This window comes from Drosophila erecta, unplaced genomic scaffold, assembly GCF_003286155.1.
Source record: "Drosophila erecta strain 14021-0224.00,06,07 unplaced genomic scaffold, DereRS2 tig00000000-arrow-pilon, whole genome shotgun sequence".
Lineage (NCBI taxonomy): Eukaryota > Metazoa > Arthropoda > Insecta > Diptera > Drosophilidae > Drosophila > Drosophila erecta.
Window position 1 is genome coordinate 5801217 of NW_020825194.1, and position 238862 is coordinate 6040078.

General features: G+C 42.7%; 15 protein-coding genes across 40 annotated transcripts; 5 read left to right on the forward strand and 10 right to left on the reverse strand.

Annotated features, from left to right (window-relative positions):
• Positions 1-8453: 8453 nt before the first annotated feature.
• Positions 8454-71110, reverse strand: LOC6554202 (protein lap4). 23 transcript variants are annotated; one of them, XM_026977996.1, is made up of 29 exons: positions 70790-71110; positions 69605-70028; positions 62193-62310; positions 52374-52956; positions 49270-49688; positions 45616-45830; positions 44913-45215; positions 44780-44859; positions 44411-44673; positions 37680-38281; positions 37361-37561; positions 37104-37290; positions 36713-36993; positions 35522-35806; positions 33442-33552; positions 32975-33154; positions 32446-32604; positions 32132-32345; positions 31974-32062; positions 31605-31907; positions 31210-31536; positions 26570-27991; positions 26114-26335; positions 22157-22313; positions 21478-21766; positions 14023-14505; positions 13438-13573; positions 12883-13068; positions 8454-10941 (listed from the first exon to the last, which is right to left on the reverse strand). In XM_026977996.1, exons 2-29 carry the CDS (start codon positions 69764-69766, stop codon positions 9304-9306), a joined length of 9615 nt encoding a protein of 3204 aa, XP_026833797.1. In that variant the 5' UTR covers positions 69767-70028; positions 70790-71110; the 3' UTR covers positions 8454-9303. The 23 variants fall into 23 exon arrangements, with proteins under 23 accessions (XP_026833797.1, XP_026833795.1, XP_026833821.1 ...); XM_026977994.1 differs by having other exon boundaries at positions 70800-71109; XM_026978020.1 differs by having other exon boundaries at positions 8454-8614; positions 70800-71107.
• A 1334-nt stretch (positions 71111-72444) lies between these two features.
• LOC6554203 lies at positions 72445-129457 on the forward strand. The gene is made up of 11 exons (XM_001981632.3): positions 72445-72553; positions 75433-75725; positions 122757-122912; positions 122989-123189; positions 123259-123409; positions 123568-123636; positions 124156-125141; positions 125204-125640; positions 125739-126039; positions 126097-126266; positions 126324-129457. Exons 2-11 carry the CDS (start codon positions 75614-75616, stop codon positions 127629-127631), a joined length of 3891 nt encoding a protein of 1296 aa, XP_001981668.2. The 5' UTR covers positions 72445-72553; positions 75433-75613; the 3' UTR covers positions 127632-129457.
• A 1079-nt stretch (positions 129458-130536) lies between these two features.
• On the reverse strand, positions 130537-140870 carry LOC6554204. 3 transcript variants are annotated; one of them, XM_001981633.3, is made up of 7 exons: positions 140662-140870; positions 135270-135752; positions 134995-135209; positions 134233-134776; positions 133522-134174; positions 133309-133455; positions 130537-131250 (listed from the first exon to the last, which is right to left on the reverse strand). In XM_001981633.3, exons 2-7 carry the CDS (start codon positions 135653-135655, stop codon positions 131132-131134), a joined length of 2064 nt encoding a protein of 687 aa, XP_001981669.1. In that variant the 5' UTR covers positions 135656-135752; positions 140662-140870; the 3' UTR covers positions 130537-131131. The 3 variants fall into 3 exon arrangements, with proteins under 3 accessions (XP_001981669.1, XP_026839529.1, XP_026839528.1); XM_026983728.1 differs by lacking the exon at positions 140662-140870 and adding an exon at positions 140351-140639; XM_026983727.1 differs by lacking the exon at positions 140662-140870 and adding an exon at positions 136752-136868.
• A 318-nt stretch (positions 140871-141188) lies between these two features.
• LOC6554205 (transmembrane protein 26) lies at positions 141189-143905 on the reverse strand. Its single transcript, XM_026983960.1, has 7 exons — positions 143614-143905; positions 142549-143094; positions 142317-142468; positions 142062-142260; positions 141940-142008; positions 141678-141881; positions 141189-141617 (listed from the first exon to the last, which is right to left on the reverse strand). The coding sequence occupies exons 1-7, from the start codon at positions 143805-143807 to the stop codon at positions 141410-141412; spliced, it is 1572 nt and encodes a 523-aa protein (XP_026839761.1). The 5' UTR covers positions 143808-143905; the 3' UTR covers positions 141189-141409.
• A 997-nt stretch (positions 143906-144902) lies between these two features.
• On the reverse strand, positions 144903-145349 carry LOC6554207 (serine/arginine repetitive matrix protein 2). Its single transcript, XM_001981636.1, has one exon. The coding sequence runs from the start codon at positions 145347-145349 to the stop codon at positions 144903-144905; it is 447 nt and encodes a 148-aa protein (XP_001981672.1).
• A 774-nt stretch (positions 145350-146123) lies between these two features.
• On the forward strand, positions 146124-146747 carry LOC6554252 (protein PDF). The gene has a single exon (XM_026984006.1). It carries the CDS (start codon positions 146199-146201, stop codon positions 146511-146513), a length of 315 nt encoding a protein of 104 aa, XP_026839807.1. The 5' UTR covers positions 146124-146198; the 3' UTR covers positions 146514-146747.
• Positions 146748-146786: 39 nt separating this feature from the next.
• LOC6554253 lies at positions 146787-147619 on the reverse strand. Its single transcript, XM_026984007.1, has one exon. The coding sequence runs from the start codon at positions 147430-147432 to the stop codon at positions 147205-147207; it is 228 nt and encodes a 75-aa protein (XP_026839808.1). The 5' UTR covers positions 147433-147619; the 3' UTR covers positions 146787-147204.
• Positions 147620-147647: 28 nt separating this feature from the next.
• LOC6554254 (golgin subfamily A member 7) lies at positions 147648-149761 on the reverse strand. Its single transcript, XM_001981639.3, has 5 exons — positions 149589-149761; positions 149225-149393; positions 149009-149161; positions 148302-148647; positions 147648-148231 (listed from the first exon to the last, which is right to left on the reverse strand). Exons 2-4 carry the CDS (start codon positions 149384-149386, stop codon positions 148507-148509), a joined length of 456 nt encoding a protein of 151 aa, XP_001981675.3. The 5' UTR covers positions 149387-149393; positions 149589-149761; the 3' UTR covers positions 147648-148231; positions 148302-148506.
• Positions 149762-149967: 206 nt separating this feature from the next.
• Positions 149968-151563, reverse strand: LOC6554255 (hexokinase type 2). Its single transcript, XM_001981640.3, has 2 exons — positions 150973-151563; positions 149968-150908 (listed from the first exon to the last, which is right to left on the reverse strand). Exons 1-2 carry the CDS (start codon positions 151480-151482, stop codon positions 150057-150059), a joined length of 1362 nt encoding a protein of 453 aa, XP_001981676.3. The 5' UTR covers positions 151483-151563; the 3' UTR covers positions 149968-150056.
• A 52-nt stretch (positions 151564-151615) lies between these two features.
• Positions 151616-153048, reverse strand: LOC6554256 (hexokinase type 1). The gene has a single exon (XM_001981641.3). The coding sequence runs from the start codon at positions 153037-153039 to the stop codon at positions 151642-151644; it is 1398 nt and encodes a 465-aa protein (XP_001981677.1). The 5' UTR covers positions 153040-153048; the 3' UTR covers positions 151616-151641.
• A 152-nt stretch (positions 153049-153200) lies between these two features.
• On the reverse strand, positions 153201-161497 carry LOC6554257 (helix-loop-helix protein delilah). Of its 2 annotated transcripts, none has more exons than XM_001981642.3 (2): positions 160409-161497; positions 153201-154664 (listed from the first exon to the last, which is right to left on the reverse strand). In XM_001981642.3, exon 2 carries the CDS (start codon positions 154662-154664, stop codon positions 153504-153506), a length of 1161 nt encoding a protein of 386 aa, XP_001981678.1. In that variant the 5' UTR covers positions 160409-161497; the 3' UTR covers positions 153201-153503. The 2 variants fall into 2 exon arrangements, with proteins under 2 accessions (XP_001981678.1, XP_026831496.1); XM_026975695.1 differs by lacking the exon at positions 160409-161497 and adding an exon at positions 154837-154860.
• An 18421-nt stretch (positions 161498-179918) lies between these two features.
• Positions 179919-180468, forward strand: LOC26526671. The gene is made up of 2 exons (XM_015153913.2): positions 179919-179984; positions 180212-180468. Exon 2 carries the CDS (start codon positions 180223-180225, stop codon positions 180406-180408), a length of 186 nt encoding a protein of 61 aa, XP_015009399.1. The 5' UTR covers positions 179919-179984; positions 180212-180222; the 3' UTR covers positions 180409-180468.
• Positions 180469-180555: 87 nt separating this feature from the next.
• LOC6554259 lies at positions 180556-181084 on the forward strand. The gene is made up of 2 exons (XM_001981644.3): positions 180556-180651; positions 180709-181084. Exon 2 carries the CDS (start codon positions 180732-180734, stop codon positions 180918-180920), a length of 189 nt encoding a protein of 62 aa, XP_001981680.2. The 5' UTR covers positions 180556-180651; positions 180709-180731; the 3' UTR covers positions 180921-181084.
• An 11525-nt stretch (positions 181085-192609) lies between these two features.
• On the reverse strand, positions 192610-194002 carry LOC6554260 (fructose-bisphosphate aldolase). The gene is made up of 3 exons (XM_001981645.3): positions 193091-194002; positions 192832-193031; positions 192610-192772 (listed from the first exon to the last, which is right to left on the reverse strand). Exons 1-3 carry the CDS (start codon positions 193887-193889, stop codon positions 192677-192679), a joined length of 1095 nt encoding a protein of 364 aa, XP_001981681.1. The 5' UTR covers positions 193890-194002; the 3' UTR covers positions 192610-192676.
• A 12831-nt stretch (positions 194003-206833) lies between these two features.
• LOC6554261 (sodium channel protein Nach) lies at positions 206834-208547 on the forward strand. Its single transcript, XM_001981646.2, has 5 exons — positions 206834-206961; positions 207026-207250; positions 207306-207486; positions 207560-208248; positions 208319-208547. Exons 1-5 carry the CDS (start codon positions 206834-206836, stop codon positions 208545-208547), a joined length of 1452 nt encoding a protein of 483 aa, XP_001981682.2.
• Positions 208548-238862: the final 30315 nt, after the last annotated feature.

Consider the following 238862-nt stretch of genomic DNA (forward strand, 5'->3'; position numbering starts at 1 on the left):
AACTAATCTTAATCGGAATTTAAAGTGGCATACCTCTAAATGTTTCTGGAGCAATTCTATAAAAAACTGCATTCAAATTTAGAATTTTATTTTTTTTTTAATTTTTGGTACATTTTTTGATGTTATGATGCTGTGGAAATTCAATAATGTCCCCAGGCTGAAGTTCTAAAGTCCATAACTCAACTAATATTAATCGGAATTTGAAGTGGGATACCTCTAAATGTTTCTGGAGCAATTCTCTAAAAAACTGCATTCAAATTTAGAATTTTATTTTTTTTTAATTTTTGGTAAATTTTTTGATGTTATGATGTTGTGGAAATTCAAAAAAATTAAAAAATGTCCCCAGGCTGAAGTTCTAAAGTCCATAACTCAACTAATCTTAATCGGAATTTGAAGTGGGATACCTCTAAATGTTTCTGGAACAATTCAGAGCAACTACAGAATTTTATCTTGTTTCCTCTGTGCACTGCCAAGCCGAATCTAAGTCGCAATGTGAATCCCTATGTGATTTCGAGCCAAGAATACGTGGAAGTGGCATGAGAACTGAAGCTGGATGGAGAGTATGAATTCCACTTGCTGCTCTTAATGCAACGCAAAACTTTTGCGGTTGCTCAATTTAAAAAGTAAACAAAAAAGCAATGGCATGAATTTTTATGATATGCAAATGATGCCCCGCCTCCGAAGCCCCACTTGACCACACCCACCGAATGCAAATGCCAGGCCAAAAACAGGAAATATTTACCCCCCGAAAATATTTGTGTATTTCAGAGCATAAAAGTCATGAAATGCCGGACAAGAACTACAATTAAATGTTGATTAGACGACGAGTGAGAGACCACAGTGGAATTCGACTGGCCACGCCTCGAACGTCACTTTGCAGTCGTTCCAATATTTCATTTGCCCGCTGCGCATCATCAATTTGCGATGACAGTTACCCCGCCCAAAGGACCTGTCAGCGGCGCAGGACGTGTGTTCGGCACATCCTGCTGTGGGCTCCAGTGCAAATAAATGAAATCAGGAGTCGCTGCTCAAACGAACAGCTCCTTCGGCATGTGGGCGGCACAGCCCGCACAATCGCACTTTTCACTTGCGGTGCATAAAATAAAGACGCTGCGCGGCACATAAAGATTTTCATCCACCTCCTTGGATTGCTTTACAACCGAACCGAGCAGAACCGAACCACCCACACAATCCGCTCGATAAAGTTTACAATGTGCGTATTTACGGTGCGAAAATGTGCTGGCACATTCGGATATAGTATGGATTGAATTTACAATTCAGAGTAGGTCATTTGAGCAGCCCTCTTGCCTGCAGGATGCGCCTCAATTGGCCGTTTTTGGGTGTGTCCTTGCGTAACGCCAACATTCCACGTCCTGCCTTTCGGACAGCTCCTAATTGCCAAAATTTATGAAATGCCATTTTTAGCCTCCGCCCCAAAGTGCTAAGTCAGCTCGTATGCTGTTGCAAATATTTTGTGGTCCTGCGCTGCAGACCTGTGTGTGTGTGTGCACGTGTATATCCTCCCGCAGGACACGTCAGCAGCAGCTGCAGTCCTGCAATTTTAAATAATTAAAAGCCAAGGTGACTGGGTGTGAAACAAACCTCTGGAAATATCTGGCAGCCGGTGGCCTTGTGAGTAAGCTGCTATCGGGTAAATGGATACGCCCACGCAACAATCTTTTCTACTCAAACAATCTCGACAAGGGAAACAAATGAATCTCATTTCCGACAAATTTGAGCTAAAAGATTTGCCAGAACGACGACAACGCCAACGACGATGGGAACTATGAAAATTGCTTAAGTTAAGTCCGCTGACAACTTATTTGTTGCCGTCGCATTTGCTGGTTTACGGCAAAGCCGCAACTAATTACAACAAAATTGTCATTAGTTTCAACTTGTCGGCGGCCGCAGAACGGACAAAGTTTTTGTTCATGTTTTGCCACTTAGTGGTTCTCGGATCTTGGTTCTGCCGCTTGCCGCCTGCCGCCTGCCGCCAGCACCATCGCCATTTTGCAGTCGTAATTTTTTTTGCGCGCTTCCGTTTCCGTTCGCCATTGCCGCATTCCCGGTCCACTTTCCCCATCGACGCCATCGCCTTCGTTTTGGAACGCTGCCAGCGAAGCATGCACTTGACTTTTATTGGGCAGAGGGGAGCGAGTGCAGAGATGCATTTATAGAGTCATTCCGGCTGCATCCTGCCATTTTGCCATTTCGCCATTCTGCCGTTTTGGCCAACTGGCCCAGTGGCAACAGTTGGCATTGACCACATTAGCGTGTCTGCCGAAAGCGTAGTTGACAAACGACTGGGACATTTTAAGAGGCTGAGTGCAACAAGTTGTCCATTCACCTGCCACAAAGATGAAATTAATTAACAACTTTGAACGTCGTGTTTCAATTACCACAACCAACGCTCGAGGGGTGGTTAATTTTATAAAATTGATAAAACTACAAGTATACTATATACACGTGCTACATTGCCAAACGATGGCTTGAAAAAATATTGAACGGTTTTTTACTTCGAGTCTTTTATCTGTCTGCAACAGCTGCTGCCACGGAGGGAAATGCATTGCTTAAATTCGATTTTAAAGCACCCGCTTTAATATTCGAACAGACACTCGCCGTCGCTCGATCAAGATGATTTATATTGTAACGCAAAATTCCACAACTAAAGTGCACTTAAAGGCAGAAATGGGTGCGCTTTATCAGCCAGCAGCCCGCACAGCACAACCCAAATAGTTTTAGAGACGACGACGAGGGCTCATGCAAAATCAAAAGCAAAGTTTTAAGTTTCAAAATGGAGCAAGGCTGAGGGGGTTGGGATTTCTCTTTTTATATTTTTTGGCTTAGACAATTTCCTCCATGCGCCTGCATAGGCGACATTTGAAAACTTTTATTTGAAGAGTGTGCGCGTGTGAGCTTAAGACACTTTCAGCGCAATCCATCATTAGGATGGCGGAGCAGCAGGAGGCGCTGATGAAGCAGCAGATGCTCCAACCCAGAGCCACCATCCTACATCACGCATCCCGCATCCTGCATCCTGCATGCTGCATCCTGCACTCTGCGACAATATTTTTCAATTTTCCGCAGCAATCGAGCGTTGATAACAAACTAATGTTGAGTGCAGTTAAGTTGTTGCTACTGCGGCTGAAACAGACAGCAAGTCCTGCTGAAAGCTGCTGAGTTTCTGAGCTGGCTGCGATGATGAGAAATGAAAGCAGCGGGCTATCTGTCCTCCGTCGCGGGTTCATTTCTCCGGCTCTGAATGCCACCGCTCAGCAAGGACACTCAAGGATGGCTTTGGCGATGTAATAGCAATCAGCATTTCTATTTGCATTTTGTATCAAAATGCACGCAGAGAAGACTTGCACTTCAAGCATTCAAGTGGGTTGAACAATTAGGGCTTTACCGATATTAAAGCTAATATTTATGACAAAATAATTTATAATTATACAAATACTTTATAACTTGTGGCAGTTTATTAAAATAACTTTTGAAACAGTAATAAACTATTCGAGCAAGCTCAGTAACCAAATAGCTTGCATAACTTAATGTTTGACGATGGGTGCCTTTCACTTGCACTACATGTGTTCGACTCACACTCGGTTAATGCTATTTTAATTAAAAAGGAATTTAAAAATATGTAGGTATGTATGCTGCCGCCGACATACACACACCTCATTCGGCCGATTTAAAAACAGGCTGGCCATTAACCGATGGAAAACAATGAGCCTGAAATGGACCAGCTGACCACAAGCTCATCATCGTCGGCGGATGAGGAAAAGCGGCGTACAAGCCGCGGAATTGCGTTTGCCGGCGTATGTCTGTATGTATGTGCACTTGTAGTTGTTACTGTAGCCAGGACACCGTGTGTATTAATGAGCTGGTGCAGCTGGTGCAGCCAGCGGTCCATCTGCCACATGCAGCCAGTCGAGGAGGCATTATCCTTTGTGTTCGCCTCGTCGCCTGTGACGCCCGCGAAGAGCGACATCCTTATCCGTCCGCATTTAAATCAGTGGCCCGGGATAATCACAATCAAAATGTATGCAAATTGAGAATGGGAGTTTCCTGTCCGTAAAGCTGAAAACCATCCAATTTAACAGATTTTTCCGCCTGCACCGCTGATGAAGTGCCGGTACGCCAGCCAGCTTGCAAGGATTCTGCCTGCGACTATCTTCTCCATATGCGGCATGTATGGAAATTAATTAACGGCAGTCGAGCTGGCTGGAAAATTAATCGAGGGAACTCAATACACTTCCTTATAATACCTTCTGGACGGAACCTTTTGGCAGCAATTGAAAGCGATGGTTTCAACTTCTGCGGAATAAATTATGCCAAGCCATGGATACTAGTCGCGCCACCTGGTCTTTCTTCTTGGACTTGGAGCTCATTACCACGGGGAGATGGAGCATGCTGGGCAACTGCACAAACACGGATAAACTTTTATGGCGTGAAGCGCTGCGGGTTTTGTTTGTTGGCGTCTGTTTGTTTGCTCTCGCCTTCGACTGCACTTTAAGCACCGAAGTTCGTTAATGCGCGTACGTGAGCGCTGTTTTTCCCTAGTTTCTCCGGAAAAGCGGCCCATCAACTGACATCTACAGTCCGAAATTGGGAGCCAAAGTTCGCGGAGCTGGGATGGCAAGCAAACACGAGGTGTGCCGTGGAGTCTCTTTCTATTTGCGTTTCTGAAGAGGCAGGAGTCGGAAATCTGGTAATAGAAAATGCAGCACAAGCACACGATTCAAATTTTGCCACCACTCTCACCAGAACAACAAACACAGCTCATTATTAATGTGCGAACTTCGATGTGCCGCTCACTCACCTTACGTAACATTTGGCGGGTTGATTGGGCGGTGGGTGGCATCATTGTTGCTCCAGCTAATGATGGCGATGGCGAAAAAAAATAAAAAAAATCGCAAAAACGGGGTAGCTTCTCCAGGGCGGCATTAATAAATTCCGCACGTACTGAGCCCGCCATATAAATCTGCTTCAAGCATATCCTTGAAAATTGCAATTGCAAAGCAGCCGTTGCCGCAGTGGTGCGAAAAAGAAGAACAGCGCCAGGACAGGCAAACAAAAAAAAAGAAAAAAAAAAAGGAAGATGGTAAGGCCTCAGGGCTTTGGTGGTTTCCATTCCACTGTTTTTTGTTATGCTTTCAGGGGGCGGTGGAGTTAGCTGGGCCAGCCCAAATATCCACATTCCAGGCAGCGAAGAAACAAAATGCGAACTTTGCATAGGCTTCCAGTCGAAATGGCGACGAAGACGACGAGCTGCCGAGCGAAACGTCCCGTTTGGGGAACCTGCCCCACGCAAACAACTATTAAAGCCTTAGACTGGATAAGGCAGCGGATAAAATGGCCCTCGAAGGGGCAATGTTTTGTACTCGCAACTGCAACAGTTTGTGTCCCACTTCCAGCGCATGCGCATTTCCATCACTTTCCGCATTTCCCGAACAGCAACAGGCTGAAGGAGCAGCACAACAACAAGTCCCCCTTCGCCAACGGGGGCATCGCAATCAAAATTGCAATGCGGGCCATGCATTTTTATGGGCTAGACAAAGCCCATCAGGCCATCAAGCCATCAGCCCATCTGCGAGCTATCCACTCATTGTCCCTGCTCCAATAGCCCTTTCCCGAGTTTCCCGTGCGGAGAGTAACTCATGCTGAGATCAACTTGACACACTTGGGCAAAAAGCGCAACAAAGTGAAGTTTATATAATCAGCGTACAGCTCAGAAACTATATTGGGAGGTTAGGTTACTGTACTTCAGTGCAAATAGATTCTCGTAATTCTAACATATATTTTAAAAGGTTTTCCAATCTAAGATATTGTTAATAGCTCAACTGAGCATTTTAAAGATATTTTATAAAATACAATCTTAAGAAACTTCTAGTAGCTTTATGCCATATGAGACTCCCCTTATTGGAAAACTATTTAACTGATGACTCGATTTACAATTCTTGGATTTTCTCCGTGCAGCTCTCGGGCAAATCTAATATAGCCCTCTGTAGATATTTTACTGTCCGTCGGAGCGTGCATTCTCACCGATTGCTGCTGATAAAGTGCTTGATAAATGAATCAGCCAACTTAAGAGCCGGGCGTTAAGCAAACGCAACTAAACTTTCGAATAAAATTTGATATTATGCACCAGCACAGAGTGTCCTCCATTGTCTCTCTATCGCCGTCGCTCAGCTGCTCCAATGGATTGGCCGGGGCTCTGGGTTCTGGGATCTGGGAGTCCTGTGCCAGCTGCTGTGCTTATTTAAAATTTATGAAAACGCATCATCTGCACAGCACGTTCCATTATTTGCCAGATAACTCAGCTACGGGCGGCGGCAAATAGCTCGCCGAGCACGCGCCCAAGGACCAAGAAGCAAGGAGCAAGGACCAAGGACCAGGACCAGGACCCCATCTCACCTGGCCACACACGAGCTTCCATACCTGCCGGCATTGCGTATGTGTGTAGGTGTCGGTGCAGGTATGTAGCATATGTGCGGAGCTGTATAAACAAACAGTGGACATTTTTCAAGAGGTTTTCGACGACCATCTTTGCTGGATTTATGTGTGTAATGCGAAAAATTTCAAACAGCCAACGCTGTAAATTTATGTGTCACCCATGGTGCGACTATGTGTGTGCGAATGTATGTGTATGTACGTGCAAGGATATTTGTGTTTAACCAAGCATAATCCTATTAAATGTGACAGGGGACGACAATTGGCTGGATTTTTGGCCACGACAGCGCCGCCTGTATGTGCTGCATTGCCGGACCACTGGAGTGTATTAAAATATGACAAACTGTTTTTGTTTTCCATTGCTCTGCGGACACGTAAACAACAACGTGGCCCGTATTTGAGTGGGTGTTTGTATTTGTGCGACTGCCACCCACGAAGATGAGATTTTGATTAATGCGCATTGCTGCTGCTGGTTGGGATATTACTGCTGGGAATGCTGTTGTTGCAGTTGCTGCTGCAGCTGCTGCTGCATCTGCATTAGCGACGCCATAGTCGCTGCAGTGGCTCCTGCACTTGAAAGCTGGATAGCTGGCCAGTGAAATGCAGAATGCAAATGTGCACCGTGGCCAGGAGAGCGTGAAAAAGGCGGCGGGCGGTCAAGGGCGCCTACATGGAACCGCCAACGCCGCATTCATTTGTCTTCTTCAGGCACAGCAGTAGCAGCAGCAGCAGCAGCAGCAGCAGCAACAGCATCAACATTGCACTTGCAACATGCAACATCTACATCAGCGGGAGCATTCAGCAGCAGGGCTTAATTCGATTGGTGGGCATGAAATATTTAAGATACTGACGCAAGTGCATACCGATGTAAGTATCTGCCCCATGTGCTGCGCACTCTAAATCGTATTATGCACACTGCAGCAAACAGTGAAGTGAACGTGAGCCTGGCGATTCCGGTGGAAAGTTCTGCGTACTGAGCGAATTCTAACGATTTTCACATTAGCAACTGCCCCCTCTCCCGTTCGCCATCGGACCTGGCAGCTGTCTATCTATTTCACTGTCTCAACAGGCCGTGTCGGAAGACGTTTGTTGAGCGTCCTAGTTGCAGAACCAGGATCTAGTCCCGTATCTTTGCCGCCGTATCTTCCATCACGGCGTGGCAGCCTCTTCCGCTGCGTCACAGAACACGGGACATGTGTGCTCGGTGTTGTGTGCCGCATAAATAAATGCGGAGCCTTTCCTTAAATGTCTCGGCTTTAACAGTATTTCACTTTTTTATGCTCAGCGCAATCAAAATGGCTGTTAGATAAGTGCACTCAGAGAAAGTTGAGATGAGGAGTAAACTATTCCTAAAGCTATCATCTTTAGGGAGAAGCAAAAAAATGTGTTTACATTTCTCTAGGTGTACCGCTAAAGAAACTTACCTGACGTGCATTATTTATATGCTACTAACTAACAGCATTTCAGCCGAGTCTCAGCCATATTTACACAATTCGAAGCGGCTCATTAATAGCAGCGCTGTCTATTATAGATGTGGATTATATGCAGAAAATACTGTTGACGTAATTACACACGCCCCCGCAAATATGATGACAGAAAATCCACATTCAGATGCCATAAAGCATCGCCCAATACGACGAGATGCTCACCGGCAAATTAAATGTACACAATTTTTCTTTGTTTTTTAAATAAAAATCCATACAATTTGTTTATTTTCATTCGGGTTGCGTTTGCATTTGCTTTCGTTTTCATAAAAAGACGAGTTTACACACTAAATATCATAAGGTATTACATAAAATTGCTTGTAAATATTTTTACATTTGTATAAAAGTGGAAACTGAAATCGCCATAGGACATTTGTCATAGTTGTGCTTATGCCATGTGTTACATACTACGGATTACAACTGGACGCTCTTACACACTGCTAACTACTATTATTATTTACGATTATTTGATTTATGTTCTCGGCTCTCGACGTTTCGTTTCGAATCTAGTTTCATTTAGTTTGCGTTTAGTTTGCTTATGGCTAAAACTAATAAGAGTATGCCCGAAAAACTCGGACACTCGGAATGCTTAAAGTTTAAAAATGGTTCTCGTGAAGGATCATCGTGGATACTTCGGCCGGCTGCTGGGCACGGATTTGGGATTGCTCCTACTTTTTGTGCTAGAACATAAAACGTAAATTTAATTTGTGGAAAATAAGCAAAGCCCATTTGGAAAAAAACGCAATGAGGGAGAAAAACCAGATGCAGTATGCAAATGATAGTTAAATGCAAACAAAGTGAAATTATTTAAATCAATTAAATAAGATTTTTGTTTCCTTTTTTTTACTTCCAATGCTGTTGTCGTATTAATTCAATTCTGATGGGCTCAGTGTGGCGATTTGTGTTGTTGTCGTTTCTTTGCGGTTGCTGCACAACATTAAATTTGCAGTTAAATTCTTGCAATATATCATTCGGCAATTCGATTTGTTTTTAATTTGCAATGAAAATATTTTGTTTTAATGCGTACACTTTGATGATTAGTAACAAATGGGATATTGTAAATGCAGGGGACACATTATTTGCACAATTAATTAAAATTATCAATACATATGCGAATATCGTACATACATAATATACATATGTATACAATTAGTGGTTCTAATATAGAGAGATGACAACGAGCCCTCTAACACGCTGATATGTGTGTTTGTATGTGTGTGTGTGTGTGTGGGCAGTGAGTGTGTTTGTGCGGAAGGTTGTGCGCGTAGGGTTTCACTCGGATCACATACTCATACCCATACCCACCACACGGCGTATACGCAACTTGAACACTTCAGCCCATTTCCTTCCAGCTGCTGCCGGATATCCCCTACTTCTTTTTGCCCTTTCGCTTGTTCTTGTTGCGGTTATTATTGCTGCTGTTGCTGTTGCTGTTGCTGCTGCTGCTGCGGTTGTTCTGCTTGCTGGTTTCTGGCCTGGGAATGCCGCTGGTCACGATATTGGACACAGTCCGCGTGGTGGTCACCACACTGGTGCTCGGCTCGTTGTCCTCCGAGCTCACAGCCTCTGTGGTCGTGGTGGTGGTTGTGATGGTCTCACCCTGCTGTCGGTCGAAAACCTGACGTTCCGACTCTCCGGCGTTTAGGAGGCGATTGAAAATCTCCTCCCCGGTTTCGCTTTTCCTTTTCTTCTGCTTCTTGACCACCTCGGTGACGGTGACCACGGCTGAACTGTCGCTGGGAGCGGGCAAAGTGTATGTCCTTTGAGTTTCCACCACCGTCTCGCCATCGGCGCTGAGCAAATCCTCCACCGACTTGCGCAACTGCTTTGAGATCTCGGCCAGGGCGCGTTGCTCGGCCTGCAGTTGGGCCAGGGTATCAGCTCCGCAGGGCGTCTCCGAGGTTGGTTCCTCCTCCAGTTTTGTGTCCTCTTCCTTTGGCTCCTCCGCCTGCTTGATGGTGGTGTAGGTCTGCGACTTTTGCAGCTTTCCGCCCGTGGCCAGTGTATTGAGATTCTCGATCACCTGGGCGCCCTGCACATAGGTGACATTCAGCTGCTCCTGAGCGTTGTCCTCCTCGTCGGAGTCATCGCTATCCTCGTCCGAGGAGTCACTGCTCTCCTCCTCGTCGTCATCCTCTTCATCATCGTCTGACAATTGGCCCGCCAATTTAGCAATGATTGTGTTGCGGTTGCTGTCCTTAATCAGCTCCTCGAGGAGCTGCTCATTCCCATTCTTGACATCCTCCTTATCATTAGCTGAGCGGCTCGTGACCGTGGCGCTGCCAAAGTCAACTACATCGTCAATGGCATCGCCATAGGCGCTACCCACATCGTCCCGCGCGTCGCCATAGGCACTGCCACTCTCGTCCTCGTCATCGTCCTCCGCTTCCTCGCCCTCGAGACTCTTTTGCAAATTCAATTTGACGCGCTCGTTCTCCAGCAGCTCCTCGAGCACGGTTTTCATTTTAGCGTTTAATGACAACTCAGACCTGCCACCGCCGGCGGCTCCTGGCAGCACGAAAGTTTCGCTGCGCAGCACGGCCACGGCGCCCTGCTCAAAAGCGTCCTCCTCGAAGGGCATGCCACCGCTCACGTGGATGGTGCGGGCACTGCCGTCGCCTCCGATGACGGGATTCAGTACCTCCACAATTGTGGTCTCCTTGGCCAGCGTTTGGTGAAGGGACAGCGGCGTGGGCTTGATGCGCACCTTGCCGGATGCGACACTTTCAATGGACGAAGGACCATAGGTATCGGAATCGTGGCGCAGGAACAGCTTCTCATTGTTCGCCTGCACGGTCACAATGGAGGCGGTGTCCTCCTCTTCATCTTCATCCTCGTAGTCTTCTTCTTCCTCTTCCTCATCGTCGTCGTCGTCGTCATCTTCGTCGTCCTGGAAGTCATCCGCCTCGAGTTCCAGTGGCGGTTGCGTGTCATCTAGCCTGCCCCCGTCCTCCGTTTCGGGCACCTGCAGCTCCAAGGATATGATGCGCTCCTTGCAGGTCTCCACCTAAGTGTAGATGAGTCGGATACGTTGTGCATTCGGTTTGCCAGCACACTAACTACTAATGGAAGCAAGGCCAAGAAAGCAGATGGCAGAAAGCAGAAAGCAGGCACCGCAACCAGAGATGTGTGACCCACTCAAAGCGCTTAAAGCTAATTTATACAGCCAGGTGGAAAACGAACAGCTTGACGGGTGAACTGAGATGTGAGCCAGGCCAAAAGGAGTGATGCATTAAAAACAGATGGTGAAGGCTACGCATGTTTGTATGTACAGGTACAGGTGTTAGTTAAAGTTAGTAATTATGGGTGGGTGGGCGGTTGTGTAGTGAACGTGCAACATTTTTAAAGTTCCAGTTGATCCGATCACGACCTGGGCGAATTTCGAGAAGCTGGCACGCTCGGGGGCAGCCTAGTCGTATACGTGATATGAGGCAAATTGACAAACGACTAAAAAAGAAAATTGCCAGCATTTTCATCTGGTCCTGGGGCGGGAGACTCCGGCCCATAAGAATCCCGACCGGGACGATAAGCCGAAACTAAACTGCAGCTGACAGGCAATCCGAGAACAGAGCCTGCTCCGGCGACATCCTGCGGCGAATTCAATGCAACGGGGTCAGCCTCCGGACAGGAGGCTCGGGTCTCCGTCTCTTTTGCCCTGCAGGCAAGTTTTTTGCACTCGAATTACCAGAGTGAAACCACAGCCGTATTCGGATTCAGAATCAGATACTGCTAAAGCTTCGCTTGCAGTTGCACAGATGCGATGCAACTGCAGTTTGCTAGCCAGAAGGCCTTCTTTCTTGCCGTTGACATTCTTTTGGCTTGTTTCTGATGCCGCTTCCTTCCTTTCGTTGGCAAATTGAAAATAAAATGCCAAAAAAAAAAAAAAAAAAAAACCTGAACGAAACACGTGCCCGCAGAATAACAATAGCGCATAAAATTCTTAGCGTGTTTGCCTGGTTTGTTTGTTTTTATTTGCATTCTTTATATAAGTATGTATTTATTTTGAAACTCATTAAAAGTCGGCTGCCCCTGCGAGCAAACAGCCAAAACCAAAAAACTTTTGCCTTAATTTTAATGGACTCGGCCATAAAAAGCAGCGCGTCATTATAATGCGTTCGCATACTAAAAATTGTATCCAGAATCAAGAGTCAAATGACGGTCGACTGAGTCGTTATAGCTTTATAGACACGTGACAACAACAAACCCTGAAAACAGACAATGAAACTCTTTCGAGGGTTCGACCTTAAAAAAACCGCGACACTCAAATGCCAAACAATAACTTGAAATAATTTTTGGCCGCTCGCTCACGCGCTCCGCATTCGAAGAGCGAAAACCTTTTTGGCGTAGGTGGCTCGCAAAAGTGGCTTATTGTCCTTTTTATGCGCTGCACTTCCGCCGAAGACTCGTCGGCGTGAGCGTGAAGCACCTGGTCGCGTAAGCCTGGCAAATGTCAACAAAATCCCCTTGGCAACTGAGTGCTTCAAGGATATTAAAATTTGTTTTACTCAACGTGGCGCTCAGCAGTTGGACAAACTTTCCCGGAATGGAGGGCCAAGGAAATCGGAGAAGGTCTAACGAACGAGCGGACAGACGGACAGACGGACAGACATTTTTAACAGACCATAAAAATGATGAGCTCTATAAAATAATTAAGACGATGCCGCGAATTCTTCGTGAGATGTTTGCTTTGTACAATGAGAGACATTGGCGAGTGCTTTATGGGTGTGGGTGCATAAAATGTACTTAATGTGCAACCGGAAATACGGACTACAATTGCTGGGATACAAAACACACGCAACACAACGGCAACAGTAGCCGATAATTAGGTATATATAATGTGTCTAGGACGGTATGCAACCCATAATAATGCTCAAACGAAACTCAAATTGGTGCCAATTGATATATAATACAGTAATTGCTGGTTTGAATTTGATTTGCTGGCTCTAACCTCCGTCTCGATGATTTTCTCAATGTACTCGACGGTGCGCAGTTGAGGGCGCCCCGTAATGGGGCATGCCACCTCCTCAGTGCGGCGCACAATCTTCTCATCGAGGATTTTCTCGCGTTCGCGCACAATGACTGGACCGTCGCTCGATTTTATGGCAATTTTTGGAAAGACTATTTTCGGCTGAGCCTGATTAGTGGGTAGACAATAAATAAGAGATAGAGAAATGGGTGAAAAACGTATTAGGTAGGGGAGTAGATTTCCATTTAAATTTTCATTCACGAGGGATGCACATTTGCCGATCCCGATGTCTCGATTCGATTTTGCACCTTCATTAGTTACAATCGAGGGGCTGAAGGATATTAGTATTTCTTGCAGTTAGTTAGTGAAGCAAACCATGTAGCTATGTGGGTTCTTTTGCTCGTTTTTGGTTATGTTCGCAGGCGAATTTCGGGCCATTCCTCCATCTCATCGGGCGCAAGTTAATGTATATGGTTTTTGGGTTTGGCTATGGGTTCGGTTAGTTTTCATGGACTTCACCCCGACTGGGGAACTTACCTCGCTGGCCCTGGACTCGTGGGTGATCAGATCGTCGGTCATCTTGCGCATATTCTTGATCACATCTTGTGCCTCGACGGCTCCCTGTTCCAGGGATCGAAGACGAGCTGCCCGCCAGGAGGCGCGCTTCTCAGCACTAAATGGACGAGAAACAGTTGGTTAGCACATATAACTTCCGCTCGAGATGTGTGGGCAACTGATACTCAATCTGAACTCCGGCTTAAGCAAAACTAATTACAAGATATGACTATTGTATTTACAGACAGAGAAAGGAGAAGTGGTGTGGCTAGAACAGACACCGCTAACTAAAAACAAAGATGTAGAAGTAGGTGTTCCAATCGACATATAGAAATATACAAAGATATACATGTACGGAAACATTGAGAGCTGTTCGCATTGCCTCGCGTGAGTGGGTGCATTTGGTGTGGGTGTTCTGTATAGTCCAACCTAGGCCAGGGGCTAGTCTCTGGCAAATCGCACGCCCACATTTGGACCACTTTTGACCTGTAACCTTTCGGGGGGGCCTGGACATGGACCCGGACCTGCACGCATGTCAACTCGTTGACCGTCACGCATTCAACTTACTTAATCATGGAACGGCTTTTGCCAGTGGGCGTTGTGGGCGAAACCGGGGACTCTTTATCATCCTGCGTCTCCAGTCGCTTCAGATACTCCTCCACACTCAGTCCGGATTGGCGGGCTGCCAAGGCCAGGGCGCGGCGTTCGGCCTTTAGGGTTCTTACGGGTATGCGACTGCCCCCTGCGGCGGTGGGCGAATCCGGCTCCGGCTCATGCTGCTGCTGCTGCTGCTGAGGTTCCTCCTCCGGAATCGAGGGCTCTTCGGGCTGGGACTGTTGCTGCTGCTGCTGCACCTGCTGCTGCTTAAGACGTTGCTGCAGTGCTGGTGGAATGACAACCTTGACCTTTGGCTTGGGCAGCAGCGAGGGCTTGGGCGGATCAAGTGCCGTGGGTGTAGGAGGAGTCGCCTCAATCTGTTTCGCTTTCAACTTCTGCTTGGGTATTTTGCTGGGGGCATGTGGCATTGTCGGCGCCAGACTTTGTGCGGTTCTGTCATAATTTTTTGGTTGGAGTTGGTTTTCGTGTTCGAATTGTGCAAAAGTAAAACAACACACACATATATGTAAATTTAATCAAATTATTTGCTTGTCAAAACCAAAGGGTGGATCGGTGAGATGCGGTTAGCACGTGATATGAGCAGTTACAAAACATAATGACGTTAATTTCTTTTAGTCACACTTGCGTACGTGCCCTGGTATCCCTGGCAACTTTTTGGCATAACAAGTCGAATTTGTTGTAATTAAAAACCAAGAAACATACTGTAAAGTTTGCAGCCCGAAAGGAGAAAGCGACCCCAGCCGCCAAACCCCTGACAAAATCACTTTTTGAAAAACTTTGCCAACAAGTGCAATAACATGGCAGCTGGAGATTAGCGTGGAGCCGAGGAGTCGAGCAGTCGAGGAGCCACTGTCTGTGGAGTCGTACAACTTGGCAAGGGCCGTCTTCCACTACATAACATTGGTCGTACATATATGCTCACTGAGCTTCGGCATGGCAGCAGCATAGTAGTATGCAAAATTAATTTTAAAATAAAGCGCCTTAGAACTATTTGCAATGGGTTTTTGGCTGGAATCCTTCCTTCCTTCTGTCTGAACTTTGTGGCCTATCCGCTCGCTTGGCTTTTTTATGCCCTCCTTGCAGCTAAACTGAATTTAGTCTTTAACAAATTGCTACACACTTTCAATTTAACTTTAATACGAAATTATTCACACAAAGCCGGGGCTACTACTACATACTACTACGACTTCTACTACTACTAAGTCGCTGGCAGCAACTTCTGCTTGAGTGATTTATGTTTTTCAATTTGAACGCCGCCGGGCTCCTTAGTCCTGGGTCCTTGGTCCTTGGAGCACCAGCGGCGGTAAGGGAGAGAGAAACTTTTCGTTGAAACACTCTCGCTACCTACGCAAATGTCATGCCCGAGGAATCTGGCGGAGCCAGGATCCGGAATGAAGCAGCCAACTAAGGCTACGTGGAGTAGCCAAAGTGCGCCGAGCTCCTGACCCAGGAAACTGCACTTATAATATTCTAGTGGATTCCTTTCTTGCTCATTTCGTTGCCTCCTTGCTCCCTTTATTCATTCATTTGTCCTCTCGACTTTTAAATGAACTTTGCCCCTGCACTCGACCGAGCGCCTCCAACAATAATCCAAGCTATGTTCTCTATGTTCTGGGACCCACAAACGAACTCCGGCGCGTTCAACTTTTGCAATTGACAGATTTATGCAATGGCCAATGAAACTTTCTTTTCACCCAAGCCCATCCATTCGCAGCTCTAAATGATTGTTTTTCATCTTTCAATTGCTAATTGCTCATTATGATGAAAGCCCGTATAATCAAAACACCCCAATAAAAGTCAAGTGGCAGTGGTAAAAAGTAGGTGAGCTAAATAATGCAAAAACCACAACCAAAGAGTGCTTGAGTATTGGTTAAAGTTTAACAATTACAGGAATGTGGTGATTGGTGGGATAAATAAATTACAGTAAAGCTAATTTAAATCATTCGCCTTTATTTCTAGTATCATAAATTGTACTTCTTTTGTATGCAAAATAACAGAGTTACATAAAATATGTATGGCACAGATCGATGACAAATACGTACATATGTGGATGATTAATAATAGTAATGGTAATGGTAATGATATTGGTGTGATTCCATAACCATAGTCAGTAGTTATTTAAATACATCGTTAAGCAGTTCTTATTTATGTGGTTGCTTTGTTCACAGATATTAACATATAAATATTTATAAAATATATCGAGAGTTATAACACCGTTTGACTATCGTAAAACTTAACCAGCTGGAGACTTTAGGAATACATTTGCTTTGCTGACAGCTTGTTTTCGAAATAAAACTCAGGAACTATAAACGCTAACTTCCTATAATGGGCATATAAATAGAACACCTCGAGTCCCTGTAAATTAGTTGAGTTTTCATAAATTAAATTCAAGATTCTGGTATGTTTAACGAGTAACAATCGTGGTAAATGCATCGTAATCCGAGGATTTAAAATCGCTAAGGCGATAAGTCGACATTAACCCGACAATACCTGCGTGTCTGACTGCGAAATCGTGACTTTATCTACACACATTAATCTATGGCAATTAAAAAAGTGCCGGGAGGCAAAGGTGACATTACGAAAGGAACACAGACAACTAATTGGACTTCTTGTCCTGCTCTAAAAATCATTATTTTTAATAACAAACATTTCAAAAATGCAAAACGCATATAAATTATGCAAGCAACACACAAGGCACTGGAGTTCGTTTGTGTACGGGTGTTTAGTATACGTGTGCAGTTAAGTATAGTAGTATATCTCTCTGTGTGTGTGTGAGTGTGTGAAGGTCCTAGAAGTGCTGCAGGTGTGTGAGTGTGCAGGATGTGTACTGAAAAATTTCAAGTGTAGCCAACTCAGACAGACTAGTAGTTGTTGTTCGGAAAGTTGGGCAATTTGAAAAGAGAGAAATAATTAGGCTAATAAAATGCAAAAGGGAGAGACAGCATGTGGCATTAACACCATGCCTTTATCCATATCAGGTGAGAGTGGGCGTGGCTGTGGGGGCGGAGTTTGTGGTAGTTGTCACTCTATAAAGTTTACGTTTCAGCGTTAACATGTTACGGGGCATACGGGTATAAAAAGTTTTCGTGTCGCAGTATAAAAATGACTTTATATTGCAGATTAGTTGGTTTACTGCTCGCTTCAGTAGAGGTGTAGCTTAGTCTCGAAAAAAGTCTCGTTCGAAATGAACACTTTACATACATAGTATTATATGGAGGTTACACTTAAAGCTATGATTAATAAACGTGTCACATTCGCACAAGTCGTAGTGAGGGTGTCAGAGCTTAGTTTAGTTTAACTTCTAAATACTGCTTCAATTTCTTCGAGTGGATTCCTGCAAAAGTGGTTTGGAAAGCAGAAACAGAAAGGTTTTTGTGGTGTACAATTAAAAAGGTGCAGAGAGTCAAGCTAATTGTAAAATAATAAACACAATGCTCCTTCGGCAAAGCAATCTCCGCCGCTTTTTCGTTTGGTTTGGTTCTCTTTTATCCACGGGGATTTTATTCTGTCTGCGGCAAAATGTAGCTGGGATTTCCACGACGTTGTAATTAATATTAATGTGACCAAAAAAGCAACAACCCAAACAAAACAATCAGCCGACAAAAAAACGCATACTACCGTCCAGCGAACCAAAAAAATTTATAAAATAGACTAAGGAAAAGGAAAACAAAAACATCATTAACGCCCTCATTTTAGCTTAAGGTCAAATTATGCTTTTATATCAGACACACAGACAACGGCAGTACGATTTGCATACGCCGCGGCGCGATCCATTTGAGGAACGAACGAAGCGCCAACGCCATAAAATATAAATTAATTTATGCGCAATCAACAAAACATAAATATTTTCATCTGCATAAAATCACAAAAACGTCCAAGCAGCAAACGGCCGCAAACATATACATTTAAATGTAAAAAATTTAATATAAAAACCGACAGAAGACACAAAAAAAAAAAAACCAAAAAAAAAAGAATAACAACCGACACCGCGCCGCCATCTCAGCTGACCACAAAACATTCAAAAATCCACCAATTGTCTTGTCGCTGCCAATATTTTTCAGGGTCAAAAGCAACGCTAAAGCAAACCAATTGAAAGCGAGAGCGAGGGAGTATCTCAATCTGCATCTGTATATGTACGAGTATCTGTAGAATCCGGCGGTATCTTCGGCGATCAGCCATCAACGGAGTGGAGCAGAAAATAGTATAGTGGGATGCCCGGCGGAACAGACGGAACAGAACTAATAATAGTACATAAATTATCAAACAATAAATTAGACGATTAATGCACGACTAAGAATTCGATTGCGTTTTGCCGACATCGAGACTAGGTTTTTGTCGTCACGGAAGCCAATTTGATGTCGCAAATAAAATTCATAAACACGGATCTGGCAAGCCTTTTGTGTTCCACAAATTTTATAGATTTAGACGAGTTTAATTTGAATATAAATACAAATAGTTTGGAGAACACTGTCTTGCCGGCTAATTTGATATGGGTTTTTCGGCATATATTCTCCGTGCTTCTTTTTTATTTTTTGTTTGGTTTTTTTATAAAATTTATGCATGGGAAAAATGTAAGCAAGAACAGGAAAGAGGAACGAAACTAGTAGAAATTCTTGCTAGAAATTTATTACAAGGTTATTAACATGTTTATCTTCTTTTCCTCGTTATGAATTCCAAGGCTACGGCCCGAACAACATAATAACACACATTTCAATTTATTATATTATGCATGTAAAGTTGTAAAGCCAGCTGGCAGGCGGGTTTTTTGGGAACGGCGCAGGGTGGTCGGATCTCCATCCGTTTCGTTCCCGAACTTTTGGCAGCTGCGCCCCAACCAATTCCACCTCAAGGCCACCTTCTCGTCTTCTCGGCCAAGTTGACAACCAGACGATGGCGACTGCTAGGAAAATTGCGCCGAATTCTACGCTCCGCGGGACTATGAAGTCATAAGATATTTATTCCCAAATTTGTAAGCATTTAATGATTAGTTCTGGCGGCTTGATTTGTGCGCAGGCTTAGAAGAACAAATGCCGCTGGCGATCGGCAGAGATAAATAAAAGCATCGCATATCTAAAGAGTTAAAGGACGTCTCCTTTGAAATTCCCTTGAACGCTTTGTAAAGCTATGTACATAAACGCTAAAGTGAAATTAGCCCTCTCTTTTTTATGCTTTTCGGGAAATGTTGCTCTATTCTTAGAGTTAATTCTATTCGCAAACACAAAGGACGAGTACGGAGTCCTTAAATGTCATGAACCCGTTGTCAAGATATATGATATCTGCTCTTGTCACACGTCTCTGCTTTTTTATCACTTATTATTTTTTCCACTTTGGCCACAGTGAATACCCTTGTGGCCGGAAACAGGTTGCAGTTTCTAATCAGTCAGATAACTTTTTATAAACTAAAACAGCACATAAACATCAGACTGTGTGTTCTTGTCTATGGCAGAGGTCAGACAACTGGTCAACTGGTCGTTGGGCTAATGACCTGAGAAGGGTATTCCAGTGGCGACTTTGGCCAACGCTTGGTGGCTGCGCTCTTTTTAATGTTTTCCTGCAACAGCTTTGGGGCGAAATTGTATTAAATTACTTTGTTGTTGCTCATTATATAATGTTGTTAGAGCCAGCCACTGGAACATCGCGTGGGGACGACGACTGCGAGTCCTTCAACCAAGCGGAGCACATATGTGTGAAAGTTGGCTGATAAGCGTCAGCTCCGCGTATGAAATGGCTGCCATGGCGGGCGGATGGGTGGCGCTTTTGTTGGTTGGAGCAACCATAGCATTGGTTGGTTGGGTGGTGCCACCTGGCATAAGCTTTTAGTTTCTTTCATTGTTCAGTTTTTGTTTGTTCGCCGCTGGTTGGCACCCTTTTCACGCACAGAGGGAAAACTAGTTGCCCTTTGACACAATGGTTGCGGTTGCTACGTGTTGCATGCCATCGACAGTGGTTTGAGGACCCATCAAGTGGATCCTGCCGCCCACCACTGCGCTAATTATAATTGCCCGTTTCGAGCAGGGTGTAAAATATGATTTGAGCCAACCAAATCCGAGTGTGCCCTTTTCCGAATCTCCTACTGCCGCGACTCATTCGCGGCGCTTAATTCACTGCAACACACTTAGCATAAAATCATCGATTCCCAGCGGGCACTGTATTATACGTACGTGTTGCGTGATGCTCTCCTGGTGGCTCGTTTGCCGATCCATTGCCGGAGAGCCGTAGCGAATCCGAATCCGAATCCAAATCCGTGTACGAACCTGAGCTGGCACCGCCCAGTTGAGTGGAGCAAACGCACAAAACGCAATTTGCGGAATGCCCAAATGAAGTTATTCAATTGTAAAAACAGCTGGCATTGTGCCGCAGGGAATTCGAGTGGTGTGGAGCGGAGAAGGACGCCCACGCGGAAGGAAGAGGAGCAAATGGAAGAGCAAGGGTGAAGGCCCGGAGGCGCACATTGCGTATACGCAATGCCAGAACAAAAAATTAAGTAAAGCAGCAGCGGATATACTTACACTTTTGAGTTTCTGCCGCGTCGACTAGATTATCATATACACGAGATGAGATTCGAAGCCCACCGGGCGTGGTCTATGTAGTAAAAAGATTTCAACGCCAGAACCATAACATGTTTTTCCGTCATTTTCCCCCACCTCCCTCTCGAGATTCTCACTGTTTTTTTTCCCCTTACACTTTAAGTAGACTAAGGGCTGGGAGTCTGGCTGCGATTTACGAGTCCATACAACGCTTAAGTGCTACATAAAACTTAAACTGCTTAGGGCTTAGACGCTTATAATCGTATGCAACTGTGTGTGTGTGTGAGTGTGAGTGTGTGTGTCTGTGGTGAGGAGTGTACTTACTATTAAAGAACACTCAGCCATAGACCGCTATCCTTATTTAATAACACACTAAGTCTCAATGATGATTAGCAGCTCCGTCAGTTGACTGCATGGATAGTAAAAAAAAAGTGGCGGTGTTTTGTGTGGTGTTCTTTTGAATGTGAACGATTGAAGGCATCTAAACTTAAGAGCAACCCATATGTAAAAGCAGCTGTAAGAGAACCGGCACCAGAACCAAACCAAAAGGCAGCGGAAAAACTTCACCAATATAACTAAAAATTCAACTTTGCATAAGAGATTATACTAAGCAAATGCACAAACACCGTGAAAGTTGTGTGAGTTTGAGTTTGAGTTTGAGTGTGTGAGTGAGTGTAAGGGTGAGTGTGAGTGTAGGGACGTGGGTGTATGCTTATCATAATATCGCATGGGGTGAAGGGTGATTGATAGATTGATTGATTGGGTGGATTGGTGTGGAGTGTGTGTATAGAGTGTCTGTGCATTCAGATGTAACATAAAAAGCGCATAATGCAAGCACCAATAATCCGAAATGAGAGCTTCGCACATCCGCACTCACCTCATGTCCTCCGCATCATCGAAGTGCCCCAGAGCGGCGTTGTCAACGGAATCCTCGCGAGCGATGGCCTCCTCTTGGTCGCTGTCGTCATTATCCTCGCCGCTGCTGCTCTTGCTGTTGCTGTTGCTCTTGGTCTTGTTCTTGTGGTGTGCGGCATTCTTGTCAATGTTGTCGTTGGCGGCATCCAGTAATCTGGAATTCTTATCACGGCGCAATGTTGCAATTTTCCTCTCCTCCTCCTGTCGCAGCTTTTCCACTTCATCCTTTGACAGGAATGAGAAAACTTTGTCTGCAAGCGAGAGCAGAGTGCATAAAATCAGTGTAAGCTTAGGACATCGCCCCGCTATTAAGTTGGGAAATTAAATAAATAGTGATCCGATGCAGCTTAGCCATTTAGCTGCCTAAGTGGATTCCACCACTACAGCTCCAGACTTTGTCATGCAAATGGCACCAGGTAACCGCGCATCCCGCCACCCCTTTCTAATTACGCCAGCCGAGCAGCGAAAGGTGACGACCACCGTTGTGGTGGCTTGGCAACCGCAGATAAGTGGTTTGATTGACAACTTGGGCCAAGAAGCGAGATTTAAGTGGCAGGACCACCGGCTTGGGCAAAGTGCACGGCGACATCATTGAGCCACTCATTCAATCAGGGAACTTTTCGCGCTACCCATTGACTCACCTGTCTTTTGTGTGGGCTTGTGTTGATCCTCCATGGCTGACTCAAAGAAGCGTTTTTTATCGGAAACCGATTTAGGCACTTTAGTCGGTGTGGGTTTGGCTCTAGCCTCGTCCTGCTGCTCCTCTGCTCCATCTCCATCCCTGTCGGCAGGTGTTGACTGGAAAATTGCAAAACCTTTTTGTTAGCAACTCAACGCACAAGAAAAAAAAGAAGAAATCCGAAGGATTTATTTAACGAAAGAAAAATCAATAAACAGATAAAGCTCAAACGCTGGCAGCATTCAGCCATCAGCCTTCAGCCATATTTTCAATTAAATGACTGGGAAAAACTGCAATTTTCAAAGCCAGCGCTGAAAAATCCGAAATGGCCATAAAGAAAATTGATGGCACTACACAAGTTTATTAAAAAGGCAGGCAGGCAGTCAGTCGGACAGTCTGTCTGTTTGTCCAGAACCGGTCACGCCCAGAAAGGGCGTTTCGGTTCGAGTTTAGCAGGATCAGCCATAGGCTGGCTCAATCATAAAGTGACCAAGCCGACATTTTCGGGTCTGTGCTGCTGTGTCCTGCACTCGGGGCATATAATTTACGGTGGGGTGTTGTGGGTTGGAGTTTGGGTTGGGATTTGAGTTCGGATTGAACTGGAGAGGGCGCAAATTACAGCTGCGTGGGTTAGAACGGAACGAACCAAACCGGAGCGGAGCTGGCCATTTATCACCCAAAGTCGTGTGTACTGTCGGTTTTATGCTTTCATGCAATTCCTCGTGCTGGGCAACATGAGACACAGTGGCCAGATAAAGCCAACCCGGTCTGGATAGTTAGTGCCTGCAGAGCAACGATGACTGCGACTACGACGACAAAGTCATTAAATGGCAGCAGTTGGGTGGGAAAGTACAACGGGGAAGAGGGGAGGAAGCCGGGTCCCTACGACCGAGACAAAACAAAGGCAAACAGGGCAAAGGCCAGCGTTAAACTGCACAAATTGCAACCTTATACCGAACTAGTGGGGTTCGACCCTCCAGCCAGGAGCAGTAAGGAGCAGCAAGGAGCAGCCAGACCATCAGACCACACTAGTCCGAGAGCTCATAAATAAAGCAAGCCGTAGAACCAAGGGCGATGGAGTGAAGGGCCGGCAAGTGCATGGGGAAAAGTGAAAGCAGCAGGAGTGCCAGCTTAACTGAGCTGTATTTTTAGAAGAGAAATTAATTTCGTATCGGATTTTTCGATTTTCAATTAAAGTCAATGCGCAGAGCCAACAACGTGGAGGTGTAGGGCGGCCATGGAGCTGGTTTATCAGCATCAGTCTCCAGTGCTGGAGGAGCTGCTTTTTGCCCTGCTCAGCAGTCCAGCTAATAGGAATTTATTGAGCCATGAAAGTGTTGAGAATGTGAATGTGTGTGCTCGTGTGTGTGTGTTAACCGATCCCAGAGATGTCCCAGTGTGTATATACGTGTGAGGGCCAAAATGGCGAGCGCATTAAAAGCCAATAAGCCATTGAATTATTCAGACCATGCGAGCAGTGTTAGTGGGTGAGAGATAGGGCGTTGATAAGAGGTAACCAACTCTTTTTTATCGCTAGGCAATTACGAGTGCTTTGCGATAAGATTGCAACACAAAGAAGCAGCAGAGATATGGGAAACTAAAAGGGGCAACCAGTCGACAACGAAATCAGTGCAGGGCCAGGTGCCAATGCGACAGGTCGCCAACCAGTTAGTGCCTCTTGGCCAATTGGGGTCACGACGCAATTAGATACAAATGCTAAGTGAGTCAAGGTCACTGGCCCATTTGGGTGCTGGGTTATCGCGCCCATTCAAACAATCGTTTTTCGAGTACTCAAAACCCTGTTTACACAATACAGGGCCAGGGGGGACAAGACAAAATGAAAAGAGCCCACGAAACGCAAATAAGAATAATACGCAATGTTTATTTGCCTTAAGGTATGCAATTAAAAATGTTCAACTTGCTTCTTTGTCTTGATAAAATAAATTAGCATTAAAATCAACTTAGCAGCGCTAGGGCGAAATTAACTTTATAAATTGTAAAATTGTGTTTTCTGTCTGTTTTTCTGTTATTTCGTTTATACTCAGGTATTTTTCTTCGTTATACTACTTATTTATTCGTTGGTTTTTCGTGTATTATTTTCCTTCCACTCGTTTATTCGTTTTTTTGTATTTTTTGTATTTTTTGTTTTTCCAAAACAAAAGGCAATAATAAAAATGGGCAGCGGCGGCATCAGCAGCAAAAATTAATGGCCCAGTGGGCGTGGTAACTGCAGGTGGGCGACCATAAGCAGCCAACCGTTTCAATCAACGTCAAATTAAACTTGTCCCGAGACTCGGGCGGAGTGAGGGCGCCAGGTGAGCGGGTGACAGCAGGAGCGGGAGCGGGAGCGGGAGCAGCAGCAGGAGCTGGAGCTGGAGGACGAGGTGGCGCCCATTAAACTTCAACCGCTTGCTGCTCAATTTCAACTGCAATTTTGTGGCAAAGTAGGTAGAACGTCGATGGGGGTCGGGGCGAGGGTGTCTCGAAAGTCAACAGAAAGTTGCATCTAATTAGCAGGAAAGGTGTGCCACCCCTTCTGCCTGCCTGCAGGTTCAGCAGGTTCTACCCACAAATCAATCAATTTAAATTGCGAGCGAGTGGAATGAAAATATTGAAAATTGCAGTCGATTCCAGAAATGAAAAGAGACCTAGAAAAACGCAAGGGGCTGGGCTGGGCCATTTAATTGATGGCAAAAAGGTGTTAGAATTTAATTAAAATGTATGAGCAGAGACATGGACGAACAGGGAGAACGGGGTGGCAGTGGGAATGTGAAGGTTCTGCGGTCAGCTTAGGAGCAATTAAGTGCATCGTCATCGTTGAAAACCACCGAAGGCAAGTGGTTGGATGGCGGTCTACCGCCGGAGGTGGATCGATTTTTGAAGTGGAATAAATCTAAAATCGCATTTTGCGGAGGGCTATTCCTCTATATTTTTAGGCTATTCAATTAAATGGGGAGCACAATTCCGTTTGTAAGAAAAAACATTTGTGTTTTAATCCTTGAGTTCTTAGATTTTCTATTGATTTATTGCTAAAGTAGTTTGCAACTGGTATTTATGAAGTATTATGAAGTATGGGTCTCACTATTTTGTTTGATGTTTTATGTTATTGGTGAACTCACTTAAGAAGATTTTGTACTGAAGTATTTTTGCAGCGGAATGGACTGATATTTTTCACATATTTTAATGTCGTTCGAAGCAAGTCTGAGGTGATAGTATTCACTGGGTAAGGTATCTTTGGAAATACTTTGGCTAACAGTTTAGATTTATTCTTAGATTTCATTCCGGCTCAAAATTACACCGTTGTCTCCTTGCCCGTGGGCGTGGTGGGCGTACGAGGTAGAGCGGGCTGTTGCCACGCCCCCTCCAGCTGCGGCTGGGATTGGGAACGCAGCTTGAAACTGGCCATGCCCCTCAGGCCATGCGGCTTTTGGGCCACTGGCGGCGGGGCGGGGGCGGTACGCAACTTGGTGGGCTTCAAAGGTCGCTTGGGAGGCAGAGGTGGCGGTGTGGGCGACTTGGAGCCGCGACAGGATACCGAGGTGTCACTATTGCGCCTCGAATCAAAGAAGGCGGTGTTGCTGTAGATGGCCTCCTCCTCGATGGTCGAGTAGATCTCCTCGGCCGTCTCGTAATAACTGGAGGGCACACCACTCTCTCCCAAGGACGAATTTTTGGTCAAAAGAAGTGAAGAGCTGGAGGAGCCGACGGAGAAGGAACTGGTGCTGTGGGCCAGCGAGGAATTCGAAACGCCAACGCGAGCAGTGGTCATATTTTGGTAATTGCTATTCGCATCGGGACTGACAACAATTTCCGAGAAGGTCGGAAACTTCATGGCGGCATACGAGGGCGTGGGTGAGGTCACGGTTACGGGCGGAGGAGGTGGTGGCCCCCTCCGGGGTTTGGCACTCGATTCACTCACCGATTGCAGGTAGAGCATTGCTGGCGAGGATTTGTTGGCCACCTGGTCGCCGGGCAGGAGTACCAGGTTGAAGAGGGTCTGATTGGGGTCGTGGGACGAAGAGGGGGAAACGGTCTTAAGGGTGAGCGTGTTGGGCTGCTGCGGTTGCGGCAAACTGGCATACTGCACGGGCAGTATCTGGGCCGTGGGAAAGATCTGGGTGGGCGACCCGGCGACCAGCAGCTGTCGTTGCGGCGAATCCATCAAGCGGTTAGTGGCGCCACCAGCAGAAGCAGCATTGGAAGAACAAGATGGAGACGTGGATGCGTTAGCGGTTAGTGGTGGCGCAAACTGCGGAAACTGCGGCGGCTCATGCAAATGACGTGTATGTTGGTGTTGGGCAGGCGGTGTGGGCGGTGGTGGCAATGGCAGGCTGTCAATGTCGGTGTCGAAACTATCTAGAAAGGGATTCGTTACCGAATATCCGCCGCCGACAATGGGTACAGGTGGAGCGGGTTCATAGGGTGCCCTCAACTGATTCCTCAGCTCGTTCTCACGCAGCAAGTACTCGCGGTGCTCCTGCGGCGACACCAGAATATTGTCCGGTGAGTTTTCGTGCAAGAACTCGTGGGGACGAAGCTGCGAGGGCGTCGGTGGCAGGGCCTCCATGTAGATGGACTCCTCTCCCTCTCGCAAGGTTGGCGTGCTTGGCAACTTCGGAAGAGTGGCGAAATTCACTGGCGGCGGCGGTGGTGATTCCCTCGGCCGATTCGGTTTCGTCTTTGTTGAGACCCTAACGGGAACTTTGGCCTCCACGGGATGGATCGTGTTCGTGCTGGCATCGTGCTCGAACACCGTAAAATCACCTTGTCCCACATCGCTGGCCTGGAATGTCTCCAGTGCTACATTTCGCACCAGGTTCGCCTTCTTCAATTGCGGTTTTGGAGCTGTGGGTGGAGGTACCTTTGGCCGCGTGCCGGTGAGATTCTCCGTGGACTTGGAGATCACTGTGTTGGGGGTGCTGCGACCGCTGGATTGCGACTGGTATTGTTCCAGCAGATCCTCACTGGATCTCGAAGAGCCAAAGAAGAATTGCTCGCGGGTGGAGCGCGGCGATCGTGGCGATTTGCTGACCTCCTTCGCTATCCGCGTGTACTCATCATCCTCGGAAGTGGGGTGACGGAATGGATTTTCCCGGTCCAGTTCGCCAGGTCGATCAGGGGAAGTGGCCCGTGAGACGCGCTGAAGTTGCGGCGATTCCACATCACGGATGCGTGCCACTGCTGGCACAATGGGTTCCGATTTTTCTAGCGTGGGGCACGGACTAGTTGCCCTCAAGATGCCTTTGCGCGGCAAGCGATTACGTCCTGATCCGCGAGTATCCTGCTCAGAATCGTAGGCCCTAGTATAACAATCTGGAGTGCGGGAGCGGGATCGCTCGTAGTCTGACTTGGAGCGCTCGTCTCCACTGAGATCGAAGCTTACAGACTTGCGATGACCACCGTACTCCGGCGTACTGCGACCCGATCTCGATTGTTTGTACGGCCGGCAGTCGCTTTCCGAGTCACTGGTATACCGCCCACGCCGACGATCGAAGGTATCGGAATCCGTGTCTGCATAGGAAGGTGGCGACTGCACCTCCAAAGGCGGAGAGCTCTCCGTGTCCTCCTCTTCCTCCTCTGGGATAGCGTCGATGTCGTCCAGCCGCTGGGAATCTGCGTCATCGTCATCGTCTTCATCATCGTCCTCGTCATCGATAATGTACACGGGCTCCGCCTTCTTGGGCTTCGCTTGGGTGGCTTTGCCAGAAGCTCGGTTCTCCTCCTGCGACTCCAGCATCTGCTGATAAGAGTAACGTGCTCCGGGGGCCAGGCGATCTGGAGTCTGGGTGCCTCGTTGCTATTAGAGTTTGAATTGTTGTTGGATTGCTCATTTAGTTCGGTATAGATTCGTTTTAGTTTGGGTTTGGTTTGGTATTTTTCGGGTGCAACGTCATCGCACACAAGCTTGAAACACAAATTGCAGTGTGCAGCATTAATGGTGAGTGGGTGAAATGGTGGTGAAGTATTCTCGGCAAAACAGTGGGATGAATGTGGGTGCGCTTTATTTAGTTGATGATGGAACGACACACACAAGAGTTGTACTATTCTGTTTGGTATTGTTTTTGGTGCTCCTTTGCAACCTGCGTCCATTAGCCAATTACCAGTGATTTTCTGCTTGATGATGAGGTGAGTGACTGCGACTGCGACTGGGACTCTTCTGGCCAATTTGCTGGGTGATGATTTTGGGTTGATGAACTCGGCACACGATGACAATAGCGAACAGCAGCGATACGAAAATACAGAGATATAGCAGATACGAAATACGAAGACAAAAACGATTCACATGGCAAAAGGAAAATAACGAAATCAAACGAAAAGTTTCGTGAATTAAACTTCTTGGCCAAAAACTAAGAAACTTCCGAGAATTTAATCTTTGGTCATCCCAAGACCAAGATGCAATTAAAAGTTTGACCCATTTTTTGAGGTTTTTATACGACAAATACATTAAGATTTATTGACATCAAAAATTCACACTTTAAATTCCATTTAGCTAGCTTTAAATTTAACTATCATTAGGTAACAACGAAAGTGGAAAACTCAAACCTAACCATTGGCATAAAGGGTAATCAATCAATATACGGTGTGAATTCGGTTTTAACTATGTGGTAACAGTTTAGTAGATACTTTAACAAAATATCCCTAGTATAGGTATAGCTTGGCTCTTTCAAAAGGTTATAACAAGATGCCTTTTGTCATCGGCTTTAGTTTTTGTCGGAAAGATTCTATTCATCTCTTGAGTATTATTCAGTTGCATAATTGGACCTTTTGTGTGTGATTGCCACACGTTGTTACACATTTAGTAATATATAGTGTGTGTGTCTTCTGCGTGTTATGTAGTAAACAGTTTTCGTTTCACATAGTATAAACATCGAAAGACTACATGTATAAGTGGAATACTTTACGTCGCAAAATGGCGACAAGATTACAGCATTCCGCGTTGATAAATACATTTACACATTTTCGGTACTGAGTTCCTTTCATCTCAACAATTGTCTGGGATGTGTGGAGGTTGTGGAGGCGTGTGAATTTGTTGCCGTTAGTGTTGATAAGGACACACTTTTTAACAATTGGATGGGAGGTGGAGACAGAGTTCTAGCGAGAAGACATTGAAACCATTTGCTGAGTTGAGAGCGTTCGGATTTTGATTGAATTTCGAGTGGGGGATTACGGGGACGAAAGCGCTATTAGTAGTAACTCTTGGCCCTTTGAACACGCGTCCTCAAATCCTAGTTTGTTTTTATTTTGTATATATTGCAACTCCATTGGTACGAATACAATAGTAGAGCCTGCAAACCCAAGCTGTTGCCTCCTGTCCTTTCATTTTGGCTGCTAGCATTTGTATTCTGTCAGTTTAAACTAAATATTCAGTCTTATGGTGATAAACATCCGCTTGTTAAGCAATGCGCTGCTCAGCAGTAAGCTGCAATGAAATCGATGGCGGGCGGAAAACGATGCAAAACCAACGGAACAGATTGCAAAATGGTTGAGGAAAACAATAAGAAATGTTATAAATAAAAGAAAACAAAAAAATGAATACAAAATCAACAATTTGTTGAAAAGCGCGCACATTATTGAAGGAATTTAGAAGAATGAAAGAAGAACAAGGACGAGAAGAAGATAAGAGAGACGTTTTAATGGAAATTTTCTTTCTGCAGTTTTTGAATTATTCACATTTACATTTATTATACGTGCCATCTATATAGTAAGTATATGTTTGTATATATATGTAATGTATGCCCGATATCTTTCCCTTTTCGTTATTTTGTTTGTTCCCTACTGCTTTCAATGCAAATTCAAATGGGGCATGCTTTAAAGCCAACAACAAACAGAACCACATCAACGTTAACAATAATAACACCGCCTACGCAGTGGGGGCAAAGGTACCAACGAACGGTAACAGTAAAGACGCAAACTGAAATGAATATAATATGAAAGTAGCATAAATAACAACAGCAACACGAGCAACAAGAACAACAACAACAACAACGTAACTCAACAAGAACAATGATGAGAGTGAGCCAGACCAAGAAAGGACGTTCTCAGAAAGCCAGCAGCAACAGCAGCCAATATGCTAATAAATAATAAATTGTCTGCTGCCATATCAATAAATGTGGGGCCATCTACTCCTCTGCCAAAGAAGTAAAGGAGCAGCTCACAGGAGCTGAGAGCAGCTAAGCGCAAGCCCGACACGCATGCAGAAAAAATACATAACTCATACGCCCCCAGGTTCAATCGGCCCATATAGATAGGCTATGATTTTTTATTCACTTTTAATTCAAATGCAACTGAACAAAAAGATCGCCTTAAAGCAGCAACAAAAGTACGTAAAACACGAAATGGATGTGGAATACAATGCTGCTAGTGCATACATGAGAGAATGAAAGTGCTTTGGAACGAGTGGATGCAATGATTATTTTGGTTTTAGTTACAGTCAGTAGGTTTAATGGTCTGATGCTATCATGCTGTTACCTGTGAATTCAGTTGAAAATATGTGTAGCTATGTTTTTCGGTTTTTTCAACTGGCATCACATACCAAATTTATCACAACAACAGTTTTGTGACCTTTGTGGTTTGTGAATATGAATGGTAGTATGGTGTTTTTGGTTTATCATCTCCTTACTTTGAATACATTTTAAAGTTTGTGACACACACACACGCACACGCACGCACTCCAAGCACAGGACACGAAATGTCAGTGACAGGACAAAGGCATTAGTGAAGTTACACAAACACATAACAAGCGGAATACGAAACAAAAATCAAGTTAAGAGATTGGTCGGGTTTAGAGTCGAGTTTTCTGTTGGGGTGGCGACTGTCGGCTCGTGTTAGCTGTTACATGGGTGTTTCTCTGTACTTGGATCTGGATCTGGGTACCAAAACTCGCACACAGACAGGTGTTTTACTCGAACAAAAAATACACACAAATATTGAAAGACGTACACACACACACATACATACAGAGAGACATTAAAGCCAAGACAAGAGACGTGCATCCACGGTCAGGTGGGTACATACCTGTAGTTGCGACTGCTCCTCTTCATCCTGCTCCGCGGAGGTCGTTTGCGTCTGTGTCTGCACGGCCACGGCAGGAAGAACTGGCGCTGAGCCGGGCGTGGATGCTGGAACAGCTGGAGAAGGAGCACTGGTCGAGTTCGCTGACTCTGCACCGGCGATGGGAAGAGGTGCCGCCGGCGTTGTGGGGGTGGTTGGGTTCGTATCGAGCGTGTGCTTCGATATGACAACCGTCGTCGTCTTCTGTATCTTATCCTGCTCGTGGTGCTCCGATGGCGACTTTGGTGGCACGGTGGTGAAGGCGTCAGCCGCGCGTACAATTTCCAGCACCTAATTTGCAAACGAACAACGAGGCATAAGTTTTCACCGAATGTCCCAAGGCCAGTCCAGTCACTCACCTTCTCCTGGGTGCTCTTCTCCTGACCCAAAGGCGCCAGCTGCGTCTGCTGCTGCTGTTGCTGTTGTTGATGGGCCTGCTGTTCTGCGTGAATGAGCGCCACAGTCTGCGTGGCTGGCGTGTCCGGTGCTGTTAAATCAGCAGATGCCACTGGCGCGGCTGTGGGTAATGGAGTTGTATTGGAGGTGGCAGCAGGAGGTGTGGGCGACGCAGCGCCGTGCACCATGGCAGCAGCGGCTGCCAGAACCGATTGGCCAGTTGGCTGCTGTGTGTCTGGCTTCTGCGAGGCGAAGACGTCGAAGTCCTATTGGCAAATGGGGAAGTAGCTATTAATGTCATGCCCAGGCTGCTTCTTAACTTTTGTACGCACCTGTCGCAGACGCTCATCCTCCTCGTGGTCCAAGCTGGATACACTCTGACTCTGGCTCAGTTCCGAGCCCGTTTCCGATGCACGCGAGCCTGGGCAAGCAAAGGAAAAGTAATTTAAGAAGGACTCAAGTGGGTCGATAAGCTCGTACGATTACGTACCTTGGCGACTGCCACCGCTACAGGATGCAGACGAGTTGAAGCCAGTGCTCATGCCGCCGGCCTGGCCAATGGAATGAATTAAATTGGACTTGTCGTAGCCTTTGCAGACAACCAATTGAATCTCGTTGCCGGCGTTGCGCAGCACATTGACCGCATCCTGGTGCGAGGCACCCAGCAGCGAGTGTCCATTAACCTCCAGCAGACGCATGCCCACCTGAAGCAAACGGAGTAGCAGCAAAAGTTTCAATCGAGTTTTTCCCCAGACAACAAAGGTGGGCGAGTCGTAATCGCCCAAGATGGTAGCAGTACGTTACCTTAAGCCTTCCGTCCCGTCTGGCCGCACCGACCGAGTTAATTTTGGACACGAAGACGCCTTCGTCGGAGGGATCGGCCGGATTACCGCGCTGGCCATTCAAGCCGCCCTTGATGTGCATGCCCAAACGTTCGCCCTCCGCCTTGCTGAGTAGCACTTCCTGCGATTTACAATTAACAATTAGGAAAGCATGGAAATGAGCAAGGACTCGGCTTAAATGCTGACAAATAACAATCGGTACTCTCATCAGGCCGAAACAAAGCAAAAAAAAAAAGATCAGGAAAAGGCATTTGGCTAATTGCAAATATTTTCCCTCTCAAAGCCAAGAGGAGCTTACCTCTGTTTTTACATAAACTACTTCTATGCTCTGTGCGTATTGAATTTGTTTGTGAGCAGTGGCAGAGTATACAAAAATTGATTATAGAGGAGGAGTAAGAAGTAGATCCAAAGCGTATATACATATTTACAGTACGATTACAAAAGCAGTCTAAAATGGGTTTGTAAGAACTTTTCCAGTCCACGAAACTTACCTGGAATCCTGGCGGCAGTGGGTCGTGTTGAATGGTCAGCTTGATTTCATCACCTGGCTTCAGCAGCTCCAGAACAGCATCCTGATGTGTGGCCTTGGAAACATCCGCCTCGTTGACCTTCAATATGCGATCGCCCATGCGCAGCTTGCCGCACTTGGAGGCAATCCCGCCGGGCACAATCTGTCCGATTTAAGGAGGGGAAACCCCATGGGTAATTGTTATACTCATAAATGGCCAAAAGACTTGAAACTTTCGAGCTGGCAGCTGGCTTAGTTGGCTGCTTATAATGAAGCCATCCTCCGAGCCACTGGATTCTGAACAATTGTTCTGCAGCAGAAGCAGCAGCAGGAGCAGCAGCAGCTCATTTGCATTCACAAGTTGCGGCCACTCGAGTGTTTTAATTCGAAAACTTTTTTGCCAGCTGCTGCTGCAGGTAATTGTTAGTTAATATATCCGTCCGTACTTACGTGCGATATGAAAATGCCGGGCTCTCGAGTGCCGAAGGGCACACAGGAATGATCCGTGCCGCCGATGATGCTGAATCCCAGGGAGCCCTGGTTCTTGGGCAGCACAACCTCCTACAGGACAGATAATGGGAAATCGTGTTAGCACATCACAAAATTAACACAGATCAATGGGCCTAACGCTAAGAATCCTACTGAGTCTGTCGTGTATTAGGTGAATCCATGGATGAAGGGTGCTCATGTGCTGGCGTTCAATGGTGGTGCAAAATTGTTGGTGATATTTATATTAAAATGTACATATAAATTAAGGCGGGGGTTTCACATCGTGAGACACAAAAACCAAGACAAGCCAAACACCAAAAAACAAAGTCATGCACTTAAGTCGAAGCATTCCTTAAACATGAAAACCAAGTACCAAGAGTGATTCACATTCAATAAATAATGAATACGTTTTGTGCTGCTCTTATGAATAACTTAATTTTAGATTAAACAACATGCACAAAGAAGAGTGGGTGAAACGCCCACTTTATGCTGAATTTTCCTGGCTCACGCATTTTCACACAGATTTAAACAAAGCTTTTGCGGCTCCTGTGGTTGAGGTGAGCATCGTTTAGCTCAAGTGCTGGCTTGTTGCAACATCAAAGCATAATATTTCTGTTTTATATTCATTGCCGAGAAAGTCGGAACTATCTCCTGAGAACTGACAGCGGCACAGACATATCCACAAAGGCTCATTCGTGTCAAGATGTCAAATAAACACTGCCACTAACTCTTGCCAATTACCTCAAGAAATTGAATACTGGTACATTCGAGTTCGAAGCCAACGGATATCTCGCTTCGATGCGGAATGCAAACGCAGAAGGGGAAAATAAATTAAAAACAATTAAATGTTTTATTTATCCGTGCCCCGGAGACAGACACAATCTCCATCCGATTGCGAAGGCAAACAGAAATATCAAAAGTTTACTTACGGCCACACTCTGGCGCACACAAAATAAACGCTGTTGGGAACTCTTGCGAGTCATTTAGAGTTGCTAAATCTTTTTTCGGCATGCACTCACTTTATTATTTAAGGATATTTGCATGTAGCATAGTTTGCCGGTTTAGTTATTTATGCTGCAAGTGGCAAGTGACAAAGCTCTACGAAAAGTGAGTGAGTAAACCATTCTGTCGTTCAAACGAAAGGCGCTTTGCCGCTCAATTCTATAGATTAGGTTACTGTGAAAGAACAGTAAGTATGCAAGTGTTGGCCTGGCCATCAAAACATTTAAAAACCCCTTAAAAGCATTATGGCTAGTGCCCACTTTAATAAATATTTTTGTCGGTTTCAAGTTATTTGCAAAGGAAACATAAACCAGGATTTTTGTGAAACAGATGGAAAACTATATTTATCCAGTGTTAGTAGGGGGAAAGTTAACTCGGTACAGAAACGAGTGGCATGCAAAACTTCTTCCACATTTAATTGAATTAAATTGAATTGATTAATCGCTTAATAGTATTTTCCAGTTCCTTGCCATAACCAACTTAGTCCAATTCCATCTCAACTGCTACTCAATTAGTCGGAGCAATCACAACTCTTGTAAATGTGCATGTTTTGCATAATGCTTGGCATGAAACATATATGAAATCGGCGCCTCCAAGGCAGGCGCACATCAGACTGGGGACCAATAGTTAAATCAAATCGTTTGCAAAACGCACATATATTTATTAAGCAAAATCAAATTGTAGATAGGATGCGCGGCCGATGGGTCAAAGTGTGCCAATTGTGGGGTGTATAAATCATAAATTAATTTAGAATTAAATTAAATCAATTTTGGTGTGTGTTGTGCATCATGTACGGGTGTGCGTGCTTATGTGCGGTGACGAGAAAAGCTCAAATTCCGTGCTGGATACACTACAAAATAATTATTTTTTGTGTTTTTTTTTTTTTTTACATATTTTCAGGTCATCTGAGCTACAGGATAATGTGTGTCCGTGTCCGGATAACTTTGCTTGTGACTTTTACACAACGATTCTTTAACTCTTGGACTCTGGGCAGCGACTGTACGCGCTTCTAGTGTATGCGGGATGTGGAGATAGTCACCTCACTGATAAGCGGCTCCGCCAACTGATTGTCGGTGATGCGCGTCATCACCGTCTCCGTGAACGTTGACTTGGTGATCGTCTCGGTGACGCGGCCAAGTTCGGTGGGTGCCGCCGGGAACATGGGCAGATCCGGCTGTGGCTTATTCACATTCACCGTGACGGCACTCACGCCCACCTCGTTGGGCCGGGCCACATGCACCTGATGCTGACTGCCGCCGCTGAGGAAGTGTGCCGGGATCATCGCCTGAAAATCATCGCTGGTCAGCGGTCGCAACGAGGAGGGCTGCTCATGGTCGTGGTTGGGTATGTACGTTGGTTGTTACGTGGATTTACGTGGTTTTAGCAAAGTATTCGGAAATATCGGGTTTAAGCAAGTTTTTGATTTTGGAGGGGATGGTGGTTGATCAGAGAAAAAGAAACAAAACAAAAATATGTTGGTTTTTGTAAATTTTGGTTTCACTTTTAATGATGGGCTATGGAGCCATCGTTAGATCTAGAACTAAGCTAACGTGCCTAACTATGAATATCATTAATTTAGATACAATCCTGCAAACGCCTCCTAGCATTTTGGCTCTTTTTCTCGATGGGTGCTTACAAGCTGGGACATAAATCGGTGCAAACTTAGTGTTTAATCGGTCGATAATTATATAAATTCGACTTGTATGCACAATGAGCATATAGCATATATTGGGAGGACAAACAGGGCGCACAGGGCACATGCAAAACAAACACAAACAATTTCGTTATACATACGAGTAGATGAGCAAATATATAGATCTAGCAGCTAGTGTTATGAGTAATTGATAATCTGGCGGAGAAATGGATTAGCACATATTAGGTATCTTATGACTATTTAGTGCGTTCATGTTTAGGTTTTGAATTTAGGTTTTTGGACGCCAAATATCAACAACAATTTGCTTGGACGACTTGCGCTGCAGTTTGTTGTTAACGAAACAGTTTAAATTTCGGTGACTTACCTCTTCAGCTGATTAAAAATATACGTAAGATACTGCAGCGCAAGCTTATACATTTTGGTTCTATCTTAATCCTACCGACTGATCATGATTGTTGAAAACAAAAAAGTAAGGTAACGAGCTTATGGGCAACATTAAAATGACGTGCAACTGGCTAAACAGAAACTAGACTATAGTCTATGCAACTACTAAAGTTAATTATCCAACTTCCTTACCTGAGCCTCGCCAGAATCACCACTGGTGGTGGATCCCGCCCCCATGTCTCCATCTCCCAGTGGAACGGAGTTGGTGCGACGGGGAGCGGGCACTGGTTGCCCCGCGGAGCTCTCTATCGTGGCAGCAGCAGTGGCAAATCCATTGGTCTTGCTGCTGGGCAGAGTGTTATTATTGTTGCTTATACTCGCTGGCACAGTGGGCTTCGGTGTGGGCGTGGTCGTAGCCAGGGTGTTGTACTTGTACGGCTGCTCAACTTCCCCCACCGATCGGCTGAAATTAGCTGTTGGAAATGGAGGTGAGAAAACCGTTGGTTATTTAAAGCGCATGAAAAATACAAGTACAAGACAACAAGTGTTCAAATCTATTGAGTATGCCTATGTATATACCCACCCGGTCGGTTGGCCAGATATCCGGATGGGCTCAAAGAGTTGAGCACTGCCGGACTGCGCGGACTCGTCGGCGGTTCGAGTGGACCTCTGTACTCGCGTTGCAACACCAAACGCACAAATCGCTGCGGTTCAGTCAAACAGGCGACGGCTGCGTCATGATGGGCTTCAGTCATATCGTTGCCGTTAATCTGTACAGGGAAATGCCATTAGCCGGGGTCAGAGATTGAAACGTCCGGCTCCCGAAAGCCTCCCACTTACCGCCATCACCCGGTCGCCCACCATAATTTTTCCATCACGGTGCGCTAGTCCGCCCTCCGTGATGCGGGATATGAAAATGCCATCGCAGTCGTCCTTGAACGGCGGCGACCCCTTTCCGCCCGCAATGCTGAAGCCCAGTCCTTGGCCAATCTGATCGCGGATGAGCGTTGTGTGCAGCTGGATGTAGCTCAGTGGCGCCTCCTGAAATGACCGCACATCGAAAACCAGAAATCAATCACAAATAGTAAGGGACAGACGAGGGAAACGAGTGAAATGTCAGAGAGGAGGATTTGGTTAGGGGTTTTCGTGGATTACACACCCTGCCATTCAGTAGCAATCCGTTGGGCGCTGCAGATGCCGCAGCCTGCACCGATTGTGCGGCAGTGGGTGTGGCAAAAACGTTGCCCGAATAGCTATGCGTTGGAGCCACCTGCTGAATGGGCTGCTGTTGCTGTGGGTGCTGCTGTTGGGGCACAATTTCGATGGGTGCCGGGATGTAACGCTCGTGGCTAATGGATGCAGCTTGAGGGGCATCCGCCACCAGTGGTCGCGTCTCCACCGAGATTTGGGACACACTGCCATCCTCGCTGAACACGGGGTGTCCAATCAAGCGAGTCACCTCACGCTGTACTACCAGAACAAGCACGGCACCGCAGGCCTTTAGCACCTGCACCGCCTGGTAGTGATCCGCATCCACGACAACAATGCCGTTGACCTTGATCACCTTGTCGCCCACTTTGAGGCCAGCCAGATCAGCGGGTCCCGCTTCGGTGACCCTTGATATGAAGATGCCATCGTCGTCTCCCTTGAAGGGCGTTGAGCCCTTGCCACCGGCAATGCTCAGACCCAATCCGGCGGCGGTGCGCTCGATGTGGATTTCGTACTGCTCCAAACGCAGCTCCGTAACGCCATCCAAGTTGTCTGGAAAAAAGATATAAATTTGTATTTAATATCAATCAAGATAAAGGAATATATTTATATTTCTTAATCCCCGAGCTGTTACCATAATGCTGCCTCTGCCTTTCGTAATCCCGATCCACCGGATCGTAGCTGGTCACTATCCGTACTCTTTTGCCCTTTCGCTGCAGTGATCCACTGGGACTCCGATTGGAGGAGGCCAGTGAGCTGCGCAGGCTGCTCATCGCCGGACTATTACGACCACTTCCACCTCCGGAGTAGCTAAAGTTTCCGTTGCTGCGCTGACCATTTCGGGGCAGGGTATTGTTGCCCTCTTTGACTTTGATTTTGACATTGAACATGGCTTGATTTGCTTTTTATCTGAGTGCACTTTTTAATATAAGCAGCTGCCAGGCATCTTGTCCAGACACCCAGTGTGTGTTGTGAGGCAACCTATTTTTTATTTGACTGCACTTTTTAATATGCGAAGCTAACTTTTCATGCTACCGAGGAGCTAAAGGAGCGCAATCGATCTGTGTCTGCCAGAGGAATAGATAAAAGCAGAGAGTGCTGGCTAAGTGGGTACCCCATATGCATCCATTCAAGTGCATCGGAACGGAAAACCCCATCAATGCGATAGAGCATCAGTGAAATTAAACATTTATTGCGTTGATTTAATCAAATTTGAAACACCTCCCACGAAGCAACAACCTAAAGACTTCGTGTTCAGCATCACTTTTGCCATGATGACATTTAAATTGAATGACCAAAAGTTGGCCAGCAGCAGCTGGTACTTGGCCATAAACAGCAGTCAATGAACCGCTGCCAAAGCCATATTTCCCCCCCACTAGAAACAGGCATGAAAGCAACGACCTTGAATGAGACCCCTCAAGTCCCCCAGCCGAGAAAACGACTTTGTATAATTATTAAATAAATAAACAGACAGTCTGCCAGCAAACTCCCAGACGTCCCTCAGGTCGAAAAAAAGAAACTGGAGGGCAGGCAGGTGGTGTAAGGAAGATGAGCACCAGTAACTTTCCCTTCTCAGGAGCACATTTATTGCTTTCATTTTCGCTATTGCTGATTTGCACTCAATAAATCCGTCGGCACTTTGGCCAACAAAATCATTTTCTTTTCCCCATCTCCACATCCATCGACTGTCAAGGATTCGCCAGGATGGCGGGACGGGGAATACAGAGAGTCGGCTCTTGAGACAATTTCACTTTATAATTGTATGCGAGTTTTCATGTTAATCAATGCATAAATGAAAAGACAGGGGCACTCAGCTTGAGCCTCACCTCCATGGACTCCTGTCTGCCTGTCAAGTCAACATTAATATTGCCGTATTTCAGTCTACTCCACCTGCAAACCGAAATGGCATTCACTCAATGTACCATTATTGAGTTTGGTAAGTTGAGTGGGGTATTCAGAAAATTTGAATTTCTCTGCTTGCAGACCCAAATTTGTTTCTGCTTCATAATTCAACAATTTCAATGGCGCAGAAGTTTAAGCAAAGGTGTTGTAGCAGCAAAGTATGCTGTTTAAATGTTTTAAGCGCCAACAACTCATCTCCTTCACTCTCAATTTGACTCTCTGAATTGCCGGACAAATGTGTAACCGAAAGATATTTTTATGGATATGTATATATTTCGCCCACATGCATGCGTTCAGAATAAAGCCATCTTTTCATGCTTTCCACCCAGATGAGTGGGAGAAAAACGGTCCGAGACAACAATAACCAGAGAAAAAGCCATAAAACAAAATAAGATTTTTTCCCGGGGAGGAGAGCAAATGACACGTGCTGTGTGTTTTTATTCCGGTTCCTGAAAACGCCGGAATGTAGGCAATCTTTCGGGGGGGCAAGGCAAGGAAAGTGAAGTTTTAATACGAACTGGAACGGGAACTGCACAAGAAGGATCGCATAATACCATTTGTTTTCCTCATATTTCTTATCAGACTTATTTTACTGATTGCCAGAGTGCCTGCGAACTTTTTGCGGCACCCACTTAAGCGGGCATTTAAGCATTTTACGATGACATCACGCATGCAGCTGAATGAGGTGAGCCCCGAAGTAAGGCCATCGTTTTTGTCCTTCATCACCCGTAAAATAAATGGCATAAGCATAAACATATAAAAATTTAAATATACCAAAAGACGAGAGCAACTCGTAAAATGAAGAGGTGGCAATAAGAAATGATGATTCCCCGAATGCATTACCATTTGCACGCTGGCTATGAATCGCAATCACAAATCGGTATCTCCTGCTAGCTGACAAATGCCAAAATTCCAAATTTCCAAAGCAATAGCATGGAGCTGGAATCCTGCAGCTTCTCCAGTTCGCTGCTCTCTTTTTGTTTTGTCATTTATATGTAAATGACCATGTGGCAGAAGTCTTCGTCTCTGTCCCTGGGAAATTAGCCCACAGCATGGACACATGCCAGAAGGCAGAAATCATATTTCACTCGACTATTTTTTCCTCACGGCATTCTGTGGCCAAGATGTGGACGGCACTCTCCTGGAGCTTCAACTTGTCACATTTGTTATGACAAGTGGAAACAAAAAAATAAGAACTTGGGTTACAACTTTTCCCCGTTCATGCAAATTTCGCTTCCAACTCTGATGGAATTTAAGGCAATGACCGCATGGAATCAATCGATTTTAATTACCTCGACATTATCAATGTCGAGAGATCAATGATTCGAGCGCGCTTAAAAGCGAATTAAAGCCCTTTTGCAATCCACGAGATCTGCATTATTTTCGTCTTATTTCGTTTCAGGCGCTTATGGAAAATGCTTTAGTTGTGGAGTGCTGGCAGGTTCCATGATTAATTGCCCACCAGGTTAAACGGCGGGTAGCGATGCTGCAGCCTCTGACAAATTGCGAGTGTTAAGCTTTGGAAATCAACAAAAAAGACCGTGCGACGTCCGCTTAAATGTGGCGACAAAAATTAATGAACAAAGTTTTTATGGGAGCATAAAATCAGCCAGGAATATCCCGACAACAAAACCACACTAAGCTCCCTCCATCAAAACTGTCTGTTCTCCTTCGATTTTCACTGCAATGGAGCTATGTTCTTTTTTTGAAAGGGGTGTGCGTTCACAACAGTGTTATCTAATCAAACTTTGGAATGCCTAAGCCAATGTGATAAAGCAAAACAAGAAGGCCCAAAAAAGGGGGGGAAAAGGCAACAAAACGAAACCGTAGTAGTAAAACAAACTGGCGATAAGGCGGCTCTGAATCATTACGAAATTTTTGGACACATACGTAGGAGCATTACAACAAGGGACCTACACAGCCCACAGTACAGCAAAGTCAAGTGGTAGTTAATGACCTTGGTCCACCTGTCGTATGCGTTATTTCCCGATATCAGTGGGGCAGCAAAGGTTTGCGTACTGATTAATGTGCTTAAAACGAAACGGATGATATCATGGGCGCGAAAAGCGCTTTTTGGTAATGAAAACAGCTCGGGTGTGTGTTCATTTTGATTGCATTTTGAGGGCAACAATTCAGGTCGTCACATTCCCGCATCCATGTTTGTTGACAAACCGATGTTCGCTTGGATTGGTTTGGTTTGCTGGGACAGACAGCCACCTCAGTGACAATTACTCGAATTTTCCACATTTCCATGCTATCAACATGGCGGCGAAAATATTGGAAAATACGCAGTGAAATTCTTTGACCCGAACATGCTCCTCTCTTCTCCGCTGCAGCTGGCGTTTATTGCATTTTTGTTTGTTTTCTAGCGCGAAAATGGGAAGACGTTTTTTTCCTATTTTGTCCTCTTATTTAAAGGGGGGAGAAAACTGTCACGACTGATGGCGGTGGGGGGTTGGGAAAATTCTGTCACTGGGGAGTGGCGGTTTAAACGATAAACTTAGCATGCAACTGTGAAGAGCACAAGACCTGAGTTCAGGGGTATGATTCCATTCGCAAAACTTAAACATTCAGTAAGCCAAAATCCAAATCGAAATCGTGTTTGTTTGATGCCAATGATAGAAGGAATGCCAACTGCAAATAGTTTAAATTGCTGTTTGCACAAAAGCTGCAAGAGAACAGCAAATAATAATGCATACTTTGTTACAACAGTGATGAAAAGGGCGCACCGAACAAACAAACCGGGAAACCGACAAAGAATCATATATAAATATACAAGCACATTGACGAACACGCAACATACTGGGGAAAATTCAATAAGAATCCCATGCAATCAACGGTACAATACATAAATAATGAATGCCATTGCCTTGAGCTTATCAACGGTTTATTTATTGGCCAACATTGGTCGACTCGGACGGTACCATTCTAGTTCCATAAGAACGTAGCCGTGCTTTAAGAATCCTGCAGGAAATGTGCAGCAAATGCAGCACATTGTTTGCCAGAATTCAGCAAAAAAAAAAAATTATAAAAAAATAGAGGCCATGAGCGTAGAAATGTCAAAGGAATTGTGCAAATGTTGATTGTATTGCCGAAGCGGTTGCAATATCTAGCCAAAAAAATCTGTGCAAAGGCGAAGGAGATTCCGGGAAACCGGATATGCACACAACCGAACCGAACCGAATCGAGCACACTTCTCATGTTCTCATGTTTGCCATCTGCAAATATCCAACAGAAAACCCGGCAACGCTTGCTATATAAACAAGACTAAATTTACTTTCAAGTAGCTCATTTTCGGGGATATGCACTGCAGCCGATATGCAAATAGGGACGGCTACTCTGCCTGGGGGTTTTCCTTCCTTCTGTTCCGTTTCCCAACCTTGAACACTTGAATTGACGGAGAACTGCAGTTGAAATTCAATTACGGCCTGGGGCCATTATACGCTGCGTATGCGCAACGTGAGAAACTTTCCAGACGAATGACCCGCTGCCTCCTCCTCAACAACTCAACACCTCCATAAAGGAATTATGACGGACAGCAGACAAAAATCGATAACAATATTCGCTCGAGACAGCAAAACACGTAAGCAGAAAAAGTAGGGCCGAAGAAAAAACATTTCACACTCTCCATAGGAGAAGTATTTAACAATGAAATGTTGTTTTCCTCTGCTTTTACGACTAAGTCAAGGTGTTGATATTTGCGTGTGAAGCTTCTGCTATTGTTATTGGCCAAGATCTCGGGAGTCTTGCTCTCTGTTTTGAATGCCAATTGAGAAGCAAACAAAAACAATAAAAGTCCGTATAATAACAAGTGCAAATGTACGGTGAGCTGCTGACGAATGTAGCGCGTCTCTCGCGACGTTGACAAAACGCAAGCGTAACTGAAGAATGACTAAAGCAGGCGGCGAGTGGGCCAAACGCCCAGACCCGGTCGCAAAGTCTGGCAATTGCACTCGATGTGGTCTCAGGTCTCAGGTCTCTAGACTCTAGCCTCTCCGTAGCTCTCTTCTGACTCTCAGTTTTCCCAGGTAGCCATACCCATATAGCCCTAGCCGCATATGTGTATAATGAGGCAACTCATTTCAGTTTCATTTGCACCACATTTTTTATCGTCATTCGGCGCGCTCTCTTTGCTTGTTTACCCTCTGCTTGTTTGAGTGAGGTTTGCACAGTTTTTCCACTATCTCTGCTCATTTTTTATCAGCTTTTGCAAGCTGATATCGTTAGCTGATAAGCAGGCAAACACTACGTGCCTCGCCTATTTATAGGCCAGGCTAACGCTCAACTGTTGCGTGTGTTTCACAAGCCCAACTCGGTTTCTACACCTGTAGTATTCCGCTGGCATAACGCGCTTTTAATCGACTTGGCTCTCTTTTTTGCTGCTGATATAATTATGTCGGAAGTACTGCCCCATTGATGAGGCCTAGACCCAGAAAAAAAAGAGTGGAGTGTTTTTATGTTTAGGTGGCGTGTGGAGAGCTAAAAACAATTAAAAGAGGGTATGGGTATGGGTGATCCCTTTGTGGTTTCATTTTGCATCTAAAAAGTGGTCCAAGAGGATGCCAATTAAGTTTCCACTTCAGTGTCCGCCCTTACAGGTCACCCAGTTGGCAAATGAGTGAAAATTACCAGTGCCCGCCCACTTTCATATCGATTTCCCATCAATGCCTGGCTATCCCAGCCAGTCTGCTGCACCCAAAGCACTTTGGCTGTTTTGGACACAGTTCTCAGAGATAGAGCAATATAAATGTAATTAATTGAAACAATTTCGGTATTTACCTGGGTCGGTGCTAGCCTCTGCTGCTTTGCCAGCCGGAATGGGCGAGAGCGAGGAGTCGAAGGGATGCTGCTGCTGTTGCTGCTCCTGCTCCACCTCCAGCTGCTCCTCCTCCTCAATTGGTGATGTCACTTTGCCGGACAGCGAGTGCTGCGGTGTGGTATCGTTCCGCTCCTGGGAGGCTAGGGCATTGGCCAAGATTTCACTGGCCTGCTTGTCGGTTAAATGCTGGACACGCTTGTTCTTTAGGTGATGCGGAGTGTCCCTAAGTACGAAATTATAAAAATGTTTCAAAATAAATAAGAGTTGAATAGTCAAAGTAGATCCAAAGATCTTCCAATATCGAGTAGTTAATGATTTATATTCCTTACCTTCTGTGTAGTTTGGGTGGCCTCTTGTAGAAGTCATCATCTTCGCCCTCCACTTGAAAGCCCACACGGCGATCGGATTCCTAAATTGAATATTTTTAAAGGATATGTGATATTTATCCATTTTAAAACTTACAAACTCATCCTCCTGCTCGTCGTCATCCTGGACCTCATCACCACCACCAACAGTGGCTGCTAGTTCAGCCACCACAGCTGCTGTTGCCGCCTTCACATTGTTGGCGGTGGAGCTGGCTCCCTCTGAGCCACCCTGTACGCCGGCTGGGGCGACTATCGTCGTGGTTGGAGTGACTACACCCACAACCACTGGTTGCTTGGAATTTACACCAACGATTGGTTGCTGCACTGGGAGTGTCTGCTGTTGGTGATTGTTTGCAATGGTTCGGGTCTCAGTTGGGGTCTCGGCTAACTTGGTGCCGTTCTGGGGAGGAAAAGGGAAATTTATATTTACTTGACTTTACATGGCACTTTACAGCTCCTCGACTAAAGTGTGTAAAATTAAATTCTACATAAAGCATTTTGTAAGGTGTGTGTAACTTACATTGCAATTTAAATAGTCTAAACAAGTATAATTGTATAATAAACTTGTGAATCAACCAAGCAGCTACAGTTTCAGCAATACCCAGTTAGTTTTGGTCGAGCTACTACTCAAGCTACTTAGCCTCTAGGCTTAATTCTAAGATTAGTATGCAGCCAAAACAGCATGACAACAACGTATGAAAGCAATCGTATATTTGCGCTGAAAAATGCTTCGAATGCTCCTATCGATGGAAGCACAGCAGAAGCTTAGCATTCGGATCGTATTTAGGACCAGAACTCACCTCCTCCGGAAGGGTGACCAGATTGGCGTGCTCCTCGTTCCGACTGCGCTCCACCTTCAGCTTCTGCGCCTTGGCCTTGAGATCCTTGGGATGCGGCGTGTTCTGGCGCACGAAGGGCGTGTCCTTCTCTTGGGTGGCCTCCTCCGAGAACTTGACCACGGTGCGCGATGGTTCGCGCTCCTCGAACGGCTCCGAATCGGATTCCAGGTCACGGGCTGTTTCAGGGGCAAATCAAACGAATTCCATTAGCATATAAATCAACAGTGCAACAAGGTGTTTTGTGGGGTTCAAAATGGCTTTGGATTAGTGAACTGCATGCCCATGCACACACTTTTAATACGTAGTTGGGATATACATTTATGTACGTATAATATATATGAATTATATGTATACAACGATATTTATTATATACAAACGGACTTATATTCAAAACGCTTAATGGTCTACGCTTTTGGTTTTGCACAAATCAATAAATAAACCACCCATTAAAAGTACGAGCTGGCAAACCACTATTTTTGGACGCCGCAGCGTAAACATTTTGGCCAGATTCTGCTGGCCAGGTCTGCTGGACCAACCGAGTCCACTGGCTAATCCATCAAGCGCTTATGAGAAGTGTGCGCGCCGTAAATTTTTCACACCACAATCACGGGTAAACAACATAAAAGTTGCAACATGTGGGGGCAAGCAGGCAATCAGTACCTTTCCCACCCCCCGAGAATCACGGATTCCAAAACCCCCAGCCAAAGCCACTGACGGCCAATCAATCTATCTACGCAGCAAGTGCAGGGGATGGGTGGCTGTTGCGGCAATAAACAAATGCAAATCACCGCTTTTTCGAGGCAGGAAGTGCCACTGACTGAGTCCAAGTAGCTGCATCCATCCACAGCCACAATTGCTGAATGTCCGGCGCAGTCGTAACTTACAATCGTTACCGATTTTAGCATAGGCAAACAAATTCAGTGGCCCCCAGTGGGGAGTCTGAGTTAAGTAAGCGCCAAGATGAAGATTTATGCAAATAGAAGACGACTTGTAATGGCAATGACAATAATAAGAGGCCATTTCGTGTCTGGTGCTTCGCATTTAAAATTATTTCCTCTTGTTTTTCTCGGTCCCATGACTTTAATTGGATAATTTGAGCTAGCTTACATGGCTCTAAGATGTGCGGGAAAAACAATAATGGCGACGTGATCTTGAAACTATTCACACATTCATCCAAATTGGTTGAGTTATGTGTGTTATTTGTGTGTCCACTTAATCCGTCATTGACCATTGATCGCTTGATCGGTTGCGAAGTTACCAGACAAGTTGTTCTCCAAATATGCTGATGATATACGCTATTTATAGGCAATCGCATAGGCCAAAACTCGTTTCGAAGCCAAATAACAGTTACAATATCTACTTATACATTCATTTCGATTGGGAAGCAACTACGCCACAGAACCGAAACCACAATAGCAACATTGGTAACAACAAATACAGGTTGAATCATGGGGCACTCAATCAGTGAATGTCACAGTGAAGACTGGCGATAAGCGAATTGAGCTCTAGGCTAGCTAATTTACATATCTACAGGCATTAATGTAACCAATTTAATGGCATTTTGATCCATATAAGCTCAGAGTTTTAAATCACATATATAATGTTACAAGGAGTTTACTGGCAGTGATAAGGAATTTAAACGGCTTTTTGTTTTAAATCAAGAATTCAAGCCAGCCAGGTCCTACTGTAGCCCCTGTGACAGGCCATTAATCAACAGTTAGTTTTGGTGGCATACACACACGTACCACTTCGAAACAAGCCGTGCGATTAATATTATTAACCAACGCAGCGTCATACACATAATTACATTGCTCGGCGATCTTGCCCCAGTTTTTTGAAAAGCGGGCCGCTGCCACTCCTTGGCCATATGACGTCACAACCGTTGACATCACTCAAGTGCCACAAATGGCAGGGCCTTATACTCTGGATGTGCCTGGGAAGAATATGGATGGGTCGGCAGATGAAACCGTAATGGATCTCGGTACTAGCTGCCAAAAACAAACAAATCGTCTATTTGGCCCCTTTGATCTGGCATGCTGCCACTGGAGGGCAGCTAAGACTGCTCAATTCGGGGGCAAAATAGATCCCAATCGCTCGCCATTCCCCAGTGCAAGTGGTTTTTTTCAGGGTGTGGGAACCAGCGGCAAAAAACGGCACCGATCGGCGATGGGAAACACGCATGGGCCGTCAAATGAATGGAATATAAACACAAAATAATAACATAATCAAATCAAACAAGCCAAATCGAACACACTTTTATCATCCATCGCGATACGTTGCGTGTGTGAGAGTATTCTCAGAAAACATATATTCAAGTTTTCCAGCCAACGCCCGGTCCTGAGACACCCAACTTATAAGAAAAACAAAAACCAAAACAACTTGCTGTCATGACGTCATTTTCGGGCGTTGGAGAAAACCGGTTAGTGTTTTTGTTTCAAACACTCAACACAGGCATTGTCAATGCTGACTGGCTTTTGGCCAGACCAAGATGCGTTTCCAAAACCAAAAGTATTGGGGAGCTGCGATGCTAGCATCTATAAAGAACGCAAGTTAACAGGGTTATGGTGGTTAAAATGTCAACCGGAATGGATTGTTAGAAAGATTGTTTAGGTGTGGTATGCTATTAGATCATTGCCTTCATTCTAGGAATTATTTGGTTTGTTATGCGGAACTAGGTAACTCTCTATGCAAAACATTCGTAATCAGAAAGCATTCAAGTACAAGTTCTAAAATTCACATTCAAAACAAAGCGGGCATGCAAATGCTGAGCGGTCATGCTTCAAGTATGAAGTGAGCCAATATAGTAGAGTTTAAACTGATAGCAATTGAATTTAAACATCATTTCTAACGTAACTAGTTCAATAAACCAAAACTAGTAACTCTACTATATGGACTTGTTAACTGTACAAGGCAGATATAGCGTGTATTTTTTATTGATACTGACAAAGAAGGTAATACTCAACGCAAACCTTTTTGCTGATAACTGAAGAATTCCGTCGAATCAAATTTTTCGCTTGATCTATAAAGCGTCATGGGTGGATAGTCTTTGATTGGATTGGATGAACATAAAATAGAGGTTTAGGGTGAGTGGAGTGGAGTGCAAATGGTGGAAGGAGCGCGTGACGTGGCGGAATGCAAAGAAAATAATCGAAATCAGTATAGAACAGAATTATGGAAAAAGTGCTCTTGCTGAAGCACGGTTAGAAGATAAATTTAGTCACAAATATAGGTGAAAACTTGCTGGGAGTATAACACTGAGTTGTAATTTTTAAAGATTTGCCGAAAGTTTTGTATATATTTTTTGGTTCACCCAATAAGATTGGGAAAGGTATACAACGCACAAAGGTTGGATAGCGCTCGTTTGTTGGCGATGTTTGCTCACTTTGCGCGGTTTATCTTATCGCGGAAATGCGAGCATAGATGGAAGATATTGCACAACGATACGGGGGCTGGGGCAATGTGGAATCTATGTCAGGTGCTGATAAAGGCGCATAACTTGGCCAAATTTGGCCCACCGCGAGCAGACAGCGCCAAATGTGGAGCAACCTTTAACCACTGGGTGGGTTAAGCCACGGGGCAAATTATACAGCTCTGTTCTGACTCATCCAAACTCACCTGGGGTAATTGGCTGGTATTCCTGCTGGGGCAGCAGATAGCACGACAACACCTGTTCGCCCGTCTCCACATCCGTGTCCGGCTGAAAGGTGAGCAGCGGCTGTGACTGATTCTCGGACAGCCAGACGGCCTTCAGCTGCAGATTGACCAGCGAGTAGGGCAGATACAGCAACTGATTACCGCTCACATCGAGCACATGCAGCACGGTGCAGTTGCCCAACTCCGGTGGCAGCCTCTTCAGCTTGTTGTCCCGCAGACTCAGCACGCCCAGATTGGCACACTGACCAATCTCCAGGGGCAGGTACTCCAGGGCATTGCGATCCACGTTCAGATTGCTTAACTTGGTCATCTGGCCAATGGAGGCGGGCAGCTCGGAGAGAAAGTTCTCGGTGAGTATCAGCTCCTGCATGTTTTCGCAACTGTAGTAAGAAATATAAAATTAATAAGATAGTTTAGATACATCTTTAAATTTAAATAATGAATTTTAGATATTAGTTTAGGACATTTCTTAATTTTTTTGAATTTCTACATCATACATACATCAGAAAAATTAGAATAAAATTAAAAAAATATATATTTCTAAATTTGAATGCAGATTTTTAGAGAATTGCACCAGAAAAATTCCGATTAAGATTAGTTGAGTTATGGACTTTAGAACTTCAGCCTGGGGACATTATTGAACTTCCACAACATCATAACATCAGAAAATTTACAAAAAAATTTTAAAAAAATAAAATTCTAAATTTGAATGCAGGTTTTTAGAGAATTGCACCAGAAAAATTTAGAGGTATGCCACTTCAAATTCCGATTAAGATTAGTTGAGTTATGGACTTTAGAACTTCGGCCTTGGGACATTATTGAATTTCCACAACATCATAACATCAGAAAATTTACAAAAAATTAAAAAAAAAATAAAATTCTAAATTTGAATGCAGTTTTTTAGAGAATTGCTCCAGAAACATTTAGAGGTATCCCACTTTAAAATCCGATTAAGATTAGCTGTGTTATGGACTTTAGAACTTCGGCCTTGGGACATTATTGAATTTCCACAACATCATAACATCAGAAAAATTACAACAAAATTAAAAAAAAAATAAAATTCTAAATTTGAATGCAGTTTTTTAGAAAATTGCTCCAGAAACATTTAGAGGTATCCCACTTCAAATTCCGATTAAGATTAGTTGAGTTATGGACTTTAGAACTTCAGCCTGGGGACATTATTGAACATAATGTCCACAACATCATAACATCAGAAAATTTACAAAAAAATTTAAAAAAAAATAAAATTCTAAATTTGAATGCAGGTTTTTAGAGAATTGCACCAGAAAAATTTAGAGGTATGCCACTTCAAATTCCGATTAAGATTAGTTGAGTTATGGACTTTAGAACTTCAGCCTGGGGACATTATTGAATTTCCACAACATCATCGCATCAGAAAATTTACAAAAAAATTTAAAAAAAAAATAAAATTCTAAATTTGAATGCAGGTTTTTAGAGAATTGCACCAGAAAAATTTAGAGGTATGCCACTTCAAATTCCGATTAAGATTAGTTGAGTTATGGACTTTAGAACTTCGGCCTTGGGACATTATTGAATTTCCACAACATCATAACATCAGAAAATTTACAAAAAAATTAAAAAAAAATAAAATTCTAAATTTGAATGCAGTTCTTTAGAGAATTGCTCCAGAAACATTTAGAGGTATCCCACTTCAAATTCCGATTAAGATTAGTTGAGTTATGGACTTTAGAACTTCAGCCTGGGGACATTATTGAACTTCCACAACATCATAACATCAGAAAATTTACAAAAAAAATTAAAAAAAAATAAAACTCTAAATTTGAATGCAGTTTTTTAGAAAATTGCTCCAGAAACATTTAGAGGTATCCCACTTCAAATTCCGATTAAGATTAGTTGAGTTATGGACTTTAGAACTTCAGCCTGGGGACATTATGGAATTTCCACAACATCATCGCATCAGAAAATTTACAAAAAAATTAAAAAAAAAATAAAATTCTAAATTTGAATGCAGGTTTTTAGAGAATTGCACCAGAAAAATTTAGAGGTATGCCACTTCAAATTCCGATTAAGATTAGTTGAGTTATGGACTTTAGAACTTCGGCCTTGGGACATTATTGAATTTCCACAACATCATAACATCAGAAAATTTACAAAAAAATTAAAAAAAAATAAAATTCTAAATTTGAATGCAGTTCTTTAGAGAATTGCTCCAGAAACATTTAGAGGTATCCCACTTCAAATTCCGATTAAGATTAGTTGAGTTATGGACTTTAGAACTTCAGCCTGGGGACATTATTGAACTTCCACAACATCATAACATCAGAAAATTTACAAAAAAATTTAAAAAAAAAATAAAATTCTAAATTTGAATGCAGGTTTTTAGAGAATTGCACCAGAAAAATTTAGAGGTATGCCACTTCAAATTCCGATTAAGATTAGTTGAGTTATGGACTTTAGAACTTCGGCCTTGGGACATTATTGAATTTCCACAACATCATAACATCAGAAAATTTACAAAAAAATTAAAAAAAAATAAAATTCTAAATTTGAATGCAGGTTTTTAGAGAATTGTACCAGAAAAATTTAGAGGTATGCCACTTCAAATTCCGATTAAGATTAGTTGAGTTATGGACTTTAGAACTTCGGCCTTGGGACATTATTGAATTTCCACAACATCATAACATCAGAAAATTTACAAAAAAATTAAAAAAAAATAAAATTCTAAATTTGAATGCAGTTTTTTAGAGAATTGCTCCAGAAACATTTAGAGGTATCCCACTTCAAAATCCGATTAAGATAAGTTGAGTTGTGGTGTTTAGAATTTCAGCCTAGAGACATTTCGTAATTTTTTTTGAATGTCTGATCAAGAATGTATATATTTTAAATACTGTATACTACTCTAGAGTAACGGGTATAACAAGTATTTTGTTTGGACCTGGCAAATATTGTGGTATAACCACGATAAGATAACCAAACGTTATGAACTGCAAAACCGAACTGTGTAGACTTTGTATTCCAAAAGGTTCTAATTACACGATTTAATTTGGCTTTTACTATATTTTAAATCAAACTATATTACTTACTTTCCGAGAGTATCGTTCAACCGCTGCAATCGATTCTGATCCAATTTCAAAATGGTCAGTCTGCTCAACTTGGCAATGCCATCGGGCAGGGCCTCGAGCAGATTCTGGGCCAGATCGAGGTCCGTCAGGCTGACCAGTCCGCTGATCTCGTTGGGCAGCTCCTCCAGTCGATTTTCGGAGACATCGAGGTAGGTCAGTTTGGTTAGAAGTCCCAGCTCCGGCGGCAAACGCTGCAGCTGATTGTGATCCAGCCAAAGCTCGTGCAGACCCGGCAGATATCCCAGATAGGGTGGTAGATCCTCGATTTCGTTGTCGCCCAGATCCAGACGCTTCAGCTTCGTCAGCTGGCTTATTGTCTCGGGCAGGTGCTTGAGCAGATTCTCGCGAAGCTCCAGGGATTCCAATTGAGTCAGGCTGCCAAAATCCGCTGGCAATGTGGTGAGCGACATGTCGTTGAGGCCCAGGACGGTCAGGTTCTTCAGCTGGGAGAAGCCCGAGGGCAACTTGGGTATCGGGTTCGAACTGAAATCGGCCACCTGCAGGCTCTGCAGATGCTTGATATCGTCGGGAATGTCGGGTATATCTGGAAAAAAAGGGAAGAAGGGAAAACATATTGTTTACTGATTGCTGTTATGGCTTTTCAATGAGCCAAAGCCAAAGCCAAGCTCGTTGGTTATCGGGTTACACATTTCTATCTGCTCGGCTGATTGACTTGCTCACGCATGAATTGCTCCAAAGGGCCGCGTTAATATATTAATAAATTTGCTATAAATATTCCATGGGACCCACTGAGCGAGAGATTTCCGCATATGGCCTTGTCACTGTCTATCAATTCAGTTTTCAACTCTTAAAGCGCACGATTTTCATTTGGCAGTCTGGAAATTTTTGTTGGGAAAAACTATTAAGTTTTGCATATACGAGTATGTACATATACAGAGCGGAGTTTCAACCTCTTTTGGCCATGGATTTCGTTATTATTGTTTGGCCGCGCGCTGATAGAGCGAGACGAAGCGTAAAATGACAAACGAAACTTGTTGATCGAATAAATTTTTCGAGCTGCCAAAGCGGAAATGCGCACGCAAAGGACCCGGGAAATGGGAAAACAGGAGGTAAACATGTATGTGTGCGCTGTTTACCAGCACGCCCACAAAAGCTTTTCCACGAGAACCTCGTATACAACCCACAAAACTGGCAGCAAAAGCAAAACGACAGGTGGCAGTAGGTATGGGATGGCCTCAAGCCTTTTCACCACTGTTTAAATTGACCCAGATACATGGAGGGAAAACACTTGTACACCACCGGAAAAGCCAGAAGAAAAGAACGAAACAGAACGAAACAGAAACGAAACCAAACGAAACATCGTCATCGGTCAACGCGGGCTGACTTGCCCCATGTGTCCACATTCAATCCAACTAATACGACACGTGGGACCGACCCGCAACGCGAACTCGCTGCGACAGGCCAACACAACAACATGACGGAAATGAGGGGGGAAATGTGTGCCGGTGTCCTGCAGGCAGGACATGCTCGAGTTGTGTGGGCCACACAATGGGAGGAGAAGCGAGGCTGTGGCCTCGTGGCAATCGGCGGATGTGGCCAGGCATAGACCCCCATTTTACTGGGAATGTCACCAGTTGTGGCAGGTTGCCGATAAGCTATTTATTTGCAACTGCATTGCTACTTGCCCCATTGCCATACTGCCATATTGCCACATATCCACACAGCCACATTGCTGCAGCACGAGCAAGAGCTGCTGCTGCGGCAGTCTTTAATTAAAAATTATATAAAAATATAAACCGACATTTATCTTTATGTTTTTGCAGCCCGACATTGTGCTGCATTGTGTGCAGTGGCAGCAGGCCTTGTTCATGGCCTTGAATGTGCTGGCCAATTATAGATACCACAGTTGGACAACTTGAAACACCATCTGCTGTGTGGAAAAGCGTTGTGTTTTGGCTTTATATATTTGTTTGCGCAAATTCTTTTTTAAATCAAATTGATTGGAAATGGAGGACAAAGAATTTTTTAGATGTAGGGCCAATATCCATTTTCAATAGTGTCCCAGTTATTGAAGTTCCACCATATATGCAGTTTTGCACCACGATCCTTGGCAATCTGCTCGTGCTCTTTCGAAGGCCTAAAACCTTTTGGCACAGCAAAAACGGCAGCAGCCACACACATCCGTCAATCCGTCAAGCAAAACACTCAAAATTGGATCCCGCCAGTTGCAGACAAATGGACGCACCAAGGCGCTTTTCCTACCTCGCCCATCTCCGAACCCAGGAAAATCCACATCCACACGGAGGCGCAGCGCAATTGGAAACATATGGCTGCCGCACAAAACGGCACAAGATGCTCAGCTGTGCCGCACAGTTGGCGGTCATTAGATCAACGGCGGTGACAAACAATTCGTTGACCTTTAACACACACCAACACACAAAGGTTGGAAAAAATAAAAAAAAAACATTGAAATAGAATTGGGACACTTGGGCCCTACATTTGGAAACTCATTTGGAGACGGGAAATTAGAGGAAATGCTGGGTGTGCCGGCACAGTTGGAAAATAGCGTCCGGAATTGTAATCAATTTGTGCAATTATGCAATAAAGGCGCGGCGCCCTACAAAGAAACGGAAAATGGCCCCAAAATGTATTTAATTTGTTTATCATATTTTATCGTTATGAAGTGAGAGCGCTCCAAAAATAGCCGGGAAACAGTCGGGAACAATGCGGTAGCGATTTTTGCATTTTAAAGCGCTTATAAATTTCAACAAACCAGACAAGATCAATGAAGAAGAACTGTGCCAGGAACATACATATATATATAACAAAAAGAAAAAGGAAAAATCACCAAAATAAAGGCATCAAAAATAAAACAAGCCATGCGAAACGTCAGCAAACAACGACGGCATCGCAAATCGGGGAGGGCCAAAAAAAAAATACACATATGAAAATACGTTTCAATGTCATTGAACGAGCAAAAATTTTAAGAGCACGCCGTGTTAAATGTGAATCTGAAATGTGAAATGATTTGTCAGTATATCAAGGCGACCCAGACAGAAAAGTGGGAGGTGTTGCTATCGAGGTCATCGCCATACATCTTCCTCAATGCGAGCAGCACTTAATGAAGATGATGTCGAGGATGCATATTTCAGAAGCTCTAGAAGGGAACGAGCAACGCAAAGGGAGAAATAAGAAGAAAAACCTCCATCCAGGGCCTTTCAATTTGCCTTGCATCATTGGAGGAAAAAAAAGTAGAATCCCGATTCAATGGCTCTGTTACGTTTTAATCCCCAGCACTAGGCATCTGTTATGAGTTGCCATGGCACGTTGCCATTTCGCTTATTGCATGCATCCAAAATGATGAAAAGGTTCCCTCTCCAGGACCTGTTAGTTGGGGCGCCATGCCAAGCCAAGTCCTTGTTGTCACCGCCATCGCTACCGCCATTGCCATCGCCATAGCCATCCCGTCATCCCGACTTGCCTGCAATTTTATGGCTGCCATTGTTGAGAGCAAATCCCTAAGCGTCAACAGGGAAAATGGCTTTCCGCCACCGCAATTCTCGTTCAACCTGAGCGTCGTCTTTGGTGGCAGAGTCAGGGGTAAAGCCATCGCCCCTTCTGTGCAGCCATTTCAGCTATTTTATAGTCCCAAGTGTCTAGTTAAAGGTGTCTGATTTAAATGATTGCATCTAAAATAATACAACTCGCATCTTCCTGCAAGTTCAACTGGTTTACAAATGCTCAGCAATATCAGTAATTCAGTTTATAAACTTCCTATTATCAGTAACTGTATTAAGCAATATATCATTGTTACAATAAATACACGCTTTTTTTCAGCTTGCATCCATTAGATTTGCTGAAAAGCCTTATCTAGCTAAACCCAAGTAATCTGCAGTTGCATCACTGAAGGCACCCCGGGATGATTGCCACATCGACTGCAGGAGCTGAACTGCACTGAGCTCGGATCAGATGAGATGAGATGAGATGAGATGAAACGGCAGGAGATGGATGGGGTTGTGCTGTTCAGATTGTGATAAGTAAATGACTCTTAATTGTGGCAAAAGATGCGACTATAATGATGATGAAGATGATGGGAGAAGGCAGCAGCGATTTTAAAGCGCAACAGGTGCTTTTAAAGTGCATTAAAAACGGAATTAACGAGCGCATATGAAGTGTATTTGACTATGGCTTTTAATTCAGATTCAATTAGCAAGCAAACGAAGAGCCTCAGGCATTTTAACTGAGTGGGTGGCTGGGTGGATTTAATGACTGTTTTACGCTCGTTAGGCAGGCAACAAGTTTAGGAAAAGCCTCTGACAAGATGAACACAGATGCGTCCGCCCGAAAACATTCACTCCACAGATTGAGCACATCTGCAATTGACATTTTGAGCCTGCGTGGGTTTACCAAGCACCAAGTCATTTGGTAATCAATTTTCCGCGGCTCCCAATTTAATCAGAATCCAACCATAACCTTTGGCCACCTGCGCCACTCAGTGAATATAATTTCAATTAACTAATTGCCAGCTTAATCCCTGCAATTAGCTGTTAAACTAGTAGAAATAACCTTTTTTTGTTTATGCTTGGCAAACGTAAGTGCATTTTGCAACATAATTATGAGGGGGATTATCTGTTTACTAATTGTCAATTAATCCGTGCACTTAACCGATTGAAATCTCATTTGTTAAACTACTCTAGATAAGCGTTATTGGTTTCACAAACATTCCTGCATAATTATTAACCCATTAACATGATAATGTTCTTCACTTTTTAATACTTTGAACTATACATACGCTTAATTTGTGTGACAAACATGAATGCATTGACTGAATGAATGCATTGCCTGAAATCGAACATTTTTACAGCATAAAGAAATGTAAACAGATTTGTTTGCCACATTTATGTTTGTTGTTTTATACTTTTCGCCAACTCAATTTCGTTGGCCGATCGCTGTTGCCAAGTCGAGGGATTCACTTTTGATTTGTTGTTTGTACAAGCTCGTCGGATGGCCGCCTGCTGGCCGAGTAGTTTTTAATTGCTCATCCCCTCGTGACGTCAATGGGCTCCAGAGACCGACACGATCGAAATAAATGGAATGGGAACTGGATGGAGCAGAGGGCAGCAAATCAACAGTATTGAATAAAATGGGCCGACGTGAGAAGAAATGATTTTTCAATTTGCGCTGATTTTTCCCCTCTGACATTTTGATTTAGTTTTTGTTTAATGCTATTAATTATACAATTCCACCTCCTCCAACTGACGGTCCGTCAGTCCGGCACTCTTCAATTTGTTTGTTTGTTTAGAGTACATTGAAATGTTCCCATCACTTGGCGGTTGCTCTCGGCTCGCTTTGACTTTGGGCCAACAATCGCTGTTTGGCGAACTTCCTACAAAGTCATGGACTCTAATGGCCTGCTGCTCGTCCAAGACCGCGACAAAGCTTTGATTTTTGCCTTTGTTCGCGCTGCCCCCGATTCTTCCTCCTCCTCCTCCCTACCCCTCCTCCTCCTTCGCTTGCCATTGCTAATTCTTTCAGCTTACACTGGCAGAAAAGTTTTCTAAAAAGATGCCCTTAGGTGAAAAGATACTTAAACATTTAAAACAAGTAATTATGTAATAAATGAAGGTTGTAGTCTATAATCGAAAATATAAATTTAAAAATGATTTTTTACATTTTATGCTGATATGCCAGGTAATCTCAAATTTCTTAAGTATATGTTAGAAGTATATTTCTCAACCTCTGAGTAGGTTTTCTTCAAGTGCACCACGTTCTTTTGATGCCTTGCCCAGGGTCGTCTTCGGCTTATTTCTCTCCTACTTGTGCCCAAACTGTGTGTGAAAGTGACTGCACTTGGAACCTGGGCCCCAAGCTCCGCCGTCTCCAAGAACAACGAAATGAGCACGCCACTCGAACAGAGGCGCCGCGATTTGTTTTTTTATTTTTTTTGTATATATTTATTTTTTTTCTGTTTTGCGCGCGCACTTTAACTTTGACCCAGTTGACGCCCCAATTGCAACATGTAGGGAAAGAAAGAGCAAGAGCAGGAAAGATGACACACATTTTGTCACAGAAATGCAAGAAAGGGGGAAACAAGTGTCATACAGGGCCTAAGGGCATGACTTTCAAATGGCATTTAATTGAGTTTGTGTTTGAGTTTGAGTTTGGGGCGCTCGGCTTTCGGGCATTCCGACAATGGTTTCCAATCAGCTTTGGGCAAATAGTGTTTCCCACAGGGAAAATCAGCTAAAAAAGCTGACAGCACAAGCTGATTAAAAAGCAGGGAGTAAAAGTCTGTACTTCCACTCTAATAACCAACTAGAAAGCAAATGTTTGAGTGAAATTCCAGCTGGGTAAATCGGGTAAAATCCAATTTTATATTTTAGCAGACCCTGCAATACACTGCCATTTGTATGCCTCAACAAACCGAATCCAATCGCGGCGACATTCCATTGCAAAAATTAGAGTCCAGCGACAAATTCTCACAATTCTATTGTTTGTTATTTTCGCTGGCAACCAAAAATAACGAAATCACACAGATAAACCCAGCTTGGCAACTGCACCGCATTTGGGGGCACTGAGAAAACATGAATTTTGGTTACTTAATAAACAAAACACGGCATGAAAGCAGCTCTCCATAAACGGAAAAACTGCAATGCAAGCGAACAGCGAAAATATATGGCTGATATACTCGTATGGCATCGAAATAGAAAACGCAATAAGCAAATAAACAAACAATTAGCAGGTTGTTACAAAAAAAAATATGAAAAATAGTATATCAGCAGGCCGCGGCGTCGACTGAGCCCTTTTAGCTTACCTTTCGTAAGCGGGTCAACTCGTCATAATGATTTACGTGCAAAACTAGCGACTACCAACAATGACACCTGTACTTGAGTGCACAGTGGCGGGCGAACTTATAGCAACACCTGTCCAGCTGATCAATTAAAATGATTCAATTAATCTTAATTTACAGTGGGTGAATAGGTTTATACAACAATTTAAAATTTTACAGTTGGTATTAATTTGATTGTTTCAGACAGCTATTATAAACGGAAAATTAATTTGGTTTTATGTTTTCAGTCCTTTAAAGATATATTTTAAGATACGCGAATGTATGTTTTTGACTAAGTCATGTTTTGTTTATTCTGCCACTGCGGATAGCGGATGCTATTGTTCTGCGCTCAGCTGTGTCCATAGAAACGCACCCACAAACGCAAACGCAAACACAAGTACACCCACAGAAATCTACTAGAGCCAGGGGAATTTGTGTTTTTATTAGAATTGTTATTATTGCCGTCGCTTGCATACAAAATGCACCGCGCCAGTGTCGCGTACAAAATTGTATTGTCAAGTGCAGTTGGTCTCGAGTGTTTGGCTGTTTGTTGTGGCAGCTGCTTTTGTTGTTGCTGTTGTCATTGTTATTGTTATTGTTGGTGTTGCTGTTGCACTTGCAAAATTTGCGGCCAGAACGTCCATTGTTGTGGCAAACTGCAGCTGGCAAAGCCGTCGCATACAAAATCGAGCTGGCTAATTTGAGCCAACTTAGAAAAAGTGCTACATGAAAATGGAAAATGCTGTAAAAAAAAAAAACGAAGTGCAACTCCCACACGAACCTGAGAAATACAATTTTGCTGCGGTTGGCCATAATAAAATGTGCATGGGAAATTACATAGAAAGGTACGCAAACTTTTACAGCACCTGTGGCGCAGCCTTTGCTCAAGGGGTTCAATAAAATGTGCACTTAAACGCCGAAGGAATTGAATGTGAAAGGCTTTTCCCGAGGGAGTCGCCACCCACACACCCACACACAAAAGCCACATTCTCGCTTGGCAAATAGAAAGCATGATGCTCACTGAATAGGACTATTTAATATTTCGCTGATCGACTTATCGCTCTTTAACGACCATTAATCACCGAATCATTCCTGCCTGGCGGATAATCTCAACCGATCCTAACGTGGGCGGCCTTTCACCCAGAGCCAGGAAAATCCAGCTCAGATTTCAACAGCAATGCCAAACTGGAACCACTTCGTATCCAATCCATTCACTTGGTAGAGCCAGGCCAGGCACTGGGCCATAAGTTTGTGGTCATTTGTGGGTCATGTGTATAAACGACAAACTGCCAGCACTAAACTGCATAATCAGCAAAACAACAAGCTAAAAGTAGTAAACCAAACACGACCCGCCAGAGCATATTGAAATCAGCGAATATTCAGGTAACGAGTGCAGTCAACCTGGCCAAGTGCACAGAAAATTCACTTTAATACTACAAGTAAGAGGTGTATTCATTCAACTGCATATTCATTGGATATATAATAACAAAGGTATAATTTAATATAATATGAAAAGATGTCTTTCAATTTAATTTAATAAGGAAATGTAAGTACTTTTGCATAGTTTTTCTCTGTGCATTAATGCGATAGCCTCGAAAAGTTGCTGAATTTCGTTTTGCGATCAAGTGAAACTGAAACCCTTGGACGGAAATGGGAAGCGCCCCGTCGACGTCATTGTCTATAATGTTATTTCAGGGGCTGTGAATGAATGAGAATGATTCGTTCGGTATTCGTAAGCAGTTGCGTTGCCATGGATATTGTCAAGTGGAGGGGATTTTGAGTTGGAAAAGCGGGGTGGCCTGCCTTGCAGTTGATTTACTTATTCAAGTTATTTTCTCAATACATATATATTTATATTTTTTGGTTTCCATTTATTATAATGCGTATGCGTCGCGTCGCTTCAAGAGCTGCACTTGACTCCAATTACGGGTTTCTGTTTACGGATTTATGCTCGCTTGAGCGGAAAATGCATATACGAGTATGTGGGGTTACGCCGCTGATTGAGTCGGTGGTTCTGCGGGTGGTGCGCGTTTATATCCGCATCTTCGTGGCAAAAGTTTTGCCCGGGCAAAGTTATTAAAAATCCCAGCTGCATCTTCTTTGTTTGAGGAAGAACTTGTAGGAAAACATGGAAAGAGCAGCGGCAATACGGATGTTGCATGGGCCAACAGAGATAAGGCAATGCAATTGTTTGCACTTAAATTGAGTTTAAAGTCGCTGGAAGTCTGTAACACAGAGCAATTTAACAAGATAAAAGAACAGGAAGAGCACTTAAATTGAAAAACGGGAACAAAATGACTGTAATAAATGACTGTAGAAGGTGTTGGGCAATTGAAAAGTTCGGGGATTTTTTCGAATAAATGGGCAAGTCTTTTCACTATTTAATTTGATTTGATTTAATAACTTAATGTTTAACTCAATCTGTAAGTGTTTGATCTTGAATTCGACGCATTTATGTTTTTAATTATCATTGCTTAATATGTTATGCCGCCTTTTATGTTTTGCTTTTCCGTTTGATTAAATCTATCTAGCACACTTTATAATTAGTTTGCAGGAAGAGCTATAATAAAAAAAACCCATCGGTTAACAGCTCCACATTTTTCATAATTAGGTTGATCTGCCCACAACATGAGGGAAAGCTGAATGCGTCATTTAATGTGATTCAGTTGCAGGCTCATCAACCCCAACCGCAGATAAAAACCCATTCCAATCAGTGACACGGATGCAATTATTATCATATGCAATTGTTGCCACATCAGTGGTATCGCATGTGGCACTCGATGGGTATATGGGTATATGGCTCCCCCTATCCGTCACTCAATCATTCAATCACTGCAATCAACGGACACGTGCTGTCCATCTGACCAAAAAACGAAATCTACATTTTCCAAATCTATAGTCCATCAATGTCATTTAGAGCATCATGGGCACTTGTTGCATGTTTATGGGGCAGATTTTCATCGTTTTTGAAGGCGGATACTTGGACTTACCATTGCGTGAAACGTCGAGCTCGACGAGATTTTCAAAGTTTTGTATATCCGGCGGCAGGCGGCCAATTTCATTGTCACTCAGTCCCAGCTTTCTCAGGCGATGCAATCTGAAGAAATTCTGCAAGCACGGAGAAGAAGAGAAAAAACAAGATTTAGACCTCAGCACGACTCGTACTCGGGAGCCTTTTGCGAACAAAGGCAAATGGATTGCAACTCAGTTAGTTCGTTTTCGTGGTCATAAATCTTTAAGGGGTTGTCATTTGTTAGTGCCGTGACCCGTCGTCCAAACAGTCAGTTTACCATTAGAATCATCCATTTTGGCCAGCTTTCCTTTCGACCCGACCAGCTATCCAGACAGACAGAAGACATGTCGCCAACAATTCATTTATGAAAATCACGACTTCGATTCGAATTTCGAAATAAATTATGTTGGCACTCCACTCGCAAACTTTCCAAAGTGAAGGGAAGCCCAGTATCCAATATAAAACCCAAACCAAAATACCCATACCCTGACCTTCCTGCAATGTGGAGTAGTACTCATCTCTGGAAAGAAAGTTGCGCCCCCTACTGACTCACTGAGTCATAGACCTCAAGGTTAACAGCCGCTGCTTTTGTTCTGCCAGCGCGATTTTATCGGCCATTGTTGCTGGGTTCTTTACTTGAGTTTACTTTGTGCCGACCCCCAAAGAGCAGTCGCCACCAGAATAATGAAAATAATTCGTAGTTCTGGCCGTAAAGTTTATTAAATTCTTTCTATTTTCCTTTTTTTTTTCTAATTTTTTGTTGCGTTCTTTGTTTGCCCCACATGACAATAGAAGTGCTGGTGGTGTGCTGACCATGTGCTGGAGTTGTTGACCCAGTTTTTTTGGGGCACCGAACAAGCGAATTCCGCACCTCAGCCGAGAAACACCAGCTTTGGACACTAACGGTCATACAAATCGAAAGGAATTTTGGGAACGGCAACCTATAAATCCATTTTGATTAAGGCACAACACAATGATTTATGGAACCATAACTTTTTAATTTGTACCAGAACGTCTGACATACAGGGTTGTCATGGTTGAAAGATATCTTAACTATTTTTAACTAATTGGTAATAGTTAATTTTAATAGTTAATTTTAATTATACCATAAAACACTTAAGGTATTACACTCAGCATGATTACATGGAAAAGTCAATGTCAGAGAAACCACCATGCGATGCAACAATGAATAAGGGGCTTTTATTTTAAAGACAAAGCGGCTTAGACTCCATCAGTGTCAGCTGCATTGCTTTTGGCCACCTACAATGGCCAGATTCCGTTTGCTATTTATGCACAGAAAAGCAGAAAAAGCGAAAAGCCTTTCAACAAATCATGCGTCAAAAAGTTGCAACTGTCAGCGACAAAGGGGCAAAAAATGCAGGAAGACAGGCAGTCCGTCCGGCAGGCCAAAAAAAAAACACAACAACAAAAAAAAAAACGTAACTTGCATATGAAAATGGCCCACAAAAGGGGCCAAAAAGGGGGTGGTGGTGAATGGCCGAGAGACAAAAACGAGGACAAGGCATGACGACAATAAAAATGAATGCGAATTGTAAACTTTTCGCCAAGTGCTGGTCACAAAAGATACTTTTTTTTGCCACCCAACCAACCTATCAAGCAGCAACCTACCAAGCAACAAAAGCCCACGCTGCAACTCGGGCTTGTTGTATGTATCTTGGCCATAAATTACCGGCCGGTCTGCCGGCCGGCATATATAGCCATGAGTACGAGTGCAGAGTACAGAGTGGCAGCCATGGAGTACTACCAGTTTGTCTGCCACTCAAGCGCACATACAGATAGATACAGATATGGTAGACTCACTCACTCACTCGGCAGCACACTTTTACTATTGTATCTAGTCGGAGCAGGCGCACAGCAAGTGCTAGGCGGTAGGTGGCTGGCTTTTAGCCAGGCCAAAACACAGCCAGCAGTTCGCAACTGAGGTTCCGAGGTTGCATCACAGCGAGCAGACAAGTTGCTGGTTGCTGGCTGTTTGAGCTGCATCATCATCATGTGCATAATTCGATTTCTGGACCGGCCACTGGCCACTACATATCTCGGACGCGCAGATACTATGGCTATAACAAAAACAATTCAATTTGCCATTGTTAAAAGCCCGGTCGGAAAACCAATTTGCGCTGCCTAAAAGCAAACCTAATAGACCCTGATGGCTCCGGAATCCGGAAAATGGAATCCAGGGTCCAGTAACAGTGCAACTGCACTGAACCATGACCTGCGTGGGGGCTATGGAAATGTGCGCTTCGTTGCCCGCCAGCAATTTTTTAATGTGCCCCAGTATCTGCAAGTGTAATCTGAAAAGCCAAAAGTATCTGGCCCACTCACACAACGCACATACTGCCATATATCCATGTATCCACATGGCCGTATAGTCGCAGTTGGCAAGTGGTGTGTGCATGTTGCAAATGACTAGGCGCCCAGAAAACGCCGTACAATCGCGACGAAACGGGTTCTAGATACATTTTTCGGCACGGACATATATCTGAACTGACGCATCTACAGCCGCCGAAAGCAGCTGAGCTAGAACAGCCAACAACACAGAAAACCGAACGGAGAGACAGACAGACAGCGGCAATTATGTGCAGAGCTGGAACTGAAGACTGCGACTACGTTTAGTATTTCACGCCGCACTGGAGATACAAAATACACGGGGAAAAATAGCATTGCAAGTCTTCCAAAGATTTCAGATAATAACTATCCTTTATGGGCACCTGCGCTGCAAAGGACTTTGCTTTGTGGTACATTTAGATGTCATTTGCATGCATATCCAACTTGATTTAGCTTTAAATGAAACCTGAAGTCATGGACTTTTTTTTCTCTGCCAGTGGATACAAATGGCTGCCGGTGCCTTTGCCACTGCAACAGCAACAGCAACAGAGGAGTCGAAAAATATACAAATATGTGTAATCGTCGAACAAACAAGACACGAGCTTGTGAGCTTCTCCAGTGGCATCCGCAGAAGGAATGGGATTCGGAATGGTAGTCGGAATCGGCATCGCAATCGCTGTAGTGTCTGGCTTCGTGTATCTGGGCGCCTGTTCCAATCTGTACATCTTCATTTTTCTATCCAACCATCCACAATTTGCAGCCCCGTAGAGTGAGTGTTTGTGTGCGCCCCGCTGCATTTGTCATGCCAATGCCAACAAGCCAGCAAACTGGCAAACTGGCAAACCAGCAAACGGACGACTTTCTTTATGGCCAACGGCAGATGATGCAGCCACCGGATAAAAAAGAATACAAAAAATATAACAACAGTGCCGACTGCTAGTCAGCGGAAAAGCACTTAACCGCTCCTCGTTTCCCAAACAGCTGCTTGGGAAATTTAGTATCTGTTTAAGATGCAAATACAGCATACTGCAATAACCAAGCGTATCAAGCGCCATAAATCTCAGCTGCATCTTTGCCGAATCATGGACCACAAACTATAAACAACCACTATAAATGTGTTTTGCCTAAATAACTTTTAAAACAGCTGCAAACCAAAATTCTCGGTCAGACGCAATGTTTGATACAACAGGCTTCACAAACAATTAAGTGGAAAACATTTATTTATTTATAGGCAAACCAAACCGGTTTGCCCAAGCTCAGTCAGTAGTGGCTAGAATAAAAGTGGTAAGCTGTGGACGTTGGGGAATGCGAGAGACGAGCGTTGAGTTGGCTTAGTGTAACGAAAACGAAATGAAAAACTCGGAATAAATCGAATGAAAAATTCCACAAGTGAGGTACAGTTCGTCTCGGGGCTATAAGATAACTGCAGTAAATCGGAACAAGACTTCGTCGAAAAAGGTGCCATAAACAGTTGCTTGTCTTGTTGGGAATGGCTTTATTTAATTAAATGCTTTGGAGTAACTGTGCTAGTCACAGTTAAACTACGTTTTATTCTTGTGATTTTTATCTAAGACCATTTGTTTTCAAAGTCATGCAAGATTTAGATAGTAAGAGTACTGCGTCTTACTCAAAGCCACAAAAATATTTAGCACCTAGTTTGTATCTTCATATTATTAGCAAATCTAACACATCTTCCTTCACAATATTTCAGTTAAACCCAATAAACTATAAATAATGTATAGGTTAACAGTATCTTTAGATACATTGATGCCCACAAAAGTTGCCAAATCGGTGTTTTGGTGTGTACTTCTTGTATATTTTCTGGGGATGGCCAGCAGGTGTTGAGCCAAGTTGTGCGGCAAGTAGTGAGTAGCATTCACTTAGCCAAACTCACTAAAAGCCGACCGCCATTTTAGATTCTTGCTGACTGTTGTCGAGTTCGCTGTGTCAGGTACGCGCGATTACTGCCAAATGATGTCATTGCCGCTGCTCTGGCCTCTTTCTTTGTGTGCGTTCAATAGCCAGACTGCCGGTTAAGTTTTCACAAGAGCCCCTCCACTCCCCCGTCATCCACAATAAAAGGCACCTGCTCCGCTTCAGGTTTCGAAAGCCAGCAAAGCCCACGAAAAGTGGGAGGTGTAGGTGGCAAGGGTAGGTGATTGGCGGTAGGCGGTTGGTCTGCTAAGCAGGTTGAACCTCAGGCCCATTGGGGCAATGCCAGGCGATAAGGTGATTACTCGGTATCTTATCTTCGAGCGTGACTAATTGGCCCAAATGAATGGGGCCAGCGGTTGCCTGCGACTGTGAATGGGTGCGGATTTCGGGTGGTAAGTATGCACTGAAGAAGCCAATTTCTCGGGCGAGTCGTTTCCTTGGGGTAGGTTCTACACCGCATGGTGGTATCTCAACGATGAAGAGCCCTAAATCGAGCAGTTGCATAATGCAAAGTAGCAATTATGTGGAAGCATAGGAGGAGCGATGAGCGGACGGAGCACCATTTAATGATTGTGGAAAATGCCAAAAGCAAAACAGCATTTTCCCATTCAATTGCCAGCCAGGCAACTCCATCTGATGAAGGCAAACGAATGGCCGCAGATTGAGGCAGATTGTCGCCGAGTTAGCAGCCATTCAATTGAGGGAGACAGTTGCAAGTACACTACTAAATGAACTATATGTAATTGTTTAAAAAAGGGGATATGTCGCATAGAAATAAGTTCTTCCTGAATAGATTGATGGAGTTACGAGTAGTTGTTGCTGGCACTAAAACGTTTGTTATGTTTACAACTAGTGTCGACCACTAATCAAACTTATTATGGGGTAATCTAAGCTGCCTAGAATCCTTTTTCAATTGAGTTATGGGCCATTCATCTCGATTTAATATCCCTTTTTCGCCGTGTACCCTCCCCAAACGTCGATGCCATGACAACGCGGAAATTGTGTACCGCTCTCAACAATCCAGAAAGGGTTGAGCATAGCGATTCCATCAGCAGAAGCTAAACTGAAGCAACAATCACATCCGCTGCTGTCATTTTGCTTAGCATTCGAACGAACCCGCCGCCAGAACATCATCATTATATGGCAGACTAGTCCATTGTAGTTGCTGCTTCTGCTGCTGTTTCTGTTGATGCCCCACGGCAACATGTAGTTGCTGCGGTTGCAACATGTGGCTGCTCCAATAAAAGCTGGAAGAGCGGTCTGCATTTGCATTAGAAGTTCATTAGTGAGTGCGGCTGATGCAAATGCTGGGGTAAATCAGTAGGGAAACTGCAAGAAGGCCTCCGCAAGCTGACCGCAAATGAATTGCAGTTGCAACAGCAAGCACCGAGCTATCTATTTGCCACCGCCCACAACTTGTTGCTATGTCAACGAGCCAGCACTAATGTTTATGTCCGACTGCTGGCTTGTTTACTTGTTTATTTACCAGCTGCAATCGTGGCGGAAGACCGCTGGCCAAAGCCAAATAAACAACCGCGACAGAACTATTCACCGGCCAACGAAACAGAAGAATTATTTGGAAAAGCGACCACACCCAATTTATGTGGCTATTATCGGGGGCACTTGGCCACTAATTAGAATGCAGCACTTGGCGGAGCTTTGATCGCCAGTTGCGTAATTGCAGATTCAATTATGCAGCTACGCCAGCTCTCCATTATGATGGCTGCACCAGTGTCAAAGAAAAGGCAATGAGTGCTGCCCACTTGGCGATTCATTCCCCCCAATTCCCCCCATTAATTAAAGACTTCCGCTCTCGGCCGAGGGAAACTTCTTTTGTCGTAATTGTTGTCTTGGTAAATGGTAAACGGCGCGATGCTCCAGCAGATAGCTGACCAAAGGAGAATGGCCCTGACTGCGGGCTTTTCACGGGGAAAATACAAAAATAAAAGATATATGTTCATTGCGCCAGAGGAGGAGGAGGAGGAGGTGAAGGAATGGCCCTGGGCGGGGTCAACGCACCCGGGGATGCAAATTACGTGCCCAGCCATCAACCCCTTGAGCTTAGGACCAGGCCATTCGGTGGGACACGTTTGCCAATGTAAAGCCATCGCCATCACCGCCAGACAAGGCCGTTGTTCAAAGTTGTTAAACAGATAAAAGCGAGGGGTTTGAGCAGATCAAACAGTCCTATCGGAATGTTCAACCTATTGGTCTATTGGCATTTATGAACATATTTCTAGGGGCCGACATGTTGCCTGGAAATTGATCTGGAGTGCGGGCTTGTTTGCCTTATATATAAATTTAAATATTTAAAATAAAACAAAAGGTATACGTGCAAGGTATACGTGAACTCGAGACTTTTCTCCACTTTAGCACAAACAAACACTGCATCTATTAATATTTCATTTTCATTCACCACCCACTATCTGATGTGGGTTTTCCCTCAACCAAACCTGACTCCGTGGAATTTATTCAATTTCCCACGCACTTTGAACTATGACATTTACGGTTTTGCACCACCCAGCACCAAAAGTTGAGATTCAGTGGAGTCAGTCAAGTCAGCCCTGGTTGCTTTTCAGTACAGTACAACTTTTTCTAATCCGAACTTCGCTTTTTCCTTAGCCAAATTTCTCCAAACTCACACCGCTGACTAAATCATAACATTAAGAGGTCGTTGTAGTTTATTCAATATATACAAAACGATGTTTCATTATCTTTTGCAACGATGTGTATATTGTTTTCGTATTTTATGATGGATAATTATACTGCATACAATGGAATGCCTTGTTTTTCTAATGACTATTTCTTGCCATGAATCATTAGTTTTTCAAGACCTAATAAAATTTTCTGTTATTCATTGCAGAAGTAAACATTCGATTTGTGGTCAAATGTGCTCATGTTTTCCCATCTGGTTAGCAAAATTCTACGGATGATGAAGCTAGAAATCTAAGAAACCAAAGTTCGCAAATAAATCGGAGTGGCGTTCAATGAAAGGATTTTACAATATGCAACCCAAGTTTCGTATTTTTATATTTCCATGAAATTAGTCCGTGTCTTTTAAGGTCGTTCTTCCAGTTCTTTCTAAGGATTTCTAGGCTTGGCACTCACCTTGGGCAAGTCCCGGATGTGGTTGGCGTCCAGGAAGAGCTCCTCCAGAGTCCGCGAGTACCGGAGGATCTCCTCGGGGACCTGCGGCAGGGAGCAGTGGCGCTTGTCCACGAACTCCACCTGCCGATTGCAGCCCTTGAAGATGGGAATGCACTTGAACATGCTGCTCGTCTTCGGCCGCGTCGGCTGTGACTGCTTCTTCTTGGACGTCGTCTTGCCGGCTTTTCGATTAGTTGTGGGGGAGGGAAAGGAGGGGGCGTTTTTTTATTGCAACGTTAGCTCGTTTTGATCGTAGGATGTCTCTGAACTTGGCTAACTGGCGGACATCGACAGCGCCTGTTTAGCAGACTCCAAGTCGGACACTCTTTCTTCTTTCGCTATCTCGGGCTTTTATTTATCGCACACGTTTCGCCCACATTTTTCACTGTAATTAAATTTTACATTTCATTTATATTTATTTGATTGCTTCGCGCATTACGTTAGGCGTTGCGCTACGTGAAACGGCAAGGGAAAACGTAAGATAGCCTTTTTTTTATTTTCTTGTTGCCTGGCCTTGCCATTTTGTTGTTGCGGCTCACTGGAGTTTGTTTGAAAGAGAGAGGGAGTCAGACAGAGAGAAAGAGAGAGCGAGGGCGCTAAAAGAGAGCCGCTTACACACAAACGCACAAACACGCGCCTGTGTGGGTAATAAGCGAAATAATGAATAATAATCAATTCTAATTGGCACTTGGTTGGAATGCCATTAAACGCATTGCATCACGTAGTTAAAAGGAAGAAGAAACGAAACGCAACGCATTTGTTGCTTCCTCTCGACAACTCGACAACGAAGCTGCATGGAATGGCGGAATAGTGGAAAACTTGAGCGGAAAATTAACATCAAAGCGACACACCCAAACGGACACACGCACACAGGCAAAGCCCGAAAGCCGGGAATCCAAATTGCTATTACGTTACGTGGTTTCCCTCGTTTTTGTGCCACTGTGCAGCGGCGTATGTTTTGGAATTTACACACACACACACACGCTCGCAGGACAAGCACACACACACCAGCACACATAAGCGCGCAGGCTGCGCAACAACAAAATGCTAGTCTAAGGCGGCAAGGAGTAAGCGAAAAAGTGAAAGAGAGGGCGCTATCTGGTGTTCTCCTTGCGTTTTTCGCACGCTTTGACGCGTTATTCGCACGAGTATTTACTGTTACAGGGGCCACACAAAACAACAGAAATCGCGGCGAGCAGCGCGTCTAAACTACGAACACGTACACGCGCGCACACACACACAGCCGCACGCAGGCATGCAGTTAAAAAACAGGCGGTTTGTTTCTCTTCTTCACTCAAAAGCGGTCGAAAATCACGAGCGTTGGGTGAAAATCCACCGTTGTTTTCATCCGCGTCTTCAATTTTTTCTCGTCGTCCACCCGCGCGCAACAACAACTCTTTGCAGTGTGACGCTTTGGAAAAACCACGAAAAAGTCATAAGTCCTCTCACCACAAAGAGGTATTTTCGCTCACGCTCATCTTATGAGTATTTTTCGCGACGGGTGGTCTGGTCACACTAATAGCGAATGCACCACACCATTTATCCAAGACAACAACCATTAGCTATGTGTGCCATCTCTATTTCCTCCTTTTGTTTGGCGCCTTCGATTTTCATATGAAATTTAGCAAAAAAAATTAAGATTCAACATATGTTGCTTATTTTTGTTAAAGGGAGTCATTTAAATGGAGCATTGTCAAATACGTTTGCGGTTTTCATATAATATATAAATATATATATTTAGATGTATTTTTATATATATACATACATATAAATATAAATTTTTATACATATACATATAATTATATATATTTATATGAATTTTTATACATATACATACATATAAATCTATAAAACGTACATATGTATACACTTTCTTTAGATAAGCTACATATATTAATCTGGAATAACATTACATCTTGGTACTATATTCAGCAAACAAATAATAACTGCACTTATTACGTATTCCTTGTTTGCTTTATTCGCATTCCTTTTCCGTTTGTTTTCTGCCGCCTGAAAAGCTTTCTCTGCCGACGTCAACGTCGACATTGAAATTTTGGCGTCGCAAACAAAAACAAAAGTTGCCGGCTCTCTTCAAAGTTCAATTTGAATGAGTAAAATGAGCGTGGAAACTCTCTTAAGTTCCTGCTCTTTTATAACCGCTTCATGTGAAGCACACGCAATGTTAACCGCTTATACCCCACAGGTATTCGTATGTTAACATGAGCTGTAATTGCTGCCTATGTTTTAGAATTTTGTTCATTGGAATGTTTAAAGATGTTTATTTCAAGTTTAATCCGATGTTTATGTTTAGTGATATTTTTGGGGGTAAGTATATTTTAGTGATGACTAATTTAAGTTCAGTGATGTTCTCACTTTGCAAGTAAGACAACCTCTTAATAAAGTAGTTAGTAGTTTTCACTTATTGCTTGCTTAGAGGATAAACGAATTTTCCATCTGATCGCAATCGTCTCCGCATTCAAATCGGCGCCCATTGCGAATCGGCTAAAATATCGATATATTTACCATCGCTGTAAAACAGCATTAGGCCACCTCTAGCCAAGAACCGTAACCGTTAGTTGGCGCGCAGTTTTACCACAAAATTCTACCAAAATTCCGTCGAGATTGTTCAAAATATCCCAGAAACGAATACGAATTAACCCAGAACCAAGTTTAGTTACACGTATGTACATTGTTGTTAGATAAAGAAGTATCGCGAATGCTGCACTCGAAAAAACTCGGTCTCGGATTATTGCTCTCTCACTCTCGCGCCGAAAGAGCTGCTTGTCGCCGCCGTCCATTCATAAGTGAAGCAGTGCGCCAAAGCTCGGTGCGCTCAGTTCTCCGATGGCGAACAGATTGTTTGGACGTGTTTGCTGCGTCGCTCTGTGCACTTGCGGGCGGATTTGTCGAGTAAATTTTTGCCGGCGCTTGTAAATTCGCGATATTGCGATTTTCGACGACGCTGTGTGTGCGTGTGTGTGTGTGGCAAACAACAAACAAAAGTTAAACAAGCTGGGCAACAACAGTAATTGCAGCTATGTGTGCGTCTGTGCTTGCGTGTGCTTGAGTGCGTGAGTGCGAGCGAAACACAAACGTAAAGCGGAAATGCAAAAAAGACAACAAAGGTAGCAGGAAAAGTAAAAAGTAAAAAGAGAGAAGCCGGTGCAGCCAGATAGAGCGAGACAGCACGAGTGGGGGGCTAATGAAAACGAAATGTGATTCATTGGCTTTATCAATTGTGCAAAATTCCGGCATTGTTTAGTCCTGGGCGACAAATAAATTATGACATAATACAACAAAGGGCGAAATAACAAGAAACTGGAGACGCAGCAAAGCACAAAAAAGCGTAAAGTGCGTATGTGTGTGTGCAAGTGGGAGTGCGTGTGTGTGTGGGTGGCTTCAGAATTTGAAAATTGAGAAATTCCAAACAAACAAAGCGGCAAAAAGGATATACATATGTATGTAGCAAGGGAAAAACTCCAAGTACAGTAGTTGCTGCTGCTTCTTGTTCACGCAAAAGGCAAAACGCAAAAAAAACGCAAAAGCAAAATACCCAAAAAAGCAAACGCAAAGCAAGAGCGTAGCAAAAACAAGGAGCAAAACGGCGGCATCGAAAAAGCTTAGTAAGCTGCGCTGCCGCCGCTGTTGCTTCTTCTTCTCTGTTTTCTTCTCCTTATTTTTTATTTTTGCAAACAAAAAAGTGTATGATGCCCAAACAAGCAGCGCAAGAAGAAGCAGCAGTCGGCAGAGGAACGAGCATAATAGAAGGTAGAAATTTCGAGGAAATCGAAATTTGCGTCGTTGCTGAAATTCGTTTGTTCTCCTCATCATCCCCATCCTCCGCCTGCTCTTCGTCCTCTTCATCTGCTCTTTCGCTCTCTGTTTTCCTGAGCGCCGGATTTTGCGGCTGAGTGTGTGTGTTTGTGTGCGCCGCGTATCTGTATGTTTTTGTGCAAAAATTCGCATACAATTTGTTTTATATAACAACAACTACCCCAATGTGATTTCCTTTGCTCAGCCGGCTTTTGGTTTTTGCTCATCTCCCAGTTTTGGGCTTTATCTTACCAAAACTGAATACTATACAATATATTTCGAAAAAGTTGTAAACGACCAAAAGTTTCATATCGCAGGGCTATAAACAAATGAACGCCACAGTACACAAAACAAATAAGTAGTATTCACTTTATATTTTCAACAAGCATTCAAATTTTATTTTATTTTAATTAATTTATTTTAAAAGCCAGACCGTATTTATAGTATAATTCTACTAGAAATTTAAATGCTATTAGACATGTAATCACAAGCAAATGACTTTCTGTTTTATTTTTCGGTGTACTCAAAGCAAAAAACCGTAGTTCAAATTCGCACAAGCACTTTTTTCATGTTTCTTTTGATTTATCGAGTTCTTTTTTTTCAATTGTCATACGGTTAAAAGTTTGTCTGCGATGTGCTATACTTTTTGCAAAGCCTTTCATAGTTCGAATAGCAGAGGCATCAACAATATAATAGTAAAGCCAACGATACCGAAATATATTTTAGCATTCATATATGCGATTTTTTGCTGGCGAGCTTCGGTTTGCCGCGCAAATTTGCGCTCTCGAGATAGAAATGTATCTTGAAGATACACGCGCCTTTTGTGGAATTGAAATTGAAATGGGCTTCGCCGCCTTTTATGTGGCATCATCACCGCCATCATCATCATTATTATTATTATGACTACTATCATTATTATGGAGATGCGTGCGTAATGGCAGATGAAGAATCTGAGCCGTAGAATCTGCGAATTTATCGCAGCTTAAGTCTGAGCACACACAAAAAGCCAGTACAAATTTAAGGCCGATAAAAGGATGTCGTCAGAGGAAGTAAAAAGGGAGGTAAAAAAGAAAAAAAAAACAGGATGAAGGATCCATTTTTTATTGCAGAAGTTATTATGCTAACTGATAGCAGCAGAAATATCTACAGTAAAAGAGTAATTCTATACTCTTTTTAAAAAAGTTATAGTTCTTGGTATAACAACAGAATATAATATAGATGAGTAATTTTCAACGCAATTCTATTCTAACTTCTTGAAAATTAAGTTACAGTTCTTGGTATAATAATAGAATATAATATAGAATAGAATATAACTAGATTGGCGAAAAACAAAGTTCAGAAAAACCATGAACGGAATAATTGCAGTTCGTAGAACAACAGAAACCAAGGGGAAAAACTTTGGCTCTGGCTTTTAGAAAACTTTCTCAAAACTTTATGGCTTGAAAAGTGTAATCAAGTAAATCAGTAATATTAAAAATAACTTGAAACTTTTAGTTCCTCATACAGAGCTTCTTTGGATTTGATAGCAAAATGGCGCAAGCAAAAGCTCAAATAGAAGCGCAAAGATAAAACTCATAGTGAAGCTGAAAATTGGTTAATTTTAAATATGGCTTTATCCAATTTCGGTATGTATTTTCATTGTCCCCTGGGGAGGTTTTCCACCCCAAACCACGAGTTAATGCCCCCCTCCAGCACCTCATCAATTTCCCGATTTGAGCGTTGACAAACTGATGACATTGGCGCCGGGCCATCGTGTTGGCGGCATGTTTGTGCGGACTATTTAACAAATTGAGTATACGCACTGTTGCACGCGTAAAATATTTATGCCTCTGCCCAAATGTATTAGCATACTTTTGTGTGTGTGGGCGTTTGTGTGTGTTTGTGTGTGCATGGGTGTGTGCATTAGATTAGTAAATAAAATTCGGTGATTTGATTTCTCCCCGATTTCCATGTATTTCCGACGCCAAACATCGCAGTGAGCGGAGAATTGAGAAAATGCTCGTGCTAATCTTATTGACTGGAAGCGTGAAGAGTTCGTTAACGTTCCAATAATCGCGAAACGATATAGAAAGATATATATTCATAATTACAATCGCGGTTGGGCCAAAAAAAGGAGCCCCAGCCGGAAAGCGGTGACAACCAAAAAGTCGGATTGCAATGTGTTTGTTTTACAATCGTCGCCTCTTTGTGATTCAATTGATTGAGATCCTACTGCTGCTGCTAACCGACCACAATGGACGACTGACACTAACCAAGGAATCGACAACAGGTGAGTGTGGTTACCTCTGTCATATTTCACACTCCGAATTCGCAGTTGTGATGCCAATTCGGCAGTTTTGCCGCCCAAATTGGAGTGTTTTAGGCTACCAGATTTAAATAAGAATTTTAAGTGTGCGTCAATAGTTGATCAAATGTAGAAAAAACCTTAAAAAACATTAGTTTTCAATCTAACACTAATTTGTATAAACAAATTTCTAAACCAAGCTTAAAATAGCACTCTTGAAACAATTTACCAAGCAGCTGCTAGTTTTTGAACTTCCGAAATGCGGCTAAATTTCATTTTAAAAAAGTTGACAACACTGATTCAAAGTGCCAGCCGGAACTCCGCTGGGGACCCACAAAACTCCAGGCAATAATCATAAACTAATGGCGTAACATGGCAGGCGTGTCCGCATTCCACTCGAAAGGTCTTGTAAGACTCTCAGCGTGGAGCGTGGAGAAAAAAAAACTTGTTGAGTTTGAAGGGGTTGGGACTGGTGAGGTGTGGGCTCCTTCGTTTGGGCGTTTGTCCCCGGGATTTCCACGGCCAAATCCCATAAAGAAAATCAGCAACATGAAATATTAAAGTTGGTAAAACACGCGAGAAAAGTTTTTCGGTCTTCCGCGGCACGATTCCGCTGAGGATTGTGGCGTCAGGCTGGATAACTACCCCTTGCCGCGGCATTTCTGAATGTTTTATATTCGCCATCTGCCCTAGTCCTTTTGGGGGTTGCTTTTGGGGGGCTTACACCCCCGCTTTTACCCCCAGGATTTCGGAATAGTCCCCTTTGCATGTACGCCGGCTATTGCGAGGCTATTGCGTCGTTGATTTGGCTAAGCGAGGTTATAATTCTAATTTATTGTAAGTGAACAAGTCAAAGCCATGACGTCTATCTTTTGCTGGGAGGTTTTGTGATTCAAGCCGGCCAATTAGATGGCAAGTTGTGGAGGCACCTGTATTGCTGTAGCCAGTTTTGTAGCCACCCCCAATCGTCAGTCATCTGCAGCATTCCCACGTTTTTAATGTAAGCATTTCAAAGAACCACAAATTCAAATATAAAAATTCAAGTTTTTCGTTTGATGTTGGCCAAGCAAGTCATGTGTGCCGGCCTTAAACAAAGTTTACAGCCATCGTTCGTCAGGTATTTAAATTTCTTTAAAGAGATTTTTGTTTTTATTGAATATCGAGAGCAGCAATGCCACAATTTAAATCAAATTAAATTCCTTAGAAAGGACAGATTAATTGTACATTTAAGTAAATACAAATTGGTTCCTGTTATCGCATTTATATTAAGAAAAATGGTCAGGCGGTTGGTTGGAAAAAAAAACGCCTCAGTCTTGGCAATATCCTTGCAAATGGCGAGCTATCACTGTAATTCCCGGGCCACCCGCATGAATCGATTCAAATAGTGTCCTGCAACATATTGGATTGCAAGGGACAATCAATCAATCCGAGACACATCAAGCGGTCATCCCTCATTCATCAGTACCGCCGGATTTTTCCGATTTCTTCCCTGTCTCCTTGCCAACCTCCCACTTCCGAGTAGCCCAGCGACCCACCGACCCACCGACCACACACAATCATCAACTATTTATCCCCAATTGCTTGGAAGAATCAGAATCAGCCGGAGTGCAGGGCATGGGCGAGTTCATGAATCCCGACCAAGCAAACCGAATGCGAAAACTTTGCACACATGACGGAGCAGCCAGGATGGGAGCGGTGGAGTTGGGGGCCAGGAAATGGCGAAATTGTGGGCGGGTGGCTCTGCCTCGAAGGCGAAGGCAAAAGTCCAAGTCAAACGACTAAGCGGCATGTCGTCAATAAATTTTCCATTAAATTCAAAGTTACCCAAAACAAGCAAAAACGAAGGGGGAAAATAAAAAACAGAAAAGAAAGGAAAGGAAAACCTATGGGGGAAGGTATCCGAAGGAACATGGCGCAGAACACTACATAACTTTTCCTTGTTACGTGCCAGTGTGTGGGTGTGTGGGTGTGTGTGTTTGCCACGTTCATGCGGGGGATTTCATAAAGTTTTCAATTTGCAATACAGCCAGGGAAAAGTGGAAGCTATGTCCCATTCATTATTCTCTCTTACATGGCACAGCAGCAGATGAAACAGAAGAAGTTGCTTATTTTGGGTAAAGTGCGGAGGATGGCTTGTACTACCATGTGAAACTATCAAAAACATATTGAAATCATTAATTTAATGATATATTCCGCAATGGTAACTACATTATTTTGGCTGAGAGTGCGTTCTTAGCTAATTCCATTGTACAAATGCAATTTCAACAATTTTTCCTGGAATATTCGATGGGGATATATCGCCGCATAAGCTTCGCATGTGTGTGGGAGACCCTTCAGTTACGGCGAGTGTGTTTGTTATTGGTATAGCTTCCTGCTTTCCGCTTGCCTGCCTACTTCGGCAATTGCCTTCAAGTCGAGCCTCTTATTCAATTTTCGCCGGCGTGTGGCGCCATCTAGCGCCCACCGCCTGCACTGCCAGCTACATCAACAGCAACAACAAAAGCAACAAGCGTTGAGCGTTATTGTTGCCGCCGGCAATACACTGCAGGCACACCATAAGCTACGGGGGCAACCCACAACCTCCCGAGGCATCAACAACCAAGACGAAGTGGATGGGGTCTTTGCATAGCGAAGCCGAAGACTTGTACACTCTTCTCGGCTGAAAAATGCTCTTTCTACATGTTACTAGTATGATAAGATATCTCAAATTCAGGGAAAACTTTTCTAACTTATTGGTAGACGAAAACCTTTTTATGCCACGAGGGACAGCGACCCGTTTTTAGTCTAAGGGTATATAGCAACAGCATCAGCAATAAGTTTTCGTTGCGGATCTTTGTTGTTGTTGCTGGTTTATTCATATGCCAAACAGCAAATCGTTTGTGGTTGTTGTAGCTGATGGTGATGTTATTCTTGTTGCTGGCTGGGAAGCAACAACCCAAAAGCTGCCCTGCCTCCAAGTGCTCCATATTCATATGCAAATAGGAAGGCGAGGACCTTTGTTCCCTCTGCCGAGATGTTATTCTTGTTGTTTTTCTCTTAGTTGCGTTAGCTTCGCAGTTGACGTCGACGGCGACTGCGACTGCGACTGCGAAAGTGGCGCCCCAATGCTTGATTTCAATTTTCAAGTGCTTCCTGCTGCGTTGTTGTTGCTGTTGCCGTTGATGTTGCTGTATTTGCTGTTGTTGCTGTTGCAAGAGCGCTCAGCTATTTGACATCTCAAGCAGCGTTACAACAAATGGCAATAACAACACCCTCGGTGGAAAAGTGGGGGCTTCTGCAAAAACAGTTGAAATAACAACTTGAGGAGTCAACGTTTTGCCGGCCCGCAATAGAAAACAGAAAATCGGCTCATCCAGACCACAACTGCAAGCCGTTTCCCCGCTCTTGACTGGATGAGTGCCCCACTATGGCCATGATGGCGATGGGCGATGGGCGCTGAGGATGGGGATGTGGATGAGGATGCGGATGCGGATGCGGATGACTACGACGACGATGAGCCTAAAATGCTCCAGGCGCCGGTTTACATTCGTTGCGCAAGGGGGCATACGTAGAGTATAGGGGAGTTCGGGGAACAAAACTAGCAGACTTCCACTCCAGCTCCGCCTTTTAAGCCCCGAAAAGCGCCACCGACACAAGCACAAAGTCCTACACTATCAGAAAAATGTATTATGGCCAACTAAATGCCACAAAACAGTATGATTTACATAATATTTGCAACGAATGCGTTTATAGTTTTAATATGGGGATATACCGTTGTAACCAAGTTTTAGTTACTACAGATGCGTTTTTCTTCTTTTCTAGAAACGTTAAAACAAGTTTGCCTGTAAATATTTTGAGTTGAAGATATCTACGTTAGAAATTAACCTTGTATGATACCTATATTGTTATGCATTATGCCCATCGGGAACACTGTAGGTTGATATGGGCATTCAAATAACGAGCTTTAATACTTGTCGCAGCACTTTCCCTTGCGGATGTTCCAAACTATCTTTTTTTCGATGTATCCACGTAAGTGTGTGTTCTCGAGCGCATTCGCTCTGATTAAAGTATCCTCGCACGAACATTGGCAATGGCCACATGATGATGATTCTGCCGGGAGGATCCTGCGTCGCATTACTCGCAGCAGTTTCCGGTTTATAGCCTCATTGAAAATCCTTGCCGCTGTCCTGACAGCTTTAAACTGATTGCTCCACACCAACACACGCCAAGGCACACACATACACACACACAGCGACACCCTCCTGTGCAGCTGTGTTTGTGTGAAAATTCTCGGAAATCAGTTAAGTACATCGCGGACCTTTCCCCCGACGGCAGTTAGCACTTGGCAGGAGAGCAAAGATTTTTTTGCCTTTTCGTGGCGAGAAAAATCTTTGGGAAAATATTTTATAAATTTCATAATCCTCTAATGGAAAGGAGGGGGTCCAGAGCATATATTTTCCCTCTTCCTTTTGCACCTCCGCTGACAATTATAAGGAAATCATCCCCCTCCGGATTCGCAGCGACTCTTATCTTTTGACGCGTGCGATGGCGTATAAAAAATATAACGAATTCTATTAGTTCAATTAGAAAGTTGGAGTGGACGAGCTCCTTCATTTTACCAGAATACTAATGAGGGGAAAATTCCGCTGATAAAGGTGTGAGAATGCGTATTGAAATGCAGAAAACCTTAAAGAAATTTGATTAAAATTAATAAGTAACTCTATAAATATTATTTTCCAATCCCTTTTTTAGTAACTCAATTATATTTAACACTAATCCCTCTTATCTGTGTGCAGTTTAATTTTAGGTAGCCTCAGTATTTGTCATTTCTAAGTAGATATCTTAATCTAAATTTAGATATGTATAAATATTTCATTATTTATTCAGCCTGCTTACTCTTGTATTGTTTTACAAGTTATCATAGATTACGTCTCCACCTTTTCAACTCCCAAATGACAAACTAAGAAATATGGTCAAGACAAAGTGTTTCTTAATAAAATCGTCTAGACGGCAATGACGAAAGTTTTTGTTTACTACTTCATCGTGTTGACAATCTAGAAATTAAGTTGTTTAGGAAACGTTTTTCTGGCACACCAGACGATCAGACGACTTAAAGGTGCCCATTTAATACGAACAAATTGAGGTTTATTCATTACAGGTGAGAAGTCATGGAGTAAACTTGACTTTAATATGGGAACACAAGCACGTTATGTGTGATTTTCGCTCTTGGTACTTTTACGCTTGCTCGGCACATAAGCATATTAAGGCTTTTGGTTCTGGGAACCCCAGCCAAACTGCGATTTTCATAGAAAGTTGAAAGAAAATAAATGGAAAAATATAAAATTGGAATAAAATGGGGACGGAAAGTATCCCCCTTAGTCAGCATGATATTTCAAATTTTTATTTCTGCTCCCCCATCTGCAGCACGTGCTATGCGTCAACTTCTTCGAAATGTTTATATAAAATAGAGAGAGAGAGAGAAAGAGAAAAAAATATATAATATTAAAAAAGGGAAAGGAAGGCGACTCCTGGCCCACTCCGCCATTACGGCCAGAATGCTGCCGTTTGCCGTTTGGCAATTAAAATTATTATTAGAAGTTAGTTGGCATGAATTTGCGTAGCCGTGGCGCCGCATTAGAAAACTTTTCCCCATTCGAGGCGGGCGTGCCTTGAAGTTTCCGCCAGCAAAGTGGAGTGCGGAGTGGGCGTGGACCAGGGCCATAAATGGTGGAAAATGAGATGCTTTAACGGCGTACCGAAGCGCGCCTTAAACTTAAACTGGGTCTGCACTTTAAACATTGTCAAACGTGGCCTAAATGACGTGGCGCTTTTTCTTTTTATTTCTTTCCTTTTGGCCTGCCAGGCGTGTGCGACCCGAATGGCCAGAGCCTTAATGTCATATTAATACTTTGGCAATTAGATATGTTTAGTGCTTATAAGCGAGAGGTTCAAATGTTTATGGCCCAAACGGGCGTGAGGCGCAGATGCTGCTCAAGTTGTTAAATGAATTAAATAAAAGTGGGAAAACGCTTGGGAGTGCTTAAGATTTGATTGGAGTTGACTGAAAAGCGTGTTGTAAAACCGAAAAATGTTTGATATCAGTAATTGGCAAAGGAAATTCCTGGTTTCTAGTTTAATTGAACTGCCATATTGACCTGTTTCGCCTGGACCAGGCTAGGTTTTTTAGTGCACTTACGTTTTTATGACAACAAATTCCTATCGATTCGCTTAACATGCCAATAAATTGAACAGGGGCTAACTGATTGTACGTCCATTTTGTTTGGCCTATCACTCGATCGATACATGACCAGTTGATTCGATTTATAAGCCTCTCGCATGCTTCACCAGCCCAATTGTTTGGCCATTCTTCAATGTATATATCCAACTGTATATCCAACCAATTTGAGTGGTTCATTCGTGGATCGGAATTCGCTTCTCCTCGCCCTCGAACAATTTGATTTGTCATTGTCCGTTTGACTGCTCTACGCATAGTACCACCGACAACAGCAACACTTTGCGAACAACAATGGAAATAGCACTTACAACTTGAACCATACCCGCCCCTTCCCACCACCAAGCACTTGGTGGCAACTTCGTCCGTCGGTGGCAAGTACAAATAAAATCCATTAAAAGTAGTACCACGTGTAAGCCGAGCATTTTTTCTACGTGTTATTTATTTATTTTTCTCTTCGCATTAGAATGACGCATATTATTGACAAACAACAGGGAGGTAAAATAGGTATATCGGCGGGTACAGGTGTACAGAAGCGGTAATTGACGCTTTTGCCGCGCTGTTGCAACTCCAACAAAGCCAACAAAAAAAAAAAATAAAAATAATCCAAAAAAACACCGAGACCCAAAAGAAGCAAAACAACAATTTGCCAATGGCCAAGAACTTTTTGTCCGATCATGTCGATATAGGTGTATAGAGTGCCCCCCGAAAATCCCCTGAAATACCTGCGATACCGGAGAACACTTACCTGTATGTCGGTGTATCGGCATTTCGGTATTTCGAACGAAATGTTTTCAGCCAGTTCGAGCATAAAAGCAGATTTCATAGTTGATTTTGGGAGGCGGAGGTGTCCGAACTTTTAGTTTTTTGCCTAGTCACTCTGTGTGGCCAAGAAAACAAAACAATTTGTGGGAGCCAGCCTGTGTGTATGTTGTGCCGTGCGAGTGTGTGTGTGTGTGTGTGTATTGTTGTTCCTGCCATTAAAAATAAACGCGACTTTCAAGTAGTTTGTTATTATTGTTAGGCGAACTCAATGCTCGTGCATACGAAATGATGAATTTTATGTTTCATAAACAAAAAGTATAATTTTCATACTTTTTTAAAAATATGTTACTTGTCTTCTTTTTTAAATAACGAAGAAAATTTTAAATCAATATTTATTTGTTCAAAAATATTCGTGAAATACATACAAGATCTGTATCTATAGAATGCGATGTTTGCATTGCATATTGGCTCAGTGTAAAATGGCCAGGAGAAATAGGGGACTGGCTAACCAATGCCATTTATCTACTCCTGTTCAAGTTTGAGTGACAACGCCATTCCCACCACCTCATCTAGTTCTTTCTTTTTTGCCCGTGTCTGTGCTGTCATTTGAAAACAACATTATTACTACTATTATTGTTATTATTGCGAGTATTATCAGCAAGTTTCGAGTTCATTGAATTTGCCTGTGTGGAACAGGGGGTGGTGAACACGAGTTCCGCCGGGAAGGAAAGAGAGAAGGAGCCTTGGCAGGCGAAGTGGGTCATCGGCGTAATCAACACAATCAGTGCCCAGGAATGCCCCATTCCCCCAGTGATTTTCCTCCTCCTGGTCAGCAGCTCATCTCCCACCTCGGAAATTTCTCCGTCTAAGTTTCGTGTTTGCGTTGGCTTTTCTCGCCATGACAACAACAGGAACAACAATGATGATTGCAATAAATGAAATTAATGCGTATTTGAGAGAGCCAGACAGGCGAATCAATTGACGAAAATGGAGTGTCCCATTTGGGGTGATAGCGATAAAAAAGCACACCCCCAAGAAAATAAAAGATACCAAATATTTTGGCTTTCAATTTCATGTCTGTGGAATGTTCTGTGTGAATATGCTTTCATCGCAAATTTGTTGTTCATTTCTTTTTATTGCTTTGCCAAATCTGTAAAGTTTTAAGTGTGGGCGGCTTGCTAAATGTATACCATAAATTGTTAAATAGCGAGAAATGTCCAAAATAAATGTTTGGTTGAGCAAACTTGATTACTCACATTAAAAGGAAATTTGTGTTATCGAAATATATATACATATGTATATAATTTTTATTTTATTTTTTTCATCTGCGTCAGGAGATATTCATGTCAAAATGAATTTTAGCATATGCACACGCTTGTTACAAAAAATGTGAAGCTAAATACGCAGAACGTGTTTCGGTGTTTTCAATTTTCAGAAATCTACCATACCATTTAGTAAATTTAATTACATATACGCATAATAAATTAAGCTCTAGTGAACTGGAAAATGGAATTTTCCACATTATTCGATTAAAGCATTTTATTATAATTGAATGCTCTGCGTGCAAAAAATCAGATAGTGATTAATATGATTTGAAACTTCACACAAGCTCATAAATCTGAATATTTAAGCTTGCACATAATTAGTGTAGATAATTATGTTTGTTTAATGGAGATATTAAAGAGTTAATTCAAGGGGATGTGATTATGAAAAGTTAACAAGGATAATGCACACTTTTTTCTTTTTTAAATCCAATTTGTTAATATGTAGCCTTTGTGGATTTGTATATATTTTTTCTCATGTTCATATGTTTCAAAGTTATAAAATAACAGTTCTTCTGCAGAATCAATGACTTCTTGCCAAAAAAAAAAAAAGAAAACAAAGACACTAAGAGCATAAATTAAAAAATTTGCCAAGCAGCTTATGGACATGAAGACAAAAGAAAAGAGCTTGGTGTGTAATTTATTAATTTGTATTCCACGCTTACCAATCAACACCAGCGGCCAATGCCGATCCCAAATGGTCCGTCAGTCTGCCGCCGCCGTCTCGGCGGAATCTTTGTCCCGATTCCAGGGGCCCAGTCGGATTCGCAGACCGCAGATAGGAGAACCACTCCCGAGAATCTAAATCCAACAACCAACACCAAAACCGAGATCCCATGAATGAATTGGGATTGAAGTGGCCGACGGGAAATGTTTCGGCGATGGTGCGGTTAACTAAATAATAAAGTGCATTTAGCATAATTCGCTTAATTTCATAAATATATAATTATATTTAGCCATCGCCATTATCGTCCATCTAGTGGGTTGCATGTGTCTCAGGCATTTTTTAGAATCCTAGCCAACCGAGGAGAAGCCACCAAAAAGCCAAAAAAAATATACCAGAGACAAGAAGCTCAAGTTGAGGTGTGTGCATGGGTGTGCCCGCTTGCAATTAAATTGCGCCGAATAACAAAAAGTAAAGACGAAAACCAAAACTCAACTAAAAAAGCATTAAATAAATGGAGAGCATGGCCAGGGAATAAATATAAAAAAGAAGTCAGCTTGCAAATTGACACGAGATATGAACACGGACACGGACAGGCCGGGCAAAAACTTGGCTCGGGTTTAACACTTCTTGGCTTGGCCATGGCTGGCACTGACTTTTTTCTTTCGGCTTTTTGGCTGGTTCTTTTCGCCTTTTTATTTTCCTCCTCTTCTGTTTTTTTGCCTTTTTTGGTTTTCAATTTTTTTTTTTTTTTTGCTCTTGTTTGGTGCGCTTTTTGGCAAAACCCCACTTACCTGCTGCTCTGGGTCCGCGGGATCAAATGTTGTTGTTGTTGCTAGTGGTATACACTGAGAAATGGCATCGAAATAGGTACTAAATTGGACTTGGCATTGTATTACTCTAGCTGGTATATGTAACTTGCAGCTTTAACATTTTGCTTCTGCAGCTTTTGTGTTTAAAGGTACAAAAAGGATTAGTTAGTTGGCATTAAGGGACTTGGATAAGGAAGCGAATATGAATATGTATTGTTCCCTGTGTATTTGGGCTGCTACCGCTTCTGTGCTTTTTTATTGGCGTATTTTTGTTTGCTTTTCCATCGTGTATTTTTCGGTGTATAGTGCTCTGCGCGCTGGAGATCGAGAAGTCCACAGGCTGTACGCTAAACTGGTTTTCGGACTGCATTCTTTTGGGCCACGTTTATTGGCGCTGCTGTTAGCTGCCTGCTGCCTGCTGCCTGCTGCCTTCTGCCAGTTTTGAGCAGGCTCAGCGCAAGTCGCCTGGCTGAAAGGCGAAATTGAATCATATGCGGTGCAATTTCTATGAATTTCAGACAAGCTCGTGGGCCACAGTAGTTCCCCTTTGTTAGCCCATCGACATGGTGGATAGGTTGCCGGGATGTATTTCTTCCTTTCTAGCGAGTCTGTGGCACAACTAAATTTAGTTTGTTGTTCTTTTCGAATTTTGCGCACGTTTCGCGCTTTGCATGATTAATTGTTTATGCAAATTGCTGCCTGGCTTATAAGGCATCCTATCCAGATTACTATGGATACACACGTAGTCTTTGTGTGCGAATAGTTTCTCGAGTCTGGTGGGCTTCATCAGTTGAGCAGTCGCATAGCCGGCATAATTGATTTGATTTCATTTGCCGAGTATTGATACTTGACAAAGCATAATCCCACTCAGTGTACATGTATTATGGAGGCTTAGGCACAGCACTGCTATTTAATTAATACTCAATTAGCTCACTCGCAGATAATTTGCATAAATGTGCGATATGCAAGAGTATTTAGAAATCATTGCGGCTTATATTGGATATCAATGCGAGAAACGTGATTAACTTTGTTTGCAAATTAGTTTCGCAAAGAGTGCGGGGTTTGAGATAAAGTTTTAATTAACATTACAGCTAATCCGCTTAGCTGGATCTTGTCTAATAATCTGGCACAGTGAGCTTAATTGCCTAAGAATGGTTGTGATGCCAGCAGTTGGCCAAGTATAAAGTCCACAAGTCTATGGAAATATTTTTTATGTTTCTCCCCGAGTTAGAGTGGGGTTTTTCCTTTCATTTTTTTTCCGTGCATTTGCCCTTTGGCCAGCACGCTTAATGGCCCGAAAATAAAGAGGTTTCGGCCACGAAATGAATTTTTCGGCGGTTCCTCCAACTCTTCGAAGCGATATATTTAATGAGAACGTTTATCTTTGCGGTAATATGGTTTTAAGTCGGCATATAACAAGTTATTTAAAGTTTTTTGGACTAGGCCATTTATCAGGCCGCCAACTTTGGGACCCACTGTACCGGCAACCGTTTGACATTTGGAGCCACGACAAACTATCACACAAATTAACATAGTTAGAGCCAAGTGCACGACTTGACTTGGCAAAGTTCATTTACACGCAATTCCAAGTGCACTCGTTCTCGCTGACAGGTAATTGTAATAAATATCTCAACTAATTACTTTCGAGCACTGTGCAACTTATCTTAATTATGCAGAGCACGGCGATTCGGTACGAGGCTTAAAGCCAAAACAAGCCGTGGAATTGAAAAGCTAATGTAGCCCGTGGAACGAAGGCGGTGCAGAAATCATTAAAACAAAATTTGCGAGAAAAATGAGAAAAATTGATGAATTAGTTGACAGGGATTCCGTGCTGTCGTGGCAACGTGGAGGCGGCAAGCACGTGATTGCCAGCACGTACCATGCGGCGTATACGTATTTTCTAATTAAATGGTTGCCGTTGCTCTGCTCCCAGTGAAAAATCAACTAAATGTATCGTTCAACATCGAAGCGACTTTTCACTCCGTACTCCTGCGGCCAGCATTGAGTGTCCTCTGGTGCCACCAAAATGGCTGCCATGCGGACATGTTGTGCGGTGTGTGTGTGTGTCCTCCATGTCCTCCGCATCCAGGACTTCCATCATCCATATATAGACCTCCCCATAGAAATGTTAGCCTGCCCACTCTCGTGTGTATTTTGCTGTCATTTGTAGGTATTTCTGTTGTTGCTTTGGTAACTAATTGTCATATTGCCCTCGGGGAGAACTGACAACAACACATCCGGTCCTTGGGGCCTGTAAAGCTTTGTGATAAACACGGCAGAAAAAATTTGTAAATTGGTGTTTAGTTTTGTTATTAGTTCTTGGAAAATAAAATAAATGACTTGATAAGACAGGCCAGTTTTACTTTACAGCTTTAGTAGGCATCATTCATATTAGTATCCAATGGAAACTTGATTACAAATCATGTTCTTATATAGTGTGAATTGGAATTTAATGTTTTTCTCCCCATGTAATGATTCGCAGCGGCGCGCTCCTTGCGTCGAGAAGGAAAGTGCGTTTATGATTCAATTTTATTTTCTCTTTTTATTATTTTTGCTTTTAAATGGAAATGCCAACATCAATTGAATTATGCGCGAAATGAAAAACATTCCATATTTGTTGCCATATACATATACATATTGGCGACCAGCGATATATGAATGGGGCGAGCTGAAAGAGATTTCGGCTGCAGACTCACGAGTCCTTTGTAGCAGTTTTTCCAATAATTAATCACCGCCAGGGCCCCAAGGCAGTGTCCGTTGCCAGGCAAGTGATTTATGCAAGTAGTTTAATGCTCGCTTACATAATAAGTGGAGCTGAAACTGGAACTGAAGTCAATGGCACTTGGAAAAAATATACTCATTACTGGTCTTAGCTCCAAAATAATAATGATTTTTAAAACATTCGAAAGGATTATTTCGTTTGATCTCGATTAGATTAAATTCTTATATTTTTATAATGGTACTTAATTTGTTTGTACATTTTTTAATTTCATCTGGCACATCCGCTTAAATGTTTTCTCTCTTGTGCCGTCACATTGTGCGTATACGTAACGTAAATTACCCAGACTGCCATTATGAAATGATTCTCGTGGCACTGTCGCTGTGGCCTGTGCCTCGCTTCAATTCATTGTGTTTACATTGTATTTGGCCATAATTAATTGGTTTTTATTCCGTGCCGGCATTGTACGTACATACATTAAGAAATCGGCAGCTACAAAATATATGGACAACAACCACCATTGAATATTTCATTTTAGATGGGAAAAGTCAAAATCACGGCTTTCCGGCACAAACACACTTGTTGATTTGCGAGCCTAATTAATTTCGCTCCGGGCATACTAATAGAATTTGCGGTCATCTAATAACGAAACCCACTTAGCAACGCTTCACTTGCGACACATTGCGTATACGCAGTGCAGACCAGTCCAGTCCACTCCAGTCCACTCCAGCCCAGTCCAGTCCAGTCCAGTCCAGGCCAGGACAGCACGTGTCATCGCTGGCCAGATAAGATCGCTGTAGCCGGTGCCCACTCAATTTGGCTGTTATAGGAACTAGAAACACTTGATAGAGGACTCTAGCCAGTGCTCCATGCGCTCCTCCATTCAATATGTGTCCTAGCAACGAGGCCAGGCGAATAAATGACAAGGCTATTTGTTTTGTTCTGATGGCCCGGATGGCACAGGTGAGCTGGAGGCTCTTCAGGGCTGGATTTCGTAGCGGAAAATTTATATTTTCCCGTGAAGAACGCTCTTCAGATGAGTTATGAGGCAAACAGGTTGAACGTGTCTCCCCTTCAGGTGGAGTGTAGAAACAACGAAAAGACTGATTTCAGTTCGTGTTTGAATAGCTGCACTAAAAAAATTTAAAATTAAAAAACGCCATCGCTGACAATCCTTCTTTAAAATTAACATGCGAAATATAAACGCACAGAAGCGATTATTTAACATGTTATTCTCTTTACCCGTTTTCTGATTGTTTTGGACACAAAAACATAAGAAGATTATCAGTTCCTTGTCTTTTTATTTCACTGATAGGTATTTAAGGAATTAATTTACAGGTAGTTTACATATTTAATAACCAAATGTATTATATTTTCTTCGATTCGATGGGACCATAATAAATCACACTAAAGCCAGATTTAGATGTGAAAATAATTGGGTTTGTATTCCCAAAACTGGTTTGGAAACTTACTCGAACTAACTGCCGAAAAAGCTCTTGTGATTCCCAATCCCCCCTTTCATTATACATAATTATAGACCATTATATTGATCTCTTTGGACTCTTAAATAGCCTTCAGGCACTGTGAAAGTCTTGAAAAAAAATTAAGTAAACAAATGTAAGCTTAAAGCAAACGTCGAAAATAGCCAAAAGCAATTTACTTTTTCACCGCGAAGAAAACCGGCCTACAGCACGTGGGGAGATTACTATAAATGTGATTCGATGAGGTTCTGCCAATTAATCAATGGCACATATTGTAACCACTTTGCTGGCAAATTGACCAAAAAATGAGCAGCATACGAAATCAAGATGTTTCAGTGCCTAATGAAGCATTTGATGTACATTTGCCGTACGCAGATCCAATTTGTTAATTAAATTTTGTTACAGGTGGCGGCAACTGAAAAACTTTTTCATATGTGGACCAGAATGGCTCTCAAACATTTTCTCCCACTGCCATGATTTATTGTTGTTTGTCGAACGTGAGCCCCGGTGTTCCGAACTTTTCTAAAGTAATTTGCGACAAATCATAAAGGCATTTCCTTTTTTTTTTATTTTTTTTTTTGCCTCCTCTCATGACATGCGGCGCAAAATTTATGCGCTCACATGGGCGCCAGGTAGGCAAGAATATGGTTGCGAAGATATTGACGGATATATAGGAGGCATCTGTTTCTGGCAGTAAATTAAATGGGCAACGGCTTGGCTCGGCTTTGCTGGCCCTAGCTTCACTAGCATAATTAACACTTTGATATAAATTTACAGTTTTACAAAGTCGCAAGGTTTCGGGCGCCTGGCAAATCCATCCATTAGCATAATTACGTAAAAACATAAAATTATCATGTAAAGCAGTCTGCCGGCGGAGGCATCCTGTCCTTAGCACTGCACTGCAATTTCTGCTCCGTCTTCCTGGTTGATTTTAATTTGTTTTGAGCCGAACCGAACAGAACAGAAACGAGCAGAGCTGAGCAAAGAGCAAAAACCAACACGTCCTGCAGTACATCATCGTCATCATTAGCGCGAGCGGCGTTTCCTTCCACAATGATAGCAAAAGCGCACAAAGGACGCGAAAGGAGCTAGGGGCACCAGGGAGCGATACCTACCAGGCCAGATCCCAAGCAGCTTCCCCTGGACTGGTTATACCCTGCTTTTGCATAAACTGGCTGGGTGCCGCTCGGTTGGCTCAGCTCATGCTTCCTTATGCTAGTACTCAACGCCACTTCCTTGGACCCATTCATTGTGCAGCACGAACACACTGAGAGAGTACGTATAGTGGCATTTGAGATTTTGGAAACCCTTCGAATGTTGGTATGCTAATTATTCCAGCTACCAATGTGGGAACCATGCTTTGTCTATTAAGTGTGCTATGAGCAATGGATATACGAAAGATATTTTAAATTGTACGGTGTTGATCAACTATTTTCCCGAGTGCACACGCACACCCTCATAAGGACATTGGCAGACAGGGCGCACATAATTCAAGTTGAGCTCGTGGCACACGGAACTGGGACTGAGCCGGGTTTGAGATCTGGGCCTGGGGATCTGGCAACTGGCAACCGGGAACTGGCAACTGGGAACTGGGATCTGGATCTGGGGCTCAGCTGTCGCGACTGGCAGTTTCACTTCACGCCATCGTCTCCCGTCGCTGGCGGGCTGTCTTCTGGGCCTGTCGTTTCGAGCCTTTGAAGGGTCTGGCAGGCAGCTTCTGCTCCTGCCAGCTCCTTTTCAAGTTCCCTGTTCCCCTATTTATTCTGGCCTGGGTTGTTTTCTTTTTCCTGTTTTTTTTGGTTCACCCTTGCCTCAGCAGGAGGCACGGAATTCGGGCCCTGTGCTACTAAGTGTTGCCTAAATTGTAATTATACTTTTGCGTTTTAAGCTATTTTGGCTTATTTGTACAGACAGTGCTGTCCTGCTGTGGTGTCAGTATTTCTGTTTCGGTTTCTGTCCCTGTCGTTTCCTCCTTAATTCGAGTCAAATTGAAATTGATATGATAAAGTGCGAGCGCGTGCTGAATGCCAAGTTGCCGGCATGCCCGTAATTTGCCAATTGCATTTTAAGCGGACCACTCGGTAGGGGCTGCACTCGGTGCATGGTGTCACAGTCGATTGTGAAATATTCATCCGATGAGGGGCAGCAGGACGTATGCGTGATGGCTCAGCTCGTGTCTCCTGTTCTGTGGCTGTGAAGGCAGAATTTGAAACAGAATCTGATGCTGATGCTGGTGCTGGTGCTGGAGCTGGAGCTGGTACTGCTGAAGCTGAAGCTGATACTGAAACAGAAAAGAACTGTATAAATCATTTCAATTACATTTTGCAGCTCGAGCTGTGACAGGAAGATGAACTGAACTAAACTGGCTTTGGGCTTTGGGCAGGAAAACTTTAGCCATTCAACGGGAGCAAAAACTTTGTGGGATCTTGGCCGGGAAAGTTTTGCCAGTTTCGTTCGCCACTTGACATGTTTGGAGTGTTGATGGCACTGGCACACACAATCGCTGGATTAACAATTGAAATATGCCAAGTTGGACGCATCAACTTGGAACACTGCCACATAATGTGGCAATTAAGTTTGAAAGGTTTCACAAAAGCGAGTGCACTTGGCAAAACATACTCAGCTTTTTAAACTGGAAGTGAATTTCCCACTCTCACCCGTTGAAAAGTCAAAAGCAGATGTATTTAATTTTATAAGTCTTTATAATTTAGGGAACGAACTTATATTTATTCAAGGCATTAATGTTTTATTTATTTTCTTTCTTTCCAGGTAACTATCACGTTTTCAATTTGGGATTGATTGTAAAGAATTCAGCAGCGTTATACGAATGGAAAGTATCATCTTAGTTTAAAATGAAATACAATTTTTTTGAGTGTTGGGTATGCAAAGAAATTGCCACATCATTTCATCAGGCAATCCTTGACACTGCTTTGCCTGGGCTTGTCAAAGTCATTGATGCTGTGGACGGACACTAACATCCTCCTCCGATTCTGGCTGCCCCGAAGCAGAGTTCATATTCCACTGAACCGGACTGGTTATCTCTGGCAAAGTTGCCTGGCCCGGCCAACTGGCAATCTAGCCGACTGGGCAAATGATGCTCCTGGTAATGGTAATGGTGACGGTGCTCCTGCTGACCAGTGCACCGGCCATTACTTTATCTCTAGTCCATTATGTCTCCGCTAATATGCCAGGCATCTCCTATGGCCAAACTCTACATTGGCCACCTTTTTTCCGCCCAGCTGCCTCGACTTCCCCATTTCCGATCCCCATTCCCACATCCCCCGTCGCTTTATGTGCTCTACATAATCAGATATGGCATTTTATTCCTCTGGCAACGATGGCCAGGCTGAGCTGCCCTCTGCCTTCTGCTTTTTCTTTCCACTACCCCGACTTTACTTCACTTTTCGGCGCACGTTATGTGAATGTGTGGAAGGGGATAAAAGTAAAATTAAATGTAGATAAATATCAAATAGGAGGTTCATTGTTTGTTGCACTCAGAAAAACTAACCTAACCGCATATCTAAAACGATCTCAATGAAAACGGCATATATCTTAAACCGTATAGTGTATTGTTTTCATATCTAGGAGTGTTGTGTAAAGTGTGAGATATGTACAAATGTTTATGGATCGGCGCTCTACATCCTCGTTTGATTGCCACTATTTCTCTGAGTGTGGGGGTTGGGGGGTTGAACACATTCGGCGGGCAGCATTGTTCGCCGCACAGTCGCTCCTATCTCTTATGATATATTTCGCAACATTTATCACAAGTTAATTTGATTTTAATGAAATAAATTCAGCACATACGGATACGGACACACGGCAGCCGGGCAGACAAACTGGAAACTTGGCAGATCCCGGAGGGTAGATAATGTTAATGAGTAAATGCGAGCGAATGAATGCAGACTGTGTGGGGTCAACTCGTCGGTAGCACCGGTTAGCTGTCTCAATGAATTTTCGACAATATTAAGCTATTCCTCCTGCAACTGCAATTAAAAAAGGGGCAGCAACGAGGTTCAAATTTGAGTTGCCTTTTTTTTTCCTTTTTTTTTTTGGCGGATCTGCAGCTGCTGCCATCGGCAACGTCGTTCAACGAGGCAACGTGACATGCATTCTCCGTACTTTTATGGTATATTTAATTTTTTATACACAATTTTATGGTTACATTTTTATTTGCCGCTTTTTTCTTGCGTTGTGTTTTTGTTATTATTATTACTTTTCGGCTGACTATCGTATGGTGGAAAAAAAATTAACATAAACGTCAGCGGCGCATATTTTAACTCGGTCAAATTGCCGGCGTCCGGTCCGCAGTTTTTCAGTTTTCAGTATTCCGTTCTGAGTTCCCAGTTCCACTTCCCCAAACCGCGAGCGACTCGTTTGCATAAACAAATTTGCAGCGCCATTTGCCGGCCGGTTTCAGTTTGCCTGCTATTTTTCTCATTCTCAATATTATTCTTTTTTTTTTTGGGTTTGTTTGTCGTCGCCATGCAGTTGGTTAATGAAAGTTCCCACCATTAGAAACAGGTTCGGTGCGTTTCGGTTTCGGTTCGCTTTGGTTTTTTGGCCAGAGGCCGGAAGAAGGAGTCGTCGCATTGATGCTGATTACGCAAAAAATATGTTTTCTTTTTGGCAATTTTGAGCTGTGCTTATGCAAATTAGGACCGGCGCCTGCTGCCTGAGTCATTAAAAGGTTTGAGCCAGAGATGCCAGCGTGTCTGTCGTGCTCTTTTGTAGGATTTATGAAGCAGCGTGAGTGGCGATTTTTACTTGCAAATTAAGTAAAATATGATTAAAATTGCCATTTATCAAATGCTATTTCATCGGAAGAGGGTAGTAAACACGGAAGTATCATGTCAATTAGGCAAATGCATTTGTAAGCCATGCGGTTTGCTTAGCTGGTGTTCTAAGTAGTCCTTTTTTTTTTTTAAGTAAAAGCCATTTTCCAAACATTGGTTGATATCCAAGTCACGCGGGCATCTCTACCTTTTTAACATTATATTTAGAACAAATGGACGAGCGATTTATTTTCGCAATTTCATCATCGCTTACAGCGTAATGCGAGACAAGAAAAATATACAAACAAACACAGAAATGGATGCTAAACAAACTGAACTTTTTTCAGCGAAGTTCAATGCACTCGTTCCACGTACAAATTTCATTTTCATTTGCTGGCTGCCCCGAGACGTGCCAAACTTTAAGGGTTGCTTCATTAAGCGTGGCAGCCAACGCCGAAACCCTTTTAAAAGGAACCTCAAACCAAAAGACATGGCCAGGCAATCCATATTCAACCCAAATTCACAACGAAACCAACAAAAAACAAGATAGAATGCAGTAGTCGAGTTCCCCGACTCTCAGATACCCGTTACTCAGCTAGTGGAAGTGCAAACGAGAAATTCCAACATATTTTGGAATATCGGTAGAAATTAGGGAAAAAGTAATATAATTAAAAAAAAACTTAACATTTTTTTAAAAGTGTGGGCCTGAGTGTTTTGTGCGGGCGTGGGCTCTGGAAGCTGCATGTTTAATCTAAACATTCTAGCTTTTGTAGTTCCTGAGATCAAGGCGTTCATACGGACAGACGGGCTACTGATCCTGATCAAAAATATATATAAATTATATGGTCGGAAACGTTTCCATCTGCCTGTTACATACTTCTCAACGAATCTAGTACACCTTTTTACATGTTAGATATGCCACTTCAAAATCCGATTAAAATAATTTGAGTTATGGGGTTTAGAACTTCAGCCTTGGGCACGAAAAAAACTGCTCAGAATAAGTGTACCATTTTTTTACAGCCAAAAATATATTTTCCCATTAATAGGTACATATGTTTTCTTAAGTATTAATTTACGTCAGTTCAGTAAGTAGTGTTTAATTTAACAAATGCAACAAGCTATTCCAACAACGAAGATGAAATTAGTATTGGCTTTGAATTAAAACTTCAGGCCTAGTAACTTAGCAATTTTGTTGTACTTTTTCGATAACAGACTGCGCTTTTTTTGGGTGGCAATAAGACATCTCAAGTCCATAATACTTCAAGTTCGATTCCCTTTTGATTGCTTTTGTCGAAGAGCTGAAGAGCAGCAACTACATTAGTTTCGCTTACAGTAGCGCCCCAATCCGGCCACCCGACCACGCCCCCGGGGGCCCAACTCAATAAAGCCATAAAACTCGATAAGGCAATCAAATAACCGTTTCCCCCCAAGGCCCGCTGGCTCCTTCAACGCAAGTAGTCGGAAGCCATAATAAAGAACTGCCAAAAAGCAAACGCTTCTGTGGAAGACGCTGTGTCAGCCCTCTCGCTCTGGCCCTCCTGCTGTCCCACTCCCACCCCCGCCTCTTGTCACTCCGCCGTAATGGCGGCTATTGTAAAACGTTGCTCACTCTGTCAATACAAGAACCCCCACACACACAAACACACACCAACACAGACGCACTTGCACGCACACTCCCGTGCAGTGCACATAGACGAAAGTTGGAGTTGCTCTCAGCCTTTTTGTATCCGTCACTCGGGCAGAAGTATTCGTCCGCCGATAACCCCAAAGGATAAACCCATGCAGGGACTTGACTTAAATCACTCATTCAACTGCCAGCTGATTTTATAGTGGCTATTATCATTCACACTGTCGTATCTTTTCATAGTGGGAAATGGCCTAATGCGTTAATTTCCATCAACACATTGTTGGGTTAGCTGTTTATTTATTATTTATGCATTTATTTAAACAAGAAACTAATGATACACGTTAAATGCTGGATACGTAACTGTCGGATCGTTTTGTAACCTCCGTTTTTGTTGCGTTTCTCGGGTTATTTGTTAAGTATTCCTTCACGAAACTGCGCTGCTATATACAATTTGACGTCATGCTTGAAAGCGACGTAAATCACCAAGAGAAAAGGCTAACGCTAAAAAAAGAAATAAAATAAAAAGGGAGAAAGATGGAAACGCTCGTATGGAACATAATGGAGTTGCAACGGAGATGGGTACTGTCGACTTTGATGACGATGGTTGTTGGGGCGATGATGATGATGATGAGGATGGCGATGACGTCGGGGCAGCAGACATTAAATTGACACACGACCACCGACCGACATACTTGTAGCTACACACATGTACACATGTACATACTTGTATATGTATAGAAAACAACCACAGCCAAACGCAGACGTAGGCACAACGAAACTTACTAAAAATCACGTTGTCGTAGGCCATGGTCGAGACATCGTCATATCGCCATCGTCACAACATCCTCAGCGTGTCATTCATTTTGCTTTTGTTTAAAGTCTTTTATGGCATTTTGCTTGCCGACTCTTCAGCCTGGTCGCATTGTTGTTGCTTTGCTTGCTGCTTTGCTGCTTTGCTGCCTTGCTGCCTTGATATCTGTTATGCTTGAAGCCTCCAGCCTTCAGCCTTGGCCACTTATACCAGTTTTCCCTCCCCTGGAGTCGGACTTCTAGAACTGCAACTGAAATTCTATTTGCATACTGAGAAAAAAAGCCCGACAGACATTGCATTACTCACTCTATTGCTTCTTAAATGGCTGCACTGCTTAACATATTCCTTAAAGTGAAAGGCTAGAACTGAGTGGTTGCCTAGTAAGCTTTCCACTAATGTTTCTATATTTAGATAAGGTTTTTGAATCACATGCAAAGGGTATTATTTTATAAGATTTTCTCCCTGTGCAAATTGTAACGTAATATAGCCTTAAAGTATGTCCAACGTTACTACCCTGTATTTGCTTTCATTGTCTGTCTATATCTCCTACCCATAACCTTCCCATTTTGCCTTCACCCAGCGTCTGAGAGATTTTGCGTACGCTTCAGTTGACAGCATTATAATAATGAAGTTTGATTGGATTACATTGCAGCGGACATGAATGCAAAAACATTAACACAGTTCCATTGCATCCTCAAAAGAAATTGGAAGCGAAACTTTTCATAATTTCCAAGCAGTTAGTAAAGTTTCTCTCCGCTTTGGGTTTTTGTGACACTGACAGGACGACAGGACGCTGGCAGGATGGGAGGCAGGGTGAGGGGGCGAGAGGGCAAGGGGGCGCAAGAGCGGAAAATGCGGTCCAGACGTCGGGCATCATCGGGAGTTTGACGCCGGAAAAGGGAAGTTACCATGGCCAAAAGTTTTTCGCCTGTATCAGGCTCTATGAAGCGCTTAAAAATTGTATATACATTGACTTCCTTGGCTTTTGTGCAAGATGCTTCCTTCCGCATTTGGCTGCACTTGCAGCTGAAGCTGAAGTTGAAGTCGAAGTTGAAGTTGAGAAAGGACATCAAATGTCAATAGTTGGCAAGAGTGGAAAGTTGAGCAAAATAAATGACACTTGAGCGATGCAACGGCAACAAGCAACTCTTATAATCGAAATGTTTTCGCAGTACACAATGCGTGTGTGTGCTTGTGCCAGGAATTTGATGCTTAAATTCGGTTTGACAATGGTAAAGATGGGATTTTGTAGGGCAGCTTAAGGATTTTTCACTCGCATTTGCCGCCTTCTTGTCTGACAGCTAAATAAAATGCAAAGCTTGTCTGAATTGCTTTTCAAAATATGATTGACATTTGTCATTGATAGCGCCTGACTGTCACAGATTCGTATTCGTACCACCTTGCCCACCACCACTCGCTCCAAATTCTGATCCGGCTAAGTGAAATTTCCCGTTTTCCTCCGCAGGCAACATTTTGATAGCTTGCTCACATAGTTTGCTCCAGCTCCTGCTCCTTGTCCTGCTCCTGCTCCAGCTCCAGCTCCTGCTCCCGGTATCGCTTACCCATCGTGTCACTCTGACTGTTGCTTTTGCATTGGTTGGCTTTGCTTTGCTTTGGATTGGATGCTGCTGCCAACTTCTCATCTTGCTGCTATTTTTATTTGCATATTTACTTAAAAGCTGGAATAGCAAACCACAATCTTTGCTCCTGCCATTGCCCGTTCTGCTCATTTCGCTCGCTTCTTTTCATTTTATCAAAAACGATTTTTGCCATGCTATTTTAGCAACGGTCGGGTTTTTGTGGTTCCATCAGCTGCCACCAGCGACAGCTTTGTTTCTGTTGTGGTTTTTCTTTCCGTTTGTTGCCGCTTGTTGTTGCTGCTGCCGCCGCTGCTGCTGCTGCGAGATGCTGCTGCTTGCCGGCAATGTTGTTGCAGTTGTCGAAGCTGAAGTGCAATTTTAATGCAAACAATTGAAGCTGAAGCGTGCAGAGCGCACGCAAGTGGAAGTGGAAGCCCTGGCTTTGGCCTCTGTCTCCGATGCCGTCTCAGGAGCCCTCAAATGCTTACCTACATTGAGAAAAACAAAATAGTATTACATTTGGTGGTAAATTAAAATTATTTATATTTTATTTTTACACGATGTATTTTGATTGAAGTCGTATTTAAGTTACGCATTATTCCGCAGCTTTTCACACTTTTTTTGGAAAGAAAGCATATGTATGTGATAAACCAGTTTCAGGGAACTGAGCTACAAATCTTGTAAACATAAAATGCTCAAACTATTGATAATACGTTTTATCAGTGTAAGTACCTGCCCCTCCCAGATTCTGATGCTGGGCCATTGCTATTGCTGCAGTTGTTGTTTGTGGTTGGCGGTTTTTGTCGATGACGGCAACGTCTATGGTCGATGTTGTTGCTATGCTTGCTGTTATTGTTGCCGCCGCTGATGTTGGCTTATTGAAATGCATTTGTTCAATATGTTGTTCGACATGTTGCGCGCTGACTGGCTGCCAGTTGGTTGCTGCATAGTTAGCTGGCTAGAGTTGCCGCTGCCACTGCCACTGCCGCTACCGCTACCGCTGTTGCAGCCACCGAAGCAAAAGTGGAGTAGCATTCGTGGCAAATATTGACAATGGCAATGTGAGTGCGAGTGTGGGCATTGTGGGTGTAAGTTTGTAGCACTATTAGCTATTGTTTGCGTTGAAATGGAGCTGCGGATGGAAGTGCTGCCTCACATTACGTATATGCCGCTGGGGTCCTTCGGCGCTCACTCTATGTGTGTGAGTGAGTGAGTGTAACTAAAGTGACGTTAATGCGTCAAAAGTGGTTCGGTTTGCCTCGACTTTGGTTTGACTTGGTTTGGTTTGGTTTGCTTTCATTTCGTATCGCTTGGCCTGGCTTGACTTGTCGTCTGGCAGTCAATGCATTTGTATTTGCATTTTGTATTATTTACAAGTTGAATGCAAATAGTCAGGTAGGAAAACAAATGCGAAAAGGACGAGGGACAGAATGACGTCTCCATTGTTGCCAACAATCGGCAACATTATCGCTGCTGGTGGTCGTCCTCCTCAACGGGAGGAACAAAAAAAAAAAAAAAGGCATGAAAAAAAGGAAAAAATCAATATTAACCGACAGTATCTATGACAGATGGTTCGGCTTTAGATTGCCACATTCGCTCTGTCTGGGATGGTTTTGTTTATTAAGTTTAACAACGCAGGAGGCACAAAAAATGTGTGTGTATGCAAAAGGATTCATAAGGATTCCAGAGGTACGCACCAATACACTCGATACACACACCCGTGCGTACACTCGCACACTGAGGGAAAAAGGGTTTAAAGGGGCTATAAGGTGGGCCATGATGTAATTGATTTATGATGGGGTCTGGCTTTTCAATATCATAGCGTTATTAAAGGTGAAGGTAATAGGATATATAAATATGCTTTATTGTTGTACCATTTGTATACTAAACACTTTTTGTTAACGGAGTTGCATTTATTACTCCTTATTGGTGAAATGGTTTTTTTTCGGTGCATGGCTTATGTACACTCCGCTTGTTATATAATACATAAGGACCATTGTTATTTGCCCGCTGACGCAGCGCCCGCCGCCGGATCTCAAGCGAATGCAGTGGGAATTTTGCAACCCTCTGAATCCGCAGGACCTGGAATCCTGGGGCTGCGGGCGGGTCACCGCAGCAGCGGCAGAAGCCGAGGCAGCGATGCCAGCCGAGGCAGAGGCAGAAGCAGAAGCAGAGGCGGCAGACCTCAGACATTGAGTGTTGAAGCTCAAATGTCGCAATGCAATAAACTTTAGCTGACATTCGTATCTGTGTGTGCGTGCGAGCGGGGTGTTTGCTGGTGTGTGTGTCATTATTATGCCTGCCAGGATGTGGAGGATATAAGGATGTGAGGGTAGGCCAGAGACCCGGGAGTCAGGTAACATCATGAAAACGCATCAAGCTCAAACATATTAGGATAGGTTTCGGTTAACGCTTGCATTTTGATGTCCTCACAACTCGGGGAGTGTTCATGTGTGCCTGTGTATGTGAGGCTATTGAACTTTTGTTGCCATCTCTCAATGTGTGAGTGTGTGCCAAAATCGAGGAGAGTCTACCGCATAACAAATTCGAAGGGGATTCCGTTGAAAAAGTAACCCTTGAACCCCGAATCGGACTGCATTGCAGCCCAATTCCAATTCCAAGCAGCATTTGCAGTTCAATTCAATTTTTACTGCACACAACAAACAGCTGAAACGGCTTTGCACACATGAGCACTATTTGCCGTTGGCAAAGTTTTCATCAAGGGGTTATCGAGGGGTTAAAACACCTGCCCCACAGATGCCAGAAATCATCATCAACCGGTAAATTTACTTGTGAATCAGGTGCATAAGGGGACCAGGCATCAAAAAAGCAAAACTATCGTAATTGCAGCACTGAAAAAATAATTTTCCAGACCTAACTTCCATTCATTGGTTTCCTATTCTTTATAATTATTAACTAAATTTGAGTCTCTTTGCCAACACTTAAAGTTATCCTTTTCAACAAAATGGGGTATCTTAAATGTGAAATTTCACCCATTTATTGTGCTAGCATTCTATTATTCTCTGTGTGCACAACTGACAATCATACCGTATGCCACCTGGCAAGGGATCATGACCCGGAGCCGAAGGCCAATTAGAGCGTACGTATGTGCCAGGACCAAAGCATCAAAACTAAAACTAAGATAGACCAAGCCCAGCCAAGCAAATGCTTGTTATGCAGATTGCGGACTTACCCGAAACGGACTCCTAATTAAGATGCTGTCGAGATGCTGTGCTGATGATGACCAAGGATGGGAAGATATGGCCAGGAACTAATATGCATGCAAACGCACTTATATGCCCGGGTACTTACACTGACTTACAATGGTCAATGGACATGGTCTTGAGGGAATTTCCCATACTCGAAGCTTTGTTGTTTCGATAAATTAAGCCGATACGGAGTTTCTCAGTCTTGCAGTACTTACTGCGAACTTTATAATCTGTACTTGGAGGCGGCACCTTTGGCACAACATCTGTCTTAACCTTACTGCCACAAATCGGAGTTTTTAAGCAGCTTAGAAATTATGCAGATGAGTTGGGCTTAAAGGAAGCTCTAAGCTGAGGCCATATAATAATCATAAATATGATAATATTCCATCTGTGATGTGTTTGATTTAAATGGGTTTTCTTCTCTGGCTGCCAGTCGTTTCCAGGGCACAATTTCTAATTTACCCTCTGTCCGGGAGTTTCAGTTGGATGGCGCCTGTGAGCATCCTTTTTTGCTGCTTATCAGTGCTCTGCACTCGACATAACCAACAAGATTTTTAATAATGAAATTGTTCACAGAAAAAACTTTTGGGATGAGGCAGGAAATTCTTGCAAAATGTTCTCTGGCTCCCCATCCTAAGACCCCCAGTCCACTCCCTTCGCCCTATCCCCGTCTCATCAAAATGTTCCTTTTCGGTTGGGAGTGAACGCATATTTTAGCATAATGCTTCAAATTATGTGCTTTCTGTGCTATGCAAAAATTTAATGCCGGCAAAATGAGCAAAGGCACAAAATTGCCCGAAAACCCTTTTTGTTGTCCTCGTCCTTGTCCTTGCCTTTTTGCTATTGTTGTTGCCGCCTGCAGTGTTAGAAGTAAGCTTGGAAATTATTTAAGCTCTACTGGTATTTTTCTGGCATTTTGTGTGTGTGTGTGGGTTGTAAATTGTGGGTGGCTGTTTGCCTGCTCAATTTATGCAAATTAAATTGCAATACTTTATGTTCTTTTTTTTTTTTTTGGTGGTGTCACCAAGGCGACCCACATAGCCTTGTCTCCTATACTCTGCAAAATGATTAAACCTAACTTTGATAAATGATGCTCATAAAAAATGCTTAAACGGCAATTTAAGCACGCCCATAGTTAGTTTTTCTCTAGGACACCTCGATTTATTGGCCATAGACCCATTTGGCCAAGCACTCATTTGGCGAACACGAGTCGCAGCTACCAAAATACGCGCGTTACTAATGGAGCAGCTAACATACAGTCACGCTCATAACCATAGTCGCTGCTTTCGGCTGGTAATGGGGCGTGGGCGGACCTTACAGCCGTGTGTGCATTGCGTTGCGTTAGATTAATAACTGAAACTGCAACTGCGACTGATGATGAATATGTACCGAGCGAAAGTCTATGCTCAATCATTAGATCATTCTAAGAAAATAAATCATTTTCTTGATATTTGGGATACGTTTAAGTATTTCATATTCAATATTTCATATTAATGAAAAATATTAAAAATGGGTGTAATTCATAACCATTTAAATATTCAAGTCATACGATTATTGTATATTTAGTTTCTCAGAAATTTTTCTTAGTGTCCCAGCTGCTACCGAACGCGTTGGCTGAGTCCGCAAACTGTGCCGGTGAACGACTCCAGTTGAGAGTGCACACACATTACATGCGCGCGTGTGTGTGTGTGTGTGTGGCTTGGATGTCCTGTGTGGGTGTTGCTGCTGCTGATGCTGCTGTAGCTTTAGCTGTAGCTGTAGCTGGTGGGGCTGCCGTTGGTTAGCACCTTGGCAACTGAGCACTGGCAACTGAGCACTGGCAACCGGCGGGGCGGACTGGCGCTGATGGAGTCTGGCGCAGCGATGACGAATGTGAATGACTTGCCTCGAGACATGCAGTCAACTTGACGCGCATTTGTCTGGCAGTGCGTCTAACCATATATGCAGACGACTTTTGCATATGTGGTGCACCCATATCGTGTCGCAGGCCAGGCCTGGGCCTTATTGTTGTTGGCTCTGTCAAGATGGCGTCATTTGCGACCCAGGAGCAAATCCAGTCGGCGGGGATTCCCGCAGAGGGATGGTTGTAACAAGCTGTTGAGATAGCAATGACGTTGCCATAATTTGTTTTATTTTATGAAGTTTGCGGTGGAAAAAGTTTCGAATGCAGCTAACTTTTGCTGCTGCTTCTATTTTAGGTTTTTTTTTTCATTTTGTTTTGTTGTTTTCGAATCGAGTTAAAGTTTCTTAAATTAATCAGAAATTGAATTAAGGATGGAGTCACAGAATAATTAATAAAATTGTGTTGTGCCAAAGAATTTTTACATGGTTCGCAAAAGTTTGCCTAGACCAAAATTACAAAGGCAACAAGTAAAGTTTCCCTGAAGGGAACTTGAACTTATTTGCATTTAAATCTCTACTTGCTGAAAAAGAAGCACTCCATATTAACCCATTGTTCAAAGAGTTTTTCTCTGCAGAACAACAGACTTGAAGTGCATATCGCACAGCCATGATCCGATTCAAATTTACATTTACAACTTTTAAATCTTATAAAACTTTACAATCCGTGCAGTTTATGCTGGGATTTCATTAAACAAAAGGGGGAGCAAACAAAATATGAAAACTCTCCGCAGTATTCGTGCTTTTTTTCCCTCTGTCTGCGTGGAACAAAAGTTTTCTGTTTTTGCTGCCATCGCTTAATTCAATTAATTTTTATTTAGTTTTTCATATAATATTTGCTCGCTCTGCACATTTTTAAGCAAATACCCCGCCAACTAAATGAAATGTTATTTGCATAAAATTTTCCATTTCGCTTTCCTTTCTCTCTTTCATATTTCGTGTTTTTCCTTTTGTTGGAGGCACCCATTCCCAGCAAGCCATTCTCTTAGTTGGACATTCTATCTCCCTGCCCATTAACACGCAGTTTACTCTTGGCCGGAAAAACCCTAGTTTATTTTTTGTTCTTTTTTCTATGTAACCAAAAGACTAAGCGTATTTTACACATTTAACAGGCAATGCAATCGCTTTTGTTTTCAGTTTTAGTTTTGTTGTACGTTAACGAGTAAAATTCTCATTTTGCGAGAAGAAAGGACTGCGTAGGTGGGCCTTGTATTTGCTAGCCGCGAAAGAAATTACTTTATTTTAATAGGACTTCATTTAATCCGGGCGCATTATGAGACAGGCGGCTTGAAAGCAGAACAGAAATGAAAGAAAGGCGGAAAAACAGGCCAACCTGGCGGGGCGTCTGAACTGAGGCAATTTGGTGGCGCACGCTGCGTATACGCAATCTGCTATGTTTTATAATATAAACAGTGCGTGGAGGCAGTTGAAAGGCTTGGCGGTGCACGAGGGGCAGACATGCAAACAAACAACAAGCACGCCTACACACAGACAGACACACACACAGCCACAAAAAAGAAAGGAGGAGCAGGAGAACTTGTTTAATACAAAAGTTTCATTTCCGCTTTTCATTAGCCTCAACGGTGTGACACAAGTCAGGAAAATGGGGTGGGCAAACAAGGGCGACAGGGAAAATGCGTAAATACCGCACACAGGGACATACATGCATCTCCACTCAAAGCCACACACATATACACTAAGAAAAACATACAGTTTTCTAGACTTTGATTGTTATCAATTAAATCAATTAAGGAAAAAACTGCATTTTGATTGGTTTGTATTTATGAAGAGAACTGTTCGGCGAGAACTTACATTTTATGCTCCTTTGCTTATTAAGGCTTCATCTTAATTTCTTCTTGTGTACTTGGACAGAGTCACACATTTAAGGCCATAATGAGATATATACAAAAGCTGAGCCAGCTCAGCGTCAAATCGGGCAGAGAGCGTAAACCTCTAACCACGTGTTAATTTTACTCCTTTTCCTCTGTCCTCCGGTACCGCCCCCCATAAAGCACCCTAAGTCCCCCATATGGCGACCCCCCATCTCCATCTCCATTCGCATCCATCCACCCAAAAGCTACCCAATTTCTGCTGTTGATGTTCTTGTCGTCCTCATTGCTGTTGCTGCTTCACTGAAGTGAACTAAAAAGCTTGAATGGCGCTTATGTTGGTCGGGTTCTATTTGTCGGGCTGTGGATATGTTGATGTTGTTGCCACTCTGGCGTCGTTGTTTTTTTCTGGTTCTCTCCGTTGGCCAAACTGGCAGCCAACTAGCTGCTATATTAACTGACTTACTGGAAACGCCCCCGCAGCCGTGAGTGTACGTACTACGTATGAGTAGATGTGAGTGCAAACACGCAGCGTAATGAAGTAGCCCGAGCAAACCGTAATGGCTGACTGAGCGTCATAATAATCTGATAGTGTGAGTGCGTGAGCTTTGTAGGTGTGTCTGTGCGTGCGAGCGTGTGTGTGTATGTGTGTGAGTGGATCCTAGCGGGAGAGACAGAGAGATAGAGACTACGGCACGGCCGACATCAGAGGTTATTCAACTGCCACGCACACACGGAGGAACCCAAACCCATAAGCAAACCCGGGCCGGGAAAATGGGGCTCCGGACTGGACTCCGGCATGTGTGAAGGCTTCTCCCATATGCCAGAGATAGGTGGATAGATACCATATATACGTACACGGGCAGGGAAAGGAACTGGGAACGGGAATGGGAATGGGAATGCAATACGAACGGAATGTGCTTGCATTTGAACCTAAACATTTCCCTAAACGTTCCGCATCCGATTCACTTTGCACGCCATTTCCGCTGCAAGCATATCCACAGGCGACTGGCGACTGGGAGTCTTGGTTGTCGGATCGAGGACCTGGCTTGGTCGTATCTTAGATAAGGATGCGATTTGGAATTTTCCAAATATTTCCTGCCCAAGGGATTGGCAGCCGGAGTTGGATGGATTTCATATTGCATTTCATTGGAAATTAATTGCACAAATTTCGGTTATGTGGTGCCTTTATAATATAATTGAATTTTCAAAAATGAATTTAAATTAATAAAATAAAGCTTAGACTCCCATGTATTTAATTACACTTAAACCGTGTAACTGTAAGCCCCTTTGATTTTATTTTATTACGACTACAAAGCTCAAACATTTCTCCTCATGTAACTTGATAGCAAATCGAATTAAAGAATTTTTAATTGCTCCTTATCCACTCACTGCTGCAGGGTTTCATTACCGTACTCATCACTAGATATAGAGTCAATTTTATTGATTTTTGCTTTTTTACATGGCAATTTAATAATCTGTATCTGTGGGCGAGCGTGTGGGCTTGATGTGGACGGAGAAATTGAGTTGGTTCGCTTCTGATGTTGGCGCGTGTTCAATTATGTGTGTACATTAAGCTGCTGGAACCAAGGGGTCAGATTCTCGACATTCTCCACATGATGGCCAGGTGGAGCCGGAACCCTTTCATTATTATTATTATTGAATTATTTGTATTATTGCATTATTCGTTGTTGGGCGCTGGGCAGCAGTAATGTGAAACATGCACGGTGCATGAGGCACCTGGATGCAATTTTGTTGGCGGCCTGCTGTCCGGTAATATTTAATTTTAATTTGTTTATGCACGAGGCTTTTTGCCTCTTTTTCTTTTGTGTGCTGGCGCTGCAACTCCAATTATCAGGTCTATTTGGGCAAGCGGTTAATGAATGCTATTAAATGCGAAAAAGTTTGTTTGATTTTCCGCCAATTCGTCTTTTTTTATTTCCCCCGCTGCACTTGTTTGTTTGGTTGACTATCGAATTTCCGAGCGAAACCAGGCAATATGTTGGCTGTCATAAAATTGGTTTTTAGGGTGTGCGAGCTGCAATTTGCCAACAGCTGTAGAACAAATTGCACATTACGCATACGCCACGTTGTGCTTGCTCGCATATGCGTGTTGTATATGTGTGCGTGGCGAGTGCTGCCTATGCCACTTAGGCAAACACAAACACCATCTAACAACTGTAAAGGCTTGTTTGCATGTGTCTGCATGTGCGTTTGCCTTTGTATGTTTGTTGTTTGTCTAAATTTAAAGCACTCACCAGCCCAACTGACGCACTCACTGGCACACTAATAAAAAATGTATTTGTTTGGCAAACAAACGTTTTGGCTTTTTAAAATCAAAGGTTTGCCCTAAAATGCGCCACTTATTAATTTTCATTAGCTGGTTATGTTTATGTAAGCTAGAGTTCTTGATTTCTGAACCATTAACAAATATATTAACATTTCTTGTAAAGAAGTCTTAAAAGATCTGAAGCAACAAATGTTAACAAAATAAATCTTTTAAACAATGATCTTTAGAAAAAAAAATATTTTTTTTTTTTGCTGGTGCTTCTGGAAACGGGTAATTTTATGCGCTTTTTTTTTAATATATTTATATTTACTGCATTTCTTAAAGTGCATTGCGTATACCCCATTCACATCTACGTTTCGCCTGCAAGTCCTGGCACACTCGCTGCGTTCATTGAACTTGAAGGAGTCTCATACGTACTTAGGCAAAAGCGATTTGTTTACTGCCTTCAGCTAGACATACGATGAACAAACAATTTTGCCCATAATTAAGTAAGAATTCTTATGAAATTGTGTGTATGTGAGCTACCCGGCGGTTATGATTAGCCAAGCAAATATTTAGTAGAATAATTGAAATATTTTAATTCAAAAATTTCAACAGCAATGACCAAACAGTGTGTAGAGCTGCGGCATATTAGAACTTCCTATCAGCTTAATCCCATTGAAATTGGGAAGACAAATATATTTTCTGCTAATGAATCATTTGCCGTTCGTTTCGCATTCCAGCATTTCAGTTGGCTCAGCAGAGCTTTGGTCCCTGGCTTAGCTACCATGGCAACATGGAATAATCACTCTGCCATTTTTCCAGGAATCGTTTATAATCTCTTAAGACCACTGACGCCGAATGCTGATGCTTGCCATTGGGGCTCATTCTTCGCCGAATCTGCACCAGCATCAGCATTTGCCCACAGATACAGATACGGAGGCTGAAAGCGTCCCAAATACTCTCAACCCTCGAACAGGGACACCACCCACTTAAGAGGCGAATTAATAAAACCAAATTTGATAAATGAATGTGTTTAACAGCATTTAAACTCTGACCTCCGTCCTCCGCTCGCCAGTGTGTAGTTGTGTTTTAAAAATTCGCCAGTCAGCTAAAAGCGCTTTTCAACACCCCACAAAATTTCATTTGAAAGGAAATGAAATTTTATTATACGTTTCTTTAAGGGCAATAGAAATAGGACATAGAGGAGGGTTTGTTCGATGCCATTCCGGCTCCTTTCATTAGCCGACGTCTACGTGGTGTAATTTTAAGTGTTACTTTTAATTTGTTTCACCCGGCGCTTGGGTTTGTGCTTGTGTGAGCTTTTATTGCTTATTAAGCGTTTTTAGTTCAATTAAATCGCATAATCGATTAAGTCCCCTCTGCCCTGCAACCGGTCGACTTCTCCGTGTTGCCATCGTGTTGGCGTCATCATGGTGTTTATACCCTTGCAAGGGGGTAGTATTCCAAATCGCGGACACTCTGAATTACATTTCTAAATTGAAGTATAATAAATTATACGTTGATTCCTTATGATGACAACATACTTGTTTAAAGTAAACCACAACTGCTTTCGCCGTAATTTGATTAGGAATTTAATGCGCTTGCCATGAAAATCCCCAAAACTTTAAAGCTTACTTTAGTATGTACTTGAGCGATTTTCGATCAAATAATATAAATATTAAAATATGGTATTAATAAGGCATTTGCTTTTCTGATCTGCAAGGGTATTCCAATCTTCGATGATGGGTTATTCCAGTTTGCCCGTTGTTATTGCCGTTGCCTGCGCACTCAGACGTGCGACGTAATGTCTGGCACGGCTGGCAACGTCATCTGACACCGTATTGGGGTCCAGTTCTCCGGTTCTCCGGCCGGATTCCGGATCAGCCATTCGCCACCCAACCCCATCCACTTACGGTTGATTACTGCTGATTGCTGACAGCCAAAACACGGCGCCAAATAGCAACAATCAGCCTGGTCCCCTCTGACTTCAGTTTCCCCCCAAGAGTTTCCTCTTCCCACGGCCAGCTATTAATTGATTTGTTACAATGAAATTTCCACACTCAATAAAATAAGTCTGATGAAGATTTTCCTTAATGCCAGGCTCTGTTCGAACGCCAGACGGCGCACTCTACTTCGCAAGACCGCGGCTCAATCATTGGATTTGTGGCGAACATTCGACCAGTCCACAAACAAAAACAAGTAAACAAACAAACTGCCAGCACATAAGTATAAATAAATGTAGTTCCCAGCCAGTTGCTCCAGAAAAGCGCCTTAGGCCCGCTTTCATGCTGGTCAGTTGCCAAAGATGGCCAAAGAGTGCCATAAAATCATCATAAATTTGCAAATTCTTTTCGCTACAATTAAATTTTGCAAATTTGGCAAATGCACAAAAATGGCCGCCACATTTTATTTGACGTTTTTACGAGCGTGTCGCCGGCGTTTACTCTCATTTCTCAAATCCAAATACCCCGTATACCCCAATTCGCAACCATTACCATACCGATTCCGAATTTCAATTCCAATTCCATAACCAGCCCGTCCAGGAGGTTGCTTGATTTATGAAGTTGATTGGGCCAACTCGGCCAACTAGGAAACTATGTTGCAAGCTAGCTGGTTGGACTTGCAGCAAGTACTTCTTGCAGTGTACGAGTATTTGCGTGAGCACGCTTTATCGTTTATTCCACATTACTCAAGTCATAATTAAGATCTTGGCAGGCGGTGGTTGCTGCAGCATCGCAGCGGTCATAAATTGTGGAAGTGGCTCATTGACAACTTCATTTCCGCACTTGGCGTGTGCAGCAACAATGAGAGCAAAAGGCATGTGATCCACAGATGCACAAGGAGAAAAGGAGGAAAAGTGGGAAGCTGAATAAGCGAGCGCATACCGATGACATTAATATTTCAGATGTTATTGAAGTCATACAGACATCTTAGCACATTTTTGGCAGACATATCTAAGTGATTGCATAGGCTTAGTATTTATATATTATTTCTCTCAGTGCCTTGGTGCTGCTGCGGTGTCTTGGTTGCCCATTTCACAGCTCACGCAACGTGCCGCTAAATGACATAATGAACTGCATTATTTATGCGACACACTGTGCGAATGCCCCCAACAAGAACGCAACTGCAACAACAGCTGAAGGCAGAGGCGCGGTTGCTGCAACTCTTACTTCCTCGGTTCTGTGTTCTCTGTTCTCTGTTTCCGAGGAGACGAGTTATGCGTGTGTGCCTCTGATAATAAAACTGCTGACATTTCGCCTTATGATGTCACGACAGCCGCAACAACAAACAGTTGCAACTTGCAACATTGCCCCACGACAATGTCCAGGCCGGCACTTTGCGGCTGCCTTCTGCCAGCGATTTTGTGGCCAGAGTGCCGAGCGAACAGATGCGGTCAGAATAATAGCAAAACCATCTAGGGCTATGAAAAACGAATAAAAAAGATATGAATTTAAACCCAGTAACTGCAGACCCAGCGAATTCAGCTTGAATTCTCTCACTCTGTTGAATAAAAACATAATAAGAATGTAAATTAATGGAAAATATGGATTTTTTGGATGTTTGATAGCACTACATAAAAATTAAAGGTCCATTTAAATATGCATTTTTAAATTTCTGATAAGATAAATATCCTGCTTATCTATTATCCTACCCGACACTGTTGCAAAAAGGTAACGCTGCAGCTCAACCTGATGGATTAATTTGACAGTCAGCGGGCAGGCAGGTCATGTTTATTGATAGATGAGTTTACCAGATGACGGATGATGCGATGCGTCCTCAGCGCTGTAGCTGTCACTTACCATGAGATCTGTGAGATAGGCTACAGTACGGAAAACTAGATAGCAAGCAGATAAAGATTAATCGATTATCTAGAATTCATGCCACTGCGCCGAAGTGACAACAGAAATTTGACTAACTAGTTGCCAAATGCTTCATGTTCGAAATCCGGCCTTATCCGACCCAATATCTATCGGCATATGTAGCTATCCATCACACATCCAATTAAGGTTCCCTCATGCATCTTTCATCAGTCAACGCTCAGCTGCCATCTAATTAGTCTCGGCAAACATTGACAAACAGTTGCATTATTGCATTCCCGCCGCGTTGTTGCTTTTTTCCCATTCGACAGATGGGTTTTAGTTTTTGCTGTCTGGCTATGGGCTGGAGTATGGGTATGGGTCTGGGTCTGGGTCTGGATCTATACTGGTACTGGTCTGTCTGGATTTGTTTGCTGGCAATTTGCAAGTTTATGCATTTGCCTATAAACTATTTACAGTGTCAGCCATTTACCGCTTTTTGATTACGCCGCATTTGTTTGTTTCCTGTACCCTTAATTTGCACCAGTGCCTGCCAGTCAGTCAGTCAGTGGTTGTCTCTTCAGAGCAAATATCTCCCCTCTCTTTCGTATGCATATCGACTGTCTCTTTTTACCAGCACACACACACACATACACACGCAGGTGGCGCGTACGTTTCACGCGCTTTTAATTGAGTGCTTCCGCTGCAATTAACAAGTACAACGAACGCGTCCAGTGTCCGAGCGCCTGGTCCGGTCCAGTTGACTTGTTGGCCAGTCTGACCGTCAAAGGCCAGAAGTCCAGGAGGCCAGAAGTCGTCCACGCGAAGACCGCAGAAGTACACAAGCCAGCTGGCAGCCAATTTTCCCCTTCGCTTTGTAGATTACAGCATACTTACGCACTAATGCCTCTTTAAGTTAATGCAAAACCATTAAACGTGTTGACTGCAACACTTTGTGGCAAACGCAGGTCCCGAAAGGGGTGACTAATAGGCACTCTGCGAAAACAGATAGCCATGAATTTGATTAAAACCATCGATTGTAATTAAGATAAGAGGGTGCTTCTTAAAAACTCACTATTCGCTGTAACATTTGTACACGGCCTAATTGTGCATTTAAGGGTAAGTAATTGTTATTCCCGAGTAAATATTATTTGTCAGTACATGTACAAGATTATGTCTGGTTATAATGATAATCAAGTTGGATCTTCAACAGACACGCAGTCAATAAAATGCGTTTAAGTTCTTCTAATGTATGGACAGTATTCTTTAATCAAGCTTAATGAAGGCCAAAACAGTGTATTAAGTGAATTAAATGCCAGCCTCGTGCAATTAAGAATCGAATGTTTCATTATCGCATCGAGCTTATCCAATTCATCGGCGGTTTTGCCGACTTCCTCTCCTCCTTTTTCGCCTGTCTGCTCCTTTTAATTTCCGCTGCGCGTGGTTTGCTTCTTGTGATGGAAAATTTATTTGCAACACAAAAAGTCATGTTGCCGCTAATTTGGCGAATCGATCCTGGGAGTGCCGAGAGGGATAAACAGCTCCGGTTTCATTCGATTTTATTTTCAAATCGAGTGCTCAGTACCCCAATACCCAGTACCCAATACACAGAGTAAAGCGCCTGTCCGCTGCACGCAACAGCGTCACATTAAACGCATTTTCGAGGGAAATCACGAATTTTCCCAGCTTCCTTTGGTTCACTGCTCGTAAGTGTGTGTGCATCTGTGTGCGAGAATGCCATCCAGTTTGCAGTTTACAGTTTGCAGTTTGCAGTTTGCAGTTTAGTTTTGCAATTTTCCGGCTCAACGATAAATGCAAATAGATTTCACCTGCAGACGATGTTTGTCCAATATTGAGAGAATCTTTAAATAAATTATGCGCATGGAATTTCAGCGACTGGATACTGGGTACTGGATTCACGGTTCTGGGCTGTGGGCTTTGGGCTTTGGGCTCTGGGTTCCTGCTCCTTGGTTGCAAGTAGCATGCTGCTGCTGCGGATGTTGTTGATGTTGCTGGTGTGGCAGCTACACTTGTTGTTGCCGCTGATGTTCGCTTTTGGCTTCGGCATGTTGGAAATCATGTATGTATGACTTTGACATTGACAGCGTTGAGGGCAGGGATGGCGGGGGCATATCAGTGGATGCCAGGGGCACCTGGGGCAAGTGGCCACTCACAGACGGTGATTACACACACCATGATGGCCATGCTCCAGCACTAAAGAAATGCAAATTTTTTGCACTCTACGTTTATTTACTTTGTATAGTACAGTTAGTTTGCCTGGCATGCACTGAACGAAATTTGACTTGGCTTGTCAACACGCTGACAAGGGTTTGTTTGTGTTTATTGTATTGATTCCCCAGCTATGCGAATGCACAGCTGTCAATATTTGACAGTTTGCTTTTGTTTCCGTCTGCCAATGAATATTTCAAAACGATTTTACGATAAATGTGACATGGGCATCAGCGAGAGACGTTTGCATACAAAGTAAACACTTTAATTCAGATATTTTTAAATAAATTTGATACCAAAACAAATAAAATTAAAAAAAAAAAATATTGTATTTTCGTTTATCACACTTTGTATATTCCTTAAGATTGCTTCCAAGGAATTTGAATGCATTTTTAAAAGGGCCACGTTAGCGTTTTTACCCAGCAAACTGGTCATTTTTGAAGTAAACAACAGTATCAAAAGTTGGCAGACAGATTACATAACTTGGGTATCAAGTTAAATTATGTTTTGCTTTTTAAAGCTCTTGGGAATCACATTTGGGCCAGTAAAACACGCTGTATGAACTTACCCATTTTTGCCTCAGCCTAAAATACAGTGTATGCCCACTAAGTGATCCCAGCTCGTCACCATTCCCTCGGGTAGCCACCGCATCAACTCCATTCAATTAGCAACTCATAATAACAATAATTTTTCCTGCAATTCGCATTCGGTAAAACATTTTGTGGCACGTTCGTCGCCAGCAATGTTCGTGACGTTAAATCCTCAAACCATCAGCGGTAGGAAAGGCCCCGAAAGCCCCCGAAACCCACCGAAAACCCCTTTTTTATAACCCTGGAAACCCTCTAGGCATTGACTGCAACAATGTTTCCTGGTAAATGATGCATAATAATCGCGAGCGGGTGAGCTTTGGTAGCTTCAGTGAGGTGAAAGGCGGTAAAAGCAGGGAGTATGAGTGGGAGTGGAGGTGGGTGGAAGCGCGACTCAATGCTCTGGGACTACTCCATGGGATGTGGATGTGGGACAGCATTCTACTATGGGCGGTAATAGCGGCACGAAAGAAATCATACTAAAAGCACACCCCTGAGCAACAACTGCGGTCATGATGATAATCGAAAATCGTACTCGAGGACTTCTTGAAACCATAGTTATGGTGAAGGCGCTGCTGCAGGATAAATAACCATAATTATAAAGACAATATTATCTTCGTCAAACGTCAAGTAGTTTCTAATAGCACTTAATTTGTCCATCCAAATATTTTCTTTTAATAATAAACTTAACTGACCTTAAGCTGCATGGCAGCCTCTCTGACAAGCAAAGGGACACCTCTGAACTGCGGTCCTATTATCTTGACCTCTGATGTACGTGCCACTTGCAATCACGAGAATGACGATGAGGATGACGAGTCAACGACGACGTTGATGGGTTTGTGATTGTGGATGTGTGCCGGTAAATGGCGATGGTAGTTGGTAGAAGGTTGCCGCTCGCCGGACACAGACCGCAATAACGCACCTACACACTCACACAGACAGACAAACAGACAGATACTTACGTTGCATATACACATTGTAGCCAGCGACCGCCCACGCCCTCGGATGCCACGCCCATCCATGACAGAAATTGCTGACTGCGGCTTGTGGTTGCACTTTGCTGCGTAGCTTACGAAAGTTCCCTCGGCGGCTTCCGTTGGCCACCGAAAAAAAACTGGGCTCCTCTTCTCCCTTTGCCACTTTATCTGTCTCGCTTTCTTGCCTGAAATCTTAGTGCTTTTTTACACAAAGAAAAACGTGAAAAATATATTGAATATATCTTCAGAACTATGCTGATAATATAAATACAAGCACTACCTTTACTTTTACTGTTATTGATAATAAAAGTCGGATGTTAGAGTGCTATTTAAATGGAAAGCAAGTAGAAATTGCCCAAAGTCCTAGTCATGTTTCACGATTTTAATCAGCAAATAAAATTGGTTGTAACCAGTGATGCATTCATATAACACTTAAACCATATTCATGGCCAGAAATTGCCAGCTATAAAATACACAAACGCAGAGTACAAGTACCAATTTTGTTCAATGTTTCCTGCAAGTGTGTATTATTTACCCGCTTGAACTGAAACATTTTTATAATTTCCTTCGTTTTTTTTTTTTTTTTTGGTCGTTTTCCTTTGGCTTGGCTCGACTATTGGTTTGTGGTCTCTGTTTGCTTGTTTTTATTATTTTATTGATGTTTTTGTTGCTGTTGTCCGGTTCGTTGGCCATTGGCAACATTGTTATTTTCTGCTATTTGGTCATTGACTATTGACCAGCCATCCTTCATTCCCTGTCCGTGGCTGTTGCTCTCCTTTGGACTGCCTTTATTTTTAGCTTACTTCTCTTCTTTTGGCTGAGTTTTTTCAACAACAGCACATCGGCAGCTTATTTATTTATTTGGTTTTAATGCATGTGGGTACGGGTTCGCCGGTTTTCCAGGAAGCTGCATTGAGTCATTGGTAAATGGTTTACGTTTAACCCATTTAAAAATGCAAGCGAGCAGGGGGATTGGGCAGAAGGCGAAAGAGTGCAACTCATGCCCATCATCGGCCACATCCTCCTTTCATCCGCTGCAGCGCTGGGTAGAACGCACATTCCACATTTCGCCATTTAGCATACAATGTGGCCAAACAAAACTTACACGGATAACTCCATTTACACGCAGGAGAATACTTATAACAATAATTGCTATAATAAAATCGACAATTTTATTGGCTAAACTATTATATTTGTCAATGGTTAGGATTTCACTAAAGGGAAGCCACTTTATGCAATCAGTAACTCTTTAATACCAAATCTTTACTGAAATAATTAGCTAATATATTTATCATATTAGTCTGCCTTACGAACCTTGTGTACTCACCTTGATTAATTGTATTATACTGCCTGATTTCTGAGAAAGTTTTAAGGGCCTAATTATACAATACATGGGTATTGGAATTTTTTGCCTGTGTACCAACTCTTTTCCTTTCGCACACCCACTCGTCTCTCCTTTGCAGTTTCAATTTGTTGTTGCCGCTGCTCGTTGTTTGTTTACGAAGCCGGCGAAAATATTGAACGGAAATTTTACAATATGATTTATTGAGGGGGAAATGTTTGCACTGCGGCACTATGCACTGCAATGCACAGCACTGCAAAAGTTGGTGCCAAATTTCAGCGGAAATGAGTTCGCTTATGGGCAGCAGCATATTGTATTTTGGTTATCCGCTATTGTGACAGCCATTCAGTTGGCAACCTGGCTCTTTAGCCAGTTGGGCAGTTGGCCATTCCAAATCCAGGAAGGTATTTACTATTTGCCCGCTGCACTGCATCGAATGGAGCAAGAATTGATGTGTGTTCTGCCAGTTGCGAAGTGGCCAATTAGGTTCTGTTTACGGAGAAGAAAGGCAGCTGGGGCTCGGGTGGCACAATTGAATTGGCAGCAGATAGTCTGGATTTTAATCGAAACTCGTTTGGCATTTCCATTTAATTCGCATTCAGCATTTGAAATGCGCAAATTTCCATTTCGAATCCCCCATAATCCTTTAATAATCCCCAGAAAACTTTCGGGCTAACATATTTGCCCCGCCTCGACTCGAAGTAAATTCGAACAAAGCCATTTCCTATTGTTCTTGACTCGTTTATATCGGGGCGATTCACCCGACTTTGCACAAACACAATTTTCACAATGGTGGGTCTGGCAACACGCCCCGAACAACATTTAGATAAAATTCCATTCCACTTTCATTCCAGGCCAAGGAATTCATCCAAGCTCGGCACTAGGAAAAACTGATATTAAAAAAGATGATACTGACGTGCGAGTAAATTGCTAAGCCTGACCTGCGAATGTTGTCAAACTTTTACTTTTGTAATAAAAATGAGTAGCATTTAAAAAAATGTCCTATATATAGTACTTAAAATCAGTACTTAGGCCTACAGCTTGCATTCATAAAAGTGTCATTTTATTTTCTTCAGTGCAAGCTCCAACTTTGACCCCGAGTCTTGTCCCCTGTGCGTGCAATGCAAATTGTCAAAGAAAATTTATTCCAACTACTGAATGCGAATTTTCTAGAGCGCCAAAAGTTAACCAAATATGTCAATTGAATGCTTTGTGTGGCAGTGATAAAGGGGATCGGAGTTGCCAGGGAAGGGGACGTGGCATGTGGCAAACAACAAACAAAGCGCAGGACCAACTAACCAAGAACGGAGCTTGTAGGTTAAAAAGCAATTTATCTTTGACTTTTGCCAAGTAAATTCCCGCCATTGTCTAAAGTGGTTCAAATGCCCAAGTCCTCGTCCTCGAAGTATTTGTGCTGCCATATACTCGTATGTGTTTTTAGTGTTAGGATGCCTTGGAGTTGTGGGCGGTTAGTTATGTGTGGATGTGGCAAAGGCACATTTAACTTAACTAGTTGCCATTCCGAGTATTTTCAACCACTCAATTACACCGAACCACAGACATTCAATTGAGCAGCCATATGCAGCTTAAGCAAAAGGCAAACAATGCAGCACCGAATGGAGAAATTATAGCAGTTGCCATTGCCGTTGCAGTTGCAAGTTGCCCCTTTTGCCTGCTGGACTTTTCAATAAATTCTCCGTTGGCATTTGGAAATTTGATCAAAACAGCACGTAAAACTATTTGAACTGCTAACCCAAATAAGCTGGGGCATACAGCCATCCAGCCACGTCGAACCACTTTCCCCCTGCCCCAATCCTTTCCCCACGTCGCGCCAATGAACTGTGTGCAATCAATAGATGCGATTCAAGTTGCTGCTGCAGTTGTTGCAGTTGTGCAGTTGCTGTTGCAGCAGCAACACGAGCTACAAGATACTTTCTGTGCAACCATAGAACTTCCCACATGCAGCAGCGGAATGCCATGGAATGTGCACACGCATCTTCGACTGCCATCCGATCTCCCAGCCTCCCCAGCCACCCCAGCCAACCCAGCTTTTCCCATCTACTCCATCTTTCCGCAGTCTTGCGGTGGGTGTCCGCGTCTTCCTTCTCCAAGCCCGCTTTCCGTTCCCCTTGCAAATTCCCCTGCTGCATGGCAGGAGCTTACATTTATGCGCGAAATTGTCGTATGCATTTGCACATTCATAAATTCTCGTTGAGCGCCCCCGAAGCGACAGCAGAGCACAGCCCCAAAGAATGCTTTCTAGACACAGCAAGGAATTTGCTAGGAATCTCTGAAACTAACTGAAATTGTGTATAATGGAAATGTGGGACCATAAAAGCATTACTACGTCAAATGGGATATAATTATTCAATTGCGAATTGGGAAGTGCAGCACTTTTTTTTATTCCCACAAATGATAATTGTTTTTTTGTGAAATATTTGGGAGATGTAACTTTTTGCACTGTACATTACATGCCATTAGAGGAAGGGGTAGCGATCTGATGGTGCACAAATAGTTGGCAACCCGTTCCACTGTCTGCCAGCTGATGCTGCTTGCTCGTGCGGCATTTAAATTTCCTTTTTAATTTTATTTTTTAGAATGAACTTTTTTTTCATACTCTCCATCTTCCTGCTGCAGGCACATTTTATTATTGCATTTTACAACAACGCGGGCAACCTTAGAACAGCACGTCATTAGGCGATAAATTATCTCGTGCGCGTTGCATTTTGCATAAAATGTTGCCGCTGCCTTTGGATTTGGAGCGGTAAAAGTGTGCCAACGCTGCAGTTGCAGCTGTGCCAGCGGAGGCAGCGGCATTAAAGGATGCCAGGCAATTTGAATTTGCGAAATTCCATGGGGGCCCAGACCCGTTAGTTGGCGGCCGAGGCCGAAGCCGATGCCAGGCAGTGGCAGTGGCAGTGGCAGAGGCAGTGGCAGAAGCAGAGGCAGAGGCAAGCCGGCTTATCTATGCACAAGATGTTGCCGTTTTGATAAGCTCGGCGCAGCAGCCGGCAATTTATGTGCCGCTGCTGCAGCAGCAATTGCAGTTGCAGTTGCATTCATCATTAACTGCAGCAGCAGCGGCAGCAACAGTTGCTGCCTGGAATGCACTGTGGCGAAGCCGCACTGTGGGAGATTCGATCGAGTTTAGCTCGTTAAAACGCAATCCTTTTAAAACTAAGATAGCTATCATTCTTGGGAAAGAGTAGTTCATACTGAAATATTCCCTTAAAAACTGCTTACAGTTGCAAGCCTGGTTTTTAATAGCTACTTTCTATACAATCACTGTTGGAAAAGGTTAAGCTAAGCTGTAATAAAATATTGGCTGATTGACACCAGAAATTTCCAGCTAGATCGTCTGAATTCCCATTGTGCGGCGACGTGCGTTCAACTATGCAAATTTGTGCAGCAGCGCCCAGTTCCCCGCCTTCTCGTTTTCCCCAGGAACCAAGGAACCCATCTCTGCTGCAATCTGCCCCCCACACTATTGACTTGCAACTTGCTACAACTTAGTAAGTGCAGATGGGAGTATATACTGTAGGTATATATACTTGTCAAACAGCATTCAAGCACGATTCTGGGATGCATTCCTCTGCGCTGAGTTGACTGGGAAGACAGACTTATGCATTGCTTTGACTACGACAGATTTTAATACAAATGAGCTGAAATTATATAGGGTTGCATGGTTTATAGAAGAATCCCGGGTAGAGGGGAAGCGGCAGATAGATAACGTGTTGTCTGGACGAAAGCTGGATGTCATGACAGTTCAATCACCGAGATTGCCGATCTTGTTTGCAGCTGCGTTGAGTTATGGCCAGCGATGATGGTCTCCAGAAGCGATCCAGCACAATTGATAGCTCCCAAGCCAGCCAGTTTAGAAAGCTGTGGAATAGTTACAATTGGAAGTGAATGTCAAGCACATTAAATAGATGGCTCTGTGCGAGCATTGACTCCTCGAGCAGCGAAGCAATTAATCTGCAAACTTAACGATTTCCCGCTAACGACTCCGAAACACACACGAGCAGAAAGGTTTAAGGGTAATGCTGCTGCTGACATGTCCTTCCATCACCCTCCTTCCATTTTACCACCCGACTATCCAAGTATCCAAGTATCCGAGTATCCGAGTAACCGAGTATCCAACCCTCAAACAGGCGATGACAAATGGCAAATTGCAGCACGGCAAGGTGTGCGCACTGGATGACAAAAAAATCGCTGAACTTTGACTCTCGAAAACCGAGCGTCGTTAGCGGCGGAGTAGTTGCCAAAGCGCAATTAAACGCCCCGCCATTGAAACAATTACGCTATAACAATTACGCCCTGGTTGCACATGCAACTGCTACTGCACTTGCACTTGGAAAAGCAATAAGCAATTTTTAATATCCTAGTCTAACTAATTATTATTGCCTAAAAGTACTTTAAGTTTCAGTATCACAAAGGCACAGCGTTTTTTATACAGAGATCATAAACACTCTTCCTGTTTGGTTTAGTGTTCATAGTGTTCACAGCTTAGACTTTTAAACATTTTTGTTTTACGATTTCTCTCGGTGCACCTGTGGCTTCCCCTCGGTCCGAGCTTCCTGCAACCCCTCATCCGTGGAGGGCACTCTGTGTTTGTAAATGTGCCGCACTTAGCGGGACGCAGTAGCTCCATTGCTGACGTGGCCATCGATGGCATTTCCATGCGTCAAATTGCCGCCGGGGCATTGCGTGTAATTACAGCAATAAAAATTGCAACACATTGCATACAAACATGCAACATAAGCGGGGCGAATTCCAGAGTCGAAAGAGCTAGAGCCAGAGCTTTAAGATACATCCCTCCCAGCATGTTCAGCAATTATCTAATTTATAGTAGTCCATTTATCAAAACCGAAACAAATATTCAGTTTCCGAGCGCAGCTAGCAAAAAAGAACCAACCGTCTTGCCACAATTTGTGACTGACTAACGAGCAGTCAGCACATTCAGCATTCGGCAACAACCGAGTGCACTTGGCCACTTGGGTGGCAGGCTGATTGGAGCTGCATGGTTGTGATGGGGCTTTTTTTTTCTAGGAGGGGGGCTGGAGGATGTCCGTCGAGCGGAACGCTAGTTGATTGCATTTTTAGCATAAATTTCAACGCATTTGACTAATGTCCCGACATTTGTTAAGGGGTTCCACTGCCGCACTTGGCCATTTTTCACCCGTCAAGTACTCAACCTGGCATTGGCCATTATCATTTCCACTTCCCTGGAACTCACTTGTTCTGCTAATAGATAATGTGATGCCTGATGGACGACTTTCGACAATGTCGTATGCAAATCTCCGCTGCTGCCCGCTGGCCATGTAATTGTTTCAACTGCTTAATATCACGTATACGCACCGTCGGACCGTTGCAGCTACGGGCGCAGACGTCGCCATGGCCGCGTCAACAGCAGAACAGCAGCAGAAAAATTAATTAACACGCCAAGTCTGCCTGGACACGCCTGCAGCACGTAGCGGAGACTCCAGCTCGGACTTGGACACAGACCGAAAACCAGAGCCGTGGACTTGCCCAGAACCAGAGCTAGAAGCATTACCCCAAAACTCACTGGAAAAAATTGGGCCTCCAGGGCCCACATTATGTGTTATCTAACCTGGTCCGATTAGGTGTTATTTGATTCTATCATAATTACAACAGTAATTTTCATAATTACATCAGTAATTTTCATGATAATGATATGATTACCTTGAATATTTCTTTCAAAATGAATGCCTAGAGATTTTGTTTCAGTGCGTAGCAATACCCTGTGCCCAGCACGGCTCCGTTGTTTGGCAGTTTCTATTTCTCAGATTTTTTTCTGTGTGCTCTGGGTATTTATGGGCATTGCAGTAAAAACCTCGATGCAGTTGTGGGAGTATGGGCGGACTGGGGCGGTGTTAAGTGAAAAGCGTGAAATTTATAACAGCCAATAGATTAAGCTAGAATATAAATAACATTTCATTTTTTGTTTTTTGTGGCCCGGTTTCTTTGCCCGACTCATTGTCCGCCTTTTGTCTATTGTCTGGCCAATGGGCGGAGGATTATTGGAACCAATAATTTAGACGCGTCGCGCCAAGCACAGATTCTTAATCAATTGTTTTTGCTCTTTTGCAGTTGCTGCCGCCGTCGCCCAACCGAAGAACTCAACCGCACTACTGCCATATCTGCAGATCCAGAAGCACGCCGTCACAAGACTGACCATCAGCAAGCCCCACTCCCCGTACTATTTGCCATGCATACCCATCCTAGCGCCCTACAACCACGATCAGGGTGAGTGTATTTTATGAGATTGCATAGAAATGCAATAGAACTGAGTACTTACTAACATTTTCGATCTGTGGCACAGACAACCAGCCCATCTACTGCAGCTGGTATCGAAATGACGTGGTAGTCGAACAAGTATCGTATCGCAAAAATGACTTCTTTATCTACGACAATGGTACGTTGCGACTGCCCACCAATGAAAAGGCCAGCGGCGAGTATTATTGCAAGATCGAGTGGGATGAGTCGGCGGTGATATCCGACAGAATCACTGTCGAGTATCCAGGTAAGTGGTCCTTTAGACTAAAGATACATCTACGAATTCATTTTTAATTGATGTGTTTATGCTTTTCAGTGCTCAAGCGGCAATTTCCTGGCCAACAGCAGACGGCCAACATCAGTGCGTTGGAAAACAAACCGCTCGTGCTGAGTTGCCCCTTTCTGAGTGTTCCAGCTGCCCGTTTTAGCTGGTACTTTGGCAACGATTCCCTGACCAATGACAACAGGCGAGTAAAGATCAGTGTTGAAGCATCGAGCAGCGGGCCAATACTCGTATATATGCCTATATACTTGGAGAGCTTGCCAGCTGGATGGGTTGACCCACGCTTGAAGTGACCATTAAATGTTGTATATTAAATATCTAATAAATTACTGATTATTGCAGTGCTCTCATCCTGTCAAATGGCACCCTAATATTGAGGCATTTGCGTCTGGAACAGGCGGGTAAATACAAGTGAGTAAAAAGAAAATCCAGTTTAAGGGTTTTCCTAAATCAACATCAGTTTAAAGCATATTTAAACAGCCCTTCAAAATGCAGTTAAAGTTAACTGCTAGTTTCCGTATTGCACTTTTAAACACATGCACATTTAACTTGCTGTATATGTACTCGTATAGTTTCTCTGCTGGGTTACTGCTATCCCGATCTGCCCAGTTTAACTAAATTAAGTCCGAGGGCAATTTTCCATTTGGCTGCTGCTGCTGCTGCTGCGGCTGCTGCCGCCGCTGCGCTCCACCTTCGCCTTTGTGGCAAAATCAACACCTTTTGCGGCACTCCATCAGCAGACCCACTCCCATGGCACACATACTAGCATGCACGCACCACTCGCACCGCCGGTGTGCCCTTAAACAATGCATTAATTAACACTTAGCGGCGGCCGAGTGGTGGCTGTAATTGTGGCCATTGTCCATGTCAATTATCGCACGGGACCACTGACCACTATGCATTATCCATTATCCACTATTCCCATTGCAGATGCGTGGCCCAGAATACATTTGCCAGCAAGACGCACCGTCAGTTCATTTGGCAACTGCAAGTGGAGCCAAAGGATGCTACATTTTATCCCAAAAACGAGGCGGGAATTACGGAGACATCCGTTTCGGAGGCCCAACTACTGCCGGCGTTTCAGAATGCAACGGTTTTCGTTGCCGCCGGCGGATCCGTGTTGCTACAATGCCACGCGGTGGCAGACTTTGTGCCCATTGTGTGGTACCTCCAGCCGGCGAACAACAAGATGGTTCGCCTGAGCAACAATAGTGTCGCCTATTCCATCACTAATGCTAGTATAGACCGGCATGAAGGACGCTACAGTTGTATAACGCCACTGGAAACGCAGAACTTCCAGGTGATTGTGACAACACCACCGAGGATTGTGAGTCGCCTGCCCGTCGAGGTGGTGTACATTGGTCTCTCGAGGACACTTACCTGCCGGGCAGAGGGTCATCCGGAGCCGAGTATCACCTGGTACCACAACGGGGTCCATCTGAACAGCTCCTATACACGGTACATTAGCGGTAATGAGTTGCACGTCCACTCGTTTGACTCCAAGGAGGAGGGCATCTACCAGTGTGTGGCCAGAAATGTGGCTGGTGAGGATTCGGCGACGGGTGAGCTGCGATTTAACCGGCAGCTCGAGGAGGTCAACCCACTGCAGAACATTCGCTGTTATCCGCACAGCTTCCATTCGATCAACATCACTTTTGACAGCCGCACCCTAACGTCAATGTTTGTGGTCTATATTGTGAGGAATAATCCCCACAGTTGGACCTCGTTTTCGCCCATGAAGCTGAATCAGACCTCCTACGTGGTGATATCTACTGATTTGCCCGTTTACGAGCCTTTTGCCTTGATCACCCGTGTTTTATTTCCCACAACAGAGGTGAGAACAGGAACTTTGGTTCCCCAGCAGATGATTCTCAGCTCGCTAAGAAGTACACCAGTCACGTGCTGCACCCAGGGATGTAAGTGTTATAACTTTCCTAGAAGTGCCAACAGAATTTCTTATATTCTTTATATTTTTTAGTAATGCTTCGACCCATTGCCGTGGGAAATGACACGTTTGTTAAGTGGTCGCAGGGTCAGTTGGAGAACAAGAAGTATTTTATCCTGCAGTTCTCGATCAACCACACCCATCCGCATCCTGCACAACTGTTAAATGGATCTCTACAAGGCACCTTGACTTCTGTCGAGGAAAAAGCCGACCAGGTGCGACGCCATCTGACCGCAGTCCAGCCTCTTAATCAATCTGCGGCAGCCACAGTGCTGAGAAATGTGGAGCACGAGGACAACGTTGTCGATGACACCCTAGAACTGGAGGATGACATATTTAGTCTTGTGGTGGATGCCAGCGTAACAGGAATTTTGTTGCAGAGATTCACGCGCATCAAAATGAGAGTGCTGATCATCACCACCGAGAATGAGTACCTGGGCCAGGACTTTCGCTATGTTCAGTGGAAGATTGTGAGTAGACTATACTGTAGGGGATTATTGTGTCATCTCTCTAGGAGCCCATCTGAATGCAGGTTCTAATATGGCTTGAACAAATTTTTCCCTTGCAGATCGAGAATGGCACTTCGGAGCAGTCAAATATGCCCTTTCGTTTGGTCACCCGTGAGTCTCGGGCCCTGGCCTTTAAGTTTCTGGATAGCCTAAATGAGACTTGCGTGCTGGAGTGCCACACGGAGATACAAGCACAAATGTCATTACCCAGCCAGGATCCAAAGTGTCAGGATCGAAATATTGCCAACTCGTTGCTGTTGGTCACAGGTCTTAAGCCAGACACTCGCTACAATCTGCATTTCTACAACTGCAAGACACATATTTTCTATGGCGACATAGACGAGAAGACCGAGCAGGATCGTAAGTAAAACACTCACTTGCTGCTCACTGCCACATTGCAAGGATTGTATTTTATAGCTCCTGGTACCATCAGCAATTCGAAGCTAATTAAACAGAATGGCCTGAAATTGATGTGGGAGCCACCGATTAATCCCAATGGTCGTGTCCATCACTATGATATCCGTTGGTCCTTGGACAATGTAACGCACGAAGCTATTGTCAAAGAGTGCACCAAATGCTCATATAAGGTAATTAAAACATATGGAGTACCCTTTCGCTGTATTTATTTTCATATTCTTTGTTAGTTCCCAAATGTCTCGGAGACGGCGAAAATCCACGTGGCAGTTCGCGTGATGGGTGATACTGGAGCAGGAGCTCCCATGTACTTTGACATGATAAATAATAACCACACTTGGCTGAAGGAGGAAAGCGAAACATCTCATTCGGAGGTTTACAGTGGGATTGCCATAGGCTCTTTGCTGTCAATAGCTTGTGTCTTTCTCTTTGGGCTGTTTATAATTTTCCAGCAGCGCAACTTCAAGGCCCGCGCCCAGGGACCCAGCCACCTGACCACACCCACTGATATTAATTTCGGTAATCTGAGCAGTGCCTCAGGGATGCCGGGAGATAGTGCTGGCGGTCTGAGTGGCGGAACATTGCAGCAGGATTGCCACGAGATGCAGACTCTTATTCCGCGTTCTCGTTACCACATTGAATTGTTGCCGGAGCACAGTTTGGAATACCAGACCAGCACGGCGGCCGTGGCAGTTGTTCATCTGGCCAATGGCAATGGGAGTGTCCAGGTGGCGAGGCGATCGGATCAAGATGGAGCGGCTCAGGGGGACTTGGGCATAGCCGGAGTGCACAACCTATCGCAGTTGCCGTTGTGCGGAGTTGGAGGAATATCGCCGGAGCGAAAGACCGTGCAGGATGCCATGTTGCAGGAGGCGAAGGCATTTTATATACCCTATAGGCATACGCCACCCAACGCGGTGGCTTTGAGCAGCTCCAAACAGTGTGCGGTGCCCAGTGGCTCCGAGCTGGAGGTGATTGTGCCGCCAAATTCGCTGCCATTGGTCACCACCATGCCTGGACTGGGTGTGGTCGGCGGCGGTGGCGGAGGTGGTGTAGGTGGCTCCAGTCGAAGGAGTGGAAGCCTGAGTAGCAGCAGTGCTAGCAGCAGCAGCAATGGCAGCAGTAAAAAACAATTTCACACCAACTTCGTACGCCATTCGAATTCCAATGATGGAATTTGCCTGCTGGCCGAGGAGGAGGCGGCTGCCACCTTAACACCCACCTCGGAACGCGAGTATGCGGCCGTATGCCTCACCAATGGTTTCAAACTGCCCGCCGATGTGGCCAAATCAGGGGGTGGTACGTATAACACCACCAACAATAACAATAGCAGCACTAACACTAGCCAGAAATCAGCAAATGCCAAGGAGCGTCAGCCGCGAGGCAATGGCAATCCGATCTCGTTCAGCCACAATGCATCCAAAGTTCCTGCCAACGGACCAGCGTCCGTTAACGTAAACCATTCGTCGGCGGTCAAGCAATCTTGGCCAGCGGCGACCGTGGTCCATCGACGTGCCCAGGTGGATCCCAATGGGTGAAGCAAGCAGTATTTTTATGAAGCTACTACATAGAAGCAAGCGAAACAAAACAAATGGAAAGGAGATGGGCGGAAAATTATATAGGAGAGAAAACCACATTCACAGCTCGAAACATTCCAAAAGAATATTGATTATGGAGACGATGATGATTAGGTCACTACGATGATTAGCATTTATAAAGAGTACATTTTATAAATGTAAATATTTAGTAACTGAAACTATGGAACTATGGGAGAAATGATTAATTAAGCTCATATTTATACACATGTATCTACATACACTCGTATACAAAGCACGTACGCTAAGTTGTATGCTATAGTTTTGTCGCGTTTCAACGTTTTTACCGTACTTTTGTATTTGTTTAGTTTTTGTTTGTTTTTTCGTTAATTGAGGCTCATTTTTACATGTAACTTTTCTTACACATAAACATAATTTATTGTTGCTTTCGATGCACACACACATAACATAACACATGCACACCGAAATACATAAGTACATAGCAATAGACCGCGCAGCCCGCAAGTATACATTACAATATTTGTCGCTGATAATTACTACGTTTAACAATTACTTCGTAATTGCCGCAAAAAAATTCAATTACACTCACATAGAATAAATGTACGCAAACAGAACAGCCAAAAAACCACAAATACTGCAATAGCCCACACTCAACCACCAAACTACCCAAACCACTCAAATACCACTCAACCACAATAGTCACAAGTGTTCACATCGATTCCGATTTAAAACGTAATCTATTCAATAATATTTGTAATTTTATTTTATTTATATTTGTAGTCCTTTTTTAAGTGAAATGTTTAATTTCCGCATATTTACTGCTGCATTTTGTTTTGTTTACACAACCGATATATCAAATGTACCTGATTATATTCATTTTGCATTCTTGTTTTTGTGCTCTCGGTCTCACACACACTTTCCCTTTGAAAAAGGAACAATTCCAATTTGTGCACACATCCATATTGCATAACTCTATAATAAGCCACATAATCCATCGCATTGCAGCCGATTTGTAACCTACATAATAAATTCACCAACCGTACCTCGACATCAAAGCTACGCCAAACGAGAAACTACACAAACCGAGCTCCTGCATCCTCCATTCCACTGATATTATTTTTGATAGGAATTGGAAAGTTGATTCAGTAGCCAACACAACGAAGTGTGAACTGTTGTTCTGTGCGAAACGAGATGCGAAAATTGTTACGAGATTCAGAGACAGAAACACAACCATGCACACACCTACCCCCCAAAAACCTAACAACTATAGAACTATATAATATACATTCCACTGGCGTATGCAAGTCGCAGATACATTGTACACACACATATGACACCAATTGGAGATACGTTTTTAAATGACTAAAACAAGTACGAGAAAATAGATATATATATTCAATGTGAACAAAATGTGTTTGAAAACTGTAACTGTAACTGTATACGTATTTAGAGTCTAAGTGCAATACCAACAAATAATTAAATAGCAAAAGGTAACCTTTAAGATCCCTGAGGCAGAACAAAACCAACAACTATAAACAATAGTACCTTTCCACTCAACCAGAAGCAATGTTCAAAGTAGACTCACCTCGAACCCAGTTAGTTGCGACTTAGACCATCCGTAAATAAACAATCTGATTTGTGTTCAAGCGGAATGAAGCCGCAGACTTTGAACTTCCGAGTCACCGAAAGGAGTTACCAGTTTGTATAGCCGAATAATTTTACAATTTACAAAACCAATGTGCATGCAAAACTCAAAAGCCACAAAATGAACTTTAACCTACGAAAGCATTTAAATACAAAATATATTCCGAAAGAAAAACTCAAAATTCCTAACTAAATAAAAAACAAAAAAAGCAAATAGAATGAATCGAATGAAGGAAAAATCAATTTTAAACGTTACGAACATTATGAAAACCAAAATTAACTAAACTATTATATGCATCAAAAGGCAACAAGAAAATTTATGTACTAAAGTTATAGAATTAGGCGTAAGAAATCCATATGAATGTACGTGTTTGGAAAAATCGAGGATAAAATGATGATGCGGAGAACTGGAGAAATTAAGTAAAATAGCTGCGATTGTGATCGCCGTGTAAGTGGATGTGATAAATGTTTAAATTATTTAAGCGCAAAAACAATAAAGAAATACAGAAATTAATTATTAGGAAGACAAAGATAGAAATGCGTATTGCGACTTTTGCAACGGTTTTTGGCCAACGGAAACCACTCTAACTAAGAGTCCACTAAAATTGTAAGCAAACAATTATTATGTTCTTATCTTTGGCGAAACTGCTGCTCCTAGCACACTCTCTACTAAGTCTACGCATTTAAACATAAAATTAGTTATGCGTATATTTTTTAATTTTTGTAATTTTAGTTCGCATTTAAGCCCACATTTTGTATACCTCATTAGTAGAGTGGCGAACAACTAAATTGTGTAAACATATAAAGGCTTGGTTTCTTCGTTTTACAATCAGAGCGGAATATTTGAACTATTCATAATTGAACAAACGAAAAAAAAAACTAATGTATTTTTTATGCAATTTATATATGCATTGTACATGCAAGCGAAATTAATTATTTCAAGCAACTGAGCTGCCAACGATTCGTGTTAAAGATTTTGATGCAAGTTAATTGGCCACTATCAACCAACCAGGCCAACAAACAGGACAATGAAATTTGGCACGGCTAAAGAGTCTAAGTGAAATATTAAGAAAGCGCGGTGTTTGTTTAGAGAATACAAAGATATGGCAAAGAAGAATGAACGCAACCTTAACTATTGGAAAATATACTAAAAAATAAGTTATGATGGAAAACATACAAAAATTGTGTTTTATTGGAATATTGGAATTTTGTATGCATATCGAGTAAAAACCACATTATGTTATTTAGGTTTTTATAAAATATAGTTTATTATTGGTTTTAGTAATTAAATCCTTAACAAATAGGTATAAAACATCGATTTGTTAATTGTCCGGAAATTCAAATATGTATCAATTGTGTCTTCGTTGGTAACATTTTACAGCGGTGTGGGTTTCGATTTATAGATAGATAGATTCATAGAACTAGCAAACTCTAAGTATGGTACAATATCAATAACGTATTCACGGGTGTGTGGGGGATCATCACAACAAAGTGCTAGAAAAATGATCACAATCGATCACAAAAATTCCAAAATATCATGTCTGAGCATACTTATCTGCTCGTATTAAGCTTAAACTAAAGGCAACATAATGTGTATAACTAACTTGAGCTATGGATAGGCGAATAAAATTTCATGAACACCTTTGCTATGCAATATTAAATTAAGAAGCGACGCTTTAACATTTAGTGTGCCCCAGCTGGATGCTGTGACATCTCATATAGGTACGCGTAATTATCATCAAATCGTCACATAATTGTCACATTATGTTTTTAAATATATCAGGTCCTACATGCAGTACACTTTTTAACATATAATGTCTTCCAATTTCGCCCCCTGCTCAGCACACCTTCTCAATCATTTTCACCAGTTCTTTGTACAAAATACAATCTCGGCTTCGTGGTTTGCAGATCTCTCGATGATCAAGACGAATGCCGCAGACGTCGCCAATTCCAGGATCTGTAAATTATAAAGTTGTACATTTTTAGAACTCGGCAGTTGTTGTTCGTTTAATTATAATAAAAAGTTATTAGGCTAATCTTTAGGCTGGAGTTCTATACTCCATAACTTAACTTATCCTAATCGAATGTTTCTGGCGCAATTCTCCAAAAATCTGCATTCAATTAAAAAAAAATTTTTTTTTTAATTTTTTTGATGTGATGATGTAGAAATTCAAAAAAAATTAAAAAATGTCCCAAAGCTGAAGTTCTAAACTCCATAACTCAACTTATCTTAATCGGATTTTGAAGTGGCATACCTCTAAATGTTTCTTGCGCAATCCTCTAAAAATTTGCATTCAAATTTAGAAATTTTTTTTTTTTTTTTGTCAATTTTTTGATGTGAAATTCGAAAAAATGTCCCAAGGCTTAAGTTCTAAACTCCATAACTCAACTTATCTTAATCGGATTTTGAAGTGGCATTCCTCTAAATTTTTCTTGCGCAATCCTCTAAAAATTTGCATTCAAATTTAGAAAATTTTTTTTTTTTTTTTTTGTCAATTTTTTGATGTGAAATTCGAAAAAATGTCCCAAGGCTTAAGTTCTAAACTCCATAACTCGACTTATCTTCATCGGATTTTGAAGTGGCATACCTCTAAATTTTTCTGGCGCAATCCTCTAAAAATCTGCATTTAAATTTAGAAATTTATTTTTTTTAAATTTTTTTGTCAATTTTTTGATGTGAAATTCAAAAAAATGAAGAAATGTTCCAAGGCTGAAGTTCTAAACTCCATAACTCAACTTATCTTAATCGGATTTTGAAGAGGCATACCTCTAAATGTTTCTGGAGCAATCCTCTAAAAATGTGCATTCAAATTTAGAAAATTTTTTTTTTTAATTTTTTTGTCAATTTTTTGATGTGAAATTCGAAAAAATGACTCAAGACTGAAATTCTAAAATCCATAACTCAACTTATCTTCATCGGATTTTGATGTGGCATATCTCTAAATGTTTCTTGCGCAATCCTCTAAAAATCTACATTCAAATTTAGAAATTTATTTTTTTTTAATTTTTTTGTCAATTTTTTGATGTGAAATTCGAAAAAAGACCCAAGGCTGAAATTCTAAAATCCACAACTCAACTTATCTTCATCGGATTTTGATGTGGCATACCTCTAAATGTTTCTTGCGCAATCCTCTAAAAATGTGCATTCAAATTTAGAAATTTTTTTTTTTCTAATTTTTTTGTAAATTTTTTGATGTGAAATTCGAAAAAATGTCCCGAGGCTGAAGTTCCAAAGTCCATAACTCAACTTATCTTCATCGGATTTTGAAGTGACATACCTCTAAATGTTTCTGGAGCAATTCTCTAAATAACTGCATTTAAATTTAAAAATTCAATTTTTTTAAATTTTTTTTGTAATTTTTTTCATGTGAGATTTTGTGGAAATTCAAAAAATTAAGAAATGTCCCAAAGCTGAAGTTCTAAACTCCATAGCTCAACTTATCTTAATCGGATTTTGAAGTGTCATACCTCTAAATGTTTCTGGAGCAATTCTCTAAATAACTGCATTTAAATTTAAAAATGCAATTTTTTTAAAATTATTTTTGTAATTTTTTTCATGTGAGATTTTGTGGAAATTCAAAAAATTAAGAAATGTCCCAAAGCTGAAGTTCTAAACTCTATAACTCAACTTATCTTAATCGGATTTTGAAGTGGCATACCTCTAAATGTTTCTGACGCAATCCTCTAAAAATCTGCATTCAAATTTAAAAAATTTTTTTTTTTAATTTTTTGTCAGTTTTTTGATGTGAATTTCGAAAAAATGCCCCAAAGCTGAAGTCCTAAAATCCATAACTCAACTTATCTTAATCGGATTTTGAAGTGGCATACCTCTAAATGATTCGGGCGCAATTCTCTAAAAATCTGCATTCAAATTTAGAAATGAACTTTTCGTCATTTTTGTAATGTATGATTTTTTCAATACGATCTATAGAAAAATAATCCGCTATCATTTTGTATACATATGATAACGGAAACTATTCTAAAACCTATAGGCATTATTCGGATAAGTACTAACCCGCTGAGTCCACTCCCACAATGCGAAGATACAGCACCGACATGAGTGTCAAGGCAGTCTCCACGAAACTAAAGACTTCGATCTTTAGATGACCCAGATGGTACAGTCCCGCAAATCTCCGATGTAAGTCCAGCAGGTACTTGTTATCTATGGAAAACAACATCACAATATTAAAACTGATATTTCTTATCTGATGCATCTATTTGGCCTTACTTTTTTCAATCTCTAGCAGCTCTACGGAGCGCGAGAGTAGTGGCGCCTTGATGCTGGCCAAGTGGGATCCTCGATGGGGCACCGAGTAAAAGAAGCAACCGCGAGCAGATCGCCAAAGCGGCGTCATCACAGGACGACCGCTCTCCCAGGCATCTACCATCAGTTGCTTGATAAAGAGTCCGCCCTTCGAGTGGCCCACATAGATAATTGGACGACCATGGCCCACGCGATGCTGGATGAGCAGCTCGGCCATTTCGCGAGACCTTTGGATCAAGCTGGAGCGCGGCTCCTTGCTCTTCCACAGCGGTCGCCAAAGGTACTGATCAGTGGTGTAATTTAGGGCTATAACCCGCACTCCAGGACAATCCAGAGGTAGCCAGTCCCCAGGCCAGCACTTGGAGTAGTTTGGATCGTTTGGAGATGGCTTGCTCTTGCGGGCGGCCTTACGAGGCGTGGCTGGTGATGAGGGACGCGGGCGGCTATCCTTCCCATTGGTCCCCTCCCCTGCATTACCATTGGCCTGCAGCATGGACTCCAACTCTGCCTGTAGCAAACGGCTGTTGTCCTGCATCCTTAGCCGAAAAGTGGGAAAGCTGTACTCGATGCCCTCGCAAATCTGAATTTCTTCAGGCGCGCCGCACACATAAGCATAGCTATTTGGGGAAAATATTTTAGCAACTCTGTTTATAACAATTGCTCCTATGATCTTACTCGCTGTCATCGCTATCGGAAGCATTGATCTGGAGGTCTTCCGGGTGCATTGGCACGGATCTCTGGAGCCGCGTCCTTGGTCGCACTGGAGAATCGTCCGGGGTGTCCATGCATCGGTTGAGGGAAGCAAACTTTGCTCTCTTCTCCCGCGGAGCCGGATGAATTGCCGCACTGCGGGAGTGCCGAGGTCGTTTCGGTGGACGTACTGGCGGACGTGGAGGCCTTTCGAACTCCACCGGCTGACGATCGTTCTGCCAAAGTCCTTGCTTCCAAGTGTTCACCAAGGATCCATGCAGGCCATGGATGAGCACAATATCTGCTCGGATCGGTTCCCCCGGTGGCGGCTCGGCCAGAATGTTTATTGTACAACAGCTAGGGGCGTCCGAGCGCACGGTGTAAAAGGGCGGACCCTGCATCGGATTGCTGGTTGGACAGGGAGTGCAGGGAGTTGGGGGCGCACTCAATGTGTCGGGCAGACTCTCAAGGCCATCCTGTGATTTGCGCATTTTCAGGAGCTTCAGCAGGGGCCCCATGCGATTGGAAACTGGCGGACAGAAGATAATGAAAAAATATTTCCTTAATTAATCACAGAAAATATATAATCCCCTTAATATCTTGATGAATACAGAAGAGAAAAAATATGCAAAACATCAAGATGTGTATACGCAAATAGCAATTAAGGTTACATATGTATTTAGTGGAATTTCGTGTAGTTCACCGAACTTTGGCTTACTTTTTCCGTTTTATTATTAATAGACTCACCCTGAACCGAGGAAAGATTCAGTGATATCGTGTTGGCGGCAAAGGCCACCAGATTGGTGAGGGCCTGTCGACTGGAGGCCAGATTCTGGAGAACCCTCAGCACTCGAACATCGCGTATGCCCTTGATGCCCCTGGCAACTCCATTGGCCAGTGGAAGAACTAGGCGCACCAGGATGCCGAAGACCACTCGCATGCTGCCGCCGTTTTTGCTGTCTCTGTAGCGAATTTTGTATGAACAAAAGTAAGCTTTCAATGGGATTTGCACTATAACTTACGCCTCCATTAGGGCACCGGCACTGCTCGATCGCACCAGATCGCTGACCGCCTGCTCCTCCTCCTGGCGATCGATCTCCACCTCGTTCTCATTGTTTGTACTTTCATTGTGGGCCAGCGATGGTGACTCATCCACTGGCTCATTGTGTGTCACCGGAAGGCTCTCCTCCCCACCAATTCGCATCATGGCAATGTCGCAGACGTAATGTTCATCGATTTCCTGCAGCGGTGAGCTGTTGTCTTCTTCTCCACCTTCGAAATGGGGGCTTCTGTTTTCGCTTCGGTTATTGTTCCTCACGTTCTTGATTGCTGCGCCATCGTTTGCCACTGGGGGATTGCCATTGCAGGCAAGTGATTCTTGAGCAGGCTCAGAACTCCTAACAAACATTTCCCAACTTTCTGCTCGAGTGTTGCGCTTCCTGTGTTTTCGAAGGACTGGCTGTGGGCCAATTAATTCGCATCCCACATGTTGCAGGCAGGGCTATCTGCAATTTCATATAAATCGTTGAGTTCGCTGTTAATCATTGCCTATCCACTAGTGGATATCCACTCGGACGAAGACCCCTGCATGCCATATATCAATGCCAATGGTGGACACTGGGCTAAAAACAATCCGGTCAAGTGCACTACCCCTTTCGGTTTCCTGCTCTCTGTTTGCCGCTCTTCAAGGAAAACAACCTGGCTAAAAATAACCCTTTCACTTGACGCCGCTCTGCGGCAAATTACTTATACGACGCGTGGGCTTGTTGTAATAATAGTTACACGAAGGACAACCGCAGATTGCTTGAAAAACCCGAACCCTTTCATAAAAAATATTAAAGACAAAAAAGTGTGCAATTTAAAGAAAATGTTACTCTGTTTCACCACAGAAAAGAGTTTTTAAATACATGTTTTCATATGGTTATAAAAACATTTTGCTTATCATCGAGTGTTGTCTCAATTTAAAAAGCACCCTTTAAGGGAGATTCCTAATTTTGGTGCTTTATGGCTTTTTGACCACAAAAACCTCAGGGCTCTGTTCAATTTGGCTTACAAAAGGTTCCTGTCAGCCGCAAAAACAAAGGTATTATACTGAATGCTTCCCTGCCGTTGCAATCCAATTAGATGCGAAAGCAACAAATGTCAGATACATATTGTTGTGCCGCATAATGACATGGCGACGTGCCCCTAGGGTACGACGGCCCACCAAAGGTTCAAGTTGAGGGTCGTGGTGTAGAGAGCACGGTACTCAACCAGGCAAATATTCTCATCGCATTTTCTGTTGCGCTGCTATTTATAGAGGAAAAATGCCGCAGTGTGCTATGTTGCATGCGCCTGACACAATGGTGTATTCATTGTATATAAGAAAAACCGACCACTGTGTTGCTTACTGTACGTCATGCAAAATGGCAAAAAAAAAGGGGAAAATCTATTACGAAAATCAACCAGTTGGAATGCCAGTTATGTGGCTTGTACAATGACAACCGCACACCCACTCAACTTACACTTGATGCTAGATCGGGGATCGCAGATCGCAGATCGCAGACCGGAGAAATGCAAACCGCTCGCCGTGGAAATCTCAGACCGACTGGAACGGCACCTTGACGATACGAATTGGCGAGGCCCGGGCTGTTGCGGTTATACCCGCCCCTAAAGTACTCGGCACTTGCAATAGTGAAATTGAGGCAAATACTTTGGCCTGAAGTGGCCGACCAGCAACGGACAATTGCCTGGCTTTCGACAAATTGGAGACAGCTGAAAGTTCAATTCATTTGGCACACATCGTTGCTTATCGTTCATTGTTTCATTAAGTGCGACCGAGTTGAGTTTTGCGATTCCCTGAATTTCCATCGCTTGCGCCGAACAAATTGATGAACGTTGTCTTATCTAAATGCCAGGCGGCGCGACATCTATCTGATATCGAAAACCTCTGGATTAGCCAGCCAAATTGGTTTTATGGAAATTTCGTAAATTAATTAGACCGACCAGATCGTGCCAGTATGCGCTCCTATCTTATGCGAATTTATTTATTTCGCCGTTTCCAATTGAGAGGGTTGCGAACTCTATTGACAGGCAGCACTTAGTATGCTCTATAGTGCCTATAAAATGCTAATGCCCAGATTAACTCAATCAAGTGGTCGCCTTTGGATGCACGAGCCGTGGAGGTGCACTACTTTATGTGTACGTATAGTATCTGTTCAGTATGCCGTGCACGGAACCAGATATTTTGGCCCTGATAATTCAAAGTCAATATTTTAAATGTGCTCTTCTGTCTGCGTGGCATTTATTTTTTTATTGTACAAGAGGAACATTTTCAATTGAAGAGCCCTAACTCATTCTTAGAAATCTTGGCATTTTTTGAGGCGTAGAAAGCGGTGTAAATATGTAAAATTTGCTTCGCACGGCGGTGAAGAAACGGACTCCTTATCTAATGGCAATCGATAAGAATTGCAAATGCTATTGTGCAATACATGGTGTTCCCTAGAGCCGAGCGGCTTTTCTCTCGATCGTTGGTTTCGCCAACTGGGCGTATGCTTGATGCGAACTCTGGCTGCTGAGTTTGTTACTCATTCGCCGCGTGGACTTTGGCCAGCCGGTTTTATCGTGTCGCGGTTATACCGCTGCAAACACTGTCGCTGGGCCTTTTGTTTGCGGCTCTTTATGGAAACTCGATGCACACGGGAGCCGAAGTGGTCAACAAAGGGTTTTGTAATGCGATAGCAAAATTTGCGATAATCGTTTATTATTGCTTGGATGTGCGGCTCCTATGCTGCATAATTGCAGCGCAACAAGCTGGCAAACGTGTGCACATTTGTCAGCTGGAAATTGGCTGTTATTATGCATAATAATCGGCTGGAATGGCCGGTGGCCAATGTTGCTGGGCGGGGCCAGTTCAGCGTGGCACGCAAGGCGTTCGGCATGCTAATTAATGTGTCGCATGTTGCAGCCACGTGAATGGGCGGGTTTGGTGACTGAGATTGCAAGCTCGAATGGTCCAGTAATTCACCTGTTTGTCTCATCCATTATTGTGTAAAGTGTGCGATAAACTGGAACAAACACAGTACCAGCATTGGATTGGTTTACGATGACATAAGGTTGTTTCGTAACGATCCATTTTAATACGCACATTAAAGCATGGATAACTATCCGACTTTCATCCGTGAAATTAACCTTCACAATTGATTTGTCAGGTTAATGAGAAACACATTTCTCAGGTTCAAGAATTATTCACAGCGATAAGATACGCACTGCGATTTCTACTTGGGCAATAAACTGGCTGGAAAACAGCTGTCGCCTCCAAAAAATGTCGGTACCGAGAATACAACAGCATTATGCGATAATTAATTTCTTAGCCATTAATGGGTCACTGACAGATAAGCAATGAGCTGCGGAAGACCGTTAAGAAACTGGGTCAGAAGACAATGGGAAATTGCTGCAGTTTATCCTGCTATCCTTCGCAAGAGTAACATATTTATGAATTCATAAGTTAAGTAAATAATTCCAGCTCTGATAAAGAGCTGAAATTCATGCGTTAAATGTTCCTTATCACGCACTTTCATTATCCAGCGCTTTGTTTGTAATAACTAATCAGAGTGTCAACTTATTTCGGTAAACAATTGAAATGATAATCATTTCCCGCCCAATCGAACAAAAGCCCTAGCCCGCAGCTGCACATCATTTTCACATTTGGAAATACGTTTGTATTATTTCCATACCAGTTGTTTGAAAACCAGCTCGAAAACGAGTTATGCAAAGCCAGTGGCGACAATTCATTTAGATTATGTATATCTGTGTCTGCAGAGCATGGATCAGGCCATACTGAAAATGTTCTGTCAGGTGATGCTTATGACGATGAGGAACTGTACCGCCGGCAGCCCTGACCCCGAACGACCTTGAGTGGGTGGCTATTGGCTTGTATTTGCGTGCCTTTGACAAGCCGTTCTCTCTGTTAATTAGTATGTTTCCCCCAATGGCCGAAAGAACGCACCAGTTATTAATTACCATCCTGCAATGGACTGCTTTGATTGAGCCTTGGCAACTGTCGCCGGCCAGCTGTGGACTTTGGCCGAACATATGAAAGGCAAACGGACTGAAACATAAATCATTACACGGGGGAAATATCTGGAAAATGTCTCTCTCATCAAGTGGTTTTTTACTTTTCGAACGATTATTTTGTGACTTGGCAACAAAATGTATGTATATAATTATTCATAAATTGATCTTGTTATTAATTGTGTTAGGAAAATTTCGGACAGGTGTGACAGAAATATGTACTGTAATATACAAATATATGTATTTTTTATTATGCTCTATAGATTTTGGGATCATATGCTACCTAGTAAAGCGTCGGTCTAATTTAGCTAACATATCTATATCTATTTGGATAGCTACCTAAACTACACAAAACTTTTGTTTACAACTGATTAATCGTTGAACAAAAATCAAGCAAATAAGCTTGAGTTTTCCTTGTTTTTCTCTCTGTAGCTGAGCTTCTCGCTCCGCTGCTTTTCTCGCGGCTGCTCACACTCAGTTTCTCAGTGGAAAACCGGCAACTGAGAGCAGAGAGCAGCAGCGTTTTCTCAAAGACTCCCCCAATGAGCGGGATTATTCTCGGCCAAAAGCTGCTGAGGCCCGCTGAGCCATACATACATAGATGTGGCTAAGGTGGTTCAAACGCAAAACAACAACGAGCGAAAACAAAACAACACGTGTGTTGGGTGGGACCAGTGGGTCAAGGGGGTCAGGCGAGCTGGGGGGGCGAGGGAGTTGTAACTCTAAGTCGCGGAAGCCTTAACCTTCAGCAAGCGTGCCCAGCTATAGAGTAATGAAACGAAAATGAAAACGAAACCGAAGAGAATCGGAAAAGGAGCTATAATGTCTGAACTTTAAGGCCGCGAACGTGTTTTGAGTTCCAGACTATCCAGTCCAGTCCCCTACCCTAATATATATGTGCATATACATAAGTCTATATATACCATATACGGTTTGTGTGTGGGGTGAGCCCATTTGTATCTGCGATGAGTCCATTTGCCAAAGGTTTGTCAGCCCCGTAACAAGTATTAATTGAATTATTCACAGGGCAAAAAAAGACGGAAATTCACACCTGCTACATTAAAATCGTTAAAATTTTAATCCGCTTGGTTGTGTTTTGTTTGCCTGCTTAATAGTTAATAACCAGGTTTTTCGACGGACACTTTTGTTGTTCTGCATATGTTTTGTATATGCCATATAGCTGGGTTGATTTATTGATGGAACACTGAGGGGTAACAGCACTTGCAGATATAGTAAAGAGTTCTTTTCGAAGAACTTTTCTTAATAGGCATTCATAGTGCGTTTATATGACAAGTATACATTTGTATATGCGATGAAACCGACAAAGCACGCTCACTCACACACACACACTCTTCAACTTACACACTCGAAAACAACAAAGCTCTTGGCGTTACGCGAGTTTTTTTCTAAATGCGTAGCGAATGCGAGAGGAGCGAAGCGAAAACCGCGTCCGCAGCGTTTGGACGCTCGGCAGCAACTATGGTGATTGCGCTATTACAAAAATACACGCTCTCGAAAAATCTCCAACAGAAGCCCTTCCTCCCCCACACACCCGCACACACACGCACACGCACATGCACAGAGAATGTATCAGAGCTATCTGTGTGTCAACAAAAGTTTAGCAGCTGTTCGCGTTGCTAAGCTTTCCATGGGGCAAAGAGAAATGGCAATTGAGAGAGCGCCACTTTAATCGAGACGGAGCTGCCAACTTATCGCGGTGGAGCCCGCGAATTTATTATCCATTCAAATATGCCGCAATATATCAAAATATATCGAGTCAAATAGCAATTGCCTGCAAACAGCCTTTAAATTTTATTTTGCAGATGGCGTTTTTATCCATATAAAATATTCAAAGCATGTTTTATGCATCTTAAATCTTAAATTTTAGCCACTGCAGTTTTCTTTTGTACCTCACAATATTTAAAGGTGAAACCGTGGGCTTGTGGTATTTTCATGATTAGCGCTCGCTGTGTTTGTGTTCAAATTTCAGATCGCCCATTGGGGTCCTACAAATCCGAGCCCCCCAAGGCGGAGGAGCCCAGCAGCCACTTTGGCTGGCCAAAAAACCGATTCCCTAAGGTCTGGCGTTAGTTCCAAAAAAGTGCCTCATTCACGACGAGTCCGAGCTGGAGGACGAGGAGCTGGAGGAGCTGCTGTCCCCGGAACTGGTGTCGCTACTACTTCCGCGGTGCTTCCTGCGCCTGGCCTTCTTCTCCTCGATCACCTCGTAGCTGGGCAGAGTGGAGTTGCTGGAGTCGGAGCTGCTGCTGCTCGAGCTGCTCGACTCCTCGACAACTGCCTCAATCTTGCGGCATTTCCTGCGCGAGATCGGGCAATAAGTCAAAGGATAAGCAGCGAAGTCCCGAGATATTACCTACTTCTTATCGTTTTTATCCGCGTTCTTGCGCTTCTGCTTTTTGGCCAACTCGCAGTCACTGGGCGAAGTGCTGCAGGTGCGCTTCGACTTCTTGCCCTTCTTATCCTTGCGACGAGACTCCTTATCCGTGCCACTCGCCTTTGTGGAGTACTGATTTTGCGAGCTGGCCGTGGAGTAGCCGGTGTCCTTGCGCTTGCGCTTCTTCCTGGAATCAGTGGCTTAATCAGAATTTTCTTTTTAGTATAGTTATGCTCTGGACCCACTTGTCCTTCTTGTCCTTCTTCCGTTTGCTGTACACCGCCTCCTGCTCGGCATAGTCCTTGTCCTTGGCCCTATGAATAATTCATGCGGCTTATTAAGCACCCACAGTATTTCAACCACTTACCTCTTGATCTTCTTTTTGACTTCACCACCCCTTTCGTTGGATATCATGTAGATGCTATTCTGATCTGCATCCTGCACTTTCCTACGAGATTGGAACTGACGTGCCTTGGCCATTCGGCTTTCACGCCGATTTTTCCAGAACTCGGCGTTGACCACATATAGTCGATAAAGCTGCAGGATGATCACCAGCGAGTTTTTGCCTAGTACATATAAGTGCTATAATTTCTGATAAATACAGTGCATAATTAAGACGAACATGTGAAGAAGACGTTCATGTAGTTAATGATTTTGTACTGGAAGATAATCAGCAGGCGAAAGGTGAGGAAGGGAGCATCCTGCAGGATCACATTGAGTACGATTCCCCACACGTCAATGCCACAGCAGCAGTTTTGGCAGCAGTCTGTATGTCTGCGGAGCAGAGATTCGCATATAATTCAGTTTACCAATGATCATTACACTTTTGCGATAAATTGAGGAAACAAACTCACTCCTCCTTGTGGTGCGATCCACTGCCCCGAGGTCGTCGTCCTCGAGTGGCGGACAGCACGATGGTGAACTGCATGAGGCTCCAGGACCAAATGCCCAGTGTGAGGAAGACGAGAAATCCAATCTTAGCTATGGAGTCGTCCTTGTAGGAGTCGAAGAACTCAATGATATCCGCCGCCGTGCCAATGTAGACCAGGAGCAATTGGCTGAGCTGATCCCTGGTTAGATCGCCCTTGGGCAGCAGCCAGCGACCCACGATCAGGATGAGCATGAGGAACTGCTCGATGAGGGTTGTCCACGTGTCCGGGGTCACCGAGAGGGTGACCCCGGCCTGACCCAGCAGCGTGGCCACCGGAGGCACGCCACTGCTGTTGGTGCTGCTGATGTAGATGGTGGTGTTGCCCACGGGAATGCTGAAGTTGCTCGGACTGTACACCGTCGAGTTGGTCGTAGTCATGTTGCCCACCCGCCTGGCCACCTTGTCCAGCTCCAGGAGCCATATCGCCGGCACAATGCTGCTCAGGTAGAGGAACACCGAGGGGCAGAACCTGCGGGCAAAGGACACAGGTGAGGTGGCACAGCCGAACGCCCAAAACAAACAACAAGTCTGAGTGATGCGACGAAAGGTAAACAAGAATCAAAGACAACGCCTGCTCCATACCCCGCGAGATTCCATTAAAGTTTTACTAGTACGACTTACACTCGAAATAAAAGTCCTCGCAAATTTTCTACAAAGTTGTCTATCGAGTTTCCGCAGATGGAATTCAAAGTTATGCCATTTTCGAAACTCAATGCAACTCAATGTCCATGTTTTTCTGCAAGAATACTATGTAAGCTACAGTGTATTGTTTTGAAAGCGAGGGCACTTTTTTCTGAGTGTGGGGGTGCGGCCGCAGAATTGGTGGTTGTTATGGAGGTGGGTGGTCGGGCAGGTTAGGCACACACTAAACACATGATTTCACTTTTAATTGAAAATCAAAGCCCGCGGCATGACGTCAGCATCGACTGATTGTTGTTTACAATTGGAGATGCCTGGAGTAGCCAGGATCCCTGGGTTTCATCCTTACCAGCGCCACTCCTGCGTCTTCTTGATCATGATGGTGAAGATGCCCTCGAGCAGCAGCAACAGCAGTGGTCCACATAGTGCCCAGTAAATAATGTCACTTTTCAGGGCCACCACCTGCCAAATGGCCAGCAGGCTGTGCGCACTGAAGATGATCCTCGTGAGGATGGCCTTGATCGTCGAGATTATCTTGGCCATGGCTGCAATGACATAATCCGCTCTTGGTCGCTCCCTGCAGCTCGAGAATCAGGTCCAAGGACCAAGGACCACGGACCAAGGAAAAGCGAACCGCACACGGCGAAATGGCAAACGCAACTGACAGCAGAAATCGCGGGCCCCAAATGCTTTCATTAGATGTTTAAACGCTTTTTAAGAAATTAAGGACACCGCCGCGAATGGCGCGTAATTGGTGAATGGCCACGGACCCCTGTCCCGATGTCCTGTGTGTGCGTTCAGGACGAATCATCTTCGGCTTGTCCAGGGACGAACTACAAACTGCAGGGCAAAGGTGTAGATTCTTGGCTTCAAAAGAAGAGCTGGTCTATCTTCAATGAATTTGAGCTAATACTCCATTCCGGCTTACTTTTTTGAGTTTTTTTGTATAATCCTTATATGCATTGAAGTATTAGTAATGAATGAAATGAGATTCAGTTGATATTTTTGCAGTTTCCTCGACCAAAGCGCTCCTGGAAATGACTTCCCAAACGAAATCGAACCCATGCGTGTTTTACTTATGTGTGCCTCGAAGTCACACGACCATTAAATGCTTCAGCTGACTTGGAAGACGGCAAACGGTGGACGATAAACGAGGAGTCCGCGTTCCACCCACCGGATTTTGGGTCTGGCCACAAATGCAGTGCAAACAAATCGCTGGAGTGAACGACGCCGAGCCTTGGCCATCAAATGGTGGTAATGTAGCTGCATGGAAAGTTATAGTCATCGTAAAACCACCCAGCCGAGTCATATCTGTGGGATGTTTGCCCATGGGTGGGCGGAGTTGGGTCAATGTTTTTGCCGCACGTGAAGTCATTGAACAGGCGTAAGTCAAGGATGATGTTCGTGCTCCGACTGGGCAACCTGTTGACTGGCACAAAGAAATCCTACAATTTATACGCTGAGCGGAGTAAAGTAAGTAGTTCAGCATACATTACGCATACGACATGTGAAACGGCCAGCGTTCTATGAAGAATGCTCTACTACTCACCTTTCTATTGCTTGCATGGCTCCTTCTGTTTTAAATATGCAGGTGTGGTTATGAAACGTAGCTTTTATTGCTGGAACTGATATGACTGGTTATGGGTTTGGGAAGCTATTCCGCTTGCGGCGGCGCAGCAGCCTATTGAGTCGGCCCAAACTGACACGCCTGCCCAACCGATTCCTGTTCCTGGTCTTGGGCCTGGTCCTGGTCCTGATCCTGGGTATGGTCCTGGTCCTGGTCCGGGTCCGGGTCCTAGTTCTGGTCCTGATCCTGGAACTGGCAGTGGTGGTCCGGTAGTCACGCACCCTGCGCCTCATCACGTTCTTCCACTTCTTGATCCTGTAGCGATGCCTCTTGCGATGCCTCTTCGAGGACGTGCCGGCGCTGGTGGTGGCGGCGGTGGTGGAGGCGGCGGTGGTGGTGGCGGCTGTGGTGGTGGTGGTCGCCGGGGGCTCCGTGGAGGGTGGGGATGTGGTCTCGTTGGTTAGCCAAATGCACAGGCTTATCACCCAGATTCGGAGTGGCAGTTGTCCTGCCTTCATAGTGTGATGGGTGATGATGTTCGGATGAACGGCATTTTGGTCGGTGGGAGTTTTATATTGGCCAAGACAATTGGCGGAATTTCTCAGCAAATATTCGCAAATATACTTTTGCGCAACATTTTTTGGCCATATTAACACAGTTTGCTGATCAAACAATGGAACAAGCTGGAATTTTGCAGAGCGGACATCTGCCGCCACTAGCTATTAAGTTATATATTTAACACTGACTTGTATTTTTACGACTAAATCTAAAATTAATCACACATTGCACTGCGAGAAACGAAGTCAGCGAAATATTAAATAAAGCTTAGAGCTTCGTGCTCAATCTACCGCTAAAATATGCCATTTATGTGGCATAATATCGTTTGTAAGCCTTTGAATTTAAGAATAGAGTATGATTCCCCAAATTAGATTAAAGCTGAAATGCAACTAAATGCCTAAATGGGTTGCCCTTCTTTTCTCAGTGCCACATAGTGTAGCCAGTGAGCTCCCTTCCCATACAAATGGGAATCCATCGAATGGGATTAGGTGCCTGCACGTTGGCACATAAAACACTGCATAACCAAATATTTGCGTGGATCCAACTTGACTCCGTATTTGCCTGGCCTGAAGGACCACCGCGGACTGCGGACTGCGGATGACATGTATTGGTCCTGCGGATGACACCGATACTGACGCTCTTGCGTGGTTGCGTGGTCGGGCGGTCTCCCGCAGGGTCTCATCCAGTGCAGGGTGCTATATAAGTGGAGGATATTCCAGCCGACGTTCATTCGCAAGTCTCCTGCTGCAGGTGTCCCGTGCTCCTGTTCCAGTTCCTGTTCCTGGCATTCCTTCCAGCTCCTCGGACTAATGGCTTGCTATACGTACCTCGCCGCCCTGGTGCTCCTGGTCATTTGCTGCCAATGGGGATCCTGTGCCGCCCTGGCCATGCCGGATGAGGAGCGCTATGTGCGCAAGGAGTACAACCGGGACCTACTGGACTGGTTCAACAACGTGGGCGTGGGCGTGGGCCAGTTCACTCCCGGCCAAGTGGCCACCCTCTGTCGCTATCCGCTGATCGTCGAGAACTCCTTGGGCCCATCCATGCCCATCAGGAAGCGTAACTCCGAGCTGATCAACTCCTTGTTGAGTCTGCCCAAGAACATGAACGATGCGGGCAAGTAAGCCCAGAAAATGTTGACGGAACCTGGACAAGAACTTATTATTTGATGTTGTACTTTGAGTTTTTGGTGCGTCGAAGGAAAATGAAAGTCCGCAGATAAAAGCTGGTATAGCCATCTAATAGAGAGTAAAAACCCTAAACTTTTGTTGCTTTAAATCTATATAGAAAAATATACAGTAGCCTATTGTAGAAATGTATATTATTAGGCTTCTTGCTGAAATAAACGTTTCCTCGAATGTTTCCTGACTTCAAATCTATCTGGTACAAAACCTCACGCTATTTTAATCACAGATACTAAACCTAGTTAAACATATTGGCTGTAAGCGGCGAACCAATAAAAGTAATGGGCAGTAGAATTTGTCTATTGCTCCAATTGGAGTAAATATTTATTTCTGGCTTACTATGGCAGCCAAATTTTGTGTACTAACTTAAATAAATATGCAATACCAATATTGCTCTAGAAGCAAAACAGTCGCTTAAAAAGTAAACCAAATGCTTTATAAAGAAACACACTTATGAACAGAAAGACAAGAAAATCTATAGGTATACTCGCGGACACAAAAAATAAATATATATAAATATAAATGTAGGTTGTGCAGTTCCAATTATAAAAAATGTGTTTAGGTGTCTCAAGGTCTTTAAGGTATATTTTTCCATTGCCAATAGTTTCGTAAGTTGAGCTTATAAACCGCATTAATTCTTGTTAACTCGAATCCTGCGCACTATTTTATATTGAACATTACGGATCGTAAAATGTTTCCTGTGAACGGAATTGGGCGTGGTTGAGGTCGTATTAGCAGGGCTTGCCCCCGGGGCTGTGGTATTGGTGGATGTGGTGGAGTTGGTCTGGGCTGACGACGGCTGGAGCAGGAAGAATCCGGCGAACAGGACCAGTGCCAATAGACAGGTGGTTAGCTTCATTTCTGTGCTTCGAAAGAATGGTGAATGTATAACACAGGCCTTGGCAGGCCTTTATATATCCGAAAGATTCTTAGGCCAGAAGCCAAGATCAAATATGCGCGGATAGGTAAATAGCGAAAAACAATTGAAAACTAAACAAATTTTGCACGCCACACTTTGCTTCCCTTGTGTGCTTCCAAATTGATGTTTACCGTCAGGAGAAAAACAGTTGTGGGCGCGTTTAAATGACGGCAATATATATTTTTCCTTATAAGATATATAACTATGTTAATCAATGTTGCTGGTTTATGTTAAAAATCGAACAATTCTCAGCTCGTTTATGTGTAAGTTCATTTGGCGCTGTTTGAATCGGTAAGTATTGTATAGAAAAAGTTATCTGATTAAGCTTGAACTATGTGTGTATTTATGTAAATGTTAATGCCGTGAAAATGACAACTTTAGACAAGCGAGTTGTTGGTAACTACTACAAACATGATGTATACAATTCTATTTATTTTTCAATTACAAAACAATCAATTCTCGCTGGCCCTTCGGTCCAATAATTAAAACAATTGTAACATATGCGAATGTGTGTATATGTTGATGCTTGCTTCGGCTCAAAATGCAGTTTCGGTAGCTTTTCACTTACATGACTATGCCTGCTATTGCATAAATACTAACTAACTGGCCGTACACTGCCTTGGCTAATCATTAACGGCTAATCTAGCATACAGTATGTGGCTGCAGCGGAGGCACATCTCCCAGCACACCCGTGACTAAGTCGCATGCCCCAAACCGCTCCGGCCGCTGCTTTGCCAAGCTGAAAGGATGCGAAAACGCGATGGTTAGGTCAGTTTGGCAACTGAGGGAGGGATATCTGTTGTACTCACACATATGGTTATAGGTTATAAAGCTTTAGCTGCTTCCACAGCTTTGTATTGATTAACTTTTTGGAAACGCACTCAATGGCGCTGACTTTTGCTTGATAATTGCTGAAACGGACTCTCTCCTCCTTCATATTTCTTTTCATGCGACTGCTAATGTGGCTGGTTGATCTCACATGAAAAACTCGTTGGCTGAATGGGAAAGCGGAAGTCACGTTCGCCCCGGACGATCGAATATTGTAATCTCTATGACGCGAAGTCCCCGATAAGTTGGATCGATCAGCTGCAGGCCCTTGGCGTTGTAAATGCGTTCGTTTTGGGAAGCCACAAATTTGGATATCTTGCGAAGGGTCTGTGGGAGTGGAGGAGCATTAGTTTGGGGGTGGAATGTGCAGGTGGATAGTCAATAGGCAATAGAGCTGGATGTTCCCTGGCTGTTGTTTTAGTACTTGAGCCAAATGTATGGATACTCGCACATAGATTAATTGATTTGTCAAGTTCTCTAAAAGTAGTTATTAATGACAGAAGCTTTGTAAATAGTGACCTATACACCTTGAGAAATATGAATAGCTTGAATACAAAGACTTTTACTAAATGTTTGATTCTTATGTGATCCATCACACTTAAAAAGCGGAATCTGACTACTCAAGCCCGCTATCTTCAGCTCTATTGCTTTGACCCACATGTGAGTGATCCAAACCCAAATGACGCACCTTTTCGTAGTGCGTTTCGGAGCACATGTAGATCAAGTAGGCCGTGATGCAGCCAATGCAGCCCTCGCAATAGGTGCCGCAGGAGCCTTCCTCCGCCTCGGCGTAGAACTCGTTGAGCCTGTTGATGGTGGCCTCGAAGACGTGTCTTTCAATCTGCACGGGAATGGATGGCTATGCTCAGATAGCAATCACACAGATATGAGATATTATAGTCACCATGCCCTCCAGCTCGGCGGGCAGCCGTGTGTGGAACTTCACGGAGGTTCCTTCGCTGTAGTCGCGCTGGATGAAGACCTTGCTGAAGACCACGCCCCCTCCGGTGCCCTGGAGCGTTGTGGGATTACCGCCCGCTGGAGTAGTGCCACCGCCTTGGGACATGTTGTCGCTGAAAAGGCGGATTATGGCATTAATGGCCTCGCTCTGCAGCGCCCGATGCATTTGGTTTAGGGCAATCATCTTGATGCGCGGAATGCAGTGTCCCAATCCCAAATGGACAGCTGGCCTTGCCTTTTCCAGCAGCCCCCGAAACGGGGTGTTTTGCTCAACTGGTCGGTGGGGCAAGGCCTGCTGGGTGACCCACCTGTTTGCCTTGGCTTGAAGTAACCTCAGTTGGCCTGGTAAAGCTCGCAGGAATCCCCTAATTGCCTTAAATTCCTTAAATTGGTCAACAAATAAATGTTTGCAAACTCCAAGTGTTACCAGACCGCGAATGGTATTTTATACCACGCCAGTGTTACCAAACGTTAGGCCAGCTGTATTTGTTTCGATAAATGCTCTAAAAATACTGCATATTTATAAAATACCTTGAATGAGTATTTTTTGACCATCGCTGTCTGGCGTTGCCACTAGGGCAGAAATATATGATGCTTGGGCGCCAAAATTTAAATCGGATTTCTGGCTAGAACTTCAAGATAGGAGGGCTAAGACTAAGAATGTTCAATGAACTAAAGAAGTGGATCTTATATATATCTCTTTTACTATAATTTTATGGATTTGAGTACTACTTTCAGTAACGTGTTCTATGCATTGAAATAGGATAACTTTGAATTTAGAGCTTGGCCTTGCCTTGCACAGCCGTGGCCGCCACCAGAGCCGCTCCTCTGCCGGATCCGTCCTCCGAAGCAACAAGTTCGAACTTGACGCCCGGCTTGAGCAGCTTCTTCATGTGGAAATGCAGCAAATCGTGGTACTTGGGATGAAAGCGATACACGCTGCCATCGATGCCGATGACCACCTCGTTGATGTTCATCTTGTTGATGATCGTGACCAGCCCGCAGGCACACAACTTGGCGGACCTGGAGGACACCGCCTCGCAGATGAACCGCAGGGCCTCTTTGTCCGGCTCCGGGCAGCCCACGATGCCAATTTCGTTGAGGACCTTATTGCAGAAGCGATACTCTCCAGGTGGATCACTTTCAATATCGGAGATAAAGGAGGATTTGAAGCTCCAGCGCTCCTGGATCTTTTCGGAAGTGATGCCGTGGAACATAAGGTTCTTGGCCACCATGTCGATGACGACCAAACGTACAAGTTCACCCATGTACATGCCCGAGATGCACTTTTCGAAGGTCTGTTTGCCGGGATTGGGTGTTACCCTGTCGATTATCTTGTCGTAGTTAGTTCGAACGAACTCCAGGACACCGTTGTCCCCGAAGGCGCCCCACTCGCAGTTGATGATCATCGACGGCTTGGGACTGGTCTGATATCCCTCGAAGCATTCGGCATTCACTGTTTTCTCCACATAGCAGGCATTACTGCCGGTTCCCACGATCAGTCCTATCCGGCAGTTGGGATGATAGAATGCGCAGGACATCAGAGTGCCCACCGTATCGTTGAGAATGGCCACTGTGTTGACCTTCATATCGCCCCTTCGGTCGATGGCCTCCTGGAGAAGACTTACCTAGAAAGTCGTATTGTTTAAATATCAGTATTTGTAGTACTCCCTAAAACCCCCTGAAACTTACCACATTCTTGCCCACCACGCCTTCGCAACTGAATCCTTTGGTCCAGGCCACTAGGAGGCCTTTGGAGAGTCCCTGTTGCTGGAGCGGAAACGAGAAGGTGAAGCCCAGAGGCAGGGATTCGTTCTCCAGGCCATGGTGGTGGCAAAACTCCGACAGGCACTCGGCAAGGAAGTCGAAGAGCGCCTTTCCTGATCCGGCCATCAGGGTGACGGGAAAATTGAAACTCTTCGACGTGGTTTCCACGTCCGATCCGCTCACCAGGTTCACCAAAAGCACCCTGAAAGTGGAGCCACCCAGATCCAGGGCTAAAAACTTTCCGCGCTCCTTGCCAGTGGGCAGATCTTGCACATAGCTGACGAAACACTTGATCACCGCTCGCGCATGCGTGTCCTTGGCCAGGCCCATCTTGATCTCCTTGGTCATGCGCTCCACCACCTCGACCATCTTCTCCTGGTCGATCAGAAAGCCCTTGACCGCGGCCTCAATTTCGTTGTTGACTAGGCTAGGCATTTTTCTTATACCAAATAAAATTTTATATACGGGGCCAAATAGAGAATGAGTGAAAAGTCTAGGCGACTTTTTTATGAGGTACATTTCAATTCTACTTTTGGATGAGTCAAACGCAGTTGTCATTACACTCTATACATAATCGCAATTTATTTAAGCACTCTAGTAATCCATAGTGAACAACTTCGCGTCCGTTTTGTACTTGTTGGCGTGTGCCATTCCCGCCATTATGGCCGCTCCCACTCCGCAACTGTCCTGGGTGATGACAAACTCGAATTTGTACTTGGGATCGGTTAGCATCCGGGTGTACTTATTCAGAACGGTGGCATAGGTCGGATGAAGGCGGTAGATGCCGCCATCGACGGCGATAGAGATCTGTGGCAAGTGCATGCGGTTTATGAGGCAGGACACGCCACTGGCCACCAGCATTGCAGCTCGATTTGTGACCGTATCGCAGATGTACTTCAGGGCAGCCAGATCCTTTTCCTTGCAGTGACGTATGCGAAACTTGTCCATCACCTCCTGGGCCTTTGTGTAGACACCCGGTGGATCCGAGACTATTTCGATCAGCGACACCATGTCCAGCTTCCACTGGATCCCTATGTAATCACGCCTGTCCTCGGCGAAGATGGCGCCCGATTTCATCAGGCGAAGCACTATAATGCGTACCAATTCCCCCATGCAGAGAGCCCCGCTGAACTTCTCATAGATGCGAGTGCCCGGATTAATGGACTCCGTGTCCAGCTGGCGATCGAATTCGTTACGTATGAAATCCAGCTGCCCGGTATCCCCGAAATGGGCCCAGTCCGAATTAATGATCATTAGCCTTCTACCCTCCTCACCCTCGTACATTTCACACTTCTCGACCCTTTCCACATAGCAGCTATTGGCAATACTGCCCATGATCAAGCCCATGCGGGTATCCGGCTGGGCCCAGCACAGACCCAGCAGGGAACCGGCTCCCACATTGATGATACCCATGACTTCGACGGATATATCGGAGAACTTGGCCAGTGCATCGCGCAGCAGCTGGACCACATCCTTGCCAATGGCGCCTTGGGCGCCAAACTCCTTGGTCCACGACACCAGGATGCCCATGTCCAAAGCGTGCTTTTTCAGGGTGAAGGCAAAGGCAATGCCCAGCGGCAGATTCTCCTTTTCCACCTTTTTCTCCTTCACAAAATTGGCAATGCCGGTGGCCAGAAAGTTGAAGATCTCGGTTCCTCGACCCGCTGCCACAGTATGCGGCATTATCACGCATTTGGAGCTGGTGTATATATCGTTTTCGCTGCTGAACCGCACCAGCATTATGCGGCAGTTAGTGGGCATCATCTCCAGGGCCAAGAACTGGCCGCGCTCCCTGCCCGTTGGCAAATCCTGCACATAGCTCAAGTGGCACGGAACCGTCGAACGATCGTGATGATCGCGGCTCAGTCCCATCGTAATCTCACGATCCATATAGTTTCTGATCTTCTCAAGGTCGTCAATGCTCGGATGAAACAACTTGCAGACCTTGTACACTTCCGGGAAGTCCTGCTCCGGATCGAAAGTGTTAGCCATTTCGATGTCTGTTTAGGTACGGTTTACTCTTTGGGAAACCTAATAGCAAAGCTATTATTTTTAATATTTTTTTCCAAGAGTCTACTGTGTTATCCTAATATACATATGTATCTCTAAAAGGTTTTGAAATCGCAATTAGGCCATATTACAGGGTAGGTTGCTTAGGCGTCTTGAATCAACACTGGGTGCTTTATTTACAGGATAACGAGAAATGCGTCACAAAGAAATGCTTAGATCACTATTTGAGTTGAGTTGAGTTATCTGTGGATGTGGCGGTGAGCAGCTTTTACCTTCGCAGGACGTGGATATATCCTGTGAGCTGCTGGCTATGACACAATGAATTCCGCCTGAATGGCGCATCGCATGTAATGGCTAATAGTGAAAGTCGGGTTAAAACTCGCACTCTAACTTAAGACGAGGGTTAGGCTTACAAATAGAGTGTTAGGGTTGCTAAGAAATACGCGTCACGCGAAAAACATATCCGGAAAATCGCTGTGCAGCAGGTCGAAAGGATAACCATCCAGCGCGGAGAACGAACTAATGCAGGCCGATGGTTGCTGGTCGCTGGCAAAGTCGAAGGAATCCTTGGAACTCTGGTCGAGTAATCGCAGACTGAGTTCCACATCCGACTTCTCCAGACCCGACATGGGCAGATCGCCCCGGCAGCCGGGCAACAGGGATTCCCCGCTGCCAGTGAGCAGACTTCCATAGCCGGGACTCAGACAGGACAGGGAATCCCCGTCGGAGGCATCCAGGAGCAGGGAGTCCAGGGCGGTAAGTCCGTTCAGTCCCGCCAGAGTGTCCAGCTCCAGTCCCGGACTGCTACTGCTGCTGTGGCTATTCGATGACGAGGAGAGCGATGCGTAGGCGGAGGAGGCAGGCGATCCAATCGAGGAGGTGGCGTAGCACGACTCACCGGAACTTGTTGGTGGCATCTGGGGCACCAGCTTGGCCTGCTTTTGGCTCTGTCTCTTGCTGGCGGCGGTGCTCTTCTTACCACTTCCCTTGGTCTTGGCCGGCTTCTTTGCAACTGGAACGGGCAGCTCCACTTCCACCTCGGCTTCCTCGCTCGCATCCAAGTCCACTCTCGCCTCCCGATTGGCACTCTCCTCCAGACACTCCCCTATGAATTCGCTCTCATAGCTGGGATCCCGCATCGAATCGCTCAGCATGGTGATGTACTTCATGGCCAGTCTCAGCGTGGTTATCTTGGTCAACTTCTCGTTGGTATTGGCCGCATCCTCGCCCTTTATCGCCTCGGGAACACAATGCCGCAAGGTCTCGAATGCCGTGTTGATCTCACGCATTCTAGTGCGCTCCCTGGCATTCGCGGTTTTTCGCCGGTATTTGCTCAATGGCGGTGCTTTCGTCTTGGACTTGGTGGGTGCATTTTTCCTCGATTTGCTAGCCGGCTCCGCGATGGGATCCAGTTCTAGTTGAAAGTCTGGCAGGCTGGCGGCTTCCCCATCCTCGTTGGAAGCCCTCTTCTGTCGCTTCTGTCGCAGCGAATACTTCTCGCCACGGGCACTGGCCGTCTTCCTCTTCCGCGAATCCTTGGAGTCCGTCGCGGAGGCCATGTCATTCAGATCGGCGTAGTTGTGCAGCTCGTACGTATTGGACTTCATCTGAAAGTGGAGTGCAGAGGCAGACTTTAGTCGAGGGTCTTCTAGGTATATTCGAACCCATCCCATTCGATCCCAGCCCGGGGCAATTAACAATTTTGTACAATTTTTCGAAAGACATCGGGGAGCATATGGGGCCTGTGCAGTGAAGTGAATCGGTTTTTTTTGGACCCACCCCGCCAAAAACTTCCGTAAACGGCTCTCGAATTGGCTTCAATGAACTGAAGTCGATTCTTGAGTAGTGCTTCCGTCATAAAACCCACTGAAGCCGAAAAACCGAGACGAAACGAAACGCATCAAACCAAAAAACTAATAAATACAATTTAGCAGCAAGAGGGGCAAGAACAAATTGGTCTGCCAAATGAAATTTCTCATTGCTCATTGCGTTGCGCAATCTACAAAATGCCAAGTATCTTCTCGATCTGAGTCATATAATATTTGCAGCAATGAAGTCTATGAGCTGGCTTCACAAATACTAAAAATGGTTTAGTCAAGTTGTTGAATTCTGGACGTTCAGAAAGCCCATATTAGTTTAACGTATTTCTCATCTTGTGAGTAATGTAATCGCAAACAAGTGTCATTCACAATTTTAACTAGAAGCATTTATTTTAAAAAATTTTCTGTTATCGTGACACGAACAAAAAATAACTAGACTAAGAATTGCGCTGCATTTTCTAAGCTGATAAAAAACTTGAAAAAGAGTTTCTGTTGCTTAAGCCTTTTAATATAAATACGAAATTCTAATAAAAATGTTATTAGCTGTTATAAAACTTTTAACACGAAAGTTCATAAAAATATTTAAAGACCTCGTTAAATGTTCTGCTTTAAATATATAAACAAGTATTATCAGATGTGAAAAAAATATAAATTTGGTCTTGAAAATACCGCATGAGAGAAATTGTTTATGGAAGTACGACTACTTAAAATTCCATTTGCTTTGATGAGCAATTTTTGTTCATTATTTAAATGCTTTATCCAAAAGTTTGAAAAATATTGTATTATTTTTATTCTGTTGCTTGCGAAATTTATGTCGAGTTCTAAAATATGTTTGAGACTTAGACTTAAAATGAAATTTAACATTTTACATTGTTTTTTCTTATTCGTCACAAAAGAATGTATATGCAACATGAGTAGATTGTGAATATTTAATTTCGCAGAAATATTTAATGCATTACATTAATCTCGGTGAGAGGGAAATGTGAGTTTTAAATTCCGTTCATTGCCAAGGGCGCTGTTTACTCAATTTCAAAGGGGGAAAGTTTTGTGTGGTAAATGAAATGTTTATTATTTTCTTTTGTGTGCGGTAGGTCAGCTATACGAAATATTTTCCCCTCTATTGCGAGTTGAATGCGGGCAGATACATTTTGCGGTGACTGTTCGGCGGTTGGAAATGCAACAAAACAACGCAAAGCAAAGCAGAGCAAAGCACAGCTAACAACAAATGCAACAGTTAATGAATGCATTTTAATGCAAGAATTAAGTTACATGAAAATGTAACATGAAGCCAACGCAACGCCGTCACTTCCACCTCCCAAACAGATGCAGATACACATGGTCTGTGCGAATGTGGATGGAGATTGAAATGTAATGCATCGATGCTAACGCCCTTGCAATTGTGCCTTGGCCTCATAAATCGCCAGTTTGCCAGCTAACCAGCCTTCCAGTTTGCCAGCTCGCCAGTTTGCCAGTTTGCCAGTTGCCCGTCTGAATGCAGAGGTGTAAATGCAGCCAGATTGATTGCAGTCAGTTGATCTAAGGGGAGCAGCTCACGCCGAGTTAGTCAGTTTAGCCGGCCCCACTTAAATGGACAATTTAGTGCAGATTGTCCAAAATTGGCACTAGACGATTCTGGCCACCTTGCCCGATCCAATCCGGCTTGCATTGGCTTGGATTGCCAGCTCGTTGGCTTGTTGGCCTGCTTGACACTTGTTGCATAGCTCTGACCATTCCCAGAGCTCGCTCTTGGCTTGGCCTAAACAAGTTATGAGGTGTTTCTCCTTAAGTGAGCACTTTTCTTCGATTACCGTTAATGTTTGTTTGTCTGGCAGCAGGAAAAAAGAGGGAATGAATTGCAAGAGATTCAGCACAGCTCATCTCGAAAGCCCAGCAAATCTCCATTCAAATCACCTTTCCCTGCCCCAACTTTCAACACGTGGCTAGGTTTTTCACTTCGTGTCGGCATTTTCTTTTGGCGTTTCGCCCCTGATTCGAGGTATAATTAATTTTTACCACGCAATCCTAAGAAATGCTTAAGGACCCTGCAGGCAGAAGTTTTGAAGTTGAAGAAGATACATGCAATCCGTATGCCCTTTCAAACACGTTTAAGTGATTTCTGAAAATGTGTAGTATCTGTGCTCCATAGCAGATATTTTTTGATGTACATGTTGATAAAATCTAGATATATATTCAGTTTATAAATAATTTGTAAAGCATGTTTCGAAACGAAACCCATAATTCATAAGTGCCGCCCCAAGCCACTTGAGTTGTAAGGGCATCGTAAAAGTTTGCGACATGCAACAAACAAGCTGCAATTAAGCGCACAACACAGAAAAATTTGTGCACCGTCTTCAAAGAGGGGCGGCAACCGTTGTTTACCTGCTCACTCCCCCACCAACCCCCCGCCAGTTTTCCCGCCCTCCGGTTCCAAACAACGTGAAAATTACCTAGTTCCGTGTGCTTAATGTGGGCCTTTTCGCTGGGTGGGTGGAAAAGCGTGGAAAGTGCAGCGACTGGCCGCAATCAACAAATTGCATGCGATTAAAAGTATTCGCGGCTAATAAACGTTTGTTGAACAAACAGCAACAAGCGGCCTCCTGATTTTCGGAGGCGCAACCGGAGGGATACAGGATATGCTGCAAGGAAGTTGAGCAGGAAGTGAGCGGGCTGCAGTTGATACTATGGTGCATGGGGCCTGTTTCGCTCTCTGTTGATTGGAAAATTTGCTGCGCGCTCTTCGTGGATAAAGCGGGGAGCGGTGAGCGGTGTGGTGGGGGCGCCTCTGCTTAAGTTTTCAATTACACGCCGGCACAATGCAGAAAGCGCCCAATTGAAATGCGCAGACAACAAACATAGAACAGTTCCTCTTACACAAAAGCACAACATTTCATTTCGACACTGGGAAAAATCAGGGACAAGTAAGTTCAGTCAAATCAAATTTAGCTAGTAATTTAATCTAGTAACATTTAAGTGGTCTGAAATGTGCTTATACTTAAGTTGTATTTAAATTATATATTTTTTAAGTTATTCTCATATCCAAATAACAACTTGTTGGAAGTTAAGAAGAAAGTACCTCTCTTTACAATTATTCGTAGTCATTGATGATACGGTGATGAATTTTGTTCCAGTGCACCCCTTTCCCCTGCTCCTCCTCTGTTTGGTAGACAAAAGGCGGGCCGTGCGTGCGGCGAGGCGTGAAGGGGTCGAGGGGCGGGGCAGGGGCGTGTGGCGAGTGGGCGGGTCGGACCGTTCCACAGATATATGTATGCAGTACTTCTTTTTTTGGGGAAATCAGATGGCGTGGGGATGGGAGAGGGGAAGGGGAAGTTAGCCAGGCCTAGCCGAGAAGTGCACTTGAAACTACCGGCGAGTGACTCCCCCGCCCCTGCAGCCTGCCCTTCACTTTTGGTTCGGTTGCAGTCGCTGCATTTTTAGGTGTAGCCATTAAATTTAGAACTTTTTCTGCACGCTTGTCTGCGCGCCCATGGGTTTTCCGGGGGAAATTCGGGGAAAGCGGAGTCGTTGAATTCAAGGATTTCGGCAGTCGGGTGCGGTTAAATGGAAAATGAAGCGTCTGCTGCTTGGGCACGGAAAAAAGCAACTGAACCACATGAGGCATTGCTGCAACGAGGGTGGATAGCTTAGTTTGAGCAATGTTTTCCTTTGGCAGGATGAACTTTGATTTATAAATATTAGTATTCCTTCCTATTAAAAAAGTTCAAAAAGTAGCTGAAGTAGTAAACTCCTATAAGAAGTTAAAAAAGTAACTTCATCAGCCAGAACTAAACTTTAAGAGTTAAAGATAAATCTCAAAAAGTTATCAACATTGATTTCACATGTTCTGTAACTTTAGGAGCTCCCTTCTGAACCGATTCGGCATGGAATCTCCGACTGATTCAGATTGTCTCTGTGCCTGCCGTGATTTTGATTCGATTTGTTGTTTTTGTCTTTTCCACAGCTCTAAAATTAGTTTTCATTGTATGCAACTTGAATTTCCCTTCACTATTTTCGTTTTCTTATTTTCGTAGCGCTCTATCTATTTTTCATCTGCCTCGATTTGTGATTCTTAATTTGCTTTTTGTGGAAGGCGTCTAAATCTTTCATTCGGCTTCGACTTTGTTGCCGATACTTTGTGTTGTGTGTGTGTTGCTGCTTTTGTCTCGTGCTGTTGACTGTTGCCAGTTGCCAGTTGCACGTTGCACGTTGCACGTCCCCCTGCCTTTTGTCTCGTGTGTGCTACCGTTGGCAGCTATTATTTTTAGCCGGCCTGCGGCAAGTTCTTATTTGTTATTCTACCCATCTTTTTTTGCCGTCTTTTGATTTTTTTAGGCTCCTTGCCGTTTATTTCATTTTTGTTTTGCATGCTGTTGATTTGTTGCCATTGCTTTGGCCAAATGATTGTGTTTGATTTTCCATTTACGTTGAGTTTGTTTATTAAAATTGGCACACACTGCGTATGTGTGATGTGCCCGTGTTTACATTCTCTGTCTCCCTTTCACCACTGCGGGGTAAATACATATCCATGTACGTGTGTGCCCACGTATGAGTTATATTTTGATAGCTTTCTGTGTGGTTTTGTATTACCCATCGCCTTTTGATTTGCTTGATTTTTGACAGGTCTCTGGCATTTGCCTACGGCTAGCTTTTATTTTTCTTCATTTTTCCTGCTATTGTTATTGGTTTTAGCCTCTTTCCCGCATTGGATTGGGATTTGGGTCAGGGGGACAGCAAACAATGAGGTGGGCAAGTATGCTTGTATATAGGGTAGCGTTCATGCGTTCATCAACTAATTTAATTTTAGATATGCCTTTCCGTGGCAGAAAAATCATTAAAATTTGACTGGATCTAAATTTTATATTTTTATATTTTTGGCGAAATTTCGCTGTAAATCATGAAAATATTTATGACGAATAGCTTTTTTATCACGCTTTGGGGGTTTATTTTAGCTCTCGTCGAAATGAATAATATTTTAAATCATACATAAATGCCCAAACCGCCAGAAACCCATTTTACTCGATTATTTGGCAAACATAACGCTCGTAGCCAAATGGTTAAGCGAAAATGAAAGTAAATAAACAAATGCCGGCGTTGATTAGCACTTCTCCGTATTAAAGTGAGTGGCAGCTCAAGCGGGACTCTCATTGATGATGAGAATTCACGGCTTTTGTTTACACATTAATTAAACTGTTCCCCTTACTTTGGGCGCAAACAAACGGAGCCAAGTTGGCTTGCCTTCCTTCGGTAACCTTTGAAAATCAGTTGACAACTGGCTGTCGTCGCCGTTTTCCCTCCCGAGCAACTCGAAAACATTTTCCCCTGCACACACATCTGGCTTTTCAACACCTTGGACAAATAAATGTTTCAGAAGTTTCCTAAAAACCCGCCCTGGCCCATCTGCCACCCACTACCGCGATTGGCCAGAGGAATGCCTTTGTCTATTTTTATTGGGGCGGCCACAAGAGATCGAGGAGATCGAGGAGATCGTCTTTATCTCCACATTTATGTCTGATAAATGGCGGCGGTATATTTACCTTTTTGATTTCATAAATCCAACAATGTGTAGCTGGCGGGGTTGGCTGGTTTCAGGATGATTTGAATTCAGTTGTGCACTCTGATTAAGATTTGTTGATGTTTTTATTTTAATTTTTGGTTCATTAAAGTTGCGCAAAAGTATGCAAATTGAAATTCCGACAACGCGTTTTCTAATTAGTCACCCAACTAATTTTGATATGCGATCTTTTTATAATTTTGTTTTGCTTGCGCTTTTTTCATTCTTTTCGGATTTTAAGTTATTAGCTCATGCATAAATTTGGCATTTTAACACAACAAAAAAGGTTTGTTTTCAGTTCTTATTTCCTCAAAAACTCCAGAACTTGTTTTGGCTTGAATTGATTTTGCGATGGTTGTGGTTGCGGTTGCGGTTGCGGCGGATTAACTATTGATAAGAACTTTTGTACGGTTTTCGCGCATTCTCGTGTTGTGTGTTTATCTTGTGTGCTGGAAAAGCCTCGAAGAATGGATTTTCCGTGAAAACGTGCAAGCCGCGTGTGTCAGTGCGGCGGTACTAATATGTGCGGCAGTGTGCGTGAGGCCGGTTGCTAAAAATATCTATGAGTGCGCGTCGCTCGCGTTCTGTATCTGTATCTCGGAATCTGTATCTGTATCCAATATCCCGAGTTGGCATACGAAAATACACGGAGAAATGGCTGCGCTGCGTCCGCCTGCTGCGCTTGTCGGCTGTGCACTGAAAAGATATATCTCGCGGATCGCTGGGATGGTCGGTGTGGCTTGGCCTGGCCTGGGATGCGGTGGCAGCTAAATCAGCTGACTACTCCCCAGTTGGCTTTGACTCCGTTAGCCAGGCTAGCGACGACTCAGGTGGGCGGCGATGGCAGTCGAAGTCGGACTTTTGGCTCACTTGTCCGCTGCGCTGAGCGTGCGGCGCGCTATTGGAACGATCAATGAATGAAATGCCGCATTAAAAGGCAGCAAAGTCTCGTTTTCTGAGCGTCGACCAATAAACCGAGAAACCCACTGGCGCTCGCCAACGCCAACACAAAACATCCCAGCGCAACACAACACAACACAACACAGCACAAAGTCATTGAAGAGAAACCAGTTCTCTCTTTCCCCAAATATCCACCCGATGTGTGGGTGCTTTTGCGTTGGCCGGATCGGATGGGATCGTATCGGATCGTATCGTAACGTATCGCACTGTATCGCATAGTACGGTCGCAGTTGGTCTGGGCGCACTCTCTTGAGTGGTTTCCGATTCAGATGGATTTTCGGTTTCGTTTCGAGTGCTTTGAGTGCCGTGTACCACGAGTACACGTCCCCCTGAGATTTCGTATGATCTAATATCGCCAGGCAGTTATTTATTTAAATTTATTGCTAATTTTATTTGCTGCTGCAGCAGCGCTTGACATTCATTTGTACGAGTCAGACATTGCTTGAGCTCACTTGAAAATAGTTGAAAATGTTTATTCGTCTTTGATTGAGATGGTATCAGCTACCAAGCTTGACTTGTGTCGAATCTCCATTTTTAAGGTTGAACTTTGGCTGCCAGACCAAAAATGATACCCATTCTTGATATTTATTTGGATCAACTTGGATTTGGTAGCGAATTATGAGGCATGTCGAAGTAAAGTTCAAGGAAATGTCCTCATTTATGTTTTACTATACCCGTTACTCGCAGAGTAAAAGGGTATACTAGATTCTTTGAAATGTTTGTAACAGGCAGAATGAAGCGTTTCCGACCATATAAAGTATAAATATTCTTGATAAGGATCAATTCCGTCCATATGAGGTATAATGTTGTATAATCCATATGATGTTGTATAAATTCAAAAAAATTAAAAAATGTCCCAAAGCTAAAGATGTATACTCCATAACTCAACTTATCTTAATCGGATTTTTATGTGGCATACCTCTAAATGTTTCTGGCGCAATTCTCTAAAGAACTGCATTTAAATTTAGAAATCATTTTTTTTTAAATTTTTTTTTCATTTTTCTGTTGTAGAAATTCAAAAAAGTTAAAAAATGTCCCAAAGCTGAAGTTGTATACTCCATAACTCAACTTATCTTAATCGGATTTTGATGTGGCATACCTCTAAATGTTTCTGGCGCAATTCTCTAAAGAACTGCATTTAAATTTAGAAATCATTTTTTTTTTAATTTTTTTTTCATTTTTCTGTTGTAGAAATTCAAAAAAGTTAAAAAATGTCCCAAAGCTGAAGTTGTATACTCCATAACTCAACTTATCTTAATCGGATTTTGATGTGGCATACCTCTAAATGTTTCTGGCGCAATTCTCTAAAAAACTGCATTTAAATTTAGAAATCATTTTTTTTTAAATTTTTTTGTCATTTTTCTGTTGTAGAAATTCAAAAAAGTTAAAAAATGTCCCAAAGCTGAAGTTGTATACTCCATAACTCAACTTATCTTAATCGGATTTTGATGTGGCATACCTCTAAATGTTTCTGGCGCAATTCTCTAAAAAACTGCATTTAAATTTAGAAATTTTTTTTTTTTAATTTTTTTGCCATTTTTCTGTTGTAGAAATTCAAGAAAATTAAAAAATGTCCCAAAGCTGAAGCTCTAAAGCCCATAACTCAACTTATCTTAATCGGATTTTGATGTGGCATACCTCTAAATGTTTCTGGCGCAATTCTCTAAAAAACTGCATTTAAATTTAGAAATCATTTTTTTTTTAATTTTTTTGTCATTTTTCTGTTGTAGAAATTCAAAAAAGTTAAAAAATGTCCCAAAGCTGAAGTTGTATACTACATAACTCAACTTATCTTAATCGGATTTTGATGTGGCATACCTCTAAATGTTTCTGGCGCAATTCTCTAAAAATCTGCATTTAAATTTAGAAATTATTTTTTTTTTAATTTTTTTGTAATTTTTCTGTTGTAGAAATTCAAAAAAGTTAAAAAATCTCCCAAAGCTGAAGTTCTATACTCCATAACTCAACTTATCTTAATCAGATTTTGATGTGGCATACCTCTAAATGTTTCTGGCGCAATTCTCTAAAAAACTGCATTTAAATTTAGTAATTATTTTTTTTTAATTTTTTTGTAATTTTTCTGTTGTAGAAATTCAAGAAAATTAAAAAATGTCCCAAAACTGAAGTTCTAAAGCCCATAACTCAACTTATCTTAATCGGATTTTGATGTGGCATACCTCTAAATGTTTCTGGCGCAATTCTCTAAAAAACTGCATTTAAATTTAGAAATTATTTTTTTTTACATTTTTTTGTAATTTTTCTGTTGTAGAAATTCAAGAAAATTAAAAAATGTCCCAAAACTGAAGTTCTAAAGCCCATAACTCAACTTATCTTAATCGGATTTTGATGTGGCATACCTCTAAATGTTTCTGGCGCAATTCTCTAAAAAACTGCATTTAAATTTAGAAATTATTTTTTTTTTAATTTTTTTGTAATTTTTCTGTTGTAGAAATTCAAAAAAGTTAAAAAATCTCCCAAAGCTGAAGTTCTATACTCCATAACTCAACTTATCTTAATCAGATTTTGATGTGGCATACCTCTAAATGTTTCTGGCGCAATTCTCTAAAAAACTGCATTTAAATTTAGAAATCATTTTTTTTTTACATTTTTTTGTAATTTTTCTGTTGTAGAAATTCAAAAAAGTTAAAAAATGTCCCAAAGCTGAAGTTCTAAAGCCCATAACTCAACTTATCTTAATCGGATTTTGATGTGGCATACCTCTAAATGTTTCTGGCGCAATTCTCTAAAAAACTGCATTTAAATTTAGAAATTATTTTTTTTTACATTTTTTTGTAATTTTTCTGTTGTAGAAATTCAAGAAAATTAAAAAATGTCCCAAAACTGAAGTTCTAAAGCCCATAACTCAACTTATCTTAATCGGATTTTGATGTGGCATACCTCTAAATGTTTCTGGCGCAATTCTCTAAAAAACTGCATTTAAATTTAGAAATTATTTTTTTTTACATTTTTTTGTAATTTTTCTGTTGTAGAAATTCAAGAAAATTAAAAAATGTCCCAAAACTGAAGTTCTAAAGCCCATAACTCAACTTATCTTAATCGGATTTTGATGTGGCATACCTCTAAATGTTTCTGGCGCAATTCTCTAAAAAACTGCATTTAAATTTAGAAATTATTTTTTTTTTAATTTTTTTGTAATTTTTCTGTTGTAGAAATTCAAAAAAGTTAAAAAATCTCCCAAAGCTGAAGTTCTATACTCCATAACTCAACTTATCTTAATCAGATTTTGATGTGGCATACCTCTAAATGTTTCTGGCGCAATTCTCTAAAAAACTGCATTTAAATTTAGAAATCATTTTTTTTTTACATTTTTTTGTAATTTTTCTGTTGTAGAAATTCAAAAAAGTTAAAAAATGTCCCAAAGCTGAAGTTCTAAAGCCCATAACTCAACTTATCTTAATCGGATTTTGATGTGGCATACCTCTAAATGTTTCTGGCGCAATTCTCTAAAAAACTGCATTTAAATTTAGAAATTTTTTTTTTTCAATTTTTTTGTAATTTTTCTGTTGTAGAAATTCAAAAAAGTTAAAAAATCTCCCAAAGCTGAAGTTCTAAAGCCCATAACTCAACTTATCTTAATCGGATTTTGATGCTGCATACCTCTAAATGTTTGTGGCGCAATTCTCTAAAAAACTGCATTTAAATTTAGAAATTATTATTTTTTTTAAATTTTTTTGTAATTTTTCTGTTGTAGAAATTCAAAAAAGTTAAAAAATCTCCCAAAGCTGAAGTTCTAAAGCCCATAACTCAACTTATCTTAATCGGATTTTGATGTGGCATACGTCTAAATGTTTCTGGCACAATTCTCTAAAAAACTGCATTTAAATTTAGAAATTATTTTTTTTTTAATTTTTTTGTAATTTTTCTGTTGTAGAATTTTTCTATAAGGCCCACTCCAAGGCCACAAACCGTCCAAAACTGTCACGCCCTCATTTTGATAAATACTGTGGTATTTTTTCACTTTTTTATAAATCTCGTAAATTTCTATAGATTTGCAAAAAACTTTTTGCCACGCCCACACTTTTAAAAAATTTTTAAGTTTTTTTCGTTCTACAGATGTTCCAGAAAATGTTGAAATATCTCGTTTGCATTTCCCCTAGCTGAGTAAGGGGTATCTGATAGTCGGGGAACTCGACTATAGCATTCAAAATATTTATTTATTTATATATATTAAAAGCATATTCTAAATAATTCCTGTAAAATATGAAATAACATTTTTAGAAACGTAGTTCTTAGTTTTTCAGCATCCTCTATTAAGAAGTAATTAAGAAGTATGTATTTGATGAAGTTTTAGACGGGTTTTTGCTAGTCGCCAACTTTCGACTATAGCAATTCTGCAAATTTTATTTTTTATTTTATACTTTATTCTAATTCGTTTCGATCAGTTTCACATAATGTATTGGGTGTGTGCACTTCTCAAGTTGTTTTTACATCGCGTCCAATTTCAAATTGCTAAGCTGATTTCAAAGTCACAATTCAGTTGTTCGAACCCGATTCTGTATTTTTTTTTTTAACAAAGAGTATTGTTTACAGCCATAGTTGTATAGTTTTTTTTTGCTTGCAGTTTGTTGCTTCACAAATAATTATAATTAACTGACAACAGACAAATAATTGCAAAATGGATTTGCTCCTGCAGGCAAAACAAGTTGTTTTCTCATTATTGTGGCTATGACGACATACCCGGCTTAAATCCCCAGTTTGCTCCGATATACTCATATATGAGCACTCGTGAATAAATGACTTCAGGCAATAGATCGACTCTGTGACTGACTGACGAATAATTTATCTTTGTGCTTCTGTCTGAAGGCGAGTTCGTCATCGTTTGTCGCGTTTTGTTCTTAAGTAAATAAATCATGATGACAACAGTTAAATTTGATTATAATTCTCTTTTTTTTCTGCCCAGAAAGCATACATTTTTCATGGCACAAGGTCGTCGCACGTTTTAGGAGAGTGGAAAAGTAACGCATGCAACATTAATTTGATTTGCGTGCGAAGTGAGCTAAAAATCAAATTATATATGTATGAGTATTTTTGATTAACTGAGCATATTTAAAAATACATGCAAAGTAGCCAAAAATTGTGTTTCTTTGCTGACAGCTTAATCTGCGAACAACGACGACTCCCAAAGACAAGAACATGAATAAGCGAGCCATAATTAAAAAAACAAACGTCACTTTCGAATGTTTGTTTAATGATCAATTCCAAAAATATATGGACATGGCCAAGAGGGGTTGTAAAACTGTCATTAAAAAATATTTGTTTATAAGATTTCACTATAATTAATATTTATCGCAGTATTACAATAATAATTTCAATCATGTATGCTTGTAAAGAATTAGTTAATATAATATTTATGAGTTCGACTAATTGTTACCAGGGTAACAGCGTTTTATGGTGTTAATTGCCATTACCTTTAATCTTATTTAAGCGTGAATAATGCCCCTGCTACACCTGCCATGTCGCTCAATTGCTTATGCAAATGTTCTAAGTCTCAGCTTTGGCTTTGGCTTTGGCTTTTAATTGCCAGCTTCGGAAATCGCAATTGCCTTAATATGGTCAGAAAGCCGGGCGCGCTGCCCAGTATAAGTGCGATCGATCGGGGGAGGGAGGGCCCAAACGCTATAAGCCATCAGCTATCAGCCATCAGCCATTGGCCCCTTCCCTCTTGGCCCACTTGGGTTGCCGGCGATCCCGCTAAGGAAGTCTGTGAGACGTGTCTGCGACCATTTATGGCCGCCACACGGGAAAGCAGTGAGAAAGCAGAGACTTTTGTATACAAACTCTCTCAACTGGCTAATTGTGAGCATCGTGTGGCTTTGGGCCAGGCTTCTGAGCGGTGTTGCTGGCTGTTTTGTGTGCTGTTGCTACCTTGTCGGCTCTTAACTTTGTCTGCAGCCACAAAAAAAGCGTTGGTGTCGCTGAGTGGGCGGCGACTGGGGCTTGAGTCAACGTTGATTTTGTTTTATATTTTACGTAAATTTATTATTACAAATATCGTTATTGCCGCTTTCAAGCGGAAATACACTCGACTTGGCCAGCCCACGCTCCCTCACGGTCATAACCACCTGCACAGGTTATCTTTTCGTTCTGCCTTTATATCTTTCTGGCTTTTGGGAAGTGGAAGCTGGCTATTTCGAGTGGAATTGGACGAGCGGAAATGCCGGGCGATTAAGCTGTTGTACCTCAGCTCGGTTACGTTGTTTTTTCTATTCGTCTCATTTTTAGTGATAATTAATTTTTGAGAGCTCTGAATACCTCTGATTTGCATAAGTGAGGGTCGCGTGGGTGCGGGGCATATGAATCAGTTGGTAGATTTATGAATGGCATAGTAAAGTAACTTTGTTAAGTTTCAGGGGTTGACAATAGGCAATTATTGCACTGCGATTTGCATAAATAAATGAAACTTACTGTTTAAGTGCTTTATTTTTGTAAATGCTGCAGCTATTTCGATTTAATTGGTTGAGCAATGTATGAATGAAATTAATAACAAATAAAAACTTTAAATGCATTGATATTAACTTATGCAGGCACAACATGTATTATTTATTGGCCGAAAGATGCGTTTAACTATTTTTAAATAGTTTGATAGTGAAGAGAACTTTAAATGATAAAGAAACAAAACTTTAAAATGAAAAATGACATTGAAGACATCTGAAATAATTCATTGCTACTTAATTGAATGCATTGTCTTTTCGCTGCTCCCTCCGAACATGGCATGGGAAAATTATAAAACTTCAGCTTGAGATCAGTGATATGCTAATCCAACTTTGATTTAAATGCCCATTGACATAAACATGGATCACTTTCGGTACCATAGTGTAGCCTGTTCATATCAATCAACGCTTATTAGCCATGAAAAGCGTTCGCAACTAAGGCAACTAAGCATCGAAAGCTAATCGTGTGTGAAGAATAATGGATATGTTCGGCCATTGACAAAGCTTAACAAATCACACAAGAAGGCGAAAAGTGAAACTGCAGAAAAGCCGCAGCCAAATGGATCCGCCAAAATGGCAGCCCCAAAAGATCGTGGCTAATCGTGAGCGATGGTTATGCTCGTTGTAGTGCTGCTGCTTCGAGGAACGTGATTTGGTATTTTCGCCTGGCCCCGTCACTCAAGCATTTAAGTCATTTAACATTATGTATCACTCCTCGCTGCCAATTGTAATCCCCTTCCACAAACACGGCGCAACAATGACCACAGCGACTGGAGCAACACCAAGTGGCAACCAACAACACGCAACAAAAGCCCGGCTCTGTCGTCATCGTCTGTCCGATTGGCGGTTTGTTGTTGTTTTTATTAATTTCGGTTCAATTAATTACGCTACAAATTGTCAACAAAATCGAAACCGCAGACAACGCACACAGGAGCACACACACATACGCGGTTCGAAGGTCCCGATGAGCAGCTGAGCTAATAACCAATGCAAATCTCCATCGACAGTAACATGGGCACTGAGCGAAAATACCTATTATTATCGGGAACTTGAAGAGAGAGTGGTCGAAATTAAACAGTTCTTGATCTAAGGCCAGTATTATTAACACTTATATAAAATCAAGTTAGTGTAAGTTAAGCCACATTTATGAACTAATTATCCTCCTTCTTTCAGATCGTGTATGCCAGAAGCGCATCATGAATTTTTTCTGTGTAGCAGCATCAGGCATTTGAAATGACAGAGAGACACGCTGTGTAAATGGGTGAAAAGGGGGCTTTGTGGGATTGAAGTGTCCACTGGCCCGTCTAATGGCTGACTGTTGGCGGCATTAACTCATCATGAATGGACGGAGGAGCTGGAATTAGTTGGGGCAGAGGTCGCAGGGTGTATAAATATTGATTTTAAGCCCCGTGCTCGGTAGACGAGGATTTGGACATGGTGTCGCATCTCGGCAACCCACAAAACCGCCACCCACAAGCGCCAACTTCTGTCCGAGTGCCAATTATAAAAGGCCACTCGAACTGAGTGTGGATGCCAACTGGCAGTCGGGGTAATAATTTCAACAACATGTCAATGCTGATGCGCATCAAAGTGATTTTGTGCAGCAGCGCGTCTGCCACAGGTTCCCATGTATGATATACCCCCAAAAGCCCCCTCCCATAAATGTTGACAAAACGCCAACGCATTGGAGACGTTTCACATCAGCGATTGGGTTTGCTCGACATTATATACACGACTGCACACATGTAGTACGAGTATATCCATCCGAGTGATATATGTGGGTGCGTGTCTGTTTTTATAAATAAGTGGGCTCAAATAAAGAGGTAAGTGTGCTCGAGGGTGGCAGGTGAGTTGATTATTTTCTTTATTTCCCTTTTTATTATTGGGGCTACCTCTCGGCTCTCCGACTATAAATTTTGATATATTTAGCGTTCCAACATTGAGGCCATATGTCAGCATCTACATATTTTACACGAATCGTGTCGAACTGCAGTTTGTTTTACTTATGAAAATGTGTGTGGCAACTTAATACTGCAGTTGGAAACTGTGAAGGGAATCAATGAGTTTTAATATATATGCACGAATGTGTATAATGGTGATTTTTATGTGATTAAAACTTGAATTACATTTTTTAAATACTGGAATTCCAATCTTAACGAACCAATAATGCTGAATTTATTGGTCTGCTCAATTCTATTAATTTCTGTAAAGTTCTATATATTTGACTACCAGATTCCTATGAACTAAATATGCCAATTATGCCAATATGCCAAAAAAGTATTTATTTGTTAATTTAATCTTCTAAACATATTTCTTTAGTCAGGTCAATCAATTCTTTAGCAAAGTCAGCGCGTCAATTAATTTGAGTCTTAAGCTGTAGTTTATTTTAAACAATTTTTTTGACAAAAGTTTTACTTTGACAATATTAAAGTTAGGCTTGGCAAAGATTTTTAGTTTATGACTTGACGTGGGAGTTTGTCTACTCATGATTTTGTGAATTTTATGAGGAACTGTGATTTAAATGGATGTTGGTCATAGAAGGAGTATTCCCTTTATTGGCGCAGATACCGCTTTCAGGGGCTTTAAATGTATAAAAAATTATTTTTATTATCTGAAGCGTGGCAAAAAGTGGGCAAAAATAATCCAAGGTATTGTGTAGAAAACATAAAATTCGATTGATTGATTGCCGGCGATACGCCTTAAATTGCTTAGCATAAAATGAGCATCCTTCTACATGGAAGACGTGTTGATTAATTGCCCCGTCTTTGATGTTTGCATGCAGTTGGCAGTTATGCACATTAAGATTCAACCAAAACACTTATAAGTAAACTCTCAAATCTACGACAGAGTTTATTTTTAGCCGCAAAAGAGCAGCGTCGCCTTGGCTCGCCGTCTATAATTGCGAATAATAAGCCTCAATTGGCGATGGCCAAAAAAGTGTGGCTTGCACAGTCACAATGATTTTAGTGTAAGTCTTGGGGACTCCAATCCTACGCACGACCATAATATCGGGTATAGGAAAATACCAACCACCTACTGCAATAAAAGCCCGTTTCAATTTCAAATTGATTGCCAGTCGACTGTTATTATTATCTGCTTTTATTGTTATTTAGTTTTTTTTTCCTCCAACTTGTTAATGTCATTGTTGTTGGTGTCACTTGGCTCTCGGAGTTAAATACTCGTGCGAATTTTTGTGCTTTTGGAGGCCACCAGAGTTTTGGTCTGGAGCCCGGTTTCGAGTTGGGGTCTTTGGCTTGGCGCCACCCCCACAAAAGTACAACGAAAATAAATATAAAAATTTATATTTGTTTTTCATGCTTTCTCGTTGGCATTGCCATTGGCGAGGTGAGACTCGGTCTCAGGCGTTGGCCCACTCGTAAGATAAATAAAATATTTTTACTGATGTCGAGGGGGCATAAATATATACATACATGTTTTGTTGCTTTTGCTGACCGATCAAAAAAGGTGGCCTAAGGCAATTAAAGTCCGGTTTTTTTTTGGTACCAGAAGTGCCACATACTCGGTTGTAATAATATTATTGAAACGAAAAATTCAACTTCATTCATGTACTTCTCGACCTTATGTAAGCCATGGTTATAAGAGTTGATACTTAGAACTTGCATAGATATACTCGAACACTCGAATTTAAATTTAAAAGTTATAACAGCAGATGAGGTAATAAAATGAAGTATTTCTTTGAATTTCAGCATTGTGATTTTGTATATCCTCTTGATTTCCAAAACCGCTAACTACCTTGTTGTTTCCGTGCGTTTTTCTTCAAGATTCCTTTGCAACTTGGTCAAAAATTTCTATTGCATAAAAGTGATGGGTTCGACGGGCACAACACTTTCCCACCGCCGAGTGCATCGAGTGAATCAAAGCTGTTGATTTTGGAGTGCGGTTCTTATTGCCTTGTCCGCTCAGTCTAGTCATAGTTGCTATGTCCGATGTAGTTGAATGTTGGTTTGTTTGCTGGCTGGCTGGCTAGTTGGCTGGTTGGCTGTTCGGGTGGCTGTACCCTTCCTAATATGGCCAAAAGCGGCGGCACACACTCGTACACTTGTTTCGTGTTGGCCAGATATTGTGAGCCTGTGAGTCGCTTGTGCAACATATCCAATTGGAAATGAAAAACTCTGACCTACTAATCACCGAGCCAAAAAGCCAATAAGAGTCAGTAACGAAAGACAACGGCAACAACAACAGCCAAGTGCCACCAACCAGAGACAGCAAAACCAGCGACATTGTCGATAAACGACAGCAACACCAAACACACAACTGAAACAGCAAACAGCAAACAGAAACATCTCGGCGACAGCCCAAGAAAATCAAAAGATGGACAATAACTTTAAACCAGTTCCAAATGGCGCAGCCTTGTTGGCAATTTTCGCATGTTACCCGCACAACCAACCCGCTAAAGAGTTCTGTTCGCACAAATTTGTTTTGAATTTGATTAGAGTGCTAGCATGCTATATGCTATAAGGCTATATGGCTATATGGCTATATGTATGGCGATTTGGGCCCGCAGGTTGCCAGCCCAATTGACATTTCATGCCGTATTAAGTTAGACACACGGACAGACAGTGCGACAGCTCTCGGCAGACAGTCGGCAATTTGCGCCATTTGCTTTGTCGCATTTGTTTTACTTCACTTTTCACTATAAAATTATTATGTTCGAGTCGAAAGAGCGAAAAAGAAAAAAAAACAGAAAATAGCGCACAAGGACATTCGCGCATGCGCCCCAGACGGCGCCAAATCGTCGATGGCGAAACCGAAAATGAAACTGCTCACCCGGGCCACGTACACTGGGCCAAAAGCTGTGATCTTGGCGGGGTTAGGTTATACAGTTAATATATATAACCAGTTTGGCACTTCACTGTGGGTAATGCACACAGTGTGCAACCGGCGGCGTCACCGATTTCTGGCTAAATTGATGATGATGACGATGGTGATGATGGTGGCCGGGAGGCTGTGGCAAGGCTTTGTCGCTGCAGATTATCACGGTTTTTGTTTTGTTTTTCCTGAGTGGCGTTGTGCTGTATTTCGCTGGCATAAATTTCAATTGCTCGCATTTAACAACAATTTAAAGCAAATTAAATTTGCCGTTCGGCTCGATTATTGACTGCTGATAGGCGAGGCCTGGTGGGGTCACCAATGAGCTCGTAGCGCCATCTATCGGCAGCTCTGCCATGTGCATATAAAGTAATTTTCTGCTACATTAGGTTTCTCCTTCCATTTGGACCCTGTTGATGGGAAAAAGTTTGGGGGGAAAAATAAAAAAGAGCCTTCGATAAGTTGGAAAAATTCTGCACATACTGGCCGGCCATTCGTGAGTTCAACATTGCACTTCGAGCCGAATGGAAAATGTTCTAAAGAGCCGCATTTCTTTTTTAAGTAGACCTAGAGCTTAACGTTTATATTTTAGACTGCTCCAAAGTAAACTGCAAATTTTGTTTTATTTAAACTTGAGTTCCTTATTCAACTTACTTGCTTTGAAGTAACTGACACCATACCCACATCCCTTGTCAGTTGCCTAAGTAACTCTACTTTCTGCAATTAGCTCATTAAGCCATCGACTCGATCAATCTGGCAATAAGCCCCTGCAGTGAAAGAGCTTCAATTAAAAGAAATTATTATAGATTTGTTTTGAGCACTTACTGCTGCTTCTGTTGCCGCTGTTCGTTGGCCTTTTCGATTCGCCTTCGACTGGTTTTTGTGCCAAGAAAACAGGCGCCCACCATCGCCCACATCAAATGCTCCACTTAGACGCGCTCCATTGTTTCCGCATTCGATTAAAAATGATAAATGCCTCGCTGCGCTCAAGTGAAAACAGCACGAAAGAGGAAAAAATATATAGTACATATATATTTTATCCAGTGGTTTTCATGTTCTGATTTCCTTGACCAGTTTTAATGTCTCGTTTATGGAACGCTGATAAGTCAAATGTTTCTGGGCGTTCTAGCCCGAAGGCTCTGCGTAATTATTTGATTAATTTTATTGCCTGTTCGGTTGTGTGAGACTGCCGGAGATGGCGGCTAAATATATCGTTTATGCTTTTATTAAATTGCACGCATTAATTAACTCGGCATAAGGGGGAGCAAGCCGAGCAAAGCCAAGCCAAAACCCAGGCGGAGTCAAAGAAAATGTCTAACGCAGACATAATGGGGGCTGCCCCTCTCCAGGATATTTTTCCCCACTTCCTCCACCCAACAGTACAGCCCGCAGGCCTTTTCCATTTCAATTAATTGCTCCGACGTGGGAAATTCGCGTTTTCACATGATTGTTGGTAATTATTGATTGTATGGCGCACATAAATCTATGCCGATTGAATGGCCGCCAGGTAGGCACTTACTTAAATAGCAGTACTTTTCGATTATGTCATTATACTGGCATTAAACTGCCCTTCGATAAGAGCCAACCAACCTCACAGTCTCCGGCATGACAACGGACCATCTTACAAATGTTGCGGACATCGCATTTGACCAACTATCTGTGAAACTGGCCAAGGAAACCACGAATGGGCCAAAGTGGCCCTATAAAACGGGGGTTAAATTGGGTTCACAATGTGGTGTGGAAATTGGTGGCTCGGTTTCCCTTTGAAACGTCCAACAGTTGAGGTGTACATTGTGAGAATTTGTTGAAGGAGAACTCGAAATTGATGATAGATTTCAGGTCGATTAAACGCGGCTTGCAGGGGAAATCTGAAATTTAACATTAAAGTTAGGTTGGATAAGCTTTAAGGACAGGTGGTATGTTAAAACCTTGATAACACAAAACTAATTGCTGCAAGAATTGCTCCCAAATTCGAAATGCATATTAAATAGGCTAGTAAATTTAAAAACCAACATTTCAGTTTTAGTTTTGCACAGCGATTGCACTTATTTGCCACACGCTCTCTTATACAACGCATTGAAAAATGACTTAATTTCAGTTGAGGCAAACCTCGGACGATGGCCAATAACCTGCTGCATTGTGATTTTTTCCCAGCTTCAGTGATGGTGGGTTGAATGGAAGGAGGAGGTGCCGAAAAGGCATTCACTCGGTCAGTAGGCGTTCGAACTGAAACTTAACTGAAACTGCAGTGCAGTGCAGTGGACTTGGACTAATAAACATGAGAGGAGTAAACAAGTCCATATACGGTCAAATCGGTCAGCAGTATCTTTTCTGCCGCATTTTGATTTCCATTGTTGGTTTCCGATTCTTTTTCATTTATTTTTTGTCACTTATGCATTTTTCATGGGACGATCCCCAGACTGCGATCCCAAAAAATCCCGAGGAGCTGAACTGGAGTGACAGGCGGCGCAGGCGCATTGCAAATTGTCAAACCGTTATGCGAGGCCAACTTTGGGATCGAGATGGAGTTGCAGTTGGAGATGGAGTTGGAGTTGGAGTTGGAGAAAGTCCAGCGCGTTGGCGGCGTTGCGATTTATTGTGAAATATTGAAATTACACAAGCTGCGAGCTGCTAGAGTCTTGCCAGTGAGAAAATGAGCTGTGCGCCAGTTGCATCTGCATTTTATGCAGGAAAAAACCCAACCAATTGGGGGAGCAAAAAAAAAATGAATGAAAATAAGTCCCACTGCGGTTATCGCCATGACAGCTGTCAATCGCGGCCAGAAAAAGTCCAGTGAACGAGAAAGTTTTCTCCTTTTCCCCCCAATCGCAACCAGGCGACGACTTTAATTGTGCCAGGCTTTCAATTAGCAGAACAAGTGATTTTATAGCGCCCTCAACTTCATCGGCCACTTAAATTGCTCCTCGAGTTGAAGCAGGTAAAAGTCTTACTTGTCTCCGGGTGTTGGCCCAGAAATTAACCAGTCGTAAATGGCAAAAAGGACAATTACTTTATTTGCGCACTCAATTTATGCTGATTTATGGAGGGGACAATGCTCAATACTGCTGCGACCGAAGCCATGCCCATCGCAAATGTTAATTGCACTAAAATGCAGATTTTACATGCACACAGCAAAACGTAGTACGAACTTTGAACTTACAAAGCAACCAACAATGAAAAATAGTTGCCACATTTTAAATAAATTGTTGTACATTAAGGTGTAGCTACTACGATCTTAAGCATTTTAAAGATAGTATAAACACTATAAGCTTTTACAAGTTCGTTTGTATTTGGCAAAATCAATCGATTATTATCGTCTATTTTCTGAATTTCGAATTCATTTTTTTCGAGTGTTATAAATATTTACTTTGCATATATCCGCGCATGTAGCTGAGGTCCAGTTTGGGGCAGACCTTGGCTGCATTTTGACTGCCAGCCGGCGAAAGATAAACAGCGACAGTTTTTCTACCCGATAAAAGGAATGGCCCTGGAGATGGAGAGGGTGCGAATGGGGTGGCTGGAACCTTGTTGCCTTGTCTGCCAAACTCATTAAAACGAATCTTTTTTAATGGCCAAAAGTTTGCCTGGTTGCTGCCATAATCAGTTAAATTAAGGCCATGGCAGCTCAAAACTGTTTGCTGCCTGCCAATGTCGTTAGCGTTGGTCCACAAAAAATCCTGGCAGTCATAAAGAGGGCTGCTAAAAAGTTATAGAACCATGCCACTGATTTTATTTGTATCTATTGATTGCTACTAAATAACCATTAGCACAGACAACATAGTCTGTACACCAAAAACTTCAATGCAACAATTATGTATATTCCTTTGTATTCCAGTTACATTTTCTTTAATAAGTTTGTTATGAAAACTTATTTTTTAAGAGTATACATTTCCTGCACAAACAATTGCTAATTTTTAACAACCAATTTCTGGCACCAACTTTCGTCCCTTTACTGCTTTACTGCTTTATCCGTTTATTCTTCAGTCCCCAGAAAGAGGAAAATCTCATTGGGAATTCAATATTCGGAGGCAGTGGCTTAAAGGCGACAACTTGTGTGTCAAACGCGCAAAGGCAACGCGACCAGCGACTAACAACTTACTTAAGCCAACTGCAGGAGCAACACTCCTCGCACAAGAAGGCGATAGATGACGCAGGCACTGCCATATTCCATGTCACACTCTAAAACTCTAAAAGGCCGAAAAGGCAGCTCCAGTCCCACATAAACGTGCTCCGTCGGCTGAAGAGTGTTTTGGGTCCTCCGATCCCCCGAATAGCTCCCCTTCCCCTTCCCCGCCGAATGCCCCTGGAAATCCCTGCACGTGGCCAACGGACTGGCCTGCACTCTTGTGCACTAATTACGAAAACTCAGCACGTTTTGCCATCGCATGGCTCAGCTTTTGGCCCGGTTGTGTGGCAGTTTGGCTGCTGCTTGCTGCCTGCTGCCTGCTGCCTGTTGGCTGCTGGCTGTTGGCTGTTTTGGCCTGGCCGCCTAGTTGCCTTGTTGCCCGAGTGGTTAAATGCTGTGCGGAGCTGTGCTGCAGTAATGGCAGCAACATGCAACGCGACAGTTGCCTACACCCAGGGGAACTGCTCAAAACACAGGAAAAAACACAAAGGAGAGGCAAGGATAGTATCGCAATAGGGTATCCTATTTTGGAGGTAATAATATTGAAGTTTGTGAACAAATTCAAGTGAATATCATGATAAGTTAATTGAATATATATCCTAAAAACTGAAATGGGCATAGGAAATCTGATGAATGCCTTATCATTTTAATGCAGAAAACTAAAATTAAAATGTATGCATTTTTGCAAATGTGTTTCACTATTATTTCTCTTTGTGTAATAGCAGCAGTGCGGCGGTGGTGGCGTTGCTCCTGCAAAAGTTAAAAACATTGCGGCAAGCAATAAAATCAACATTGGTTTCGGTTTTGGCTTTGACTCTGCCCCAGCGGAGTCCTTCACTTACCGCCTCCCACCTCCCACCCCCCATCACCTCACCCCACCAGGCCCGTTGTGTAACTGTATTACTGATGAGCTTCAAAATGTGCTTGGCGTGCCACAATTTTACCAAAGTCAATGTCTGAGGTTGCCACCGGACCAACTGGGCGGAAAAAGCCGCCGGAGTAAGCAGCGGGCTAAGAGCTAAAAACCAAACTGAGCTGTTCGTGGCTGCAGTAATGAGAAATGCAGCGGAGTTTAGCATGGCCATCAAAAGCGGTCTGCAAATATGATTGCCAAGATTTGAGATTGTCTCATGCTCAAGATGAATTGCATTTAACTTTATTTAAATGCAAAATATTTATTTATTATAAGCACTGTTATGAAACCCATTTCGAGTTCTAAGAAACTCACACACTGTGTGTAATTGTATACGAGTGAGTATACCGAAATCGGAAAAATCTTGACACCCTTATAAAGTGATTCCTTTAGCGCTCAACCGAATCCGAGGTTTGGTCAACTACATATTTGCAATCTTTACGTCGGCAACATGGCTATAAAAATAAATTACACACAGCTTAAAACTTATGTGAGGTAGGAAGAAAAATGGCTTATAGACGCGCAGTGCAACCAAAAAAGCAGCTCACCGTATTGAGAGGTATAACAAAATGACCAATCGACCTCGGGCCCCAACGGAGGAAATATCCCGGGCAAGTTGGAGTGATGAACGTTATTGCTCTTTTGCTGGCTGCTCAATCGAAGTGATTCGCCCACACGCACACACACATCAATTCACAATGAAGGGGGTGGGTGGCTAACGGTGGTAAAGGTAAAGCTTGAAGCCGACAATGAAGACATTAACATGACCAACGACAACAGCCAACGACAAAACTCTCCATGCCCCATAGCTCATCACATTAATCTTCTTAATACGCCCATCAATAATTCAAAGCCAAAGGCATGACCAACTGGCCAAAATCGAACATCTAAGGTCCGAAAACCCAAGTCCCGAAACCCCCCAAAACAACTTGGCCAAGTGAAGAAGTCGCCTTAAACACGCAACCATTTATATCGAACATATCCGAGTGTTGAGTGAATTATGAGGCACTACACACGCTCCAACTTCATAGATTCTTTTCGCCTGAAGTGCCTCCTTCGAAAACAGTTTGTCGTCCATCACATGCAAACTATAACGTATAGTACAAATATTTAGCTCTTGCCTCGCTTGACACTGAAACTTTATGGCTCGTTTGTTATTGATTTACGCCCCAATCGGGGAAATACCAGATTCTGTACATAATTGTTTCCAGATAAGTGCTGGAACCAAAAAATTCTAAAATACTGTATAGTATAGGCTTGAATGGCTCGACTTAAGCTTTTTACGCACCGAAAATGTGTTCTGAATATATGTTCTATATAAAAACAGAAGTAAATAGAATTCGGCAGCTGATAAGTATTTCATTTTACGCGCATCTGTCCACATATTATATTACAATTGTTTATTTATATTCCATGCCGACGCATTCAGTCATTAACCTAATCCTGAAGCAAAACTTATTTGCCACGAAAATTGGAAAAATGAAATCTATGATGCTCCATTGATATACAAATAATTGTTTAAATCTTATGGTTTTTTATGAATATGGATTGTGTATTGGAAGTGGTTCTGCGCATGATGGTGGTCTTTAAAAATATTCAATGTCGTCTACTCATAAATCGCATTTCTTTCACTGCACTTTTTGCCCCTACATTTCGCATCTTGCAACCAACTATCGAAAATTGCGACCGTAATTGTATATGAATGACATATGCTGAACGCACAAAAGCGCTGGAGAGCTGCCGTGCTGCCCATTGTGCTCCTGCAACTGACAGGCAGGCGCCCCCAATCCCAATCCCAATCCCAATCCTGGGATCCATTGTTGGGCCTGGACAATGCCGAAAGTGCCACTGGCTTTGGCTCCACGCCTGGCTACACCTTGCCCCACCTGGCCCCACCTGTTCTCTCGACAATTTAACGTCAGTCGCTTCATGCGGAATTTTTCTGTTGCCATTCGACATGGTCATCTCGGCATTGCCGGTTTTTCACGCCTACTTCTGAGCCCAGTCGACTGCAGTCGACCCCACGCAAATGCCCTTTGTTCCGACTCGGCTTTCTCCTGAATTGTTTCCCGCTTCCTTTTGCTGATGAAGATAGGCATTCAGCGAGCCACATGTGTCAAGCCTTCGCTGCTGCTTATCGGCGCCAGCTTAAATGTCACTAATTGGGTCAAAGGTGCGTCATGTATGCGATAGAGGGCCGAATTGTATGATGCCGTGGGTATAAAAGCAGCAGCCGACAATTTTAGTTTGCTCATATACAAAGTGAAAAAGGAAAAAAGTAAGTGATCGAAAGAACTCCAAGAATCCTCGGATTCATTCAGCGTGCTCAACATTTTTACAAGAGAGACATTCAAAGATTCAAAGTAGAGTACACTTGTTTAGATAATTACATTTTAATAAGTCATGAAGAGAGAAATAATTATAAACAGTCGCCTTAACTCTTTGATTGATTGTAAACAAATATTACCCAATCAATGTTTAATAATTGTGTGTATCGACTTGCAGCCGCAACCAACATGAACTTCTCGTGGCTCACCATCTTCATCTTGGCCCTCATCGCCATGACTGTTTCGGCCAAAAGCTGCCCTGCCCCATTCAAGAAGGAGGGTAACAAGTGCACTGCGAAGCGTATCATTAAGGGAGAGTGCCCACCTAACTCGCAATACCAACCAAGCATCAATCTGTGTGTCTACAAAAACTAAATAAATAAAAACGTTATCAGGAAAAGCGATCGAATACATTTAAAACAATTTGAAAAGAAATCTGCTTTGTTTTGCCGCCTATCAGCGTAGTGTTATCAAAAAGGGGCTGCCTTTCATAAGTTCGAATCACTAGAACTAGACCAAGGTCGAGTTGATGGAATCACTAGCTCGGCACATCTGTTGGTATATAAGGCCCATCTCAGTTGCATCCCATAAAATAGTTGCATTTTGTAGTTGCCCAAGGTGAGTTGAGTCTGCGTAGTAATCCAATTCAAACTACGGATTTTCCTTCAAGTGCAGAATTCGAAAAGGATTTCATAAACATGCTTCTGAAATGCACTTGGCTCTTGATTTTGGTCCTGTCATTGATGGCAGGAGCCTTTGCCAGCAGCGGATGTCCTGCAGGATACAATGCCGAGAACAATCGGTGCACCATCGAGCGTCCTGTTCACGGCTCTTGTCCCCCCGGATCCTCCTACAGCCTGAACATTAACAAGTGTGTCCACTCCTAAAGATCTCGTCGAATGAAATACCCAATTTCAAGTTTTACTCTTATATCAATGTGGAAACAACAATGTGACCTTTAAATCTTAGTTAGGAGAAAACAAAAGTGTAGAGTTTTTAAAAAACATTGTAATGTATTAAAAAGATCACGGATATACCTTTTGCCTGTTAACATCTCAGGCTTTCAACTTTCGCCTTTAAGCGAGTGCCATTTTCGAATCAAACTCACTGTGGGCCAATTATAGTTGGCTTTTTCTGCCGGCCATGGGAAGTTCAACAAGTGTTGGAGCTAAACGGGCATGAGTGAGGTCCAAAACTGATGAGCCTGAATGGTGATGATGATGGCGAGTGACGCCGTCGCCAGGCGGGCACGTTGTCCATTAGTTTATTACCATGTAATTGACTCAACGCTTGTCAGCCGTCAGCGGCGTTGGCTCCTGCGGCTTTAATGTGCTGCATTTAATGCCCAGGCCAAAACGCCAGCGACAGCGCATCAAAGTCAAAGCGGTACGTTTGTATGTCTGTCTGTGCATCGGTCGGATCGGTGTACTATATATATATATGTATATATATATGTATATATATATATATATATATATATATTTATACATGTCTGCCTATCTCAGCCCGTTTGTGATTAGCTTGATTGGCCCGCTGCCTGTCTGCACCTTTGGCCTCCCCCTTATCGGGGGCCCCTGTGTTTCGTAAGATGTGCCTTCGAATTGAAACGTCTCACAATCGCCTAACACCGCCTGCTATAAAATTCATTAAAAACTTTGCTCACCCCACGACTATGCCTTAAAACGCCCAAAAACGCTGGCATACCAAGACATAAAAACGTAGAAAACATTTAACAGTGGCAAAAACTTTGGCAAGTCCAAGCTGTCGACAGGATGTGCAGCAAACCCAATTGCATATGCCAATGTAACAAAGTTTTCAACAGCAAAATGTCCCACGCCCCACCAGTGATGGCGCTTCTAAGGCCTCGGGGACATTTGTTTGTGCGAAATTGTGCCGGAATCTCTGACTAGAGTCGAAAATCGTATTCATGAAATCTTAATTATTATGGAAAATTTCAAACTTATTTCGTTACCAAGCTCTTATATATATTTATATATTTATTTGAAACAGAAACTGGGCCAAACTAAACAAAATTCTATTGAACCGAAAAACGAAAATGTTTTACCAAACTTTATTGAAGAAATAAAATTGGAAAATTTCAATTTTGACATTTTTGCAGGCACAGCCAAGTGGTCAGCACTGAAGGCGCTCCGCGTCCATAAACTAAACGTCCTTGTCGCTGGGGCTTGTAAATTTCTATGACTTGCATAAAAAAGGACTCTCCCCAGAATGCCTTCCGCTGCTCTGGGTTTCCTTTTGGTCTAAAAGTTTCCTGTTGCAAAAGGCGGCCAGCCGGACAGCGGACAACGGCAGGAAATAAGGAAATGTCCTCAGTCGTATTTGCAGCCTTGGCAGCGACATTTATCAGTCAGTTGTTGCCATGTCCTTTGGGCCGATGGCCAGGAGTTTGAGGTGCAGGTTGGACTGGGTTGGGTGGCGGCGTTTTAAGGTTTTCTTGTTGGACAATTTTCAAAAGAAGTCTCAAGTGCCTGCCGCCCGGAGCACTTGCAACTGACAGCAATCGCTGCAGTTTGTTGCAGTGGTCGCCAGCCTTTCCATTCGCTATACATACATATATTCTATATAGTGTATCTGGTATCTGCTATCTGGTATCTCTGCTCTTTGGGGCTGCCTGAAAAGTTGCGTCGGCAAACTCTCGCGCAAATATGATGAACGTAAGCAGTAAAGTTCTGGCCAACTGATAGCCGAACGCCGCTACTCGGCCATCTTATAAACACAAGCTGGCCCTAAAAACTTTTGCAGCCCAGCAAGAGGGACTTTCCTCTGGTGACGGCCTCAACTTTATGGGCGGCCACATAGTTGCGGCCTGGCTGCATTTCAAGAATGCTCCTGCTCGAGCGCGCACACGGTGGAAAATGGGGTGCACCTGTATCCATTTTGAAGTCGAACTTCAGCCGACACCTTCTATAAGCCATACGTGTCCGGAATATGTTTAAGGAACTTGAAAGGCTTCATGCAAGCTGACAATATGAAATAGGCCCATATTTTTCTCTCTGTGCACTTCCTTCCGATACTTTTCTTATCTCGTTGGGGCATTGGCCACCCTCTGCCGCCGCCCATTGGTAAAAACGAAAGTGTGGCCATAATTTTCGGACTGGTCCTTGCTCTCTGGTGTGTTGCTGTTGTGGTCGGCGTTTCTTGGTTTCTGGCCAAAACTTTCCCGTTATTGATGCTGCTGCTGCTGTTGGCCGAAAAGATGTGCTGACGAGGCGCAGCAAAGGCGCCTGGAGAACGGAGGCTACTTTTCAGATAGTTTAAATGCACTTTTACAGGCTTTTTATGACGTCAACCCGTCGTAATTGTTTGGCGTATGATGTGAAAATTAATGCGACGCAGACTTTTTTAATTACTGCAACACTATGCTAATGAGTTGGTAGCATTGAAATGCATCGCTTATAAACGTGTATCACTTTTCAAATTTCAAATTAATCCGCAAAATACCTAAATCGCTGTGAAATTCCAATCAATTTGCCTGTTTACTATTACTTTTAATCAGTTATTAAATTCGTTTGCTTGTCAAAATTTTTGCTAATTCGCTGTTTACACGGCTTAAATCGCGTGTAAAATAATCTGTGTGGTAAACTACATATTTGTTGTAAATTAGAAAATTACTTTTGTTACTAATTAAGGTGTGCATGATTTCTGACAAGAGGGATTACATTGGCAGAGTTGTTGAATCTGCAGTATATCTGCAATAATATCTTCATAATTTTGGCTATTAGCTTGAATTGGTTTTCAAAATTCTAAATTTTTAATGTGTAATATAATAATTTTGTAGCACTGTGATCTTTCGTACCAAAGAAAAACATACATGATTATTGCTTTATTGTTGACATACTTCGAGTTTTTTAGAACCTCGTGTTTAATAGAAAATATCGCTGGGTTCCAATCGTTGCTTTAGTTTTCCTTACTTGCCGTTCTCTTCGGAAGAAGACCCAAGAATCCAAGGAGGCCCATGCCAACCTAAAAAATTCGATATTTTATACTAATTTCAGAGTAAACAAAAAAGTTGTGCTAGAAGATTTTCGGTCCGAAATCAATTTTGATCTAAGAAACGAATTTGATTAATGTTTTGGTCAATTTCGTTGTAATATGAGCTAAATATTATTTAAAATTGATGCCGTGACTATTATTTTTTTTAAGAAGTTGATTTAATATTCTTTAGTTAAAATCGCCGCTCGAATTAGCTACCGTTTACATATAAATATTTTTATTATTAATCATCTGTAATATATGTATTTTTTGGTACCCAGGGAACACCACGGGGAGGATATTGCAATTGTAATGGGGTAGTATATTTATATGACCTTTGAGTCGACTTGAAATAATAAATGTTAAACATAAAATATTTCCATGTTCCCCAACTAAGCTAGTTTTCTAACTATTGCTTTTCGATATAATTTGCTCCATTTTATTAAATTTTTGTACTATATATATATATATATATATATATATATATATATATATATGTATGTATATATTTATTTTTAGTCGTCACTAATTTTTCAAAATTGAGATAGAATGCTGAGTTTTGCTTGCTTTTTTTGTTTATCAGCTGTCACAGTCCACTTGCAATGCTAAGTAAAACTTTTATAATTTTGTTTAAAATATATATCAATTTTATACACATAACAGTCATTATTTGAGTGAAACCAGTATGTATGTATGTATGTATGTATGTATGTATGTAAGTATGTATGTATGTATATGTATGTATATATGTATGTAGTGTATGTGTAACATGCACCAAGTAGTAAAAATTGTCTTAATTAAGGCCTGAAGAATGTTTAACTTACTGTCGGAACACATAGTTATTGCCGCTTTTAATATTTGGTGAGGAAAAATATTTTCTTGTAGCCCTATAATTCCCAACTAGTTCTAGCGAGGACTGTAAGACATGTCTTCTAATTTAGAGTCGCAAAATAGTTCAAGTCATCTCTCTTACCGGACGAGCAGTGAATGTAGTGTACGTGTAGTGTATGTACTGGTGTATGTATGCATGTATGTATGTATGTATGTATGTATGTATGTATGTATGTATGTATGTATGTATGTATGTATGTATGTATGTATGTATGTATGTATGTATGTATGTATGTATGTATGTATGTATGTATGTATGTATGTATGTATGTATGTATGTATGTATGTATGTATGTATGTATGTATGTATGTATGTATGTATGTATGTATGTATGTATGTATGCATGTATGTATGTATGTATGTATGTATGTATGTATGTATGTATGTATGTATGTATGTATGTATGTATGTATGTATGTATGTATGTATGTATGTATGTATGTATGTATGTATGTATGTATGTATGTATGTATGCATGTATGCATGTATGCACGTATGCACGTATGCATGTATGTATAATTTGTTTAATGGGTCGATATAGGTCTCCATACCCTAATACTGCCATGGTTTCTACTGCCGGACACTTCTGGAGAACATGGGAATATATGTATGTATAAATATGTGCTGCATGAAGAAAATGTTTGCTGCTTTCAATCTATTCGAGCTTGCCATAAGCGAACTATACGCCCGGACGGACAGATGGAGGTACAGTCGAACGTGACCAGATCGACTCCGCTATTGATCCTGATCAAGAATATATATACTTTGTCTGGTATACGTTTTTACCAAAGACATTTGAATAACACTCCACGCATATCTAATGTTATTCTAACGTCTTTGGTTGTACCCAGTAATAACCAAGTATTATTGTAACCCTTTCGGCCTTGTTTGTCTGCTAGTCTTGTGCGTGCTCGCAACTTTTATCCAAAAACTAAAAACAAGATGGCGGTTTCCGGTCTGTCGTTGTGTGTGCGAGCCCCATAGGCATAAAAACTTTAATTTGAGTTATTTGCATGAGTAGTACTCAGAGTTGAAATTATAATATAATTCTAGCAGCAGGGCAAAAACAAAAACTTTATCAGTGACAAGGGGACACAAAATTTCGGTGAGCCTGGCAGTTATCTCCCGTCTCCCTCTCTCTGTGCTGCCTTTGTCCCATTTCCCCTTATGCTCTATTTATCTGCCTGAAATGCTTTTAATGTGAAACTTCAAACCGTAAAACGAAAACTAAATCGGGAGTTGGAACATATGCTCCGTGAATGCAAAAGCGATGTCAATGCATGTGGCCCAGTGTGTTTTTGTGGGCGTAAATTCGGGCACACAGTTGTGCTTGTGCGAGTGCATATGTACTAGTGTGCGGTTTTGTGGGCCAAAGTTTTGTTAGCCAACAAGAACAGCCAGCCGAATAAGCGCAGCGGTAAAATTTGCCAACTACGCGACGCAAATATTCGCCAGATGAATTTTGAAGCGCTGCACTTCCCAGCACCTGAACTTAGTTGGCGGAAAATATCGTAGTTGGCTGTCATCAACTTGGCCAATGGCAGGAACTTAATCGCCAGCCCAAAACTCTTCCACTTCAATTTAAAGTTCCTCTGGGTGCTTCCAAAGGGCCGTCAGTCTATAGATTAATCTATATTTAATAGAATACAACCTAAAGGTTACATATCCCAATAAGCAGATTCCTTGTAGTTGCGGTTGAATGCTATTATCCCTTCACACCCAGATATTCATTGTCAACCACCTGGGGGGTCGAGTAACAAGTTATTATCGTACTTATCTTTGGGTCAATATTTTTATTGTCCTTAAACTTCTAAAGCTCAATCCCATTTTCAGACATTGTCCGGGCAATTACATAATTCTGTAATTGTCCGACGTTGAGCTGCTCTAAAATTGTGCATATCAACACTGCCCCCAACCCTTTTTCAAGGTTATCATGGTATCCAACGAGACAAAGTAGCCTTTCCTTGGTCCAGTTCGACCCTAATCCGGCAAATCACCAGCAGCTGACTTTTAATTGCATTTCTGTTATTTTATTATTACTGCAGCTTGCTGCACTTCAAATTTCTTCATCGCTGCCTTTTTGGCTCTCGTTTCGTGTCCCCCATTTTTTCGCACACTTTTATAGAAACTTATTTTAGCTTAAGTTTTTATCTTTATTTCTTGCTCGGCGGATTAAAAAACAAATAAGAAAAACGTAAAACTAAAAAACGAGTGGCAAGGCGAAAGGCAAAACTTTTTATTTGCTGTGACAAATTTTTAGCAGATAAAGCTCCGGAAAACTTCGAAGCACGGGCTTGTGGCCAAAATAAATGTTGGCATGTCGGTCCCAGCCAACTTGTTTCACCCACCTTTCATTTCACCTTCCAGGAAATTTTCTGAGCAGCGTTAACGCTAAATTAAGAAATTTTTGGCAGAACTAATGTCCCGCATTAGTCAAATGTCAAAATTGTTTGCCACGACCAGAGGGTTTGGCTTTGGTATGCTCTCGATAGGAGTCTTGAAAATAATTTGAGAAGTAGTCAGACCCAGGAAAAAGTAACACTGGGCAAAAGCAATTCAATACAAATAGTTCATTTTAAAAATGCTTGTTTTAGGTTCTAAAATAAATGGATATAAATGTATTTTTTAATGATACATATTAAGATTATAAGATATTACTATTCCTCACTATCTACCAACTTACTTTTCTAAGTGTTGTGTCCTGAAAAGGTAGAATAATTCTTATTTACCGTGGTCTTATGAGCTTTGATGGTCATTGCGCATACGCCCAGAGGTACGCCTACAAAAGCAGCGTAATACCGGAAGTTTGCAAGGAAGCGACTATATTGTTAGCATTGACGGAAGGATGAAGGGGAACTGGGTAATTGTAATTGCAGCCATCAACTGGCAATTGAAAACCACACCGACGGCCAGCAACCGCAAAATGTCATGAGTTATGAGCCAGAGCAATCGTGTCGGCTTTGTCATTTGGCTAATTGTGGCTCTGGGCCAGTTTTAATGCTATATTTTCTATTTCGGTTGCTTCCCCCCGGCCAACATGTCAGACATTAAATTTGTTGCAATTAATTAAGACCACAACTATCATTTTACAGAAGATGGTAACATCACCACACCGCCCTCCAGCGGCCTTTTGTGTTTTGTGCTTTCCGTTGTCACTTGATTTATATTTCACTAATTGATTTATTGACAGATTTCTTTGGCCACGTCTGTAGTTTGTCGGCCATTTAAGGGGCCACCTTTTGTACATGGCTTTCCGCTCCTTATTTGATTAACGTTCGATTTTCACAATTTATGAAACTTCATTAAAGAGCGCAAAATACGCGGCGCGTCGCGTCGCGATGTTCCTGCCACAAACGCTGCACGTGCAGCATGCGAAAAATGTTAATAAAGTTTGTTCCTTCCCCCGCGCCTTTATTTTTCCTTCTCCTCCTCCACCTTTCCCTATCCAATTTCTTATTTTCCACCCACTTTTCACGAGGCACGCATTTTGCGATGCCTGCGACGTCGCCATCTTCATCACTGCCGCCATTTTTCATTCGAAATTGAATTCATTTGCCGTGCCCCTATATATAAACATACCTAAGTATATATACGTACATACAGGTATCTGCCAGCATTTGCGTACGTGTTCCCTTGTATTTTATTTATGTTTTAATTTTGATAAATTTTTCTGAATTTGCCGGCGGTTATTTGTGTTTTATTGAGAAGTTCCTGGGGCATCATCATAATTATCAAAAAAGATGTAAGGTATATTAATTAAAAAGTGAATATTCAGAATTAAACCTTAGGCATTAAAAAATGTTAAACTTACTACTTGGGCTTTTCCTGTATACTATCATTAAATCAGATTGTTGAATGAAAAGCCATGCTTGGACACACCCACATATTTTGCGTTTATCTAGAGACCAACTGAATGATGCAACAACTGTCCAAGATGGTTTTCAGTATAGGCTGCATTTCAAAATGCCAGTTAACATTATTTAAATTGCAGATTTTTCTCATTGAATTTGTCGAAATAGCTTGGGTGTATAATTTATTTTTGTTTCTTTCGACTACCGTGCACATACAATACCTCTGAAAAATTGCATAAAATTTGCAACAAAAAGATTTACTTTTTTTAAGTATTATTTTTAGTTTTGGCCTGTCAACATAGCCTTTGCCTATGCATGTCTGAGAGCCTGTCCGTCAGCCGAAATAAAAAGAGTTTTGTGTCGGCAGTATTTGTCAGAAATGTCGTACGATTGTCAAGCAGACGGCACATGTTGTGAGCCATCTTGTGGGGCATTGACAGAACCCGCCGAGAAATGAGACTCCTGAAGTCTGGAAAAAAGACATCCAGCTAAAAGTCTAGCTTTAACTTTATGCAATACGAAAAGTCACCCGCATTTGCATAAACGAAAGGTAAGCCAATGTAACGACTGACAGACAAACGAGCCTACACCTGACCAGCTTTTGAGCCACTGCCAGCGACACGCCTTTGTATATGTCGTGTATGTCGTATATTGTATATACACGTATATATATTTATAAAAGCTGGCGAACTGACCGTCCATTCAATAGCCAAAAAGTTTACTTAGCCAACATTTGGCAGCGCCGCTGCGTTTCCCTCTTTATTCACTTTTTTTTCCTCTGCTAAACGTTTTCGAATTGACATTTTGACATTTTGGCATAGCAAATTTCGATTCAGTACCCGGGGGCGGCGACGTCAGTAGCGTTTCGGCCTGTCCTGGCCAGGAAGCTGCATATGGTGACAGCTGAACAAGCGCGTTGATGGCCGACAGCCTCCAGCAGGAAGGGATGTGGAGGCCGAGGAGCAACCGAATCATTTGCATACAACGGAGCCAGTGGGTCACTTTAAAGTTGATCTGCTGCCTTATAATACAAGTGAAGGCAGTGAAAGCGCTGGTCAGATGGTTAAGTATGGTAATAGTCTTCAGGGTTTATTAAAAAATAATATATTTACATCAAATAGAAAGATCAGTGTTTTGTTCAAGAAGATCAATCCAATCTTCTATGAGGACAACTAATCCCAAAACTGTTTTCCTGACCAGTGGGCTCTTACCAATTTAACGAGCCAGGTTGAACTTTGCCCAGACCAAAACTGGCGTCATTAGTCATGTGAGAAATGGAGACAACTGTACGTGATTCTATTGGTGGCAAAGCCAAAATTAGCATTTTAAACACCTCTTACTTTTGGCCTGATGATGTGGCGCACATGGAAAGCGAAACCCAAAGCGAAACTGTCCCGCTTTTGTGGATACTTGACTTTTTAGCTGGCCAACACCACACCACCACCACCACCTCCGCCACCATCACAACCAGGTATTCTGGCCATTCGTCCTGCCATCTGCCAAGTCGACGCGTGTGCCTCCATTTATGGCCGGGTGAGTTGGCAACATTTTGGCTATCAGCAGACAACCAAATCGAAATCGAAGTCGGACGAGGGAGACTTTTGGCTTCCTCACTTTATATGGCCAGGCCGAAACTTTCAATTAACACAAGTCGCATCCTCAGTCAAAGCGTTCGGTTTTCACGCTCCATGACCAAGTTGGGATTCGGTTTCGGCCTGGCCCGGCCACATTAATTGCCGAACGGTACAGGATTTGTGCGGTCTGCGTTATTAACACCAAATTAATCAAAACAAGCGTTTGACAGCTGAGTGATTTGTGCCCGGTCCGTCCGGAGTTGTGAATTAAACTTTGGCGCCACAGCCCCGTCGGCTTAGTTAGGTTTGGCCTGGCCTGACTTGGCTTGGATTTTTCTAATTATGCCGCCGCCAGGTTGCCAAAGGCCGCCTGGGCCCACTCCCACTTCCCAGACTCGCACACTCGTTTATGGCCAACAGCGGTTGGCGGTCGGCGGTTGCCGTTTGGCAAGTGGAAATCTCGTTAAAGACCAACTTAAATCGGGTTCGATGCCGGACGGCTATTTGCCTTTGATCTCTGGCGACTGTGGTAGTCTCTAAGAAACGCGTGCCGCCGGCAATGAGCAACATTTTGCAGTTGCGATCGCGGCTGTCGTGTATTAAAGTGCACAGTAGAAGTGACTAAAAATATTCTACATTTGTATGTTAATGCACCCAGCACTTTATATGCACGCAAAGAAAATTAAAAACCAAGTGGTTTGGAAAAAGCTTTTAGCTTATAACGCAAAAAAAATTATAAAATAAAATCCTGTGACAAAAATGTACAATTGTTAAATTTATTACACGTTTTTACACATACCCGCCTGCATATGATTTTGAAATTAATAAATATTTAAAAAGATGCTGGTAAAGCTTATCCTTGGTAAAAATAGTTCGCAATTTGCTAAGTGGCAGTATTTCCCATGCCACTTTAGCGCCTGGCACGCCCATAAATCTTCAGCGGCAAATTGAAACCGCTGATTGAGTAAGTGAATGAGAGAATGAATGAGTGATTGAATAGGCGGCCAAACTGAGTAACTGATTGTGAGTGTGAGTGACTGAGCGCCGAAGAGCGATGCATGTGATTAAAAAAGCGCTGCCATAATTTGGCTTTAATTGGCTCGACGCGTCGCGTGCTGCCGTCGCCATAGTCGAGTGGCTATAGCTATATAGCCGCCGCTTTATAGCCTGGACTCGAGCGGAACTCGGTGGGTGTTGTGTGCCACATATTAAGCAAACATGAGCATAATGGCAATTTACACACATGCACAGCGGGCGAATACACTCGCAGCTATATACGTATACGTATATGCGGGGCCCAATTAACATGACATGACGTACGCGTTGGCCTGATTGGGACTCGGAATTAAATTCGAGTGCGGGCGAGGGGAGGTGTTGGATCACGGGGGGGATTGAATCCCGTGGCTCTGGGATACACGGCGATTGCATTAACGACAAACCAACGCTTCAAGCTGCAGGTGAAACGACACAACTTTAAGGAAGGGCAATGTGTCGTGTAAGGTACGCTAGGATTTCGTGAGAAGGGATATATAAACTAAACCAAAATAAAATACATTTTTCATTCATTTTCTTATCCCTGAGTACCTTTAAGTCCTTACAGTCGAGAGCCAATGTGGCTGGCTGGTTGTTTTAAAATTGTGTGCGTGACAACTGGGAGGAGCTGACTTTGCAGCAAAAGGCGAGGCTATAACTTAGTGGCTGCTTTAATTTTAATTATTGTGATTTGCGTGCAACCCCCTCCTCTCCTTACCATGATTCCTGGTGGCAGTCTGACTAATTTGCCAACAACATGACACCAACTTGAGCGGCTCGGAACAGCCTGATTAAGTCGAAACACTCGGCCCCGGGTTGCCGATGTGTTGATGTTGCTGCAGTTGCCGCTGGTGCTGCTGCTGCTGCTGCACTTGTTGCTGTTGCTGTTGGTGTTGCACATGGCCAACGTTTTGAGTTTTGGCATGCGCCTGCGTTAATTAAGCTGCTGCGTAGCTGGAGCTCCGAACGCAGCTGCGTGTCGCGCGGTCGTCTGGTAATCTCCGCGGATTAAGCCGACACTTCGCTCCAAGAGTCATGTTGCTCTTTGCAGGCTTGTTAACCATATTTCGACTTGTTCGGCCCAACTGGCTGGCATCACATAAACGGCCTGCGGTCAAGTGGTGGCCAGAAGTCACCAAGGAGCACTTCACTCGCTAGGAAAACCAGAATACGAGTCCCACGTTGTGTTGAAAACAAAAATGTACAAATTAAAATGGTCCAGAGTGTCCAATAGTTAATCTACAAGAATCGAAAGATGTTCCATTATATTTAAGATTTGGATTATTTCACAAAGTTATTCCTTAGAATTCGACGGCTTCTTGAATGAGTCTTTCAGTGGCCGCTGAGCTTTCCACGGACCCAATTACATATTTCCCAATGCTTGCCAGACCATTAGCCTAAAATATAAGAGGCAAACATAAGTTTTTATGTTATATATTTAGTAATTTGTACTGACCCTGCATCGTTTGATGAGTTCATTTTGAGCATGGGTGATCTGCTCCTTCTTGCCACCCCAAGTCCTTAAAATCGATGTTTGAAGTGCCCGATCAAAGGCAAAGCTCATGGCCCAAGGCTTACAGAGCGGCACATTGTTAATGGCATTCAAATGGACCGAGGCCTCCTCTTCTGATTGAGCCCCACTACAAAAGACGACTCCTGCCAAAAAGAATGTATACATTAGGGAAAACTCATACATTTATTACACAAATCCTTACCCATAACGGCCGGAGGCACAGTTCGTCTAATGGCGAGAACTGTAGCCATTCCAATATCCGAGGCTGGATGGTTCTTATTGCTCTGCAGTCCAGGCATCACCATGCTGGGCTGCAAAAGAGTTCCCTCAAGGAAAACGTGGTGATCACTAAGAGCCTTGTACACTCCAGCCAGGAGGATTTCGTTGACCTTCTGACACCGATCCAAGTCATGATCCCCGGTAGCCAGGACCTCGGGACTAATGATGGGCACCAGTCGCTGCGATTGGCAGATGGCTGCATACCGGGCCATGACATTGGCGTTTTCCAAAATAGCCTGCGGTGAAGGAGTATTCTTGGTGATCTTCAGGATGCACCGCCACTTGGCAAAGCTGCAGCCCTCCTTCTTGTACTGGGCACATCGATTGGCCAGATCATCCAGTCCCTGAGTGGTAAACTCATCCTCAGAGCCGAAGAGTGGTGAAAAATGCTTGTCCACCTTGATTCCCGTCAGGATGCCCTTCTTTCTGAGGGCCTCTACAAATGGCAGTCCATCATCCGTACGTTGATGCAGTGTTTCATGGTAGAATATCACGCCTGATATATTCTCCGCTATCTTTGGATCGGTGGTGAATAGCATTTGGCGGTATACCCGGCGATTCTCCTCCGTGTTCTCCACACCGATCAGCTGGAATCGCTTGCCCATCACTGCACTGGACTCGTCGGCCGCCAGGATACCCTTTCCAGGAGCCACCAACGCCTTCGATATGCAGATGAGTTCCTCCTGCAGCTCCTTGTTCGGGTAGTAGAAATGGGTCGTCATAGCGGTGTATTATTTGAATTTAGACTTCACGAAAGTGAGCAACCAGATGGAAATTTTTAACGATTAAATAGAATTTGTGACCGAAAAATCATGGAAACCAAATAATATATTGATTTCTATAATGAAACGTGATCTATCTCAAAATTATTAGGCATGACGCAAATCGTTTGAATTTCATCCCTATTATTGACCAATTATTTTGATGTTTTCTAATCTAGATGCAAAACTTAGATTTATAGCGAGACTTGCCTACCACCTGACCGTTTAGCACTTGCCTGCGTCTAATGACTTTCTAATTAGACTTTTAATTGCTTTGGCAAAGAGTGGGAGTTAAAAACTTCCAGGGGCAGAGATTTGGGGAAGATTAACCGCCAGAAAAGAATAAACTTGCCCCACATTAATTATATCTGACCGCACCGACACATTTTCGTTTTATGAGTTTTACTTCGGACGTTTTATGGCTAAAGTTTTGTTAACACAAATTATAAGCGGAAGCCGTGCAGTGTCATAAAAGTGGCAATACAAAGTAGAATAAAAGATGATGTTTCATTTTGCGGACCATTTGCGGAGCGTGAATTGAATTTCTCAATTTTCTCTTGCAATTATCTGACAGACCTCGAGGTCCACTCAAAATTCAATTGAACTCGGCTCGATCCGACGACTAATTCTAATTGGCGTGGGAAACGCATCGGAGTGCTCCAATAGCTTTAAAAGGTTCGCTGGCTAGACAGTTGCCTAATTTTGTGTAAATTATCGCACGAATTATGAGTCTCGTACGTGAAATTCTCCAAAAATAGCCAAGACAGCAAACACATCGAAAAATTAAGTACGATAAATATCAAACAACACGGCCAGCATAGCCACAATTGCATCGCATTTTGGACTGTTGTGTTTTTTCTCCTCCAAACCAAACCGATCCAATCCGATCCGATCCGACACCGTCATCAATATTCAAGTTTAGATCCCCCAATTAGGCCAGAGGCAAGACGCCGGATCGGCAAGTCCGCCGAGCCTAATCGCAAAGCCAATAAATATGATCAACTGCGAAAATCCTCCACTGCGGTTCGAGCTCAGCCAGCCGAGATGTCTTTGCACCTAATTGAGCGTGGAGCGGCTGAGTCAGCCGGCCAGTAGCCACCAGTTACTTGAAAAGTGGCTTGAAAATTATTAATTGATTATCTATAAACGTTTTAATTGAAAATGGCGAGTGGCTCACTTAATATACCGAAAATTGGGTGCTCTTTGGTTGGCGAACAATATATGATATAATAGGAATGTAATATGGATGTTTTAATGGTATTCGTTTTTTGCATTAATGCTAAGTTTAAGTTTTAGAGCCTAGAAAATGAACTTTTGTTTTTATTGATGCTGCTTTTTCACTATTTTCACTATTTATATCCCTACTGAATAACCTGCAGAACTTCCTCTTCCTTAAAAAACTTTTAGCAGTAATCTGCACAGACGATTTGAAAGTCTTTGTAATTGCCTTTTTACTGTCTTTGGCTCCTTCCTTAAACCAAGAAATGATCATTACCAGCCGGTAATACCCACTGAATTGGTTAGGGAATTCAATGGACAGGCACTTGGCTCCTGTCTTTTCAATATTAAATTGGCCGCTGGTCAGCGTTTAGTCAGTCAGGCGTAATTATTGTTATTACCAAATTAAGTAGCCAATTTTTTCATCGTCTTTCCGACTCTTTATCAGACTAAAGCCACTGTACTAACGACTGTAATCCGGCAACTGCTTGGAGTGGAGTTTTTTTTCTCCTTTTTGATTATTTTGTGTGTGCGTGGGGTGGGCGAGTATGAAGTGGTTGGGGGGATTTACTCATGCTCTTGCTGCAGTTTTTTTACGATTTTGGACTTACAATTTTTGAGCACAAAGTCGTTGTGACCAAAACCCATGCGCAGACGTAATTTTCAAGGAAAATCTCTTCATTTTTAATGTGCACGGCTCGCATGTGTTGCACACACTTTCGGAAAAATCAGTAAAGCAGCGAGAAGCAGGCGACTAAGATTAAATCGAGCGCACATAATCATATCTAGCTTTTTGGTCACATCGTTCGTGGATGTCAACTGCAGGCCACTGTATGTATATGTGAATGCATGGCTATTGTCGTGGATCGTGCTTCATTATCCCCCTGCGAAGCGGGTCAAATGCAGTTGCTGGCCAGAAACAATGGCCATAGGCGCCACCATCTATGAATTAATCACGTTCATAATTTCGCTATCGTGTTGCGTTTGCTTGTTGCTCATAATTTCTTGTGTTGCTATTTTATTTTGGCCAGGCTATTGTGCTTAATTTGCCTTAAAAGGATTAAGGAGAGAGTCGTCTGTGGAGCCATATTGTTGCATAATTAGGCACACGGCCCGGGGTGTTTGCTTTGGCATTTCTTGGCGCGAAAAGGCTTGTGTGTGGTCATGTTGTAACATACCATTGTGTTGCACATTTGCCACTTCATCTGCATTGTTCGATATGGAAATGAGTGTTGGTCTTTGGTCTTGGACAGGGATTTATGATTGGGGCCAGCATGAATTGGTGTCTAGTAGGTGGCTAACGACTTTCTGCATAATTTCGATCCTGTCGTTGAGGAAACTCCAAATGAATTGTAAATAAATTTGGTTGTATGTCTGGAAAATCTCAATATTTATGTGCTTTATCTTGACCAGAAACAGAAAAGCTTGTATTGAATTGCAATGTTTTTATGCCTACATAATTCTAGATTGGCTTCATAGCGATACAGTGAATAGTAACATATGAAATTGAAAAACAAATTGAAATTCCCCTGATTTTTCACTATTCGCTTTGTTTTAAATTTGGCAACGCTTATCGAATCTAGGCCACCATAACTTACAGTATGGTGGTTCCCAAAAATGTGTGCTCATAAAGACCTCCCATTGAAATTCCAGCCACACGATCTGACAGACAGGACACGTGCCAAACGCATATACTTCAATATCTAAATCTCAATAATAACGTATACTATACGCTTGTCTACAACATGACAGACAGCAACCCAAGGCTTGAGGTTCATTCTGTGAAATCTTCATTAAATCAACTTCCAGGCCATTGCACAAAGGACCAAAGTTCATCGCCGTCTTCGTGCGACTTTACGACCAGAAAAGAGTATGAGTTTGTTTTCGTATTTTAAGTTTTCATTAAAATTTACGCATTATCGCATAAGCACTTAGGCTGCGAGGTGGCCCGACTTTTGCCCAATTTTTACCAATTAACGGCGGCCCAATCTCACGTACATCGGCCATGCGTTTGGGCCAAAATGGGGGGTGGCTCGCATGTAAAAAGGCCAACTTGGGCGGCAGTTTCAATTTCGCGTTGGATTTTTTTATGGGCCCACGGCCTGTGCAGTGTGCTTGCCATATCGCGCCCGGCGCATATCAGTCGTTAAAAATGCCTCACATAATTTCGCTTATGTGCGTGCGACATTTAGCACCGAAAATGGCTGCAGGAGCAGGAGGAATTCGCACCAGGATCCGTATCCAGGGGCAGGCACTCGCTGCCGAGGTGGACTCGAGAGGTGTTGGACCTGGCCCAATAACAATTATTTTTAAACTGTGTACTTAACAAACGGGCGAAGGGAAAGCGCCAGAACAGTGTGTACAAATCGAGGAAAAATAAAAAATCTGTTAAACTCCGTAAAGATTAACGCTCGGTGGAGAAAACTTTTTGGGGAAACAGTAATTCGACAGCAACTTAATGTTACCAAAGATATTTTAGTTTTAAAAGACAACTGGATGAATACAATCTGCACTTCCATTCTTATCAAAAATGCATTTTTTAGAAACTCTGACATACAGCTTTCTGCTTTTGTTCCATTTAATAACCATTGTACGCTGCAAAACAGTCCGCTCTGAAATGTTAAATGCTTCACACTCAATAATTTAAAAGTGCTGTTCCCGGTAATGCGACCAGAAATAAAAATTAAAAACCTTTTTGGCCTGGCATGCAGTGCGTATGCGTAATGCCTAGAGGTATTTGTGTGTGTGGTATGCCAAGCATTTGCGCGGCGTTTGTGTGAGAACCATAACCTTGCCAGTTAGCAGTCACCTGGTAATTGCTATCGGCGTTGGCGTTCAACATGCCGTCGTTTTCGAACTTGAGGTGAATACACGGGAGAAAAAAGTGGATACTGTCTTAAGTGTTTATATGGACAACATTTTTATTTACCTATTGTGTTTTCTGTGTAAAACAAACAATCTTCTTGTCATTTAATTACGAACTTAGGAACTAAACCTAACCAAAAATACAACATTTACTGCCAGTGTATGTGAACGATATCGTTGGCGTTGGCGTGGCGCACGTTTTGATTTGCAGTCAATGAATGTGCTCGTAAAGTCGTGTAACACTTTTGCTGCTGTTGTCGTTGGCATATTGTTGTTGCTGTCGTTACCCACTGCAGTTTTGGCCTTTTTGTGCATTTGCATTTTGGCCATTTGCCGGGGGCGTAGGACCACCCACGCGATTCCGGCCAGTGACTCAGGTTTTCATTCATAAAAAGCGAAAAGCAACTCGGGCAGCGGATCGCAGGTGTCAGCCTGCAACCGCATTTGGCATTCAAAGTGCAGCTTCTCGTTTGGCAAAAGTTCAGGCCAAAGACGTGCCATCAAATCAATCGACGAACGCCAGGGACATTTTATTCGATATGGTCTTGCGAAATCGTTGCGTTAATTGCACCTGCCTTCGTCCTTCGATTTTCCCCGCCAGCCTTCCTCAATTTCTCTGCGATGGCCTGTTAATATTTGCCAACTTGGCTGCTGGCTGCTGGCTGCATGCTTTTATTGCTTGTTAATTGCCCAGCTGAAACACAAACAATAAAACGCCCATGCCATGCACCTGCCATCGTCTGCTCTCCCACCCGAAATGGGCCAAATGTAATCAGAATGGCAGCCATTGGTGGACAGCTCGGTGCTCGATGTTCCTCTTCGATTGTTCCTCCTAATCCGAAAATGGCCGTTGACTGCGTGACACGATAAGTCTGTGCATCCTTACTTAACCTGGATGATCCATTTGAGCCTGGCCCTCGCCTCCTACACATCGCAATCTAATTGTTAACAGAAATGACAAAAACATTTTCCTAAATTATTAATAGCTTAACATTACAGTCCATTGAACCATTGAAACTTTACTTAAGGGGAAAGCGTAGTGACGATTTCTGGTGGTGCATGAAAATCACGCAGCCACCTCGAATGTAAATGTTTGTAGTCGGCTAGTGTTATTACCTGTCCGCCTGAATATTAGGCAGGGGCGTTGGTCAAGGGGGCGTGGCTGGGAGGTGGCTAAGCCGTGGGCGTGGCAAAATTCGTTGTAAGTACAACACATTGCACATTTGTTTGGCAAAGCCATTGGGGCGGCAGTTTGCCGGCTGGGTGGCACTGGGGAAATGGTGACAAATAACTTGGACGGCCCGGGAATCGAGCTCCAGAGCCATGTGACCATGTTTTGTGTCTGTGCATCCGTGTCTGCATTCTGCATTCTGCATTCTGAACCCGGGCCGTGCCACATGTGTGGGTGGGTGCATTATGAGATTTATGCGCAGTGACAGGAAGGCTGTTGATTAATTGAACTTTAATGAAAAGATTTATGTGGTTTCATTATTAAAAGCCAACAGGGAGCAGCAGGCAGACAGGTTATGGCCACTGGGGCTAATTGCTCTGTATTGATTTTAATTGCAATAGATAGTTTGGCAACTACAACTGATTGAACATTTTTACCCTTTGTAAACTCTCTCCTTTCGCTTGAAACATCTTTCATTTGTCATCGATGTTGGCAAATACTATTAAGTATTCCCAGCGCGTTGCGCAAATTAATTCTTGGCTTAGTCATATATCACTGGAAGTCAAATCTATAACTCATTACTTCAGCTTTTGCTCCACATTAAACAAAGACTCAAATACCCAAGGCAGCAGCACCCAACTAATTGATATTCTACAGTGATTATCGTTTTGAAATTTATGCGGCAATATGTAAAATATTTTTTTTTTTGCTGCTCGTGCGCTTCATTGTTTCTTCAACAAATTGCAATTGCAGCGGTTTGTGCATATTAATTTTACCAGTCGCTGACGTAGACAATTGTTGTTGCCACTTCACTGGTGACACGAGCAGCATTTTGTGCTGCTGTTGTTGCAAATACTTAGGCGCCGCATCTGACAACTGGAACAATGCACTTTCAAATGATAATTGTTACAACTTTTATTGCTGATACGGCAAGCAACTGTTGCCACTGCTGCTGCTGCTGCTAGGTGCTGCTGCTGCTGCTGCTGCTTTTACTGCTGCTGTTGCTGTTGCAGCAGCAACATTTGCCGACTGGCTGGTTTGCCATTGGTATTATTATGATTATTGCATTGTTATTGGCCTTTTATTGCCTCTGCACTCGATTTTCTTGTCTTGGCAGCTCGGAATAGCGGAAGACACTGGGGTATGCAAAAGTAGAGCTGCCATTAGTGTCACTCCTCCAATTGTTTACGGCCGCACACTGGGAAAAAATACGTGTGCTTTGTATTTTATATGCTTGGGGTACATTCGCCAATTCATTTTTACTTCAAAGTGTATTAATGTGATAACTGTAAGCCCTTTCCCATTTCTTTATAAATTATTCATTTCTGTGGAACTTTACTGCAAAGGATTTAAAATTCAATTGGGCCAAAGATTATTATAACAAAAATGAAACCGCCAGCTTCATCATTTTTTCGAGGATTTAAAATCTGTGTTTTTGTGAATTTGTAATTTTTTTCCGGTGCTTGTCCTGTAAAAATTTCCAACAGGGAGTTTTTTGTTGGCCGTTGGATTTTTCCGTGTTTTTCGGCGCTTTTCTTTTAGGAGCAGTTTGGGGCAGCAGCGAAGCACCGTTCGTTGTTCTTTGGATATTGTCGACCGACATTGTTGCGATATTGTCAGCGCATGTGGGAAACACAAACAACAGCGTTTTGTTTGCAAAAGCGTGCCGGGCCAAACATAACCGCTGGATGGGCGAGAGGGGGGCGGTTGTGGGAGTAAAGTTTGGCTAAAAGTAGGTGGAGAAGGGGGCGGGGTCATGGCCCTATCCCGCCCTGTCGCTTAGACAAAACCAAACGTGGCACTTGGACACGATTTTTGCTGTATATGCCGGCTGTGTGTTTTGGTTTAGCCATCGATTTTTTATTTGTTGCTGTCCACTTTTATTGTTTTGCGGTCTGCATATTATATTTGGTCATTCCACGTTTTACCAATATCATTTTTGATTTTTTTTAATATTCGATTTTATTTATTGCCGCTGTTTTGACCATTTTGGGTCTGTTGGTTATTATAAATGAAATGTTTGGCGATTATGTGAGTTCAACTCCAAAGCAAAAGTCATTCAGTTGAAGGCTCGCCTATATTGAAACTTTTTTAATATATAATTCAACCGAAACTGAAACTGTAAACTGCCCAAATAAATTATTGGGATTCTATGATGGAATAAATCAAATAAGTCTAATGTTTAATATAGCCGGCGGGCTTTGATGAACTCTATGATGATCTCAGTGGCTGCCCACATTAAACTTGATTGGTCTTCGACTATTTAAACATTCCTCGCCAAACCATCTTGATAGCAGATCTCATTATTTCGATGCAATTTTGTTGCCAGCTATCTGGAGGCGGTAATCAACTTCGGTAACTTGTTTAGCATACGCAATTATATATAAAATATATATCTGAATGTGTAAGTACTAGTGTATATGTTTGATATTTTAGCTGTATAATTTCGCATTCATGGCTGCCAAGCTCGAGCTCTGGCTAATTGACACTTAACATGGCTTGGAGTATTTTGAAGTTAATTGTGTGTCGACGTCAATGGTGTTTCCACCACTATCCTCCGTCCAACACTCAAACATTTGTTGGTTTACCGAATTTTGTGTGCTTGTTTGTATTTAAATTGCCTTGTCGCTTGTTCGGTTGTTTCTGCTGCTGGATTTGTATTTAGCTGCATTTGATAGGTATTCCATCGATATACCTGCAGCACAATTTTATTTTGGCAGTCATGTGTGGTATTTAATAAATATAAATTCGAACAATGCATTGTCGAATTTTTCAGTTCCTCCTAACATAGAAATTCAATTCAAATTAATTTATGAGATGGTATAATTAAGTCATATATCGGTTACTTAATTACAACCAGCTTTTCGTACGTTTTTTGATAACATTAAAAATTTGATATTAAAAAAAATATTGGTTTCGCCATTATATCCGTTACTCGTAGAGTAAAAGGGTCTACTAGATTTGTTGAATACAGTAGCCGAGTCGAACTGATGATGTATGATGTTATAGAAATTCAAAAAAATTAAGAAATGTCTCAAGACTGAAGTTCTAAAGTCCATAACTCAACTTATCTTAATCGGATTTTAAAGTGGCATACCTCTAAATGTTTATGGAACAATTCTCTAAAAATCTGCATTCAATTTTGGAAATTTATTTTTTCAAAATTTTTTTGTAGTTTTTCTGATGTTATGATGTAGAAATCCAGAAATGACCCAAAACTGAAGTTCTAAAGTCCATAACTCAAGTTATCCTAATCGGATTTTAAAGTGGCATACCTCTAAATGTTTCTGGAGGAATTCTCTAAAAATCTTCATTCAAATTTGGAAATTTATTTTTTCTAAATATTTTTGTAATTTTTCTGATGTTATGATGTTGTAGAAATTTAAGTGAAGTTCCAAAGTCCATAACTCAACTTATCCTAATCGGATTTTAAAGTGGCATACCGCAAAACGTTTCTGGCGCAGTTCTCTAAAAAACTGCATTTAAATTTAGAAATTATTTTTTTTTTAATTTTTTTGTAATTTTTCTGTTGTAGAAATTCAAAAAAGTTAAAAAATGTCCCAAAGCTGAAGTTGTATACTCCATAACTCAACTTATCTTAATCGGATTTTGATGTGGCATACCTCTAAATGTTTCTGGCGCAATTTTCTAAAAAACTGCATTTAAATTTAGAAATTATTTTTTTTCAAAATTTTTTTGTAATTTTTCTGATGTTATGATGTTGTAGAAATCCAGAAATGACCCAAAACTGAAGTTCTAAAGTCCATAACTCAACTTATCTTAATCGGATTTTGAAGTGGCATACCTCTAAATGTTTCTGGAGGAATTCTCTAAAAAACTGCATTTAAATTTGGAAATGTATTTTTTTAAATTTTTTTGTAATTTTTCTGATGTTATGATGTTGTAGAAATTCAGAAATGACCCAAGACTGAAGTTCTAAAGTCCATAACTCAACTTATCTTAATCGGATTTTGAAGTGGCACGCCTCTAAATGTTTCTGGAGCAATTATCTAAAAATCTGCATTTCAATTTAGAAATTTTTTTTTTCAAAATTTTTTTTGTAATTTTTCTGATGTTATGATGTTGTAGAAATCCAGAAATGACCCAAAACTGAAGTTCTAAAGTCCATAACTCAACTTATCTTAATCGGATTTTGAAGTGGCACGCCTTTAAATGTTTCTGGAGCAATTCTCTAAAAATCTGCATTTCAATTTGGAAATTTTTTTTTTTTTAATTTTTTTTTAATTTTTCTGATGTTATGATGTTGTAGAAATCCAGAAATGACCCAAAACTGAAGTTCTAAAGTCCATAACTCAACTTATCTTAATCGGATTTTAAAGTGGCATACCTCTAAATATTTCTGGAGCAATTCTCTAAAAATCTGCATTCAAATTTGGAAATTTATTTTTTCAAAATTTTTTTTGTAATTTTTCTGATGTTATGATGTAGAAATCCAGAAATGACCCAAAACTGAAGTTCTAAAGTCCATAACTCAAGTTATCCTAATCGGATTTTAAAGTGACATACCTCTAAATGTTTCTGGAGCAATTCTCTAAAAATCTGCATTCAAATTTGGAAATTTATTTTTTCAAAATTTTTTTGTAATTTTTCTGATGTTATGATGTTGTAGAAATCCAGAAATGACCCAAAACTGAAGTTCTAAAGTCCATAACTCAACTTTTCTTAATCGGATTTTGAAGTGGCACGCCTCTAAATGTTTCTGGAGCAATTCTCAAAAAATCTGCATTTCAATTTAGAAATTTTTTTTTTCAAAATTTTTTTGTAATTTTTCTGATGTTATGATGTTGTAGAAATCCAGAAATGACCCAAAACTGAAGTTCTAAAGTCCATAACTCAAGTTATCCTAACCGGATTTTAAAGTGACATACCTCTAAATGTTTCTGGAGCAATTCTCTAAGAATCTGCATTCAAATTTGGAAATTTATTTTTTCAAAATTTTTTTGTACATTTTCTGATGTTATGATGTTGTAGAAATTCAGAAATGACCCAAAACTGAAGTTCTAAAGTCCATAACTCAACTTATCTTAATCGGATTTTAAAGTGGCATACCTCTAAATGCTTCTGGAGCAATTCTCTAAAAATCTGCATTTAAAATTGGAAATTTATTTTTTCAAATTTTTTTTTGTAATTTTTCTGATGTTATGATGTAGAAATTCAGAAATGACCCAAAACTGAAGTTCTAAAGTCCATAACTCAACTTATCTTAATCGGATTTTAAAGTGGCATACCTCTAAATATTTCTGGAGCAATTGTCTAAAAATCTGCATTCAAATTTGGAAATTTATTTTTCATTTCATTTTATCATTCTTTCCCAAATTTCTACCGATATTCCGAAATGTTGAAATTTCTCGTTTACACTTTCACTAGTTGAGTAACGGGTATCTGATAGTCGGGGAACTTGACTATAGGATTTTATCTTGTTTTTTTTTTTAGATTGTCAGTCGGTCATTTTGCTGTGTACAAAAATATCTTATTTTTTCTTATTTTCTGAATGCAATTTGCCAACAATATTTTTCGATATTTGCAAGTCGAGTGAGCATTTTTTGTTGCTTTTGAAATCCTTGTTTATTTTTGCCAATTTCGATTTCAATTGGCAATATCTCTGAGGCCAAATGACCAAAATGAAGTATGAAAAATTTTTAACAACTTTGTTTGGCCTATGTTTTCAGCCAATTGTGACCGAAAACTAAGTCGATTGTGTAGAACTTCATTCATTTTTTCAAGTTTTTTTTTGAGATTGGAAAACCATGTGCACAATAGAAGCTTAAAATTATGCATAAACAATTACCTATTTTTTTAAATCAATTTTAATTTAAAACCTAAGCCAAGCTACTGTGCACTAATAATAAATAACATACTGTCATACGTAAATCACAATTATATATTTATTTAATTTATCCATTTATTTGTTTGGCTGTTATCTATTTATTTGTGAAACCCAAACACCTTTCTTTAATAAATGTTTTTTTTGGGGAAAAAAAATAATTTATTCCTTTTTTGCCGACGAATGAAAGCATATTGTCCGAGAAATGGCTCGACTCCACTACCATTTGAAATTGCGATTTAGGAAACAATTTGCCTCATTGCGTGTTCTGGGAGATGCATAAATAATTAAAATGTTCGCATTAGTTTTTCATGCCACTCGCATGCTGCCAGCTCCAATTTCAATAAGCACTCTAATTGTTTTTAAGTGTTTTTCCAGCAGCGACAACAGCAGCCGTGTGCTGCGCAAATGAGCCGTAATTGCATAATTCTAATTTAGCGTCGAGTTCTAAGCACCGAAAAACATGTTGACTACAATTTATGCACGTGTGTGAGTGCACGAGCGAGTGAGTGTGGGTGTCCTGCATCAGTGTGAGTTTAGTGTCGTGTGTGCAGTCGCTCATTTTACTTAATAACTCAGTGCAAGTGCACGTATATTCTGCACTCCAGTTGAAGCTTGGCCACGGAGCTGGGGTGGCTCCAAATCTGGGCTTGGGTGCAGTGGGTGGAAAAGGTGTCGGAAAAGTTTAACGTACTCAATGAAAGCCCAGGTGGCAGCAAGTGGTGCGAAATGTATCGAGCAGAGGTCGATAGTCAAGAATCTTGGGGCAGAAATGGATATGTTACCAAACTCAAAATTATTAGCCAATTCTACACAACCATTTTGAAAGAAGTTTGTACACTCTTTCTTAATGTTACTTTAAAAAGTACTAATTTTATTAAACTGCTTCTACAACATTATTTATTGAAATAAGTTTAAAGTAAGTTAAAATAACACACTCTATGTAAGCCATTTAAAGTCATACTGACTATTTACCATTGCAATGAAAACATCAAATAGTTTATACATAACAAATACTTATTGTTAAATGAATAATGCTCTCATTCGAATGCGGGCTTAAATTGTAAACAATTTTTATACAACTTATGCGTACATATAACTGTCAATTAAAAATGTTTCACATATTTCGTATGCAGTCGATGACGCATGTTTTGTGAATCGGCCTTGTTAAAATAATCGGTTTTCAGTTTACAGTTTAAGTGTGACAGTTTCAACTTGATTTCTGTGTCATCTGGGCCGCAAAATGCCTGCATTTCAAGTGAACATAAATGCACACACCCGCCCACTGGTGAGTGTGTATTTAAATCCTTATTGCGACACCTGCACAAAGCAAATACCAATTAAAGGCTTTTCACATGCAGTCCAATGCCAACTTTGGATGAGCGGCGTGGGCGGTGGGGTGTTGGTAAGAAATTCGTGTGTGGGCGAGGGGACCGCACATGCATGCCATTAAGTTGCCACGCCCCACCCCCACCCACTCACTCTGTTTACTGCACTTCAAAAAAAACGCATGAGCATTCTTATAAAATTTTTCTTTCACCAGAAGCAACAATGTTTTCATTTACTTTAAATTAAGCTACGTTTCTTACTTTTCTTTTCAATTACAACATATAGTTTTAATGGCTATAATGTAGATCTTTCTCTCTGTGGACGGACCTCTACCTGTAAACGGAGGACAAACAAATTTACACAAATGGTAGCTGACCGTGTCGTGCTTGGTCAAGACCAATTTATATGCACCGGTCAGTTCGCCACGAGGGGCTGGAGTTCGAAGATCGGGTTATAAAGCGCCTACGGTGAGCAGATATGGCTGGAACTGCAAATGCGAAGGACCAAGTCCTGCGGGAGAAGAGAAGCTATGGCTTTGTAACCAACATCAAGGATTATTGCACAAATTGTACACTGGCAGGATTCGCTTACATCGCCAACTCGAGGTGAGTTGTCCATCCTACGAAGTTATAATCAGCCAAAATTTGAATATTGCCATTGGATGTGTAGGCTGCACTTCACGGAACGCATTTTTTGGCTGATTTGTGTGTTCATGTCGTCTTTGGGCTGCTACCAACTGATCATGGAATATCAGCGGAGTTTTCCCACACGAGCTGTGAGTATTGTATACGAGAGTTTGCCGCCGTTTTCCAAATGGAAATTTCCCGCAGTCAGCGTGTGCGAGCTTGCCTACCGTGGAAATGTATATCCCACATTCGTGGAGCACATAAAAAGGTTGCGATTGACAAGAGGCTCCAGGTCCAGTAATGACACGTTCTTAATATTTTAGTTTGGGCTTTGACGAGAACGGGAATTACTCATATGATGTGGAGACCGGTGTCTCGATCCTTCTGTATCCTGCCTTATATAATGAGAACGGATTGAAGGGAAAGTGTGCAACATTGCACGTTAACTGCCCAGTAAAATGTGCAAATTGTCCTTTGGACAACTTCCGGCAAATCCTAACCTGGGTGAGTAGCGCTTAAATAATGTTTATACTAATTATACAAATTTTATAAAGGGCTATATGTGTCATTTCACCAGTATGGAGCCAACTGCTCGGATCTGTTCGTGGAGTGCAAGCTATCCCATGAACCCTTCGACTGCTGCCGGTATTTTCGACCCCTTTTGACGCCCTTTGGCCGCTGTTACATGCTCAACTCGCTGCTGAACAATGAACCTGGCTCGAAGCACTGGCTGCCCAACGACTTGGATCCCGCCAATCAGAAGGCTGTGATAAATGTGGTAACACATTTGGATGTGCAAATTAGCGTGATAAATGCGGAAGATATTCCACATACGGCCTTCTTTCCCCCCGGAATTCCTCTAATTACTAAGGGCTTGAGCAAGTATATGCAATTTAACCAGATCGTTATGAAGAACGATCCGGATGTTAAGGATGTAGATCCGAAGATCCGCAGTTGCCTATTCCCAGAGGAGATACCGCCCAATAGCCTGTACAAGGCCTACAGCTTCAGCGTCTGCATCACCGAGTGCATTAGGGGCTTGCAGATGAAAGCCTGCAACTGCACGTCTTTTCTTTACAATCCCACTGCCGATCCCCGGTATCCGGACTGCGATCTGAAGGGATTCTTGTGTCTGGAGGCCACGCGTATGATGAAGCCGGATTCCAGGGTGCTGGTGAACAACAACAAGGGCAACAATGCAAGTTGCGGCTGCCTGCCGTCCTGCAATGATGGCGACATTACTACCATTTACGAGCCCCTTTTATTGTAAGTTTATTATATTTTGGCTCGTTGTCCGTGCACGATGCTTATTTGCATAAATTCCCACTTCCGGCAGTGTCAGGAACCAAAACGACTTCTACAACGGAACTCTGGACATGCCCTTCCTGCCGACGGATCAGTATCGCCGGCAGTCCCTTCGCACGCCTCTGGATGTCGTGGTCTCCATGGGCGGCATGCTGGGTCTTTTTCTGGGGGCCAGCATCCTCAGCGCCATCGAGTTTGTCTACTATTTCACAGTGCGACCCCTTAGCAACATGCTGCGTGCCCGCGCCGCTCGTGCGTAATTGGTCAACTGCCAGCGGCAAGTCGAAAGCCACTGCAAGAAGTTTGGAGAACTAGATATACGTATAAAAACCGCTTTTAAAATCCTTACGCAACCAGATAGCTTATTGAACATTATATTTGTTAATTTTATTAACTAGTTGTTTCTCACTTAATAATAATGCAATGTTAACGGAGTCCCGAGTCTCCCGAGTTGGATGCGCCTTGACCTCAGTCACAAGCGGCGTATGCGCAATTTAAAAATTTTATTAAATATTTGCTCGCCCCGGTCACTGCAATGCGCATTAAAAATGCAACCATGGCATGCCGTCAGGATGCCAAGGATATTCGTACCGAACGGCGCTGCTGTGCGAGCCAAGTGTGAAACTGAAAATCAATGAAACTCACAATTTGCCCAGTCAGCAAACGCCTCTTGGCGACAACTGCAACCATTTTGCACTTCTGTACATACATATGTATATATCAGATTTTGGCCACCTTTCAAGCTTGTTAAGTTCCTCAGTCGGCAGGGCCACGTTGTTTAGCTTTAAATATTTAAAACGAAACAACAATAGAAGAGTGTGCTAAAAGCAAAGCGGAGAAATGTAATCACATTAATTCTTTGCCACAGGCCTTTTTCTTTGCCTTTGCCTTTTTCGGTCATTGTTGCTTTTGGTCACCTCGACAAAGGTTAATTAATTATGCTCTACACCAATTAAAAAGACACGAAATGGGCCTAAGCTTTTAGCGCACGGAAATTTCGAGTGAAATGGGCTTAAAAATGAATGTGGAACACTGCTAGAAGTGGGTCCTTGGGAATATTTGAAGAGCACATTTGAAACGAATTAAAAATTAATTATGACAAACTAAGAGCAAAATCTAATAGAAATTCGAGTTGTAATAATTTTGAAGAAAATGGGTTAATGAAATGAATACAACATTTCTATATAAGTGAACATTTCAAGCCGAACCAATAAAACTAAGCACAAAACCAACTATAAAAAGAAAAGTTTATTAACCTAGTACATCGAAAGTTTTTATTTATTAGCTTAAGCTGTAAATCTGAATTGAAATGTCAAGCCTTCTAGTTATAAAACAATTTTAAAAGCATGAAAAGCATACTTAAAGGGCATTAAAGGACTTCATAAAACTTAGCCAGCAACTTTTACTACTAAAAGGACCCAAGGAAACGGAATAAAAATCTCTGACCACCACTTCCCGCAAACTCATAAATAATACTCATATATATAAATATATATTTTCTTATATATATACTGTGTAAAAATATATTTTTTTCTGACTTTCTTTGAGCATGCCTTTCCATTTCATTTCATTTGCCGGCGGGACTTTGCCTTTTTCTTTAACACATTCATGTCCCTCACTCGTATTTATGGTGCATTTGTATATGGTTTATGACGGAAATCCCCTCAGCTCACTCAAAGGATTCCCCGAACAAAGCGGCCAAGGGGGGCAGGTCAAACGAATTGCCGACCCGAGTGCAGTGAAAGTGTAGCGCCAGCAACAATGTTAACCGTATCTGCCCAGAAAAAACTTTGCCAGGACATTGTTGCCAGTGACTGGGCGTATCATTTATCAAGCTCAGCGAAAAGGAGAGGAAAAATGACGGAAGGACGACACGAAAAAAAGGAACAAAACTAAAACAGAAACAGAAATAAGGAAACGGGAACATTTTTGTCATGTTAAACTGTCAGAGTGCGCATTTAGTCATTACTTACGTTTTCTGCTTTTCCGCTCGCACTTTTCCTCGGCTGTCAGTCTCATGGAAATGCAGCACACACACGCACACACACACACACCGACGCGCACACACACCTCCGCATGTCACACACTTGGGCGAAATGTAATTAAAACTTGCCATGCAAGTCTGCGTCTGAGCTTGGCCATTAGCATAACGCTGAAAAGTATGCTACGTTATGTATAATTTAAACGAAACACCGCATCGTCATTTATCAAAACGGCTCGCAAAATGTTAATTATTATGTTTTATTGCCTCCGAAAGTCAAAGCGCTCGCCTCCCGGTCGTCGTGATTTAGCCGGACAGTTTGAAATATGCTGCCGGCATGTGGTCGGTTGACCGGGCCAAAAAACCAGAATTGCGCCCGGCAACTTAAATCATTCGCCGGCTGACAGCCGCACTCACACTATGACACACACTCACACCACAACACACACACTTTTATGCATGCATATAAATATAATTGTATAATGCTTTCCGGTCATTGATTTAAGCGGCGCCAAGGAAGCAGGGTGGCCAGAACAAGTTCGAAATAATTAAAATTCAAATAACTTCATTAAAATTTAATTCGAGTGCCAGGGAATTGCCAGTAAGTGGGCAGGCTCTTGGCTGCATTTCAATTGCTGCAATTGCGAATTGCCAATGGGAAGCGCTAAAATAAGCAATTGCCAGCGAACTCCTGCTGAAAGAAATAGTCGAAACGAAACGGCGAGGGCAAAGAAAAACTTCAGTTTTCCTTCTCTCCAGGTAGCGAAGGAAATGGTAACTATTTTTCAATTACCTTTTTCGCACGCACGTTTGCTTAGCATTCGGTTTCTTTGAGCAGGATATTTGCCAGCTAAGCTAACTTCAAGACATCCTGGCAATGCTCTAACCTGTTGGCATATCTTATTTGGGAAGGGACCTCTCTTCGTTTGGATTGTGATACATCTAATTTTGAAGTACAAAATGGCCATTTTATTGTATTAAAAGAGTGCCCTAACTAAATTTCAATTAAATGCACTTTAAATCGAATAGAGAATATCAATTTCGTCTAAATAAACATCGCTCAATTGTTATGCCAGCTTTTCATTTTCGTATTTATTTTCTATCACCTATTTTTTGTGTGCCATCTCAATGCATTGATGCACTGGGAATAATTTTATATTATAGATTGCTCTGGCCAGCGCAAATGTAAAAAGAACTAAAGTACCTCACGATTTTCTTGTGGGATTTTTCTCATATACATATATTTTGTATAATTACTAGTAAAAACGTAAAACTACTAGTAAAGAATATTAGAGTGCGATCTTTTTCACTGTGTGTACATGGACTTGGTTGAGTGTGTTAAGTGTTTGTAGTTAGTAGTTTTTCAATCACATTGGCACGCCCACACATCCACAATATCGGAAACGCCCCAGCACGCTGGCTGAGTGTTAACAATTGCCTTCTCTGGAGGCAATCGTTTTTTTCGTTCTTTTAAATTTCCCCTAAGCGGAAATCTATTTAAATTGAATTCTATTCTTTGAGCCTGCAACTCATGCTGAGGTGCATCCTTGTGTCTGCTTCTTGGGGATGAAGTTTTGAAAACTTTTGCCCAGCAGATCGCACTCTACGCATTGCGAATTATATTAAATCCATGGCTGGCATTTCCATTTCAATGGATAATCATTATGAGCGTGAGCTGCTGTTTCTCCTTGGGCTTCTGCTTCTGCTACTTCTGCTGCTGCTGACGGCACTTGCTGCCACACGGCATTGTTGCCATGGAAGCCATTTTGCAGCACCAATTCCCATATATTTATACCCTAATGTATACGTATATGAACATAGGGATGCGGATATATGGATGCTCGGACGGACACACACTTGCTTGTGGATATTATGCATTTTTCACACATTTGTGCAGAATTTGATTGTGCTTCGTCTAGGTGTAAATACTTGCCGCTGGCATTTGCACAAAGTTGCACAACGCAGCGTATGAGTAATATTTATTCACGCTCTGCCTTTGTCTGCCTTGATGGTATTTGTAAGGGTGCGTCAGTGTGTGTGAGTGTGTGTAACACGGAGCATTCAGCATATGCCAAGCATAAACATAAGCAGGAAATTCATTTTTCATTTGTTTGCTTAAAAGTTCACAACTGAATTTCTGGGCGAAGAAGATGCTGCCCGCTATCGCTGCCACTGACTGCATTATAAATATTCATCATACGCCACCGAGCCCGGACTGAGCACTTATTATACACAAATTAAGGCTAGGCATGAGTTTTTATCTTCCTCTTGTCTTTCATGCTTTGTTTCTTTTTTTTTTGGTTTTTCGGGGTGAAGCGTCTACCAAAAACAAATTTGAAATTCCAACTAACGCCTGACGCGTTGAGTGGAAATGCAATACAATTTGCTTTGCCAAGGCAGTTCGACGGCCTTTCTAGCCGCAATGTCACACAGTAAACAATAATTAATACCGTATTTAAATTGAGGTTTTATTGGTGGTGCCATGAGTATATATATAGATTTCATTGTTAAAATTGAGTTACACGTCGTTATTACAACGTCGTTATTTATTTCTAGAAATCATCATTGTAATGTTCTAAATTTTTTCTCTGCACATTCATATTGCTCAGAAGGCCATAAAACATCAGCTGTTTAACGCACGGCATTTTGCAAATTTATGTCTTCAAAAGAGTTGCACATGCACAAGAAATATACTATATGTGAAATATGAATACATGGTAAACTTTATAGTGCTTTGTATGCATATAGCCCGGGTCCTCGAGACGAGCCGTCTGCCTGCCGCATCCTTACTCCTCTGCCTTTCTCCTGCCCGTCAACCGATGGCAAAGTGCGCGACTTGTTTTGGCAAGTGTTTTCCATACTGCTGCTGCTGCTGCTGCTGCTGCTGCTGCTGCCAGGAAGAGCCGAATGGCTTGGCGGCGGAATGGATAACTTGGCTTGGATTTTGGGCTGTTATCTTTAGCGCTTCTGGCTGATGCTAAAGTGGTTAGAGAGCTGTAGTTAAAACTCTCGCAGAGCTCTCAAAATATTGACTGCTTTTGAATGCAGTATCCAACTTAGGCAAGATATACCCAAAACTTTATGCACGTAGCCGAGCAGCAGGACAGGTGTCCCGGCAATCGAGTTCTGGATGCAATTTAAGCATTTTCCCACTCCATTTTCCCCAACAGACTATACCTGCAATAAGAGGCTGCATATTTTCATTAATTAACAAGCGAAACTGTGTTTTCTATAAGGAAAATACACAATGCTCAGCTCCCAGATGTTATATTTCCTACTCGGATTACTTTATACTGTTGTTGTTAATGCTGACTGAATGCCATTGCCAGCCAAAAATATTGTCACACACCGTAAACATTGCAAAATAATGCCCAGCAGTCAGTCAGAGGCAATCTTATCGCCTCGGCTATTAACGCAGCAATCCATGGAAGCCAAGTTAAGGCCGGCAAAGCGTGCACGTGGCCACTTTTGATGGGCAAGTGTCGACGTGGCATTATCAGTGTCAGGGCATCATCGTCAGCCTGCTGTAAACTACAAGGACGATTCAAATCCAAGCAAAATAACCACGACAAATGTTTGCACGTGCTTTACCTTGCTCCATAAAGCAGGGAAAGCCAGAAGCCAGAAGCCACGAAGCCGCATAAACAAATCCCTCTGGTCTTGGGCTATTGGTATCTGGCGGAGGGTCCTGGCATTTAACTTGCGCTCGGCAGAATAAAAAATAGTAGCGTTGAGCTCCCGAATATAGGGGCAAAAGTGGTTTTTGGGCCGCAAATTGGTTGTCCAATTTGTGCCTTCCCTCGGGTGGAAGCGAGACGAAAGCTAAAAGGGAGTCAAAAACTCTAAATTCCGCGGATGGAGCAGATTGGTTGAACAGCTTAGGCGTTCTTTTCCTATTTTTGAAACTCGCTTTTGTTCAAGGTTATGGTTTATTTCTGCTGATTTATATGAAATCTATAGGAATGTGTCTTGATAAAGTTCAACATTTTGTATTTCATACATTTTGAGTAAAGGAACGTGAAGTACTTTATAATCGATTTTTGAGCTATTTCCCATTTCTTTTGTTTTCTATATCATTTACTATTAACCAGCACTTCAGGCCAGCCTGCTGATAGATCCTTTGGCAAGTGACGAGAGGCATGTCGGCTCGACCAGCACAGAACTTGTGGGATTAGAAATGATTTCTTATGGCTTCCTGCCCCCCAACCTTTGGCCCATCGTCTGGGCTGCTTTCTGCTTTCAGCCTTTTGATTTATGTTGACATGCTGTGGTTGTTGTTCTCCAGCTCGCTGCTTTCTTGGTCTTGGAGTTGTTTTTGGTATTGGTCTTGGCTGTGGCCTTAGTTCGATTGCCGGGGACCAAGTGCACGCCTCAATGGTCAGGTGGTTCGGCCACAAAAAGAAGTAAAATACAAGGCGGAGTGGGCAGGGCGAGTGGGTGAAAAACGAGACCTAACCAAACATTTCTTGGCAAACACTTGGCCATTTTTCATGAGGTTCATTTCATTTCAGTTGCTTTTTATTGCCAGCCAAGACGGCCTTTAAGCTACTGTGGGCTACAGCCAATGAATTTTAATAAAATAAAATATTCAAAATATTTCAAATAATTTATAGGTACTGATACAGAGGAGCACCAAAACTATGGTATCTTTAACCTTGTAATTTGATGATTGTTGAGGAGTATACAAAATGAACCCACTGTATGAGCCAGAAACTGAAACTCTGTCCAAGTTTTGGGTGGCGTACGTTTTTGCGGTTCACCTCGGCTTGTTTCGCTTCAGTTTGGGTTCGGTTCTGTTCGGCTTGTCCCGCCTTGCGGATGCGGATCCTTTTTGGTGGCCGCCTTGGAATGCCATTGAAATTTGTCACCCAACTGGACACGCGGCAAACGGACGATTGCAAGACAAGTCAAAATGGCCACCGGAAGTGGGCGACATTGTTGCATGTGCTCGTGGTTGTTGGTGTGGCAATTGTTGGTGTTGTCAATCGCAACCGCATTACATGTCAATTACCGCATACTAAACTGTAAGAGGGCTTGCGCCAAGTGCGTCCCGAGTGTCCTCAATGTCTTGAATGTCCTGATTGTGGCCACGGCAACTCGAGGGCTTTCAGGCTCCGCAGCAAGGCTTTCTCAGTCTGCGGGGGGCTTACAATATTCTACTCTTTTTTATTTCTCTGCAGACAGTTTGAAAAGAGCTGAATTCGTGGCACACGAGTTTAATTTATGGGGCTCGCAGCTATTTTGGCTGCCAAGGCGGAAGTGCCGCTGTCAATAAGGATTGGCAGTCAGCATGCGGGTTGGCTCAGACTTGTGGGCCCGCCTTTACCCTCTCGCTGCCAATCCTGGCCATATTTTTTTTTTTCTTTTTTTTATTTGGTTCTCTTGCCCTCTGATAGAGATTGACAAATGCGTGCGTGTTGGTGACTTTTAAAAAATGTCTAAGCTGCTGCGGGTTGGCAAAAAGAGTGAAATGAAACGTGGAAAAGTGCGGTAGGAGCGTAAAGGAGAACCGTAAATAATGCCCAAAATTTGTTAAAAGGACAAGCGTAATAAATCCCCTCAATGGCACACACACAATTTCCTGATAACTTTTTAGTGAGTGATATTTAGCGTTAGAGTTTGCCGCGGGCAACGCCTAAGAAATCCTTTTTGCAAGTTGGAAAAATTAAAATTTATATCAAAAGTTGCAGCTGACTGATGGGGGATGTCAGTGGAAACTTCCTACTCGGAAATCTTCATTTTGAGTGATATGAACGGGAAGTTATTGCCCGGAATACTTGGTTGATGTGTCGGGTAGGAAATCGTTGAGTTTTGTTATGGCTCGCCGGATTTTATGACATGTGTGTGTACTTTCGAAACTGTTAAAGCTACATATCTGTTCGTTGTCGTACAAATTTGATGTACAGAAACGTATATTTACGATGAAAATTTAATACAACTTTCATGCGCCCTAAAAAAACTTTTTTGTTAACTATTTTTTGTGAGAATATTGCTTGCAGAGCCGTGGGCTATTTGCTTGCATGCTTCGCATGATTGCAAGTTTTTTGCCTTTCATGCAAATCCCAGAGACTGCAGGGTCAATTATTAAGTTTGTTCTGTGCGTTGATTTACTGTACAGCAATTGGAAAGTTAAGTTAATGATTAATGTAATTTTTTGCACATTTGTTTGTGGAAACAACAATTTTCGTCTGAGCCCAGAGCTTATTTTGGAGCATATGTCGTAACATGTTTACCCTAAGCTTGTGCTTGCTCTTCCATAAATTTTCCGGTAACATATTTGCACATTTTGTATCGCAGTAGCTGACAACAACTTGTTTTCCCACGTTCGATGCATTTTACAGGCTGTCAGATACTAATGCAACTATCTGGAAGCTGCCAATTCTGTTCAACGTGGAACTTTCGCTCGGGCGCTTTGCAGCTGCCTGTCCGTCATCGTCATCGGCAAACTGAGCCGGAGCACATCCCAACCACGTCAGTTGGAGGTTACCCTCGACCCTGGCCATAGAAGGATTAACCTCATCACTCAAAAAAAATGTGGCACCTGTATCTTGAAACCGAAAAATAAAGATATGTGTGAGTATATATAATTATTCATTTTTTTGGTTTATCGTAACTTTTAAGAGTTATTCTGCAGTAATATTTCCATAGTAAAAAATGTGAGCTTAATTTACAGGTCATTATATTATTTTTCTTAATAATAAAAATCATTACCTTAATTTTAACCACTGCCTTGATTCTTTCTTTTTCGCTGTGCAAACTGGCGATCAACGAACTATGTTCTATTAAAATTTTCCAAAATTCCGAATGGAGCGGACAGCGGCTTGCGGCAGGAGCGTTCACTTGGCCAACTAACTAACTAACGGTCTAATGCATAATTTGTCTGAACTTTCGGGGCCTGACACTACGGTAAGGCGTTAAAGCCCAAGCGAAAACTGTTAGATTTGCTGTGGCTTTGTCCTGCTGCGGTAAGCCCAAAAACTTTTCCATTGAATTCTATTCCACTCTGCGGTCTCAGCCGTAGATGTGTTCATTTGATTTGAATGTGAATGAGCCTGTGTCGAGGGAAAAAGGCATAAAAGTTCGCACATGAACTTCCACTGGCGGCAGGAGACGGCATTAAAAACTGTGCTGGTCATAAAATCCAGGTGAACACGGCTCTAATAGTTCTCAGTTCTGAAGTGTCTGTGCCAAATCTCCTTCATCCTCGTCCTCTTATCCCATATGGCATATCTTCCACTCTCGGTCTTAATTTATGCGTATTTAATAGAGTTTTTATTGTTGTTTGCAGTTTGCCTGGAAAGTTCTACTGCGTCTTTGATTGAATATTTATGCGTGCCCCTCTTGCACTGATTTTATGCGTAAGTTTGGCTATGAAAATTTGCGGCTTACCCCAAAACTTGTTTTACAATTTTCCTAATGGCTTAGCTGCCTGCAGAATATTCAGACGCAGATTTCGATTCGTGACTAAATTTTGAGTTGGTCGCTCGGTCGCTCTAATCTCGGATTAGGTTTTTTCCTCCCCGATTCGGTCGATGCCGGGTCACGTTCCTATCGCCCGAATCTTAATGTCACCGAGATCTTTTGGGTAATTGAAAACTTCCAAATATCAGAGCGAAGCACATACACAATCTTCCACTCATTACACCGGCTTACTTAGCCCACATCCTGCCCCGCCCCTTTTTAGGACCGGAATGTCAGGTTACATTTGCGCATAAAATTGAAATTACCAAAAGTGCGTTGGGAAAAATTAAATTTCCTTTGCGCAAATATTTGAAACTAATTATACCCAATAGACACGGATGCGAGTGGGGTGGCCGAAGTAACTGGAGATGCCGTCGTTTCTGAAGACGCTGTCACTGTACATCCGCTCGTGATTTAGGGACCATCTAGGCGAATACACATTCTCCAGCTCAGGGGACTGCACTGCGAAAAATATCTACTAAATGGTTGGGTCTTGCCTTGATTACTCTTACAATAATTTGTATAATAGTCGTGCAGTTGAATGTAAGTACCAAGATTGATACATGATAATAACACATTTATAATAAGTTATACCCAAAAGTAGTATTTTTTTCCCTGTGCAGCAGCGAGAGCAACGAAATTCTACATTAGACCAGGTTTTTGGGTTATAAACAAAATACGCGTGACTTCCTTGCGCAGCCATTAAAGCGACACATCCTTCGTTAGAGCGTGTCTTGCTTTTCCTGAATGACGAGCAGGCGGGCCAGGAGCGGGAAGAAAGGCCAAGCAGAATGGATTTAAATTGTTGATTAGTGCGGGAATCGCTGGAAAAGAACTCACGGCACCTGTGACTGCTGTGCGCCTGTGTGATTTTGAAAAATAATCATAATAATGACGGGGCATTGTTGTGAAAATTCCGAATTCAAAACAAAAACTAAGGGCCAAACAGGCTGAAAGGCAATTTGTACGCAAGTCGGATTCTTCCCTGCTCCATTATACATATACATATATTTATGTGTAGGGTCCTGGCACGCACGCTTATGCCCAGCATTATACTTAAGCTTTATGCTCCTACTTCGCATTGTTTTCGTTTTGGTTTTAAAAATTTCATGAACTCATTGAGACGTGTGAAAAGGTATCTTGAGAACGGGGCTCAAAGATGGTAATCCTGTTTTTCGACCAAGTCAGCGCCAGCGACTGCAGATCAAAGACTCTGCTAAGGGGTCCGCTAAGCAAATTGCGCCAAATATGAATTATTAGCGCTCGAAAAGTACCGAAAAATGTTGGCAGTCGGCCGTTTGTCGAAATTGCAGGCGAACACCCCGGAACCCCAGTCATTTTCCAGACCAAGCTTTTACCGCTCCTTTTTTTCGTTCTCAATTTAGTTAAGAATTATGGCTCTAAGAAATGAAAATGTGTCTGCGTCGACTTTGGGGTTTTACGAAAAGCCAGACCTCGGGCATTCCCAGCACGGCGGAAACGGGAAAACTTTGGTCGTAGATGCCTTTAAATAAATAAATATGTTCAGTTTGAAGAACTCTAATAAAACTGTATTTGTTTTGCGAAATTTAAAAATACGTCGTAGTGTTTTATTCGTATTCCGCTTTCTTACTTAAGCATTGAAAGAAATTTAAGTTTGAATTGTTTTAGTTCAATACTTACAACTAAACACGTTTGGTTCGGGTATACCCTGGATTTTTGTTTGCATTTTGGTACCCCGAATAAGTTTTAAAAAAGTGTCCATATTATTTGGCCCCTGCCTCGAAAAATGTTTCACATTTTTGACAGAAACAAATGACAAAGTTGATGCTGTCATTTGCTAAATTGAATTTTTTGCATTCCACTAAGAGGAGTTTCCCGCGTTAATGGAGACAAAAGTCTTGACATAATTTCTAATATTATGTGAATTGCAACTGCAGCTTGAAATATGTGTTTATGGTAACTTAATACGGTTACACATACTCGTAGTCAACAACCGAAATTGTCAATTTTCGCTGCCGGTGGGAGTGGTCGGCGAAAAGGAAAATGGAAAATGAATTCACACCCAAGGCAAAGTCAGCGATGTGGAGTCCTGAAATTGCATTTGCTTTTGTTGATGAAGCTTCCTCCCATACTAATTATGCCAAAATACGGCTCGAAGGACGAGCGCGAAAATAGGGGGAAACCTGTTCGAAAAGAGAGAGAACTTCGGGAAATTCTCTCTTCATTCGGCAGTTTTCCGGTGGCGGTTTTCCGTTCCATTCGTGTGTCGGCTGCTTTTGGTTTTCTGTGTCAGTCGGTTAGCAGTCAATGTGCGCGGCTGTTGCCAATGCCGATGCCTGCAAATTAAAATGCCACATCTGCAGAGGGTGGTGGGGCGGGAAATTGTGTGGGGAAAACTGTCGCATATTAATGACACGCTAGGCAAATGTGTCATTTTGACATTTTAACAGTCTGTCATGCAGTCACCGAACCACGCTATTTGTATAAACACCCAAACAGATGGGAATGGGAGGCTGCAGCTGTATTTCGCACAATATGTGAGCAACCCGAAGGAAAAGGACGAAACTTAAATGTGTGCCATTTGCCTATCAAAATGAGACAAAAAGCCAAATGGACGGGAGGCTGACAGTTTTGCGGCGCGGCGCGGCGCGGCGCGCACAGATTTGTCATGCATGGATTTATGTTTATGCATAGTTTTGGCCATTTTCCATTGTTTTTCACTCCATGAAGCTTGTTTTTTTATTCTCCCTGCCTGCTTATACAACAGACAGCTACACGTAATTGTTGTGAAAATGGATTAAAAAGGCATTTGTCAAGCGGTTTGCTCCACTGCGTGCTGTGAGTCCTCCGCTGTCTGTGGCTGCCATTGACCGCCGACCGACGGTGATGAGGATGCCGACGAGGACGCAATGGGGAATGTGGATGTGACTGCAGCCCAGCGCACTCATTTCACTGCATTTTTAATTAAAAACAATTTAAGCATCGAGTTAAGCGTTTCCGGCAACGAACTTCCGATGCACTTCCAATGAAGTGTGAATGAGTAGCGCGGATTGTCCATTCACTCTTAAAGCATTTCATTTTATACAAAAATGTATCCTAATGTTAAGTTAAAGATAGGATCAAGAATTATATTTAATTCAAAATTTATCTCGTATTTTATTACTAAAAAGGATTTATCTCTAATACACGACATTTATGACATTTTTTAGATCACAATACAAATGAGCTTCATAAATTATCGTTAAAATATAGCGTTAAATATATTTCCATATATTTATTCAAATCTTGTTTGAAGGCCAATTATAATTATGATAATGGATAATTATTGCAGTTTAAACTATTCTTAGAGTTTTGACTTAAAAATAAATGATTATCTCTCTCTCGGAATATATGATTTGCAATCAAAATGTTAATTTTCTGTTTTAATCTTTTATGAGCCCAACTTTCACCATTTCAATGGAGCAGCCAACGTACTTAACCGAATTATGTTCTCTAACCCACAAGAAGTACCCCAGTTGTTTTTTTTAGTTCTTATCTATTCGGGGCAAGCTTACACTCAATTCTCCTTGAGTGAGGGCGAACCTTATCGGGTAATCAGGACACCGTCTGCGACAGTGGAATTATCCATAATTTGAGCAGCTGTTTCCCTCGAGGGGCGGTATTTCAGTTCTGTTCTGGCCATGGCTTATCGCTAATTGTGGCCGAGGCGAAGGCAACGCCAAAGTCCAAGGACCTTTCATGTTAATTGCTTCTCCATCTCGCCATCTCTAGCTGGATCTTTTTCACCGTTTATGCGCAGCTAATTTGCAAAACTGTCTCGCCACAGGGATCTCTACAAATATTCATATTAATATTTTTCTCTTAGGTCTAGCACTAAAATACAGAAGACATTTCCCAAATACTTTAAGTAAACAGAGTTGTATTAAAACCTAAAGAATTCGTGAAATCCCTGGCATAAACAAAGTTTCTTTTTAATTTTCGATGTCGGTGCTATTCTTTCGCACTTTTTGGGTTTTCGGTTTCGGGTTTCGCCGCCTGCGTAATTTGAAATTAATTTCCGCCTTTGTCTGCACAGCATCAGCCGAACGCTTTCTATATATATCTGGCTAATTAATTTATGCACAGGTCCTGCCGAGCACTTTCCCTCTCTCCCATTCTGGTTCCCTAATGCGTATTTGTTATAAATTCATAACTCTTCCATTAGCCGAAATTCTGTGTTTTGGCGGCATTTTCTTTGCAGTTTCACTGCCCATTTGAGGGTTGGTTTAATGGCCACGTGTCACTTGGTCGGCGAACTTTATTTTGTTTTGCAAGGTGCAACGTTATAATAAAGGCGCCAAAAGGTAAATAACAACAAAGGTAGTTGTGAAAAACCAAAACAAAGCGTACAGGGTGAAAGCAAACAGAAAACGGCAACAACAACAGAAAGCGAATCTGAAGGACACTGAAACTAACTAACTGCTGGGCTGGAATGCTGGGTGGCTAAACTAGGGGGAGTACGAACTAGGGGGCACAAGGAAAACTGAGCGATAACTCAGCGCCCAGTGGAGGACGTCCAGCATAAACTAGCACCTGAGTGGGGGTCACCGGGTGCTTGGGTGGTTGGGTGGTTGGGAGGTTGGCCCGGGGTCACTCGCTGCGAGTGGGTTGCTCGCTTTGTTTGCCGAAAGTGGCAGAACACTAATTTACTTTTTTTCCCCTCTCGTACTTGCTCCTTTCAGCTTTTTGCCAATCTGCTTTGACTCGCCAATGCACAGGGAAAAATATAAACAAATCAATCTATTTAATGCCATTCAACTGCTAGGAATATCTAATTAAAAGAGCGATGGAATCCTATAAAATATTCCGCAGGGTATTAGGTATAGCACACTTTCAGGCGGCGGAGGTAATAAGTAGAATTTTGGGGCCAAATACTGCAAGTGCATTTTCAAGCTCGGCTCGGTGGTCGGACCTCCATTTTTGGCCGGGATTCAAGGATTTTTTGAACACTCATGCCGGCTTCCTGGGGCTTGGGTCGATTATAAAACACAGATGTGGCATCGCAGGGTAAACACACTTGGGTCTCTGTCATACGCCTCAAAGAGGGAACGCAAAGAAAAAAACTGGCAAGACACACACCTAAAATGCCAAAAATGTTTAACAAACAGTTAACAGACTTCGTGGGCATGGAAACAGCGGTGCACAGAGAGAAATGCGGACTGATATAGGCAATGTGGTGGCGCGGCCATTGACAAAAGGACAATTTCCACAACCATCCATTTTTGTTGCTTTGGATTTTCATCTTTGCCCTCCCTTTTCTGCTGTTGTTGTACCTTAAAGCTTATAGTAGATGCTCGGAATGAGTTTACAGCATAAACAAAAATTCCTTGCGGCGTCCTTGGGGGCGGAGGCTATTGGGTGTTGACTAGGGGGAGTGTCCGTTGGAACTACTTGAAATTGTTGAAATGCCATAAATGGCCGCCTGCTTGGACCAAAGTTGCGTTCGGGGTTTTGGGCCCATGAGGCATGAGGTTATTTGGGATTGTTAGCGCGTGACGCAAAGAACGAATTGGGTATTAGAAGTGGGGGTAATGGGCAAATTAAGTGCATAAAATTGTTTAACTGCGCTCATTCAATTGGAAAGGCTACCAGAGGGTAAGTTCTGGGAATGGTGAAAGTAATGGATTGATATTCGTAATTTGATTTTACCAAATTTGTTGAACTCAAATTATTTATATATAAATATAATTTTCAGTCACTTATTAGGAGTTCAATCTGAAAAATGAATTCTAGGAAGACCGAAATAAATTATGCATCATCGTCATCAAAAGGGTCTTAAAATATCATTTTCAATTGCTTAAAATACCGCGATTTGCTTTCATGTTTATTTATAAAAGCTCATCTCATTCCTTCGCTAAGAAAAATCTCACCCGCGGGCTCTTTTAATTGCTGGAGCGATTTTTTCTCTCTGCCTCTGGAAATTCCAAGATTGCTTTTGCTTGCTGAGAGCTGCACTTGTGATTATTTTGATATCTTTATAATTTCTCCACCTTAATTAAATAATGGTGTGCTTGTGCCGCATATTTTTAAAGACAGCCCTTTTCTTTTGCGCCCTAGATGATCCCCAGGAAATGGCCATTTTCCTTGGAGCGGGGCATTAAATTCATTAAATTTTCAACAGCATTGCCAGCCAGCGAAGGTATTTAAAATTCCAGAAAATGGCAAAGGAAAATGTTTTCGCTGCATGCTGGCAAAAATGGTTCTAAAAGATGGAAACCAGGGCATTACATAGATAACAATTAGGGTCTGCTTTTCGGGGGTAAAAATACAAACACAGTCAGCGGGCACTTTCGCTGAACGCACAATGGCATTAATTTTCGTTTGCCGAAAAATTTAAATTTTCGCCGGCCAAAATTTATGCTGCTTTTGCGAAATATTTCATAAAATTATAAACCAATTTTTAGTACATTATAAAAGACACGAGCCGTGGCTGCTGGATCCGCGCTAAAGGACTGTCGGCCCTTTGTCGGTTTAATTAGGTTAAAGAGCCAGCCTGCGAGGGAATGTGTAAACTGAATTCAAAGGGAATTCAGTCGCGCCCCCATGGCAATCGCAGTTTGTTGACCAAAGTGACCCCACAACCGCCAATGCCCCAAGCAAACAAATTACCCGGTTTTAAACTCCCTTTCCTCCGATTCAACCGATGATACCCAACCCATGATCCCTTTTGGGGATGTTTTGTATTTGGAACAATGACATATTTATTTTTGGCACAATCAAACAGCAAACCTTTGTTCACCCGTTACCTGAAACCCCAAAAAAATGGGGAATCCTTATCTCCTACTGCATTGTGACACGTTTTTCCGGCACGTTTCAATTTTTGTCTATTATATGAAGCTTGTCCCTATTGAACACATTGTTTTCCAGCCCTTTGCTGGAAACTGTTAGACAAAAAAACTTCAAACACCATTCCCTCGCTTAGCAATTACATTTATTTGTTAATAAATGGTTATCAGGATTTTGCTATTAGTGAAAGGCTAGAATAACAATCGCAGATGAGGAACGTTTTGATATTTCTATGAGATACATCCACTGTTCCCAGGCAACCAAAGAGAAAATAATACTAATTGATAGAAAACACTAAAAAAATTAATTACCGCACCAGATGTAATGCAATGTAAACAGACCTTTGATAAATAGAATTTCAATGAACAGCTTAGGCAAGCCAAATGTCAAATGATTCACCTTGCAACCCAGATCTGTGGTCGTGAACTGTGCATCATGGAGTTGGGGGGAAGCCAATCAAAATGTTTTAGTGCTCCTTCACATTCAGATATTGCTACTGCACTTTAAGTAACACATACAGGAGTAGTGCGACAACTGATTCAACATGCAGATGCAGGGAAAATGCTGTATTAGCCCTGACAACTGTCAAAGGCAACAGGCGGAACCGGCAGCCAACAGCCAACAGCCAGCAGCCAGCAGAGAGGAATCAGGATCTCTGGCCCACATAAAACAACATACAGTACGTTTACGGAGACGTCTGCGTTGGCCAACTGGCCAACTGACCACCCGACCAGCGGGCAAACGACAAACGGAACGGCAAACAAGTCAAGTGCTCCGAAAAAGGCTTGCCTGCCGACCAAGTGGTGGCCAAGCGGAGAATTGCTATTAAGCTGCAAGTTTAAAGCAACTAAAAATGGCAGCAAATAAACAGGCAACCGAGTGCAGAAGTAACCAGGCAAAAGGACGAGGAGGTGAACACTTTCTGCATTACACATACGACCCGTAATCCAGATTCAGCTCTGAAAGCTGTCGATACTCTCCGCTCCGCTCTTAGTGCAGAGAAATAAATCTTGATGCGATATATAGTATTTATAAACTATATTATTTATAATTATTTATCCTCATATCATATTGGGTCTACTAAGACTATTCGTACTAAACGACGACACCTTGTTTCGGAAAACATTTCACAGCTAAATAAAGTATGTATGTTATTCCATTTTGTTCAGTGTGAGCTGGTGCGTTGGTGTCTGTGAGGGTGTCTGTTTGTGTTTGCATGAGTCATAAGCAAATGTGTGCGCTGGGATATATGAGGATTATGCTTGTTCCATGCGCTGGCTTATGAGCAATGCCAAGTTTACAACAAAACGTGTCAATAGTACACGAAGTCCGACTCCTGGTCCAGCTGAAATTTAAGTCATTTTTATTCGGCCAGCCACCCACTCTTTGGCCCGCCCAATTCCACAGCACGTACGTAAAAGCGTCGACATGCCATTTACGTGGGTGGTTGAATGGCCACGGGGTTAAGGGGTCACGGGGTCAGAGGCGTTCGAGGTCCACTACTCGGACTTGGGGCTTGGGGCTTCGGGCTTCGGGGCTACACATATTAATGCCGCCCGGCGACAGAGAGCACATTAAACTGATGAGCTTAATTGGAGGCTACCTTCGAAGCGTTCTCCAACTGGCCGGCAACGGGAGCCCCAGTCATTGCGGCACGTACACCAAAGAATGCTGCCAATTCGACTTAGTTTCTGGTTCCAGGCCAACATTTTCCCAAGGCCTGTATTTGGCATAAGAAAACGCTGTGATACTCTGTAATTTAATTTGGCTTATTAAGTTGGAAATGTGGGTCAACAATTACCGAAATATTCGGACTGTGTGAAGCTATTATTTATGTTACGCGAAAAGGCCATATTTTTCCATGATACGTTGAGTAATTAATTAACAACGCAGGTGACAAAGTGGCACACATCTGTCAAAAACTCTTTTGACAAATTTTACAAACATTTCTGCCCAGTGCAAAGGACTCGGCCAAAGGCATTTGGTGTCCTTAAGCCACTGGGCTGCAGTTTTTATTTTCGCTTTGTGTGCGCTTTGTGCGGCTGTCATGCGTCTGCCACGTAGCTTCCTTTATCCTTTAGCCTTTGGACTTTGCGTCCACCACTTTCCCCCCTCGACAACCCCTTTCTGAGTCCTTGTTTTGGCTTTTTCGGGTGTTGTGCATGTGTTTGTATAGCCCCCGCTCACAGAGTCACTTAATTAAGAGCATAATTTGTAACAAATATTTAGTTGGCCGAAACACAAAGGTGCACGGGGTTGGTGCCCCAAACTCGGGGGTTTCCGTTAAGAGTATTATTTTTTTATACGACTGGCTGACTTCATTAAACGAAAGCGAGAATAAAATATGAAATCAGGAAAAAACACCATTCCATACCCATACTCACAAAAAATATGCAAATTTGTTGGGGGAGCTATAAAAAAACTAGCGTCAAAATGCAAATGTAAAATATTTACTCGCTGCTCGTGTGATTTCAACATTTTTAATGCCATAACGCGCAAACCCCAGCAACTACAACACACTTACACTCTCTCACTCACACACACACACACGGTCGCAGCAGGTGTTCAAGCATTTTTCAGTCCAATTACAAAACTGCCAAAAACGGGCAAACAAACAGGAGAACATCCGGAAAACACACGTAACTCAAACAAATGCGAGGACCATTCGTGTTTTGTAGGCCAACTTCATTAAGTCTTACCTGGCATCGGTAACCTGGCACCTTAATGAATTGTAGCATTTAGCTGCTAATTTCGGCACGAGGACGCACGGCGGTGAACAAATGTTGCGAAGGATATTCGCCCAGCATGACTGACAACCGACAGTGAAGGATGTGTCCTGCTGTTGTTGCCTGGGTGTGAGTTCCGGGAACAACAATTCCGACATATTTGCGCTGAATTGAGTATTCCCGGAATTGAAGCTTAATTGTATTTAATGAAACTCTGACTTTATTAGTAAATGTATAGAACAGGGAATTGGCTGTTCAGGACTAGGCAAATTGCTTAAAAATACATAAGGTTGACTAACGCTCGAGCCGATAAGAAGCTATGTTGCATGGTTTGTTTAAAAGTTTATCATTTGACAGGCAGCAGGGATGGCAGTCGCAAACAAAATGAAAGCCAAATAAATAAATATTAAACAGAATCACAATAAATGGAGTCAGAGCGACCGCGAAACGATAACGTTAGTTTGTTTGCTTATTGAGGCCCAAACAAAAAATGGCAATAAAAGCAATTGTTGGTCTTTCCGAGTGGCGGCCAGTGCATAAATATGCAAATTATGCGTATTTGTTTAACCAATCTTGTCGCCATATACCAGAGAGCTTTGCCCCACATTGTTTGCCATTTCGTATGGCTGGACTAATTGCGCACATAAATAAATTGTTATTAATTTGTGCCAAATCAATGCCAAACAATCAGCAGCGACAACAATGCGAGTTTCACACTCAGCTTGAGTTCGTGATGCGAAGGCTGCCAGTAATGGGAAATAATGTTTATTGGGGTAAGGGCCGTTTAGAACAACTGTAGGGAACTTCATTTCTTAAATATACTATGTTTTTAGGGACAGCGTGTGGGAAATCTATATATTGTACTCAAATTAGAAATTGAAAAATATTAAACAAACATTAATTCAAAGGCAGACATTTCGTGCCAATGAAAGTTAAATGTATGGCAGAAAATAAACTTTCTTTCCTTTCACTTGCCGCTCCACCATTCAATCCTTTCACGTCAAAGCGAATGCCAAGTGATTCATTTCCTTTCCCTGTTGAAAATTTGCCATGACTGTCGCAAAAGTGTTTCCAACAAGCCACAGCTTCAGTTTTTGCCTTTTATAAATAACTGAGAACCTTTCAAAATATTTCATGCCCTGCTTGATAGCTCACCACCCACGACTCCGCGGTTCTGACCAAAAAGTAGTTCGTTTCATTGAGCGGAAATATCGAATAATTAAAAATTCAGTTAGTTTTTACAGCCTTCCTCCGCGATGTTTTTTGCTCGGCTGCTCACGCTGTAGTCACCGTTGCCGCCGGCTTATGAAAACTTTATCATGAAAATTTTACAACCAAAAAATTTGGGAATTTTTGTATGGCAGCCCCAAACAAAGGCATCATCGACTGACTGACTGAACTGTGGATCTGACTGCGTTTAGTTGCCTGGAAGTTGAGCTTACTTTTATTGTTCGGCTTTTGTGGAAAAGTCCACTTGTACCTACTGCTTAAAATATTTGCACGGGGCTCTGACGCAGACAGATGGCTCATAACTCTAACTGCCGAGCTTGGGCATATTCATTTGGAAGCGATACAAATTTTATAAGATGGCATTAATAATCATAGGCAAAAATAGGAAGTAATACATGTTTTATGTGTTTGGTTTATTGCTTTAAGAAGTTCGCAATTTACGCTAACTTGTTGCCATACCCATGCAGATGTTTACAAATGCTCCTATTTTTGTTCAATTAAATTTACATTTCTAATAATTTGACTAGTGCCATCTAAGCGGATATGTGAAAAGGGTATGCCAGCTTTTTGGCCATTAAGTGCTTAAGGCTCCTGCAGTGCTTATGCTTTCATTATTTCTTTTGCTGCTCCTTTTCAGGCGAACGCGATATGCGCGCTAATCTGGCCAACTTCAAAGCTACTTAACTTTTATCCATTTAAGCCATCAACGCAGGCAGGCAGCTGAAAACAAATGGGAAGAAAAGGAGGATTGGTAAGACGCTGGCAAGCAGAGGAGCAGAGAGTGAGAGAGAGGCCAGATAAAATTCGAAAGAGACAGTAAATTGTCTGTGTGGCCTGGCGACATTTTCGCCTGACTGCACTGAGAGCTTAAAATGTCGCTCGGTTTGCTTTTCTGCTCCTACTGCTGCTGCTGTGCTGTGATTGCGATGGCGGCAGCTGTTTATGACATTACTCATACGCCTCGTTGACCCTTGGCATTGTCAGTGGCCGGCCAAGTAGTAGTCATCGTCATACGTCTCTCATTCCTTTGCTGTTTCTGTCTACTCGAGCCAGCACTTAAAGTGCACCAGCATATGCAGGCCCATTCTGCAAGTTTTCCCCCGCCATATAGCTTCACTGTACTTCCGTTTCCCCTGAACAAATGCAACGGGTTGGGGCTCAACTGCACGCTCGCTCCCTTTTTCCCCATCAACAATGTTGCCTGCGCTCAGCCTGCTTAGAAATGCAAAGCAGCACACGAGGCAAACACAACACACAAAGTGATTTTTATATTAAGACCACAAGTGCCTGCAACCCGACCACGACCATGCCCGCAGCCACGCCCCCAACTCCACCCCCACTGAACTGCGTGCTACCGCTTTGCTGCCATTATGATGACTACCAGGGCACGCTGATTGCTCAAGAGCGTTTTCCAAGTCGCAGGCTTCACGGAGAAATAAATACCTAACACGAGAGGGGTTGAGAAAAAGGCATAAAGGGAAATGGATTTATATAGTTACAAAAACATAGTTATGTATACCAATCAAAAAATACTTAAAAAGTAATTATTCAATTTAGGCAAGGTAATGCGCCAAGTGAGTCTTGTTTTCTCTCAGTGTGCTAACGGGAACTACTAGTGGTTGTGTGTGTTTGGAATGCGCGTTGCATGAGATAATCTGTGGCAATGTGCGTGCCACACGCCAGGCGTTCTTGCCTAGGATCCAAGGATACCCACATCCTGGGGATGCCCGACGAACACTGCTCCCGGCCACAGTAAGCGCGGATTTTTGATGGTTAATAAAAATTCCAACATTGTCTCTCGCAGTTCATCATGACCACCACATAAGCACAATATGAAGCTGCAGTCGCAGATCTGGGAATATGGGAACTGTTCCGGCGAGCGATGACAACATTAAGACGACGCTTGCCGCAATGCCTTGTGACATTTATGTCCTTTTATGAGCCAGTCTCAAAACTTCTCCTTGAACACAACCCGCTCGCAATATCTTTTTAAATTATGTTTAAATTGGTAATAAATTGTATCCGAGCGGTTTTATGATTGCTCGACATTTTGTCGCTCTTCGCGAGGAGCCACTGCCCCCAAGGCGTCGGCTTTTGAGTGACAGGAATTTAAAATGATGTGTCAGCGAAATTTACATATGAGTGGATTGTCGGGGAATAATAACAAAAGCTCTGCAGTTGCATGCGGAAATCTTATGAGCAATATGCCGATACATGTGGATAATTTAAAAATCAGAATTTTTAAATGATCGAACAGCTACATTTTGGCTAAGAAGCATTTGTAGGAAGGAAATATAAACTTAAACAGTTCCATTTCTTTCCTTTCCTTTCTAATTAACAATTTTAATTAAAGTGGATTACTCCTAAGAGTAATAGTTGAGCGTTCTCACCTCTCATCAACTCTAATGTCAACATAAAAATGAGTGAAAAAAGCAAAGCTGCTGCGTTATGCTTGCGATTCATTTTGCTTCACTCATAAATGAAAAAGGCAGGCAATCACCTGCAGCTATTTTCCAATCAGCCGGCGACGCTTTTCCATCCACCCGACAAATCCCCGCACATTTAACGCTGAGCTCAGCTCAGCTTTATGACCAAAACAAACAAAAACTGGCAGCGAGGGTGGGTGGTCGAGGAGGGGAAATAGGGCTTACGTGGGGGACCTGAATCCTGAACAGCTGCATCGTCCTGGCGTGTGAGGGTCCTTCCCGAATACGTCATCATCATCAACATTGGCATCATCAGCGCGTAGAATTTAGATTTTCGATAATCAGGCATCATTGAAAAAACAAATACGCGCTGGATTTTTGGATCCGATTGAATTGTTTTAGCTGCTGAACTGGATTCGTGGAGTTTCGGATATGTAACACATAGAACGTGATTGGCTTTGCTGAGTGCGTAACTGAAAACGACAGGTGGGGGATTGGCATTTGTGTATGCCGGTTGCAAGTTGCAGTTGCAACAATGGCAGCCACAGGGGAGAAACAAGAGAATTATTGCGGAGATCCAGTGTTGACAGTGGGGGCAACGTTCAAAGCCAATCAAAGATTTATACCCTCGCAAAATCTAGCCATTGCATGTCGGTCGGACCACGGAAATGTAGCACGAAATCGGAAGACGACAAATGATACCAACATATATTAAATACTCGGTACGATAATCATGTCGTTTTCAATAAAGTTTTGGTGTCTCTTACTAAAGATGATCAAGTTCGATATATACTTCTGGATAATCGGCTTAGGGCTGCAAAAGTTGGTTCAGTGACCCAAAACTCACCCACGTAGGTCCGAGAAATTTTCTGCCGAACGCGGCCAATCAATTTACTCTCACTTTGGATAATTTGCTCACACTCGACTCGAAATGAACGAGGCCAGGCCATCTGCATTGACAATTTGCTGTAAGGCCATGCAACATTTGCATAATTCAATGAGCATACAATCAATGGCAGCCCACATAATCATGCACGTGGTCAGGGAAAAAAATAAAAGCAGGGGCAATAGTATAAGCAAAAAGTCGAGAGTGCAGGGAATTCTATTCGAGCAATTTGGTGCGATTAACTGCTCAATTATTTAAGCATCCCGTGGCGCTGGGGAAAAAAGAAATCCGATGGAGGATTCAGCATCCAACCGACATGCTCCACTGGCTCTCAAATAGCCGGGTGGAAAATGGCAATGGGATCGGTCAGCATACAAAACACTTAGTGGTGCAGGACGCTCTGGTCCTGGAAAGGGTTGCAATCAATTGACATTGATGTTCGCCAGACCAAAAACTATTCAATGTCCCGTGCTGGGACCTGTCGGTTTTCATCTCACTGAGAGAAATGATGGGGCTTTACTTAATACTAATGAAACTCATAGAACTGCAGTCAAGAAATTTGAAATATTAAATACGTTACTCAAAACTTGATGAGTTTAGCTTAAGTTCACTTTAGAAACTCGGTTTTTCAAATATTTCTCGTAGTGCCTGCTATGTGTATCTGATGCCTGCGAGGCTCAGTCGCAGTGACTCGTAAAATCTAACATTTATAGCTGATGACTTTCTGGCTGTGACTGTGCCTAGTTCACGGCTAGTTTGGCATACTTTTAATGGCCCAGGCAGCGACCGTCTTCCAAGGACTACGGACTCGGGCCAACCTTTGTATCATTATAATCCGTGGCCATTTAGTGCCGCTATTTGTCGCTGATATGACTCCCTTTACAGGCTGGGCCGAGCATCTCAGTGGCTGGGCTTGCATGCAAAGTGTGCCACTCGAATGGGAGGACTCGTAAAAATACGTTTTATTGCCCAGCAGGACGCGCCTCAAGACATGTCCTGGCCAAAGCCACTTTAATGCCATGCGTGTGTGTTCCTGTGGGCGGAGCGGCTGGGCAACTAATTTATATGGTCGAAGGAGCGGAGGGTTGGGCAGCCTGCTCGTTAATTCGCAGCATGAAAACTAAAGTGCAAAGTATGTGGAAAGATGCCTGGAGAAGGGAAAAAACAACAGCTACATCCACCACCAACTATAAAAGGACAATAAAATTTAATGATTATGTCAACACTTACAGTACACGGCCATGACGCTTTACAAGAAGCCCATCTACTGACACCCTTTAAAGTTGTCGCCGGCTGTCAGCTCGGCTCTCGATGCTGCTTCATTGATTTTTATATCAATTTTCACACTAATATCTTTTAATATGCAATTTTTATGCATGACACACGTTCGAGCGCCCGTCTTCATTGTCATGCTCGTGGCACACGTTGCGTATGCGTTATTTTTGATTTTTATTATCAGTTTGCTCTGCTTTTTTCCCCCTTTCTGTTGTTCTTATTGTGGAGCGATTCAATAAAAAATTGTTGTTCGCATTTCTGCACCGTTAATTAAGTTAATTTTTGATTACATTTTAATAATCAAAAGTTTTGTAAGTGGCTGCCACACGTCCCTTGCATTCATCGTCCGTTGATGTATGTATTCATTGGCTCACGCAGCGCTCCTTGTTGTCGGCGTTTTTATTAATAAAATTGTGTTGATAATTTAAAAGTGCTTTGCACGCGCATCATGTGCATCGATAAGCCTCTTTCTCTTCCCTTCTGCCCAATGGTGGCAATTAAATTGCATTTAAAAATGGCATTAAAATCGTTATTAATGCATGTGAAGCAAGGGCAGTTTTATAAGCTGTTGCAAGGTAAGGGTATATGCGGAGCATAAAGAATTTAACTTTAAGGAAGTTGTGATGTCAAAGTATCCGTAACTTAGATTTATAGAGTAAAGAATTAAAAGCCTATCTAAAAATCGAAATATAGTACTTGATCGGCTGCATGTCATATCTCTGTTATCGCAAATATTTTTACACGCTGCTGCATCGATTGAATAATGTTCAATGCACATTTGATTATACCAATATGTCCAATACACACTTAAAATGCGTTTTTATTTTATTTTTATTTGCCTTTATCGTTGCGTGTTTGTAAGTGCGTCTGTGTTTGAGTGCCGGCTAATAAATGAGCCGAGCCTAGGGCCAGGCATCATGTCGCAACCCAACGTGCCACATGGCGGATGCGTGATTCGGTCCAGGCACGTGTCATTTATTGATTTTTAGACGCCGCTGCCATCGTCTCTATGGTTTTTGCATATTTTCTCTTTTTTTGTGATAACGATGATTACAATAGACGGCGGATAGAGACTAAGATGCTTTAAGCAATATTAATGAAGGCATATTTTCGGTTAATGTGGCTCTAAGCTCTGACAACAAAATTCAGGGGGAAAATATCAATAATAATTGAGTGGGCAAACCGGAAAGGTATTTTTTAATTTAAGAATTTTTTTTGCTCTACTCAGGTGAGGCTTCATGAATGCATTAAAGGTATTTGTTTTTTTTTTTTCGTAATGAACGTATCTGGCTATGGATTATTTAAAACTATTCACAACACAAATTTGCATATCAACAAAATCATACCTCATGTCTCTATATTATATTATGTTTTATTTTAATTTATGCCCATCATAAAACCCATTTACTCATTTACCGCTTAAGAGATTGGTTTTTTACCTTAACTGAAGGGAAATTAAGTTTTCATTTGCATAGGGTGCGCTGTAGGGTAAATATCATGTGTTTTACATAATATGAAAATCAATTTAATTCCCTCTGCATACTTTTAGGCTGGAAGGTAAATAAAAATAGCTTATAAATCGATCATAAATCGTTCTCCATGGCAAAGTCCAGCAACTTTCGCCGCATTGGGAGTGTATAAATACTCAGAGTTCTCTGGTATTTCGAAAATCATAAATATTTAAAAGGAAATAACTGAAAATGAGCGACCAGTCGACGGATGGAACAACTGCCGCTGGCATTTCATTGAGCCAAGCTGTGGGAATGCTCACAAAAGAGCCATTAGCAGGGAATTGGCAGACACATACAGTGCGAGACGTACATATATGGCAGGACGACGCTTAGCCATACGTACTCGTATATACATACGTACATGTGGCATGATGCTCAGCATTTTTCAATGGTCCCGCAGCATCTGGCTGCTGTTATTGGGCGAAGAGAAAAGGCGTGGCAGGACAAGGAATATTCTCGAGCTCATATTTCTGGGGGAAGACTGCCGATTCCTCATGGCTGACTCTTGGCTCGGTGTCATTCGCTCCTTGGCCATTATCACGTACTATCCCAGAAGCCAAAAGAAATGTGTATTTATGTACACAACAGCCCGCGGGCTGTTGACGGAATTGGCTTCATTGTGGTAATGTTTTCGCCTCAAGCCGGCGCAAAGAAAGGAAAAAAACTAAGTAGTTCATTTTAAGATGGAGCCTCTTTTGTTATAAATTTTAAGTATGGCTAAGTAAAAAAACAAGCTTAAAACTGTGGCGAAACAAAAGACTAAATATGCTTCAGCCAAAGGAAAATGCCTAAAAAGAAAAGCGGTCGGCGACAAAAGGACGGTAGGAAATGCAGGGAAATGAGGGCGAAGGAGGTGGAGGTGGAGGTGGATAAGCAGAGTGGAACGCTGGCTGCGTCTTGACACAAATAGGTTTCCGCCCCAAATCCCAAATATCCCCGGAAGCCGATTAAGTGTTGCCTGTAAGCGCGCGCAACAGCATGAAGGCGGCAGAGGCTGCAAATTGTCCTCATATTAGGATTGTTGGTGAAGAGGAGGGAACAGCGGAGGACTTGGAAAAGCATCGGCGAAGACATCAGACCGTGCTTGGAAAATAATGGCAATACACGCTATTTTGGCAGTTGTTATGGCTCAGCGAGGGTTGCCAGTCAAGTATTTCCTTTCATCTTGGATAAAGCCCGAGCATTTGATAAATCAGACTTACGCGAATTAAACTTTAGGCTCCTGCTATAAATAGCTCCTCGCAATGGTTTTACAATAAGTAGATATACAAAGATTGCATAAAGTAATCTAGTAACTATTTGTATTAAAATTATAAAGCCTAAGGCAATTATTTTCACCTGCTTTCCCAAAATTTGGTAAATATTTTCCATATCTACTGCTACTAAATTGAACTTTTGAATCCACCCTCCCCAGCTGCCATAAGGCGCAGCCGGCATGTAAACACTGCAAGACACATTACAATAAAAAATTTATCGTTATTATCCTTTTCCAAAGTGCTTTTCAATTGAGGTATGGACAGAGGCGGCTGCCTGACTAACTGACTCAAAGACACGCTGACGGCCAAATCGCTCCATTCAAGTCTTGACTCTCCTTTTTGGTGCTATATATACTTGTACGTATGTGGAAAAATCGAAGGTTGATTGATGGGGGATTCTGGGGTGCTGACAGCGAACGACTTCATCAAAAACGCCAGAAATATCCCGAAATATCGCCGCGGTCTAATACGCGGCTTATGCGTAATGGAATGCTCAAACAATTACCTAGGAAGCCGAACGCAGTGTTGATTTCCCTGATCACATTTACTTAGATTTCGCCTGGAAATTTGCATATGAATGTGCTCCCAAGGAAAGCAAAGCATGGCACAAAAATATGGGGCGGCTTACACGCTTAAGCTCGAAGCGACAACTCCATTTATATTATTTCGTTTCCCCTTTGGAAATTAATATGTCATTTCTGCCACCTACACAGACTATTCAAACTCAACCACGAGATGAAGGACACACCAGGAAGGAGAGCCAAGGAGTTCCGCCCCACACCCCACACAGACACACATACGGAAAACTTGATGCTGGGGGAAATTGAAAAAAGGCGAAAAATATACCAGAAACGGGACAGAGTGGTTGCCAGCGGGCGGAGAGTGAAATAAAAATGCAAATAAAATAAAATAAAAATGTGTCTGTCATGTCAATATTTGCCGCCAGCAGATGAACTCAATTTGCAATTGGCATTGAGTGTGCGAGTGCACGAAGGTGTAGATGTGTGTCCGGAAAATTCCCGCCCACTTTAATGGCAAATCATGGGAAAATTGATTGACATTTTCATTACACAATTTGCCAGACAAAGCAAACCGTAGGATAATGGAGCGGGTCACCTCAATGGCTCCACAGTTCAGATGCCAATGCCGATGCTGATGCTGATGCTGATGCTGTTTGCCGCCGGCAAGCAAATTGCACATTATGCACCGCAAATAATTAATGCCAATCATTAAAATAATAAAGTGCATATGAGCGACGTACGCTGTGTGCCTTAAGTAAGCGTGTTTTAATTGCGATTGAATAATTGAAGATATCTTGCCCGATGACGGTTGCCCGATGGTTAATTATGGAGCATCAATAATGCAAAAATCGGCTGGGTCCAAACAGAGGGCAATAATTCAACCGGAATGGATGGATGGTCCTTCGCCGGCTCCAGTGTGTGATGGAATCTCTTCGGTTCACCTGCCCAGAAGGGCTATTAATATACATACTTATGTTGACCAAGAGGGATTAGGGTCCTAGTGACCAGCGTAACTTGACATTTCTTGTAAAATTCAAAAACCACCCAAGTAGCGGACAATTGACTGCTGCTGAAGAAACAACGAGGGATCCCAGGAGTCTGAACATTAAATTAATTGAGCAATTAATTAACACGCCGCTGGAGAGGCAGAGGGCTTCCATTTGATGGCGGGAAAAGGCTCAGATTGCCTCCGACTCAGCCGCAAACAAAGAAAGCCATCGCAGGCAGCTGGCGGCTGAAGATGGAGATGGCGATGGCGATGGCGATGGCGATAGCGATGAAAATGGCAAATGCAAAATGGGCCGAGAGGTTATTAAAGCTTCACGGAGCACGTGAAATTATGAAGTTGAAAAATTAATTCAGCGGCAAGACGAAAACTTTGAACTTTCAATTAAGTGGAAAGCGAAAAGCGGCAAGTAGAAGGCAGAGATGGCTAAATGAGAACGAAATCCTCCTCCATCGAAAATGAGATTCGGATTCCCTGCCTTGGATTCCCTCGCTGCTCCCCATGGCTGCTGTATTTTCCAATTTGTGTGCTCGAGTGCCGCCGTCAGCTACACTCGAGTAATCAATGATGGGCGAGGCATCAGGATCGGCATCGCAATCCCAGACGCCGCCAATCGAAAGCGGAATGCCAGAAAAATAATGGTAAATGTGGCTCCTTCGAATGTCCTGGTGGCTGATGCTTTGAAATGTTATCGATTGCTGACGGTCATCTAATTGTAAGTACACACGTATCGGGCGCCATTCTGGACTGGAGTCCTGTGGAAACTCAGTGTCTGACTGATTTGCCAGGATTTGGGTGGACTGGGTGGACTGGGTGCCACTGGGTGCGCCTGGACACATCGAACGGATAAATTGAGTCCCAGTTCTGGCATCGATGCAGCTCGATGGAGAGCAGCAGTCACGGAACCGGACGACATGTGGATCCAGTTAGTGTTGTTCCAGCCACGCCCCATGCTGGCTGACCTACATATGCATATGTAACACCTAATAGCCTAAGTCGGCATGTGTGTGTGTGCGCGTCTCTGCTTTTTTATTGCCTGTTATTCACACTCAGACAAATAATTTTCAGAGTTCGTTATTATTCGCATTTTTCCTTTTTTACCATGGCTTCAAGCAAGCCTTCTGACTGAGTAGTAAATACGGTATAACGCTTACAATATCCGCTTTAATGAAATGCCATTGTGTTCACCATTGCATTGCGGATTAAGCGTCTACTTAATTGAAATCCCTTCGATGGCAATTTCCGCATATTTCAAGTGCACCTGGGTAGTAACTCTTTCCGCTTGCTTCCTTGGCACTTTGTTCGCTTGTTAAGTTGAATTTTCGTGTTAAGCGGATGCTGTGTGCCAACCACCCAACCACCCAGACACCCACTCACTCAGTCATGGTCTACATGCATTTCCGGCTTAATTGATTTTGCCACAAAATGTGAAATGTGTCGAAAACGAGCCACCATGACATCGCCCCTGACATTCCATCTCCCTACGGGA

Excerpts from the sequence above, each read along its gene's own strand:
- LOC6554255 (XM_001981640.3), bottom strand. The coding sequence starts at position 151,482 with ATGCCTAGCCTAGTCAACAACGAAATTGAGGCCGCGGTCAAGGGCTTT. Across the intron at positions 150,909-150,972 it reads GCGTGGTGGGCAAGAATGTG|GTAAGTCTTCTCCAGGAGGC; the intron begins GTAAGTTTCAGG and ends ACGACTTTCTAG.
- LOC6554203 (XM_001981632.3), top strand. The coding sequence starts at position 75,614 with ATGTGTTTGTTTTACAATCGTCGCCTCTTTGTGATTCAATTGATTGAG. Across the intron at positions 125,142-125,203 it reads CACGTGCTGCACCCAGGGAT|TAATGCTTCGACCCATTGCC; the intron begins GTAAGTGTTATA and ends TATATTTTTTAG. Across the intron at positions 126,040-126,096 it reads CGAGAAGACCGAGCAGGATC|CTCCTGGTACCATCAGCAAT; the intron begins GTAAGTAAAACA and ends TGTATTTTATAG.
- LOC6554261 (XM_001981646.2), top strand. The coding sequence starts at position 206,834 with ATGGCTGGAACTGCAAATGCGAAGGACCAAGTCCTGCGGGAGAAGAGA. Across the intron at positions 206,962-207,025 it reads GCTTACATCGCCAACTCGAG|GCTGCACTTCACGGAACGCA; the intron begins GTGAGTTGTCCA and ends TTGGATGTGTAG. Across the intron at positions 208,249-208,318 it reads ATTTACGAGCCCCTTTTATT|TGTCAGGAACCAAAACGACT; the intron begins GTAAGTTTATTA and ends CACTTCCGGCAG.
- LOC6554202 (XM_026977996.1), bottom strand. The coding sequence starts at position 69,766 with ATGTTCAAGTGCATTCCCATCTTCAAGGGCTGCAATCGGCAGGTGGAG. Across the intron at positions 32,346-32,445 it reads GACGGGACGGAAGGCTTAAG|GTGGGCATGCGTCTGCTGGA; the intron begins GTAACGTACTGC and ends CGTTTGCTTCAG. Across the intron at positions 31,537-31,604 it reads AGAAGAGCACCCAGGAGAAG|GTGCTGGAAATTGTACGCGC; the intron begins GTGAGTGACTGG and ends TTTGCAAATTAG.
- LOC6554205 (XM_026983960.1), bottom strand. The coding sequence starts at position 143,807 with ATGGCCAAGATAATCTCGACGATCAAGGCCATCCTCACGAGGATCATC. Across the intron at positions 141,882-141,939 it reads AAGAAGGACAAGAAGGACAA|GAAGAAGCGCAAGCGCAAGG; the intron begins GTGGGTCCAGAG and ends CACTGATTCCAG. Across the intron at positions 141,618-141,677 it reads GCGGATAAAAACGATAAGAA|GAAATGCCGCAAGATTGAGG; the intron begins GTAGGTAATATC and ends GATCTCGCGCAG.
- LOC26526671 (XM_015153913.2), top strand. The coding sequence starts at position 180,223 with ATGAACTTCTCGTGGCTCACCATCTTCATCTTGGCCCTCATCGCCATG.
- LOC6554259 (XM_001981644.3), top strand. The coding sequence starts at position 180,732 with ATGCTTCTGAAATGCACTTGGCTCTTGATTTTGGTCCTGTCATTGATG.
- LOC6554256 (XM_001981641.3), bottom strand. The coding sequence starts at position 153,039 with ATGGCTAACACTTTCGATCCGGAGCAGGACTTCCCGGAAGTGTACAAG.
- LOC6554260 (XM_001981645.3), bottom strand. The coding sequence starts at position 193,889 with ATGACGACCCATTTCTACTACCCGAACAAGGAGCTGCAGGAGGAACTC. Across the intron at positions 193,032-193,090 it reads TGTGCCTCCGGCCGTTATGG|GAGTCGTCTTTTGTAGTGGG; the intron begins GTAAGGATTTGT and ends TCTTTTTGGCAG. Across the intron at positions 192,773-192,831 it reads AACTCATCAAACGATGCAGG|GCTAATGGTCTGGCAAGCAT; the intron begins GTCAGTACAAAT and ends CTTATATTTTAG.
- LOC6554207 (XM_001981636.1), bottom strand. The coding sequence starts at position 145,349 with ATGAAGGCAGGACAACTGCCACTCCGAATCTGGGTGATAAGCCTGTGC.
- LOC6554252 (XM_026984006.1), top strand. The coding sequence starts at position 146,199 with ATGGCTTGCTATACGTACCTCGCCGCCCTGGTGCTCCTGGTCATTTGC.
- LOC6554257 (XM_001981642.3), bottom strand. The coding sequence starts at position 154,664 with ATGAAGTCCAATACGTACGAGCTGCACAACTACGCCGATCTGAATGAC.
- LOC6554204 (XM_001981633.3), bottom strand. The coding sequence starts at position 135,655 with ATGTTTGTTAGGAGTTCTGAGCCTGCTCAAGAATCACTTGCCTGCAAT. Across the intron at positions 134,777-134,994 it reads GAATCTTTCCTCGGTTCAGG|TTTCCAATCGCATGGGGCCC; the intron begins GTGAGTCTATTA and ends TCTGTCCGCCAG. Across the intron at positions 131,251-133,308 it reads TGTGGGAGTGGACTCAGCGG|ATCCTGGAATTGGCGACGTC; the intron begins GTTAGTACTTAT and ends TATAATTTACAG.
- LOC6554253 (XM_026984007.1), bottom strand. The coding sequence starts at position 147,432 with ATGAAGCTAACCACCTGTCTATTGGCACTGGTCCTGTTCGCCGGATTC.
- LOC6554254 (XM_001981639.3), bottom strand. The coding sequence starts at position 149,386 with ATGTCCCAAGGCGGTGGCACTACTCCAGCGGGCGGTAATCCCACAACG. Across the intron at positions 149,162-149,224 it reads CCGCCGAGCTGGAGGGCATG|ATTGAAAGACACGTCTTCGA; the intron begins GTGACTATAATA and ends ATTCCCGTGCAG. Across the intron at positions 148,648-149,008 it reads CCGAAACGCACTACGAAAAG|ACCCTTCGCAAGATATCCAA; the intron begins GTGCGTCATTTG and ends CCACTCCCACAG.